This window comes from Astyanax mexicanus, chromosome 3 (assembly GCF_023375975.1).
Source record: "Astyanax mexicanus isolate ESR-SI-001 chromosome 3, AstMex3_surface, whole genome shotgun sequence".
Taxonomy (NCBI): Eukaryota; Metazoa; Chordata; class Actinopteri; order Characiformes; family Acestrorhamphidae; genus Astyanax; species Astyanax mexicanus.
In genome coordinates this window covers 22,101,281-22,323,474 of record NC_064410.1, presented here as the reverse complement: position 1 = coordinate 22,323,474, position 222,194 = coordinate 22,101,281, and the positions used below count along the sequence as shown (strand labels likewise).

Here is a 222,194-nt window from a genome sequence, read left to right as displayed (position 1 = left end):
GAGAGACATTTTTGACAAATTAGAGCCTTATATATTTAAACTTTTTGAAGATCTGCAGATTTATAATAGTATATAATAATATAATAGCATATAAAAATAGCATGCATCTTATATCTTGTGGCATCTTACAATGTTATTATGGTCGATACATCTTAAGATGCATATCTCCACAAATACCTTAATGCCCTTATATATGCCTTAAAAATGTTTTTATTCATTAAGACAGACATGCCCTAATGTGTATTATTGCATATACATATGTGCGCCTTCCAGTCTTAAAACATCTTAACCACATTCTTGTCATTAGTATTTTTGTCTTAATAATGCATGGAGTATGGTTTAACCATAAGCCTGACGGCATACGGTTGGTGTCGCAGACAGGGAATTAATCTAGCCTGGACTACATGTTTTTATTTAATGGAGAATCTCCTTTGTCCTTCTCTAAGAACTGATCTCTAGTATCTTAACGTTTTAATACTTGCCTCCTTGTCACTATCTAAGAATAAAATCAGGCAAAAATTGACAGATGGTTCCTTTAAATCTTTTTATTCAGCTCCCGATACCCCATATGACAAACAGCAACGGTGTGACTGGACTGCAGATAGTCATGTATCTTAGCTAAAGCATTAAAGTGAAGACAGTGAAAGATGATTTACATTCATACCATAAATTCTATTCTTAAAATCCCACCTACTCAAGGTTAGTAGAACTCAAACATAAAAGCTTATGTTAATACCAATTACAAAAGTACTGTACATTTGTGTGAGCAGTCAAACATCAAACATTTATACAAAATGCTTTTTTGGCATTATATTTTTTCTTCTTCTACATCAACTTCAGTCCTTGACTCTGTAGATACTGTTCAGCCAGTACTGACGTATATTCTGAAGGCCTGGAAGTGGGGTGCAGGGAGAGCACTGTGAAGATCTTCACAGATAGCTCTCAGGAGAGCACAGTAAATGCACACATATTGATTATAGTAGTTGAGGTCTTGGTAGCAAGCTGCAGTTTTCCTGATTGAGGCCTTTAACATCAAATGAACATCTCAAGAACAGCTTGCGAGACCCTTCTACAGGCAGAGTAGTCGTCTGTGGGCAAAACTGAGTGTAGGGAAGACCACCTACATAGCCTCACAAAACACAACAAACCACTGAGAAATAGCAAATAGAACACCATCTGCTTGTGAATGCTTCTAAACAGCAACTTAAATTGTTGTGGAATTGTAGATCTACTGTACGAACTAGAAAACCACTGATGGAAACCTTCTGAACCATCATCTGCTCTGGCTTTCATTTTACAAATAAAAATAAAAACAAATACAAGATAAATGTAGACACAGACAAGTAATACATATGGATGTCACCCAGCACCCATTTTAGAGGCACTATTTATAGTAAAAAACCAACAATGCCTTTAGTTTAGCTATGTATAAATGTGAAGAATAGAAAAGGTCAACACTTTTACATTGCTAAGTCAATTTATATATATTTGTAAGTGTAAAATTTCATTGTAAAGCATGTTTTTCTTTTTTCCACAGCAGCAAAATATATATATAATTCCTTTGCTCACTGTAGGTTACATACAGATCTAAAACTGAAACCACCTGTAAGCAATTGTGTAACTCTTAGCAACTGATTTAGCAACAAAATAAAAGGAAAAAACCTCAATATTTCTGCAATGTGTGCCTTTACAATACATTAACCAATGGAACTCATTCACTGATTTGATGTCAGTCCTTTGAAACCCATTATATCAGTTGCCAAACTGTGACAAAGAGTAAAATACCCCTTTCCCCATCTTTTTTTTGTTTTTACTTATTGTAATTATGTATCATGTCAGATTTATCATCCCGTCAGACCTTTGTACAAGTGTCCGGATGCTCCAGTTCACAGAGAACCTCGATATCCCTGCATGGTTCTTGTCAGAGGGCCTCAGGCTCAGCGGCAGCCACAATGGAAGTCTGCATTCGGGTCCAGCAGGAAAGCGGCGCGGTTGCGGTCATGAGGCAGGCAGTCAAGGTGATACCAGGCGTCACAGTCATCACACTGCACCCACTGCACAGTGTCCTGTTGCGGTAAACGGCAACGTGCTGCTGCGCAGGGTTCGACACCGTGGACTCCACCACCGATGTCCTCATCTTCATCATTATCTTCCTCTGAAGACGAGGAGGAAGACGACGAAGACGAAGAGGAGCTGGAAGATGAGGAGGAGGAAGAAGGGGAAGGCAGGGAAGGGCGGGGGAGAGGATGCTTCCTGGGTCTGCCACGTCGTCTACTGCAGAGTAGAATGAGAGGAATATGATTAAGATTATGTTTCAGATAAGGCTACAGTTTTATATCCACAGTAATTAATCAATATAAGATGACATGCTGTAACTATGTATCGTTGCTGTCCAATAAAAAAAAATCTCCATTGTTGTGGGTTTTTAGTTTACTACAAAATTTGGACACAAACTTTTACACTGTGTCAATTTTTTGATGAAAAAAACAATACTTCAAAAAAATTACTCAAAATGACCTGAAATAAACTCTTTTTACATTGACTTCAATTGAAAGTTAAGGTTTTATCTATCTCCTGCAAAGTTGCCATTTTGGAGATACTTGTTTTACATTGGACAGAGACGATATGTAGTTTAGCATGTCTGTAAGCTGGAGCTGGGAAATAACAATATTTAATCATCATCACAAAACTACAGCCTACATTATTTTTTTATTTGGAGCAATACAGCATGTGATGATGTGAATTGAAGGAATGAGAAAGCTTATGTTTTTTTGTTTTTTTTTTATCTTTACTTACCCAGTAGTGGTAGCAATCCGTGCAACTTGTCCCCTCTCTCTTTCTACCTTTGATTGTCTAATTGATGGAGATGTGATGCGGAACGTCTCTCCTCTCACCAATCTGGGGGAACACACTGGAGAGCTGTTTGCCCTTCGTCTGCCACGAGCAGCCGGTGTGCAAGGTTTCGGCTGTCGATAGGTCACAATATTAATTCCTTTGTTATGGCCCATATTTCCAATGTCACGCTTTTGGATTGTGATGAAAGAAGGATTGTTAAACTTCCCGTTGGACGACTGACTGTAAATTATGCCATTCTGCTTCGGCATCACAGGCCTAACTTCAAACTGCGGCCTTGTGCTCAGCTCTGTCTTCAACAACGGAGGCTGGAGTACTTCAGACTCTGACTTGTAAAGCCTGCGTCTCTTCCCACCTCTGGCTTTCCTCGCATCCTCTAATCCACTTTTACGACTGACTGGGTCATCCGAACTGTCGTCCTCCAGGAGCACCGTGTGCGCTGACTTGCGTCGGCTTTTAGATGATGGTGGAACAGATTTTGAGGAGCTTTCTGTTTTAACAGCAGGAAGAGGTGGTGGAGTGGAAGGTGGCACCAAAGCTGTAAATACAGGAGATTTGGTGGAATTCAGGTCAGTGGATTTGTCAACCTTCTTAAATGTCCAGTTGCTGCCGTTCATCTTGCTCAAGCTGCCAATGGAATTGAGGATGACTGTAGCTCTGTTGATAGACAGTTTGGAAATGTCAAGACTGGGCTCTGGTTTACAATCCAGGCTGGTTCTGATCCGATTCTGAATGTCAGAGGAAAAGGAGTTAGCCTTTGGCACTGTTATGGCGTCGAAGTTTTCAGGACGGACCCGAACCTTCTGGAAAAGGAAATAGAATTCTGGGCTCCCCTGAGCTGACTGGCCACCAAAGATAAGTGTATCCCCATCAAATAGCTCCAACAAAGCACCCTGCTCCATTCTGACATCATTCACCCATGTACCTGTAACAGAGTAAAGACAAAAGACCACATTTACTCAATAAAGTACATAAAATATCAGAAACAACTGATTAAATGATTAGCTATGGAGCACGAAAATATTTGGTATCTGACACCAACCATAGCTGCTCCGGTCCTTCACTTGGACTTTCCAGCTCTCCTCTCCTGATGCATCCGTCTGTCTTTCAACATGTAGCTCAGCATGGATGCGAGACACTGTTGTTGAATCCAAAGTGACATCACACAACTCTGCCGCCCGTCCCAAGCGAAACACTGATTGATTAAGTGCTGGCCGGAACGTGTACAGATCACGGGCAGAGTCAGATACCCCACTTGTGTGGCCATTTCCAATATCTGATGAGCCAATCCGTAAAAGCTGAAAACACGGCTGGACTCCAGGCAACATTTTGTCAGGGGACCCAAAAAGAAAAAACTGCCTAAACTACACTTAACAACAGAGACTTATGACTCACAAACATCTGAATGAAGTAGCATTACAGCCCTCCATTTTTCCAGATTAAATGTTTCTTTTCTTCTTCATAAAAAAGTAGACAGTCTGTAGTCTGTGGTGATGCTTACACCTAAAATAACAAACATGCATGACAGTGCTGACACTGTATCACATGTTCAGAGTACATATCTATATAGCATGGTAATTATCTAGCTAAGTTAGATAATTAACTGATAGCTATGCTGACTGGAGGGTGTGTGGTGGCAGGACTTGGTGTGTGGTAGCTAGCAGGTCTGGAGGTGTTAGGGCAAGGTAACACCCAGCCCTCAGTCTTCATTCTGAAAGAAAGTAAACAGGAAATAATATTAAACACAAGAACCCATAAGTGCCCAGATTAATGTTTAAATACTGATGCCAAATTCAAAACTGATACAGATACATTCAATTAGCAGCTCATTCATTTACATATTTTTTCATACTGTGGGAACATGACTGTAAATATTTTAAGGTTAAAACTCCAGCAATTTATATTATTTTTTCCCTAGACGTCAGGTTAGGTCTAGTTCTATGGATTGTAAAAAACATTTCATTAAAGCTTTAAAAAGAGCTGTAGAAGGAAATATTACACTTTTAAATAAACTACACACCTACAGGTCACATAATCATCCTTTCCTACACACACTGTCCTGCAATGCACTCAGGATATTCAGTACGTCATGTAGGGACTTACTGAATTAAATGATTTACATTACCCTGCAAGGTACTTTAGACAGTTTTAAATGGTCTGTGACATGTAACCATTGGCTCTTTTGGGATAATTTGTTTAGCACAATTTTACAGCCTGTAGCAACAAACTGTTTCAATACTTTTAACTACTAGTTAATAGCTAAATAAAAAATATTATATTTGCACATGGGTACAAGAAGCATTTGCAACAAAATTATTTATTATTTTCTAAAACTAGCAAGTGTCTACCAAGGAATGCCTAAAAGTACTTTTCAAGCATCTTGGGTGCAATTACACATCCTCACCTAAAACTTACGGCCTGTCACTTTAAGTTGACTAAACATCACTTTGAAAAATCTCAGTTAGAATGAGGCTGATGCAGTATAACCCTAGGTAGCTAATTCTCTTTTATTCTGCGAACTTCACAGTGAAGATTACATAATATGGGCAAATAAGTACGTTAAAAGAAAGATTTTAGAGTAGCAACTGTATTCAAACATATAAATAAAATATTTAGCTATACAAGTGAGTAAAAAAAAGAGCTTGTAGTTGCTAATTTAAAATACAATTGTCATCGTTTTTTTTTCTTCATTTTTACATATTTGAATCTGGCAGTTTATCTTTAAATTGCGTTAAAATGTGATGATTAATGAACCATAAGGCAAAATGAACCACTAATTGTTTGCAATTAGTTTGTGCCATATATCTTTTTTTAAACGTAGCTAGATAATATACTGTGCAATATACTCTGCTGGGTGTTAGTCTGTGAGTTTGTGTTTACCTGTATGTACAGTCCTCTATCTAGGTAAATGTCTATCTAAGCAGAGTTAGCGTTAGCTGAGGCTGCAGACCTCAGTGCAGAGCCTGGATTAGCACGGAGGGCTAGTCAGCTAGCGACCCCTGTTAGCCAACTAGCTGAATTGTCCAAACACCAAACTTCAGCAGACGAGCCTCCTCTCGCTAAAACCCAAATAAAAAATCTAATACTCGCTTTAATTAGAGGGTAAAGTTATCTGAGAGCGATATAAACCAGAACACAGTCCTACATTAAGCCTCTGGCTCCACTAACCTCCTCTAGACTCGGGTTATTCAGAGCAGCAGTGTTAATGCTAGGCTAACAAACACTGCGAGCAGCTGCTCCGGGCTGCGTTAGCACCGCCCGCGAGCTCTCGGTAAACCCGCACACCCAGCGGCGGAAAAGCTGAAATAACTCCCTAACCGAGCCGCGAGTCCTCATTTTAACCGAGCATCCCAGCAGAACCCCGCTTTATCCAGCGCCACGTACCACGCAGAGGAGATCAGCGCTTCTGTAGAGCTGAGAATCTGCTCTTATTCAGCTCCTCCGCTCTTCACTTCTCGACTTCTTTTCCCAGGAAGTGCTTTGAAATTTGGCGCGCCGGGACGGGTTTCCTTGCGCGAGACTGAACGCCACTTCCGACTCAGTTTTTGACACAACACCAGCGGCTCAGTCAGGACCTGTCAGAAGCACCAGCTAATGTTTCAACACGCCACAACATGCATCAGTGTAAATATTAAAAATAAATGCCAAAAATAAAAGTTATGAAATAAATAAATAAATAAAAATAAAATAACAACAAAATAAGAATAAATTAAGTAAAAGAAGAAAAAACAAACCATGACATACAAAATCTAATAAGAACAATTGAATATCAAATAAAATAGATGCACGCAGTTTAGAAGGTATTGTTATTATTTTTTATTTATTTATTTTTTATATGTGATGTTGGTCAGCACAAGGCGTCTGTGAGTCTGTACCGAAATTCTGCATCAGCAGCAGCTCGAAAAGAGGTGATACATGCATCGGAGGAAGCATCTTTATCCTCCTGGTGTGTTGGGGCATCACTAGTGATAGGGGGAATCCTAATCAGTGGGTTGGGTTATTGGCTGTGTAAACTGCATGAAATATGGGGGAAAAAGAAAACAAAAGTTTTCCTAATTTTTATCCCATTTTCTCCACAATTTACAAGAACAAGGCCAATTGTGCGCTCTCAGGGATCCGCCAGCTGATGGCAAGCTACATGAACGGGATTCAAACCAGCAATCTCCCTTCAATGCATATTTTTTTACATTTTAAATGTGTAGATTATAGATTTAATATTCATTTAATTAATGTGTTTAGTATTATATTTGCAATGTAAAAAAGTCATAAAAAGAAAAAAAAAACATTGAATGAGAAGAGGTGTGTCCGAACCTTTGACTGATACTGTAATAGCACAAACTGAGATGTTAAACTTGGCCTCTACACAGCTGTCAATATACAGCAAATAGCCCAATCAGGAATCTTTTAGTGGTTGTGGTTTGCACAAATGTATACAAAACAAGCAACTTCATTTAAAGATTTTTAATGTAAAAGTGATAGAATATCATTCAGCAGTACATAGGCAATCAAGTGAAGCAATCAGAATTGCAACCGAGTTTACAAACGCAGTAATAGGCAAGCCAGCCTCAAACAATGTGTACTTCCATTTCTTGGTGGAATCATTATAAACATTTTTTTTCTCTACTGAGAACAACATTTTCCAATTACCCTACAAAAATTTTCTGCATGTCAAGTGCCTGTGTGCTTAACAAGCCTAATTAATGCAAGCCTGATTTGTGTAGCAGATGTTTCAACCATTCAGAGACCATTTTACTTTTTATTAGTACAGAAAAAACACTGACATATGAGGCAAATATCCTCCCTTTGTACCAGTGAATTTTCACAGCATGCTAAAATAATGTTAGAATGTTAAAGAAACATATTTTCTAGGTTTATGCCAGCAGCTTTTTAAAGAGAATGAAGACAAGAGTGTGATAAAGATATAACTGGAACTACAGCTTGAAAAGTAGTTTTGATGCTATTTCTTTTTAGTGTCTTGTATCAAAAGCATTCTCAAGTGCAGCAATAAAAGCATTTAAATGTTTTCCAGTGCAAAAAAGCATAAGGGTCAGTATCAGTATAATGTGCCTTTTGGTTTGAATTTCATACAAATTATTAAATTGAATGATTTTGTGGTTTTGATTGATTTGGTTGATTCATTGAATTTATTTTAATTTAGCTATTTTCATAACAATATCAAGCTTAATAATAATTTTATTTTAAGTTTTTGTCCAATTTATAAGGCCAATTACCCAACCCACTCAGAACTTCCCCTATCACTAGTTATGGCCCAACACCATGAGGGTGAAAACCAGCACGTTTCCACCGATACAGGTGAAGTCACCATCTCTTTTCGAGCTGCTGCTGATGTAACATTGCTGAGTGGCCAGAGCTCGGAGGAAAGGGCAGCGACTCGGTTCCAATACACCAGCTCACAGACGGCTTCTCCCCACAGACCCTTTGGAGTGATGTGGGGAGAGAGCACCATCTACCCACCCAGATAGAACAAGGCTAATTGTGCTTTCTCAGGGCTTTCGTTAGCTGATGGCAAGCTGCATGAACAGGATTTAAACCGGTGATCTTCTGATCATAGTGGCAGCGTTAGCCCGCTGGACCACTCAGATCCCAACAACGTCAAGCTGTTTTAACTGGCTGAGAATTCCCTGTCCACCCTGTTATATTCGGATAACTACGCCCCTTTAAGAAATCAACCATCAACACAGTGACACCACAACATTCACACTGTTTTTTAAGGGACTGAAGACACTTGCTGCATATTTGGTAATTAATAAACGAAGAGATGTATAGTAACAAAGTAGAACTAAAAGTACTTAAATGTTGTAACTGAATATATACTGGAGTATTATTTTCTTATAAAAAGACCACGCTGCTCCTGTTCTGCCTTTAGCGCTGCTAACGTTCCACTGCTTTCTGTAATAAATACATAACACAGTACTGTACTTTTACTTTCAGTACTTCAGTACTACATTTTACAGTAAACTACCTGCAATACTTGAGTACACAAATGTTGAATACTTTAGTACTTCTATTTAAGTCTGGAGCTTAAAGAACAATTCAGCTTCTACTCAAGTCACTTTTTTTGACAAAGCATTTTTTTACTCTTTTCCTTAGGTTTGGAGTACTTAATACGTCTTTTCCCCTGTCACAATAAAATAATTTCATTATATCAAATTGTATAATTGTTAATAGAACAAGGGCATCATGAACAATTAAAAAATACTTGTAACTCAAGTCAATCACGTTTTTGTCCAATGGCGATTATATGTCGTGCAGCTTGTCAGAAAATAAAAGTGAAAATATAAAGGAAAAGGTTTTTGGAAAATATTCTTTTTTATGTAGTATACTCAAATTTTTAAAATCTCAATTCATTTTTAGAAAGTTTTGAGGTAAAAAAAAAGGCACAGTATTCTGATATTGACCCATGAAAGACAGTACTTATCAGAGAAAAAGCAGGAGATTAGTAAATACAGAAGAAAATAAACATTCGTTTAAAATATATATTATTAGTGCCTTTTGTTATTTCATTGTTCTATAGTACATAAGCAATAAAACAGGAGAATGCAGCAGTCGAAGGATCAAAACATCTTCCATCACTGATTTAGAAAAATCTTAATACTTTTTCCTACATGCAGTATATCATTTTTATGTACAAGAGTCAGTGGGCCTTTCTTTAGGATGTGTGTGTGTGAGAGTATTACACTGACATCTGCTCCATGTACAGTATGTGTGTGCGTGTGTGAATGATGCCTTAGCACCAATATTGCTTACCATGGCCCTGTTATTACACATTCAGTCTGCATAGTAGAAAGGAGTTCTCTGTGTCTGCTTAGTATCTATACCATCACTATTTGGCTTTAGACAAGGAGGAAAAAATTCTTACCAGTGTAAGACCTATTTCTGTTCCATTGCATTGTATAATACTACATTTTTACATGGCAAACTCTACATTTATTGCTATGTAATGACAGTTCACAACATTATAGTGACTTATACTGAACTGTATCCCTGCCATAAACAAATTAAATCAAAACATCCCGATGTACCTTTCTCAGAAGATTATCCCCAGTGCCCTTAGTGGTTTTATGTAAACTAACTAACATGTAATGCATGCCTTAAACTTTTTACAGATCATTAAATTAACATTATATTAACTACAAATCTGTTAAAACAGTAGTTCTCTATCTGGTTCTCAAGGACCTCAAATGGCCCCTTTGACAAAAAAATGGACCTGTGAATCCACATGGACCAGTTTGAGAGCCATTGGCTTAAAAGACTATTGCCATTATAATTGTGCTTTTCATATTCGTAGTTCCCTGGAGACATTAAAGGAAATGTGAGGTTGTGATATTCCCAGCAACTGTTGCTACTTCAACTTTTCATAAATTACAAAACAACCTTCCTACTTACAAATCTGTCTCGTTTGCTAATGATGCAGCAGTCTGCGTCTGAAGCCTTATCAGCACATAAAGGGCAATAGGAACTGGACTGTATCAGTGGTTGAGTTGCTGTGCTTCCTAAAAAAGGAAATATTTCAAAGTTGATTGTAGAATATCAAGAACAGAATAATCTGTACAAAAGCTCTTTAGAGACTTTACGGCTTAATGCTTGATTTATTTTCATCTGTGGCCACGAGACTAAGTGAAATATCTACATTCAGTGATTAAGAGCTGTGTCCTAATACGTATGTCCATATAGTCTAGTGGATGATAATGGTGAGGTAATCTTCAAATTAATTTAAGAACATTCTCTTTTTTCTGAAAATAAAAAAAGAGTGCAATCAATTGCAAATACCCAGTTCTCCCTTTTTGCAGTTCACAATACCTTGTACCAAGAGTCAGAATGAATTTTTTTTAAATCATTATTTTAAACTACAACTGAGCACCGAAGTCTTTTAGACTGCTGTTGTAAACTGTACTCTAAACTATGCATATCTCTATTACTGAGTCAGAAAGTGTACCTTGTATTAAAAACGCTACTTATTTTCTTCTTTATGCCAAATTTCACATATTTGAGCAATGTGCATGCATACCAACTGACATTACAATCATCTCTGTAATGCAAATCATGTCTTATAGGTTTCAATGAAGGAATCTACCAGTTATTAAATGGTGATCTGATGTACATTAAATTAGATAGATAGATAGATAGATAGATAGATAGATAGATAGATAGATAGATAGATAGATAGATAGATAGATAGATAGATAGATAGATAGATAGATAGATAGAGTTAAGTATTGATGTAATTGATTTATGAACATTTTTTCTTTCTTTCTTTTGGAGGTGAGGTTGGCAATGAATTAATTTTTAGAACAAAACTCTAAAATACAAAACGATTAACTGTTGTGAAAAGCCATTTCCAAATTTTTTATCAATGTTTTGATACTACAGACATTGCAATACCAGTGAGATTGTTGCCAACTAAAACATCTGTAGCAAACAGTTAAAAACAGTTTGGTGGTTACATTGTAAATCTACCCCTGCTGAAAAAAAAGCATGACCAGCTTCAGATGATTAAGCTGATTAAAGGAGAACTCCAGTGTGAAACTTAATCTTAACTTCTTGTGCACTTTTAAAGTTCTTAATGCCTCACTTTAAACGTCAGGGATCTCCGGATTCTACCAATGGGATAGATTTATCTGCAGGGGCAAGAATATGCCCCGTATCACCCAGTCTAAAGGGTGTTTGGACAAATGAAATAAATTTACTGAATCTTGGAAAGCTGCAGGAGGTCGGAGGTGGCCTATTCAACACAGATTTGTACTCTTTATCATGTTTTACTACACAGAAACTCAGTTTCACACTTTAGTTCTCATTTAAGCTGGTTGACCAACTTACAGTATTTGTTGACAAGCATCAGGTACTGTATGTTTCTGTATAGCATGATCACTCTGATCATACGGAACAACCAATATAACTAAGCCTGACCAAGCCTTTTAAACACACTGATCGACCAGCATGAACAAGCATGACACAAATTAAATCCAACATACACTATGATGCTCAAGATCTGGTTAATTATCTATCCTGCCAGCATGCGTGGATACTGCCTGACCAGCTTTTCAACAATCAGTGACAATCCAAAATCAGGTACCAGCATCTGGTCTGGTCTGGATCTGGATTTTTCAGCAGGGATGTTTATTTTTTTGGCTTTTTTTTACAGTTTCAGTTATTTATCTATTTTTGTTCACTCCCATTATTTTTTGGGGTCACAAGTAAGTTTTGAGCATTGTTTGAAGAAAAATTAAGTGTCAATTAGGATACGGATAAAGACCTTTGTGGCAAAATAGCAGTGTTGCCATAAGGTCAATTACAAATTCAAAGATCAGTTCCATGATACAAAAAAGGCTAAAAAGAGAAGTTATCTCTTTTTGTGATGCTTTTTTTTTCAGACAGCCTCAGAGAATTTGGAAATGTTTGAAGTTATAACATGCACTACACAATCACCCTACTGTAGTATTTGACACTTATCCATATAAAAAAAAACTGGGCATTTTACATGCATGCAATGTGCAGAAGCGAACACATGACCTGTGTTCTTTAAGGTTAATCCAGCAAGGCTCTTTTTTACATTATTATGTATTTGCTCTAAATGTTTTATTCTATAGGTTAGGATTTAGTGCTATATTTGTCAAAGCATTGTATATAAAAAAAACTCCAGGCAAATTAATGTTTTCTCAGTGTTACTGAGAAGCCTTAGCAATGCAAGCAGTGATTCGTTCTAAATCTTATGGTAGAGAGAGGGGAGCACTTGAAATGGTCAGGCTCAGATTAGGTTAGTGGAAGTGAATATTCTGAAGTGTTTTTTTTTGCCAGCAAGCAGACTCTCAGGTTGTGGTACCATCTGCATCATTGCTCTGATCAAATTTGGCCGCTGTGTCAGCAAGCAGCGCGCCATCTTGGCTTGTATCTCGCACCGGGCTGGTTGCTGGAGCTGAAGTTAACACAGCCTCTAGCCCCTGGGCTTTAGGGGCTTGGTCAGGGGTGGTGGCTGCCATCAAGTCGCCATCCATGTGACCTTCAGATCTGGGCTGGGTAGCTGGGCTGGCACTGGCAACAGAATCAGGGGTGCAGGTGGCGCTAGGGTTGCCCTCGGAAATCGTCGGGGGAACAGCGGCAAGGCTGTCGGAGTCAATGAGCAGCTTGTAGGAGGCACAGGTCTGAGGCACATCAGTATCACTGTCCAACGGCAATACAGCAGAGTTACATTCTGCACCTGAGTCACTCATCTCCAGGAAATTCTTCTCGGAAGGAAACGTGTGGTACCGCCCAGCTTTAGACACTTCCAGTCCCTGTAGGAGCCAGAAAAAAGTTTTTTTTAATTTATTTATTTAATCTCCTGAGACCTTGGTGTACATTTTTAATTTCTCCTAGCTATTTAGGATATGTAAGACTTAACAAGTATAAAAAACTAAACTGTATCTTTGTACAGGAAATTGTTTTTGCAAATAAATCTTTTTTTTATTCTACAGTAAGAAAATAATCTAGTTTCATACCTGGCCCGTGTTTCTGTCTGACTTGGCTGTAGAAACTTATAACCGGGATTCCTGCTATCTTGTTTTCAATCCATTGGGTGTAATGCTGTCATGTGACCAGTAGATGGTGCAGGGAGTGTCTCCATGAGGCCAAATTTGGTAAAATCCAAGAAACTCATAATTTTTAAGTGGTCTCTTATTTGATTTCTGTATACAGCTGTATATAGTTTATTAGTATAGTGATACAGAGTACTGAATATACCTTTTGGCTGGTTAAATGGTACAAAATCATTGTAGTATATTACTAGAATCTGTAAAGTAGTTACTTCCACTCTAGGCTGTTTATTTTTGTAGCAGTGGGCTTTTTCCTGGAATAAGACTAGATTGCCTTTTTAGCAACAAAGTGGCAGAGTGACAAAGTGTCCTATTGGCTGTGCTTCTCACAGGGAAAATAGTGATTGAGTGGCTGCTAGGGTGCCACGTCTTGCAATAAATAATAATGATGTTCTCTCTAGATCAAGAAAATTAGATAATGTGTCTAAAGTGGCCATCTGTGAATGTATGTCTGCCCTTCCAGTAGAAAACGGAGCTAATATTAAGAGCCTTCCAAAAGAGTGCCCTTTCTTGCAGAGAAAAAGAAATGCTGTGCTGTATAGTGTTCTCCTACAGTGAGGGCCTAATTATGCATCCCCACAGTGGAATGAATGTGAGGCAGTGCTGCAAATGGTGTCCCAGCATGTGTGAATGAAGGGAAGAGATATTAAATCGTAAGATATTAAGGAAACATGTAAAATTAGAGCACTGTCAGTGCTAGTCAGCAAAAGCCAGGTTTAAAAACAACAGTAGGACAAAAGCCATGGAAGCTAAGAAGCTGGCAAAACCTGAGCGGCTACACAGCCTAACACAGCGCTAACATGAACTACACATGCTACAGTCAGTTACAGGGAGGAGCAGACGTGTTTTTTATCTGATTACTACCTCAGCAGTGTAGTGCCGAAATTATACGTCAGAAACCGTAAATTAGACCCTATATTCACTCAATTTAACTATGTATCTGATTATATTTTGAGCAATTTCTTACATCCAAACTAGTAACAGTACAGCTAGCTAGCGTTAGCTATTTAGATTTTATTTCCAGGCTTCGTTTGACACCAGTGAAGGATTTAAATCAGGTTATCTGCAAAACAAAGCAGTATATTACTGGAATCTGCAAGTAGTAACTTCAGGCGGTGTATTTTCAGAGCAGTGGGCTTTTTTCTGGTATAGAGAATAGGATCATGACATCAGCAGACATGAACAAAGCAGTTCATTGTGGGATTTTTAGGACTTGGATACTATGGCAGAGACAGGCTGGCAGCGGTTCGGATTTGTTTACTTAGTTTAATGTACAATACAATGAAATGGTGAATGCTTGCTGTGTTATCAAGTACCACAATTGCTCTCACAACCGTAGGGGGAAACGTATTGCAAATGGAGTGTGTTTTTTAGCTTCCCTGCTTGGAAGCAACACGGGAGGATCACAGGTCAACAACATTAAACAACATTACCCAATGTGGTCTAAGTGAAAAAAAATAATAAAACACAAAAATAATAGCCTTACTGTTTTACACTAATCACCAGAAACATTTCATAGTAGTGTTTTGTGTAGGTTAGCTAGTTATAACGTATAAATTAAAGCTAGGTTAGCAAGTTATAACATAAATTAAAGCTAGGTTAGCTAGTTATAACTTATAAATTAAAGCAAGGTTAGCAAGTTATAACGTATAAATTAAAGCTAGGTTAGCTAGTTAATTTAAGGCTAGGTTAGCTAGTCATTACTTATAAATTAAAGCAAGGTTAGCTAGTTAACTTAAGGCTAGGTTAGCAGGTCATTAATTATAAATTAAAGCTAAGTTAGCTAGTTAACTTAAAGCTAGGTTAGCTAGTTATATCTTATAAATTAAAGCGAGGTGAGCTAGTTATTTATAACTTATAAATCAAAGATAGGTTAGCTAGTCATAACTTATCAATTAAAGCTAGGTCAGCTTGTTATTTATAACTTATGAATTAAAGCTAGGTTAGCTAGTTATTTATAACTTATGAATTAAAGCTAGGTTAGCTAGTCATATCTTATAACTTGAAGCTAGGTTAGTTAGTTATAACTTAAAAATTAAAGCTAGGTTAGCTATATATGACTTATAATAAACCACAATAAGCAAAAGACCATGCTCAAGCCCATTAATTCCTGCAATTTTCTTAGTTTAGCTGATCACACGGTGTACTTATTTGTTTTGATTGTGTGTCCTAAAACATGGCGGGCACTATCTAGCATGAAAGGCACCATAACATCGTTGCCCACACTCTACAGCCATTTCACATGCTCACTCTTATTTCCTACAAATTGCTCCTATAAAATAATGTAGAAATAGTTACCTTAATCTCGACCTCTGTGCTCTCCGTGTTGTTCTCCCAGGTGGACTGCATAGTGGAGTCTTCTGTGAATCTGGTGTAAGCATCATGAACCACCTGATAAATAGGAAAGCCACACAGAAATACCTATGATAATAATTCTGCTGCTGTCTATGCACTAATCTAGAAATACACAGACGGAAAGCTCACAGATTACCACATCGAAAGCTTCCCTATACACACAAAGCCATTAAAATTTTTGATACATATTGTAAAAATGCAGCCTTACATTGTCACAATATATATCTGCACATACACATATACCCAGACATTTAATCATAGGTCTTGAACTAAGTAACACCAATCACAAAACAGAGAGAAAACATGGACACAACACACTTTCACTGTGTGGTAAATGATTAATTTGAGTCATTCAATATATTTACCCAGCGGACTCCAGCTTGAATGACCACAAATTGAGTGCATGCTCAAGTGCAATGTTAGTTACATCTTAAACTTGATTTGACATGTATTTATTACATTTATTTGCTTAGTTTCTATTTTAAACAGTTACACCTGCTCAATAATGGTTTCTTCCAAATCAAGGGTATTTTAAATGAGTTTATCCTGATTTTGTTGGAGTAACTGTCTTTACTGTCAAGGGCAGGCCTTCAAGTAGATTGTGGCGTATTGCTGTGAGGATTTAAATTTAAATAAAGATTTTAGTAAAGAATTAATAGCCAGAATGAGCACAACCCATCCTCATCATAACTCTACAACATGTCCCAGAAGAATTGGATAGAACACTATCATTACAGTGAACACATTTCCACTACTCCACAGCTCAATGTTGGGGCATGGTGGCAGTAAGTTTATGTTTTGAGTTCTGTTCTATTGGCAGTACTTCTCTAGAGGGAAAGAACATGTTGCAAAGGTACATCTGTGTCAGCAAGTGGTGCAACTGTATACTAAGTGGTGTATACAGTATACTAACAAAGCTTTATGACTCAATGTGGTCTAAAGAAATGAAGAATAATTAAGAGAAAAAAGTGTAATTTCTCTCATTGTAATCAATTTCAGGGTAACAGATCTTAACATTGTGGGTGAACTATTAATCATTACCACCACCTCCATAAACACACACTTTCACACAGGCAACAGGAAAAGGAACCAACACACACAGATGCACACACACACACACACACACACACACATAGGTCCACATTTATCTCTTCATCATCCAGAAAAAGAAATGTCTAGGTGCATGTGTGTTTCAGCTGCAAAAAAACCCCAAAACACCAGTGTGTGTACTTATTGGTAACAAAGCTCTAACTGCAGGGATCATTGCAACACTGTAGACCTCCATGATAAACAGAGGAAAGAAAGGGGGTATGGATGGCACACACAGACAATCACAGATGGAGGAACACGGCCTTTCAGCCCACGATTCTGCTTGCCTATTCTATTGCACTACTAAGAACACTGATACAGATCCAGCAAATATCCACTAAAGGGGGAAAGTGAACACCAGAACGCAAAGCTCGCTCACCGAGAAGGTGTTCCGTCTGAGGCTCCTTTAGAAGGGAGAAACGCAACGCAAATCATTGGTTAAGCTAACCTCTACCACAGACAGATAGCGCAGAATGAGCTTATTAAATACACACACACAACCTCTGGAGACAAACAGACAGACTGACAGAATTGGACCACTTGGGTGAATGAAGAGGGATTGGATGGTCAAGGAAGAACAAGTAACATGACAGATATAAACGGTAAGACAAAGGAACCACAGCATTTTATCATAGGAAGGCTTATTTATGTTGAATAAACTTATATCACAGATGATTAGCAATAGAATGTTATAAGATACATTTTATAACGTACCTATATTATACTGTACATTTAGTCAGGGAGGGGTGGGGCACAGATAAAGATTTAGGCCCAATCCCATTTCTCTTTCGTACTCGTACCCCTTGTTTTTGAGTATAACCCTAGCACCTGATACAGATATAGCTATAGCAGCAGAGCGCACAGCAATAATTTCAGCAACCAGCTGCTGGTTAACTAGTTAACTTTAGGGCATAGTATGTCTTCAAATAGGGGGCAGGTGGTGCAGAAATTCATTATTTTTGCCCATTCCTTAATTCCTCTGTAATAGGGAGATGAAATTTTGTTCATTTTTATTTTTCCATTCCGCATTGAATACTGCAGCCTACCATTCAAGGTGGAACAAGAAAGTTATCTAGCTAGCTACAGAGACTTGTTATGAATAAAATGGCCATAAAACATTGAAACTACGCATTAAACTATGGTAATATAGTGGTTTAACAAGTAAAAATACTCAGCCCTGTTTTGCGTGTGCCTCTGAATAATCTCCATTTAAAAGGTCAAGGGGTGAAATGGAATTGGGTCTCAAAGTCCACAAGGAATAAAAAAAAAAAAAAGTAATCTATAGATATTTTCTACAACCCCAAATCAGAAAACATTGGGAAAGTATTTTTGTATTTTTGTTTGTGTGTTTTCTTTGGTGAACTTAATTTCATTTGTTAATATACAATAATTCCTGTAATAATTTCAGGAATGTTTTAAAAATGTTGAAAACATAGTTCCCCGGGGTACCTGGGAAGTACTGTGTACTGAGATCAGACAAACCAGTATTACAGATCTTTTTTTTTTTTTTAGAAAAAAAATGGATACTGAGGGCTTCAAGATGACATCTTTTCAGGAAGGCATTTTTCAACAAGACGACGCAAAACCACATGCTGCATACATTACAAAGGTTTGGCTGCAGAAAAATAGGGTCCGGGAACTGGATGGAGTCAGACCTGCAGTCAGGGAATATGTGGAGAATTACTCTGGCACATCTTAAGACTTGATTGCAGGATGAATGACAAGAAAATAACACCTAAAATAATTCACTGCTTGGTATCTTTGGTGCCAAAACATATTTTAAGTGCAGAAATGTATATGAACAAATGAAAGAATGTTCACCTCACAAAGCATGACATATCTTGGCTTTATAATACAGTTTGCAATGCAAGAAAAGTGAAAGTAAATGTATTTATTTGCATTTCCCATTCTGTTCTTTTATCTGATTTGGGATTCTACATGTTGCAGTATATCATATGCCATTAGAATGCTGCAAATATTAGAACCAACAAATGATTCTGCAATTGTTCTGGTGATGCTTATTTTGTATCAGCTTAAAAGATTATTATTATAAATAAGAGTGTATAGTAAGAGTAAAAGCACGATCAAAATCTCAGCAATCTCAGATATTTAATACTTAAAAGAATTTAATGAGATGTTTTTAGTATTTTAAGATGTTTAAAGTTTATAATATTTGTTTTGTGGTTGGTTAGTCTAATGGAATTTGTTTTACCTGTCTAAAGGCATCTCCATCACTCTTTCCAGCCTGCTGAGCGATCAGAGCAATCTTCCGGGCTCTCGCTGCCCGACGGTGAACCTTAAACTGACAGGAGACCAGACACACCAACAGAAGGAAAACCAGCAGACCGACCAACGAGAGGAGCACCACATATATCTGAGAGAGTTTGTAAGCTGAAGTGACAAAGACAGATGACAGATGGACATAATTAAGAGAGAGAGTAGAGTATCAATGAGGAAATTAATAAAAAAAAATAACAATAAAAACAATAAAATGACAATAAAAACAATAAAAATGAGAGGAAATACAAATTGACCATACAGATGTCAATAGAAATAGAAAGAAAGGGAGAAGACCAGAGAATAGTATTAGTTTAACATATCGCATAACTTAATCTGATTCAACATCATTTTCTGCTGTACTTACGCTCTACGTTCACGTAAACATCAGCAATGCGGAAACCTGACAAGTCAGTCACTCTGAAAATGCCCATGTCACTGACTTTGACTTTCTTCAGGTAGAACATGGAGCCATCAAATGTGGCTCGACCATCCAGCATGGGGTCCAACGGCATCACCAGCTCCCCCTGATCCAGAATGATCCGGTCCTTGTGGTCAGAGTCTGAGGTGTAGACCATGTTCACCTTGGTGTAGTTTATGTAGAGCTTGATCTTTAGAGTTCCATCATACGGCAAGTGCATAAAGGTCTGGTGCTCTGGAGTGTGGTAAAAATGGAAAATAATCACAATTCATAACACTATATTGTAAAAAGTTATATTAGAACCCCCATTCAGGAGTATCTGAGAAATTTATAACACTATAGATACTGCAACTAAAAGTTTTAAATGCAGTTTTGGGGCTCTGAGTGGTCCAGCGGGCTAAGCACTGCCACTATGATTAGGAGATCGCTTGTTCGGATCCTGTTCATGTAGCTTGCCATGGACTACCAGAGCCCTGAGGGAGAACAATTGGCCTTGTTCTCTCTCTGGGTAAGTAGATGGCGATCTCTCCACACATCACTCCAAAAGTTGATGTCGATCAGCACAAGGCGACTGTGAGCTGATGTATTGGAACTGAATCGCTGCACTTTCCTCCGAGTGCGCTGTGATGCTACTCAGCAATGATCAATAATCAGCAGCAGTTCTAAAAGAGGCGGTGGCTGTAAATTGGGGAGAATATGGAAAAAAAAAGTTTTTCTTTCTATTTCTTTACCTTCTACTTAATTGCAAAATGTATAAACCCATTATTTTTTATGTTTTGTCTATTTTTTGTAAAAATGGCTTGGTACCCTCATGGCCTAAACATACATTGGGTCCTATTTTAGCGATCATATCGCACAGCTTGATTTAGAGCTTCAGTATTGTGAGGACGCAAAAAATACGCCATCCACAGCTTACAATAAGCAAAAGGCATGTACATATAAGAGTCAGATTGGGCTCTGATTTTGGTGGATTTGTATTTTAATGGCGTAGCGCTTCTGCACTTTTTTTGTGAAGGTGTGTAAGCAGGTCATCTACAGGAACAGCAATGTTATTGTATTTTGTATTCTGTTTATTGTTGATATAAAGTTGAGTTTGCTTGTGTAATGAGCGGGGATGTATGTTTGCGGTGGGTTGCCCAGATAACAATGCTGCTGCTGACTGACTGTAGTCAGGGTTTTAATAAGTCAGTGTCACATCTGTCTTTTCATTGCCAAGGTAGCAATACACCATAAATTTACCAGAACACACCTCCTATCCAGACTACCATGCCCATCAGCTTAGATATATTCACAAGCACTGTTGCTATTTAAACTACACAGGCGTAAGGGGTTTATGGGGTTTGCAGGGTGTAAGATAGCAATGAGCATCACAACACACCATGCACAAGGTGTAAGATAGTGTTGTGAGAAGAAATAGCAAAATTACAAAGTGGTAACTGCTTTACCATCCCAATTTTTTTCTGGAATGTGTAGTAGGGCTGAAATTCAGAAATGGATAGTAATTTATAAATTGACCAGAGAAAAATAAAATATCTTGTTTTTTATCTGTCTGTAATCAAACAGAAGTCAGAAACGAGTGAATTCAGAGTGTATGGATTTTTTAAATAAAAGATTACATCCCAATTGATTATTTTTCTGCTAGTGTTTCTCTTACCACCCTATTTATTTTAGAATCAGAATCACTTTATTTCGCAAAGTATGTTATACATACAAGGAATTTGGTGAGAGCAACACATGTAGTTATAAATACTAAAGAAATAAGGAGCACTGAAGAGGTAAATAAAAGAAAATAAAAGAAAATCAGCACTGTACACATATGATATTATTGTATCCAAATATTCCTGAGGTAGGTTTATGTTAAATATTGTTTAAAAAAAGTTGCAGATGATGTTTACATTACAGAAGAACACCTTGTGTTGTACAGCTGTGCAAATAAGCAAAGTGCAAGTGAGCAAATTTTATTTCATTGCTGTGTCTAAAATGCCAGAACTGCTGACTTGACGCACTGCTGCCTATGCTTCCTCACTTTAAAGGCAGTGATGGAAGCTCTCTTTATCTGAAACAAAAAGGAATCATACATCCTGTCATCGCCAACATATGGACAGCTTACGGTTAGATATGAGGGTTTAACTGTGTTGTAATTAGCCTGTAGCATTCTTAAAGGCCATTAATAGAGAACACTAGATTACTAAACTTCAGTTCAGACATGCCTGGGTAATCTTTCTGCCTCAGAACCCTGGTTAAATAAGCAGCATTTATTGAAAAAAATTGATTTCCAATTTTCTCCTATTTTTCCACTAATTTGGAAGGCCAATTACTCCACCCACTTATTACGACTACCTTATAACTTGCAATGCCTACAACGCTAGCAGGGTAAAGACAAGGACATGTCTCCTCTGATACATGTAAAGTTAACCACCACCTCTTTTTTAACAGCATCATTGGGTAGCCAGCATTGGGTGGAAAACACAGTTCTCCAGTTCTGATACTTCAGCTAACAGATGCCTGTTCTGACCAGCATCACATTAGGAGTGATGTGGAAAGAGAGCACCATCTTTCCAACTCTTAGAGAGTGAGGCCAATTGTGTTTCATCTCTCTCTGACTCTGGCTGCTGATGGCAAGCAGCACAATCCAGGATTACAAACTGGCAATCCCCTGATTACAGTGATAATGACTTAGACCTCTGGACCATTCTGAGCCTCGACAGTGAAGTACCTTCTATCACATTGTAGTTCTCCCACCTCATGCTGTGTTTACTTACCCTTCACATTCAGACAGGTCCTCTTGCAGACTTTTTTGTCACTGTCCAGCACAGTGTAGCTCCCCTCATCTGCTCCAGTCACCAAACGAAGGTTAATCTTCTTCTCATTCGCACTGAGACGACTCCTATACTCCTCCACCTGGATTGTGCTCTGGTTGAGAAGAACCAAAGCTGGTGGATCTAATGTTTGATTAATCTGACTGGCACTGGGTCTAAACTCCACGGTATAGGGACCAGTGATGTCGGTTAGTGCGATATGATATGTTTCACCGTACTTCACAGTTGTCTCTAAGGCGCAATCTGAAAGAGTCAACAATAATGTAATATAAACAGAATGACCAGCAAAAGATAAGCTGTCTATGGCTTGAATTACACTGACATGCAATCATCATGAGGTAGCAACATACAGCTCTGGAAAAAATTAAGAGACCAATTCAGTTTCTCTGATGTTGCTATTTAAATGTATATATTTGAGTAAAATGAACATGGTTGTTTTATTCTATAAACTACAAACAACATTTCTCCCAAATTTTAAATAAAAATATTAAATTTATAGCATTTATTTGCAGAAAATGATAAATGGCTGAAATAACAAAAAAGATGCAGAGCTTTCAGACCTCAAATAATGCAAAGAAAACAAGTTCATTTCCGATTTTAGGGTCACGATTCGATTTGATTCTCGATTTTCTTTTTTCTTTTTTTTTTTTTTTTTACAGCAGAGAGGCCTATGCCAGTTTTAGGTTAGTCTATGGTCAGTCATTGGTTTGATTCATCAAATTTACAATATCTTATTTCAAAAGGTGAGCTTGATATAAGTGATGCAAAGTGATACAAGTGATCTGTAATACACCACATTAGGCACTAATGGTCAAATTTAAATAATTTAATTAAGATATATATGTAATGCCATCAAGTGGCTTTTTTTGGTAGCAGCAGTGTGCACTATTAAAACAGCAATTGTGCAACATAAAATAAATAATAAAAAAATACAGGAACAGTCATGTACAAAATAATAGAACAATTAGAGCCTTAACAAACTGAACTATATCCTACTATAACAGATAAACATGAAAAATAAGACTCGGTCTCTGAGACTGACAAGTTTTTTCCTTTAACAAAGATTTATTATTAACTTTATCTCAGAGAAAGATTAAGATTAAGGTACCAAAACTATTAACATATTTGAGGCTAGACAAAACAACTGTTATTTTTATTCTTTCAAGTTTTTCTTTAAGAAGATGAGAATGTCCACATTCTCTGGAGAAAGGGCTGATTTTTGAGCAGTCACAATATCCACGGCGTCCGCTACTGTGTGCTGCGCCATTTGCGTAGCGTGCTACACCATTTGCATAGCGCGCATGCTTGCCTAGCTTAGAGGGAGGGATCGTCGATCATCTTTTTGACTTCGATGCTCAAGACCTTCACATAATTTAGATCGATTTTGATATCGAAATCGTGACACCCCTAGTATATTCATATATCATATACACTGATGATCAGGAGACACCTGTACAGGTTGTGAAGTGTGTTGTGAAAGAGGCAACACTCTGCTATATCACCAAAGGCATTAACACACACAGTGGACAGCACGGTGTGTGATTATGATCGTGATTGGTGGAGTGTGGCTAAAATTTCAATGACTCTGAGAGAAATCATACTGTCCCATGACTTTTGGCATGCCAGTGTATTTTCAGCCATTAAGACTTTGTGCAAAGTGGGATGTAACACTTAATATAACTCAATGATGAGAGTGACATTTAGACACAATTAAGCATAACTATTCATACCTCTAACTATCAGGATGATGCGTCTGACATCAGCTGGTGCTGCAGAGTTCCTCACTACATACGTGCCCTCGTCCTCTTCACCCACATCCTCCAGGACTAGGTGGCTGATGTGTTCGATAAGTTTGGCTCTGGTGCTCAGTCTCTTGCCATTCCGGAACAAAACGGTCTCACTGAGAGGCTCCACCCGTGGTTTAAACACCACCTCTGTAGTGTCCAGTGCTGGCAAAGGAATATGAATATCTTCTCCAAAAAATGCAGTACGATGGTCATCTTTTGCTACAAAGTGACAAGAAATAATGTAAGACATATTAAAAAGACAGCTTGTAATGCCAATATACATTATAATGGTATTTGTCATCAATAACATTGTCCAAAATTCCTTTATGGCCTTTAATATCACTGGTAAAATGATTTTTAAGGTTTACTATGTTTAACCTTCTAGATTTACCACACAGGAATCAAATGTTTCATCTAGTAGTGTCTACTGTGAAGGCATTTAGTCCTTTATGGCTTGGTGCAATTAAACACTTTTTGAGGATTACACAATCCTTTAATCGTGGCTTTCTCTTTTTCATGTACTTACTAAAACAGTGTTTTGTATAATGCATTTACATAACAAGGCAATCATGCTGGATCAGTGATGTTTTTGATGTTTCAACTGGAGAAAAATATAAAAATCATGCCAAACTATTAAAATAATTTCACATTAAAATATTTGTGTGTACCTTTTATGGTTGCAGACCAAGCTGTAACAGAAAAAATAGAAGAAAAAAAAACATTAGACACAATATTCAGGTTTTTTAGCAGAAAGAAATAATGCACTGTAAGTGTGCAAATTGTTGTATATAAACAAAAGAAATTAACCACAAATTGACCAGACAAAAACACAGTATATGTTGGTTCATACTGTTGCCACAGTCTCCCAGCATTTTTCTGATTTATGGTTATAAATGCCAAATATTTATAAGTAGTTTTTGGAGACAATACTTAAAACAATTAATTTTAAATATTTAAGTAAAATATTTGATTCTATAAATATTGTGTTCAAGGATTAATAAATGGTAGATGTTTTGTGTTCATATAACTAAATGAACAGCATAAAAATCCAAGATAATTAAATTATCCATTTAAGGAAGAACTTAAACTGACAATAGGAAACAAGGAGAAAAATATATATATATTTTTTTTTTAAGCTGTTTTATACTTTTTTACTAACTGGAGTGTTTATTCCATGACTTTGACCTAAACAGGCAGATTTTGAGCTCCAGGTGACCTGATTATTCAACTAAAATTATCCCTTCTCTTCTTTGCAGACAGAGGAGAAGAAGCAGGACAGAAATGCCTTTGAGGAAACACCAAGTAGGTTTCCCTGCTAAAAAACAGAGTAGTACTAGACAAATCAAAAGGCAGTACAGAAATAAGTCTAAATGACCTTAAATTACAAAGTCAACTCATTTCCAATGTAAAGTTTTTGGAATATTGTAGTTGCTATTTTTATACAGTACTTGATGTAGATGTAAAATCTTAAAAGTATTGAGATTTAAAGTTAAGCTGAATTAGCATTAATGGTGTTGGTTATATGATCTTGCTCTGTTTATTAAAGCCCCACCATTACACCTTTTTGGAAGCATCTGCACTCATAAAGTTATTATATATGGGTGACAATTTAAAAGATTCAAAGTAAAACATTAAAATCTGAGTGCAGACACAAGAGCAGATGCTTTCAGACAGGCGTACAGCACAATGAAGCACCTAGTGTCCCACTGTGCTCTGTGATGTATAAAACGCTAAGCAGGCACAGATGACCAGAAGTGTTAAACCATATAAACTGGTCTACAGTGATATGGATCATTTGAGTTTAAATTACCCCCTGCAGTGAGGGGGTCTGCTGGCTGTGGGAGGATTTTTTCAGTAGTTCCACTTATCCAGTACAGTTCCAGTGACACTCAGAACCTATACAATGTACAGTGAAGCTTTTCTGGCAAGTAAAACATATTGGTGATTCCCTAAATACAACAGTACATACATCAGAACAAATACCTCAGATTTGTATTGTGTTTGTATGAATGTAAAAAACTGTTTTTACCTGAGCACAGAAGCATAGAGAACACTGCAATGCAAAGTGAATCCATTTTGACTGACTTCTGTGAAAATAAAAAGCAATATAAAATTAGACTTCAACAAAATATGAATTGAGATGCCATTGCTCTATAATATGTAGTCCAGTATTTACGTATGCAAATAGCTCCATACTATCCAAAGACATTTTGAGGGCAACCAAAAAGAGACTATTTTACAGTTTTAAACCAAAAGAGCTCAGTTTACACTGATGTTCACACATAAGAATATAAGAATAAAACATGATTCAGCTTTTAGTGATTCAATTGTTATGTTCATTTTTCAGAAACAGCAATGGTGTTCCTTGTGCATGTTGTATTATCCAAAAGATGTTTGAAACCAAAAAAACTCACTAAAAACCACTAATTTTCATGAAAAGAAACATTTTTAGTTTTAGTTTTTGCAGGGGGTGGTTGCAAATATGTAAGATGAACCATTTTCATAATAGATGTTGATTACACTAATTAAAGCAAACAGAATAAGTTTCATACTGAAAAAATATTTTAAACAATTTTTGCTATAATGAACTATATTTATCTTCAAACTTTAATACATAAAAGGAGGGTTACATTTTGTTTCATTATTCAGAATTGGATCTGGGCTCTTATGAGCTACATAAGAAAACGACCAATTCACTCATCAAAACCCGGCATGATGGAGGAAGCAGGGGGTGTAAATGATAGTGTACATAAAATCCATATCTCCATATCATATCTCAATATTTCACTGTTTGACAGTATTTGATACTGTAGGTGTCCTTTACATTGTGTCAAAAGTCAATATGAATGGACCAAAGTTCTGAAATGTGCCAGTGACTATATAAATTCTTATATAGGAAAGTTTAGGCTTTCCACTGTAAAACGGTTGATTAAATGGTTCTTTGATTTTTACCCCCATCTCTGCAGACACATCCTCCAAGATTCCCAAATATATCATGTTTATTTATTGTCCATGTTTAGATCTTTGCAAATTGTTATATAACTGTGTACTTGCACTGTCTGTATGGCTGACAGTCATGTTCTCTATATGCACAACAACTTGGGGTTCATTGTTGTTTTACTGTGTTTAACTGCACTACCTTCATTACACACACACACAAAAAGACTCTACCTTTATATTTTATATTTTATTGTATTTTTATCTCTCATTATATCTTATACTGTCTGTCTACTATAGCTGTCTACAGCTTTTTTAAAAAAAGAGACCACTTAAAAAGGATTTTCTTTGATTTTACTAAATTAAAAACCTCTGGATCGCAATTTTTGCACCAGGAGTGGCATAAAATTATCCAAAAGCAGTATGTAAGACTGGTGGAGGAGAACATGCCAAGATGCATAAAAACTGTGATTAAAAAACAGGGTTACTCAACCAAATATTGTTTTCTGAAATATTGGAAACTTTATAAATATACACTTGTTTTCTTTGCATTATTTAAGGCGTTTCTAAACGTTCTGCATCCGTTTCGTTATTTCAGCCATTTCTCCTTTTCTGCAAATAAATGTGCTAAATGACAGTATTTTTATTTGGAATTTGGGAAAAATGTTTTCCGTAGTTTATAGAATAAAACAAAAATGTTCATTTTACTCAAACATATACCTATAAATAGCTAAATCAGAGAAGCTAAATCAGAGAAACTGCTTTAGAAACTGAAGTGGTCTCTTAATTTCTTCCAGAGCTGTATCTTTCTTTCCTGTCTGTCTGTCTGTCTGTCTGTCTATCTATCTATCTTTTGATTGTCTCATATTTAGAGGTGGATAATCCAGGTCCAGATAAAACGTCATTCCAGGATTTCCTTCCAACTAACTGCCTATATAGAAAAGAAATGTATGGGCACGAATTTGTTCATATGTGAAATACATTCCAAGTAATAAGGAAAAAGTCCATTTTTGACCATTTAAATAATTAATTTCTACACGTATTTTACATATTTATCATTCTTACACGGGTATAGAGCTCTGTGTATAGCTGTACTGCTCTACGGCCATCCGGGCAGTTGGAAGAAAATCCTGGGATGAATTTCGACTTTCTGGACCTGGATTATCCTTTAACCACCCATGGTTAGGCTACACCTAACCAGGCGTTACCTTAAGCTAAGAACAACAGCACACAGAACATGATTTAAAGATAATCAGCAATACATATTTTAAGTGGAGTAATCTCATAGAGATTAATAACCTTAACGAATGGCGAACACACACGCATAGAAACAATACACACATAAAAACGTGACCGTCACTGCGCAAAAACGCCAAACGCCTACAAGCGTTCTTAGTCCATCACCTCTTTATTTTACTGAGGCGTGACATGCACTTACTCAGCGATTACTAACTGATAGCCAGCTCTATCTCTCTCTGTCTGCTCATCCTTTTTCCCCTGCCTCTGAGGCACTTCGCTAAATGTTCGCTAAATGTTCGAGCAATAGAATAGTCTCGGCTCGTCCCGGGACGTTCGGTACTAGTAAATATAGAAAACTGAGGGAAAAAAAACTGAAAATCCGGAAACGACTGGGATTGGTTATTTTTTATGAATCACAAATCAGCAGAACATGGCAGGCTATATGTAGAAACAAAAGGCACATAAAGGCAGTAATTTAATAAGCTATTTTCCATTCTTTAGCTCATGTTATTTTTTATCCTTCAAATAAATGAGAATAAAAAAACATATTTTCAGAAAAGAAGAAGCAGACGATATCATGGAATAGTATGTAATAGACTTTAAAAAAAAGCCCACATAAATCAACATTGGATTTGGTGTTGATTTTGAAAAGAGAATCAACGTTGATAAGGTTAAGAACTAGGGCCAAGTTAAAAAGCAATTACTGCAAATGGAAGTAAAACCACTTCTTCATCCCTCCATGCAACGTTTTTTTTTTATATTTTGTGGTGATGAAATGTAAAATGCTGTTTTAAAAGGTAGACATTTGAGGACATTATGAGGACATGTATTTTAACGTTCGCACAACCCTTTAACACGAAATGTTGTTTTAACGTTGAAACAACATTAGACATTATTTTAATCTTATTTAAACTACATTTCAACGTTGAAGGGCGGTTGTTTGCCTGCTAGCTGGGTAATGTAATAGTATGTAACAGACGTGTTAAATAATAAAAAAGAAAATACAGGCCAAATATAACTGTCACCAATAGCCTGACCAACTACATAGCTAGGCATTTTCTCTTGCTTTGGATAGGCTGGTCTGAAGCTCCACATTTAAAAGCTGAGGCTCATTTTATCCTATTATACGGACTGCATATTATTGGTTATAGCTGTAATTGTTAATCTGAAGGCTCTACATCATCATTAATCTCTATTCAGCTGACACTAATCGCATATCTGAAACAGCACACTCTCTCTCTCTCTCTCTCCTAAAGGCTGAAAACCACATCCAGTCGAAATCTGCAGAATTTAACCGTCCCGCAACAAAAGCGTAAGATCGTCTCTGTCATACCTGCTATAATTACCGTGTGGAATTCCGTGACGAAACGAGGGAGAAGAGAGGGAATCCGAAAACCGCAGAGCTGCACGAGGCGATCTAAGGGATGCGCCCTGATATGCGCATTTAAAAAAATGGGGATCCGCTTCGCCTTCAACCTGCCAAAGGGAGGGTCTGTTGTAGTGTTACAGATCAGGACTATCTAAGAGCATTCCTCCGCTGTCCGCCCTGCATTTCATACAGCCAATCCCCTCACCTCTTCTTCACACACCCTGTGAGCTGCTACACACAGCGCAGAACAGGAGCAGTGAATAGGTCTGTCATGATGAGATTTTTTTGTGGACGATATATCGTAGGCTACCAGAAATTATTGTGATAAACAAGATTATTGTCATTGTAAATCCAGTAAATGCCACTGACGACATAATGATAATACAACAGCATAAAGACAACATCTGAAAATAATCATACTTTGGGAAATATATTTTTTATTCAACTACAGCAGTCCACACTGTGTGTCTTGAAGCATTAGTCACTGACTGCATGGCTGTCTAAAATACTGTTCAATGTTACATACAGCTCTGGCAAAAAAAATTAGAGACCACTTCAGTTTCTGAATCAGTTTCTCTGAATTTGCTATTTATAGGTTTATGTTTGAGTAAAATAAGCATTGTCGTTTTATTCTATAAACTACTGACAACATTTCTACCAAATTCCAAATAAAAATATTGTAAAGAAAACAAGTACGTCATATTCATAACATTTAAGAGTTCAAAAATCAATATTTGGTGGAATAACCCTGTTTTTAATCACATTTTTCATCTCCTCCACCAGTCTTACACACTGCTTTTGGATAACTTTATGCCGCTCCTGGTGCAACAATTGTTTGCTTGTTTTTTTGGCTTGTGATCATCCATCGTCACCTTGATATATTCTAGAGGTTTTCAATTTGGTAAAATCAAAGAAACTCATCATTTTAAGTGGTCTCTTATTTTATTTCCAGAGCTGTATGTGTGCAAACATACATAAATAAACACAATAGACGATATCAACCTTATCAAATATTACTGATGTAATCTCCATTACAAATTAATTGCACAAAGAACACAAAATGTCACATTAAACAGTATATACATAGGCTATTTGAGAATTTATATCCTGCTGGATATAATTTTACATTTAATCATTCTAAAACCCAACTAAACCCAATAAATGTATGTAAAGCACCGGTCAAATGTGTGGGCACACCTCATGTTTTTCTTTATTTCATTTATTTTGTACATTGTAGATTAATATTAGATTTATAAAATCAAGGGACATGTATGGAATTATGTAGTAAATGTATGAAAAAAGTGGTTGATCTCCACTTTGGTTCATGAAGGCGATGACATAAATTGTATATTTAATTTTTTTAATGACCTAGGACACCGTCATTATAGAAAATGAGTCAAACATTTAATCTCCTGTAAGTTTTAGTGTTGAAACCTTTGAGGGCGTTAGCTACTGTGTGATGAGAGAAATAATTAATTGTAAAGAGATCCTGGCTCACAGCAGGGGATGTATCTATTGGATTGAAAATCACTTCCATATATGCTATCACTTCCATAAAAATGTCCAGCAGTTGCTAAGTGGGTATTAAATGCTTGGCAGGGATCTCTCTTGTCAGAAATGTAATGATCATTAAGTAAAATGGGCAAGCCATTGGACAAGGCACTGATGTATTTTTGAGTGAACTAACTTCTAGAATGCAATTCTAGATTTTGCAAATATTAAAATGAAAGATTTATATTTAAAAAGATCCAGTTAAACAATTGAGACAAAAATATTATACATGCTCATTTATTTATTAAGGGAAATTATCCAATATTATATGTTTGTGAGTGGCAAAAGTATGTGAACCTTTAGAATTAGTAGTAAGTTTGAAGGTTAAATTAGTCAGGTGTTTTCAATCATTGACAATCACAATCATGTGTGAGTAGGCAACCTGTTTCATTTAAAGAACAGGGATCTATCAAAGTGTATTAGACTTCAGAAAAAAGTTGATGCTCATCAGGTTAGAAACAAGTTTGTCTCTAACAAGTTTGGAATACAGACAGATTGTGTACAAATGGAGGAAAATCAAGACCATTGTTACCATCCCCAGAAGTGGTCAACCAACAAAGACCAACACTCAAGTGCAAGTCATGTAATAGTTGGTGAGGTTGGCCAGGCATCAACTTCCAAGCATCTAAAGGCCTCTGAAACATTGGCTGATATCAACATTCATGAGTCCACCATCAGGCGAACACTGATCAACAATGGTGTGCATAGCAGGGTTGCAATGAGAAAGCCACTGCTCCTCAAAAAGAGCATTGAGCTCATCTGCAGTTTACAAAAGATCATGTAGACAAGCCTCAAGGCTATTGTAAGAATGTTTGGTCAAGAGAATAGACCAAAATTGATATTTTTGGTTTAAATGAAAAGAATTATGTTTGGAGAAAGGAAAACACTGCATTCCAGGATACAAACCTCATCTGTGAAACATAGTGGTGGTAGTACATGGGTTGAGTCTGTTTTGCATCTAGGCCAGGATGGCTTTTTTTCATTTATGGAACAATGAATTCTGAATTATATGAGAGATATTAAACATCTGTCCATGAACTGAATCTCAAGAGAAGATGGACCATGCAGCAAGACAACGACCGTAAACAAACAGGACATCCTACCTAATAATGGTTTAAAAAAGAATAAAGTTAATGTTCTGGAATGGCCATGTCAAAGTCCTGACCATAATCCAATCAAAATGTTGTGGGAGGACATGAAGTGAGAAATTAATGTAAGAAAACCCACCAACATCCCAGAGATGAAGCTGTTCTGTACAGAAAATGGGCTATAGTTATGAAGAGTTTATAAGCTTTCAAGCACCACTGTATAACCTCATTGTTAGGTATCGTTGCCATATGGTAACATGACTACCTATTGGAAAATTCCCAAGAATTCCATGCACAATGCAATCCTTGTTGGGCGAAGGGGTCCTGGGGTAACACTTTCTTTCACAGGAGCACCTTACATATCAGCTTCTCAAAACATATCACAACCTCCTGGAACTTTGCATCATGAGGAATTACATTTCAGCAATGTAATAATGTAGAAAGTATCAAACAGACAACATTATGGGCACCAAAACGGTTTTCCCAATATTGTCTTAATCTAACTATGTTTGCTGGTTCAGTGGAGTCACCCCACAGAAGCAATATTGCACAGTGATCAAGTGCAAAAGGCCAGTAACAGCCTAGCTCCACCATGCAACAAAAGGAAGAAAGATAGACAACACAGTTAAGTGTAATTTGCAGGGAGCAGGGAGTCCAAAGCAGAGAGAAGGGGAAGGAGGGGGGTGGAGGACTGCTAATGGCCTTCATTTCTGCTGTTCTGCAAATGGATGAGGAAGTGAGTGAACAAGCAAGCAAGGGAGTGATTGCAAACGTGATTTAGCAAACGGAGTGAAAAGATGTAGAACATTTGTCTCAGGCATATTCAGAGAAACACAGCAGCTGCCCTCTCTTAATGCCTCTGAGCCCTTGGATTTTTAATTAAAAACCGTCCTCTCTGAGGGCTCTGCACAATCTTTAAAACAAAGCGGTGCTAGATATTAAACCTGATTTTACACCTTAGTCCAAAAATAAATGTGTGGCAAGAGAAAATCAGTTCAATTGTTTTGAGCTGAATTCAGATGTTTTTGTTTTTTTTTGTACAGAGAAAATGTATGTGGACAGGGAAAACAATAAATCAGAGAATCACAATATATGTACAATATAAACTTACCATCCTGTTATATAGCATGGGCAACTAAAGCTGGTTAAGCTGGATGAACAATTTAGCTTTTCACCAGCATATGGAATATGTTTTTTGGTTGACCAGCAAGACCAAACAAGACCATGTTACTCCTATTTCATTTCAGCTTGTTTTTATTTTGACCTCTCATTGTTCAAAATAAACCCCTATCCAGATAAATCTCTTCATCCAGATAGAGTGAATCTGATTTTGGTTTGGATGAGAAGTATAAACATCCTTACGACACCTTAATGATTTATATGTGATCCATCAAACCTCCACACGTCACCTTCACACTCCAGCAACAACATAGCAGACGTATGTAGCCTAGAATAATGGTTATCCGTGGTTTAAGAGACTCAAGACAACATGAGCCAAATGTCCCAACTAAGCCTCTTTAATATAGTTACATCGTACTTAAATGCCTTTATTTTCAAAGGACTTATATGCAGCTGAACTAAGGAGCATACAGTGCATCCCACTTTTTTAACACTAACATTTTAATATAACATTATAGTCATTATGGCTTTAAGTAGTTTTGAAAGCATTACTGTTACATTTTTACTTGAGGAAAAAAAACTTGAGTTGAGTTGAGAATTTGAATACTTTTGACACGTTTGGCAATACAAAAATCTATACCTTTTAATTCTTTAATAACCGTTTGGAGCATTCAGTGGAGGCATATATAGAATTTAAATGACTATCCAGATCATTAAAGAATCAATTGTTCTTTTCACGTTTTTCAAATGTTTACAAATTAATCCATAAATTTGTTAGTAGATTTACAACAACACATTTCATTTTAGGTCTAAATGATACATTTAGATTTGACAAAAACAGAGATGACATTTTCCACCACATTGTGGTAACTCCCTGTGCTAACCTCCAAATACTGTAGATTCTACATGTACATAATGTCAACACATTCTTACAGCCTGTGGGCGTGGCGTGGCCATGAACTCACTGATTGACCTGATCAACTCCTATTTCTGAGGATTTTCTTTTACTAGCTACTGCCGACAATAGAGGCTGAGAAACAGTTTCATATGCAGCATGCATACACAACTCATTGAAACTTATAGCATTTCACAAAGAACAAGAAAAAGTGGATTTTAGCGGAAAGAGACATTTAACATGGTGAATACGCAGCCTACAGTCTGATATGCTTAGCTCCTAATGGCAATAGAGTTAGCGCTGCGGTTAGCGGCTAATGCTAATACTGCTCCAGTCTTGGTGCTGGAGAAAGTTATTAAAAAGATTTATTTACAAGATTTTAGTGTCTTATAGTGTGAAAAACATAGTACATATTGTGCCTAAAATACACAGCAAACTGTTTAAAATATTAATGCTGAAAACCTGATTCAGTAAAGATAGTTTCTTATGGAAAATTAATGAGTAGGTTATTTGTGAGAAAAGGTAACGTTACCCATATGCCTCCCTTTTGTGTCTTATTCTGAGCATTGTAGTGAAAATATTCTACATTTATTCAATAATTTAAACGTCCTAAAGATATTTTGTGCGGGAACGTTCCTGCCATCTTGTTATTTGAGTGGAAATTGTTTAAAAGGGATAGCTTTCTAAATGAAGCCCTACATCCCCTCAGATGGCGGCTGTATAGTGGGAGGGGCGTGGATTTGTCCGGAATACGCCATGAACACGCCCCGTTTCCCCCCTGATCCAGGACCAGCCCGCGGTTCACAGTTTAGTATTACACAGAATTACAGAGGATGCAGAGCTGATCTGAGATCAGATCAATAGGACAGGATCAGCGAGCAGCCAATAGGCCTACCCACCATTTGGAGCTAACGTTACAGGACTCCTGCACACGCATCTGATAAACAGCGATAAACTCTCCGTATTCCTGAAGGATATTCCTGCAGTGATCGCTGTTGAAGAACTCCGTGTCGTATCGGTTTAATCTCTCGGTAAGAGATCTGCGTCTCTCTGACACGCGGACTGTAATGTAAACACGGGCTTCATGTTCGCTCCTTTATCCCGTCCTCGCTTCGCTCTGCTGAGAATCGAGCTGTTGCTGATTTATTAGCGTTATCCTGGATATATAGCTCGTGTCGCGCTGTGTCAGGCTGTATGTTAATGCGGTGTTCGTTAAATTTAGTGAATTTATTATAACGTTAGCTAGTCTAGTATTGGGCGTGATTCCCCGCCTGCGCGAGCTCCAGCAGCAGAATACAGCCAGATTCAATTATCAATTATCGGTCTGCTTCAGTGTACGGTTCAGAAAAACACATATTTTACTGTTTACTTACTTAATGCATTTCCGTTCCTCAATACATGTTTATATACCCATGTTTAAGCTATCTTGGGCTCAGTTTATGTTATTGTTGTTCTTGCACTGCATAAAAAATAAAAATTTAAAAGTATAATTTATAATGATCCTAGATTTTGGGCCTGCTAATGTAAGTCTAATAATAGTAATATGATTAATAATAAAAAATCCAATTACTGATGGAAGATAAAAGTCAACTGATTTGTTGTTAAATAATATTATTATTAAATATGTATTTTTTATTATTTAAAATATTATTAAAAATATATATCATTTTATTTTAATATCTGAATATCTTCTTAGAACACCTTAGAAAAAAATGTTGTTCATGGAGTTTTGCAGTAGTGCACAATAGCTACATTACTTCCCAGCTTTAACACACCCAGTTCAGCTGGGAAAACCGACAAGATGATGGGCAAGATCAATGCAACAATAAAGGGACCAATATTGTTTTTTTTTTCTTATAACGTCTCTGAATTAATATTATTTTACACCAAAAAAACTCTTACATTTTCCTAGCGGATTTGTTTAATCATTTCTTGGACTATTTGAGCTACTGCTGCTTTAAGACTGATTAATGTAAATAATATCTGATTGGCTGCCCTGTGTTAAGCTTCATTCAGTAAACAGTTAGGTCAGAAACATATCTAAAACAGCAGTAGATTATGTATGTAAACAGTCAGGTTCATAGTTATTCGGACACTGACACAAATTATTATTTGTTTTGCTTGTAAACACCACCTCAATACATTTAGATTGAAGTGTAGACTTGCATCTGTAATCCAAGTGGTTTGAAACAACATTGCATTTACCATTATTACAGACATTTTTGTACAGTCCTTCCATTTCCACAGGCTACAAATTTAATAACTAACAAAATGGTAAAAATAATCCCAATAAAAAAAAATAAAATATAAGAGTGATTCTCGATCTTGATTTAGATTTTTAGTGTTTAGTTCTACATAACATATTTTTTTTATTTGTAAACACACAGTTCAGTTTAAGGTGATGTGCAAGCATTCTATTGTTTACTTAACATTTAATAAACAAAAATATTATGAAGAGTAAGCAGACACATTCAACCTTACAGCAGACTCTAAACATGGTGCAAACATAACCTCCTTGTATTTTAGTAAATAACAAGCAAACAATATGTAAATCACTGCCACATAAAATAATTATTTACAGGTTTCTGACTGAAGCAAATGTCTATCTACTGAGATTCCCTTTGGCAGCTTCTATATGTAAAGATGTATCTCGATTATTAATTTGTATTTGTATTTTGGCATTTGAACCCTTTATTTTGAACCCTTATAAACCCTTTCTTTCCTTCCCAAGGTAATATTGGTTTAATCTGTCTAAATAATCTTTTCCCACTACTTAGTAGTACTTTTATTCTGTTTTTTAATGTTTTCATGTTGTCAGCAGGTTGGTCTGGCCTTTCTGTGGAAGTATCTTAATTTAAACCCTCTGTGTTGATGAGAGTGCCTCTTAATAATAATCTTTGAAAATGACACTCCCACTTACTCATGATTGTTGTTGACTAAATGTCATAAAGGGATTTTTCTTCATCAAAGAAGGCATCCTCTTGATGTCTTCCATGGTCTTTTATTTTTTGGGGTTATTTATGAAATTATTTATTTGGCAATGGCCTATTTTTTCCATGTAATGCAGGTCTCCATTTCTGGACATATTAAGAGTTCCCATGAACAGCTACCAGATACAGATTGGAACAAATTATATATATATATATATATATATATATATATATATATATATATATATATATATATATATATATATATTTATATATTAATTATCTTTTCTTCTTAATGTGTCATGAAATGGGAATAAGGAACAGGCCACACCTTGCCATGAAACTGCTTTTTAGTAGCTGTTTAAATACTTTTTAAGTTTCTGAAAATGGAGTGACTGTGTAAAAGTGGCTATGATTGCCAAACCAGAAAGTTTGGACATCCCAAATGTATTATTAATAATTATTAGAGTAATTATTATTGTTATAATTACCAAGGCCTCAGACGTAAGTGAGTGTCTGGTCATTGTTAGAAAAGACTAGGGGAATCTCTTATAAATTAGTAAAAAGTTTTTTTTGAAGGAAAAAAAAACATTAAAAAAGAATCTTTCCAGCTGTGCAGCTTACATGTGGATCAATCATGTCTGTGCTAAAGCCACTGAAACAGGGAACATTTCCCAGCTAGAGGAAAGAATGGATTAAATTCTTGAAGCAATCAAAACATTATAAAAAAAAGGCTGAAGATGAAAAGGCTTTCAGGATGGAGAGTTTTTATGCTGTAAAACCAGTTATTAGCAGTTTTTAAAGACACTTGGAGAGCCTGCTGGTAGAAAGTTCTCTTAACATAGAGCCGATCAGCTTGCTGGTAATGCTGAAAGTGGAGGACAGTCAATGTTGCGCTAGTAGGGAAAGGCCCTAAAGTAGTAATTGAGGATCGCCTTGTCAGTTAACTGGGGAGCTTCAAAAGGGACAACAGTACTCAGTAAAACTGTTCCACTCACTGGTTAACGGCAAAACTGAGCTTTTAGGATAAGGAAAGTGGACTTCAACATGGCAGACGGAAACAAAAAATGATAAGACATGTAAATGTAAAAGCATGTTAATGTAAAATAAACTGGTTCATTACTAGATTAGCAAACGTTACTTAACTTTCTTTTTGTCCCACTTTGGAGGAGCAGTGAATGAGTGTGAGTGTATGTTAACTTACAACATTGCTTTCAAAACCAGGAGAGAGGAGCAGCTATATGTATAAAACAAATTGGGAAATTTTCAGTTTGGGATAGCTGACAAAAGCTTTTAGACGGTTGTGAAAAAAGTTAGTCTGGATCCCTGTTACTGAACACCTGCAGTTTAAAGCAAGCAGATATGTGATTTGATAGATGCATTTTAGACCTTTGCACTGGTGATTACTAGGGGTGGGAATCGTTTACTATCTCACGATTCGATTCGATTCCGATTTTGGGGGCCACGATTCGATTCAAAATCGATTTTTGATTCAAAACGATTTGAATTATAAAAATTTCTGCTTCTGGCTTATGAATCTTATTGAAAAAAAACCCTCCATAATATACACTGGTCCTGGAGCAGGTAATGTGTTACAAAAACAATAAAATGTGCAGGAATGTGGGTCCTCAGTGACAGAGGAATCACTGGGATATCACAATGACGTTAATGAACAATAAATAAATAATAAATAACACTGCTTTATTACCAGGCTACTAGCGGTGGTGTGTAGGTGACGCTGCTGGGCTGATGTGATGATAGCAGTGGAGCGCTAAAGTTCAGGAGCAGCTGCTGATTAACTAGTTAATTTAAGGTCGTTGTATTTCTTCAGAAAGGGGGCAGGAGGTGGAGAAATTAATTCATATGGTCCATTCCTTAATTCCTCTGTGATGAGGAGCTGAAATTAGCTCTGATTAGCTTATTGTATTTTTCCGTTCCGCCTTAAATGCTGCAGCCCGCTGCCACCTGTAGCGTTATTTAAGGTGGAACTGGAAAGTTAGCTAGTTAGCTAGCTAACAGTTACTGAAACTAACTACTAGCGATCTTTTTTATGCTTGTTATGAAGCATTCTGCCATAAAACATTGAAACTACACGTTAATCTAATGTAATATAGTGCTTGTTCTGCCATCTTACCGGTGATTCTCAAACACCTACGCTCTGTGTGTGTCTGGAAGATCTCCGTTTGAAAGGACAAGCGCTATCCCCAGGGTTGCCAGGTCCAACAAAAATACCCAGCCCAAAATCAGTCTAAAACCCGCCCCTCAGAATCGATTTTGGGACATTTTAAATCGATTCTGAATCGTAGTAAATGAGAATCAAGATTCTTATGTGAATCGATTTTTTGGCACACCTCTAGTGATTACCTTTCATTACTCATTAGCTGCATTGTAGCTCTAATCTAAAAATAAGAAGCAAACGCCTGACAGAAAACCCAACGTATTTTGTTGAATCAAATAAATTTGGAATAAGCAGAAAATAGTATGCATTAACTTTTTTGGGTTGAACCATTTCTCTAATGGACTCTTCTTATGTCTGTTATTTAAGTGTGAAGATGTTCTACACGTGTGGTCCCAATGAGGCTATGGTGGTATCAGGTAATGACAAAAGCAAATTCCCAGTAATTAATATGAAGAAATACAATTGACAGACATTTGCCATAAGCATGTTTTGTAGATGACTGTTTTTTACATGTAATAATTGAGTGTATGTTTTAATACTGTATTTCTTTCCATTTAGGGTTCTGCCGCTCTCCTCCAGTGATGATATCTGGAGGCAGGGTGTTTGTAATTCCCTGTGTTCAACAGATACAAAGGTATAGTCATCTTTTGTGTGTTTCTTTGTGTACAGTATTTAAAAACAGGCTGTTCATTCCTCTTTATTAATATCCTCAGGATCTCTCTCAACACATTGACACTGAATGTGAAGAGTGACAAAGTCTATACACGTCATGGAGTGCCTATCTCTGTTACTGGCATCGCTCAGGTACACAGTTACACACTCTCTGTACATGCAGGATGGTTAAAAGTATATAAATGTATTCAAGATCAAATTATCAAAATAAAGTAGTTTATTATTAGCTGGGTATAATTAATGTAATAGTGAGTGATGTATGTGAAATAGGTAATCTATATGAAGAAACTGGACAACAGGATAGGCCTTATTCAGGCTGTGTAACAGTGGAAAATCTTTCTCTACAGTGATAGAATTCTGTATAGCACCTTTGAGATTGAGTGCTGTGATCCTTCACTAGTTCTTGTTGCTTTTGTGGCTAATGGTATACAGATCCTCACATAGATATTTTAACCTCTACAACATTTAAAGCCTACAGTAGAGGTTCTTAATGCAGCAAAGAGGGAGGTGATTGATTGACAGTTCAATCAAATATTAGATTTTTCTTTAATTCCTACTGCAAATCTTCTGTAAACATCCCAAAGCAGTGTTAGCTAGCTAAACTATTCCTAATGTCTAACAGTGGTGGAAAATCCAGGAACCCACAGTGATTCTATGGAGCTTAACATTTTTATTGTACCGTATTTATAGCACTATAAGGCGCATTTAAAATCCTTTCATTTTCCTAAAAATTGTTAGTGCGTCTTATGTATGAATTCTACCAGTCAGGTTGTAAGGAGCAGTAAAGCCACTCAGCTGTAGTACAGTGTTATACAGGAGTTTCAGTTTTGTTCTCCAGCAATGAGACTGGAGCAGTATTAGCATTACCTGCTAACCGCTAAAGCGCTAGCTCTTTAGCCATTCAGAGGTGAGTGTTATCGGCCTGTAGCCTGCTGCTAACCCCGGCTAGCACTGCTGGAGGAGCATTAGCCTGTAAATAAAGCTCTTTACTTACCCTAATATACAGTTTTCAGGAGAGAAATCTGTGTAGATTAACATCCTGCACTCTTTTGAGCCTTTTTTTATTACAGTTTTGTTTAGGTAGCTTAGCTAGATACCCCCCACCACCACCCAGCGGTGAGACCTGCTGAATAAGAAGTTCCTTACAGTGTCTCTTAAAATGCACCTTGTGTATGAAAATAGACGTTAGTTGATGCCGCGCCTTATAATCTGGTGCGCTTTATAGTGCAAAAGATACCCTATTTAGAACGATGGTGCAGTTACATCACCTGTATCTATCTACAGTATATTGTTTGTAAAACAGATCATATATGGAAATGTCATTATAAACAACTAAATATTTATTGGGGTGTCTTAATTTCACGATTGTAAGATCCACTCTAAATCCACTCTAAATTAGTGAGATTATATTTTTTTCTATCCTTATTATTGATGTGAACATTACTTAAGCCTACTGGCCCAGTGTTCATATTAACTGTCAGGCAGATAACATTGAGCCTAATTCACCTGTAATATCTTCCTAAAACTTGTCTTACATTTGATTTTGAGAATAGTCTTACCAAAAAATAAGTGTTGTTTGTCCTCCAGATGAAGATTCAGGGACAGAACAAGCAGATGTTGGCAGCAGCGTGTCAGATGTTCATGGGGAAATCTGAAGCAGAGATTGCTCAGATCGCCCTGGAAACTTTGGAGGGCCATCAGCGAGCGATCATCGCTCATTTGACTGTGGAGGTAAGACACAAAATTTGATTCCATATTTTACTGTTAATTGTCCTTTAGCCCACAGAAAGCTTTTGTTAAAGTCACCATTTCTCTGTATCTGTTCTGAAGGAAATCTATAAAGATCGTAAGAAGTTTTCAGAGCAGGTGTTTAAGGTGGCCTCATCTGACCTGGTGAACATGGGTATCAGTGTGGTCAGCTACACACTTAAAGATGTTCACGATGATCAGGTGCGTACATATTTCGTAATGCTGCATGTAGTATGAATGTAGTTTCTTAAATGATTATTGGATGATTTGGATGTGTTTATTCTCTCCTCTGTCAGGATTACCTGCACTCTCTGGGAAAAGCCCGTACAGCGCAGGTGCAGAAAGATGCCCGTATTGGAGAAGCATTAAACAAAAGAGATGCTGTTATCCGGGTGAGACAACATAGCCTCTTATTTTTTTCACATCTTACTTACTTATAGACACATGCTCATCTTTAAATTACTTGATGCTGATGCTGGTTAGGCTTTGATTGCATTCAGGCACAAGAACCTTATTAAGGGCAGGTACTACTGATTCTGAATAAATAGTTCTGTTTATAAATGCTATGGTATTCCATCGCTTCTTAAATTTCTGTGCTCTATTGCCTAGTGTTGCAGAGCATTTGACCTCAGTAGCCTATACATTGGGCATAGGGACCTAAGGCTTTCCAGTAATGAAAAAAAAAACGGTTTGGAACCTGGATTCAAGGTACAGAATTGATGTTCCTGGCTGTGGAGCAACAGCTGCACTTTAAAATAGCTCAGATGTCTAATCAAATGTGCATCTTGAGGCATGTGGACACACACTGCCAATTTAAGAGACGGGTATAAAAGCAAGTTTTGGACTTACTTTCTTTTAAGGTGTGTTTTCGTATTTGAACTATTTTTAGGGTTCAAGCACCGAAGGTGCGTAGAACCCTATTGTTTTTGCTAAGATTTTTCTTCTTCTTCTTCTTCTTATTATTATTATTATTCTTTTTCTCCTGAAAAAAACAGTTGTGCAGCCTAAACCGTAAGTTATAGAGAAATGAAACTTGGTACGTAGATGTAGGATCAGTGCATCTCGGTGGACAACAAAAATGGCACAGATTGGTCACGTGGTGGCGCTATAAACAAGGAAATTCATTTTTCACAATTTTCTCAATAACTCAAAAACCATAAGACCTACATTCAAAATTCTTTTTTTGATGGATTCCTTGGGTCAATACCAACAACTTTCCAATTTAGACCATGCACTTCCGTCTATATAGATTTTTTGCTAATTTGCATAATATGCAAAACCTACTTTTGCTAACTAGTCCTAGGAATTTTGACCAATCCTGGCATGTTTGGTATCAAAACACTCGTGAGAGCATGCGCTTCAATATTCATTAAGAAAAAGTTGAAATATGTAAACAATATGGCCGCCATATGCAAATTAGTCCTTCCGGATATATGCCCCATTCACTTCAAGAGGTAAATTTGGAGCACTGTTTCTCAGCAACCGTGCAACCTAGCAAGTTGAAACTTTGCATGCAGAATCTATCATACAGCCTCTAAAGGATTTTCAAAGGGCAACTTAATCAATCAACATGGCTGAACACCATCGGCCAATCAGCATTCAGCAGACATTTTGGCAGGCTGAATGTTGCCCAATCTGGATGATATTTGGCAGTTATGTTCAGGTGGAGACACTGTAGTGACCTGCAAAGTGCTGAAACAATCCGCCCACTGGGGGGCGCTGTTCCAAAAAAACGAGTATATGTCAATCATGCTGTACTATTTTGACATCTAATTGTTTTTGCCGTATTTAGTACAGTGGCTCTGACAAATTTCTCAATACAACTATGTTTAAAAAGTGCTTTGTTCATTCATAATTGCTAATTGTTTGAAAATAGCTATATTGAAACTACTCTCTGGATATTTGGCCTATCACCTCCATTTCAGTCTTGCTGCTCACTGTAGAGTCTCTAGGTAAATGTTCATTAAAAACATTTGTGAAAATTTCACATACAATACTCTCCAGGCATCAAGCAATCTGTGCGTCCTTGGAATTTCTAACCTAAATTGCTGTAACTCTGCAGTATTTGCTGTAATCTCACAATGTTAAAGACCTCTGTACAATATCACTCTGATGAAGCGCCATTTAATACAGAACTAGATTAAGAATAACTTGACATTACATGTCATATCAGAACATTCACTCCTTTGTGCCTCTTCTCAACATTAATAACAGGTGAAAGACTTTTGATCATTTCTAAATGTGACAGAATGTCTCCAATTGTGTTAGACCTTCTTACACATCACCATCCTATGCTCTAGTAGGCACCATTGTGCTAGTTGGTGCTTGATGAAGCGCCATTTAATTCAGAACTAGATTTATAATAACTTCGTAATTACATGTCATATCAGAACATTCACTCCTTTGTGTTAATTCAAACTTGTTTGGTCAAACATTTCAGCTTGTTCTGCAAAGGTTCAAAGGTCAATCTGAATACCACTTTGTGAACATTCTGGTTGAAGCCACCTGATCAATACCAATAACATGTAGACACCTTTTGACTAGTTCTAATTCACTTAATGAATATCCTACAAAGTTCACTAGATTTACATGTGAATTTAAGCACTGATCAGGTTGAAAGGCCTCTGCTCAACATTAATAACAGGTGAAAAACTTGATAATTTCTAAATGTGACAGGGCATCTCCAATCATATTAGACCTTCTTACACATCACCATTCAATGCTCCAGTAGGCACCATTGTGCAAGTTGGTGCTTGAACCCGATGATTGCCGCTTGCGGCTATATTTTTATTTTGTATTTTTTTTTTCAATTGAAATTTAGTTATTAAATTAAATATTTTGCATGATATACCTGTGTTCCATTGTCATCACCTAAATGGGCTGTGACTATATTTGATATTGATAGTAATGGCATAGTTAATTTGAAAAAATAATCTTATCACTGAGATTCTGGTTCAGGAAAATGGTCGTCGCCATGGTGTGTCGGTCAGAACACGACAGGGCACATCTTTAATCTTTAATCTTTAATTTACTGGGTTTACTGTTACAATGCTGTATGTGTGGTCTGAAACAATAACAGAAATACATATCCCTCAGTAAACAATATAACACAAAACTTAAACAGTCTAATAAAGGAAATAAACTTACTTTTTGTCACAAACGCACACAATGAGAGAGGAACTTCAAACAAAGGGTCTGTACAGTCCTTTCAGCAGCAGAGCACTAAAGCAATTAGTTGCTCAAGCCTCTCCACAGCCTCTTAATCACTCCAGTGATCCTATTGGCTGAGAGCTTCACTGATTGCTAGTTACTAACTAGGAATGTCTTTCTCTCAAAGGGACTTTGCCCCATTCTCTCTTGTACAAATCTGATTACTGATTACTGTTTTAAAAATAACTTCAGTGCTTTATTGATTATTTGATTTTAAAAGTAAGTTAGTTAGATTACAAGTTACTTTATTAGTTACATTCAGCAGCTGTCGACGACAACTTGTAAAATCAAATAATCAATGAAGTAACCAAGTTATTTTTTTTAAAGGAGTCATTAGTAATCTGAAAATGGTCAGATTAGAGTAACGCATTACTACGATTTTTTTTCTTCTTCTGTGTTTAATAGGTGACGATAGCCTGCCCTATCTATAAAATTTTTAGGGAGGTTTTAACCTGGACTTTTTATCATACTCTGGTTTGTTTTCACCCTTGGTGCAGTTTATTTGGGCAGGTGTAGACTTTTACTTTGCAGATTACAGCTAATGCTTAATAGTAGGTATAGTTTAATCTGATATACTACCCAGATAAATACTACAGCTATGAACAAATACAATCTTTGTTGTGACTCAATGCTGCTCAAAAAACTGCACAGATATATGCACTAATCCAGAACACAGGGGTCTCTTCCTGTATTTACTTTCTTGCTCTGCCACAGACTGGTCAGACCAATGAGCAGAAAGAATGTTCTCACTTGGTTTGTTGTCACTCATTACATTATATTTTCTTCCTGTAGGAGGCTCATGCGTTGCAGGAGAAAGTGTCTGCTCAGTACATGAATGAGATTCAGATGGCCAAGGCCCAGAGAGACTTTGAGCTGAAGAAAGCTGCTTATGACATTGAGGTCAACACCAAAAAAGCAGAGTCTGAAATGGCTTACCAGCTTCAGGTAAATACTGCAAACACACATGATACTTCTGCACTTTGGTTCAGAACTGCACATCAGCTTAGGCCTTTACCACTCTCAAATTTAAATAAAATGAAAACGGAGCACTTTAAAACCTGAAATGTTAGAACCAGAGCTTTGAATGGAATTCTTTAGCAGAGACACTGGAGAACTTTGCAAATGTAGGCACCGGACAAGCTTCTTTATTCTTCAGAAATCAAATTCATATTCTCCTGTTGTGAAGTAGACACTTGTAGGACATGTTGGGATGTTTTATGGGGGATCCTCTGTGATTTTATTCCCGTCAAGAATGACCACTTTAATAAAAAAAATGAATAAAGTAGCTATTTGTCCATTGATATACACCATAATTACACTTTAGGCGAGTGTTTCCACGGAGGTCAACATAAACACAACAGCGAGGAAATGGAGGAGCTACTGAACGAATTCTCCAGTGTAGAAAATCCAAATTCATATCCAGATAGGTGCTTTCAAATTGTGGCTGAAATTTGGCTTCGCCCTAAACTGAAATAAGTGTCTCTAATCTTCTCCAGTGTCTTTAAGAGCGCTTAGGTGCCGCCACCATACTCTGTGTGCAAAACCTGATATCACGTGATGGCGCGATGTCATGTGACGAGAAAGCCAAAAATCTCACTGGTCCTCCTGTTTTTTCAATTGCAGTCCGCATGCAAGAGTTTTATCACTGAGTAGAAGTGAGTAAAATAGGGCTTATGAACCAAAATCACTGGATCGACTATTTGAGGAAAAATCCAAAACTGGAAAATCAAATAGGATCTACTATTCTACATAAAGACGATGTTGCTTGAAATGTAATATTAACAGGTAAACGGTAGTGTTGGGTTGATTTCAGCAGATACTCACAGTTTCAGTATCAATATCAGTATTGGACACAAAAAAAGTGTAAATGTGTCACCCTAGTTGGGATATGCAAAAATGTAGATGATCTATTAAGATCACTCCAATTTTGGACTGTGAAGGAGTGTACTGTAAGTATGCTGAAGAGTTTTGCATTGTCCTTATTTAAATTGAACCATGAAGAGTAAAATTTGTTTAGAAACAATTTCTTTAATGGTCAGTGCTCTAGACAGCTTTTACAATGTCATAGATTTGTTCAAAAACTGCATAAAGTAACTTTACTCTTAACCATGGCAACGCTCTGAGAACCCACTCATGGTACTGTTTTCGGACTGCAGTGAGAAAGAGCTGTTCCAGGCTAGCTGGTAAGATCGATCTCGAGTATGAGGATGTGACCCAAGGAAGATCAGCGCTGCCAGTTGGAAAGCCTCTAGGGGTTCTTAATGTCTGATCCAGCGAACATGTCATGGAGGATGAAGAGTGTACACTTTCTATTCTCCCTGGCTTTGTCGAGGGCTTCAGTGACAGATGAGAGGACAATTTCGGTCCAGTCTCCTATGATTTCTGTGCAGTGCCCTGTCATGTATCTGTACTGATTACTGTCAAGATGTTTGGTTCTCTAAAAAATAGAAAACAGCTGTAGCAGCATCACTAATTCCAGTGTATGGAGCAAAAATAAGGGTGAAGATGAGAGGTGTCAATTAACAAACTTCAAATACTTTGATATCTTACTTACAATAAGATACAATTATACATATGACTGTTAAGTTTTTTTTTTTTAATGTAACATTCAAGTTGAATGTATAAACCAAGAGGCAAAGACAGTCAATACTGTGTGTGAATTGGGAGTCATTATGTAAATTTTGTATAAATTGTGCCTAAAATGTTAATCAAGCATTTTTGATAGAGACAAATAGAGATACTTTAATGTATTTGGTGTTATTATTAAAACAAATGTAAGAATAACTAAAGGTCATTGTGGGAGATAAACCCCTAATAAAATGTACCACCAATTCTAGAATGACCCTTATGTATATGAAGCAGATTGGAAAAAAGAAAGCTCACCTGTTCATATACACCACTGATTTTTGAGCCTTAGTTTGATTTCTTGGTACAGTGTTATGCCACACCCTCAGCCTTCATAACAGTTTACACTAGTGCTGTGCGAAATGACGATAAATATTGTGGGGATGATAGAAAAGTGTCTATTGTGCTACTTACTTTCTATCGTCCCTATCGGTTCTACAGTAATTTCATCAATTATTCATGCAAATATATAAAGTAGGCTACGATGAAATGTATTGGCATAGTCATTTTGCATAAACTCAGTTTATATAAGTGATAATAAAGTAATCTTCGCAAAAAAGCCTCATAATGTGGTTTTTCGACATGACGCTGCTGTACGTTTTTTGACGGACACACGCCGGTTTGCGACATGCTTTCTGTTATTAAACTCATAAGAGCTGAACAATGGAGACACATTGTTCTTTTGAAAAAAAAATGCTACCGCATCTACCTTATCTGTTTTCATTTGATACATATATATTGCTGCACTAAAAGGTAGTAATTCTCATTCGTGAAAGTTTGGTTTATTGTCACTTTGAAATAAAGGTATTTTGTCATATTTTTCAAAGAATAACTGAAAACTATGTATCGTTATCGTGATATAAAAAAAATCCATAACGTGATATATAATTTTTCCCATATAGCCCAGCACTAGTTTACACTGTGTGTAATGTATTGGCAAGTCTGGAATAGCAGCAGCTAGTTCTTCTTAAGAAAAATCCATGTGCAATCCAAGCATTTATGTAAACAACTCAGAAGACGTGTGAGAAATGCATGAAGCTGGAAAAGGCTTTGCTAAAGAACTGGGTGTGCATGAAACCAATATTTGACAAATCTAAGTAAGCATCCTGTTAAAATCTTTTTAAGAACACAATAGCAATCCTGAGAAAAAAGGGGTGAGAAAAAAGCTGGGAGTTACAAACTAACTGTTAAACTATTTGTTCGCATTGTCCACTAGAAAATCATTTAACAAAAACGTGTTTATGGAAGGACACCAAAAAGGAAGTTGCTGCTGTAGAAAAAGAACATTGCAGCCTGTCTCAAGTTTGCCAGAGATCCCCTTAATGCTGCACGATACTTCTGGGAACATGTCCTATTGATAAACTAGACTAAAGCTTACATTTTTAACACAGCACAACAATTCCAAACCTTCACCCTAACTGTAAAGCATGGTGGAGGGAGCATCAGGATTTGGTACAGCTTTGTTGCCTCCAGGCCTGGACACCTTTTGGTTTAAAAAAAAAAAAAGTTAGTTAGTAGTTAGTTATTTAAAAAAAATTAACAGAACTATTTATAAGAGAACATAATGGCAGTAGTTCATAAAATGAGGTTGGGTGATGCAACAAGGCAATGACCCTAGGCACACAAGTAAATAGACTAGATTGTTAAAAAAAAGGAAGATTTGTGTTTTGAAATTGCCACATCTTAACACATCTTAAGTCCTTAACTCCTATTGAGGAGCCATGCCATAACTTTAAGACATATTGATAAACCAAAACATGTTTGCTGGAAGGAAAAGTCCAGCAAAGATTATTAAATACAAAGATTCACTTACTTTTACTATGAATATAACACCTACTGTAATACAACTACATTGTAACAACATTTGGGTGTTTTTACTAGGTGGCTAAGACAAAGCAGCGCATTGAGGAAGAGAAGATGCAGGTGAAAGTTGTGGAGCGTGCTCAGCAGATCACTCTCCAGGAGCAGGAGATCACACGCAAAGAGAAGGAGCTGGAGGCAAAGGTGAAAAAACCAGCTGAGGCTGAGCGATACCGCCTGGAGAAGCTGGCAGAAGCTGAACGGTACGTCATATTAACGTTGTATTATACAAGATATTGAGACTGTAAGCAGGGAGCATCTTGTCTTACGATACTCACAATAATATAATACTGTAATTCTGTGGTACTCGATATACAGCTCTGGAAAAAAATAAGAGACCACTTAAAAATGATGATTTTCTTTGATTTTACCAAATTACACACCTCTGGAATATAATCAAGAGGAAGATGGATTATCACAGCCATCAAACCAAGCTCAACTGCTTGAATTTTTAAACCAGGAGTGGCATAACGTTATCCAAAAGCAGTGTGTAAGACTGGTGAAGAACATGCCAAAAACTGTGATTAAAACCAGGATTATTGCACCTTGTTGTCTTTGCATTATTTAAGGTCTAAAAGCTCTGCATCTTGTATATTATTTCAGCCATTTCTTATTTTCTGCAAGTAAATGCTCTGAATTATCTGTTATTGAAGAGGATAAAATACTCCTAAATAAGCAAATACCAAGTATCATGAATTTATTGGTGTCAATTTCGCAGAATTTAAAAAAACAATGTTCTTCCCTTTTTTTTTTTCTTGGCATACAGTCTTCAGCTCATCATGGAAGCAGAGGCTGAGGCAGAGTCCATTAGAGTGAGTAAACCATAGCCTTTTAAAGCTACATTTAGCAGCACTTAAATCTAAAGTCTGATGGCAGGATAAGAGCTGGTCTTTTAGAGAAATGATTTTTTTTCTTTAATATTTTAAAAATTAAGTACAGTAGTATAGAATGTCTCGTATGTGTGATAATTTGTGATATGTTCAGCATTTTTTGTGTAATGAATGAACACATAGGAAGCTGAATTTGTTTTCTTTAGGTAAGAGGAGAGGCTGAGGCTTTTGCTGTGGAGGCTAAAGGACGTGCTGAGGCAGAACAGATGGCCAAAAAAGCTGAAGCCTTCCAGCAGTACAAAGAAGGAGCCATGGTAGACATGCTGTTAGAGAAACTGCCCCTGGTAAGTGTGTTTATGTACCAATTACTGATGCATCTCAAAAATACATAGTTTTTAACAAAAAAATTAAAATATCCGTATTAAAATGCACAGAAATACACACTAGTCCAGAATACAGGACCATCTTTCTGTATTTACTTTCTTGCTCCTGCCCCATACAGGTCTGACAGAGATATAGAGAACACTGTTATGTTGTTTGTTGTGACACATTTTGTGCACTTGAATTTTTTAAAGTGTTAAAACAAACCAAAACAAGATAAAAACGCTTGACGTTTTTAAACTTGTTAACTGATTTGGACCAGATCAGTTAAACTATAAATGTGAAATACATTTTTTCTGTCCTCTTCTAGGTGGCTGAAGAAATCAGCAAACCTTTGTCAGCTGCCAATAAGGTCACCATGGTTTCCAGCGGTGGCTCAGAGGTTGGTGCTGCCAAGCTGACAGGCGAGGTAATGGACATTATGACCAGGCTTCCAGAGACCATTGAAAAACTGACTGGAGTCAGCATCTCTCAGGTGGGACACTTCACTTTATTATTTATTATTAGTCGCTTATTAACAAGCTCAAAAGTATCACCACAATTTATTGGTAGATTTCCGAGTTTCTAGACATTTAAAACAAGGCACAGAGAACAGTGATTTAGTAAGTGCAGAGATTTAGTAATTTAGAAAAAAGACTGTTTACAAACACAGTACCTAGATAAATAAACTGATTATTACAAATAAAAAGGTAGGATAGGGGAACAGACTGCATAATTAATTCATGGAAATGCATAATTGTTATAGAGATATTTTCTGAAACAGCTGGAATTCATGCATTTCCACAGGTTTAATTTAAGCTACTTTGAGCTTGTTAATGGTGTAAAAAATAGGAATTTCTTTGCATGGGCAGAGCTATGCCCCTATCGCAAGCATTGTAAGCCTGCTGGTAGAATCGACTAAAAGCGATGTATTTCAGAATGCTGGGAGAGAACCGTGGTGGGCAATTTGACAAAAGGTTGTTCTTGTTAACATCCTGTAGTGTGTGCCTAGCTTTAAATTTGGAAGAAAATTGTGGGGGAAAATGTACAGTATTTTTCACACTATAAGGTGCGCTTAAAATCCTTTATTTTCCCCAAATCGTCAAAAACTAAGAGCTAGCTCTTTTGCCATTCAGATGTGAGTATTATTTGCCTGTAGCCTGCTGTTAACCTCGGCTAGCGCTGCTGGAGCAGCATTAGCATTACCCACTAACCGCGCTAAGCGCTAGCTCTTTTGATGTTCAGAGGTATTATTGGCCTGTAGCCTGCTAACCCTGGCTAGCACTGCTAGAGCAGCATTAACATTCCCACTAACCGCAGGGCTACCTCTATCGCTGTTCAGAGTTGAATATTTTGGACTGTAGCCTGTGCCTTTACCGTGTTATAATAAGCTACGTAGGTTGAGCTGCTAGCTAGTATCGCCCTGACTTACCTGAACACTCAGGGTTCCTCAGTGTAGCGCTGTCAGGCAGCATTAGCCGAAATCTGTAAATCTAAGCTTACTGTAAATAAACTGAAGCGCTTTACTCACCCAAATAGATGGTTGGTGAAATCTGTGTAGATAAATATCCAGCACTCTGAAAGGCTTTTTTGTTTTTAAGAATTATAGTTTTGTTTACTTAGCTTAGCTTTACAGGTCTCAACCCCAAGTGGCAAGACCTGCTGAATTAGAAGGAAAACATGGCGACATCCTTGTTCCTTACTAGTGTTGCATAAAATGCACCTTATAATCCGGTGCACCTTATAGTGTGAAAAACGCGGCATTGAAGCTTCCTCATTATTAGACCTTGGGAAACATATCTTATATTCATGCTCTGATCACATAGGTAATGTAAATAATTGTAATAACATCTATCCCTTTTTCTTTTTTTGCAGGTGGCCCGAACTGGCTGAAAAACGAAAGAACACTTTCTGCCTTTCAGGAGATCGCATGTGTCATTTTTTTCCTTCTAAATGTGTGTCTTTCCTGCTGTCTCTCTAATACCACATCCATGTGTTGAATCTTATTAATCCCCTCTTCTTTACTCTCTATTGGTCTTTGTATTATCTCAAGTGTCTTTTCTGTCTTTTCTCATCAGTCAGTCACTGCCTGTTTACTTGCCTTGCAGCTAAACCAAAAGTATGTCTTAAAATGGCAGTGCTCTGTGGTCTACATCAGTCCAGAATACAGTGTAATCAGAGAATTAATGTAGAATGGTAATGGAGGCACTGGCCAGATCAGGGGTGTTTAGCTGTATTTGTTCATGCTGTTAACCTGACTGCCTTGTGTGGAATTGAATCCCTAAATTTGTTCTTGAGGTCCAGATATACATATCTCTATAGCCTGTTGAATGAGGGTGCCTGCACACTAGAAGCTGACAGAGGAGTCTCATAAATCACAATCCCCCAGTGTAACTCAATTAGGATGCTGCATTAGATCTGTCGGACTCGGAACATACATGCCTGTATGCAGAAAAGGCGTCTCCAGTGAGCAGCAGAGAAGATTAAACCATTTCAGCTTTTGCTGCAACAAGTTCTGACATGGAGGCACCTCAACCAATCAAAACGAGGATGGATGGGTGCAGGGAAATGATGGATGAAAATCTAAAACCGAGGTCGAGATGTATTCTGGTGTCTGGTTGTATTTGATCGTAATGCTATTTGGAAGAAAGATAAAGGTTACCGGGAACAAAAGATTATAAAAAATGACTGATATTGGCAACTCTTGATAATGTTGGCATGGGGTTGTGGAGGTTCCTAATGTTTTTCTGAAATAATCCATCCCATACAGCTTAAATATTCTCACAGTTCCTGCAGGTCTGGCAATGTTGTTGACCATGGCATAGCACTGTATCTTTGTGAATCAGTAGCAGTGGACAAGCATTGTCCTGTTGGAATAGTACACTGTTGATTTTGGTGAAGGAAAAAAACATTTTCGCACTATAAGACACACTATCAATGAACATCTATTTTCTGGTCTATTGTCTTACATAAGGCGCAAGTTAAGATTCCCGATTTTTTCCAGCATTATGCTGTAGCATTAGCTGCTAACCACTCCAGCAGTGCTAGCTGGGGTTAGCAGCTGGCCGCAGGCCGATAATACTCGCCTCTGAACCGCTAAAGAGCTAGCGCTTAGCACGGTTAGCGGATAATTCTACTACTACTTCAGCAGTGCTAGCCAGGGTTAGCAGCGGGCTACAGGCCAATAATACTCGCCTCTGAACGGTGAAATAGAGGTTAGCAGCTAATGCTAATGCTACTCCAGTCTCGGTGCTGGAGAACTAAACTGAAACTCCTTTATAAAGCTGTACTTCAGCAGAGTGGCTTTACTGCTCCTTACAACCTGACTAGTAAAATTCATACAAAAGACACACCAGATTAAAAGGCGCACTGACGATTTTTAGGAAAATTAAAGGATTTTAAGTGTGCCTTATAGTGCGAAAAATACTGTACTGGTCTTTCAAATGGTCTAACTATTGTTTTCTGCTGGATTTCAAACTGTAAAAATTCCACCTCTGCTTCAGCAAAGTACACACCTTCCAGAAAGACAAGTTCTGCTTGTGTATCTACTGCCCTGTCCTTGCATTGTCTGGTGTGTAGGCACCCTAAAAAGCCTTGCATCCTGCTGATGCACTGCACTTGTATTCAAAGGTAAATACTGCAGAGGTTTGCAGAAATGGCATGTATCTTCTTATGAAAATATTAGTTGTAGCAGATGTGATGCCAACATTTACAGTATATATTCTTAATAGTACTTTCATAACTGAAATATATGAAGAAAGGAAGTTAATACTTGTTATGCACCAGTATTTTATGTATTTGTACAATTTTACCTGTGTAACGTTTTTTATTCAGGATTATTTTGACATTTAATAATCAAATGGTTTACATTTTGTTCTTTTTGAGATTTAAGAAAATTAAGACTGAACATGCATTAATATTTTACAACATGGTTTGTTTTTAAAAGAACTTGCAGCATTATTTTTTTGCTGCTACAGTGGTGCTCTAAATGTTTGTGAACACGTTTTCATACTTCTGCATAAATTTCCTAAAAGTAGAACAAAATCTTTAGACATGATCATAGATTTATTGAGGAACATTATCATTATTATAAAAGTGGCAAAAATATGTGAACCTTTATTGTTAGCAGATAATTTGAAGGTGAAATTGGGAGTTTTCAATCAATGGGATGACAGTCAGGTGCCCTAAAAGGACCTGAAGCAAACAGTTTATGGGAGAAAGCCACCAATCTAAGAGTTGAAGTATGCTGAGGAATGGGCTAAAATTCCTCTGGAAATGTTTAGTTGCTGCGCAAGGTGGTCAATCCGATACAGAGTCAGATGGTCACGTGTAATTTGGATAATTCACCTCAATAAATAAATATTTTTGTCTTATTTGTTTAATTTGGCTCTCCTTATCTTCTTTTAGGATTCTGATGAAGGTTTAGCTCAATTTTATGCAGAATTGTGGAAAATTGTAAATGGGTTCACAAACTCATCGCTGTAGGATTTACATAAAATTATTTGAAGTAAGGAAGATAAATGGATTTATTATTGCACTTTTCACCATTTCTTTTAAACACTTTACCTCACTGAACTCGACCAAGGCCCTGGTATGAGATACAGAGCGTTTCATTTGTTACTGTCATGTAGATCATTATACTCACTACACTGTTCACACTACTGCCTGTATTTGAAATTATTCTGATTTACTTGAGAGATTTTCATTCTCCAGTGTACAATATATTTCTCTATAATCAAACAAAGTGCACATGGAGCACTATTATATCACTGTTTATTACAGTTTATTATTAGTATTATTATGCAGCATAGATTCATCCATCTTAGTCTATAAGTAGTACATAGATCCACATTCCTAATTTTAATGTATTAATTAATTAATTATAAATAAACTTGATAAACATTGATGTCTTGATTGACTCAGATTGATTTCTTTAATATATTTTTACCTGCATGAGCTGCCTTAAAGATCCTCTATGCAATTGTGGGAATTTTGATATTTTAACTGGAAAGCAAAACAGTTACAACCCTTCCTTCAGTGCTCTTATAGAAGCTCCACCCTCAATTTTATTCACCCTATTTTTCAGCAAACATGGCTCTTCAAACAGAGATTTTTCAGAGGCACACTCAAAACAGCACAAGCGGCCAAAGAAACCCCAAAATTTAAGTATTGTGTTTAAGTGTATTTTAAATGTTTTATGGCCATCTTTTCTTTACAATAACTTAAAAAAAAACACTACTAGTGTCAGTATCAGTAGCTAGCTAGCTAAATTTACCATTTCACCTTAAATGGTGCAAACACTTAAGGTGAAATGAAAAATGATTATAAAAGCTAATTTCAGCTCTTTATCACAAAATAATTAAGGAATGGACAATACTTATTTATGCTGCACCACCTGCCCCCTTTCTAAAGACATACTATGCCATAAAGTTAACTAGCTAACCAGCAGCTAGATTTCTGAACTTTAGCTCTTCACTGCTATAGCTACCATATTTGTAGCAATATAATGCACACTTGAAATTTTCATTTTCACAAACAGTGTGCCTTATAATCCAGTGCTCTTTATGTATGAATTCTAGCAGTTAGGTTGTAAGGAGCAGTAAAGCCACTCTGTTATGGTAAGTTACAGCATTATAAAGGAGTTTCAGTGAAGTTTTTCCAGCACTGGGGCTGGAGCAGCATTAGCGTTAGCCGCTAACCGCAGCACAAGTTCTTTTCTCGTTCAGAGGTGAGTATATCGGACTGTAGTCTGCGATTTATCATGTTAAAATAAGCTAAGTGGGACTAACCACTAGCTGATGGTGCCCTGGATTACCAGAACACTCAAGGTTCCTCAGTGTAGCGCTGTTGGGCGACATTTACTAGCACTAAGTGCTGCTAACCGTGGCTAAATAACTGGAAATCTATCCTCAGTAAATGAAACTCAATCAAAAAGTTTTCAGGAGAGAAATCTGTGTAGATTAACATCCAGCGCTCATTTGACTTTAAAAGAATTTTTTTTTTTTTGAAATACAGTTTTGTTTACTTAGGTCAGCATGGAAAATCATTATCCATACACCGATCAGCCATAGCATAAATACTTCCCCAACTATATAGGATCAGTTTGTAGTTCTATGACTAAGGATTGTGGTACAGTAATGGGCAATTCTGGTCCTGGATGTATGGATTCCTGTACATTGTCATGCTTTTCTTCCTAAATTACAACAGATACATCTTACTTGTTAATTGCCAGGTTTACTAGGTCCAACTGTTCTCAATTCCTGGCCTAACTACACACCCCTGCTGTAATCCATCTGTTTCTCAGTATACTTTGTTGGCCTCCTTTCACCCTGTTCCTCAATGGTAAGGACCCAAACAGGACTACCACAGAGTGTCTTTAATTTCCATCCAACAGCATTATGTGACCAGCCCTGAGCCCTTGCTGATATAAGTTACTGTAGGAAAACAAAAAATACAAGCAGGGTCCATGACTAAAAACCACTAGACTAAAGAATGACCAACAGAAACTGTGAGATGACAGATGAGCTCCTGTCTCTGGATTCACATCTACAAGGTGAAGCATCTAGGTAGGAGTGAACACAGTGTTTTAAAACTCCAGCAGCACTGCTGCGCCTAAACCACTTGTTCCAGCCAGCACAATGCACAGATAAGCAGCCTTCAGTATCACTCCCTATTGCAGAAATAAGGCAATATATGGTATGCGATTTTGTAGTGTAAAACCATAATGCAACGCGGTAGTGTTGTATCCGATGTCCTCATCATGGCACAAAGACTTCATTTTTTTTGTTAGGCTGTTCCCCAATACAGGATTACGGTCTGTAATTTCAGTAGGAGCTAGTCAGTTTATATTAATCATTATAAAATAAATAGTGTTTAGTTTTTCTTATTGTAAATTATCTTATAATGGTGAATATAGTTTCATGGAGGATGACATGTTGGATGTTGGAATCACATTTTCACATTCATTTCTAATGGTAACCAGCCTACAATGACCACAGCAATTCAATGTTTCTTTTCTTTTTTATTGTTCATATATGGAGAAACAGTTATTTAGATGAACGAACGTGGTTTATACAGCATAGTCAGCATAAAGAGAAGTTAACGAGTAATAGTAGACAATAATAATATTGAGAACTGTATTATTTTCCAAAGACACATAATGAGATACAACAGGGGTTACACATGAAAGAACCAGCCAATCCCAGTCCGCTCACTGCAAACAAGGGTTTAGCATAATAATCTGTGATTGGCTAGCTTGGAAATGCATGTTATCGTTTAGTACTTGGTTCGCTAATGTTACTGATATAATATACTTTTTAAATTGCAGTTTGGCAGGTGCAAAGAGACTATCCTTTCCCTTTTCATAAAAGAAAAATGTTTTCTCTATATGTATGTACAGAAATCTCTAATCAAGAATGAAGGATAATAGTGATAATTGCATAACTAAAAGCAACAATCAGTAATAGGTGATATTGAAAGTAAAAAAAACAAACAAAAAAATGCACTTCTAAATAGTACCTGGTAATTTTTGCACCATTAGGTCACCTGCCACTTCTCTCGCTGTCTCTCTCTCTCTCTCTCTTCCTCCCTCAAAACAAAAACAAACAAAAATATTTTGTGGCGACACTCCATGGATTACATAAAATGACTACACTCAATAAAAAAAGAAAGAAAACTGGACTTTTCACACATGAACTCTTGCCTCCCTCACCACTGACATGCTCTTTCAACTATTTCTTCTCACATATTCACACATTCACATGTTCTCACAAACATACACACACATACATACATAGAAAAATACATAAATATGATACATTACTAAAATGTAAATGATGAAAAAGATAAGGTTCATTTAAGTGCTGTATCTCAACATTTTGCCTTCCTCCCATCTTTTAGTTAGTGCAGTCTACAAGTTCTTTTGCTCACATCATGCCTAGTAGAAACGAATAGATGATCCCCATTTAAAACAGCATCAGAACAGATTTTAAGGAGCCATGACCCATACAAGCCGTTGTTTTTGACATTGTGGACACTTAAAAAATATAAGTATTAATACAAATGAATACTTGCCAAACATCCTCAACATATGAGCAACCAAATGGACCAATCAGACAAAGAAAAAAAACTGATCTGTGATCCAGTATCTATATTGGATTTACTGACCTGCATTAAGATTTTAATATTCAGGCCCTAGATTTAACCTTCACCCTACTTTGAACATGCAATTGCATACTTGTTTTAGTATTAAAATAAACTCATACAAGTGTAACTTTTCCTTTGTTGGCATTTAAAAACAGGCATAATAAAATTGGAAAAAATATATATAAAAATAAAAATACAAAAACACACACGGGACAAGAGGGACCAAAAGATGTTCTGAATGCCTGAGACGTTTAGTGAGACACTGTTCCACAGATCACGAAAGTGAGTAGTTTCAAATTAAATCACTGGGGCAACACCCCTTGCAAACCTTGGATGCCACCACTTTATGAGATAAAGCATGCTGCTAAGGGTCAACTGCGCTCATTTTCTAAGCTTTTCTGTTTAGTGAAAGTGTTTATTGTATGAAGAGAAAACTAAAATACACTAACAATAAGCCAATAATTAAAATAGAGAAATTCATCAAATTAAAAATGGTACAAGACCCATTTTTGATATATCCTATTATTCTAATATTATTATTAATATTTCGGCTCGCCATGGACATTAATATCCAATTTTAACATCTAATAAAAAAATTTAAAAGGCACTAACTGGAAACAATAACAGACCAGTAAAGGTTTTAATAAAATGTATACTGCCCACTAGGGGTGTAGCGGTACAAAACGGTTTGTTCATAGAGTCACAATGACAATATATGGTACAACACGGTTCGGTTCATGCAGTCATAGTTGCAATATGTGGTACATGGCATTCATGTGAATGTCTTGTACTGTCTAAGATGATAGTTTTTATTTTTCCTTTTACTCTTTATTACTCACCGTTCTCACCTTTGAATTTGAAATGGACTAAAATAAACAAGTATTTTAGCAATATACTTATCAGCGTGAACCAGGACAGTATTTATTTTTATGTTGTGTGAGAGGAAACACATTAAACATGCTAACATTTACGTTTAATTGTTAATGCTTAATTAACACATTACAAGCGGTATCAACTCAGGGGGAGCGATATGGCACAAACAGTAATTTGTACAACTGTGTGTAAACAGAGAAAAAGCTGGGTTATACTTTCAGGGTTTTTTTTTTGCATGTTTTACAAGTTGCATTGGTGTGAACTGAACCGTGATTTTGTGTACATGCTACTTTTTTTTTTTTTTTTAGAATTGTTTGCCTTTCCTATTCTTATGTTTTCATGTGTATTTCCTTAATTTGCAAAAACACAATACAGACTAGAGTACTTTTTGTTATAATGTAACAATGTATAATAAAAAATTTCACTAACTTTCTTAATTTTACTCATTTAAGTAAGGGTGGGCAATATGACATTATGACACTTATTCTCACATACTATGTTTTTCCAAGCATACTGTGAATATTGTCAGTATTCACTAAACACTGATCAATTGAAGGTTTTGTAAAAAGAAAGCTTATTGAGTCCTGCACTTTGTGTAGTGCAATACCTGAAACACATAATAAAACTACTGTACTCACAGTTCTGTACTGGTGCATTTCCTGTTCAGAAATTCTGTTCAAATCAAACTAAATGCTGTGAAAATGTCTTAACTTGTGATGTTAGGATGTTAGATCTCTCAGGTTGTAGTGACTTATTTGTAATAGCTCCAAGGTAGCTGTGTGATCTGAGACATAACCTCTATTTGTCAGATGGTTTTGCATGGAACAACGGTCATGTACTACTCCTTTCATCTTTCTGTGCCTTCTTTTTCTCCTTGGTTCACACCATACTGTTTTAACTGGGGTTTCAACAATTTTTTCTCTTGTTCTGTTTATCATCTGAAGGCAGTGTAAGTTCTATCTCTTTTTTTTTAATACACATTCCACCATCCCTTGCTCCCTCTCCTTCCGTTTCTCCTTGCTTCTTTACGAGTTCATGTGCTCTACTTGGATGGCGGAGGTGGAGACAGTGAGGCAGAGGTCTTTATGAGCTGAAAGGTCAGCCACACTGACTGGCTTGTACTGGAGCTCTCCGGCTGATACAGTCTTGTACTGGTGCAGATCAAAGGGGCATGGAACTCCCTCTGTGATGGGGTAGCTGGTTGGTGGGTTGGGATTCGTCTGGTTCTGTGCCTGGGGCACTGCTCCGACTGCAGCAGCGGCGGCGGCGGCGGCTGCAGCGGCCGCAGCAGCTGCGGCTGCCCCGGCACCCCTGCCGCGGCCACGCCCACGACCGCCTCCACTGCCCGGGGTCTGAGCTGGATTCTGACCCTGCTGGGCCTGCTGTGCTGCCACGGCAGCCGCTACAGTCAGGGGGTCTGGGTTGTGTTTCCTCATGTGTTTCATTAAATACGTCTCCTGTGGAGGAGAGATGGCAATGCAAGAGGTGAGGTTAGACTGGGTAAGTGCAGGTAGAGTTTAAAGAAGAAATGAATTTGTCGCCTACAAATTTAATTGTTGACTAATCGTTAATTTGTAACAGTCCTGAATTACACAAAGTGCTGGGGAACGAGGCGCAATAGGAGATGGCTAAATGGCTCACTTACACAGTTTACTCTCAATTTAGCCCTTCTCCAAAAGTGCCCAAACACAACCGATTACAAATTTACTCACAAAATAGCAATACCTTCCACGTTTAAACAGCATCCAGACAATTAAATTGTTCTATTGTTTTTGAGAACACAGCAGAAATAATCACTGACTTATCGACTAATCAAAAAAATAATCATCAGATTAGTCAACTACCAAAATAATCATTAGTTGCAGCTCTAGAGGTCAGCAAAAGTTACTGAAGTCATGTCTGGATATTTTACGATGTCAATATCATAATTATTGTGACAGGGCCAATCACTGTAAGGCTGATAGTGTCTGATGGGTTAATAAGAAGATCATTTGAGAATTTCAATAAAAAAATAAAAAAAAAACAAAAGATGTGCTAAAAGTGAGAAAAACAGCACTCTGCCGTCCCAGGCTAGTATATGGAAACTGAAAACTATAACATCTAGTCTTCCATGATACATGTGAAGTCCGCCACAGCACCTTATCAAATTGCCGCAGATGCAGCATCACTGGATAGCCAACATGCTCAGAGGAATGCGCAGTGACCCGGCTCTGACACATCAGCTAACAGACACCTGTGCTTACATCTATATACCAAGAGAGAGCAGGGACAGTTGTGCTGTCTCTGGCTCCGGCTGCTGATGGCAAGCAGCATGGCCCAGGATTTCAATTAGTAACACATGTACATCATTACTGTAAGTCGCTTTGGACAAAAGCATCTGCCAAACGTAATATAATGTAATGTAATGTAGTAATCCTCTGATTATAGTGGCAGAGCCTTAGTCCGCTAGACCACTCAAAGCAAAGGCTAGCAAATTTAACCAAGTGTACACACTGCAGGTAAAGCTAAACGTTTTAAGTTAATCATATATAACCTAACTGCAGAAAAACATTATCAAAAATGTATATCTGAAAAACTCAATTAGCATGATCATTTGGCAGATAATTGAGAAAGAGAGAAAAAAAAAAAGATTTGTGACAACTGCATTACTAAAGCAAGCCGTTAGTATTATATATTATACATCTTCAAAACTATATGCACTTTTAAACTACCCATCTAGGAATTTTTATATGCCATGTGTAAAAGAATATATAGTTCTAAGGCAAAATATAAAGATAAAAGGTCTTACAGAGGTATATGATCGATTGCAGAGGCCGCAGGAGTAGAGTTTGGCATGTTTGACTGTGTGTGTAGACAGATGAACCTCCAAGCTAGCTGCGTCCGTATAACCACGATTACAGTTATGGCACTTATACGGCTTGTCCTTGTTATGCTGCCTGCGATGTGACTGTAAGAAAAAAAAAATGATAACATATAAATCACTGTGAACTGGAACATTTACAGACTTGGGAACTGAGATGTTGATTAATGTGCGCTGTAAAAACAATTCTCCCAAATATATGGCTAAAGATGTTTTCAGCACATTTCATGCATATTTTAAATAAGAAAACAAATGAAGACAGATTACATAATCTAACAGTGATACTAAAGCTACTACTAAAGTAGCAGGAGTGTGTTGCCTAACAGAGAAGTGCTTGAGTAAGTTGAATGTTGACTGTTGAAACCACTGGTGTCCAGACAAATGCAAGTACATTAGATACCATCATTCTTTACTTGATTGTGCTTATGACAAACTTATTGAATTGTTAATCAAATTCAGTTCCTAGCCTTAGGCGACAGCTTTGCAGAAATTCCTTCCCTTGTGATTAACTGAAAAAAATACAAAGCTAAAATCTGCAGCGCTGTGGTCGGCGAGGAGAGGACTGGGAAAGAAATAAGAAAATTACCTGGAGGTTGGAGAGCTGAGTAAAGGCTTTCTCACAGCCAGGATGAGCACATTTGTATGGCCTGTCACCAGTATGGATCCTAAAAAAGGAAACAGTAAGTTCATTAATTAAATGCAATTAGTCCTTAAACTAAGCAGTACAGGCAATAAATACAAATTTAAACATTTTACATTAGCTGTAACCAATACAAGACCCAATAATGGTGAGAAGAAATACGAATTAAGATAGATGGAGCGGAACACTTGGTGACCTAGTGAAGCTAGATCTAGCTGTCCCTGGCCGTTACCTGTGGTGCTGCTGTAAGTGACTGAGCTGTCTGAAGGTTTTCTGGCAGTAGGAGCAGGTGTACGGCTTGGCCCCGCTGTGGATGCGGATGTGCTGGGACAGGTAGCTGGAGTTGGCAAACGATTTGGAGCAGTGGGGGCACTTGTGCGGTTTGCTCTCTGTGTGGTTTCTAACAAGGAGTTGGGGGAGGGACACAGGGAGAGAGAGAGAAGGAAAGAAAACACAGAGAGAGAGATTTATAAAAAATCACTCAAGCTATGTAATCAAATCACGAGACCACAAAACGTGTAGCATGAAACGTGCTGCTGCAGTCCGTCAGTGTGCTCTGGTCTGTGTTTGAGTTACAAAACGCAGTACACAAACACACGCAGGGAACAATCATCCTGTTCTCTCTCTCCCATTCTCTCTCTCTGTCTCTCTCTCTTTCCACACATCTTTCCCTAATTATGGTGGCTATAAGTTTGGGTCGAAGATTCTATTCTGTAGCCTGAATGCTATGAACAATTATAGTTTACTGTCTTAGAAATGACGATGAGAATGCAACAGGGCAAAGAAGATAAAAAGACAGACATATGTGAAATAGTTGTTTGGAAACAAGTAGTAGGAAACAATTATAGTGATGAGAAAAATAAAGCATACAGACATTTAACATGCATGCAAAAAATTATAAAGTAATTCCATGCACATGGCTACCGAAGCAAACTTGTAGCAATGATGGAGAAAAGCAGAAATTAACTCAGGTGAAGAAGTCAACAGATTTAGGAGGAGGCAAATAGTGGACAGAGCAAATAAAAAGCACAAACAAAGCTCAGGCAAGATGGAAAACAAACAAAGGTTTGCAAAATGGAGCACAGCACTAATTAATTTAAAACAAACAATTGTACATAGGCATAGACACTGTGATTTCATTCCTGTCCCAGACTAGCCTAACTCTTTAGTAGGCACCTGTGCTTCTCACAGACCAAGTGTCTCAGATCACCTTCACTGACTTATGTATTTTAATACAAAAAGTTATGTTTGCCACAGAGACTAATAGAAGCTTCTACAGTCCAGTTTAACCCCTGAGTTGCTGTGAAGATATGCAGAGCTATGCATCATACTGCAATCAGCCAGCAGAGGCGCCAAACCTGTGGTGGCTTCAATTTCAAAGGATGTTTCACTGGCCATGCTTGTTAAGTCTCCGATTTAAACCAAGATAATGCTGCCACTAGGCAAAGACATTATTATTCCAAAAATATAATAGAAACAAGATTTTCTCCTCAGGTCACCATTTTCTAATCAATCCAATAATCACAACAATATCCCTATTCCTCAATAACAGGTTTGAATTGAGCCAGCACTAAATGAACAGAAATAAAAAGAGATATACTGGATGCTAGTACTCAATCAAAACAAAAGACTAGCTTTATAATAAGCCTTAAAAGTCTCATCTGAACAAAATTCATTGAAAATATATAACTTTTCCTACTTGAACAATTAAACTAATTGCAATCTAATCTAAATCTTAAGTCTGTAAATGTGAAATGATCTAATTGGCTCAGACCAACCTTATCCAGCCGATCAGCAAAATGAGAATTTATGTTGGGAGAAAGGAAGGGGCAGTAGAGATGTGGATGGCTGAGAAACAGCCAAAAATTATACAGTAGCTCAAAAAATTTACTCTCACATTTTTAAAAATATTTTTTTATATCTTTTCATGGGACAACACTGAAGATATGACACTTAAATACAATGTAAAGTAGTCAGTGTACAGCTTTTTTAAAAGTATAAATGTTCTGTGCTCTCAAAATAGCTCAACACACATTAATGTTTAAACTGCTGCCAACAATAGTGAGCTTTTGTGGCCACTATTTTCAAGAACTTCCTTAACTCTTTTGGGCATGGAGTTCACTAGAGCTTCACAGGTTGCAACTGGAATCCTTTTCCACTCCTCCATGACAGCATCACAGATATGGTGGATGTTACAGACCTTGCACTCTTCCACCTTCTGTTTGGGGATGCCCCACAGATGCTCAATAGGGTTTAGGTCTGGAGACATGCTTGGCCAGTTCAGCACGTCTACTTTGAGGTTATTTTTAGAGTTTGATCATGGAAGGGGATCATGCTCTGCTTCAGCTTCATGGTTCCCTCAGTGAACTGTAGCTCCCCACAGCGGGGAGCACTCAAGCAGCCTCAAACAATCATGCTTGACTGTAGGCAAGACACACTGCCACACATCTTGAATTATTGGGAACTGCTGTGGTGTCATGTCATTAGCCTGCTTGTCCCAGCAAACTGTTTGCAAGGTTTCTTGTGCATTATCTTTAGAAGAGGCTTCCTTTTCGGACGACAGACATTTTAATACTGTGCGAGTGTTGACAGGCTGACCCGTTGCCCCTTTAACCTCTGCAGCAATGCTGGCAGCACTCACATGTCTATTCATAGGTCTGTTTTCAAAAGCTATCCTCTGGATTTGACACTGAGAATGTGCACTTAACTTCTGATCGACCATTACAAGGCCTGTTCTGAGTGGAATCTGTAACATGGTCTTGGCCACTGTGCTGCAGTTCAGTTTCAGAGTGATGATCTTCTTATAGCCTAGGCCATCTTTATGCAGAGCAGCAATTTTTTTTCCAAATCCTTAGAGAGTTCTTTGCCATGAGGTGCCAAGTTGAACTTCCAGTGAGCAATATAAGAGCGTGTGAGAGCTATAACACCAAATCTAACACGCCTGCTTCCCATTCAAATTTGAGAGACCTGGTAACACTAACAAATCACAAAATATTCATCTAGGGGAATACTTCCTTTTGTTGTTAGAGGTTTAGAAATGAAAGGTTGTCCCATGAAAAGTTATAATTAAAATATTTACAAAAATATAAGGGGTGTATTCACTTTTGTGAGATACTGTAAATCACAACTTCTTTGCTAAAATCAACAGAAGAAACAGCTTGCTAACAAACAACCTAAAAAATCTGAACACTAACCTAGCTAAAGCTAATTATTTATCATGATGTTGTTTTTACTAACCTTATTATAATGGTATCTGATCATAAACATATGGAAAGTTTTTTTTTGCACATAATCTAAAAAGATATTTTACAGCACATTAGAGCTATCAAATAGCTATGCTAGATAACATGCTTTCTTACTAGCGTAGCTGATTCAAACATACAGTTGTCCTAAGTCACTGTAGTTTTAGATGCTATGTTCACAGTTAGTTCTTATTTCCTCTACTGTGTTTTAGGAACTATGCCTAGTGTCAATACCTGGAAAATGTGCATGCACGAATGCATGGGAAGATGGGGCGGAGCTTCTTACAGTTTTTCTTACTTTTTGACTACAGTACTTTTTTTTTAAACTACACCAAATCACTCAGCACCATGCTAATCTACTGAGTTTGTGTTTCCCTCATGCATCTCTAATGCTTTTTAACTATTTACACTGCAGTCCCAACCATATGTGTTTCCCTCCTTTTGGTCATGTGATGTAAACAGGACATGCATTTGTTTATTCTTATCATCAACTTCCCTAAAGGGTATCGTAACATTCAAAATAGCTCAAAAAACTTCTATGCAGATATAAATGCTTTGGTTACTTAAAAAAGTATGAATTAAAAAACAAACCATACAATGTTGTTGCAGTTCGGTTTCCATATGTACAGTATGCTTTAAAACTTAAACAACACACTACATATTAGCTCAACTACAATTAGTAAAAGATTATTTTAATTAACGACAGGCACTGCATTTAGCTTCCATGTAATGGACTGGATAAGGCACTTTATATCACTATACTGTTACCACAAGCTCCAATCCCATGAAACTCATTAACAGTGTGAAAAAGTCAAGCATTATCCAGGAATGAAGCCTCCTTTAAAGCACGCACTTCACACATGCATTTCATGACAAGCTAATGATAAAAGAACCATTACTAAAATTAAAAAAATATTAGGTGGACACTATTAGGTGGACACTATGTAACGTGATTCTTGCTGAGCCCAAAACAGCAAGAATGGAGAAAGGAATTTTTCCCTTTTATGCTGTTATTTTACAAAAGAAAAATATATTTTAGTATATAGGTAGTGTGTGTGTGTGTATTTTATTAGGCTTTGTAGCAGATTACCGAAGTGCACTAATTGTAGTAATTATTCCAGTTATTCCTTGATTACTGTCACAGTATTTAGTACACTATACTTAACTCACTTACACAAGCATACACACACACACACACACATACATACACACACACAAGCATACATAAATAGGAAATCTGTACCGTGTGTGCTGCTGTAAGTGACTGAGCTGTCTGAAGGATTTCTGGCAGTAGGAGCAGGTGTAGGGCTTGGCCCCGCTGTGGATGCGGATATGCTGGGCAAGGTAGCTGGAGTTGGCAAATGATTTGGAGCAGTGGGGGCACTTGTGGGGCTTGGCTTCCGTGTGCGACTTGGCATGGATCTGCATATCCGACTTGCTGAAGAAAGTCACTGCACACATCCGGCATCTGGAGTGACATGCCAGGTTATTGAACATGTTTAATAACTATGTAACTATAAATAAAGCCATTATCAGCAAGGTCTCAGAACTTCAGAACTGCATGCAAAACAACAAAAGGTACATCACCTGTCAGTCTATAACAACAAACATATTTATAAAAAAAAGGGAAATTATCTCCTCTTAGAATTGATCCTTTTGGAAAATAGAGTGAAGCCCACGCCATCTAAAATATTACAAAAACCAAACAAATGTTCAAAGTGGAGCTTAAATAAATTCATCATTCACATACCTGTATGATTTGCTTCCATCCTTGCCTGTATGATCATCCTCATCATTAGATAGATCATAGGGGTCAGCAGTGTGGTGCTGCAAAATAAATAAATAAATAAATAAATAAATAAATTACATTGATGCAAGTCATTCTCTGTGCATAATGTTTTCATACATTCAGCTAAAATAAATGGGGCACTAATTAGCAAGCAGTTAATTACATTATAAGTGTATTAAACACGCTGATAAATATGATTTGGAATTTTTGGCTTAGATAATTGATCAACTTTAGCTGTTATATAATTATTTTTTTGTGACGATTCTTTAAACTAGGGGTGTCACGATTTCGATATTTAATCGAGATCAATCAAAATTATTTCATGGTCTCGAGCGTCGAAGTCAAAAAGAGGATCGACAATCCCTCCCTCTAAGCTACACAAGCACGCGTGTGCGCTACGCAAATGGCGCAGCACGCTCCGCAAATGGCGCAGCACACTGTAGCCGCAGTCATTGTGACTGCTCAAAGAGCAGCCCTTTCTCCAGAGAATGTGGACATTCTCATCTTCTTAAAGAAAAACTTGAAAATATAAAAATAACAGTTGTTTTGTCTAGCCTCAAATATGTTAATAGTTTTGGTACCTTAAGGAGCATCTTTCTCTCAGATAAAGTTAATAATATACTTTTGTTAAAGAAAAAAAAAACTGGTCATTCTCAGGGACCGAAAAAGTCTTATTTTTCATGTTTAACTGTTATAGTAGGATAGAGTTCAGTTTGTTAAAGCTCTAATCGTTCTATTATTTTGTACATAACGGTTCCTGTTTTTCTTTTATTATTTATTTTATGTGCACACTGCTGCTACCAAAAAAAGCCACTAGATGGCATTACATATATATCTTAATTAAATTATTTAAATTTGACCATTAGTGCCTAATGTGGTGTATTACAGATCACTTGTATCACTTTGCATCACTTATATCAAGCCCACCTTTTGAAATAAGATATTGTAAATTTGATTAATCAAACCAATGACTGACTAATCTAAAACTGGCCTAGGCCTCTCTGCTGTAAAAAAAAGAAAATCGAAAATCGAATCAAATCGTGACCCTAAAATCGGAATAAAAATCGAATCGAGGATTAAGAGAATCGTGACACCCCTACTTTAAACATATACTAAATTAAACTTTAATTATATGATTTATTATATTTTGTGTAAAGGGAGATAAAGACTTTGTCTTAGCTGTGAAACCACAAAATTAATAGTAAAATAAGGATTACAGAAATTTGTTTAACTTAACATACATTAAAAGCCAGATACTCCAAAAACACTTGCCTGCCCTCCAGCAGCCAGGTGGGCAAGAATTAATGCATCACTTCCTGTGGGCAGTGTGTGTGCAGTCACAGGACCCACTCTGGGCACCACCGATTTCTTCTTTCTGCCTCGCTTTGAGGGCGTAGGAATAGCCACTGCTGGCTGAACACTGCCATCCTCTTTCTTATCTGGGAAGGAAATAAAAAGTAAACAAAACAAAAGAAAAAGGAAAGAGTATGTTTGAATGAGTATAAATAAACTCCTGTTGCACTAAAGAATAACTTTCAGAAGCCTCCAGAATATTGTATTTAGTACAGCTTAGATCACAATGGAGACACAGATCTACAGACCTCTGTCTAGATCAAGAGGGTTTGGTTCTACTACTATAGCAAAAATGTTCTGGGAAAGTTTTGTCTTTTGTACAGCTCATCACCTTGATCCAGTTTACACCTTGTGTCTTTTTAGTATCTGGATTGTACCTTGATGAGATTTTAACCACATGCGTTTCTACTTGGGAGATGTGGTTGCTGAATGTGTCTTGGGCAGGCATGTGTGTTCACATTGTTTAAACATGTGACTCAAAAACCTCTCAGACCATCTTCTGGAGTGGTTTGCATGATCGGATTTGTGTCGGATTTAAATGCATCTTGAAGGTGTTTACACTTGTACTTTTATATGGTAGATGTAATCCTGATACTAAAGATGCAGTAAATGTAAAAGTGTAACAAGGTCTTGGTATGGGGTTTTAAATGATATCAGGTTAATGCAAAGTAGTGTTAAAAAAATTAGTTTTAGCTTGTGTTTAGCAGTCACGCTTTAGTGACCTTATTATTCAATAGATCCAGGAAAAATAAACAAACAAATAAAAGAAATTTTCTTAACTGACTGTAATTTGATAAATAAACAATAATACATATTAAAAGTTTTTTATTACTGTATTTGGGTCGTTTTGTGTTTTTCCCTTCTTATTAAAGCATCTTAAAAGAGAGCAGATACAGATTAAGTTCTGATACTCATTATTTTTTTAGCCAGCGAATAACTGCCCACCGAAAAGTGGAAACTTATTAAAATAATTTTAACCATGCATAATTTCTGCTTAAATACATGATTTACTGAAGGTAAATAAAAGCATACATGTGAGGGTCATCTATGTGTGATTAATGTTCCAACCATTCTGATTGCTGGCACCTATAAATCTGGTCTTACTTTGATTTAATGTTGTAAGTTATTTTTGGTACCTTTTCTAGGGTAACAGAACTTTTATCGATGTATAAAACATATTTAAAATGAAATAAATAAACAAACAGTCTTAACATTTTGCCAAAGAAATTATTAATAATATTTTATTATTTAAAAATAAAAACATGCAAATTTACAACATGCAAAGGTCAAGATGGCAATTTTTATTTGTGGACCTCATGGACTGTGGGCTAGCCACATGAGCATGATAGAGTAATGACAGAAATAAAGGGCAATGTACGCATTAATTACTATGCAATCATTATATTCAATCAGTTAATGTGTAGAACGACATGATCTGTGTAGTAATGGTGTTAAAGAGTGTTAAAAATCATGAAAAAAATATGATTGTATATGACCTTACTAGTTATGTACCTACTGTCAGGCAGGAGCAGTGGAGCTGTGTTCTCTAGAATAATGGTGCTACAACCTGTACTTTTGTGATGAGTTTGGGAATGACTGTAGATGCTTCAACTGAAATCAGCTGTGCTGCCATTTTTGGACTGTAGGGAGGGATAGATTCCAGCCACATTGGCAGGTGTTTAACTTCAGTTTTCACATACATATTTCCAGACAGTGAAATGACTTACTTTTTATTGATCTGACATGGTTTTAAATCCCTTTTCAGACACAAGTGTAAATAAAATCCATTCCTCTGAATACTTAAAAAAATGTGGATCTCACCACAATGATACCACAAATGAATTGCCTGAGTAATTAAACTGAAGTGTAGACATTTAAGAGCTTTAATTTTAGCAAGCTGAGACATTAAATAGATTAGTTCTTCTTTGGTATTTATATAATCGTTTTTTACACCTTTATTTATAAAAGTCTTCACATTGATCAGTAAGCAGTTGTTGTTTTTATGTACAGACCAGAACTAAAACCCTGGAAAGTTAATATACCAATACATTTCTTCATGATGAACAGAATTACCACCAAAAATAGATTGCAGTTTGCTTTTATTCTTTAATTATAACTAAACCCTTTACACAGTGCTAAGTTACTATTTGGGGCATTATGCTTTCTTCTAAAGGAATTTGAGGTATTAGCACTCCCTGCTGGGCTGCCATGATCACACAAGGGTTTGGAGTCTAAAAAAAGCCATAACTGGACTCTCTAATAGATCATCTGAGATGCAGACTAAATGTTAACACAATATACATATTGTCATACTACAAACACACTCTCGATCCCGCTCATCCATTTCAATTAAAAAAGTCAAGTGTAAACTTAGTAACACAGGGCATCTTCAGAAACCCCGAAATTCAAACTTTTTAAAGCCACTCCAAATGTAATTTAAAAATATTCATGTCATTTTTGCCTAAATTGATTCTGATATGCTATATACTGCATGAAAAAAAACTTGGAAAGGAAATACACTGGCCAAGATTCTAAGATTCATGGATTCTGAAATCAACATTCAACATACATGGTCAGCTACAAGCACTTACATGAATATAAAAGGCCTTTAGGCAGGTTTTTCTGGAACGAAAGCACCACTGAATGAAAAATCGAAGCTTTAGTTTTTGTTGTTGGGGCTTTTTTTGACCACATGTTGAAATTAAAACATTGCACCAAATTTGTATTTTTCAGTATAATGTGCACTCATTATTCCTCCGAAAAAAACATAATAAAAAAAAGCACTAAGAGCACAATATTGCAGTAATATTGGTGATAATGATAAAAGCACCACAAATATACATGTAATGGGGAGCAACTAGTCCGTGATGATAGGCCCTTAAATCAATATACTTATTAAATGACTACATACATTGTAAAATGTTTTTAGGCAACACACCATGAACAGAAACAAAATTAAAATACATGAAATAACCTACATGGTCAGGATAATAATATTTAGAGCAAATCTTTTTTGATTCTTTTATTATAAGTTGCCTGTGTGGTGTGGAACTAACAATGTAAAATATCTATTCTGTTCTATGTTAACCGAGTGTGTGTGTGTGTGTGTGTGTGTGTGTACTCACTGTGGTTGTGGAGGTAGAGGGAAGGGGGCCGTCTGGCCTCTGATAAATTGAGAAAAGATCAAAACACGCTCAACATAAAGTGCTTATTCCCTCCATGTTCCCTCCCTTGCCTTTCTCTTTATTTTTTCACAATTTAGCTAAACAAAATAAGATAGATGTGAATGCAGTGTGTATACGTTAGAGTGAAATGAAATGATAGCAATAACTACTAATGTACAATCACTTTTTTAGAACAAATATAAATATTGGGAATATTGGTAAAATGAACTACCTCCATAAATGTTGCAAACAATGTATGTTAAAGTATAGCAGAAAAAAAGTTGAAAGGTGAGTTGAAAAGGATATAGTCCTCTAGCTTGTTTGATGTTAGTTTACCGTTTTCCAAATACTCATGCATTATAACATTTTATTTATTTTATTAGACATGTGTATTTTATGCTTTTAAGGTTACATTTGAGCTGCATGCTTGTGAGATTTAAGAAATACAGAAAATACACACTCACTGACTAGTGCACTTTCTGACTAGTGCACTAATACCAAAGTACAGGGGCAGCAAATTAACAACATGAATCAGAAAGGATTCTATAGCTGGACAGTGACAGGTAGGATAGATGTTTACCTGTGTTTGAGGGATGCAGTGCAGACACTATCATGGTGGTGGCAGGAGGTCCAGTAACAAAAGACTGAGAAGAGGCCGGAGGAGTAACCAGAGTGCCCTGGGGAGTGGTAATCACTAACCCAGCTAAAAGAAAGAAAAAAGACCTATAAAATCACTAATTTAAACAACACAAAAAATAGTGCATTCTAGGAATGCATTGTAGCTTGAGCCAACATTAATGAAACAATGGATTTTCAAAACAAGCCAAGACTTGCGGTGAGTTATGAGAAGGATCCGTCCATCATGCTTAACAGTTGGGAAGCTGTTTCTTATATGAAATTGTGAGATATTTTTTTATCTATATCTGTGCTCAGAGTGATATTTTAACTTCAACACTGCACAGGACTTGTTTCTAAAATATGTTTGATATTTGCATGTGAACCAAATTCCTAAAAAGCTAATTTGACACCTTGGTAAAACAGATTGCACCTCCTGGTGTGCCGCTTTTGTACAGCACAGGCTTGAAAAGAATGCTAATATTTGGGTTCATGCCTTATTTAAAGCAACATTATGCTGCTTTTTTTTTTACCATCATCAAAATCATGCAAAAGCTACAAGGGCTCATATAGCCAGAGTCAGTAACTGCACCAAATACGTTTGGCAAAGTGAGAAGAATAATGCCCGCAGGAACAAGAACAAAAACCTGTAGTATTACTGTACTGAATCAGTCCACATACTTCCTTTACACAAGATACCAGTTCTGTATTTCTTTTTGTAAAATAAATGTCAAAGCATGTCCTTTATGGGTGGCTTATAGCGTCCACTTCCCAACTGTAGGGGGATTCAGGAGCAAAAAAAATCAAATTCTCACATAATGCTGCCTGAAGTTTACATTAACCATACCTACTGACAACAGGTCCCTACATTTTTGAATGTCACAGAATAATTCTGAATATCTAGGTGGTTAAAAAGCTATTGAGAGTTCAGATTAATTCTCCCGTAACATCTACAGTGAATCTAGGTTCAGGAATATTTCCAGGTTAAATACTTGCACCATGCATTAAGGAATACTTTGCTGTGATCTGTGTTGTAAAAATGTATGAATAAAAGCTTTAATGTTACTTAAAAATGTGTGTAGCATATAATTGTTTAAACATGAATAAAGGTGATGCACTCACCTGCGGTCATTATGCCTGTAGAGGGAACGGGTACTACCGTTATGTTCTGTGAGGAATGAGGAGGGTGCAGTTGTGCTCCCAACGTACTCATTTGTGGCCCTCCTGCACCTCCTCCTTCCTGCTTGGGCACCCTGGTAGTTGCTCCAGCATCCATGTTGGCGGGACCAGGAACCGTAAGTACAGCCGTAGGGTAGTGTGCGGAAGAAGAGTGAGGGAAGGAGCCACTCTTGTCCGGCCCCAGCTGCTCTTTCATCTTGTTCAGAAACATGGCGTTCTCAATCTAAAAACCATGAGTAGAAAGGCATGTGGAAAGTACGGAAAAAAGAGGGAAAATAGAGGGGAAGGTGTGGAGAAGACAACAAAAAAGAAAACAAGAACATGAAGTAAGAGACAGATGCAGAGAATGAGTGGTTGGATGAATATTAGGGAGAAAAAGGGAGAAAGAGCAGCAAGGAAAGAATTATTTTCTCTTTGCAGGTGGGCAGTGTAGTGTCTGTCAAACTTTCACATGGTTCAGGGGAGGTCTCGTTTTAGCCATCCCATATCCGGCTATGGAGCATATATTTATATAGACAGACAGACAGATAAAAAGATTATTTTTTTTTTACTTTTTTTTTTATTTTTGTATTTGTTCTTTAAGCATGATGTCTCCTAGACAATTATGTACTGTACAAGAGAGTCCAATAATAAGGTTTCTACCTGTCCTTGCACAGTTGGAACGGGAGACCAAAAGTATGATGAGTTGAAATGGGAATCTTCCATTATTTCTGCAATTGAAAAGCAACATTACTAGTAAACACCCATTCTGCTTTAGCTGCAGTTGTGAAACTGAGCTCTTGCCTTTTTCATGATTTCCTTGGTGGTCTTCCTTTGCTTGGATTAAAAGTCAGACACCCAAGCACACCAAACAAGGCAAAACGCATAATTTTGAAAACATCTCTGGAAGAATTCTGTGTCCCATTTTTGTGTCTTCACATGCATTTCTTCCTAAATAACAAGTAACAGCATTCAAACAAGGAAAGTGTATAATATAATATATACACACATATGCATGTTTTTTGTGTAATACATATTACACAAATAATATATTTACACACATATGCGCAATCATGCAAAAAAACAGGACACCGCATAAAAACATATTTTACATACTTAAAATTTCTAACAATAGAAGCAAGTGCACAAAATCAGCTGCAGACAATTTTGGAGAAGTCAGCCTTATTTAAAGCTGTCTTACGTATAGTTGTGAACTTCTTGGGTAGCCTGAATGACAGTTAATAAAAAGCTCACTTTGACTTTCACTTAAACATCAGGCATTTATTTTTTGGCAAAAAATTTGCCAAAGTTATTTTTACCATCAAGATGAGTTTCATTTATAAGTGAATTCCAAAAACATGGAACTACCATCAGTAAGAGGGATGCCAGGAGAAAAAATATCAAGAACTTCTGGAACCATGTGCTTTGGGCAGAAGAATCTTTTAAATTAAATATAATTATACATTTAATTATTTGGGCAGGCTAACTGAAGACATGTTTGGCACAAACCAAATGCTACACTTAAAATCTGTATTGTATTAAAGGATTGTTTTAAAAAACAAAAACAAAGAAACATCACATAGCTGAAAGAATTCTGCATAGATGAATGGAAAAACCTTCTCCCAGTCAATGCAATTGTGGGAAATACCAGATATTAGGGAACAAGCTGTGCTAAAATTGTCCTCACAGAAAATAGGATTTTAATTCATTCATTTTATGTGTCTACATTTACTTTCCAGTATTAACCCTCTATGGCATGAATTACATGTTTAGGGAGGAAAAATATCGTTTTTGGAAGCTTGGGCGACCTTGTGGAGATAAACTTAAATTTAGATTTTGACTTTTGATATAAAGCTTATCATTTGAATCAGTTGTTTCAGCACAAGGGAGTACATGAAAAATCACGATTCATCGTTTCATCATGATTAAAATAACAAAAGTAGACTAACTGCACAAAACAAACAATAAAACATTGTTTCAGTAATTTTACAATAAGAATGTTAGACATATTCTTGCACATAAACCCCATCCGGACAGGATAAGGTTCAAAAGCATTTCACACTTCTACACAGTGATAAAACTCGTGCGTCCAGACTGCAATTGAAAAAAACAGGAGGACCAGCGAGTTTTTTGGCTTTTTCGGTCACATGACATCGCGTTCAGTAGCTCCTCAATTTCGACTCACTGTTGTGTTTCCGTGGATCTCCATGGAAACATGCGCCCAAGCTGCAATAACAGTGGGTGGCAGTGGACAAATAGCTATTTTATTAAACACAAGGTGACAAAACTGTGAGCTGTGAGTCCGGACAGGACTAAAATTACCAGAGGACCACAGAGTTCAGCGAAAAACAGCAGGTAATTCAGCTAGTAATTTTCTCAGAGGACGTCTGAGATAAATAAAAAAAAAAACAGACATGGTCATTGTGGACGGGAATAAAATCACAGAGGACCCCCTATCAAAGAGAAAAATATGCCATAGAGGGTTTAGGTTACCTAAATATCAAATGTCAAAATGTTGAAATATGATAAAAACAAGATATATTTTGACTGCATGCAAAACTAAAGTGCAAATATTTGTTATGCATGCGAAACATAGTAGATTATGTGTAGAAATGCAGACTGGGCGTTACCTGACTTAATGACGAAACCTGACAATAGAATATGAGAAGGACACGTAAGCTTCGTCTAGATGTATATTCTCATTAAATGTAATTGTGTTTAGTCAATGATAGTGTTTTTCTTCTAATTTAAGAAGCAGTGAAGGACTGTTACGGTTACACAAGTTAGGTAAGCATTCTATTTACCGGCGAGTGAGAGAGAGCTCCCCACTACCATCCACACACTAGAGGTGGGTAAGCCAGCTCCACAAAGTAAAAATCCATGCAGTTTGTACAAAACCCTGGGTTGGATTTTTACTTTCTGGAGCTGGCTTACCCACCTTACACACACACACACACACACACACACACACACACACACACACACACACCCTCTGCAACACTGTAAATACGCTTCAAAACAAAAGCTAAGCCAGCTAGCCTCCGTCAGTCTCCACAAACCTTCAGAAATACTGATAGCTATGAATATCTGCGTATTTCTACAGGCAGGTTTTCTTAGCTAACATTAGTTGGGTTAACGTTAGTTATTTTATAGTTACCTATACACTCAATCAGTCTCTCATACTTTACTTTGATCCCAGGGAGTGTTATCTTCTGTCTTTACAGACCCAAAGAACAAGTTATGTTCTTTTTCATTTTGTGCAGCAGGGCACAAAAATAAATGTACACCAGAACTGAGAGCACCAAATGCTAACTAAACAAGCTAAATAATAGGAGGGACATGAGTCTAGGAGGAACACTTTTTATTGTATTTTATTAACCTAGCTTAGCTAATTAGCTACTCCATGTAGCACTCGTATAATGCACTGAGTGTCTGTATTTGAATGACCAACGGCCTTAAAAACAATACGTGCATTAGCTAGCTATTTTAACGCTAGCTAACGATATCTGAGCTACACAGCCAGCCTCCATTAATATTTTAGCTTTTGTTAACTAGCCAGCAAAATAGGAACGCCATTAAAAGCCATGTACAAGTAAACTTCAACTTGAAACTATATCGCCCCATGCCGCTCTCGGTCTCTCCGGTTAGTCTGACTGTGAAAATAAAAAAAGGAAAAAAAAAAGCTCGAGGATAAAAAAAAAAACGAACGGTGAAAAAACGTCGACGCCAATGCCCCTAGCGAGAGACGCAGCTTCATGCAGACTTCCGGCTGGCGAGACAGAGGAGAAGCGCCCGAGTGAGTTGCTCAAATTCAGAGTAATTATTTAAAGTCGCCTCCTAACTCTGGGTTAATTACCGGTGCTGGTGATTTCCTCTCAATCCCGCTACTCCCCGGAGCCGGAATAGTTCGAAAACTTCGTCCAAATCCGCCCGAACCCTCGGATTCACCAATTTTTTTTCCTGTTTTTTTTTTCGATTTTTTTTTCCCTCTTGTGGGGCTGTCCGACTGTTCTCCGCTACACTTCCGGTGAATGAGGTCAAATTATAAAATGGGTATTTTAGAGACGCTAAAACGACTTCCGTCATGTAAGGTCATAGAGTATATTTTGTCTCCAGTATGAAAGAAACATTGTGCTGTATGTAACATTACAGAATTAATAATTATTAATTAATAAACACAAATTGAATGCCATTTATTGTCGTGTCATTTTTATGTATATACACACTACCGGTCAAAAATTTTAGAACACCCCCATTTTTTCCCTTTCTTTTTGGCATTTAAGCTATTCAGATTCAGTCAGTAGCCAGAAATGGTAACTTCAAAATCCATTGTACAAAATTGTACAAAAGATTCTTTAAGCATAACAAACTAAAATATGGAAAAAATAATAATTTTGTAGTGTTGAAAAATATTAGTATATTGTAAAAAAAAAAAAAAACAATTATTGTTAAAGAATGAGGGGTGATTTTTTTTAGCAAACAATTGGTTTACAGCTTACAGCTGGTAAGTAGCAATGGAAATAAATGGAAATTTGTAAATTGATTTTAGAAATATAATTTACAAAGCCTTTTTCTATAGTAAAGCAATATTGAAACAGATCGTATTACTGCACTCTGTACTGCAGCATTTACCCAACACGGCGCACAGCACATTCAGACTTTCATCATAATAATTAAAAAAAGATTTAGAAAACACAGATAAATTTTTTAACTATTCAAAATAAACAGATGATGCCAGGGTGCAGTGAGTATGCGACATATGGCAACATAGTAATTAGACTAAGTTTCAGTTTCAGCAGTGAAGAGGAGCTTTGACCTGTAGTGTTTTTTTTAATACATGTTTCAAAATTGTGTCTCAGAGTATGTATTATTGTGTGTCTGAGAATTAATCAGATGGATAGGGCAGAAAAATACGTTTATAAATACACTATGTAACACATAAACAAATAACAGTTCATTAGTTAGCTAACTTGAATGAAAAACCTAAATACACTTATTTTGTTCTAGAGAGCCCCTGTCGAAATCCAGCAGGGTTCCTTCTCATCCCACATCAGTACAGAGGGGCAGGGCACCAGCGCCCTGTCTCCGCCTTTGGGCGGGGCTATTCTCTCTTTGCCGTCGGTTGGTTTTGATTTGACCAATGAGAGGTGAGCTTAACAGCGGCAAACATTTTGAATTTCAAACGGATTTGAAAACACTCGGATCTGGGTTTCGTGTTTTGCTTCGGGACGGCACCGCGCTGGTGAGTTAGGAAGAATTAATGTATTTTAAGTTTAAATAGTTATGTTCACATATTAGGGTAGTTAACGCTTATAAAAACGGCTAAATGTGTATAGTACTAGCCCTGACTTTAATGGTGTTATATTTGCTATATTGGCGTAATTCAGCTTGCTAAGCTAGCTAACGTTAGGTTAGCTAACCGCTCACTCTAGCTGCATAGAGAGCTGACTAATCTTTTTTTTTTTTTTTTTTTTTTTTTAGCGGTTAATGATCTTCAGTATGTTTTAACTTACGTTACTGTCGTTACTAACGAAGTAACCATATTTTAACGCCAACCAGTCCAACCTAGCGTTATTTACCAATCTTGATAGTTAACGTTACTTAACTACACAAGATAGGATAGATAGGTAAAGTGTAAATTATTTTGTTGATTTTGTCAGTAAATAATAAAACACTGATAATTGGACTCTCTATGTTCAACATCTATTAATTACCTAATTTACCCACTGTTTACTCTCGCCGGATATCGCTTTTTTCTATGTCCTGATCTACAGTAGGGGTAGGAGCGTTATTTGACTAGCACGACTAACATTAACATACTTAACGATAGCTAGCTATATCTAACCTTTACAAGGCAGTTAACTTCGATTTGTAACTTGTTTGTGAATTGTTTTTGTTTTAAGATAATCCTGCCCTGTTACATGAACAAAGAGGTGAGTGAACTTCTTTTCTTACCCAGACATAGGGCTGATCAGTATGGTAAAATATTGTATCACATTCTTTAAAGACATTTCCTGTAAAACACAGTATTTATTGCGCTAATGTTACACACTGACACACATCCTAGCTGCATCAGGATAAGCAGAATCATAAACACATTTACTAGTTACTAGCAGTTATGTAACTTAGTTAAAGTTGTTAGCTAACTTATTGAACAGGACAGTTATGTTACACTCTTTGCAATGAAATGATATTGATGACTAATGATATTTCCACAATATACTGTGAAAAGCATTTTACGTATCACAATACCAAAACTTACCATCCTGGCTGATTTCTATGGGTAAATAACATCCCAACATTATTCTTCCATTGCCAAACTGTTCTTGTTTAACCATTTTCTAGTATAAATAATTAGCAAGCTTATATCTGCTCTACTAAAATGGCCCACCACCCAAATCACAACAGTGGACCTGTACTGTGTTTTTTTTGTTTGTTTGTTTTTGTTTGTTTAATTTATTATTATTTCATTTCCTTCCCACATTGATTGGCAGAGCAATGAACGCCTGACCTAAAATAATGGCCAATGAGTTTTATGAACAATTGCACTCCATTAGCTGCCATCAATACTTTTTACAGTCTGATCCACTGTTGTTCGGAGTGTATCTGTGGAAGTGTGATTAGGATGGTCTAAACTGCCGTGTTCATACATATTCTAGTTTATTCTGTAATCTGTGCACTTAATTTTAACGAAACAGCAACAATATTATCCCCACTAAATTAATATTAAAATTAATTTGATATCACTTATGTTCCTTCTCCAGAATATGTCTCGTTTACCGGTCATATCCGGGAAACGGCCTTTTGGCAGCACCACAGATTTAGAGCACCAGCAGCCTGCACTGGTTTGTTTTTTGTATTTATCTATACAATAATTTAAAAAATAATGTTATGCATTGTTCTTGGTTATTATTTATTTTAAATGTAATTATTTTGAATTTGTGCATATAAATAGAAGAAACAACGGCAGATTGAGACTGAGGCATCTCAAAAGGTTAGACCTGCTTACAGTGTGGTGCCCCCTCGACGTCCGGTGCCAGCCAAAGCAGTCAGTAAGTGATCAGTTAGCTAGTCTTGATTTTTATTTTAGTGCTTTTTTAATGCTTTCTTTGTCTTGTTTTGTAAAATCAGCCATATAAATCATACAGATTCTTGTTTTACAGCTAGACCTCTTCGTCCAACTGGAGCAGCTACAGTGGCATCAGCTCCTGCGAGAGGTTGGTTCTGTTGTGCTTGCAATATATGGTCTCTAACAGTATTGAAGTACCTGTGTCGCATATTTTCACTGTTTGTATATTGACAGTTATCCAGAATATTGATTAATAGAATTTTATATTCCTTAAAATGGCTTAGTGGAATCAAATCACTGAGATTGAGTCCACCGATGTATCAAATGATTTGCTTCCCTACTTAGATGCAGGATTTCTCATACTAGTGAAACAGTAATCAAGAAATATTATAAAGCTAACCTATATTTTATTTTATTGTTTTATTTTTTTAGGCGACATAAAAAAAACTGCACCTGCAGCAGTTGCTAAAGGTAGGAATTGTGGGTAAAAACCACACACATCTTTCTTTTATAATAGCATTAGGTTTGTGATTAATCTAGCTAAACATTTATTTTTCTTTATTTTTAAAAAAGACTCGCATATTTTTCCATTCTTAAATAGGTGTGGGAGCATCAAAGAGACCAGCATGGGACCTGAAGGGGAAGGTAAGCGACATGGAGAACAAAATCCACAACTACCAGAGTCGAATGAAGTCTGTTAACCAGGAAAACGAGGGCCTTAAAGATAAAATTGCAAAGGCCCAGAAAAATGAGGCGGAGTTTCAAGAGGAGAATGTGAAACTAATGCTGCAGCTAAGGTATTGCCCTTTTAAAGTGCAGTAAAATGTATGATTGACTTCTGTAATGTGGTTGTAAAATTAGATTAACATTCTGCTTTTTCTTAAATTATTACTTTTCAGGAAAGTTGAAGAGCAATATTCTCAATTATTAACTGTTAAAGATGACCTGGAGAAGACTATTAAAGAGAGAGATGACCTGCTGAAGGACCTGAAGATGCTAAGAGCTGAACATGATGTTCTGCAGAGGCTCAGAGAAAGTCTAGACACTGAGCTAAACAATGTGCAGGTAGGCCAGTCATGATAATCACTTACATTTTTCTGATGTATTGTCCCAGAATAATTGCAATAATTTATTTGTCAATGGTAATATAGTAGCATAATTTATTTTAGTGTTGCCTTTAGTGGGCAATACACTTTTAATTATTAAGCAAATTCAGACATTGGTATTATAATCTAAATTTATTTAAATAGCCTAGATAAATAAAATGTACACAAAACAACAGCACTGTTTACACAAGGTCAGCGTTCCAGCTTATTCATATTATTGGGCTCTCCTGGCTGCGTAAACACAAAGGACAATGATGTTATGTCCATATATTGTTTAATATGTCAATAACTTAATTAGAGAGACTGGCCTGTGTGTAAGCATGTCATTAATGTAACCTAAGCAGCTAATACTCTATGAAATAAAGAGCAACATCTTATTTTGCTATTTAAATGTATGGCTAAGCCCACAACAAAACAGATAAGAATGGGCGATTTAAAATATTTATAAGGCTACTCTTATTTCCAGTCTTAAGAAAAACATACAATTAAAGTAGTCTTGTTGTCTCCTAATCATGCAGTCATTAAATCCGAGTCGACCTGTAGTCAATCTGTTTCCTGGCAGTTGAAATGTTTAGTGATTCTCTGGCACAAAAAGTGGAGCTCATGCATGTTCAAGGTCCATAATCTAATTTCTGTCATGTACTGATGTGTGTTTACATTCATTAATGCATGCATTCATGTTGTGTATTTCAGAGCCAGCTTTCTGTTCAGACATCTGCTTTGAGCCGTTGTCAGAACAGTCTGCGGGAGAGTCAGGAGACAGTAAAAAGCTTGGAAGAAACCACAGCCCGGCAGAAGGATGAGCTCCACTATGGTGAAATGGAACGCAGAAAATTGCATAACACTATCCAGGAGCTAAAGGTAAACTGAGCATGTATGATAACAGAAAGAACTCAAGACCCTGTTATAAACTTTTAGGGGTTTCGGTTGTTTGATGTGTTTACACTGCTGTAATATGTGGCTCGAAGGTGGCTCAGACCCACTCCACCTGAAGTGGTTTGAATCTGTTCTAAACACGTTTCGAGTGTTTTTACTTGCATTTTTATGTGGTTTGACCATAATTTTGATACTGAAGAAGCATGAAGTGAACGGGGGTAAACATCTTTTTAGAATGTTTATTTGAACAGAGGTTCTCAATCTGAGTGCGGCTTTTAACCAAAAATACATTTATTTGGTTAATTTTACAGTGATATAATGATAATGAACTAGATTGTCCGCAGTAGGCATACACTTAAATTAAATTTGAGATCTGCTTTTATATATATATATATATATATATATATAATATATATATTATTTATGGAACTTTACCATTGCATACATTTAAATACTCTATTTTCTTTTCTTTCTTTTTCTTCTGTAAGAAAACTACAACTTAAAAAAAACATTGTTTGGTATTAATTATTCAGACTTTTTGGCCAAACACTGAAATCAATTTTATTGTAATTTTACAAGTAACAAATTATTTTGGTTTGACACATATTTGATGCATTCCTACTAGATGGCAAATAAAGCACAGCTCAGTTTGCTTCATCAGTTTTGTTCACTACTAGTCATTAAAGGTGCATAATACAAGAGAATGTATTGCATTTGCTCTTTTTAAGAGTCTTGTTTTCTTTTCAGGGTAACATCAGAGTTTTCTGCAGAGTGCGTCCTCTGCTTTCCAACAAGGAAGCAACCATCCCGCACATTCAGTTACCTGCCCATGACAACAAGGCTCTAATGCTTGCCAAAATGGAGGAGGTAAACATTTTAAATGAAATTATCTTAATTGTCTGCGAAAGAATATAATGACTAAAATTTTATCAAAAAGATTGTATTAGAATACTATTGGAAGGAGTAAGCTGCTTTTGTGGTTGTATTAAAGGACATTTTCTGTCTTAGTCTCATGTAGGACGTACCACTGACACTCAAAAGTGCTACAACTTCAGCTTTGATCGTGTGTTTGGGCCACACAGCTCCCAAACTGAGGTCTTTGAGGAAATCTCCCTCCTGGTACAGTCAGCTCTGGATGGATACAATGTCTGCTGCTTTGCTTATGGCCAGACAGGCAGTGGCAAAACATTTACCATGGAAGGAGGAGACATGGATGATGTGCGAGGTGTCATTCCCAGAGCTGTTCAGCAGATTTTCAGATCTGCTAAGACACTTGAGGAGCAAGGCTGGCAGGTAATGGTGCCCACAAACATTTTTTTTGTGCTTTAGCCAATTAAATGGCGCAAATTGCACTTCTTGTAATAAAATGTGCAGTCCATGTTCTTTTGCACAACAGCCACAGTAAGCTTAGAATAAAAATGTACTCTGTATTGTGATAACATTTTATTACCATTTCATCAAATATCACCATATTGCCCACCCTTTCATGCATGTATTTAGGCTAAGAAACAATGACCTTGTCATCTTATGACATTACCCCTGTCCGTTTACAGTACAGCTTTACAGCAAGCTTTGTTGAAATTTACAACGAAACCCTGCGGGACCTGCTGTACACTGGCAAACCCAACAAGAGGCCAGAGCATGAGATCAGGAAGACCTCCAACAATGAGGTCACAGTCACCAACCTAACCTACCAAAGAGTCAACACAGAGGACGAGGTACTTACCAGTATAGTAACTACATTGATTAATAGCTGATTTGTTGCTAAATTTCTGGAAGTAGAATTCCATTGTTCTAAAAAAATTATTTTGATTCTGTACATGGATGTTTTACATTACAAAGCCAACATTAGTTACTATATTCAATGACAATGTATGTTGTTCAAATTTCCTGTTATTCCAGTGGTGTTCATGTTCATATTATTTTTTTATTATTATTATTTTGGATATTTAAATTACACAGGCACTGACCTTTTTAATAGCCCTAAGCAGCTGGCAATGTTTTTTGTTGTGAATAGCATTTTAATCTTCTTTTTTTTTCTTTCTTTCTTTTTTTTATATATATGTATATATCAGGTTTGCAACCTGATCATCTTGGCAAACCAGAACAGATCAACTGCCCGGACGAGCATGAATGACCAGTCCTCTCGCTCACATTCAATTTTTCAGCTGGACATTGAGGGAGAAAACGCTGGCCGAGGCACCAAGTGCAAGTGTAAGAATTTAACGGTATTAAGTTATTAATCCATGACTTAATTTATCCAGCATTTAGTGGAATAAATGATGGTATACATACAAACATGCTATCTGCTTATAATATTATTTGTTTAATTTCTAGAAAGTTAGATATTGTTTGTGGACCAATCAGAACTAATCTTACATTTTTGAAAGGTGAAAAGAAAACGCATTGAAATTTTGTTTACTTTAATAGCTCAACAGTGAGAGAGAAATATATAAGTACTTGTAAATGATTGTCAGTAATGAAAAATGTAGTAAAATTTAGTTATTGATTGTTGTATGTCTAGATTTCCTGTTGTAACTTTTGTGAAAGCTGGCCACTGGTCTTCATATTGCATTACCGGTGGACATCATTGTGGTTCAGTGTAGTACTATTATGAAGCAAGTAGGGCACAAATGATGGGTAGTGTTTTTAGATTGACCTTATTTCCAAAATATATTTGCTTTGAAAGGAGATTATTTCATGACTTGAATTTGCGTAGTTGTTAAAGAACATATTAACATCCGTTACCTATATATTTTAGTTTCCACTATACTATTATATGTCCACTATATTTTCTATTGTAAAGTCACAGTGGGGCTCCAAGCCACAGTGTAGGAACATGGTAAAAGCTTTGCCTGCATAATCTGTATTTTGTTTCAGCTTCCCTGTGTCTAGTGGACTTGGCTGGCAGTGAGAGGGTCCAAAAGAGCCAGTCTCAAGGAGAGCGGTTTAAGGAGATGACTGCTATTAACTCTTCCCTCACCAATTTGGGCATCGTGATTGCTGCTCTTGCGAACAAGGTTTGCATTAAAAGCTTGGGTCATGTATTTTTGATATATCTATAAGAGTGACTGTATTTGAACTAACTTACCCATTTGTTTTCTGTAGGAGAATTTTGTGCCTTATCGCAACTCTAAGCTTACCTACCTTCTTCAGGGATGTCTTGGAGGAAACAGCAAGACGTAAGACAACATTTGGTTTAGCTTAGAATGTTTTTTTTTTTATTAAGGAGATGTGTATAAAATATGTGTAGGCAAAATAAGAATGCTTTTTTTTTGTTCTTAAAAAAAAGTATACTCATGTAGAAAGCTATGGTAGTATTTTTTTTTTCTGTCAAATTGTGGTTAAATTAGTTCAAAGTTGAAAGAAAATAATATAATTTTCCTTTACTTCCTTTGTCTAGTTTGATGTTTGTTAACATTTCACCAGAAGAAGAGAGCTTCAACGAATCACTAAATTCACTTCGCTTTGCAAGCAAGGTTAGTATTTGTCTAGAGAGAATACTTTTAATTACTATTTCTGGATGGTCTGTTTTTACAGTTTACATACCTTGCTTTATAATCACATGGTAAATGTTTTTGTTTGTTCTGTAAATGTTTTTTTTATGCCATTACAGGTCAATGACTGTGTTATCGGGACAGCCACTGCCAATCGGAAGTAGCCACTTTGAATGTCTTCAGTTCCTCTAAATGATGGATTGTTTTTCAGTGTATATTTTGCATTTTAACAATTGCTTTGTATGTTTAAAAATTGCATATTCAGAATATCCAATGTTTTAATCAGCTTTTATTCCTGACTCTTCTGCTCATTTTAAAGCATATTAAAGCCAAGTGTAGTCTACTACTTTAATTTTGTTTTGATTTATTAAGATACATTTTATACCTGGAGTAATGGCTTAAAGACATTTTTGTCATCTGAGCAGGATGAATGCTTGGCATGAATAAACTTATTTCCAGCAACAGAGAAATATTTGTATGATTGTATCATAAAATTAAATTCAGCATACTGTAATACTCTTTCAGTACTTGTTATTAAAACAAACCTTTGAGTCCTTCTTTGAACGTTTGAGCTTTTTTTTCTTCTATACCAGTCACAAGCAGTGTTGGGAAGGTTACTTTTAAAATGTAATCCCTTACAGATTACTGATTACATCACTCAAAATGTAATTTGTAACGTAATCAGTTACATTACTTCAAGTGAGTAACGTAATCTGATTACTTTGGATTACTTACAATATTGTCGTTTTTTTAAGCCTGAATGAATGTAGCAACCACATCTTGCATATTATTGTTTTATTTTTCCTTCCAGTTAATAGATAGACAAATAAAACAGCCTTTTCAATCACTCTATAAAAATACTTATGAAACCATTTCATCAAACAATTTTATGAAACACTTCTATAAATTGATGATAAAACCATTTAAAACCAAACAATGTAACAACAACTGTAAGCTATCTATTTGCAGGTTTGCCACTTTCTGCAAGTGGATTTTTTTGCCAGGATTATCTAGGGGTGTAAATCACAAGATTCATTACGATACGATACAATACGATTATTTTAGTCAGCGATACGATAATGTACGATACCTCAAATTATGTCTTTATACGATACAGTTCGGTCCAATAGGATTTAATGCGATTACAATCTGTTCCTTTTCTAAGAACTCACAAATGCAAACAAAATATAATTTGAATGTTTTATTATTAAATGTCAAATGCAGTGTAATCATAAACAGTAAACAATAATTCACTTCAACACTTTAATTTCCATTATTTAAGTTCCATTTGAGAACATCAAATGCAGAAGAAAATGTAAAAAAAAAAAAAAGCGCCTGTTATATTTAGAGTTAACAATGTGTGTATGGATGTTGGTGATGAATAGTCAATCATTCTCTACATTTCCTGATTCAGTAGGGTCTTGACAAACAAATTACAAAATTTGTAATTTATATCACAATGCATTGAAGAGTTACACTGCATTATATTAGGTGTCCACCAGGCGTCTCCAAAGTGTTCAAAACCTCTCCAGTAAATCTGTCTCTATACAGCCAGAGTTTGTAATTTTTTTGTTTGTTTGTGATAAAATAAATGAATGTAAGTCTATTTCAGAGTAATATTAATACTTTTTGATGAAATGACAAACAAAATCACACGTATGCGCGCTGTGGGCGCACTTATGTTTAGCAGAGGGAATTTGGTGACAGCGGTTAGGCATGCCCCTCCCCCAGCCATTAGGAGACCAATCAGGGCAAATTACGTACCAATGTTTTCGTCTAAGGGTGGACTATTGGTTGAAATAGGTGTCAATCACTTTTGTGACGCTGGAGAAAGGCTATGACCTGATTTGATTGGATTGGATTGATCCAGCGCTCACGTTATTGGTTCAAAAGACGATCACTCAAGAAAAATAGTGGTTTGTGGACCGCTGAAAATAAACGCATGTTTTTGAGGAGAAGTGAGCAGGCGAATAAAGGACTTTATGGATATTTTATCTGCGGTTCAGTGCTGTACTGTGGATGCTGTGATAGTAAGTGAATTTTCTATAATGGAATATGATGTTATTTTATACACTAATATTATTTTATAAGGCTATTTTGTTGGGGAGGCGTGTTCCCCATGTAAACAATGTGAAAAAACAGGCTGTTTTCAGTTGGCGATTTCTGGCGACTGGTTTCATGTAGATGGTTGTAAATTTGCATGCAGGTAGTTAAATTAGTACTAAAGAATATGAGTCGGTTATTTGGTCGGTGTGTTTAGAATATTTGACGCTTATAAGCATTCAACTTTACATAGTCAGAACGGGCCCGCCGACGGGCTAGGGGGCGCTTCTGCAGTGAAAACATTCTGAGCAGGAGGTTGTGAATCATAGAATATTCTGATGTCGTGATTTAGGTGAATGTGTTTGCGTTTTGTCAGTGTTGGATTGGAAGACCAAAAATAGAAAAGTACCGCAATGTAATCCATTTATTTTAGCAGAGTAACTGTAATCTGATTACCATTTACTGAAGCAGTAACTGTAACGGATTACAGTTACTCATAATTTGTAATCTGATTACGTAACGCCGTTACATGTAATCCGTTACTTCCCAACACTGGTCACAAGCTTTAATCCAAACTTAGTCTGTTTTTAAAGCTATTATGTGAGTTTTTGTCAAGTAAAACTTTCATAAAACCAGGCAGACACTGAAATTTTTTGCCCGATTTTAAGTTCGATTGGGTCGGATGCAACTGAATTTTTATAATCGGGCTTAATTTGGCTCATTTAAAGTGCTGCTTCAACACAAAGACAAAGTAAAAAACAAACATTTATTGTATTTACTGTTAATTTATATGTCTGAACAAAATCAGAACTGTAACATGTTAAACTCTTCTGCTACCATTAGGTGCCAATATAATGGCCTCATGTGAGGACACCAGGCCCTTGTAGAGCAAAGTTTAGTGTTGTAGTCTAGACAACCCAAAATTTGTGATGTCCACAAATGTGGACGCCAGGTCCTAGGAGGTTAAAATAAAGACTTTTTATCTTAAAGTAACTACTAAGTCAGGAAGCAACACTGATTGTGAATCAATTTCGCCTGCTGTTGTGCTAATGGAACTGACAACAGGTAGAAATGAAAGTCAGTCAGCAAGACAACTCCTATAAAAGGAGTGATTCTGCAGGTGGTGGCCACAGACTTTTTCTCTGTTCTCATCCTTTCTGGCTGATGTTTTGGTCACTTTTGCTTTTTGTCAGTGGCTACAACCCACAGGAGTTGCTCAGGTAGTGCAGCTCATCAAGGATGGCACCTCAATGCAAGCTGTGGCAAGAAGATTTGGTGTGTGTCAGCACAGTGTCCAGAGCATGGAGCAGATAGCAGGAGACAGGGCAGTACACCAGGAGACATGGAGGGGTCAAAAGGAGGCCAACAATCTAGCAACAGGACCGCTACCTTCTTTTTGCAAGGAGGAACAGGAGAAGTAGTGCATGAGCCCTGCAAAATGACCTCCAGCAGGCCACTAATATCCATGTTTCTGTTTAAACTGTCAGATACAGATTACATGAGGGTGGTATGAGGGCCTGATGTCCACAAGTGGGCTTGTGCTTGTAGCCCAACATCGTGCAGGGTGATTGGCCCATTCCGCATCGGCAACCTGTGCTCTTCACGGATGAGAGCAGGTTTACACTAAGCACATGTGACAGAGTCTGGAGACGCCGTGGTGTGGGGAGGCATTTCTTTGGAGGGCCGCACACACCTCCATATGCTAGCCAGAGGTAACCTGACTGCAATTAGGTACCGTGATGAGATCCTTAGACCCATTGTGAGACCATATGCTGGTGCAGTAGGCCCTGAGTTCCTTCTGATGCATGACAATGCTAGACGTGGCTGGAGCGTGTCAGCAGTTACTGCATGATAAAGGCATTGATGCTATGGACTGGCCCGCCCATTCCTTGAATCTAATCGAGCACATCTGAGACATCATGTCTTGTTCCATCCAGCAATGCCACGCTGCACCACAGACTGTCCAGGAGTTGACTGGCACTTTAATCCAGGTCTGGGAGGAGATTCCTCAGGAGAACATCCGCTGTCTCATCAGGAGCATGCCCAGGCATTGTAGGGAGGTCATACAGCCACGTGGAGACCACACACACTACTGAGCCTCATTTTAACTTGTCTTAAAGAATTTCCACTCAAGTTGGATCAGCCTGTCATTGGATTTCCAGTTTGATTTAGAGTATGATTCCAAATCTAGACCTATATGGGATAATAATTTTGATTTACATTGATCATCTTTATTTTATTTTGTTCTCAATGCATTTCAACTGAAATATTTTTTATCACTGAGATCTAGGATGTGTGTTCCCTTTATTTTTTTTAGAATATTTGCGTATATTTTTGAGCATATTTACGCGGATGGGTGTGGTGGTTTGGAAGTAAGGTGTGTTCAGGTAAATATCTGGTGTGTTTCTATTTTGGCAGCAGGAAACAAAGGTGCACCACTGACTGATAAAATCATAAAAGCAGTCAACAGTCTGCTGCCCAATCATATCTCAACCATGCAGGAGCGGCCTCGCATTGCATACCCCCAGCCAGGCCGTTTTAAGGCATTTGGAGGAAAAATGGACCCCACCACATACCATCACCGCCATCAATGTGCAATGTGGTATAGATCGCTAAGAAAGGGCCCATAGTACCTTAAAATAATGAAATATTATCTCAAAATTAAGTCTTACCATCTCAAAATGACTTAATTATTTAAACTAACGGCTTATTTTCTCAAAATAGCAACCCACTGTCTTACAATAACAACTTTCCATCTCAAAATATTGAGATAGTATTTCAAAATAATTACTTAGTATCCCAAAATAATGACCTAGTAACTCAAAATTACAATAAGTATCTCAAAATAATGACTTAGTAACTCAAAATTATGACTTAGTATCCCAAAATAATGACTTAGTAACTCAAAATTACAATTAGTATCTCAAAATAATGACTTAGTAACTCAAAATAACGACTTAGGAGCTCAAAACAATGATTTAGTAACTCAAAATAACGACTTAGTATGTCAGAATAATGACTCAGTAACGCAGAATAATGACTTGGTATGTCAGAATAATGACTTAGTATCTCAAAATAACGACTTAGGAACTCAAAACAATGACTTAGTAACTCAAAATAACGACTTGGTATGTCAGAATAATGACTAAGTATCTCAAAATAACGACTTGGTATGTCAGAATAATGACTAAGTATCTCAAAATAACGACTTGGTAAGTTAGTCTGTGCAGAGATGAGTCCTGGATTTGACTGTGGTATATGTGGTGTGTTTGTTTGCATGGTGTGGCTCTGCTCGGTTCAGCTACAGTTGCTAGGCGATAGCGCCCAGACAGTCGTTCCCCCGCTCGGTAATTTCGGTCGGCCGAGTCTGGCTGTCTGGGCTGCTCTTAAAGGGAACAGGAGGCGTCTGTCTCTGTGGAGTTAAACAGTAGCTAATCGAGTATTTAGGTCCATCGGTCCGGTTCTCTTTTACAGAGCGCAGAGAAATGGAGCCGTTCCTGTACAAATGTCCTCGTTTCGGTGCCTGAAATATATTTCGGGGGTAAGATCTGTCACCCAATCAGACGCGGTATTTTCCTGTCTGCAGCACAGGGTAGCTAACGCTAGCTTAGCTAACGGGCTAACACAGCTCTCTGCTTGAGAGCTCCGCACACAGGCATGTTCTGATGGGCCGACGGGCATTAATTACACTTTTACACTCAGCTACAGGAGGCTCGGGCTCCCGGGGCCTGGAGAACAGCATCACAAGTTAAAGCAAATTCCTGTATTAGCTAACTATAGAGCCTGGTGGCGTTTTGTAATCCAGATAGTTAACCAGCTAACCTCTCGCTAGCCGTGTCAGTAGACTACTGATCCTGGTAGTTGGATAGCTAGCTGGATAGCTAGCGTTAGTACACAAGCAAGCTACGTAGCAGAATTTAGCTTAACTAACGCTAGCTTGACAGGTAACCTAGCTGCCATACAGGAAAGCTAGTTAGCTTACCTAGCTTGCTTATAGTTATGTTTACTCCCTGAATACATGCAGTAATTACAGCAGAGCATAGCTAGGTTAGCAACCCTCTTTAGGTAACTAACGTTATCTAACAAGTGGCTTCTTTAGTTTTTCACCTGTTTAGATGCCTGCTTAATGTTGTTACTAATTCTGAAACTTGTCTGTTACTAATTGAACATCTCTTCATTATATTGCATAGTTTTTACATCTGGGGGATTTGCACATGTATCATTACTAAGTACCTGACTATTTAACTAAGCTTCTTGAAAACAATATCAGCATCAGATAGCTAAAAGGTCATAAGTAATGTCTCAAAGCCATTTCCTTTGTAACTTTTCAGGGCAGTTCCCAGACAGGGATTAAACCTAGTCTCAGGCTACACAGGAGGAGTGGGCAATATGGCCCTAAAATAATATTATATTTCACGGGTTTTTTGCAATGACGATACTCTTGGCGATATGACAAAACACTGAATAAAAATATTTCAAGAATACACTACTGCAACAAAATGACAATTAAATTGAATTATTGCATACCATATGAAATGGGATACCCCTAACTGAGATATTAAAAAATGCAAGATATAATCTGTAGACATATCATGGGAAAAGAAAACAGTGTGAATTTTTCTTTCGCTAAAAACTGCAAAAAAAGTAGTACCCTGGTGTTTTAATTAAACGTGGGTCATATATGGCACTATATATTAGGGTATAATATTGTTCCCAATATTTTATTGTGTATGATACAAATGGCACACCCCAAATACACAGCATTTTGAATAGAGATTTTTCCATTGAAAAATATAGTCAATGACTAGGCTTAACCCCTGTCTTGGAAACTGCCCTATAATGTATTAAATAAGCGGTGAGTGTAGTCTTAACCCAAAGGAGCCCATGTTGACATGTCATCGACCCTTTAAAAGACGTGTAAAGTTTCTGACAGCACTCTCTGTCCGTCACTTTAATTCATGAAGTTCTTCAGTGACATGTACTGAAGTGCTGAGTTAGTGCTGGAGATAAATCTAGCTTTTAAAAGTGTATTTTAGCCTCTACAGCCCTGTTCCAACCATTTAACCATTCAAATGCATGGAGCTATAAAAACATGATTTATACATATTTTCAAATGTTTGTTTGGAAATATGTCTTGTATTATCAATACAATATGAGAAGATATACAGGAAGCATTCGGTGCTAGGCTTAACAGCAGGTGCATTTAAAGCAGCACTGTGCTGTGAAGCAGTGGCAATGTGTTCTGTACCAAGATGGAGCTCCAGGGTTGGGGTGTGTTAGTGTCTATTGAGTTTGTGTGTGTGTGTGTAAAAAAATGTCTGTATGTCATAAGGGGTAGGAGATATGGAACTTGAAGTTTGATGCTTCGCTATAGCGCCTTCGGTGCTTGGACCCCTAAGAAATCCTAACAATTTCAAGAGGGTTCCAGCACCAATAACAATTAAAAGCTAACACTAGGTAGGAAATATATTTTACTGTACACATAAACATCTGCAAGCAATTCTTGCATTATGAGAGAGAGATCAAAGCATTATGACAACAGACTGAATGACCAACCCTTCTCATCTAACCAGAATAACGAAAAGCAACATTGTTTTATTAATAGTGGTATATGTAATAGTTTCAGTGCAGTTAAGACACATGAACTGTTTTTTTAAGTTAGTATTGTCTACTACAATAATAGAAAAATACACAAAAAAAATGTTGGAAGAATACTATTGCTGGAGAATGCTTGCATGTTTTAATGTGTTCACTTCATATATAAAATGTTATATTCTGTGTTATTTTTTTTTATCTTAGGAATGCAGTCATCAACAGCAGAGGACAGTAGTGATGGCACCTCTGGGGTGTCTGCTGAGTCGGTGGTGCAAGTGTCTTTTCCCAGTGTGCGGTCATCTGTGCTGGATAGCCTTAACCGACAGCGTGAGGATGGGCAGCTTTGTGACCTCTCCATACATGTGCAGGGCCAGGTGTTTAAGGCCCATCGATGTGTGTTGGCTGCCTCCTCACCTTACTTCCATGACCAGGTCTGTATTTTTTTAATGTTCTCTTTGGTGGAGAGTGAGAGCTACATAGTATGATCTTATCACCGGCCCTTACCGGCACAGTTTGGTGTATTCCACATTGTCACGACTGTTTAGCATAGCACCTGGTTGATGAGTGGCTGAATGAATTAAACTACACTAAAAATGCAGCCTGAATTATTTTAATGATCATGCATCTGTGCTTAATAGGTGCTCCTGAAGAACATGTCCACTGTGTCCATCCCAGCCGTCATGGACCCAGTGGCATTTGAGAGTGTCCTCAGCTGTGCCTACACTGGACAGTTGCGAATGCTGCGTGAAGACATTGTTAACTACCTCACTGTTGGGAGTGTTCTCCAAATGTGGCACATTGTGGACAAGTGCACAGAACTACTCAAAGAGTTCAGGTCAGGATCTAATGGGCCACAGGGGGTTGGTACTGCTATGGAGAACACTGGATGCAGCAGCAGCGCTAACAAGGAAGCCTATGAAGATGGAGGAGACACGCAGTGTATGGTGCAACCTCCAACCCGTACCTCAGTGAGTGAAAGTCAGTCTCCAAGCAGCACAAATTACTTTAGTCCTAAAGATGCCAGTTTTGGTGGAGCCATGGTAACTACTGGAGCAGCAGGAGATGGAACTGAACACTCCACTTCTAACTACTGCATGCCATCCAGTCGAGGGGAAACGTTCCTAATTGAAGAGGACGATGACGAGGACGACTTTGAACTTTTGTACCCTAGAAAACCGGAACGGGGAAGTAGCAGGAGAAAGAAGTCCATCCCGGTCTCTGATCAAGAAATGGGAGAGAGTGACAGTTTTGGAGTTTCATCCTACCAAGATGGAGAGTCGTCTCCACCGTTGAAGCGTCCCACATATAGTCAGCCAAGCATAATGCCTCGAAAGCAGTGGGTAGTTGTAAAAACTGAGCGTTCTAGGGATGACGATCTCATTGTAGTTTCTGGAGAAGAAGGGGGTGAGGATGAAGAGGAGAGAGAGTTAGAGCTTGCAAAGCAGAGAGAAAGAGAGAGGACATTTAATATTTCTAATGTTAGAACTCTCTCTGCAAACCTCAGTAGCAGGGAAGAAGTTGAAGCACAGGTAAGGCACTAAGTGTTTAATTTTTTTTTTGCATTTTTCCCCTTAAAGCCCATGGGAACACATTTTTATATATATATACGTTTGAATAGAAAACACAATGTTGCCCCTTAGTTTCACTGTGGCATTTACTGGTGGGTGGCTGCACACCCGAAGGAGCGGGGTACACAGGGGCTTTGATCCATGTAAGCATAGTGATTGGCCAGGGGTATGCTTACATAAACCTGACCCATTTTCAGGACTCGCAAAAGAGCAATGCTGGTGAAACACATGATACACCTGAGACATTGGGAAGTCATACTCTGTACATTGTGAGCCAGAATATAACATAATTAAAAAGTAAGGTTTAGGTTCCCAGGGGCTTTAATCATGTTCATAATCAACTATAACAGCTGATGTTTTCACAGGTTGACTTCTGCCAGTCCTCTGAAGACTACCTCAAGTTTGAAAGTGGTTTGATGGACCAGACATCCTCACAGCACCCTCTTGAAAACTCCAGCCAGAATAGCAATCGGGCAGTTTCTGCCATACTGGGCTCAGTTCAGTCAGCTGCTGCCAGAGCCCAGCTCTTCCCACTGGACATGCAAGGCAATCAGATTCTTCTATATAACCAGGCTAATCTAGACTCCTCTCCTCCATTAGGGCTTTCGGGAGGTTTGCCTGGAGTGTCTTTAAAGGGAAATGTGGAACATGGAGCGGTTCACTTGTCTGGGCATGGTGGAATGGATGGTGTATTAGATGGTTTAGATGGCAGTGGGACTGTCAACTCCTCAGGCAAAGTCTTCATGTGCCACTGTGGCAAAAAGTTTACCCACAAAAGCATGAGAGACCGTCACATCAACATGCATCTGGATCTGCGGCCTTTCCACTGCCCGGTATGTGCTAAGAAGTTCAAAATGAAGCACCATCTCACAGAGCACATGAAGACACATACGGGTTTGAAACCCTACGACTGCCATGGCTGTGGGAAGAAGTTCATGTGGCGTGATAGCTTCATGAGGCATCGCTCACACTGCGAGAGGCGTAATGGGACTGGTGGTGATATTAAAGCACGAGGATCTGAAGGGACGGTCATATCCCCTACACATCTCCTTCAGCAGCAGCCTTCAGCCAATGAAAGTACTCAAGGAAGTGTGGTTGGTAGAAGTGGAGTCCCAGTTTTGTCTCCACACCACACCAGCAGTACTAGTGGTGGGGTATCTTGTTTGACCATGGCTTTACCTGGGCCTCTATTAGGAATAAATCCCCAAAGTGGGATGTATGGGCTTGGTTCTGGTGTTCTTGGGCTGGGGGTAAGCCATAACCCATGTGCCGATGAGGTTAGCGAAGTTAGCGTTGGCGAAAGCAGTGTCACTTAAATACATCAGATATTATTGAGCATTTTTTTAGCATCTGTAACCCCTTTAGAAAGGGAAGTATGACTTTATAATTCTCAACTAATTTAAAGGGACCATGTGTACAGTTGTTTGATCCTTCTCACATTTACAATGTTGTGTGTTCTAGTGCATGTGCCCATATGATGGTAGGAGAAAAAAAATCCACAAGTGACCATTATTATAGCACTTATATAGTACGATATACATAAAGTATGTAGGCTGCTATGGTGAACACCAGAATTCAGAGTAACATTATTTTTACCTGGCATAAAATATGTCAGTCACTGTTGCACACAATCTGCCTCAATATCGTAGATTTATCCACTTTCATTTCAAAGTGCCATACATTCCAGTAGCTAGTATTGTTGTGATGAAATATATTTGGGTCTGTTTACACTACACATCATTTCAGACAAAATGTTGGCCAACATTTTATCTAGGACTATCTAGAACTGTTTCCAGTTTGCCTAAACTGTGTTAAAGGCTGCCTCTTAAACAAGTGCTATAGTGCAGGAATGCGCCTCCTGTATATCTGGTTAGTTAACTGTGCAGTGTTAAACTATCAATCAATCTGTTTGTTTGTTTGTTTAACGTACCAAACTTTTAACAGGATGCACATTACCTATGGGCAATGTGTTATTTCAATGTATTTAGCACTACCAGGGTGCATTGAATGTTTGTGTGTATGGATTTTTTTTCTTTAATAGGAAGTTCCTGATTATAATATTTATAGAATTATTATAATATTAATGCCATTTTATGTTAACATAAGTTAGTATTAAGATCTCCAGTTTTGCCCTTTTGAAGATAATCATTCTGGGATTTCGCTGTGATAAACAGTGGCCCCTTTGCAGCCCAAGGGGCTGAATTCACAAAAAAAAGAAAACAGACACGTGTTCTTAGAAAAAACTTAAAGAATAAGTAAAACTTTTTAAGAGAATATTTTTCTTAGGAAAGCTTTTGTGAATCCAGCCCATGATCTTTTAAACCAAACTGTATTAAACAAGACATTGTTTTAACTACGGGTTAAGTTATGACTGAGCGAAGTTCTTCTTACTCAGTAAAGCACAACAACAAACATGCAATCTATGCAATATTGCAAATCATTGCAAGTGACTAAATCACATCAGCAGATGAACTTTTGCATTTGAGTATCAGTAAACAGGTTTTAATTAGACTGGTTTCTTTCTTTTGATGCATTAAAGTTTTTCCACAGTGCACCACTGAAACATAGTCTAATGGAATATACTATGTTTATCACAAATTTAAACCGGACAGTGGAACCTGCACACAATGCATTTAAATACACAATATTTATTTTTAGATGTTTGAAAAAGTAAAGGTACAGAACATTTGTACACATTGTATTAATTAACATCTCGTTCCAAGTCATATGTGAGATTTTCTTAGCTGAGGCAATGCAGTGACTACCAAACAAGATTATTGTGGCCAAAACATGTTGGAAGGTACTGAACTGGCACATTGGTTCCTCAAGTTGTTAAATACTTGACAATACAGGGCTATGTGAGATTAAACAGTTATGAGCAACACTGGTTCTGATAATAAGGATTGTCTTCTGTGAAGGCTATAGAAAAGATTTGCCATGTTTTTAAATGGACTTGTAGAACTTTAAAAGAATAGATGAATGTGGCACGAAGGATGGTTCCCAGTATGTTTGGAACATTTTTACCACAGTATCAAATTCAGTCCCAGTAAACTGCATGTTTAGGAGCTGATTAAACTAATAATAAAGTGGACCTGGATCTTTTATTTATGAGATATTGGTGCAAGAAACATTTTTTGGTATATGGCAAAATGGGGGAAAATAATGAAATATATAATAATTCATCTAAGCACATGTTCTTATTAAAACAAAAGAGCTTTCAGTTCTAGGCCTGTTTTAATTAATGCCTAGAATTAAGTGTCATTTATTCCAGCAGTAGACTTAAATACAAAGACAAATAGTGGAGTACATACTATTGTTATCACATACTCGACATCATACTGCCTCACTTTTTACTTTAACGAATTTGAAGCTGAAATGGTGCGATATGTCACATACTCCTTAAAGCGAACCATGTTGGCCACCACGACCAGATACCTCAGACCTTATATCATATTTTCCCTGCTGCAGCTGTGTTTAAGTGACAGTTGTTGTGATTAATGCTTATTAGAAACCATGCAACTAGCAGCAGACTTAACTGCTCATTTCTCATTTAGATCCAGTATCTAATGCAGTAGATCAATGTTGTCAATTAACTCTACATGAAAAAGAAAAATAAACACTATCTGTTGCAGTAATTTTGAGTAATGCTTGTTCTTTTTTCTGTTCTATTAACATTTGAAGTAAAAAAGTAAAACCACAAAGCAGAACATATATCAGGATAAGAAAATCTAAGTATATTTTATACTTTAAGTATATGGTATGTCTTGTTTTTGGGTAATCATTAATGTGTAAATAAATTAGTAAATAAATATAATTAATGTTATTTTATGTGAGAAGAAAGTAATGACACCATGTGCCCCAATTTTTTTTGTTTTGTTTTTTTGTGCCCACTAGCACTGCAACAACTAATTGATTAAAGTGGATTATTAAGATAGTTGGCAACTAATGTAATAATCAGTTAGTTGTCTCTATGCACTGCCGCAACTCAACGCCTTGACTTACCAATTTTGTGTGGAAACCCTGGTTAGTATGGAAGCCCATTCCCGCCACCTAAAAAATAAAAATACTCCAGCAATTTTTTTTTATTATTATTAAGTAAATTGCTATCTCAATATTTTGAGATACTAAGTCAATATTTTGAGATACTATCTCAATATTTTGAGATACTATCTCAATATTTTGAGATACTATCTCAATATTTTGAGATACTAAGTCAATATTTTGAGATACTATCTCAATATTTTGAGATACTATCTCAATATTTTGAGATACTATCTCAATATTTTGAGATACTAAGTCAATATTTTGAGATACTAAGTCAATATTTTGAGATACTAAGTCAATATTTTGAGATACTAAGTCAATATTTTGAGATACTAAGTCAATATTTTGAGATACCTTAAATGCTGGCTGAATATACATGCGGCCACCTGTAGATAATGACCTGGGAATTAGGCCAAAAGTGAGAGCAATAACGTTTTAATTCATATTTAATTTTATTTACATTATATTTCACTCAGAGTTAAACTCTGTCCCTCGCATTGTGTTCTCCCCTTTATTCAGAGCGTTTTCACAGCACTTTGCTTACATGCTGTTTTTTACTGTTAAAATGCGACATCTACAGGCGGCCGCATGAATGTTCAGCCAGCATTTAAGGTGGAACGGAAATCTGAATAAGACACTGGCGAATAAGAAGCTAACTTCAGCCTCGTCCAAGATCCGGAGGCTTATTTTGATATTGTGTGATTCCTCTAAAAGTTCCAATATTTCATGATTTGTGAATCCACGTCTGAAGTAGTCCTCAATGATGGTATCCATTTTGCATCTTTGTCTCACCTGCTTCTGTCTCTGTACAGCCTACTAGTATCTCAAAATATTGAGATAGTATCTCAAAATATTGACTTAGTATCTCAAAATATTGACTTAGTATCTCAAAATATTGAGATAGTATCTCAAAATATTGAGATAGTATCTCAAAATATTGACTTAGTATCTCAAAATATTGACTTAGTATCTCAAAATATTGAGATAGCAGTTTACTTAATAATAATAAAAAAACATTTTGCTGGATTATTTATTTTTTTTAGGTGGCGGGAATGGGCTTCCATAGGTTAGCACTAGCAGACCCAAGTCGCAAAAAGTAACAGTGATAGCTGTAAAATGTGTACAGATGATCTCGCATGGCACAGCAGAACATCACAGCATGAGCACCTGGAGAGGAAGCATGTTGGAGCCATGTTCTACACATTTGTAAGTATGTTAGTGTTGTTTTTTTTCTCTGTCACTCGGCATTCTCAAGTTTAGCGAACAAGTTAACGAGCCTTAGTTTTGCCTTCCACCACAAATGTGTCCACTTATGACAATGTTTGAGGGCTACTCCTAAAAAAAATAAAAGCAGTTCACTTCCAGAGGAAAATCGTAATATTAGAAGATTAAAGTTGTTATTTTACGAGAATAAAGCCATAGTATTTTGAGGGAAATGTAGTTCTAATTGCTTGGTCTTAAGCTTAAGAAACTCAGAGAGAAAAAGGAGGTGTCTCACGGCAGGGGAGCCGAAGCCTCGGCTACTGGCAGCGATAATCACCATGGGAATATCTGGACACTATATTCTCTAACTGTAACACTAGAACATTAATAAGCAGCAGGTAAGAAATGTAGATAACTGATGGTAATCATGCAGCCCTGTAACATGAGCGGAAAACGCTTCTTTACCTCTGAGCTTCTTATTACGGTGGCCGAGAAAGCCCAGCGCAGTGCAAATTGAAATGCGCTGCAAAAGCACAAAACACATCCATCAAAATTACAACACAGGCGCAGCAAATAGAAAAACGAGCTGCAAAAAGAAAAACGCGCTGCAAATAGAACCACAACACAACGGAAGTGAGTCACAACACAACGGAATTTTCCCGGGGGACCTTAAAAGATGCTGTACCAGCTGTATACAAAGGACAATAAGTGGCAAACAAGCTTCTGAAAAGTAAGTTATGTTTATTACCTGTGATTACCACGGTTGTGTGCATATTATTAAAAGTTCTGCTTCACAAAACGCCTTGTTTGCCACTTATTGTCCTTTGTACACATAGTGAAGTCCGAGACGTTACTGAAGACGCAGCTTAGCTGGTACAGTATCTTTTAAGGTCCCCCGGGAAAATTCCGTTGTGTTGTGACTCACTTCCGTTGTGTTGTGGTTCTATTTGCAGCGCGTTTTTCTAGTTGCAGCGCGTTTTTCTATTTGCTGCGCCTGTGTTGTAATTTTGATGGATGTGTTTTGTGCTTTTGCAGCGCTTTTCAATTTGCACTGCGTTGGGCTTTCTCGGCCACCGTATCTTATAGCCCAGTTAAAACTACATTTCCCTCAAAATACTATTACTTTAATTAATTGCAAAATAACTTTAATATCTTATTATTACAACTTTAATCTTGACGTGAACTGTTTAAAAATGTTTTTTTTGGAGTTGTGTTATTAATAATGTTGTTAATAAAATGAACGTAAATCTTGGATTAATTCTTCATGTAAACACTAATATTTTTAATAATGGTAGATTTTGTGTTCCTTACACCATTACAACACTAGTTCTCTAAAATCTTTCATATGTAAACAATATTTGCTCAAATATATGTTAAATACATTATATTTATTAATATATTTCCTTTTTATGAGATTAAACAGTCGATTATTTAAATAAATAAATAAGCGATTATGAAAGTAATGTTAGTTGCAGCCCACCAGTGCCCACTTTCAGTTTGGGACTGAATTTCTGACTTCTGAATTTGCTGCTCTGCAGTAATGCTATTGGTGAAAATGGCTATAATTAGAAAAAACACTGTTACCTTAAAAAAAGTTGATTAAATAGTTGTTCATAGATAATAATTTGGACTGATTGACAGCTTAGCCGGGATTTTCTGTCAAGTGATATTGATTAATAGGTGCCAGTTACTTAGCAGCTCCTGGCATTCACACATTCACATTTTTAATGTTTTAATGTGTTTTTAATGATAATTTTGTCTGATAAATTGACAGAGCTACACAATAGCTAACAATTCCACCAGTAAAGAAATTATACATATAACTTCCAAATAGCATATAAGCTTAGCCAAGCTTAGCTACCCAGCTAGCATGTTAGCACTTATTCCACCAGTAGAGAACTGACTAGCCACATGGTTATTTATTTGTTATAGCTACAGAGTAGCTATGGCATACATGTTTGGAAAAAAAAATAAGAGACCACTTAAAAATGATGAGTTACAGTTTTACAGTACTGTGTGTACAACTGGTTTAATGAGACACATGTATTTCTAATATACTATATAATACTGTGCTGTCTTAAAATATATACAATCATACACAAAAAGGATATGATATTGGCACTGGTATACTGGGGTAAACGACTGAAAATACATCCCTGTTGGTCATTATTGACAGTTCAAATGTAACTAATGCTTGGTCAGCAATGTTTTCTGCTTCAGAACCAGTACTGAACCTGTGTTCAAATCTAGACCTTACTGCACCCATAAAGAGCCAGTGCCAATTGTAGCTTGTGCATTTTTACACAGAAAGTCTGAGTGGAAGATAAAGACAGAGGCATGGAGGATATAGCAGCCCTGATAGCAAAGAACTAATAAGCGTTCGTTTTGATTGCATTACATCATTTAGATTTAATATTGGAAAACAACTTTTAAATGTTTACTTAAAGGTATTAAATGGCTGTGACTCAAGAGGTCATTCCTCCTTGCACAAAGGAGGAGGTAGCATACCTGTTTCTGGGTTGTTGCCCTCCTATGGCCCCCTCCATTACTCCTGGTGTACTGCCCTGTCTCCTGGTGTCTGCTCCATGCTCTGGACACTGTGCTGACAGACACAACAAACCTTCTTGCCACAGCTCGCAATGTGCCATCCTGGATGAGCTGCACTACCTGAGCAACTCCTGTGGGTTGTAGACACCGCCTCATGCTACTACCTCTATGGTAAGAGAATTTACTAAATCCAAAAGTGACCAGAACATCAGACAGAAAGGATGAGAACAGATCGTAGGGTCACCACCTGCAGAACCACTCATTTATAGGGGATGTCTTGCTGATTGCCTCTCATTTCTACATGTTGTCTGTTCAATTTGCACAACAGCAGGTGAAATTGATACAAAATCAGTGTTACTTCCTAACTGGACAGGTTGATTTCACAGAAGTGTGGTTGACTTGAAGTTACATTGTGTTGTTTAAGTGTTCCCTTTTTTCAGCAGCGTACAAACAAGATATGAATATTTATTTTGAATAAAGTTTAATTCAAATCATTAATGTAAAACCATAATGTCGAATCACTAAAATAATTGTGCACAAATCAATCAATTCTGATACAATTTTCAGTGCATTAGCAATGGAAACATAAATATTGATTCAAAGTCATTTTGCTTTCTGGGAGCTTAGTTTTTAAAACGTTTTTATTGGATATCTTTAATCAAAATCAGCATTCCTAGAGCATAAGTTGGCGGCGCGTGCAGACGCTGCGGCTTCTCAGCGTTTTCGTGTTTTTTGTCTCGTAAGTCGCAGTGTTTTTGTACGTCTTTGTCGTGCGTTCACGTCCTGAAACGCACCTACAGCCGTGAGTTTCTGCTTGGAGTTGGCAGAAACTCACTTTTGAAGTTAAACCGCGGACTCCGAGAAGAACTGCGAGTCTGCGGCGTGCTCCGGACACCCGCACCCCCACCGACCCCCACCGCTGCAGCTCGCCCACAATGGAAGCGCCACAGGCGGCAGGCGAGAAGGCAGAAACGGGGTAAGCGCGGGGGTATCCGAGCGAGGCTAGCGGCTAGCCCACACAAACAAGCCAGCTATCCCCACCGTACTTTTGGCCAATGTACGCTCTCTGGACAATCAACTGGATTACATCCGCTTACTTCAGTCAACTCAGAAGACCGTGAGAGACTGTTGTGTTTATGTTTTCACCGAAACCTGGCTCAACAACAGCGTCCCGGACCACGCCGTTCAGCTGGACCGCGCGCTAGCTGACGGAGGTAAGAGCCGCGGCGGCGGGCTCTGTGTTTACATCAGCGATGCTTGGTGTCGGAACGTTGTTGTGGTCTGTAAACACTGCTCACCGGTAGTGGAACTGATGATTATCAAACGCCGTCCGTTCTATCTACCGAGAGATTTCTCCGCCGTGCTGATCGCTGCTGTTTACATCCCTCCGACCTCCAACAACAGCGTGAGGAGTGAAGCACTGAATGAACTGTACCAGTACATCAGTGAACAGCAGACAGCGCACCCAGATGCTTTTCTCATTCTGGCTGGAGATTTCAACCATGCAGACCCAAACAGTGTGTTTTCTGGACTTTTTAAACACATAGACTTTCCGACCAGGTCTTTACTACACACAGAGGAGCCTACCGAGCCTCCCCCCTCCCCCACCTGGGAGCCTCTGATCACCTCTCCATTATGCTAATGCCAGCTTACAGACCACTGGTTAAAGTCACCAAACCAGTTCTTAAGCAGGTACGAACCAAGTACGTCTCGCTGCAGCCTGTAGGAAGGCGGAGTTGGACATCCAACTCCGCCCACATCCAACCCCGCCCACATGTGCTCTTGTACGCCAACCCCCCTACTTTTTTGTTCAAGAAGCACTGTGTGCCACGTGAAATACGCATATAACGCCGATGTTGCGCTAAATTTACGCATATCTTGTGAGTAGTTCCACCACGTAGCCTTGGCTACAGCACTACACATGCTGTAGTGTAATGCACAGATATCACAAAAAATAGGCTATATATACAGTACCAGCCAAAAGTTTGGAAACACTTTCTCATTCATTTTTGGTTTAACATTGTAAATAAAGTAATACATAAGGAATCATGTGAACTTAAAAGTGTATGATTTTATTGTTTTTCTTATATGGCATGCTGCTAACTTGTGGTTTATGAGGCTGGGAACTCTTGCTCTTCTTTTTCATCACGTGTGCCATTTCTCCTTTATTTTATACAATAAGCAAATAATTGCATACAACGGTTTGCTGTTTCCAAAAGATCAATTGCCTCTGTCCTGTATATCACAATACATTATACATTAATCTGTCCCACTCACCAGCAGAGTAAGCCATTATTTCACTGCATTAATCCTTACATTTAAATTTGTTAAACTAAGTTGCCAGAGTGTGTAGATTTCATAAATTTATTTTAGACTGGTAAATATCTCCAGAATTATTGATTAGCTATCATAGGAATCATTATTTACTTATTATATAAAGTTAAAACTTACGATATACAGTTTTTGGTTATGTTCCATATGAAATAAAGAGCACATTATCAATCATGGCTTTGCACTGGTAGAGGCTGGTCAAAGGGTGCATCTGATTATTAAAGTGTTTGATTGTTAGATCACACCTGTTCTCTGTACTGTAATGCTCTATACTTCATATTACAGATAGACAGAGTGCTTCTTATCACCACTCAGCAGGGGGAAGGTTATTTGTGTCATAGTCATAGCTAATATATAATAATGATATTAGAAGTAATTCTGCATCTTCACTGTCAACAGGGTGCTGAAAATATTACAGATGAGAATGACACAGCTGCACTGTATAGCATACAATTTAGGACCACCACAGAGCAGCTATTATGTGGCTTGTTGGTTATTCACAACACTACAGTGACACTGACATAGTGGTGTTAAGAGCTGTGTTGGTATGAGTGGATCCGACAAAGTAGTGCCTCTGGAGAATTTAAACACCTCATTGTCACTACTGGACAGGAAATGCTCCATCAACCAGCATCATGTGGGCAGCGTCCTGTATTCAGCATCAAGTAGGCAGCATCCCATGGGCACTGATGAAGAATTTGCAGATGAGCAACAAACTGTGCAGCAACAGATTTAAAGATTCTGTCTCTGACTTTTCACTCACAATGTAAAGCAGCTGTTGGTAGAAGTGTCTAATAGAGTGAACAGTGTTTTATACCTATTGTATATTATACACCAGTAAACCATTATGCAACTAAAGTGTCCTAGATGCTAATTGGAGCTAAAAAAAGAATAATAGAAGCAGAAACAAGCAGGTGGTAATAATGGTATGCTGGATAGTGTATAACGATAGAGTACAATATATCAAATGCTGTGGTTTCAGAAATTAAAAATGTATGTATACATAGCTATTTTGTCAATAATAATAATAATAATAATAATAATAATAATAATAATAATAATAATAATAATAATATCCCTTTCCTGCTTCTCCTCTCCCAATTTTGTATGGCTGACAGTAGTTCCCAGGGAAATTAACTCCATTTACAAACACTTTGTCCAAGCTAATACAATATCTTTATTGGCATTTATTGGCACACTAGCCATTAAAATGTTTGGTTACATGCTTTGGTCAAACAAATACAGAAGTCTTTATTTAAAAATGCAACACCCAGCCACTCACACACCCAGCCACTCACACACCCAGCCACTCACACACCCTGCCACTCACACACCCAGCCACTCACACACCCAGCCACTCACACACCCAGCCACTCACACACCCAGCCACTCACACACCCAGCCACTCACACACCCTGCCACTCACACACCCTGCCACTCACACACCCTGCCACTCACACACCCTGCCACTCACACACCCAGCCACTCACACACCCAGCCACTCACACACCCAGCCACTCATGAAGCTGGCTGCAGAATCCAGGGTGCTCGTTTTCGCTGTAAAATGCCACAAGCTCCCCTCGTCTCCCATGCCCAACGTAGCCTGTAATATAAGTAAAAGCACACACTTTCACAAAGTAACAAATCTCTCAAGCCCCAATACCTTAAATATATTGACGTACCAATTTCTGACCTCAGGAAAAAATTATCAAAATTTATTTAGAACAAACATACCCAGTATGCAGTCTTTATAAGTTTCTTGACAGTTCTGGCAGCACTGCAGTTCGTACATCCTGCGAAACTCGTCTTTACATGCAGCACTGTGATGTTTTCATGGCACTACACCTGTAGGTTTAAAAAAATCAAGAATTTTAAAATGATTTTAAAATCAGTGAGTGTAATTCCTTTTCTAAGGGAAAACAAACATCTTAACTGTACTGAAATATCATGCTTACTGTCAAGCCACTCGAAATGTGCCGGAATGATTGTTGTCCAAACAATGTCCCGGAAGAGACGACAAACCAGTGACAGCTTTAAAAAAGCTTTGTCACCCTCTTCCAGAACTGTATCTATGAGAATAAGGGGCATCTGTGAAAAACATTATAGAAGCATGTAGATTTTGATTCATGAAAATTATAGTAATTGAAAAAAATGACCAGATAACATTCTAAGGCTGCAACCAATTACTATTTTGGTATTCTATTAATCTGAGTTGGCACTTATTATTTCAATCATATCCCCAATCTCTGATTACTGTAGGAATGGCTAGCATTTTTGCCTGAAGACTGTAGTCAGCGTCATTCTGTTGACTAATCTCTGCCTTAACGTAACAAAACAGCTCTCTGCTTTTCTATCCCTTTAAAATGATAGCTCTCCAATAGCTTATGGGCTTCAAATGCCCTTGAAATGACTAGTCACACTAGGTCAAGTCGAAATTTCAAAATGTCAACTTATCTTTTCAGCCCAATTCAGACTTTTGAAAACAAACCACAACAGTAAAACATTTTAAATGGCCCAGTTAAATTAACCCGAAATAAAAAACACACATCCACACCCTCACACCTGTTCAAAGGAGACGTTGCCCATTCTATCTCCTTCATCAGTCACACGTTCAACACGCTGAACTTTCCTGAGAGAAAATATAATAATCAATATAATTAATACCATGCACAGAGGAAGCAAGACCAGAACTGGGAGAAGGTGTATCAGGAGTAGCTGGCAGAGGGGGAGCTGGACGTGCATCAGAAGTAGCAACAGTCTGTGGATTAAACACTTCTGCTATAGTGGTCTTGGTTGCACTGCTGCACAAAGATACATGATGTCTGAACTGGTCTTTGCATAGTATTGTATGGCTGCAATAGACACAATAAAAGTGTGCTGTAGGTGTGCAGTTTAGAGATGAAGGAAACTGTAAGACCAAAATGCACACAACATGCAATTAAGCCTATAAATATTAATATTCTTCACCTCATTATGCCCATCAATTGAGTGTAAGATGTAAGTGCATTTGTTGATTCAAGATATTACATTTACATGTTTATTTGTTATAGCCAATAAAATCAATATCTCTCTCTCTGTTTAAAGAAATACTTCCCCATACCGTTATTCTCGACTGCTTGTTTGATATGGTTTTGTAGATGTAGGCTGTTATTAAATCGCTGGTCAGTGTCAAAACTGAAGCAGGGGCATTTGAAAACACCACACTGGCCAAACCGTGAAGGGTCAGGAGTGGCCTGGACATGTGTTGGATGCTGTAAAACAGAAAGCAACAAAACACAACATGAGCTTACAATTACTATATCAGTGCACATTAATTGTAACTACATTCAGTACAAAGGTAATAAATGTGCATCGACTTAACCCTCCTGTTACGTTACGGGTCAAATTGATCCATTTAGTAAGATAGTAAAAGTATTTTTTCTGTATGAAACGTCTTCAGCTTGCCTTTATTTGTATAATTAACATATAACATGAAAATGGTTAATTTCATATTTGCAACAACCCCCTGCAAAAACTTAAATTAAAACGAAATTGTAATGTTATGTTTCATTTATATGTAAAAATATTGTGTTGGTCGTTTAAAAGTAACAAAGTAGTAAAACAAAAAAAAAGTAAGATTTTTTAAAATGGAAAAACAAGTGAATTATCCTAATTGAACTATTACCTCTATTGTACACTATTGTACTAAATGTTGATAGAACAATCAGCAATGGAGTTAGTTATTAAATATTTACTCTTCTGGTTAGGATTATTTTGGTTTCAGAAATATGTTGGATAATTAAAAATGAACCAGGTCAAATTAACCCGGGAATACCATTGCTATTCCTGACAAATTAAATAGGAGGATTAAGCATTGATATCTTCAAATATTTATTTGTATGACTAAGACTTTGAACCAATTTTAGTTAGCTAGATTATCTTGCTATCTTGTTAGCCAATTAACTTCTTGTATAGACAGTTTAAACAGTTTTTTTAGGTTAGCTGACTATAACCCCTAGCTATGCCTTAAAAACAAAACTGATGCCTAGCTCACTACTAGCTATGAGAGTTTATCTGTGATACTATTAATTGGTAGCATTTTAGCCCATAAAACAGAAGGTAAGATAACTAAAGTTTGAATTAGACAAGACTGGGTGCAATTCTGCATTAGAATCCATAAAAAAAAAACGGCAATATGACTAGCTAGAAGCAAACAAACCACATGGTACACGCGCCGATGTAGAACCTTCATGTGCGTATCAACGACTCACCGTTTACTCATAAAATATAATATAGAAAAACAAGAGGACATTATAAAAATAGCTCTGTTAACTTAAAAAATAACTCAATATTTGTACTTACTGCCATAACCGGAGATATAAATCAGATAGATGCTTTAGCTGCTTTCTCGGCTACAATTCCTGTTTACCGGGAGTAAATGTAGGCGTTCGTGACGGACGTAAGGTGGGTGTTGCTTTAGACGTAAGGCGGAGTTGGACATGGGCGGAGTTGGATGTGGGCGGGGTTGGATGTCCAACTCCGCCTTCCTACAGGCTGCAGCGAGCGGCTCCTCGGTACGAGTATGGCCAGAGGGTTCCTCAGAGGCACTTCAGGACTGTTTCAGCACAACAGACTGGAATATGTTCAGAGAGGCTGCCACCCACAACAACTCCAAAGACATTCAGGAGTACACAGAAACTGTCTCTGCCTACATCACCAAGTGCACTGATGATGTAACCGACCTCAAGACCGTCACTGTTCGAGCGAATCAGAAACCATGGCTGACAGGAGAGGTCCACAAGCTCCTGAAGGCTAGAAATGCAGCCTTCAGAACAGGTGACCAGGCAGGCCTGAGGTCAGCCAGGGCCAACCTGTCCCGCGGGATCAGGAAAGCTAAAAGGCTATACTCAAAGAAGATTTCCCAACACTTCAGTGACAGTAGAGACACACAGAACCTGTGGCAGGGTATCCAGTCTATCACAGGGATGTGTTACAATGCTATCAATCCCCAAGGATGTGTGCTGAGCCCCCTTCTGTTCACTCTGCTGACCCACGATTGCACACCAGCACACACCTCCAACCTCTTCGTCAAGTTTGCGGATGACACGACAGTGGTGGGTCTCATCAGCAACAACGATGAGTCACACTACAGGAGCGAGGTGAGCCGCCTGGCCTCCTGGTGCAAACACAACAATCTCTCTCTGAACACAGAGAAGACCAAGGAGATTGTTGTGGACTTCAGGAGAACTCACACACTGCACACCCCTCTGTTCATCAACGGAACTGCTGTGGAGAGGGTGAGCAGCACCAAGTTCCTGGGTGTGCACGTCACAGAGGACCTCTCCTGGAGCACCAACTCAGCGTCACTGGCCAGGAAGGCAAATCAGCGTCTCTACTTTCTCCGCAAGCTGAGAAGAGCTGGAGACCCCACCCCCATCATGACCACCTTCTACAGAGGGGCCATTGAGAGCATACTGACCAGCTGTTTCACCGTGTGGTACGGGGCCTGCACAGCATCCTGCCGCAGGACCCTCCAGCGCATCGTGAGAGCAGCTGAGAAGATTGTTGGCACCTCTCTCCCCTCCCTTCAGGACTTGTACAGCTCCCGCCTCACACGGAAAGCCCTCCGTCTGGCAGGAGATCCCTCTCACCCACTACACAGCTTCTTCATCCTGCTGCCATCAGGGAGGAGACTGCGGAGTCTCGGGGCGAGGACCAGCAGACTGCGAGACAGCCCCATCCATCAGGCTGTGAGGATGCTGAACTCTCTTCCTGCTCTACCCCCCATCCCAATCCTGCCCCAGCACACACTCACTCAGCATCCTGACCCCCCCACTAATAAAGTACTGAAACTCTGCACTACAATGCACAAAGTACTGGTCCCTTCCAAAAGGACTTGCACTACACAACACCTGCACTACTGATATACTTGCACTGTCAATACGCACTTTAATTCCACTTAATTAAACTGTGAACTTTAAGGACTTACGCACCCATTCACTTTACCAGCCTTAAGCTATATACCATATACCGTATTTGCACTACTGTTATTTACTATTTTTACTGTCATTCCATCTCAATCACCATCAATATTGCACTATTGTCTTACGTATGTTTATTGTGTCTTGCTGTATTGAACATATAGTGTCTCCCACTCTTTTATATTATAATTATATATCTATTTTTACTTATTTACTTATATTTATATATCTATTCCTCCCCCACACCACTGCACCTTGTTTTTGTCTCATGTATGTCTATTTGTGTCCCTGCTGTATTGTACACATAGTGTCTCCCATTCTCCTTTATTATATCCATTATCTGTACTTGCTGTAAAATTGGGAAGGAGAGTAACGTAATTTCAATTCTCTGTATGTCCTGTACATATGCAGTATTGACAATAAAACTACTTGACTTGACTTGATAAGTTACTATAAGATAGCGTCATTGAGCATATCACAGAAAATACTCAGCATATAATAAATAAAAAAGATATGTTCTTAGTTCTTAGATATGCTGCTAGTGGTACCATGCATCACTTTATTTTAAGAACATTATTATTTTTATAATTAAACCTTTCTGTAACTAACTTCTGCAGATAATTAATGAATTTATCTAAATTTATGTGAAGAACATCAAAAACCTGGGATTCAGTTCATGTTTTCCACGGATAAGATTAATCTTGCTGAACATTTTAAAAGACAATTAATTAATACAATTCCTGCTATTTACAAATAAAATCTGTCTCTTAATCTTACCTTTTGGTTTCCAGACTCAGAAATCTTTTAAAGTGTCAGTAAAGATTCAAGATTGTGGGGTGGTGGGACTTTAGTGCCCATAAATTATAAAATCAAGGTAGTCGAGGCTCTTAGATAAAAGGAGTCTGGGTTAGAAGCAAGAGGGCTTGAAGATAGGAATCAGGAAGGCTGGCCCTCTGGACAGTGTAACCGCAAATAGAGAGAAACCCCCTCTAAATTACTCTCTGTGTGAGAGGGTTTACGACCTTAAAAGGTGTTATCTGTAGATAACTTTTTAGCAGAATATCCCTGCAGAAGAGAATATTTAGAAAAACATTAGGGGCACTTAACAACCTCCCTTCTAGCAAGTGTCTATTTGCAAAGTTTTTGGGGGGGAAGAGAGGGATTTTAAATGTAAATAAATAAAAGATAAATTGAACATTCACTGATTGAAAGGTTTATGGATTTAATATAGATCTACATAGCACACTGTACTATGCTATAAAAACATCTGTTTCCAAATTTCTTAATGCCATGCATGAAGCAAAATAGTAAAACAACCCCAAAACATCATGTTTGACCACAGGGACAATGTTCTCTTCTTTGAAGGCCTCATTTTATTTTCTTTCAATGGTTTAATGATATGCTTCACCCAAACTGTAATTTGGTCACGACCGGCCGCAGAATGTTCTCCCAGACGAGTTTGTGGCTTTTTTGTTTTTCTGTGTAAACAGTGGCATCCTTCTTCTACAACAGTGTCAGGACAACCGATAAAACACCAGCCAAGCATAACATTATGACCACCTCCCTTTTTTCCTACAGCCATTATCCATTTTTTCAGCTCTTTTTGTTTTTTCAATTTTTATCAAATAATTTCCACAGTTTACACAGCCAATTACCCAACACCTTCATTAGGATTCCCCCCATCACTAGGAGAGTAAAGACTAACACATTCCTCCCCTGAAACATGTGAAGTCATCCACTGCCTCTTTTGGAGCTGCTGCTGATGCAGCATTGCCGAGTTGCATCACAGTGCGCTTGTAAGAAAGTTGATACATCAGCTCACAGACGCCTTGTGCTGCGGGCATCACCAGTTGGAGTGATGAGGGGGGTGGAAGCCATCTATCCACCCAGAGAGAGCAAGGGCTATTGATTGTGCTCTCTCAGGGCTCCAGCAGCTGATGGCAAGCTACATAAACAGGATTCGAAATGGCAATCTCCTGATCATTGAGACAGCGCTTTAGCCCACCGGACCACTCAGAGCCCCTTTCACTTTGTAGTTTTAAAGTACAGACTGTAGTCCTTTCTTTACCACTGCTTACTTCATTATCCTTCTATTTGGGTGGTGGGGCATTTTAGTCACTGCGTTGGCAATATGATCTGTGGTGTGATATGGCGTGATCGCCGGTTAGAATCCTGTTCATGTAGCTTGCCATCTCTGCGCTTTCCTACGAGCACACTGGCTACTTGGCATCGCTGTATCAGCAGCAGTTCGAAAAGAGGCTGTGGCTGACTTCACATGTATCGGAGGAGGCATGTGCTAGTCTTCACCTTCCTGGTGTTGGGCATCACTAGTGACAGGAGAGTTCTAATGGGTGAGTTGGGTAATTTCCAGTGTAAATTTGGGAGAAAATGGGTAAAAAATTAGAAACAAAATAAAACAAAATAAAAAAGATGGTGTGTTTTCTGTAGCAGTTCAAATCTATTTTAACTAACAAACATTGGTACCTGGCAAATGACAGGTTGAGCTGAGGTGCTTTTTAGATTCTTTGAGTGTTATACTGTACGCATAATGTTATAAATTAGAACTAAGTGGAGTCAAAGATCACCAACTTTACGCTAACGTCTGTTGGCATACATTTTCAAAACACATCATATTCATGCCTTGTTGTGCTCAATGGTAGCAGACACCACAGTGTTTGGTAATCACAATGACTCATCTGACAGTTGGTGTAACCAAAGGTGTCTTTTCAAACAAAATTGCCCTTTTTAAACCATATTTCCTTATTCTTTTGGACCAATGTACCAGAAAACATCAGAGTTTAGACAAAAAAAAATATCCTTTTATTAAGTTTGTACAGGAACCAGTAAAAAAAAATAATTTTGTCCAATTGTACACAGTTTTTATTTAAATGTTTAACTGGCTCCTAAAGATGTCAAAAAAAAAAAAAAATCCAAATAAAAGAGTTTTTTACATTTAAAACATTACTAAAACGCATAGAAGACCCTGATTTTCTTATTTTGCACCATGGCAGTCCAATGTGTAATAGTATAAAAATACACTGGGCTATGGTACAGTGGTGACATAAAGCTCAATAAAAATGTGCTTTTCCACAAAGCTTCATTTTTTCTGCCCCAAAAGTAGTTCACATTGGCAGGCTCTAGTGCTGCAAGTACATGGAAGAGGTATGCAGATCAATATCCACAACCCTGTAACAGAAGTCACCAGTCAATCCGAATCTGAAAGAACAATCACTTCCTCTGGGTCGCACTGTGTTGCCACATTCACCTGTGGATAGAGTAAAAATAAAATATATTATAATATTTGATTTAGTTCTGAAATAAGTCATCGTTTGTTATAATTTCTTTTTTTTTATAGGAATAAATATTTATATATAGCACTAGTTTTACCTTGCTCTCACTGAGTAAATAAATGGCCCACATGCTTCAATATTATAATAATTGGAACACTTAGTAAGCTTAAACAATGATTATTTAATAGAAGATGGCACAGTTACATGTTCCAAATATCTTTTTTGATTCATTTTCGTTTATTTGCCCAGTCATACTGCATAAGCAACAGTTTGAATTGATTTAGAGACTTCTGAACATTGCAGACTTGTCCAGAAACAGAAAACATATTTTGTCTGAAAAAAACGGACAATTTTTTTTTTTAGCAATTTCTATTAAAAAAAAAGGAATTTCAAATAATTTCTAATCCACAGTTGTAGTGTAAAAACAACAATATATAAACCTTTACTTCATGCCCCTTTTCTTCCTTACAACCTGTAACCTACCAGTAAATCTGGTCTAAACAAGCACACACATAATTACCTTGTTCTTTTTAGGAGGAGGCGTAGAGCGGGAGCTGCTGACCATGTCCTGAGTTGGTGTGTCGGCCCGTGTGGAGTCTGCCCGTACTGGACTGCAGTTTATTACTCCCATATCCAAAGAAATATCACAGTCGCTGAAGACAAGATCAAACAATAGCTGTTCAGTTAAAACTATTAAATCAATTCAAATCATGTCACATGCACACTGCACACATCACACACTGTATTAGCAGTTAAATTCTTGGAAAAAACAATAGAAAGATAAGAGACAGGACGTTAACCATAAAATAATAAACCTTAATACAGAGTGCCAACATGGGAGCCTCAAAACAACTCTCAAATGACCTGAAAACAAAGTCTGTTCAACATCATGGTTTAGGAGAAGGATTCAAAAAGCTATCTCTGAGATTCCAGCTGTCAGTTTCTACTGTGAGAGGAAATGGAAGAACCACAGACACAGTTCTACTTAAGACTGAAGTGGTAGAGCAAAAAAATCTCAGATAATAGGAGCAGAAGGATGGTGAGAACAGTCATAGTCAACCCACAGACCAGCACCAAAGACCAACATCATCTTGCTGCAGATGGAGTCACTGTGTTTAACTATTCAGAGCACTCTGCACAAGGAGAGGCTGTATGGGACAGTATTGCAGAAGAAGCCTTTTCTGAGCACACGCCACAAACAGAGTCGCTTGAGGTATGCTAAAACATATTTGGACAAGCCAGCTTCATTTTGGAATAAGGTTCTGTGGACTGATGAATCTAAAATTGAGTTATTTTGAGGACGGTATGCATGGTGGAAAAAGAACACAGCATTCCAAGACAAACACTTCACTGCTACCAACAGTAAAAATTGGTGGTGGTTTCATCATGCTGTGGGGCTGTGTGATCAGTGCAGGTACTGGACATCTTGTTAAAGTTGAGGGTCACATGAATTTCAGTAAATATCAGAAGATTCTTGAGATCAATGTTCAAGCTGGAGGGGGCTGGATACTTCAACAAGACAACGACCCTAAACAACCTAAACACTGCTGAAAATCTACTAAAGCATTCATGCAGATGAACAAGTACATTGTAAAATGATCATCTCAGTCCCCAGACCTGAATATAAATCTGTGGTGTGATTTAAAGCGGGCTGTTCATGATCAGAAACCATCAAACCTGACTGAACTGGAGATGTTTTTTAAAGAAGAATAATCCAAAATACCTTTAACCAGAAGCCAGACTCTCATTTGTCATATTTGTAAATCATTTGTTTAATGAATAAAAAAAAAATACTTTCTTTAAATCCTATAAACTTTATTTTACTTCTCAAATATCTGGGTCATCTGCTATGATATATTTAACTGAAATTGCTGATCAGAACAACCAATGATTTATAAAGAACAATCATGAAAATTATCAGGGGTGCCCAAACTTTCTCATATCCCTGTATATAACCATTTGCTACTTACTTGTTTTGTGCAAAAAATTAACTTTGATGTATACTTGCTTTCATTTACTGCATTTACAACACATCAGATTGGGAATCAATATTAGGAAATACTCAAAATCAAATGACTCGGAAGCAAAAAAATAAAATAAAAAAATGTTGGGACATCCCTGTTAGCATATTGTAAAACATTTCTGTTAATATACCATAATGCTTTTTGTTCACAAGTTACTATACATACATTTTTTAAATTATAAACTAATGAAAAGAGCTTCATTATCTCATTGACAGGTTTGTTTGACATATTAGCGTGCATCAGCTTTACCTTTCACTGTTTCGTCTGATGTTTCCGTTTCGTACAGTTGTGTGCTTAGTCTTTGATTCACGTTTTCTCTTCTTGCTGTTACACATCGTGTCAATCACTTCAGGGCTGGGAGGAAAAGGACTGCAACTAGCTGAAATTGTTGTTAGTTGGCGTACAGAGTTTTCATTTGTTGACACAATCTCTGCTAAGTCACCGATACTTTCAGAAGCAGATGTCTTATGATTGTGGGAAGCAGAATTGTTCTCAGGAGATGCAAGTTTTACAGCCTCTGATTGGCTGGGGCTCTCTGAAGTAGACAGACTTTCAATAGGAGAAAAGTCATTATTTTTTTTATTGGTTTCCATTTCATTACTTCCACATGCATCAGTGTCAGGCTTCAAGTCCTTATCACCACCCTCCACGTCATCTTCATCCTGACCAGACAATCTGACTGATTGTGAGGACTCATCAATACCGGGCTGTTCGTTATCACCGTTGTTCAACTGATCCTCATCTTCATCATCATCTGAAATCAATAAATAATTGATTATGGGATTATAGAAAAAAAAAAGTTCTTATACGACTGACTAAGTGAAAGGGGATATCAAATCTTTATGAGAAGGGAAACTGCTATTTCACAGAGTACTTGAAAGAACTTTAATTAACTTTGGCTATATTTCTCACAATTTTGCTAATTATTTGGGATATTGTGCACTTGCAAATCATTTTTGCTCCGCAGAAATAAGCAATTGATCCCTTCCAACACGTCAGATGTAACATCCTTGCGAATAATGCTCTGCAAATCTAGAGATATGGCACATAAGGAACCAAGTCTTATTTTAAGTGATTTATAAACATATTACTGCAGTGTTTAGTAGTTAGCACAAGGGGTATTGTGACATATACATTTTAGTCTGAGAAGAGACATTTACTACAAAGTCTGCCTTTTTCTGCAGACAGAATAAAAAGGCTGCCTATTACTAATACCTATGACTATTTGACCTAATGCTCTCAAAATGGTTAATTGAGTAGAATCACACACATGGTGTGATAGGTAGAATGTAATTCAAAACACATTCCTGATTAGTCTGTCCATTGAAAGTAGCACCTTTCTTGTTGAAAAGAGCATTAGCTGATTCTCTCACTTTTACTTACTAAGTGGGATATATGCTTTAGAAATATGCTGTTGTCATGGCAAAGATAAAAAACATGTTCCACTTAAGTGTTGCATATAATTTTAATCCAATACACTTTTATAAAATTCAGTTACTGTTTTACTGTTTAAAGTCATTAAACAGTATGAGGACGAAATATATTTGCTGTTTTACAGAAATAGGTCTGGGTTGTTTTTGTCCAATTAAGAATGTTTGTGATGGATTTCTAAAGAAAAGAGTGCATCAGGTCTTCTGTTCAAACATCAACAATATCAAAAGTGTTTCTCTTGAATGTTCTTTGAAGTCCCACCCATTTTACTTCTGCAAATCAACATAAGGTATCAAAAAAAAGGAGTCTCAAAGACTCTTACCTGGCCCCACTTGTGCCTCACTAGCCTGGATCTCTTCCTCAATATCAGGGTCAGACGAAACCTCATCCTCTTCTTCATCTTCCTCCTCCTCCTCCTCTGGCTCTTCCCCCTCTCCCTCATCTTCTTCCTCTTTTTCTTGTTCCTGCACATTATCCTTTTCATCCTCCTGTGCTTTGGCAGCAACCTGCTGAATGTTTAAAGGGACGTAAAGTAGTTTAGCTAAATTATAGGAAAAGTAACGGCATACTTGGTCCAACTGTGAAAGGAAAAAGGAATTACACCTTTGTCCAAGTTTTAACCTAACCTGTTTCTTCTGTCTCTCTTTCTCCTGACGTTTCTGCCTCTCTTTTTCTTCTGTGTCGTCCTGTTTGTAGGCGTATTTGTTGATGACCTCCTCTAGGCTGGTAAGAGCTACTTCTCTGTTGGAGCGAAGCTTCTGAGATAATGATGGGTTAGAGAGAGCAGGGTCTGTGGCTGGAGAAAAAGAAAACAATAACAGGAGTTGAACAGGGTCTGATAGGAATCCACAGAAATATGTCAAAAACTGTATTACATCTCGTAATTTGTACAGTAGAATATTCAATATTTAGGAGTTAATTTATATTGCCCAAGAGTCAATTTTTATTCATGTTACATTTATATCTTCCTCTATGCCTTTTAAGTGCTTTCCAGTTAGTTCAATAGCTCATTCTAAACAAATCCAATCTTAATAGAGATAGAGCTGGGCGAATTTACAGTTAAGGACGATGTGTTTTTATGAAAATCGATTTTCTCGAGTTTTAATTTTCACCACCAACGCTCCCCTGAGACGGCGGAGCAGTGTTGCCAACTTTGTCGCTATATTTAGCAACATTTTTTTTTAAAAGCGACTAGCGACAAATCCAGCTAGTTTTTGTGGTGTTATTGGAGACTTTTGGCGACTCTGAGATAAACACACGCTCTACAGTTACTGACCTCCGCGCTGCAGCGGGTGCTGCCGTGAGCCCCGCCCCACAACACTCACAGTGCAGTCTCTCACACTCAGCACACACACCAACACACTGTGCGTGCTGACTGACCCCGCCCCGTATTTACAGAGCAGAAATATAAATATAAAAGTGTCTTCAGTATGTCACTCACCTCGTCCACAGTGTCTTTGTAAAAACTATTCAACAATTTGTCTAAAATAGGTTTGAAAATAACTAAACCTCAAGAAAGCTAAAAAATTTTTAATAAAATAAAAAAAACTGCTCTTATAATAACATTTAACAACACAGAAAAAATGATTTATGTAATTTACGTAAAAATAAAGTTATTTTGAGATGAGAGCCTATTTAAAAAGCAACAGGAGTTGTTCATTTGTTGGAGTTCATTTGTATAACTTCTAACATATTTAGAGTGTTTTTTACTCACTTTTTTCTCTCTCAAAATGTTAATCCTTTACAGCTTCAAAAACGTGTATTATGCAAATTAGACAATGACGTCATTTAGCGACTTCTAGCGATTTAAATCGAAAATATGATTATTAATTTATTTATTATTTTTTTTAATCGCAGATTGTTTTTTTTGGGCCATATCGCCCAGCTCTAAAAAGAGATAACCGTTTTATAACTGTAAAAAAATTCTCCCCAGTTACTAACAGCAAAGGTAATATTACTGGGCTTGTAGAGGTCTGTTAGGTGAGATCCAAAGTTGTAGACCATGTCCAGGTGCCTCCTTTCCTGCAGTCTGTTCCCCGTCTCACGAAACGCCTCCTGTGCAATCTGCAGTAGTTGCTTGCGGCTGAGAGTCAGACTGTAGCGTTCATTGGCACGTTTCACCACTTGTAGGATATCACCGTAATCTGGTGGATTCTGCTGGGACTCTGGCTTGTTTATGAATCGCTCAATCTGAGAAAAAAAGGGGGGGTCCAGAAAAGGGAAACAAAGAAAAATACAAAAAAAAAAAAAAAAAAACTACATATAAAAAATATATGGAATGAATTATAAAAAAGTCGTCAAATTATAATCTGCAAAGTATGCAGAAACATTATATTAGGGCTGGACCCGAATATTCGGGTATTCGGATATTCGTTCGTTGAGTAGGTATTCGGTTTTTAATTTTGGTATTCGGATATTCGTTTTTTTTCTCCTTTCCAGAGTTCCACCTCACTCTAACCACTTCTGTTTTCGCGGGTCCCGTCAGAATATCTTGCGCGCGGGACAGAACTGAACTGTTATTGGCTGGAGCGGGAGTTTAATCCAGACGATGCGGGAGCAAATTAATAAATAGTTAAGAAAACTGTAATAATTGTAAAAAAAAAAAAAAACCTAAAGAAAACTCGCAACGCGCAGGATGGACCGACACACACACGCACACACCGATGGTGTTTGGACTGGGGTAAGGAACGGGACCGCACTATTCAGCGCTGCTGTTTTAATAAATATATAAGTAAATTTGAAGCATTAAATGTAGTTTATTTAATTTATATTAGGAACGTGGGGCGGGAGCGGCAGAAATGTGTATGTGGCGGGCGGGCGCGGGATTAAAAGAAGCCATTTTTTTGCGGAGCGGTAACGAGACAGAAACGCGGGAGCGTGGAAGAGTGGGTTTAAAAATCAGTCTCGCGCAGACCTCTATTATACATGATAAAAAAAATGCAGGCTCTTCGAAACTGATTTATATAATAAAACGTAAGGGGTAATGTGGCAACAGTAGGGGCTAAATCGGTTACAAAAGCCTGGCCTACAAAAATGATGTCTGAACGAATTTCCTCTTATCTAATATAATTTAAAATGGTTTAAAAATATAAAATAATTTCTAAGCAAACGAAATATTTAATATTGAGCTTATAGCCCAAGTGCAAAAATACAAAATCAGTAATACGGCTATGCCCTGCACAATCCTTAAACCGAAATAGACCAAGTACAATAACGTCATTAACAATGACTTTCCTCTACTCTAATATTATTTAACATGGTTTAAAAATATAAAATAATTTCTAAACAAACGAAATATTTAATATTGAGCTTATAGCCCAAGTGCAAAAATACAAAATCAGTAATATGGCTATGCCCTGCACAATCCTTAAACCGAAATAGACCAAGTACAATAACGTCATTAACAATGACTTTCCTCTACTCTAATATAATTTAACATGGTTTAAAAATATAAAATAATTTCTAAACAAACGAAATATTTAATATTGAGCTTATAGCCCAAGTGCAAAAATACAAAATCAGTAATATGCCCTGCACAATCCTTTAACCGAAATAGACCAAGTACAGTTTACAATGACTGTCCTCTAATATAATTAACAATGTTTAAGAATATAAAATACTTCCTGAACAAACGTTTTTTTGTTTGTTTTTTTAAGCAAATAGCCTAAGTGTGAAAACACAAACAGCAATTTACTGGGCTGGCTTGTGCAGCGGAGAAACCGTGCAGCAGCCTCCTGGCCTGCTTACGCAGCGGATATGCCGCGGTGTGGGGCAGCAGAAATTCCGGGATGAAAACACAAAGAAATCTGGGCTAAAAACACAGAAAAAATATGGGGTGAAAACACAAAAATCCGGGATAAAAACACCAAAAATCCGGGGTGAATATGTCTCGTCGGTCAGAGCAAATTGAACATTTTTCAGTGGATTAAAGGGGCCGTGATTTGCTTTTTTTTATTTTTATTTTTTTTACCTCTTTTTTTAAAAACGAATATTTGAATATTCGCTTCGAATCAGTGCCGAATATCCGGAGCTCAAAAAACGCTATTCGGGCCAGCCCTACATTATATACATTTATATTACCACAAAGAATTGAGATAAACAATCTGTATTGTTTTATATTATCAAACAGATGTTTAAGATACCAACATAGTCCATGATTTATCAGCTATACCACTTTTTTCAAAACTATCTGAATACCATTTTTTGTAATATTACAAAGTACTGTAAAACTGAGCACAGATTCATACCTTCTTGTTAAGTTCTGGATACCGTGTGCCACTGTAAGTGATCCTTTGTTCTATCACTCTTCCAGTCATTGTGGTGCAGCCTTTCAGTTCACACAGTTTATCATAAATCTTCATCATCTGCAAAATTAAATCAGAGTGTAAACATGCTTAGACTGAGACAACATAACACATAATCCAAAATCCAAACACAAGTTCCAAAATCCAAAGTTAACACAAGTCCTTCCATATGCTGCAATCCTACAGTGACCCATGTGAAAAATATATTTACAATTGAGCCACTCAATTAACAGATTGATTCAATTGACAACTGGGTTCAATTTTACTAACCACATCCAGACCTGGTTAATTTGAAAACATCAAAAATGGTCTAACCACATTCTAAAGTGATTCAAATACAGACAACACAATGTCAAACTTTAAGGAAACTTGAGTAAATGATTAACCTTCCCAGTGGCCTACTAACCAAATTTTCACTAAGAATTCAACTTCTACAGGTCACAAAATAACCCAGGCAAACCACTAAAGAACTGCAGCACTTGCCTCAAAGTACACAATATTGAGACAAACAGACTGGCACTGGGCACAAATGACATCCATGTGAAGACTGCAAGGTGCAAACAACTGCTGACCAGCACAAACACAAAGCCTAATCTCATATTACCTTAAAATGTCAAAGCTTTTGGGATTATATTCTGTGCAATAACAAAACAAAGTTGGAATGCTTGAAATACATGTGTCCAATGTTTTTCTTTGTATGTTAATACCAGTTAAACCTGGGCATTACAGCATGGCAGTCTGGAGCTGGACAACAATGTTTTAAATGCTCTGAACTGTTCAAAAGACACAACACTAAGGTTTAGCATTAGCCAAATTCTGATTTGAATCCCACTGACATTTAGCAGGCAGATCATGCTTGAAGACACTCTAATGTAGCCAAACTATAACAGTTCTGCAAAGAAGAGTATTAATAGACTTATTGTAAATTATTGTAATTAGTGGATTATAGTTGTTGTGAATGAATAAATGAATACATGTATGTATGTATGTATCTATCTATGTATGTATGTAGGGCTGCAGCTATCAATTATTTTATTAATCGATTACTCTACTAAAAATCGATTCGATAAATAGAGTAATCGGATAAAACATATTTGTTTGCTTAAAGAGTAATTTAAAATGCACAAGAGAAAACAAGACATTTCACTTAATAATGAATGACCAATTGATTTCCTTTTTTAGATAAGTTATTTTTAAATTCACAACATTTCCAAACTACAAACACAAATATAAATAATTAGAGGAATAATATTAATAATTTAATAATTAGTAATTTAATAAATTAAGTTCAATTATTTTCAGCAAAGATTTCTTGTAAGTATCAAAACTATAGAAAATTTATCAATAAAAAAGGCATAAACATTTGCATTATGTTGTGCATCTTAGCTTCTGAACAGCAGAGATGTTGCAGTTCATCTCAACAAGCCGGTGAGATGTATTTGTTTATAAACTCCTCAGCCCTGTGTTCACTTACATAAGTCCAGAATTGTCTGTTTTTTATAAACTAACCACACATTAGACAGTATTCCTTATAATCAGCGGTGTCGTTCTGTTTTTAAGGTACATTAATGTTAATCTCATTGATTTGTTATGAGTTATATTAACCTTCTCTCGGCTCCACTGCAAACGTGTCCTCGGCTGAGACGGTGCAGCATTAAAACATGCTGTTATGGGAGGCAGGAGCGAATACACGCTGTCCAGCCTAAAAAGCTCCATTATTATTTCCCTTTTTCCTCGTAAGTTGTCGCTCTTTTCCCTTGCCGCCTCTTTTCAACCAAAAACCTCAGCTGCCTGCTCCTTTTTCCTGTGTGCGGGTGACGCTACGCTGAGCACGTTGTCACATTAAAAGCGCGAACTACCTCATGCTGAGTTTTTAAATTAAATAAACCAGGGATGGGCAACTGGCGGCCCGGGGGCCGCACACGGCCCTCGTCATCACTCAGTGCGGCCCGCGAATAGATCAAAAATAATTTCATAATTTCATAATTTAAAAAAAAAAAAAAAAAAAAAAAAAAAAAAAAAAAAACCGTAATTCTACTTTTGACCGCTAGAGGGCGCTGCCAAACAACCACGAAAATTGACATTGACATCCAGTCCATTGTGAGCCAGCAGGCCAAACCACAGCTCTCTCATTAGCTTCAATAAATGTTGGGCCTCTGTGGTCTAGTTTTCTGCTATTATTGAATGAGCTATTTGCAATCAGTTTTTAAATCTTTTTTGTTCTTTGTTATAAATGAGTTCAAATGCCTTTTGCACTTTTATAAGCAAATGTTTTGTCTATGTTGCTTATGAAGGACTTGTTATAATGAACTTATTTTACACAGAGGAACTACTGTATTTGCAATCAGTTTTTTAAGCAAACTTTTTGTTCTTTGATATGAAGGACTTCCTTTTTGCACTTTTTTTAAGCAAACGGTTTGTCTTTTGCCGTATTAAAATGCATTAATATGCAGAAAATAGTTGTTGATAAATGTTGGTGGTGTAAACATACAGATATAAATTCATATAAAATTTGTTCTTATTGAAAATCATTTGTAGCGTTTTTCATATTCAATTATTTGAAGTGCGAGGTCATGTGGCCCTCCAATGGTCATGCTGAAAAAAATGTGGCCCTCTCCATCATGGAAGTTGCCCATCCCTGAAATAAACGATTACTCAAGTCACAGAAAATTTCTCGTTCAAATTTTTGAAATAAGTAACATGAATTACTCGGGTAAATGTTTCAGCCCTATATGTATGTATGTATGTATGTATGTTTGTTTGTATGTATTTATGTATGCATCACTTACTTTCCGTTTGAGCTTGTGCTCCTGGACGTAACTGGAGTCTTCCTTTTCCAGATCATCCAAACCCAATTCCCTCTCCTGCAGCCGTTTGATCTCATCATTATATACCTTCAGCAGGTTCTCCAGATATGCGATCTGGAGAAAAAAAAGAAAGTAAACAACAAATAGAGAGAGAGAAAGAAAAAAAGGTGTCATTGATGATGACAAAATTAAAGATTACCAGAAATATTAGTAATGAGTAAACCTAATCCATATTACACAACATTAAATGTCTGATCTTGTTTAGGTGGCTCTGAAATCTATTTTAGGTGTTTCAATGATCTATTACATGCTGATAGCAGTGTCTTCTGTAGTAAATTATTAACATTAACATTATTAAGTAACTATATTTAGGACTGAGGAAATTGGCTAGAACTGTGCCCCTCACACATCCCGCAGGTCAGTGCAGTTTTTATGGAACACGGCCAAAATTATAAAACACAAGACAAGTTCCTTTCACGCGACAGTGTGGCATGTCAGTGTACTGTACAAGAATAAATCAGAAAATGGCACATTATTATTTCTACTACAATCAGGTAAGAAATAATTCTGTCTATACCTGTCTCCTTGAAGCTTTTTTCGTTTTTCTTTGCACCTCCACCTCTTCAGGCTGCTTTCCTGTAGATGGGTCAGTTTCTTCTATATTCCCTTTTTCTTCCTTTCCTTTGCTCTCCTTGGGACTGGAAGGCTGGATGAGGGCCCTCCTCTTGGCTGAATGCTGCTTCAGAAGTGTGCAGAGTTCATTGATGTAAACAAAAGTTTTGGTGGTGCTGGCCTGGGCTCGGGTCAGGCAGCGGCCCAGAGCGTTCCGGAACTCCACAGACATCAAGAAGTCAGGCGATGCCTTTGAGTACTTTGTCTGCAGGAATGTCACAACCTCAGGATGCTCCTTTGTGTGCGCCATACAGTGCTCCAAAAACTAGTAGAAGATGAGATATGATTGTTTACAAACATTTAGAGAAGTTATCTATGTTTCACATGCCTGAACTTGCTAATCAAAGCCAAAGCAGTTGTTTTAAGGAATAAAACATTTTAAAAGTTTTATTTTAAAACTTGCTCTGCCATCACTGGGAGGGAAAACAATACCAAGCAAATTAAGTGCAAAAGTGCGTACCAATTATGTGATCCAGAGATCTCTTATCAACTAGATAAAAACAAATGTTAATTCCCAACTCCTTTTAGTTTCAAACTTGAGAAAACTGTTTTTTACAAGTGCACCACTAAGATGCACAGCAGCTAGCGGTGTAACGATTAGTTTATTCTTTAGTAAAGCGTGTGATCGGAGACACACTCTTATTCTTAATTGTTTTATACATATATTTTTACTGTTCACTTAATAATTTAGCTTTATGAACTCTGCTCTCTTTTTAACTGTGTGACAATGACAGAAGGCTTTGTAGTTCGTTTGCCATTTTTTTAGGAATCAGGAAGGTCAACGTGTTGTCAACAACAGCAGGAGCTGTGAGGAGAACCTGACCCTGAGTGGCAGACAAGCTTTACTGCTGTTCTGGGACCAATGTATATGAATTAGCAGACAACAAACTATCTGTGTGTTCTCCTCAGTGCATGCCTGTTCTACACAGTGTAAAGTCGTACACAGGCCAGAAGACCTTTCCATTCACTTGTTTCATCTTCTCACAGAACACTTAAGGACTGTTTGAGCCGTACATGTAGAGCTGGGCGATATGGGAAAAAATCTTATCACGATATAGTTTTCCATATCAGTCGATATCGATATGTATCACGATATAAATCAAATCACTTTGTGTCACACTTAAAGGTTTGTTTTTATTAGTGAGAGAATAAGGGAGTGATGGAAGTTTTATCACAATATTTTTTTCTGTATCTCCATAATTATTAGGGCTGGCCCGAATAGCATTTTTTGAGCTCCGGATATTTGGCAGTAATTGGTAGCGAATATTCCAATATTAGTTTTTAAAAAAAACAAATTAATCATGAACGCGAGCCAGAACCCGAGCTTGAACGTCAGCCTGACTCAGGCGCTGCATGAACTCGGGCTTTTTTCCAATTTTTTCCAATTTTCCATGACTGAAAAAAAAACTTGGGCTATAAGCTCAATATTAAATATTTCGTTTGTTTAGAAATTATTTTATATTCTTAAACCATGTTAAATTATATTAGATTAGTAGGGCTGGCCCGAATAGCGTTTTTTGAGCTCAGAATATTGGGCACTGATTGGCAGCCAATATTGGAATATTTGTTTTTAAAAAGACGGATTAAAAACTGATTAAAGTAAAACAAAAATTGCAACTCGGCCCCTTTAATTCAACACAAAGTTTTCCAAGACCCAGCCGGAAAAAAAAAGATTTCCCACCTTTTCCTCAGCTGGGTCGGGCTCAAAAAATGATTTGTGATAGGCTGTTTTTTGGTTTGTTTGTTTAAGCACTTAGGCTTTTGTACTGCTGCAGTGCAATATTTAGATTTTATATTCTGAAATTCGTTAGGTTTTATTTCTTTTAGCATTTTGAACTTTTTTTCCAATTTCAAATTTATTTTTTTCTGTTCGTTATGTTCTATCGGTCCTTGCGTTTTTTGTAGTTGAAGTTGAATTTAATATTGAAGTTCAATATTTCTAATTTATATTTTGAAATTCGTTAGATTATATTTATTATTGTATTTTGAGCTCACTTTAGTTGGTTATTTTCCAAATTCATATCTATTTTTCTGTTATTATTAAATGTTATTAGCTTATTAGCTTAGCTTGTCATTTAGCATACAGAACTTCTCACGGATTTTTAATGAATGTTGATTTATTAATTTAAAAGCTGTACCTTATTAAAAGTATTTTAAGCCAGACAGACACTGTGTGATTTTTTAATGAGTTTATCTGCACTTTTAAATGGTTTGTCCTGTAGGAAACGCACACGATTTGTATGCTGACACTGTTGTCTGACTGAGGAGCTGCTTTCCGTCAAATGCAGCCTGTAGGCAGGAAAAAATCCAGCCAGAACCGACCATATCATGAGCCAGTTTTAAAGCCAGTAATTTAGTAGAGCATTAAACTACAAATCTGAGATGTACCTGCTGTACTTCTTAATCTCTGCCCCCAAAACGGTCCATTAACTTGCTTGACAGACGCGTCAAATCCCCCGCGAGCACGCGCGGCGCACAGCGCACCGATTAATTCATGCTTTGAGCTTTAAACGCGCAGCTGAGCTGTAATTGGGGAAATATCACAAAAATCACAGTGTGATTTGTTACATTAAAAAAAAGACCATTTTCTTCCGCCTAATCTGAGAGGAAAGCGGTGTTCTCGACCGGCCCGAGTTCATGCAGCGCCTGAGTCAGGCTGGCGTTCAAGCTCGGGTTCGGGCTCGCGTTCAGGCAGATAATCTAAATGATAAATGATTTTGTGTTTTTGCACTTGGGCCATAAGCTCAATATTAAAAAGTTCGTTTGTTTAGAAATTATTTTATATCCTTAAACCATGTTAAATTATATTAGATTAGAGGAAAGTCATTTAGACATCATTCTTAAGGTGTTTTTGTCCTGTTACCGCTCCGCAAAAAAACCTCTTCCTTTAATCCGCGCCCCACATACACATTTTTGCAGCACCTGCCCCGAGGTCCTAATATAAATTGAATTAATTACATTTAGTGCTTAAAATTTACTTAAAATTTATTTAAAACGTGCTGAACAGTGCGGCCGTTTATTCCCAAAGTACAAACACTATGGTTGTTTGCGTGTGTCGGGCCATACTCCACTATTCTTTAGGGTTTTTTGTTGCATGCATGAGAATAACTATTACAATTTTCTTAACTATTTATTAATTTGCTCCAGCGTCTTCTGGATTGATTACACGTTGTGTTTTCGTTGTTTGCCGCGCCACTTAGACGGAAATGGAAATGAATGTTTATCGAATTCTATTGCACAGGCTTATCATCGTCATCGAGGGAAAAATTATCGCGAAACAAATCGATATCGTTATATCGCCCAGCACTACGTACATGATACACAAGGACTGTTAGCTGTGTTCATGAAGGAAACAGAGCTGAACAACACCATGATTAGAACTTGTTGCTCAGACAGGCTGGAGCTGACCAAATCATTAAACTGGACAACAAGCTGTTAACTGGACTCCGCTGACATAGTCATATTGATAGATTCTGTCTAAATGCATTAAATACTCTTGATTTACATGTCATTTGCAAAAATGTATAACTGCTTGGATAAAGTCAGTGTTGGGTTAAGAGAGGAAACGCTCAAGGGTCCTCACTCCTTTGCCGATCTGTCTCTCTCTCTCTGTCTCTCTCTCTCTGTCTCTCTCTCTCTGTCTCTCTCTCTCTGTCTCTCTCTCTCTGTCTCTCTCTCTCTGTCTCTCTCTCTCTGTCTCTCTCATGCATGTGTTGACCTATTGGGATATAATTATACTTATATATAATTTTGCAATTCATTTTATTTATTTTTTAATTTTTACAATTTTCTCCACAATTTACACGGACAATTACCCAACCCACTCATTAGGACTCCCCCTATCACTAGTAATGCCACAACACACCAGGGGGATGAAGACTAACACATGCTTCCTCTGATACATGTAAAGTCAGCCACCGCTTCTTTTTCGAGCTGCTGCTGATGCAGCATTGCCGAGCAGCCAGCGCGCTTTGAGGAAAGCGCAGCGGCTCGATCAGCTCACAGACGCCCTATGCTGTGGACATCACCCTAGGAGTGATGTGGGGAGAGAGCACCATCTACCCACCCAGAGGAAGCAGGACCAATTTTTGCTCCCTTTTGAGCGCCGGCAGCTTGATAGCAAAGCTGCATGAGCGAGGGTTTGAACCGGCAACCTCCTGCTCATAGTGGGAGCCTTTAGAACGCTGGACCACTCAACGCCCATATGTTGACTTTTTGATGTACTTTTACTAATTTCTAATGTATCTATTCATTTATGTTCCTTTTTTATATCTGTAATGCTAAAATCATTTTTCCAGTAAACTTTAATATTTAAAATTCTAAACTTCATGGACTCAATTGTCATGGTTTCATGCTCTTGGATTTCTCACATCCGAGTTTTATCCAAGTCATGCTGTGGTAAATTACCCTACAGCTTTTGCCGTTTAAGCCCGGTAAACCATCATGGTACGGGGTCACAGTTCATTTTGCATAAACGCATGCAGACTGCATGATACAGGCAGAAAGTCTACAGAAGGAACTAATGTTCACAGGAATGTTGCACCCATTGCTGTGCTGAAATTATGCCCCGCCATAGGAAATGAATGGTCGCCTGTTGCTTTCCAGTGTGAACGCAGGGTCAGGGGCTCGTACTGTCTCTCTCTCACTCTGTCTCTGAACCACTAGTTATCTGTCTCATTCTCATTTGTGGGGTTCCTCCATCTCTCTTTCTCTATAGTAACATCTTTAGGAAAAATATTTGTAGTTTAGGCAGTTAAAGTAACGCTGTTTTTGTTCCAACAAGATCCAAAAGTTGGAGCCTCTCTTGATGACAGTAGGAGAGAACCATGGTTTCAAGCATTTAATAAAAGTGCTCAAGACCCGTTACAACATTCCATCCCAAAAAACAAAACATGGTTATATTGAAATTCCATTGTTATCACAAACATAATAAAAGAGAGGCTATACAGAACGCCCAGCCTCTTTATTTTTTCCACCATAAATACCGAAAACATACAGAACCCCTAATAGCAGCCCAAAAAAGTAGGCCTTTTTTGTTGCAATCGTTACTTTGTTGTGGTGCACATTTTTATTACTTAAGAGTATTGCATTTTCATATGTTATTACTCATATTTTTTTCATTTAATGGATTTAATTTATTTGATTATTTATTTTATTGTTTATATCTAGGCTGTTCCAAATTAAAACATATACTTAATGTGTTTAAATCCTTAATCGAGTCTCTAAATGTATTAAAAGACAAAACAAAAAAGATTACTTTAATTAAATTTAAAAAAGGAAAATTAAAAACATTGTGTGGGTTGTTTACAATACTCTAAATTGAATTGTACCACAGTACCACCGATCCTGCAATGTTATTGGCGATGGGCTGAGAGGTGTTCTGTGAGTGCCATTATCAGCCGGTAATGCACTGTCACCGAGGCTCTCCATGTATTACTCCGCCACATACAGGTAACCTAGCAACAATGCAGAGCTTACAAGCCAAACAGCACAGCTAGAAACAGAGCAGCAATGGAACTCTTTTAACTCTGAGTGTCTATAACCAAACAGATCATATTTTCTCATCCTCTCTAACTCAGTCTTTCAGTAAACAGTGATAACATAACTGTGGTATAATTGGCATAATACACGTTCTTGCTAGAACATGTAATACTGGCACCGCTGTGCTGATCTAACAGGCCAATAGAACACATTATAGCACTCCCTTTTGTGCATTATTGCTGAATCCTCATCATAAGAATTTTATAAAGGAGCACTAAACAAACATTTTGGATAAAAAAAAAAAACTGTACAAAAGACTAAGAAAGTTAAAATGTAAACAGCAAGGGTGTAGATAAAGGTTAATTAAACTACATAACAAAAGAGAAAAAAAGAAAAGATTCCATGGGCCATTAAAGCAGCTCTGAGGTCATTACATTTTATTACCTTCAATACTGATAAGTCCTATTCAAACTGGTTTCGTTTCACTGAACAGTGGCAATCATTTTTATGTCTAATTCACATTTATAGGTCTGATTCTTTAACAAAAAAACAAGCTTAAACCCATACACCTACCTCTCCAAAGAGTTTCTCGTTCTCTACTTTCAGGACATGGCCTTCCTTCTTTGCAGTACTGAAAGGTGACTGTGTGATGTGTGTTGGCTTTAACTCTTGGTCTTTAGATGGAGTGGACCCTCGAAACCTTTGAAGACGTAATGTAGATGTGGAAGGTTCTTCGGCTTCATCATCATCGAGGATCACAATGCTGTCCATCGTGTTTGTGACACCTACCACAGTTAATGACATGTTAGGTAAGGAAAACTGTTGAGCAGCGTAAGAAAAATAGGAGCATTAGAACTGGATTCAAACAAAGTATACATTCCTTTTTATATTCAGTCTTAACACACAATTTACTCTGATGCTGCTGGAAACACATTTAAGGCCGAGCTACTGTTTTTCCTGTCATTACCCCAAGCCCTTAATAATATTAGATTTTAAGAAGATCGAAATACCTTAACTAGTTAGCTAACCTAGGGTGTGCCTTAAGTTTAACATTAATAGTCTTGATAGTTATTTCCGTCAAGAAAGACTTAAGTTACACCTAGCTACAGCCAACTAGTTTAGTTAGTTAACGAACCTTGCTAACTAAACAACTAACTACCAAATTTTGGCAAAATAACATAACTGCACCTTTAGAATTTTGATGAACACAGCGATAAAAAGTGCTCTTAGTGACTCTTGGCGTTTTGAGGTTACAGAATTAACTTAGTAAGGTTCACTCAGTCTTATAAAACTAGACAGCTAATAATGGTAGCTAGGAACGAGCCCCGCGCAGCTAAACTAGTTTCGCTAACTAGTTTAAACTATATAATAGGGAATAAACTGAGACAGCCAATTAACTTCACCATGTAATTTAGGCTAAACATGAGTACGTGGCACTTACTGCCTCAGCTACGTCTCTATTATAACGCTAGGTTAACGCTAAATAGTAAAAGGAAGCTGTTTAAACTGGCGTTGGTGTCTCCATTAGCTAGTTAGCTTCCTCGTTGTAGTTAGCTAGCTGATAGTTAGCTAGCAGGCTAACCTCCTGTCTGTTTAAAACCCTCACACTTAACGTTACTCCTAGTTGATAACTAATCAGTAAACTACACTGTTGGCGGATATTATACGGTATATTAAAAGCCATACAGCCGGTCCTCACCACCCATAAACACACATTATACTCATAGTGAACACGCTGGAACAAGAAGGCAACTTACGCGCTCGATTCTGCTGTATTTAACAACTCGCTAGGTTGCCAGGTCTTTGTGACAAATCCCGCCTTCAGACAAGCAAAAATAACTGACTCTTAGAGGAGTTACAGAAACCGCGCAGTAACACAGACCCTCCACTGAACACTGCTCTTTTTTCTTGCTTTCCTGACGAGCGTTCTCGTTTCACGCAGCTTTATCCGATGGAGGTTCTTAATTCAGTATTTATTCCTGTAGAAAATTCCGCCTAAAAACCATCATGGCAACACCGCGCGCACTCGTGAACAACGGGCCCCCGCGGTTCGGTCCGCGCCGCTCCGCTCCTACGGGATTGGCTGCTCCAGTTTTCTTCAGCCGGTTTTCCTCCGCGTTCAGCGGGACTTGCTCCTCACTGTCGCCCCATCTGGAGCGGAGGAGTCAGAGCCGGTGTTCTGTCGAGTTGTGCCGCCTTGCCAAACCGCGCTACCCTAGCGTATATTTTAACCGTAAAAATACAAAAGAAGCAGAAGTATCCAGCAGAAGTATCTACCCAGTAGATGTAGCTAGTATATTTAGAATAAATCACCGTATCATGGTAAAGATATGGCAGTGAGTGCTCATTTCAAAATTCTTTTGTATTTTTTTATAATAATAATTAATTCAATAATACAATAATAATTATAGTATTTATTATTATCAATTTCCATTTACACTTTCGTGCAATGACAGTGAGTCCAAGTGGTTTCATGCGCAAAAAATGCACAAAAAAGATTTGTTATATAAAAAAAAAACACAAGAAAGAATCAAAACGCGTGGGTAAGCGCGTGCGTAGTGCCTTTAGGAAACACGTATGGATGGGTATCATAACTCGACAGAACACCTGTTCTACACCTGTTACGGAAAGCCTGCACGCTGCCTATCTATGGGTGACCGATGTTAACAAAAGTACACATATCTCGATAATCTCTGTAATTTTAACGATCTGTAATTTAAACAATATTTTGCAATTTTTTAAAATGAGTTTGTAAAAGTAATATAATGTACTAGCCTGCACATCTTAAAGGATAATAATAATTATGTAATTGCTTTACTAAATATATGAACGGAAACAATATGTTTAAGGCATTTTTTTATTTACTTTTTTATTTCAAATATCACACAGTGCACGTGTGTAAACCATGTGGCCTATCAAATTTCCTTAAAGAGGCACTAAACCGTAAACCATTTTTCTATTACTAGCTGAAATGTGTTCAGTTGAAGTAATTCTTATTTTTTTATAAACCTTAAAACTTAAAAACTTAAAAAAAAAAAAAGCGCTTTTATTGCGGCCATTTCCGTGTCTGCAGTACCCTCTCAGGTTCAACTGTGCTATTGGCAAAGATGATGTTTCCATGTACTTTGGTATGCAAACAATCACAATAAGCAGATAAGACAATTAATTATACCGCTCCATCTGGGTCTCACCACTATCAGAGGAACACTGCTGCTGCAGCTCAGCCAATCAGCTCACCCTCCTGCCCTGCCTCTAAACCCATAAATCACCCAGTACCCCTCCCAAACTACCCCTCCCATTTTACTAATTTGAGCCGAGGGTGGAGTCAGCTCAATTCCGGGGGTTTAGTGAACCCCTCATTTTATAGGTATTTAAATGTAATTAAACGAATTAGCATTTGATTGGCAAAATTTTATTATATTTATATCAGTGGTGTAACTCATCTAAAAAAATGTATTAATCACCACAGTATTCTATGATTAATCATAATTAAAATCAATATTTATACTTGCCCATATTTTTGAGTGGAAGAAAGTAAAGTAACAGTGCAGTGGGTTAGGTCTGGCAGACTTTTTTAAATAAGTACTTATGAGAGTGAGAGATCGGGTGTGAGAAATGAGAGAGAGTCTTTAGCACAGTGACTCTGTTGAAGAAAAAGAAAATGTGGTTGTAAATAGCAGATAGTTGGATAGGTAGCTTGCTGGATTAGTATCTGCGCTCAGCCATGCCAATAAACAAGACAGCATCAGTCTATAGCAAATGTGCGAAGTACAGGTGTTTTGATTGTTTTCCCTAGTAATTAGCACAATCGATAACGTTATGCTGGAGCAATTACGATATTATCATAGACAATATTTATATGACACCCCTATTTCTGTTTCCTTCGTTTTAATTATAAATAACTGTAAACCGCCAGGGGGCACCTGTGAGTGAGTCTTCAGTAAATGAAAGTGAAGGTGAACTGAATGGCAAAAAACATATCAAAGTTTTATGTATTAAGTTCAGTGGTGTCAATCTTTCAAAACAATTTAATTCGATTAATAACAACAATATTCCAGGATTAACTGTCTTTAATCGCACTTGTTCTTCTTAAGAATAACATTTTTATAGTGGATATTTAAATGTAAATAAAGAAATGAATGTAGGAAATATAAAATGCAATTATATGTATATTAGTGGTGTCAATTTCTAGTATATTTTTGTATGTTTGAGGGGAGATAAAACCAATTTGTGTACTTTATTGTAAACATTTCTGTGTAGTTTAAAAATCTCAGGAAGTGTTTGGTATTACACACATGCTCACAATGGGGGATGAGCATTTAAATGGCCTGGGTAAAATATGTGACGTCCAGTATTCAGTAATGTATACACTGTCCATTTAAGAGACTCTTAAGTTAAATGCGTGGCACATGAGAAGATTCTGTGTTACAGTGCGTATATCTGTTCAGTGTGAAGCTGCTTTAACACAGAATGCTGAAAATGTGCCGCTGCACTTTCAAACACAGTGTTTTTAATGGGACAAGCAGCATAGATGTCCTTGTAGTATCTTTAAAAAGATTTTTATCCAGTGTCCAAAATCTAGAACTCTTACATCATACTACTGCTATATACACTATTGTTAATAGAACCAAGATGGACAGTAACAAATAAACAAAATGGACATTTTATTTTAAGTCAGCAATTACTGCTTAGGTGATGAGCAACATGCTTATTTATTTATACTATGTATTTGAAAATTAGTTCTATATTAGATGTAAAACTTTTTTAAATGTTTTGATACTGAAGTTGAGTAAACGTGACAAGAGACATTTGGTACAAGCCTACAAACTTAGAGTAATTATTTAAATTTACCCTGGGTGCATATAATTCATATAATAATTCATTTAATAATTCGTTTTCATATGACTTAGTCATGTAAGACTTCAGAAGCTTGGAATACACCAGTAGTCACACATTTATTTTCAACTTGTGCATCACAGCTCTTACACACATTAACAAACAGGGGTTAAAATAAACGATGAACAGGTAAAAAAAAATTAAAATTTATACAGTCATTTTCAGAGGATTCATGACATGGTATTTCAAAAGATAAAAGAAAAGAAAACTTACAATATATTTACTTAATTAATCATCAACCAATAAAACCCAAACAGGTCTAAATGAAACAAAAAAAATAAAATAAAACAAAATTCAGAAAAGACATAAAGACACCTTTTCCCATTATTTTAAAATACCACAACACTATCTCAGTGTTTATTCACAATCTGGATCATGAACCAAGCACAAAAATATCAGTATAATCATTTTAAAGAGATGGTGTACTTTTTTACTGTGGCTTCTATCATCATCTGCATAAACATAAGTTCTAATCAAGACATCCAGGAAGACATTTTCAGCACTGCGATTACTTGTCCTTCTAAAAACAAACAAAAACACAACCAGTTAATACATGCCAGTCATACATGCTATATGAAGGGTGCTATATTTATGATTATCAAACAGATCAAGTAGTGTAAAACTCAGAAATTACCTTATCCCCTGATTCTTGTGCTTTGGAAGACCCTGACATTGGTAGAGAATTAAAAACAAAGAATTAGCTTTGAATAGTACCCCCAAGGATGGAAAAAACAATGCATGCTAACACAGTTAATAGTAAAAAAGTATTTAGAGACACTGACTTTACCTGAACCTCTATCAGTATAGCATCTATTTAAATCTTCTTTAGTAGGACACATTATGCATGCAAGGACTGCACTTTGCACTTTTAGACAAAATGTAGCTTACCTGAAGATGTGAAGGTCCAGAAAAACACCTTTATTACACCATAAAGCACAAGGGCTACAGCAACCATTGCCATAGAGTCCTCTATGGAAGGAGCACCAACACCTGAAAAACAACAACAAAAAATATTTCACAAATGTGTAAGTAAATTCAAAGTCATTACATCTTGCTTCTGACAAATACTATCACATAGAATTTTACCCAGCAATGACAGCATGATGAGCGAAAAGGCATTGTCACTCACCAACGACATTCAGTGTCACACTAGCTCGTCTAAACCCTCCTTTGTGATCGGCCACGCAGCTGACCTCACCACCACGTCCGAGCCCAAGCTTGCTGGAGTCCAGCTCTATACGAGTGCTCTGGCTGTAGGTACCATCAGATGCCTGCCTGTGGCCCGACACACTGCCCTGTCCAAGGGACCGCTTCTTACCATCAGCTCCAGTAAACTCCCAGCCAAGCTCCAGAGAAAGAGGAGCAAAACCAGAGGCCTCACAGTGCACTGACACCACCTGCCCAGGGGCGGAGATGGGAAGAGGGGATGGGTAGATGCCAAGAGACGGAGGCTCTGAAAAGGGAAGAGATTGATAATAGAAATTCAATTAAATTATATGTGTTTTTCTATGTATTCCAATGCTGCCAACCAACTCAGTTGTGATTATGCAAGGAGAAATATATACTATATTATTATATCTTACCCTATTATATTTTATCCCTATTATATCAAAATTTTGGATTATGCATGATAAATAAATTATATTGGTAGAAATACACCAGTTTTCAGATATTTTGCCGATTTTCCACCACTGCATAAATTACAAAACATAAATGTATTATTGTCTTGCTTTTCAAAAATATGTCAAATTTTACTATACATTATTAGGTCCTTTAACCTAATTTTGGTTGCCAATTATTCAGTGCATCCCTAATATTGGTAGGTAAGTAGTGGAAAATACCAACAGTTTTTAAAAATGCAAGAAAAAATATTTCTTTTGTATTAAGCAGCAAAAAAAACAAACATGTGATGCCCTGTGATCTGACTTCTGCATATGCACACATTGCGATGACGATGCATAAATTATATATTTTTACCGCCCTAGTCCAGACCATGGTTTGAGGCCCCTAAATTATAGGCCCCATTTGATGCCACCAAACAAAGTGAATCAGTCCAGAACGTCACATTATATACATTGATTGCAAAAAGATTTTACTTTAATATTAATTAACAGCACACTGTACCTCAAATTTACAGCCATATTATTTATGGAAACACAAAAATCAGATCAGTACAGGCTCAAACTGAGCATCATGATATTTTCCCTAATTTTTCACTATTGCGATTCTTGTTTATGAAGATGAATATTTTCTCTGCTTTAATAACTAACGCATCATGTAATTAACCCCTTCAAAGGCTGGATCAGTCAGTTGGGATTAGGGAGAACACTAACCTATAATACAATCATATATAATTAAGCTTACAAAAGCTCTTTTTTCCAGTGCAGTGAAATATCTATTATATTCAGGCATTAAGTGTCACAAAACCCTTACCAACTATCTCCAGGTCCATGGCAACCTGAGCCAGAAGGTTTGGAAGGTATATGGTGCAGATGTAGGTCCCAGAATGCCTTACTTGAGCCTCTTCCAGTGTAAGTGATGCATTCCCTGATTTATAAAGGGCAGGAATGTCCAAATCAGCACCTGTCTCTGATGTTTTAGCAAAGCGATCACTCTTGCCATCATAGGCCAGTACCAGCCTCCCTTCACCCCGGAACTGGTAGCGCCACTCCACCGAAAAACCAGAGCCATGAAGTGGTGAGGATGGGTCTACCCAGAACCCACAGTCAAGATGAACTGGTTCCCCAAGTCTAGAGGCGACTGAAGGAGTTCTACTGGAGACGCTGAAGATCACTGAGTGAGAAAGAGAGTAAGTTGTTCAACTTAAAAAGCACATTAACTTTTTTCTCTCTGATTCTCCGTACACTGTATGTTGCCTAATAAACTTAATGTACATTATCGGGCTGTTCAATTTTTTCTACTAATTTTGAATGCTAAAGGACCATTACGGATTATATTTTCTGTAGTTACTCATGACATGATCAGGATGTATAATTAGATATTAAGGAATGTTTTGATTTGAACAGTGCAGTTCGCCATAGAAATCTGTGTGGGATGTACCCTCTAAATTTGCCCACCACTATTCCCACAGTCCCATTTTCACACCCCAGGTAGCAGAAATCTCTATCCAGTGTTGGACTTCTGTAGCCCAGTAGAAACTTTATGTGCTTATTTCAAAAGAATATTTTTAGCACATAAACTAACCTGTATGGCACCCAAGAAAGAAAAACATCCCAATCTGCTACTGGTATAAATGTAAAAACACAATTGATATAGTAAACGAAACTTAGTGCACAGTGAATAGTCAATGAAAACACTTCAAAAATGACCTTTTGACACTGCAACTAAAAAACACAACAACCCAAATCTGCTTTAACTTAGTGGTTTGTAATATGTGGTTTGTACAACATTCATTTTCTCATCTGATCCTATATTCCTCTGCATACAAGTCTGTGTTCTCTTGTGCAAAATATGCAAGATATGCAAGCTCATTTTACCTTTTGGTTCTTTAGAAGCTGATGGAGCTTGCATCACATTGGACAGTGTTAGCTGTCCATCAAGACCCTGTGCTGCCACAGAATACCAATCGCCATCCAGGTAGGTGGGGCTTTGGCCTGTCTCTGTGAGTGATGCAGCCCATTTAACCAAAGATGCTTGAGGAGTGAAGGGGTTTATCTCACACTGAGGTTTGGTAAGGGAGCCCTCAGGTGGATGGAGTGAAGAGCTGCAGAAAGTGGCAGCGGGATCTGAAAGATATAAAGAGAAGGAAGTGTAAAATCATTTTCCAGCATACTCAGATTTTTATATTACATTTACAAACCAGTGATTAATATCTATGTATTTTGACACGTTCAGCAATGCTTCAGGAGTGACAGACAGAAAAAAATCATAATTATTCCAAATAAAAATGCTGGTTGGCCTGACATGATAATTATGTTATTGATTTATTGCACATTATACAAACACATCTTTAATAGTTTTACATATTGAGGAGAATCTATGTGAACCTATCTGCAGAATGGAATGAGCCCTAAATATTTCTGGGTTTTGTTAACGAGAAGAGCCCATTATTTTATTTTATTTTTTATACTCCAATTTTAACATCTAAAAGTTTCTAATAATTAAAAGTAAAGTGCATTGTTAATTAAAAGTGGTGTAATTGCATTAATATGCTTCATTTAAAAAATATTACCATTTATCACAATAATTTCTGGAAAAAATATACAATCGAAAAAAAAAATGCTTATAGTTTCAGGACTAGGTACAAGTCACAATTTGAACCAGGTTATAGATATCACCTGTAATTGGTACAGGCAAAAATTGTAAAATAAATACCAAAAATATTTAGTATGATCTTTTTTTTGGGTTTGTTTGAGACTTTCAAGCATTGCTTATACATGATATACATGCTGTCCAGGGCCTAGTATTTTTTAAAACACTGCACATTAATAAAAGATTAAGAAAGCATCACACTAAGATATGCATGGAATTCATACTGGTCCATGCTACTTTTTCCAGACGGGTACTAAAGTTACTCTAATACTAACCTGTTACATAGTAAATTCGGGAGAAATCGATGTCTGATGGAGGTTTCTGCTGCATCTTTGGACTATCTGGGTCCTTTCTGATGTAGATGAGGGATTTCTCTTGGCTCATAGCAGCTGAAAAGCCCCCTCCACGGCCTGGTTTCTCCTGCACAAACCAGCACTCCAGCACAGAGCATCCTGAAACTGTCACCAACAGATAAAATGGTCTTTTAGACAAACATCTTGTGTGAACCTTTAAATATGAAAGTATGAAACCGATGTACACTTACATCTGTAAAAGTAAAAGTAAAACAGAACAAAAATATTGCTGACAGATAAGGAAGGCAAATTATGCCATAACAAGGTTGCACACACACACACACACACACACACACACTGGGGTGCTGTTAACTTGTGGTTTCTCAGGCTGATAACTTTGATGAACATATCCGGTCTAACAGAAGAACCCATGTTCTTCCTTTCCTGGAGTGGTCCTGATGAGAGCCAGTTTCATCATAGCCTTTTTGATGGTCTTTGCGTGACTACCTCTAAAAAGCTGACTAAGAAAGGCTTATTTGTTTACTAAATAATTCCACGTTTTTCTTTATAGTTTGGATGACTTAAATATAAAAAAGGAAATCCACCTAATTTAAGGATTTTTTTATTTTTTATTTTAAATGAATAATTTAGTCATCCTCACTATAAAGGAACACATAAAGGAATAATGTAATAAAAAAAAGCCAAAACATTCTGTGAAGCATTTAGGTGCTCTTATCTGGGGTGCTGGTAACTGGTTCTGTTTCTGAGGCTCGCAACTCTGATAAACTTATCCATTGCAACAGAGATAACTCAGGGTCCTGATGAGAGCCAGTTTCATCATAATGTTTTTGGATGGTCATTGTGACTGCACCTGAGGATACTTTCTTAAGAAGGTCTTAAAATATTTCTACTTTTTTACTTAGTTTTTTACTTAGTCATAATATGTATTAGAACATTACTCAAATCGGGCTGTTCACTATATACCAACTCTACCTCGTTACAACACAACTGATGCTCTCAAACACATTAATTCAAATTCTTGACGAAGCACAGCTGTCAATCTAGGAGATTGTCTCTAAATAGCTGATTAAAAGTTTTTTTGTTTGTTTACTGAATAATTCCAGTAATGTTTTTTTCTTCATAGTTTGGATGGCTTTAGTTTAAAAAATAAAAACCCACTGATTTTAAGGTGTGTCCAAACTTATATATAATGAGTTTGTTTGCCAAATTGAAAACCTTTAGAACATAATGGAACATAAGAGGAAAAAACACGAAAAATGTGATTAAAAAAACAGATTTACTTCACCAAATATTGATTTCTGAACTCTTAAAACTTTATAAATATGAACTTGTTTTCTTTGCGTTATTTGAGGTCTTAAAGCTCTGCATATTTTTCATTTTCTGCAAACAAATGCTCTAAATGACAATATTTTCATTTGGAATTTGGGAGAAATGTTGTCCGTAGTTTATAGAATAAAACTACAATGTTCATTTTACTCAAACATATACCTACAAACATAACATTTTTCCATATGGAATCTTAATGCTATAATGAGTCTGACAAGAGTAAAAACATGCAGTTAACACACTGTCGACTTATAAAAGCTGTCCAAACTGTTAGGTTAGCCATGTTTTTCTCGATAAATGTTCTTCAAATTAGCTCGCTATTGTATTTCCTGTCGAACAGTGAGTTTATACAGGCTGCTGTTGTCATTAGTAAGCTAACCTGGCGATGGCCATAGTTAATGTGTTCTGTCGAATTCTGCTACCTTGTCGAACCGTGCTGCCCCAATGAATATTTAACTGTAAAAATACAAAAGAAGCACTATTTTAGGGCATGTACCCAGTGATATTCCAGTAGATGTACGTTATTAGATTTGGAGTGCATAATTCATTGTACCATGGCAAAGTTATAGTAAATATAGCTCATTACAAACTGCTTTTGTATTTATTTATGATAATAAGTGTAATTTTTAGTTTCCATTTACACTTCTGTGCAATGATAGTGCGTCCAGGTTGTTTAATGCACATAACGCCCCCTAAACCAGATTAATTATACATAAAACACGAGAAAGAATTAAATTGTGTAGGTCGGCGCATGCGCAGTACCTTTGGGAAGCATGTATCGATGGGTAGCAAAATTCGACAGAACAAATGTCTGTGCAGGGCAGCTGTAATGCATAATACTAATACTCACCGCCGATGGCCAAAGTACAGGCGAGAATTGAAATCTTGTAAATAGTGGAAATGTCACGCATTTTTCTTCGCTGTCGGTGTGTTTAGAGTGCTCGTACGACTTTTAGAGCAGTCAGAAAACAGCAGCGAAAATCCCCCTGCGAAACCCAGCAACACACATTTCACTTTCACTTATGAACGCGGACTGCGCATGCGCTGGAAAAAAGTCTCAAAAATATCTGAGCCAGGTTTGGACATTTTAATGTTATTATTTTAATTTTAAGTTTTTTTGTAGGGTGTTTTAGCAAATACATACTACCTTCAAACAGGCCATGGAAATTGTTTTTGTTCATAATGTGTTCATAAACGTAAAAATCCATCCCAGGGTTTCGTACCGACTGCATGTGCGGCTCTGTGTAAAGCGCAGCTGCAGCAGAGCCGCCCAGGCAGTTGGCAGGAAACCCTGTGATGGATTTTTACGTTCTGGAGCTGGTTTACCCACCCTTAATCTTCATATTTCTCTTTTCAAAAGCAGCATGTGGTTTTATTAAACACAGGGTGGCGCTGCAGGACAGTCGTTTCCACAGACCCTGAACTTCACCACTAGGGGCAGATCATAAACTGACCTTATTTCACCCTGTTCTCACCAATCATGTGATTTCTCAACAGCTCCTGCTCAAACAAAGCCTTTGCCTCATTAGTGATTTTTCTTTTATTTTTAGATGGGGATATATTTAGATGTATTTTTATATTGATGTATTTTATCCAGAAAATTTCAAATTTCAAATTTCAAAATCCATTTGATTATCAGTATTTAGTTTTTAGGGCAATTATTATCTAAGAAAAATAAGATAAAAGATAAAATAAAGAATAAAATAGATAAATGGGCTGTGTTGAGGTCAGTAAAACTGCTACATCTGTATGTACAGCTCTTTAAGAAAAAAAAGAGACCAGTTTAGTTTCTGAATTAGTTTCTTTGATTTTGCTATTTATATGTATATGTTTGAATAAAATGAACATTGTTGTTTTATTCTGTGAACTACTGACATCATTTCTCCCAAATTCCAAATAAAAATATTGTCATTTAGAATATTTATTATTATCAGTTTTCTTGCATCTTGGCATGTTCTCCTCCACCAGTCTTACACATTGTTATTAGATAACTTTATGCCACTCCTGGTGCAAAGAATTAAGCAGTTCAGCTTGGTTTGATGGCTTGTGATCATCCATCTTTCTCTTGATTATATTCCAGAGGTTTTCAATTTGGTAAAATCAAAGAAACTCATAATTTGTAAGTGGTCTCTTATTTTCTTTCCAGAGCTGTAAATAAGAATGTGGGGGCTGACTTACTTAATTGGGGTACGCTGTAGGGTTCACTGCTTATTCTAGTAGGGGGGTGAGGTCAGTCCTAAAAAGGAAATTTTGTTGTACACTATGTTTAATGTTAACAAGTATTGTCACAAGGCCTATAACTCTGCTGATTTAATGTTATTACGTTTACCTTCCTCAGTGGGTCAGCACCTATGGAGTTCTATGATCTTGTGGCCTGGGCTCTAATACTTTCCTATACTGCTTTAAGTCAGGGAGTGTCCTTTTAATATGTTTTGTTTTCCTTAATCAATCTTTTTGTTTTGCATTTTCACTGGGTTTAAATAAATGATCACTGTTTGAACGGACTCATGTGGCATCAGCGTGGTACCTCCATCCACTACATCCTACTCAGCTATACTACCTGGTGACATTGTGTCTCCCTGGGAGTTCGACGAGCATCGTCACATAGACATGCATATAAATAAGAAAAGTAGGGGAAAAGGAGCTAAAAGAAAAAGAAAAAGTGCAGCAACATGAGTATTAGTGTGAGAAGAGTGAATAAGGCACTTTTCCTGTAGCAGCATGGATAAGTATGAATGAACAGCAGTAACATCAGTTGCGGTTTCAAATTTAGGGTATTCGGGTGATGCCCCACCACAGGGCGAGAAGGAGGAAAAAGTTTCCAGCACATTTAACCAGTGTTAAACTTTCAGTGACTGTTCCTAGTCAACCAGTCCGGCCTCTAATTATCTTAGACCAACTCCCACACTTTAAACCCATACTTGTTTGAACTCAAATTATCTGTTTTACATAAAATTGGATATTTCTAAACAATCCTCAACTATTTTGAGATAGTTGAACATTTGTGGGCTCCACTGGCTTCTGTCACAATCTACACCCACACAAGCTAACCTAAGTTTTCATTACCCAATACCTAAATTGTTTAAGGCTGAGGTAATGCTACATGAACAAAAAATAAACTAATTGTTTTATGCAAAGTTTTAAGATTTGTTTTGTAAGAAAATTATATGTAGCATACATAATCAGATACTGTATGAATTTTGCTATTGAATAATGTGTAGCATATGTTGTGTAGTACAACCTCCGGATAATTGTTGACAATTGCTAATTTTAGAATGATCAGCAACACTTATAGCTTACATTAGCAACATCATATCTCACATCAGATAATGCATTATAAATTATTTTTAAAAGAACCTGTTTTGGGGTAAATTGAGATAATCCTTTATTAATCCCACAGGACAAATCAGAACTGACACTTTTGACCCAAAAAAGAAATACAACTTTGTTTAGTGTTCAGTTAAAAAAACTTTATTTAAAAATGATTTCTGACTTAATTTGGCCCATTTACAGAGCAATGACAATGTTTCTACATCAGACTAAATAAGAACTGATCTGGAATCAGAACATTCCTTTTCTGTAGCGGTGGATTAGCTCAGACACATCCTCCTTGCATACCTTGATCCAGCCATCCTCCTGCATATGATAGACTACAAAGACATAAAAGAAAAAACAGATATCACAAATCTGCATATAAACATGGATTTGATGAAAAGTCTGTAGTGTTTATTGCATAATTTGTATGGTTTCATCATGCTGAAACAAATTGTAATCTACTGTAAACATAATTCACTACTTTGAATGTAGTATTGTGTATTATGTATTGTGTGTATTATGAGTATGAGTATTATGAGTGCATTATGAGTAAAAATGACTTACGGTTGACCACTCCACCAGAGTAGGCATCTCTGTGAGTGGCGTGGGCAATGCCACGTCGGCCCAGCTCATACGCCTCTTCTACAGTCAAATCTTCACGGTAGCCAGCATCCACTACACCGTACGCATAGCTGTTCCCACAGCCCGTGGAAAACATCCAACCTGAGAGACGTGTACCTTCGGAATCAACATAATACAAACCTGGACCCTGAATGTCAAAAGCAAGGGCAAAAGGATCAGTGGCAGGTCAACTCAGTACGAATCATGACATCATTTAAAAATATCTCATAGATGTATATATTGCTCATCAATAAAAATAAAATCTCAAAAATATACACATATAATGCTGTACCTTCTTGTCCCAGCCACAGATCATACTACCCATGGAGAGGCCCATCCCTCGATAACCTATCATCATGTTGGACAGCAGCTTGGATGCTGCAGACACAGAGATCCTTTGACCATTGCGTAGCTGGTAAAGCCTGAAGACACAAACAAAACACAAAACACTCACACATAATGCAACACTTATGCTTTGGTCATTTATGTTGGAGTAAAAAATGTGTTTTTATTAGCTATACTGGTAATTTTTCAATTTAAATTAATCGTAAGTAAAATTTACTTGACATATTTAGTTCAAATACACTTTACCGATATCTTAATTATTTATTAGTAATTTGTTAGCGTCTCATATCTATTTGCTTTCCATTATTGGACATTTCACCTTATTTCTATGTCAAAATAAAACAGTGTTAATAAAGTGCTATGGAAAAGTAAAGTATTCTTTTTTTTATTTGTCAGACTGAAATGTTTCCTTTTATCCAACTAAACCAACTAATTAAACACACAATAAGGGTTTTAAATCATATCACCCATATTTAAAATAAATCGTCCCCATAAAAATACATCTAACATCTGGTTGTGACACTCTTGGCAGTAATAACTGCAATCAAATGTTTGCAATCACTTATGTTGAGGAATTTCAGTTTGCTTGTCTTTGCAATATTGTTTTTATTCAACTACACTGGTGAGTTTTCAGGCACGATGTGTCCATTTAAGACTTGGCCATTCCTACACCGTAATTCTTTTTTTGGGCCATAGACTTGCTTGTATGCTTTGAATCATTGTCCTTTTGCATAACCCATCTTTGCTTAAGCAAATCACAATCTGACTATTGGTATTATGTTCTTATGCAGAGTTAGCTTTCCACCAGATTTATCAAGATCCATGTCTTACAAAACATTCTACCACCACAGAATATTATCCCACAGATCCTAAAATTGTGTACGTTGATAGTAACTGAGGCACAAAATGACTGCAGATCCTTAAGATGTTTTTGTAGGCAATGCACACATGCTGAATTTGTTTAACAGGCTGCCCACTAAATTAAAAGTTTCACCACTGTTCAGAATTTTCTCCATTCATGGATAATGACTCCCAAAGACCTAGTTTAAGACTTAGCTTTGTAACACTTCCCCGACTGGCAGACTGTATACATTCTGGGAATGTTTACATCTGTATTTGCATTCGAACACTGTCATTAAATTGTACCTGGGTGTGGTTAGGGAAATTGAACCCAACTATCAACTGAATGTGGTTAATTGAATGATTTAGTTGATATAAGGAATAACTTTTTTTGCATGAAAATTAGCACCATAGCATGTTTAATGCACTTTATCTTATGTAAAGAAAAAGATTTTCCTTTTGGGTGCATAGATGCATCTGCTGAGTTGAGATGACTGGCAAAATTTCCTGACATGGCAACAAATGCACACACATGCGCACACATACACACACACAGTTGATGGTAACTTTATATGTGCACTCCCTCCATCCTCAAACGATTCAAGTTCGAACAAACCTGCACTCTTTAGCCAGGAGTCTTTCCCAGTACTGACAGTCTGCTGCACTGCCGGACATGGTACCCAGCAGGTAAGGGTTGATCTCAATCACCTTATTTGCTTCCTTTGTGTCTATTAGAAACAAAACATATAGGATGGTATAAAAATTACACGACTGGGTGTGGTATTGTAATTTACAATTATGCTATAACTTTTTAATTCTGTGAATATGTGATTTACTTTGTGTAACTTGTGAAGTAAAGTGATGTGAGTATACTTACCTATGTAGTTACCAGCTGAAGCCCTAGAGTCAACTGCCACGATGACGCCATGGCGAAACTTGAAAGCCAGTGTGGTGGTGCCATGGTTCATGTCAATTGATATGCCATCCTCACAGCTGCATGACTGTAGAAAGGTTGATGGCTGAAAAAACACAAGATGATTTTAGAGCCTGTTCAAACATTTTTGATTTATACCACTTACAATTATTATTATTATAGTAACACTGTGTACTTTAAAGTCAGTGAGCAGCTTAAAATATCCATGTTGGGTCTGTATGGGTACCCCAACTGGGAACCAACAAAGGTTTTGTCTACGGCTTCCATGTTGGCACCGCATATGAATGTCAATCGTGTGGCACGGCCCCAACAAGAGTTAGTGATAGGACCATGATAACAGGTTCCTTTTGGGAAGACCAACCGGGTGCCAGTAACAACACATGTAGGCTACAAACCCACTCGGAGCCCATGCCCACCCCAAAATTATCTAGACCACATTCCATCTATGGGAACCCAATTAGGGTCAGTAATGGGACCAGGAGGGGTTACGTGTTAAAAAGATCCAGCTCAAGACCAGCTTGCCATCTGGTCAGTGTACTGTTTAGCACACTGAGTTAAACTTAGTTTAATTTTCTGACTGTATCAAGCTAAATTCAAAAACAGAAAATTGTGTAAAAAAAACGTAATCTTTATTTTATCCATTCAGAGTGAAGAAGAAATGGATTTTCATTCAATTTTTTTATCATATTGTTTTTTATTTCAGCCTTTGGCAAAATAATTTCAAGAGACATTAAAAAGTGAATCTTCTCTTGATTTTCAGATTTGTCCATTTTTGTATCTTGTAACACAAATTTGGGGGTATTCTTGCAAAATACAAAAATGGAACAATCAGAAAATAAATAAAAGATCCTTTTTTATTTTTCCTGAAAATCCAATTGTGAGGTGCAGAAATGAAAAACCTAAAATTGGGAACAATGGATGAAAACTTATTTCTTGTACACTGCACTACATAAAAAACAAGTTTTACGTACAATTTTCTATGTTTTGCATTTAGCCTTTACAGTCTGAAAAATAAATGAATAAACATTACACTGATATCATTACACTTACCCTATCTCTTGACTAGCATAGAGTTTTTATACTGGATGACCAGCTGGTCTTGAGCTGGATTTTTAACAGGGTAAATTATAGGCTCCATCTGAGTTGTGCACTGCACATGGGGCCTAGATCAGAGCCTTGTGGGATTAAGGTGGGCTGTAATGATGAGGCACATTTTGGAAGCCAAACTGGGTCCCAGACAGTAACAACATGTGTAGACTACAAATTCAATCAGAGCCCATGCCCACCTGAATCCCACCTAGACCACACTCCATCCATGTGACTAGTCCCACATGAGCACTTCAACTGTAACGTATTCTAAGTAAGCTATAGTTTAATCGTACTTGTACTTGTACAGGGATGCATGTAGATACGCAGTTGAGGGTGAATTAATCAGGCCACTGGCCGATCATCCATCAGTTATTTATTACACATTACTTACGTCAACTCCAACAGGAACGGCAAATTCTTGTGATTTCACCCCGAAAGAGTAATGATTCGGTCCGTCCACGAAGTGAGCTTGCCTCGAAAACAGTCCAAATCCGGATACGGACGAATATCCACTAACTTCTGCTAGAGCCATGCTGTTCTGTTTAAAACAGCAGACGGTATTATTAGTTATTAGTGTTTCCTGAAACAAGCTTTAGCCCCGAAAAGAGAAAAGCAGATTTTCACCGGGTGAAATGTGAGCAATCACAGGAAGACAACGTATCTGTAGCTGAAACCGAAAGTTTCAGGGATGCTGTTTTTTTAGTTTCGATTTTAGCCGATTTTTCCTGCTTTAACAAACATTTTTAAAGGTTTTCTGAAAATTATATAATTTTACACACTCTCATGTTTACTCGCTTTATACGTTTTTCACTTTAACGTTAAAAAAAATAATTTTTATACGGAAAAGAAAAGACACGCACCTACCTGACGAGTTCCCCACAGCCGGCTGACCAATAGGAGCGCTCGTCTGTGCGCGTCATCAGTTCACAGGGAGAAAGCTCGTCTACAGGTTGCGCTGCAGCAGATTAACTGTAGTTTATTAAAGTGTCAGCTCATGTAGCCTGCTAGCCTGCCTGCTCAAATTGTATACCTTTCTTATCTTTTAATCTATTCTTATTCAGTTATACACTAGCAATTATTTTATGAAACACTCATGTGACACAAATGATACAATGCAAGTAAAACTAGTTTATACTATACTGAAACTGTGGTGTGATTTTAAACGATTCAGTGAAAATATGCAGGTAAATTAAATTGACTTATATTTAAACAATTAGTAAAATAGTATATGAATAAAGTGTAGAATTTTTATGTTTATTGGGTTTTTGAGTGTTTTTCAGAACTTTTTGAAAAGTTTTCCATTCTTCTGTAATAATCTTATAAATAATCTTAGGTTATTTATTAAAACAAAGGAAGTGTAAATTAATATGTGATGCTAAAACGATAGCTAATCCCTATATGCCCAATTTAAAACCTCTGAAATATAGTAATGATTTATTACAAAATTTATATTGACAACACATAAACCGTGTACTTGAATTAAAGTGGTAATACTCAAGGGTAAAATGTTATTTCAGTAAAAGCAAAAGTCCTCAATTCATACCCCCCACTTTTTACCTTTTTACCATTTTTCACAGATGTTGCGCTCCCCGGTATGCGTGTGATGGATAGCTAGGTGTCCAACAGGTTAAAACAAGTGCAAAACATACAGTGTACTCTGATTGGTGTGCTTCCTTTAAGTTTGTTTTAAAATCTAATGTTTTTATGCACACATAAGCCTGTAGTGTAATGACAGACTTTACATAATGGAGTAAAAAGTAAAATATCTGGGTTTAAAATGAAGTAGAGGTAAAGTAAAAAGTTACCCAAGGTAGAGATGTTTCAGTAAATTCACACATATTTTTTTAAACAGTAACTGATTACATTTACTTTGGTATTGTACACCACTCATAATGTCAGCTTGCAATAAACACAAACATGGTTGTATTTTTCCTTTAACCATGAAAACAAAACAGAACATACACAAGTCTAATTTGGTCATTTATTTATTATCATATTCACAACTAACTGAAAATGTGATTTTTGTGCTTTCTGACACCAGTTTATTTTCAAAAACAGAGGGCACAGGAGTTTGGCTCAGGATGTTTCCATTGTTTGAACATTCTCATGCACAAGCTCCAGCTCCAAGCGAACCACCTTCTCTGTCAAAACAGGAGTTGTACCTGGTTTATACTTATATTTTTCCTGTCTGGGAGAGAGAGAGGAACAAACAAAAAGGAAATATTACCCACTCAAGTACTCAGATTTTTTCTAATAATTGATTAGCTCTAGGCAGGACTTTTTTAAGACCCTTATTCAGTGTAGTCCATATTAAGCCTTCAGACGATCACATAACACAATAAAAAAAGAGAATTATTGTCAACAAACTGCTAAAGTGCAGGGTGATTACACTTTGTACAGCTGTTTGCCTGTGCATAATACAGTAATACTGAATAGTCCAATAAGGTACTGCTAGCATATTAACTAATATACCTATAAAATTGACTAAAATCTTTGAAAGGTCAGATTTGACATGTCCACAAAACTTAAAAAAATCTTATACGTGTCACAATAAGGCAAAAAAAGGTCACTTCAGCGTAATAATGTGATCATAACCTGACTGAAATGTCCTTTTTTACCTCTTGTTCGTGTATTCAGATTCCTTATAGGGTCTTATGTAGTCCACCCCTTCCCTGGTGATGACACAGATGTCAATGTTGTTTCCTGAACCCAGGTCACTCATGATGCCTGCATGGATGGCATCGCGCACTAAAAACTTGGCCTCCTCAAGCTAGAAAACAGGATGAAACAATGTGAGAGTTGGTTCATTTTAAGCCAGTACAGTGTTATAAATACCTTTTATTACTAAGGTTGTCTGTGACTGAAGTAAATTGAACATAAGGAAGAATCAGATTATTTTAAAACAGCCAAGTACCTCCAGACTGGGTTTGAACCTGTCTTCCAGAACACCCATAGCAGCTAAATCTCCAGATCCTAAACACAACCATTGATTGAATTAGCAAATAACTGCAGTATCATTAAATTACATGTTTGAATGTGACTTCTGGATGTCATAAACTTACCCATTGCAATAAATGGAACCTTGGTCATGCTTCCAAAAGGCCCCACATTGTAGATGTGACTCCCAGTGCAGTCGACCCCTCCCAAAATGAGATTCGCTCCAATCCCACCTCGATACCTGATATATGACATCAACATTAAAGTAAACAAAAAAGCAACAATAAATGTCAGTTTTTATCACTTTATCACTTGCATTAACATACATTTTATTGGTTGGACCACATGCAGATTTTAATTGATCGCAAGAGAAGCCACAGCCAGAATGTGATATGAACGAATGACCAAGTCACATTTGGAGAGAGGGATCTTAACCACATTAAAAACAGGTGTAAATGGAATGTGTTCCACAAACAAATTTATAAAGATTGTTTGCTGCATCTCATATTTTTTTAGAAACTACAGCAGATGCAAGACATTACATTCTCATCCACCAAATAATTTCATGACTAGAGAATCCCCCTTTGTAAAAGGGCACTGAAAGTAAAATCAGATCTCAAAAAGTGAAAATGGAATGTGCTTGTCAACCTGAAGAGCATATCCTGTATGATGTTAGCTGCCATGACCACTCTAGGATTTCTGCCACTGTTCAAGGAGAAAATGGTGAGGTTGGATGACAGCATGTCTGTAGTTTTTTCTGTGTCTGCAGCAGTCCCTGCTCCACAGCAGCTAAACACATAAAAAAACAGACAGTTGCAACCTCTTATATTTTTCTGTATGAAATCTGAGTAGTGTACACAATCAGTCAGAAGGTTTAAAAACAATTAGATAATTTTATGATACACCACTCTTTCTAACATTAAATTATGAGTAATATTGAGGAAAAATGTTATGTTTTTTACAAGTGGAGGTGCCACTTACTATATGTTTGGAGCAATGTAGTGAATTTTGGCACACATTTTGTCAGCGACTACTTCACTGGAAGTGGCCCTTGTGTCTGCTCCCAGTACCACACCATCCTACATACATAGATAGATAGATAGATAGATAGATAGATAGATAGATAGATAGATAGATAGATAGATAGATAGATAGATAGATAGATAGATAGATAGATAGATAGATAGATAGATAGATAGATAGATAGAAACCAATATTAAACATCACATATAAAGAATATGATTTGAATAATCCTACATTTTGAACTCTCTTCTGATGTTTCATACCTTATACACCACTCCTGCAATTGTGGTTCCAGTCTTCATGGGTTTAGGTGTCTTTGTCTTCTGTTCTCCAAGCACATTGTTCAATAAAACATTTCTGAAAGACAAAGGCAAATGATAAGGTAGCTGACAATCCTAAGACATTATGTCATGGTGTTGCTTACAGGCTACGAAAAAACACACTTTTGATTATTGAATTGTGCTTTTAATGTTTTTTTTTATTGTTGTGGCTATGTTTTCTTTATCTTCTTACTAAAAGAGCTTTCTTTGATTTATTGCTTCTGGGCAACATTATACAGATACATAACGAGGCAATCATGTTGAAACAGTGGTTCCTAATTTTTTGATGGTTAGATCACCACTGTCAAAATGTAGTTTTTTTTCTAAACAAATATGAAAATCAAGCTATAGAGGGATAATGTATAGCAAGCTGTTGTAGGATAAAGAACCATTTACTATCATTTAGGACAAAAATGGGATGTATAGGTGTATGGTGTTAAGGTGAGTAAACATGAACAGGTCCCCTGTCAGGTGCTCCTCTAATGAAGAAGTGCTCAGAATTAAATGGGGCACTTTAGTTTCTGAATCAGTTTTCTCTGAGTTTGCTATTTATAGGTAAAAACTATGGACAACATTTCTCCCAAATTCCAAATAAAATATTGTCATTTAGAGCATGTATTTGCAGAACATGATAAATGGCTAAAATAAAGAGGATACAGAGCTTTCAGACCTCAAATAATGCAAAGAACACAAGTTCATATTCATAAAGTTTTAAGAGTTCAGAAATCAATATTTGGTGAAATAACACTGTTTTTTAAATGCAGTTTCACACTTTCACACTGCTTTTGGATAACTTTGTGCCACTCCTGGTACAAAAAAAATCAAGCAGTTCAGCTTGGTTTGACGGCTGTGATCATCCATCTTCCTCCTGATTGTTTTCCAGAGGGTTTCAATTTGGTAAAATCAAAGAAACTCCTAATTTTTAAGAGGTCTCTTATTTAGGGCTGTATGTGTTCAATTTTAGTCCCTGCTAGAATTTTCCGACAGCAGGGAGTTTAATACACAGACATCTGTAATCTGGCGATGAATTAGGACTCAGTAGTTTGAGTTTAAGGCTAAAACTGCTTGCTATATGAGCGCGGCTGCAGATCGTGTCACGGCAGGTCACGGCGTATCTCTCTCCTCAGAGCGATGCGATGCTTCCTCAAACGAAAATAAAAGATTTCACCGTATTATGTTTCAGAAGCAGCTAATATAACAAACTTCCTCGTTTGTTGTGAAAACTTCATGTGAAGCGAAATATATGAGGTTAAATAACGCGTTTTTGTCGAATTAAAAAATTAAAATACGTATTAAAATACTTTCGCTTTTGGTGAGAGTGTAGCTCTCAGTACACACACTCTACTCTAAAAAATATATGTAAATAAATATACATATCTAAAGTTACTGCGCATTTGGCATTGAAATCATTGATTCGAGTTCTAGTAAACTGAATTAAACTTACCGGGTCGAGTTCTCGAAACTGAACCCAGACTGAGGCGCTTCGAACACGTACGGGTGAGCCATGTCCGCGGAGAGAAACCGGGCTACGGGCAGCTCGCTGTGTCTCACAGGCAGCAGGAGGACTGTGTGAGGTTGACTCGCTGTAATTGCGCATGCGCGACCAGCGGTGGCGCTGTTTATCTAACCGTGAGGGAGCGCATGTTTCAGGAATTGTTACTTTATTAATGGAGTAAAGAGAACCGTCCTGCTGCTGCTGCTGCTGAAGCTCGATCAGTCCGACCACCTTTAGACACAAGCGTTCAGCGATGGACAGACCCCCGAACCCTCAGAATACTGGAGTCAGCACAGGTGTAAGTACAGCTCAGTGAGACCTATAAACAGCGCCTACAGCTCAGATATGTGATTAACAGTCAGAGAATACGTACGGGTTTATCCGGGTGAAGCTACAGGCTAATCAGGGTAAACGCTTCAAATAACAAAAAGGATCAAGTAAAAATAAAACAAAACAGTCGATATCTTAACATTAAGGGAAATTCTTAATATGTTTTATTTGTTTAAGGGGTGAATTAGCAATAAGCTGCGAACCGTGTTCAGAGTTACTTTCACTTTCATCCTTCACCACTTTTTGAGTTCTGTATTCAGAAGGCCAAACGACTGTGATTAGAAAGCTATAGGCTTTATAGGTTATATCATCATCGTGGGGGATGAGGGAAAACAATGGGATGCAGGGCATGATTAATTTGTTATCAACTTACTTTCCAGCATTAAACAGTTATACTCTTATTGTCCAAAAAAACGAATTAATGCATTAAATATTAGAAATATATACTAAACTAAGTTAATAGTAACTTTTTGCTGTTTGTTTCTTTTTTCCCATCAAGATTCATGCCAGTCTCAGTATATTGGCTAGGACAGCTCTGAAAAAATATAAATAAGAGACCATTTAAAAATGATGAGTTTCTTTGATTTTACCAAATAATAATAAAAAAAACTCTGGAATAAATGAAAAAGGATGATGGAGGACCACAAGTCATCAAACCAAGCTGAACTGCTTGAATTTTTGCACCAGGAATTGCATTAAGTTATGCAAAAGCAGTGTGTAAAACTGGTGGAGGAGCACATGCCAAGATGCATGAAAACTGTGATTAAAATCAGGGTTATTCCATCATATATTGGTTTCTGAACTCTTAAAATGTTATGAATATGAACTTGTTTTCTTTGCATTATTTGCGGTCTGAAACCTCTGCGTCCTTTTTGTTATTTCAGCCATTTCTCATTTTCTGCAAATAAATTCTCTAAATTACAAAAGTTTTATTTGGAATTTGGGAGAAAGGAAGTTTCAGGAAGATTCAGACACTGAAGTGGTCTCCTATTTTTTTCCAGAGCTGTATACTGCATCAGGATAATTTGAAGCTAATATCTTAAAATAGTACTTAATGATTTTACTTAATAGTGTAAAACATTTTGCAATGTTTTGGAATAAAGAAGTATGTTCGCTGAGTTACTTCAGGAGGAGAAGATGTTTCCTTACAGACATCATGCATAATATGCGATTGTAAATTATTTATTAGTCACCTTTTAATTGATCTTTGTATAATTAATAAACTCTGTGCCCATTACTGTTGGTTTTCTGTAATCTGTAATGTGGTAACAAAAATAGAATTAAATAAATTTGTAATGTTCGTAAAGTGTTAAGCTAAATGAACTGATTGGGTGTTTATTACTGTTCTTCAATATTTAAAATGTCACATTTTAATGATGAAAATCATAAAAGAACTCTAGTAGAATGTGATATTTTTGGGAGATTCCACAGCATTCCTTGCCTGTAATCCCAGACAGCACAACTAGCCTTGCTCTCTCTGGGTGGGTAGGATGGATCACCCTTTTACCTATAACTCATCAAAATACTAACCAGTGCCAGTGTGTGTTAGCTGATGAAACTGGCGTTTAGTGGCAGTTAATGCTCTTCCTCATACATGTTCAGCTGTCCAGTGACATTGTATTATTAGTGGCGGTTTAAAAAAAAGTGTTTTGATTGGCTAATTGTGTGAGGAAGTGCTTGCTTGCTTTAAGCCTTCCAGCACTGGTGGCATCATGTGATGAGGAAGTTTGATATGTCCGAAATTGGGGACAGAATTGTCATTAAATAAAAATATATATATATTATGTTCCAGCAATATACACAGTGTAATGCTTTGATCACTAGGGCAAAAGCAATATAGACCGTTGATTTAATACTTGCACTGCCTTGTTTAACAGACGACCATCCTTGCAGTGAAGTTTAATGGAGGAGTTATTATTGGTTCTGATTCCAGGGCCTCAATCGGTGGGTAAGTATCATAAAACTACTTATCTAACACAGTACTTCTACATACAACAATGAAGTGAATGAATGCATTTACTAACAAATACACATTTTACTCACTGTGCTTTATTTTTGATTCCATAGGTCGTATGTGTCAAATAAAATGATCAACAAGCTGATTCAGGTTCATGACAAAATATTCTGTTGCATTGCTGGATCATTGGCAGATGCACAAGCCGTTACAAAAATGGCCAAGTTTCAGCTATCTTTCCACAGGTATGCATGCTTACATTCTTAAACATTTAAAACACAAATTGTGCTCCCATTCAGATTATAGGGTTTGATAATCAAATGCCATTTAAGCACATTGTGACCTGTGGGTGTAAAGAGCAACTTGTTAAATAAAGCAAATTTGTAAGTGGTCTAGATTCTGAAATAGTACAAAAGTGAATGCAAGTTTTTAAACTTTAAAAAGCAACAGGTAAATATTAAAATTCTAAGTTTAAATGAAAAAATGTTTGGTCTGATATGACAACAGGAGGTTTTTCACTAGGACAGCCTACACCATCAGTGAAAGCAGTTATAAAAATCCTTGTTAGGGCGATGTAATTGGTAGTTGAGGGTGAGAAACTGAGGAGGGTGAGGTAGGTGGCATGATACCAATAAAGGAAAACATACAGTTGTAGCAAAAGCATATTCCTCTTTCTTTATTTACAGTGTGTAATTTGATTAATAGTCAATTCTCCCAATGATCTCCCAATCATTGGCCAAGATAAATAGTGAGGCCATAAACAATATGGCTTTAAAAAAGGCAGAGCAGCATTCTTAGTGGCCCTATTTTTAGTAGCAAACAGATAAAAAGGAGACCTTTTCCAAAGAACTACTTGTGCCTTTCACTGAAGCCCATTACACACCAGAAGTGGAGCGGCTTCTAATTTCACATTAGATGATACATACTATATATGCATCACAAGTTGTATTTTGTCTACAAAAACAGGCAAATAGCTTGTTGTTGTGTATCATTCATCAGTTCTGTTTTTACAAGTTCAGGGTTTTCTATAATGCTGCAGATATAATTTAAAATATATAGTTGGTTGCAAACATGTTAATTGGCCTATAGAAAGTACAGTCAGCATGAGTACTGCATTTTATGTTGTTTCTGCAAAGAAACCGATGGAATTATGTAGCTGATGAAATAGAATCAGAAGTCTAACTTTGCAATGGACATGTCTCCTATCAAAGTTATTAGTAATTATTTATAATTGTTTCTACTGTGATGTCATTCTGTTTAGCATACAGATGGAGGCTCCTCCCTTGGTGAAAGCTGCAGCATCTGTGCTGAAGGAACTGTGCTACAACAATAGGGAAGAGCTGCAGGCCGGTTTTATCACAGCGGGCTGGGACAGGAAAAGAGGGCCACAGGTATGATGCTGACTTATATATAACATGCAGGACATAACTGAGTTGACTGCTCTTAGTTGCAAAAGACAGTAACTAATGAAACCCTAAGAGGCTTAAAGAAGTCCGTTTAAATGTATGTTTAAAAAGTAATTAGCCGTAATGTTTTCCTCCCAATCAATTTGTATTACAATTAACAACATTTTACAAACTATGAGGTGGTAATCACAGTTTGCTCTAGGAGATTGATTTTAGTTGGTTTCCTGTAAAATTTCATAGGAAACCTCTAAAATGAAAGTTAACACTTTAATCTAATGACCACATGCTAGTTTTTATGTTTTGTTTTTGTTCATAATGTGTGTCTCTTTAGGTGTACACAGTGTCGATGGGAGGAATGCTGATTAGTCAACCTTTTACTATTGGCGGTTCTGGTAGTACCTTTATCTATGGCTATGCAGACGCTAAATTCAAACCTGACATGAGCCGAGAGGAGTGTCTTCAGTTCACTACAAATGGTAAAGTGGGATTTAAAAAAATCCAAATGGGAAATGATAACACATAACTCTTTACATTTAGAGTGTCTTATTCCCTCTAATAGAATAACTTATATATACATTAACTATCTACTAAAATCACCTAAGAGAGACACATAGGCAAACCACAGCACTTAATCCTGAGTGCATTAAACATTTATAATACATTTACTGCATTTGCTCTGTTATGATTTGTGAGTCATTTATATGTGATCATTTATTTTGTTACTTAATCAGACAGAATTATGTCTTTTATTTGTTCCAACATATCAATCTGTAAAGGTGTATTTAATTAATTAACCAAAAACGACATATAAAACCAACTAGTTAAATATATAATATGGCATTTTTTTATGCATGTTAATTATCTGTGAGAAAAGGCAAAACTAATTGGTTCATTTGAACTCTTTCTCTTTTCCCAGCTTTGACCCTGGCTATAGGCAGAGATAACGTGAGTGGGGGCGTGGTCCACATGGTGGTGATCACTGAGGATGGAGTGGAACATGTGGTTGTTCCTGGTGATAAACTGCCCAAGTTCCATGATGAATAGAATATACTGTAGTAGGACATAAGCAATCAACTGTAACATTAGCACCCAATCTGTGATTGGATTAAAGCTCCTGAATGGACTATGTAATTCTCATGTTTGGAAATGTGCATTCATTAAACATAATTGGTTTGTTCATTTTTTTATTGGTTTGTTTAGATTAAATAATCTTGTCATTTTGCTTACTGAAATATCTGTATAAAATTGAGTTGTATTGTGTTACCTCAAAATGGCAACCCAAAAAACAGCATCCTATGAATTCCATGAAATCGATTCTACAAATGAAGTGACTGCTTTGTCTGACACCAAGTACTATCACAAATATTCCATAGTTCTTCACTTGAGATTGTAAATGAGTGTGTAAAACCCATAACATATTTAAACAATTTAAATTCTCATTGAACCTTTTTTCTGTGGATGGGACAGTTTTAGGTAGCTTTGGACAGCATATGTCTTTTTTCTTTCACTGCATAATTTAATCATATGTTGTCTATCATAGTCACACAGTCCCCAATTTCCAAACGGGTTCACTTAAATTGTTCCCACAAATTTAAATGCAGATGCTTCTTTAGTTGTTTTCCTTTAAAACTACTACCTGCTGAGTAGTCTTTAGATAAAATGATATGTCTTTCTAACTTAAGTATGTAATAAAACTGAATACTGTCTGCAGCCAGCATTCTCATGTGGGGCTCATATGGATGGAACGTGGGCCAGGTGGGTTCCAGGGGACATGGACTCTGAGTGCATTGATGTACACTATATTTGCTCACCCATTTAAATAATTGAACTCAGGTTTCAATCACTTCTATGGCCACATGTGTATAAAACCAAGCAGCTAGGCATTTAGACTGCTTCAACAAACATTAGTGAAATCAATGTGTCACTCTCAGGAGCTCAGTGAATTCCAGCATGGTAATATGATAGAATGCCATCTGTGCAACAAGTCGTTGTGATTTCCTCACTACCTAATATTCCACAGCCAAATCTAAGTGATATTATAACAAAGTGAATGCAAATGGGATTTAAATTTAAAATGCTAATTCAGGCTGAAGACACTATGTTGATTAAATGTTAAAATTGTAACGTTTGCACAATTGTTTAATATTTATAATAATGTGACAACATCGATTAAACATTGAAACAACAACAGACATTACTTCAGTCATATTTCAACCACATTTCAACGTTGAAGATTGATTGTGTACCAGCTGGAAATGTTGTTTCAACGTTAAAACAATAACATTACTTAAACCATATTTCAACATTGAAGGTCGGTTGTGTGCCAGCTGAGTACTTAACTGTATTTCACAGTTAAAACAAAAAACAATCGCATCTTGATTATGAAATTGTTCTTTTTATTAAAAGTGATAAAAATGACCAAACTATAAAATAAGGCTTATGCAAAATATACTAGAAGAAAAAAAAACTACTTTTATTAAAATGTATTGAGTGCAGGAGGTCAGTACAGTGGCTTCGTGTCACACATTAGCAACAGGCTAGTCTGAGAGAAGCAGCTCATTTGAGTTAGTTTCATTTTCTCTTCAGAGGAGGAAGAGTGTGAACACCAGGCCGAGTCATCCTCTCATAGTTCTGACCGCGTTTGCCTGGTTGTAGGTGATATTTATTGAAAGCTCAGCACAGTGTAAGGGGGGATATCCAGCATCGTGTCGGTTTGAGGTCAGAAGCGTCTCTGGGTATCGAGTTCCCCGCGGTTCTGCGCTGACCGGCCTCAGGGCGCGCGCGGCTCCTGCGGCTCGTCGTGTTGATAAAGCAGCAGCAGCGGACTGATCCCGAGCAGCTCTCCAGATCTCCACAGTTACAACAGCACGATGTTGGAAGAATCGTCTCTACAGCCCGAGTGGCTTTCTGAAGAGGTCTCAACCGGGGTAAGAGGATGATAAAAGCGTTTAACTTCGAATTAACATCATGAAACCTGATAATACTCGGAATTCACCGAGGTAAAGGGCTGGGGAACAGTGTGACCATATCCATATCTGGAAACGGTATATTTTGTTGTTGTTTAGCTGGTTAGACTATTAACATGCGAAGGTCACAAAAAGTGTTGTTTATATCGTCTCTTTTTCCTTTTCAGACTACAATCATAGCCATAGCGTTTGAAGGTGGAGTTGTGATTGGATCCGACTCACGCGTATCTGCTGGGTGAGATGCTCATTGTCCACCTGAGGGCCTATTATGTCTTCAAATGCTTTAAACTTGACTAGTATTGCTGAGAGCCTTTATACAGCTCTGGAAGAGACCAATTAAAAATATGAGTTTCTTTGATTTTACCAAACTGAAATCCTCGGGAATATAATCAAAAGGAAGATAGATGATCACAAGCCATCAAACCAAGCTGAACTGCTTGATTTGTTGCACCAGGAGTGGCATAAAGTTATCCAAAAGCAGTGTGTAAGACTGGTGCCAAACATGCCGAACATGCCAAAATGCATGAAAACTGGGATTAACAAACCAGGGTTATTCCACCAAATATTGATTTCTGAACTCTTAAAACGTTAGGGTTATGGATATGAACATATGCCTATAAATAACGAAATCAGAGAAACTGATTCAGAAACTGAAGTGGTCTCTTAATTTTTTCCAGACCTGTATGTGGAAAGTAGCTTGTCTTGCAAATTTATAATGCCTTTTGTGCATGTTAAATAGTCCCAAATTTTGGTTCCTAAAATTACAAAAATACAACAGTGTTGTCCACATGTTTACAGCATTGCTACCTTGTTGTCCCAAGGTTGCACCATTTATCCCTGCTGGTAGCAAGTTTGGGAAGGCCAAATTGAAAAACTTGTCATCCCAAAAAAAAAACATACTCTATACTGGTAAACCAGATGAATAACCAGCTCTTGCTTCTGGTAGTGTTTGGTCTTGCTTGTCATGCTGAGCAACTACCTTGTTCTTGCTGGATATGCTAACCGCTAGCTTGCTGATGCTGGTTAAAGGATGTGTTAAAAGGATGTGTTAAATCTGGTGTGAAACATCATAGGGAGTACAAACTTTTGTCAAATAGCACACATCTGTACGCCCTGCATCATTCTGAAATACAGCACCTTTAGCCAATGCTCCCAACAGGCTTACAATGCTTGCCATAGGGTCATGCTGGCCAACCAGCTTGGTCATACAGCTTATGCTGGTAGACCAGCTCTGGCTTTTTGATCAAGCTTGGTCATATTGATTTTTTAGCTTGATCAGGTTGATCAGACTTATACTAGCTAAACCACCAAACTTATAAATATAATTGCCTCTAAGTGGTATGACTACCTTTTTGGAATTTTTCCAAAGTTCTAATCATGTTTGATTTACCATTATTGGATTAATAGAACATATTGTATATTTTAAAACATTTGATTTTCAGAAAGGTAGGTTGTCACAACTTCTGCTTTTTTTTCTGGAATGTTTTCTAATTCCTCCAGTTTATTTTTACAGGGCATCAGTGGTGAATCGTGTCATGAATAAGCTCTCACCACTCCATGACAAGATCTACTGTGCTTTATCTGGATCTGCTGCTGATGCTCAGACCATGGCTGAGATAGTCAACTACCAACTTGATGTGCACAGGTACTGATTAAGAACTTCTATTGTCCCAATACTAATGCATTGCCACTATGATCCGAGGATCAGCAGTTCCAATCAGGCTGGGTCAGGGTGCTTTTCATCAGCAGTTGGAGTCAGAGAGAGAACAATTGGCCTTGCTCTCTCTGGGTGGGTGGTTGGCACTTTCTACCTACCTCACTCCCAAAGTGATGTTGACCAGTACAGGCATCTGTTAGCTGATGTATGGGTCACTGTAATGTCCCCCAAGCTTACTGGTTACCAGGTAATGCTACATCAACAAAAAGGCATGTGCTAGTCTTCACCCTCCTAATGTTGGAGGTGATTAGTAGTAATAGGGGGATTTCTAATGAGTGGGTTTGGCAATTGACCTTCCAAAGTGGGGAGAAAATGGGATACAAATAGAAATAAATTATAACATTTAATTTGTAGAACTTTCACACTTAAATACTGTGTGACATTTAGAAGAATGTTAAAAATACATTTGATATACATGGATGCGTTCATATAATTTTTTTTTCCTTAGAATAGATTTAGTATGAGATGTGTATTAAATTACCAACATGCACATTGGGGCTGCACGTTATATAATTTAAGCTTCGTCATTGCGATGTGCACATGCATAATAGTAACATCGCAGGATGCATGATGTCACCTAAGGTCATTAAATCAAACACGTCATATTGCAATATTTTGATTCTTGACACCAAAAGTAGATACACAGCGTCAAAAGCTGTGTCTGATTAAGGGGGCGGGGCTGGTGATGTCATGGGCCCAGCATTATTGGATATTGGGACATTTATCGTGAAAAAATAACATTTGCAATGTAAAAATTCTCCAATATCGTGCAGCCCTAATGCACTCGCATTCCGTATCAGGGCCAGATTAGTTCACATTACAGTCAGATACAGGTGATTTACATTTATGAATGTTTATTTTTTAAGACCTGAGCACAACAATCAGAATTGATGAACAGTCACATAGTATTGAGTGTGGCAAAACCAAAATTTATCTGTCAGCAACACTGACGTACATATGAAACTGGATTACTTGATCAGCTCAAGCACATTAACCTCCGAAGTTTTAACAATCCACAGTAATATTTTACCAAACATGTTGCTTATACTCTTGTCTTTTACTCTTTTTATACCTATGTAGTTGATCTCTTATTCAATCACTATAATGATATATACAGTGGCTTCTAAATTTTGTACAACTTTAAGCTAAGGGATCGATATTGAGTTATACAGGACAGTCGTGTACATGTTCAAAAACATTCAAACTGTCACTTGGGTGTAATCCTCTTTATGTATCTCTAAAACTTTTGGTTAGCAGTTGCTTTGGCTCCTGGCTTTTTGTTTTTCAACATAATCAATTATTTCAGAAAAGTGAACAAGTAGGCAGTGGAACTTGTAGTGAATCTTTAAGGTGGATTGTCCCTAAGAACAATGTTGTGGTTGCATTTACCTGGGTTGAAACAAAACAATACCTGTGTAGGAGCTTGATTTTTTTACATTATACATTTAAATTGTGCTTTAATAACTGCCAGTTTTTAAAATTTATATTAACACATTTTACTGCCTTAATAGAGTTACACTGTTCACAAATAATTTGAATGTATATACTGTATGTCCATTATAGCATTGAGGTGGGAGAAGACCCCCTTGTTCGCTCAGCTGCTACATTAGTGAAGAATATCTCCTACAAGTACAAAGAAGAACTGTCTGCACATCTCATTGTTGCTGGCTGGGACAGGAGAGCTGGTGGACAGGTTAGTTACAGCCTTACAATAGGAAGTGTTGAAGTACACTGTTGGACAAAAAAAACATTGTATTTCCTGTTTAAGATTTGTTGTTGGTCTCTTTTACATTATTTCATTGTAGCAGTTGAATGATAGTCAGCCTCTGCTGACTATTACAAATGCTTAAAAACTTATGTTGAAAGATCAGAAGGGCTTTTCATCTCATGTAAAGTTACTCTTTTGTAAATACAACTGTTCAGTGTGACAGTCTGTACTTTTAAATGACCTTTTTTATTTTTTTCTGTTTTCTATGTTTTTTAAACCACTCATAAAATGATTTTTGTTTTTTAGGGAACATACAATATATTTGATGGTATATAGTGTATATGTACCTTAGGACCAAAGATTGTGATATTCACAAATATATACAGTGTTTTATAAATTGATATCTTGTGTTTCTGTGCTATAGGTCTATGTAACGCTGGATGGCCTCCTGGCTAGGCAGCCCTTTGCTATTGGTGGCTCAGGTAGTTCATACATCTATGGGTTTGTAGATGCCGAATACCGACAAGGCATGACAAAGAAAGACTGCCAAGAGTTCGTTGTAAATGGTATGAATTTTGATCATTGTTTTTACTGTGTAGATGCTTAGCAGCACATTATAGCATTTAATAATGACGATTCCCTAATGTACTTCCCTTTTTCTTGTGATTTCTTTCTAGCATTGGCTCTGGCTATGAACAGAGATGGTTCCAGTGGAGGCGTTGCTTATTTTGTTACCATTGACAAAGATGGTACAGATGAAAAGTGCATTCTTGGAAATAAGCTACCTACATTTTTCGATGAGTGAAAAAAAAAAAGAATTTGCATTTCCAAATGTCCTGAGGATAGCAGTCTTGACTAGATTCTTACCATGGGCAACAATGACAAAATGTGGCATATTTTTTCATCTTGTTTGAATAAAGTAAGAGTTTGAAACTATTCATGTTGCTTTACTGTAAATATCTTTCAGAAAATTAGTGTAAAAAGAAATAGACAGTGCAACCACAGGTCTAGTGCCTCTGCTGGCTGATTGTAGTATGTTGCTTTATCGTAAGAGGGTGGCACACACCCTCTATCTTACTAAGGTGACATGCTGCAGGTCCTTTCTGTTCATTACATGGAGTTGTAATTGAGCTATGCAACTAGCTAGTCATGCTATCACTGATTAAATTGTGTATTTACAGATACTGTACAAAGTTCTTTGCATTTTTAATGTAAATTAGCCATTGTGATTGAATTATTTGTTGTGGTCTAATTCATTTTCTTGTCTGTACTACTAATACAAATACCATTTAAAACATATATATATTTAAAAAATATATATAATCATTGTCAGTGCATAATGAAGCTTTCACAGTGACTAGATTGTAGTAACGTCAGTTTCAGTGGCAAACAAAACAAGGATTTGGTACTAATTTGTTGAAACATTTCACTTACTGGACAAATTGTGGATCCTGTGAAAATATCAAAATTGCATTTGGTCTGGTCTGGTCTTTAAGCTGCTTGGGAACTCACTAGGAAGTCTTATACTGGATTTGAGTACTCAAATCGAGTACCAGATGGTAAAATCTAGTAAATCTAAAATCTCTAATTCTTAGAAGAGTCATTTACTAAGCACAGAGATTTTTAGAATATTCCAAAAAACAACATTGAGTAGACCACAAACAATGTGAAAGATTAAATGCAATAAATTAATATATGTGAAAAAAATTGTTGGAGTGAATAAAAATAAAATATGAATAAAAGGCTGCAATATACATCACATCTTGTAAATTCATGTTTCAGAGTTTCCCACTTCACTGGCTGTTTGAGTGTAAGTCACAAATAAAAATTGGTTTTCTCTGAGTTTACATCACCACTTACTCTTGGAGAAGGAGGCGGGTCTACCACATAAATAGGCATGTCTTACTGTGGTCTTTGTTACACAGACTCCAGTTGCGAATCTGACAACATGGCAGACATTTTTGGCTTTTTGCCCATGCAATGGAAGGGAAAGGAACCACGTCGTCCACATTTTCTACAACCATTACTACAGTGAGATCTCATTTGATTATTAGAAGACTGCATTGTTTTATAAGATTTGTAATCAATGGACCAGTTCCATAGTAGTTTCACAATTGTTTGAGCAACAGGAAAAACGAATAAAAAAATAGACAATGAAAGTAAAGCTGCCCATTGGGTCATAATCATGACTCAACAGTTGCTAGGCAGACACAAAACAAGCAGGTTAGAGACTGATATCTCTATGAAAAAAGGTGGCTGACATCAAATCAGACTTATTGTCACGTCACAAGAGGTACACTGGTGTACAGGTACTGCACTGTAGATTTATGGTATTGCATTGAAGATGTAAGGTAAAATATAACTGTATATATAGATAATACAGTGCTATATACAGCTCTGCAAAAAATAAGAGACCACTTAAAAATGATGAGTTTCTTTGATTTTACCAAATTGAAATCCTCTGGAATATAATCAAGAGGAAGATGAATGATCGGAAGCCATCAAACCAAGCTGAACTGCTTAAATTCTTGCAACAGGAGTGGCATAAGGTTATCCCAAAATGCAGTGTGTAAGAGTGGTGGAGGAGAACATGCCAAGATGCATGAGAACTGATTAAAAACCAGGGTCATTCCACCAAATATTGATTTCTGAACTCTGAAACTTTATGAATATGAACTTGTTTTCTTTGCATTATTTGAGGTCTAAAAGCTCTGCATATTTTTGTTATTTCAGACATTTCTCATTTTCTGCAAATAAGCGCTCTAAATGACAATATTTTTATTTGGAATATGGGAAAAATATTGTTTGTGGTTTATAGAATAAAACAACAATGTTCATTTTATTCAAACATATACCTATAAATAGCAAAATCAGAGAAACTGATTCAGTAACTGAAGTGTGGAATGGCAGAGATGACAGTAGGTGACAGAGTAAAGTGCACTGTAAGAGTAAACTGCACTGTAAGAGTAAAGTGCACAGTACAAAATGAGTTGTGTAGAGGGTACTTAAATGTTCTATGGTTTGAAAGTAATTAGCCTCCTTAAGTATCTGCGGAAGAGTAGATAAGATATTTAGTGGGAAGAATTATTTGCTTAACATATAATATCAACGCAATTGTGTCTATTTTCTTATGTAAATGTTTATGTAAATATATAACATCAGAAATGGCACTTCAGTATTGACACTGTGACGTTAGTTAATTTAAATTACAACGTATTAAAACATAAAGCATTTTGTCGCTTGCTCAGGGGAACCCCAAACGTGAGAAGCGAAAAAAGTGAAAATGAAACGAGCTTAGTCTCAGCAACGTATTTATATATCGTAGCATTGTAGCTCCGCAGCACAATACAGCGTTCAGTATGATAAAGTTGTTGTTTGTGTTTACTTCAGCAGTATGTCTGGACTTCTTCATACTGTATTTTCTGGGTCTGGTGGGGAGGCGCTGGGGGTCTCTGGAGGTGGTGGAGAGAGTGAGCGGAGGAGAGACAGAGCTGCTGCTGAGACAGTGGCTGGAGTCAGGGCTGAGATGGGCTCTGCTGAGCGGAGGAGCAGCGCTGCTCTGGAAGCAACAGCAGCAGGAGGAGGAGAGAGGGCCGCTGGTGAGGAGGTGGATTTTAGCGCACTGTTTCATCGCTCCGGTTTATGAAACCGGCCGCTTAACTCTGTTCGGGAACTTTCCGCTGGAGAAGCTCGACACGTGGCTGGTCGGGAGCGCCGCCGCTGCGCTGGGATGCTTGTTCTGGGAAACTCTTCTGCCCGACTCGAGCGGAGGAAGTACCGGAGGAGGACAGCAGAAGCAGAAGGCTCGAGTTCTCTTCATGAGGGTCATCCGCTTCTACAGACCCGACTATCTGCTTATGATCGGGGCTTTTGTGTTTCTCACGCTGGCCGTCCTCTGTAAGCAGAACTGATGGGTTTATTATTGTTTAATAATTTAATTAAATCAATAATGTAACGAGTAAAGCATCCATGCTCAGATGTATACTTGTCATAGTAACCAAATTTGTTGGACAATACAACTCTATAAAAAACAAGAGACCACTTCAGTTTTTGAATCAGTTTCTATAATTTTGCTATTTATATATTTGAGTAAAATGAACATTGTTGTTTTATTCTATAAACTGCAGACAACACTTCTCCCAAATTCCAAATAAAAATATTGTAATTTAAAGCATTTTTTTGCAGAAAAAAGAAATGGCTGAAATAACAAAAAAGATACCGAGCTTTCAGACTGTTGAAACTCATTCAGTCACAATGAAAAATAAAACATTGTGGTCAACAAAAATGCTTGAGATTATGTTCCTATATTAATGATAAATTGATGATGCATAATTATTGTGAAAGGCCTATTTAGGTGAGTGTTCTTGCTTTTCCAGGTGAGATGTTCATCCCACTGTACACAGGAAAGCTGATTGATATCCTGCGAGTTGAGCAACACTGGGATGATTTCCGATCAGCAGTAATATTAATGGCAGTGTTTTCTATTGGAAGGTTGGTATAACAAAGTAAACTTTTTATTTGACCAGCTCTGTATTCACAGCACAATTTTACACAGGTAGCTTATGGTAATAGGCTACAAATCTGACTGCACCCAGACCAGAGGCATGATGTTTCAGTGGTGATTTAATGTAATTAAACCATTTTGTTTTTCTCTCTGGCAGCTCCTTCAGTGCAGGCTGTCGAGGAGGTCTTTTCATGTGTGCTATTGGGAGCTTCATTTGCAGAGTGAAGCTGCAGCTCTTCGGCTCCCTGGTCAGGCAAGAAATTGGCTTCTTTGAGAGAACAAAGACAGGTATATTTGTGGTTCTGCAATATATTCTCTTGTCTGACCCATGTGAAGTGTTCATTTGGATCAGTATAAGCATTAGCTGCTAACCTCAGTGTAGCACTGTCAGGTGGCATTTACTTCCGCTAAGTGCTGCTATGGCTAACACTGCTGCAAACTGTGGCTATTGTGTCATTGTCACCGGGAAAATTGGCTATGGGAAAACTAGTATGAGTATGTAAGATGAAACTTTGCGAGGAATCAGCAACACAGGGCAACTCTTCCTTCTCTGGCCAAAGCACGATAGCAAAATTAAACAAGTAAATAAACAAGATGTAAGGTACAACAGACTGCAGAACGTGACTTCAGAATGTTACAGCTTGAGGAGCATTTTTACATTTTAATGGATTCAGGCATTTTGATGAATCATTATACATTGTTTGACTTTATGGACCACACTTAAACCACGGTGGACTATTGCACTTTTTTGATTTCATTATAATTCTTACCTGCAGGTGACATCACATCAAGATTATCTACAGACACCACCCTGATGGCTCGAGCTGTTGCCCTAAATGTAAATGTGCTATTGCGGACCCTGATTAAAACCCTGGGAATGCTGTACCTGATGTTCAGCCTCTCCTGGAAGCTCACATTACTGATGCTGATGGAGACACCTTTAACTGGGCTTTTACAGAACATCTATGACACACACTATCAGGTAATAACCCACAAACCTTGTAAAGAAACTGTTGTAAAAGGTTATATTGAAAAATCTGTGCAAGCAAAAGTATGAAATTGTGTAAACTGCCTAAAATACTGAAATTAAGAGTTTAGAGTTACCTTAGATTCAACAGACAGTCTGAGCTGCTACAGCTGTTGCTTTGTGATAATAGGGCTATTACTTAGCTAATACGTTCTGATTAAAACAGTGGTATGACTTGACTTAAATTGTACATCACCTCAGAAGTCTGTTTTTTCATTATGAACAAGACCATAGCAAGTTAGAATAAAAGGCTAGTACCATGCATTTTGTCATTTTAATATCTGTATATCTTTGTAAATTGTTTTTATGTAGAGACTCTCCAAGGAGGTGCAGGACTCTGTCGCAAGTTCTAATGATGCTGCAGGAGAGGCAGTGTCAGGCATCAGAACAGTGAAGAGCTTTAACTCAGAACCAAGTGAGCTGCATCGTTATAATAACCGTTTGATGGACACCCATAATCTAAAAACTCGGCGGGGCACTGTCAGGGCCGTGTACCTGCTGGTAAGACGGGTAAGTGTAAAATGCATTAAAAGTTAATTAATATATTTTAAATATAATGTATTTCCTTCAAAAAACAGAATGTTAATACATAATAGATTTTCTAAATTATGGTTATCCAGTGATGCTAATTAATGTAATTTGCAGCTGATAGGGTTGGGAGTGAATGTGGCTATGCTACATTATGGCAGACTGTTTATCCAGCATGGACAGATGACCACAGGGAGTCTGGTCTCATTCATCCTCTACCAGTCAAACCTGGGGCGCAACATTAGGGTATGTATGGCTTAACCAAGAAAAATACAATTATTCATTATATAGATATAGAGAATATAACATTGACATAAGGTTCTGAGAGCATTTTCTGTAAAAGAGAAATTTTAATATTAATAATTAACATGTCATTTGTGATAATTGTATCCAGACAAATTTGTTGGCATTTAAGGGGGTTGCATATTTGTGCATCTCAGAACTTGTAAAAGGCATGTACTAATTCTTTTAATAATCGTGGTTTTGTTTTGGACGCAACAAGAAATAAACCAATAAGCATGTCACTTGCCATTCCCTTTAAGAGCCAGGTGTGCTTGGCAGGTCAGTTTTCTCAGCAGGGGAAAGTGACCTGCGTGTTCACGCTGTAAGGTCATTTATTAGAAGAGGAAATAGCTTTTTTGTTTGTTTTTTTGTTGTAAAAGTTGGGTTTGCGCACTGCGACACATCCATCTGTGTGTAATGAGCAGGGGTGTACATGCACTGAGCATGCACGGTGCACCTGCGGTTGCTAATGTAGGAGTGGATGTCTGAATGTTGATTGTTGTCAGGGATCAAATCAGACAGTGGCGCACCTGTGTTTTCCACCGCTAAGATAGCAATATGCCAAAAATTAACTTAAACACACCTCACTCCCAGGCCACCACGCCACTCAGCGTGGATATATTTGTTAACTCTGGCACTATTTTAACGGCACAGGTGGAAGGCATGAGAATAGACTGTTGATGGGGTGTAAGATAACACTAAGCATTGCGATTGCGCAAGGTGTAAGATAGGGCTCCAAATTGTTTTATTTAAATGACATATGAACTATAGCATGTTTTGTAAAATGGATTTAAAAAACCTGAACAATTGAATCTTATATTAAATTAAACCGATAAACATCTTCCCAGACCCTGATATATATATTTGGAGATATGCTGAACTGTGTGGGTGCAGCAGGCAAGGTTTTTGAGTACCTGGACCGCAAACCTGAAGTGAGCACTGATGGGACTCTACAGCCAGAAAAGCTGGAAGGGCATGTCTGCTTTCAGGAGCTCACATTCTCCTATCCAACACGGACAGACCACAACGTTCTGGAGGTACAGTTTTTACACTGTGAAAACAATGTTTTGATGTTTTGACATAAAATGTACTTACTGTTGTAACTTGTTTACTGTTTTAATTGAACTCAAAGTGGAGAATAATTATTTCCTGGTTATTTCAGGACTTTACTCTGGAACTAAAGCCAGGTCAGACGACTGCTCTGGTAGGGATTTCTGGTGGAGGGAAGAGTACCTGTGTGAGTTTACTGCAGAGGTTCTACCAGCCTCACCATGGACAGATCCTACTAGATGGACAGCCTCTACAGAACTACCAGCATAAGTACCTGCATAGCAAGGTAAGATTGAACATGTATGAACTAGCATTTGGCAACATAGCCAAAATATTATGATGCAGTTTCTCAGACAGAAATTAAGCCTGGCCCAGAACTTAAACTTAGGTCTGCGCAGCTTTTTAAATGGAGATTTGTCATTGAAAGAAAAACATAATCTAAGATAATATTAGCAGATAATGTGTAAATGATTGTGGAATTATTTGAATTCAGTATATTCTTACAGCAATTATGTTTAATTTTTATTAAATAATGTGGTCACGATGCAGCACATTTAAGAGCAATTTAAGATTAGGAGCAATAAATAAATAATGACACAAATATAACCAAAAAACATGTATTCGCTAACATATTATACATCAAGGGACAGGAACTATCGTTGTGTCTATTGACTTTTGCCATGTTCCATGGAAGTTAAAGAACACTGCACTGACTTGGATGATATAAATGTGGGGTCTTCTGTAATGAATGAAGTAGACTCACTTCTCTTTTCATAAGGACAGTTCTGGCCAGATGACGATTTGTGTCACCCACTGCACTGTCCACTGTGGGTGGTAATGCATTGGTAATTGTATTTATTTTGCCTCACTCAAGCTCCAAAAAATTACATTACCTTGCCATGAGCCCACTGGCCAATGTTTTATCTCACTCACAAGTTAAAACCTTAAAAATACAGGTCTGTGCATTTCCTTGCAATCCCCTGATGTAACACTTGATCATTTTGCATACGGCTATCCTGTAATTTTGACATGTCAGTGCACAAAATGTATATATATAATTCTGGTTAGTTTACCAATTGCAGTGTTAATTACTTATATATTCAGAATAATATATATTCTACTTATATTCTATTTACTTTTTTCAGGTTGTTGCTGTGGGCCAGGAGCCTGTTCTCTTTTCCGGTACAGTACGTGAGAATATTGCGTATGGCCTACCTGACTGCTCGCTGGAGAGAGTTCAGGACGCAGCCCGTAAAGCCAATGCCCATGAATTCATCTGTGAATTAAATAAAGGTTATAACACAGGTAAAAAGTTTTACTTACACTTTGAATTTGTAAGACACATGCAATTAATTAAGCAGTCGAAGTGTATGTTTGTGTTTTTGATGTACGGTAAACTAAATGTGACAAAGGAATAATATAGTGATAAAACAAAAACTGATTCTAAAAATGTTGTTGGTCAGATGTTGGTGAGCGAGGAAACCTTCTTGGTAGCAGCCAGAAGCAGCGCATTGCCATCGCCAGAGCTCTGATTAGGCAACCGCAGGTTATCTTACTGGATGAGATCACCAGCTTTCTGGATGCAGAAAGTGAACAAATGGTAAATGCTCACTCACTCACTCACTCACTCATTTACTCACTCATTTATTCACTCAATCATTCACTGTGAAATTGTTGAGAAACTTCAAATTTCAAACAATTTTACAGGTTCAAAAAGCTCTGGCCAACTGCTCCAACCACACGTTACTGGTGATTGCTCATAGACTGAAGACCATCGAGAGGGCAGACCAGATCATTGTGATTGATCAGGGAAAAGTGCTGGAGCAAGGCACTCACCAGGAACTCATGGAGAAGAAGGGACATTACTATAAACTGAAAGAGAAACTGTTTGCTGATGATAGTACTCACGCTCAAGACAAAACTCGGAATTAAAATTGTTAAATTACTTTTAAAATCACTAAAAGCAATTTTATTGTTTTCTTTTTTATTATTATTTTTCTTTTTTTTTCTTTACTTTTTTATCATTTTACTTCCAAGCAACCACATAAGGTACCACAGCAACCACTGGACAACTACCTGAGACACAATAAAATCCTGAGGTAACATATAGTAACTGTCTAGCAAATACTATCATAACATCATAGCAACTGGCTGAACAAATATTTTTTTATATATCTCTATTTTTTTAATATCTCTATTTGTTTAGATGAATATTTTATACTATTATAGTAAATAGTTTAAAAATAGTATACCACTAGCAACCACATGAAACATCACAGGAATCATCTAATTCCCAAATGACTGTCTTGAAAAATGTACAGAAAAAAATAATGTATAGATGAGAAAAAATGTTCAAAGATTTAGTTAAATGGTGCCTTGAACGTGCTAAACACTAAATGCAATAAACGTAACTGCAAATCAGTCAAAAAGGACATCATAAACAAACCTGCATCTGTTTTTATATGGTGCATCTTAACTTATTAGGATATTAGTTGCTAGAGCGTTCCAAAGTGAAAAGCTAATGCTGAGGACAGACAGTTCATACTTGAAAATGTGTTTGGATAGGGTACACATAATGAGGAGAGTAAGAGAAGAAGGAAGAAAATCAATAGAAGAAAAAATTGGAGTAAGAGGGAGTTACACGTTGGAAAAGATGACTCCCTAATCAGTTAAATAATAAACTATTACTGAAGTACTGTATTTCTAAGTGTTTATTTTTGCACTGTGCAAGAAAGCTGGAATGTGTAAATATACAAGTTGAGTTGTATTTTTTTTCGAGACCATACAATGTATAATGATGTGTACAGTTTGTTCTGATACCTTATTAACATACCCATTTACGTTAATACCATGTATAAAACTGTATATATTAAAACTGTATTAAATCTATTTAATAAAGTTTTACATTTAAATCAGACAAATAAGTAGATGAAGAGAGTTTGTGTGGGCTGGGAGTAATTAAGTTCATATTCTATGCATAGACTGTGCCTAAAATATACATCAACTATCATTAGTAGTGTGTAATTAATGCAAATAATATTTTTACTCAAAACTGGGAGAACAACAAAAGATTTATGTGGGTTATGTTAAATATATATACAAGTCTAGAATGACCTATATGCCATATTATCTTTTGGTTCATTACTTAAGTCTTTGGCAGCAGCAACTTTAAATATATTTTTCTTTTGTTTTTGCATTTTTGTCATACTTCCATTTTTCATATTATCAAACAAACTTTAAAATCAGACAGATATAACCTGAGCAAAAATTACCTTTTTAAAAAAGATTATGCTTCGATCTAAAGGAATTCATTTTGCTGCTTCAGGGCCTGAACAACCAGGAATTCTGCTGTTTACCAGACAAAGGAGAATGTCCGGCCATCTTTTCGTGACCTCAAGTTCAGGCATACGTGGGTTCTGCAGCAGGACAATGATCCAAAGCACATATACAAATCCATCTATGAACGGCTTAAGAAAAAAAAAAAATAAATAAATAATAATAATAATAATAATAATAATAAGGTATTGGAGCAACCTGGAAAAACCTCCAATGTGGCTGAATTAAAACAATTCTGCAAAGAAGACTGAGCCAAAATTCCTCAACATAGATGTGAAAGACTCTTTGCCAGTTATTATTAAAGCTTGATTGCAGTTGTTGCCGCCAAGGGTGGCTAGGTTTTTTCCTTTAATTAGTAAAATTATAATAAAAAAGTGCTTTAATAACTTTCTCACGCTACTGTAAATTTTAAAAATGTCCAACAAATAAAGGTGTTTTGTTGATTATTTAGAATATAACTCCCAGACCAATCACCTCTGATACCAGTGTGTATTTAGGTATGACTAATCTGTTGCTGGGTAGAATTAAACCCAGTAGGTTTGATTCTGAGAGACAGCGTTTCACAGCGGTCAGAAACTGAAAGTCATGTTTGTCTTCGTTAGTTTTCCAAGCAAACATGCAAAACATTAGCATAACAGAACGTTTACTGTTATGTTTGGCTGAAATGATGTTTCTGTAGGATTATTTCTCTAATAACTGTGGTAATTTATAACTGTGAGCTCCGTGCTCTTGTTTGGGTGATTAGTGTGAGGTGGGGTTTACCGGTGTAATCTGCGGAGGAAAACCCCTGTTGTGTTTTAGGCTGCAGTGAAAATGAAATTGAAACTATCGTGAACACAGGAGCAGCTCGCAGCTCATATTCTGTGACAGACAGCGAAAGCGTTCACTGTCATGCTGGGATAGCTCGTTAACGTGATATATTCTCCGTTTCGGCTTAACTTTTGCAGCATTTAGCCTGCAGCGTTTCCTCAGCTGGGTTCAGTATGATAAAGTTGTTGTTTGTGTTTATTTCAGCAGTATGTCTGGACTTCTTCATACTGTATGTTCTGGGTCTGGTGGGGAGGCGCTGGGGGTCTCTGGAGGTGGTGGAGAGAGTGAGCGGAGGAGAGACAGAGCTGCTGCTGAGACAGTGGCTGGAGTCAGGGCTGAGATGGGCTCTGCTGAGCGGAGGAGCAGCGCTGCTCTGGAAGCAGCAGCAGCAGGAGGAGGAGAGAGGGCCGCTGGTGAGGAGGTGGATTTTAGCGCACTGTTTCATCGCTCCGGTTTATGAAACCGGCCGCTTAACTCTGTTCGGGAACTTTCCGCTGGAGAAGCTCGACACGTGGCTGGTCGGGAGCGCCGCCGCTGCGCTGGGATGCTTGTTCTGGGAAACTCTTCTGCCCGACTCGAGCGGAGGAAGTACCGGAGGAGGACAGCAGAAGCAGAAGGCTCGAGTTCTCTTCATGAGGGTCATCCGCTTCTACAGACCCGACTATCTGCTTATGATCGGGGCTTTTGTGTTTCTCACGCTGGCCGTCCTCTGTAAGCAGAACTGATGGGTTTATTTCTTTATTTAACTAATTTAAACAGTGAAATCTTCTCCATGCTCAGGTGAGTGTTCTTGCTCCTCCAGGTGAGATGTTCATCCCGCTGTACACAGGAAAGCTGATTGATATCCTGCAGACTGAACACCACTGGGGTGATTTCCGCTCAGCAATAATATTCATGACGGTGTTTTCTTTCGGAAGGTCAGTAGCTAGCTAGACTAGCTGTAGCTGTGCATTACTGGTCTCAGATGAGGGTTCAGGGTACCGTCAGTACAAAATCAGCTGACCAATTGAGATTCAAGGGGAACGCCTTCTTCTAAGCCCCGCCCACCCGTGAAAACTCAGAAGCAAAAAAACTGAAGCAGAAGCAAAAGATAGATTCCAGAAGCAAAAGACTTTAGCAGCAAAATCCCCCAAAAAATCACAGAAAATCCACAAAAACACACAAATGAAAGGAAAGACTGACAAAATCCAAACAGAAATCATTTTAAAGTAACTGCAAATAAAAATAAAGTAACCAAGGGTATTTAAAAATATATATGTGCAGAGGCTCCGAGTGGTCCAGCGGGCTAAGTCCTGCCACTATGAACAGGGGATCACCGGTTTGAATCCTGTTAATGTAGATTGCCATCAGCTACCGTTGCCCCGAGAGCACAATTCATCTCTTGCTCTCTCTGGGTGGGAAGATGGCGCCCTCACCTCACAGCAAACCAAAGCGTGATGTCAATCAGCACAAGTCGTCTGTGAGCTGATGTATCGGAACCGAGTCGCTGTGCTTTCCTCCGAGCACGCTATGATGCTACTCAGCAATGCTACATCAGACTTCACATGTGTCAGAGGAGGCATGTGCTAGTCTTCCCCATCAGTAGTGATAGGGGGAGTCCTAATTAGTGGGTTGGGTAATTGACCGTGTACATTGGGGGAAAAAAATAGAAATAGGAAATTTAAATAAAAAAAATATTTTGTATTTGCAACACACACTTTTTCCTTTTGATTCTTAAAATTTTGATTTTATTTTTTGAACTTTTGCAAAAAAATGTATTCCATATTCTTAATTTAGAGCAATGACTGCAGAAAACATCCAAGGTGTAGCATTTTACCAAAGGTCTACTGCCTCTTGCTGGCTGGTTGCAATCCAACCCTATAGGCTTTAAAGGCAAAACAGTGCAGTGTCCACCTCATTGGAAGAGTACTGTCCAGCCCTATACTCACCATACAAAGTGCAGGTAAATGTTGCATTTTCTATCTAAACCCGAACCATTTTCTACCTGTTCTTTCAGCTCTTTCAGTGCAGGCTGCAGAGGAGGTCTCTTCATGTGTGCTATTGGGAGCTTCATCAGCAGAATGAAGCTGAAGCTCTTCGGCTCCCTGGTCAGACAAGAAATTGGCTTCTTTGAGTCCACAAAGACAGGTAAACATATCTACATATCTACCTTTGTATCTACATACAAATTTGTATATTTTATATATTTTTGTAAACACTTGCTAAAAATTTTATATGGCCTAAATCAATAAGTCAAGTATTTAAATGAATTCTGTCATAAGGCAGACAAACTTATTTTAGTAGGCTCTGGGTAGCATGGAGGTTTCCTCATTAAGTGAGACATGCACATCAATAATACATAAAGGATTTTTTAAAATTCATCTTAAGACTTCATTTGGTAACATATGGTAAAACTCTACGGGGTCTTTCAAACATTTTCCTGCAGGTGACATCACAAGCAGATTATCCACAGACACCACCCTGATGGCTCGAGCTGTAGCTCTAAATGTAAATGTGCTTCTGCGGACCTTTATTAAAACCATGGGGATGCTGTACCTGATGTTCAGCCTCTCCTGGAAGCTCACATTACTGATTCTGATGGAGACACCTTTGACCGGCCTGTTACAGAACATCTATGACACACATTATCAGGTACTCACCGATAAGTCTCCAAGGTGCAAACTCTCAAACTGTGAACTGGAACACTGGAAATCACACTCCCTAACTCATCCCAGAAGTAGTGTTTGGTGCACCATCATTCCAGAGAACATAGATCTACTGCTCCACCTGGCATTAGGCATGGTGCAAATAAGTTCATGTTTATTTATCTGCTCCAGAGAGAGGGAGTTTGATTTTTTTGGCATTACATCTCTATGTGGACTGGACAAGCTGTGGAGCAAGTAGCCAAATGCATTCATATGAAGGGGTATTTACATACATTTAGATGTTTAGTCGAAATCTTCTAGGAATCTGTCCAATTTGGGCAGTTTCCAGACATTCTAAGGATTTCTAAAATGATTTCTAAGTTTTTAAAGAAACAACTAAGTAATGGGGTGTTGGGGTTATGCAATTTTCAGTAACTTCTTTTCTCTAGTGTAGATAATATATAAAAAAAACAGATAAATAAAAATTGCTTATTTGTGCTTTTTGTAGAGACTTTCAAAGGAGGTTCAGGACTCCATTGGAAGAGCCAATGATGCTGCAGGAGAGAGTGTATCAGGAATTAGAACAGTAAGGAGCTTTAACTCGGAGCAGAATGAGTTGCGTCGATATGATGGCAGGCTAATGGACACCCATAATCTGAAGACTCAACGGGACACAGTCAGGGCAGTGTACCTGCTGGTGAGACGGGTAAGCCTAAAATGAGATGCCTCTATTTTTTTGTTTACACAATTGTAATTATTTTTTAGGAAAGCTTAAAACAGCAGTCTCTAAGATGTTTATTTTAAATTAATAGCAGTAGTATTCCCAAGAGGGGGTGGGACAAAGTGTTGTCATTTTGACCACCTTTGCAACCATTCCAAAAATAGAGTGGTCTGGTTGGTTTGTTTGGTGTAATTTCCCCTTAACATTTTTACAGTATTTTATAAATTAACAAAACATTCAAAGCCACTGAATTTCACTCAGTAATTTCTTTACATTATCCTGCAATAAAAGTTATCCTCCATATGCTCAGTGTATTTACACATACTCTCCAGCGATGTCTCTAAATTCCCAAATCCCAAAACTTAACATACTATTGCTTTATCATTACTACTATATTAACATATTCCAAGTAAATTTGAAGCATTTAGATTAAAATATAAATATGTTTCAAGCTGTCACTAACTAACGAATAACATACCACAACAAATGCAACACACAACTAACATAGGATAACATACCACAACAAATGCAACACAGCAAATAAATGGCAAAGCTCAAAGGGAAATAAGAGCAGAGGTGCACCTGGCATTAACATGTGTTTTTGGTGATTGGATCACGTTTTATTTCACTTGTCCATTTTTTTTCAAACATCACTTGAAGGGGGTCATAAATAGATCTTGCCTACATTTAACATAAATATAAGCAGAATGTGTTTTTTCATGAACCATTAGTCAGACATTTTTATTGTGGCTTCGTACTCTTATTTACCCCTATTTTGTATAGTGTTATTTACAGGGAGAGAGCAGTAGAGTTCATACCCTTGCAGTATAAAATGTTGCATTTTCTAAGAGAGCCTTTAAAGTAATATAAGAACCCTGTGTAGTAGAACTCCTCTTATTACCCTACGTGTTCACAGTCTCCTGAATCAAGACAGTTTTGACAAAACCCATTGTTTACTGGAAGTAAAACAGAAATGATGCTTGGGATCCCATCTTGTCATGCTGGGGACACAAATCCAGTTAAAGTATATCAAAATACAAAATGAATGTTAATTCCAAGTCTAACCAGGTCATAATATGGAAGGTGGGATTTGAGGAGAAGACAGGTTGGGAATGGACACATTCACAAACATTTAAGATAAGACACAATACAAATTTAGGCCTGACCAGAGAAACTCTAGATCAGTATCCACAAGTATTTGCAATACTGAGTAAATCCTGTTATGAAATGGTTGAAAGATTGCTAATTTCATGCTCATAATTCTAATTCTATCAGCTGATAGAGTTGGGAGTGAAGGTGACTATGCTACACTATGCGAGGCTCTTTATCCAGTATGGACAGATGACCACAGGTAGTCTGGTTTCATTCATCCTGTACCAGTCAGACCTTGGGGACAACATTAGGGTATGTTGACTGTTAACCAATAATTATGAACCTTTATCATAAATACATACTTAGTATATTAATCCGCCATATCCTTCACAGACTCTGATTTACATATTTGGAGACATGCTGAACTGTGTGGGTGCAGCAGGGAAGGTTTTTGAGTACCTGGACCGCAAGCCTGAAGTGAGCACTGATGGGAATCTACAGCCAGAGAAGCTAGAAGGGCATGTCTGCTTTCAGGAGCTCACATTCTCCTATCCAACACGGACAGACCACAATGTTCTGGAGGTACATCTTCTCAATTAGCTGATGTGCACATTTCTCCTAGGGGTGTAAGAAAGTTTTGATACTGCATTGCAATAGTTTGTTTCGCAATTTTCAAAAACACAGTATTAATTTTGAGATAAGTGAGCTCAAAAAAAATCTAAAACACTGTAACTTAAAGACGTAAAAAGAGATTTTACTGATATTTTATAGCGGTTTTATCCAAAATATGTCCCACTCTTTATTCCAGTTTATCATTGTGCATACAACATATTTAAGATGCAAATAAATGTTCTGTATTTTCCGTATGAATTTTACCAGTCAGGGTGTAAGGAGCAGTAAAGCCACTCTGCTGAAGTGCAGCTTTTTACAGAAGTTTCACTTTAGTTCTCCAGCACCGAGGCTGGACTTGCATTAGCTGCTAATCAGCTCTTTTGCTTTCAGAGATAAGTATTATTGGCCTGTAGCCTGCTGCTAACCCCAGCTAGTACTGCTGGAGCAGCATTAGCATTATCCACTAACCGCGCTAGGGGCTAGCTCATTCGACGTTCAGAGGTGTATATATCGGACTGTAGCCTGCTGCTAACCCCAGCTAGCACTGCTGGAGCAGCATTAGCTGCTAAGCGCTAGCTCTTTTGCTGTTCAGAGGTGAGTATAACTGCTAGCTGATTTCGCCCTGGTTTACCGGAACACTCAGTGACGAGACCTGCTAAATTAGAAGGAAAACATGGTGACACCCCTGTTCCTTACTAGTGTTGCATAATGTACCTTATAATCCTGTGCGCTTTATATATAAAAATGGATCAGAAAATAGTTGTTTATTGATAGTGCGCCTTCGAATACGATGCACCTTATATTGAAAAAAACAATACGTTTTCAGTTTCTAGAGCTGTGTAGTTTATTACGTGATAGTATAGATCATCTTTTCCTTTTTATAATTTACAATATTCTTCAGTTTAAGATACTGTGTTTCATTAAATATTATTACCTGGACCTGACCTGCTTGTTAATAAAAAAAATGTGGCTGGTTTATAGCTTGTGTGGTATATGTTATTGTTTTGTCTTCGAATCATAATCTTTTATATCAGGTAATGTAGTTGTCTTAAATATGTGATTTTAAAAGGCAGATAGGTCTGATCAGATATGTATCAGTGGGCACATGGTCTATAATAAATTATTACTGATTACAGTGTAGTCGCTACAGGCTTGGCTATTACTTAATATAATGCTTAATGTTATTTCAGGACTTTTCTCTGGAGCTGAAGCCAGGTCAGACGACTGCTCTGGTAGGGATTTCTGGTGGAGGGAAGAGTACCTGTGTGAGTTTACTGCAGAGGTTCTACCAGCCTCAGCATGGACAGATCTTACTAGATGGACAGCCTCTACAGGATTACCAGCATAAGTACCTGCATAGCAAGGTAAGATTTTATTTACATCATACTATATTTCTGAAAACAGAATGTGGAATTTGAGATGATGCTTAGTAACTTGCCACTTTGGAAAGTTTAGCAGTACTAGTGGCCTGTGTAGTGGTCAAATGTGGTGTTCTTGTTTTTGCTTTTGCTTTCACTTAAGTGAACAGTGAAACTAAATTGCATTTTTAGGTTGTTGCTGTGGGCCAGGAGCCTGTACTGTTTTCTGGTACAGTACGTGACAATATTGCCTATGGACTATCTGGCTGCTCACAGAAGAGCATTGAGGAGGCAGCCCGTAAAGCCAATGCCCATGAATTCATCTGTCAGCTCCAGAATAAATATGACACAGGTAAATACACTGGTTTTGGGTTTGTATGCCACATTTATGTCAACGAAAGTTCAATTTAGACTTTTATCAAAAATAAAATGAGACACAAGTCTACATATAGAAGGCAATCTTGATGATAACAATATGGTTCTAAATAAAATCTAATGTTCAGATGTTGGTGAGCGAGGAAACCTTCTTGGTAGCAGCCAGAAGCAGCGCATTGCCATCGCCAGAGCTCTGATTAGACAACCGCAGGTTATCTTACTGGATGAGATCACCAGCTTTCTGGATGCAGAAAGTGAACAAGCGGTAAATATGATGAACAGATTTATATTCACAGTATTCCTTGTACTTTACAATTTCAAGATTCTAAAGTTCTAAATTTTACAGGTTCAAGAAGCTCTGGCCAACTGCTCCAACCAGACCTTACTGGTGATTGCTCATAGACTGAAGACCATCGAGAGGGCAGACCAGATCATTGTGATTGATCAGGGAAAAGTGCTGGAGCAAGGCACTCACCAGGAACTCATGGAGAAGAAGGGACATTACTATAAACTGAAAGAGAAACTGTTTGCTGAAGATAATACTAAACTTCAAAATTAGGAAACATTGAAACAAATAAGGCATTGAAATCTTACCAGTCCATAATACAATCATAATAACACATATCTACAGAGTGAGTCAAAGGTTGCAGGACATCCTTTTATTTCAGAAATGGAATATGGCATTTTCCCTTTCCCTTTGCTTTATTTCCCTTTCGGTTTTAAGCATCTTGAAAATTTGAACAGCGCTCAATCTGAACAGTGTTTTATTTGCTGAGAAAAGCACTAATATGACAATAATTCCAAATAATATTTATTTTTAAAAGTGATACGTCATTTTCTGTGCTTTTTGGAAAATGTACAAATTTATAGAATTTTAGCACTGTCACAAAAGAGTTGAGGTGAAACATGGCTTTGTTAGCATTTTTGTTCAAAGTACCAGATACACTTCAACTAAAGCTTTCATTTCTACATTTTACTTAGCGTACACAGAATTTTCCTGTGTACCATCATAACCAATCTGAATCTTTATTTCAGCATCAGGTAGGAAAACATAGTAAAATCCAGTGATAGAATGCCCCAAATCTCTGTTTCATCTCGAGGTGGGACAACAGAAACACAAACTCACTGAGAGTACCAATCAGAATCATTCTGTTTTTGAAGGGGTGAGAGGTCAAAAACAATAAAATCAGCTTTCTGGGCTAAAATACAGTAAAATGGTGACTATTATCCCAAAATGCAAACGTAAAGCGAGAATTTTCTTATACTTGGAAAATATGATCTCTTCATGGCCTAGATTATCTACTAAATGTCCCTTTGCCTTAAGGTTGAACATTTAATGCCTTCTAAGATGTTATTCTGCTTGCGAGAATTGGTGAAGTGTGGTTATCGAGTCTGAGTTACTGTAGCCTTTCTGTCAGCTTGAACAAGTATGACCATCCAGTGTTGACATCGCTCATCAACAAGCGCTCATCCTTGATGTTTACTGGATGTATTTTTTTTCTTTTAACACCATTAATTCTAGAGACTGTTGTGCTAATAATGCAGGAAATCAGCAGCTCTGTAAATACTAAATTAAATGGTTGATGTGAATATTATTTCAAGCTGCTGGCCTAAAACTGCATGATTGTATGTATTGTAATGCTGTTAGACGATTGATTGATTAAATCACTGTTTGAATAAAATGTTAAATTTGTGAAAATGATCAAATATAATTTCAACCGGTTGCCATACATCAGCAGTTTTGGGAAAAGTGTTTAATGTTGTAGCATAAAAAAAATGTTAGCTCATTTTAGGGTTTATTGACTTATTTTATGTAGAGTTGCCCAGACACAGGAGGTGGTTCAGTTTAACTATTGACTATTTTTACCCCACTCTTCCCTATTTTTGCTAAATAAATTAAGTGTAATTCAAATTAAAGATGATATACAAATGATGCCATTCAGGTTTTATCTACATATATGTACAAAGTGATGCCAGTGCCAAAAATGTGTAGCCACTTCTAAAGCAAAATACTTTTAATGTCCCTTGTTAAAACTAAATACAGTAATTATATGCCTCTGGATAGTTTTCTACTGTGTAAACATACTTGTCCAAATTTTTTAAATTTCAAATTTTCCCCAAATTTTTCTCTCTAAACACCATGAGTGCGTTGAGTGGACAACTTAAGTGTGTCTGTGTTGTATTCGTTGTGCACAGTTTATCACATGCCAGCAGTGGCCTATTGTTTTGTATTCCATGTGATAGTTCAGGAACACCCACATTGCCAGACCTGTTTGTCTGCACCTGGCAGCTTTGTCATGGTGTGGTCGGCCATTTTGTGGCTGTTTTGGCAACGGCATACTGGTTGAGAGAAACAAAAGCTGAAACAGGTTGGTGTAGGAATCCAAAATGGATGATTACAATAATGATTCTTTTATAGTGGTGTTATTGTATTGCATTTAATAATTTTTACAATTTCATATCATCTGATGCCATTGTCATTTTCATATTTGCTCAATTTTCTATGACATATTTATTTTATTCTAACATAAAAATATATATCCTTATGTTCAAAGTTTGCTTATTCCAAATTCAGAAAACAAATAGGTGTGGATATTATGGTTTCGTTTGTATATATAATGGCTCCAGTTTGCAGTATGCATGCCTAGTTTTTTTTCCCTGTTTAAAATTATGAAATGATTAATAATTTATACAATGCTGCAGAAAGCAGTGAAGTAAAAGGCCAGACATCTTAAAAAAAAAACAATTTAATAAACAGAGTCTAATAATGATAGTCTTATACTTTATTGTTTACTACTTGGATTACAGGCTGTTTAGACTGTAATCTCACAGTGTCCCAAGTGTGTACACTTGGCTTATACAACACCCTGGAAAATCCCTTAAATCCTTACACCTTTGGTTTCACTTTTTTATCCTGCTTGCTCTTCCTCGACCTCTTTTTATCCACCTGTAATTCAATATTTTGATCTCCATTACTACATTTAATATAATGGTACTTGCCTAACCAGTTACACAGAGTGGTCTACATTATAGTTTATACAAAAAAAAACCTGCTGCCCTCCTGAACGTCCATTTGAGGACTTGTAAATAAATGTATCTATTTTTTTTTATCAATGCTGCATAATTTTACGTTTCCCATATGCACTGTATTCTTTCCTGCAAAAAAGAATGCAAAGGCCAGAAAAGGGCTGTGTTCTACCAGTTAAAATTGACATGCTGATCAACAGCAAAAAAAAAAATTGTGTCACTCAGTCAGCACCAAACATTATCAGACCTACTTGTGTTTTAAAGACTGGCTTGCTAATCAAACAGCATCTCACCAATACAAGACTGACATAAACCAGCATTGGTTGTTGCGAGAATTTCCATTTGGAAATTTGCTGTGTTCCCAGCAGAACTGGAATTGGTCCTAGACAAATATCTAAACCATTAAGCGCATATATCCGAAACTATAAAAGAGAAAGAGAAAGTAGATTGATTTAATGTGCTTTTAAATACAGACTGGCCTGTGGTTGCAATATTTCCCCTAAAGTTCCCAAGACTGATATGGAAAGTCCCATTAGTGTGTGTAAACTAATTTCATTGTTGTGCAGAGATCGCCCTCAACAGTCCATTTTTGGGACTGCACCCAAGCTAACATTTAATCATGGGCTTCTTAATGGTTATGAGAAAAAGTTAATCTATTTCACAGACAGCTCTCACAATATTTAGACCAGGGCCAAACTACAGCTATACAGGCAGAGCAAGCAGTCCTGGGATCTCACCATTGGCACAGGCCTTCACAGCACTGCTATGCAACGACAAAGACAATAAAATCTACATGGAATGCTTCATAGTTCATTATAGTGTCAATACATGACATACAGTGAGGCAAAAAAGCATTTAGTCAGCCACTAATTGTGCAAGGAACTTTTTACAGAGCCACTTGGGATCATTGTCATGCTGGAAGACCCAGCGACATTCCATCTTCAATGCTCTCACTGATGGAATGAGGTTTTAGCATAAAATCTTGTGATACTTGGCCCTGTTCATTTTTCCCTTAACACAAATCAGTTGCCCTGTCCCCTTTGCAGAAACACAACCCCAAAGCTTAATGTTTCCACCCCCATGCTTCACAGTAGATATGGTGTTTAACTCAGCATTCTTCTTCCTCCAAACACGACGAGTTAAGTTTTTAATAAAAAATGTTTGATACTGGCTTGGCACTGCAGGTTTTGAGTACCTCTTGGCATTGTCTGTTACTGATGGTAGATCTTGCGTGGGGCCCCAGATCAAGGGATTCATCATGCTTGTTTGTGGGTGACCAAATACTTATATTTTCCAAAAAATTCTTTAATAATCCCACAATGTGATTTTTTTTGTTTTTTTGTCTCTCATAGTAGAAGTGTACCTATGAAGAAAATTACAGACCACTCTCATCTTTAGTAGGAGAACTTGCACAATCAGTGGCTGACTAAATTAATTTTTTGCCCCACTCTACCACAATACTGTTATTTGATTAAATTGTTATCAAATAAGCATTACACAACAGTGTGTGACCATATATTGTTTTTTGCAACCACTTAGCATCACTATGGGGCAGTTTCTTATTAATTAAGCCTAGTCTCGAACTACACAGCATTCCTTATGGAGATTTGCCATTAAAAGGAAAATATAGTCTATAATTAATTAATGTTTAAAAACTGATCCTATATCACCCACCTGACAAGACCCTAGCTACAACCTGGTATCAGGAAGGACTACAACAGCACCAACAAACCAGCATAAATCAGCATTTGTTGTTGCTAGAAATGTATGCTGCCTAATTTCCAGCACAACACATCCTATATACAGTATATTAGTAGCTTAGCTTAGATATCTTTCTTATGAAAATATACTATATACTATAACAAGAATGATAAACTACACCTTTCCGTGTACAGAAGATAACTCAGTATTGGACAACAAGGCCAGGGAAAAGCTCCACATCATTGTTCTGCAAGAAAAAAAGAGAGTGGACACACGTTAATGTTCTTTTTGCACATGCCAACTGATTGTGGCTGATCATAAAACTATTTGATGAAACTATAATTCAAAGTAAGGCCCACTTTTTAATGCATGACCATCGTTATCAATGTAAATTAGGCATACAAAAGAAAAATGGGATTTGTTTTTACATTTGTAAATTGATATCTACCCTGACTGGCAAAAAATATCACCACCTGGATTTAACGAAGCAAATAGGTAAGAGCCTCCAGCTGGATAATTACTGCAAGGGGTGATTATGTTTCAGCTGGTAGCTTCTCATGTGATACACAACCATGTGGAAAGACACTTGATCTTTTGATCCTTGATGTTAATCTGCTTTAGGACGGTCAAATGATTGGCATGTATCAAGCAGAGAAAACATCTAAGGTGTTTAATAAAACACATTGTTAAAAAGTTAAGGGTTAAAGGCCTTGCTCTTTGCACCAACAGTGGCAGCCTGGCAAAACTGGATATTAAACCCACAGTCGTGTCATCAGTGACAAACACTTAGCCACAACAAAGCAACCACAGAGTAACACCAAAGCAACCATACAGAAACACCACAGCAACCACCTATAACCCATTATTAGCCATCTAGCAACACCACAGCAACTGCATTGCCACACCCTTGGAATCATCATGAATACCTTACTTATGAGTATTTGCAAGAACTTGGCAGCATGATACGTACCACGATACAGGGGATACGATTTGATTTAGCAGAAAATATTGTCACTTTAAACAAGGCGATATTAATGATATGCTGGTAACGAAATTAGAAAAAAGAAAAAAAAACTTTATTTAAAACACTATCATATGTATATACCATCTAGTGTACAACACTGCTATCTAGTGGTCGGAGTTTAAATACAACACTAAAGTACCACTGTCTGACCCAAACCTTGTAAACTATCAATACTATTGTTTAACTATATAAAAAAACGTGTACTTTGTTTTTGAAAAACAATACAATAATTTAATACAATATTTTCTTAAACTTAGCAATGAGCTTTACTCTAGAAACAGTTCTAAACAGCAATTATCCTTCTCAGATATATTATGAGCTCTTTTGACGTGTTCTGTATGTTGGTAAGTCCAATGAATAAGATTAAACACGAATATTTCATTTTCTTTGATTTTACACATATAAAAAATACCAGATTGAGTAAATCAATAGTAAGATAAATTCCTGGAGAAAAAACAGCATGAGTATGTGACTGGTGCCAAGGGCCTGATATATTCTAGAGACAGTCCGGTTCAGTTTAATTTTAAGGCCTAAATTGTAAATCCAATATTTTTAAGTGTATTTGTCCATTCACTTTTTAATATCGAAATTCGTATTTTATAGTCGCTGGTGCCATCTTGTGGTGTGTATATATATATGCCTGTGCTGCTCATATAAATGTTCACCACAGAATAAGATCTTCAATTTGGTTCCTTTGGTTCCTTCAATTTGGTCCCAATCTTATATGAATTGGAATGTTTTCAATTAAATTCTACCAAATTTTATTAAAACATGTTACTTGTGTTTTTTTTTTACACCGGATGCATACATACATTCCTGCGTTTGGTGGCTTTTACATGGGCATTTCTGTATCTCTCATAAGATAACATAGCAAAACATAAAAATGAAGAACTTCTGATAGAACATAGTCTAATATACCCATGTGTCATGTGTTTTTATTTCAATCTTTTACTATTTCTAAGTTACAAAAAATGTAAAAAGTTTGAGCACCATGTTTTAAGTGCTTAGTCAGAGTGACCATATGTCCTGCCCCCCTCCCCCCAAACATTGTTCTCTTTTTGGGATCTAAAAAAAATGCCTACGTGGTTTGATAAATACAAAAAGCAGTCATAGACCAAATATTTTAAAGGGTTCAAATTTTCACAATTATATCTCTCCATATCTCTAACCACTGTTTCATAACTATACCGCTTAGAAATTTGCATTGTCTGGCTTTTTTAACAAAGCCCTAAGAAGCTAATTAAGGTTTCATGGCTTATAGAAAACCTAATAATAAAAGGGCTTAAATCTGCTCCATATTGCTCAATTTCTTTAAAACTGTATAAAACAAAAACGAAAACAAAACAAAACTGTACAAAAAATGTTTCAACATGGTAACCTTTTAATTGCATGACTATTCACAGAAACACATAGTTGCCCAGTATCACAAAGCATGAAAATTGTCTATTCCTTAAACATATCCATGAGATGTTTCTTTGAAAGTATTATCTCAAAAATAAAGTGTTTTCTTTACAGACTTTAGTTAATCCTGGGGCAGTAAGAGTTTTCTCCAGTAGAGGCAGTTACTGAGACAAACAACACTAGTGAAATATACACTGCATGTTGAGTCATGGCCTTTGCTGTTCAGGGATCGTGTTGAGCAGGGTCTGAGCCTCTTTCAGGAAAACAGATATCTGCATATCAGTCATTTACATATCTACAAGCAAGTCATGGGAATTAGCATACTGTCTTTGGGTTTGGAGTGGAGGTGCAAATAGTTCTGAGCATCCTTGCCAGTGTTCACACCCAGCCTATTAATGGCTGATCAATGGCTGTGAAACAGTTGACACTTTTCATAGTATGTCATTGTTCGATATCTGTCTGTTAAGTTGTTGCCGTTCACTAGAAAAGTCAGGTAATGTAATTCAAATATAGTTACAAATTATTTTCTGTTTGCATCAAATAAGCTCTAAAACCAAAATACAGAAAAGGTTTGTATAGATAATAAGGTGCAAAAGAAGATATCAGTATATCAGTATATTTTGAACATTTCTCTTGAACCTGTGGGCAGGATAATTCAATCTGACCTTTTCATTTAGGTGACTTAGTTGTCCCAGCCAACATTTTCATGTGGTGCTTACATGGATGAAGCATGGTCTCAAAGTAGGTTTGTACAAGTGTTTTTACAGGGACCCAATTGGGCTTCCTAATTTAATTTCACACGGTTCCCATATGCAGTGTATAACCCAGGTAGGTAGGGCCCACGTTTGACCCTTCTTGGTTCCATCACTCGCCCAACATTGCTGTTTTTAAACTTTTGAATCATTGAGCTTTTGAACTTTTGAATCATAAACTAAACTTAAATTAAACATTATGAAAGATAAAGTTTGATTGTAAATTCTGCTCACTGAGCACATGAAACAAACCAAAAAGGAGTACATGCACCTCCAAATCTGCTTTGTGGAGGCTGTACTTAAGCCTAGTTGAGAATTGCTTATGTGTGTAAAAACACTATATGGTTATAACCACATGATCATGAATAAAGTTACTCCTAGATGAATCTTGGAGAATTGCTATATTTCTTTAAAAATATTAGATATTGCTTATGAGCATTTAAAGAACGTAAAGGGATGATTTAATCTAGAGCTAGCGTTTAGTATTACTGTGGTAAAAACAATGTAGTGCCTGATTAATTATAATAGCCACGTGTTTCCAGCTGATCTGTGAGCAGCTGCTTTCCGGTAGGTGGGGGTGTGTGTTCCCCAAATCCGGCAGAGGAGCAGGAAAAGAACACGGTCGCCATGATTCCTCACAGCCTGCTTCAGAAAACACTGCGATTATTTAATATTCAGCTTCGAGATACAGCAGCTACTACCTGGATTTTATATATAAAAAAATACACTATATAGATAAATAAGTACTTTTAAAGACTAAATCTATCAGTAATTTATAGGCGGATTGAGACGCGGCAGTGATTCACGGGATTTTTCTGACCAATCGGAGCGCGGGTGACGTTGCTCACAGATTCTTTGTTCTGGAAGCTTCCTTGAGGATGTCGACACATTAATTTGTACAGAGATATGGATTTATTTCTTAATTCCGATCGTATTTTTCGTTTTTTTCTACGGACAAAATAAGAGTATGCTGACTACAGACTTCTAAACTCTGTTAAATCCGGGTTTACACTAAAACTAAAAATATCACATGACTTTTCCTCCCCCTGCCCGGGTCCCAGTGCATGGGGAAGAAGTCGGACATGTTTGAAGGAAATGCGTTGATTAAAGAAACGTGGTCGAAGACGAGAAGAAAAGGGAAAATATTTCAAGCATGAGGATTTTAACGCAAGATTAACCTTTTTTGTTTTGTTTTGTTCTGTTCAACCTCAATAGAGGTATAGAAGGTCGAGCTTGTCTTCAGGTTGCTTTAATATGATAATTTGACTTTATTTAATATATGAAATGCAGCAATGACGAGATATTATTTGTAGGATGACTCAATTTTATAGTTTAACGAAGAGTTAACTTACTAGTAAAATGCAGTCATTTTACTGATTTTATTACACAGCTCTTTAACCTTGGTAGTGGGGGATGGGTCACAATAGTTAACTTATTTGTAAGCAAAATGTTGAGTAGCTTATCAAATCAATGTTTGTTTTTTTTAATTGTAGCTAAATTTTCAATAGGATATTTCAGCACTGATAAGTGATCTGGTTGGCAGCCAGGTTACATTATATATTGTGTTGTAACCTATATGCAGTACTTAGGGGTAGGCCCTTCCTGTATAGAAAGAAAACGCTAGTATGTAATTATATAGGTTAGATTAATCTAGAAGAATTAACTGATTTAATTCGTAAACACAAAAAAGGGGGAAAGCTAGGGTCTGTGTTATTTGCTGTTCCTATAGCTTCTGTGTTGGCTAACCACCATATTAGTTTCTAAGAGGCTGAGAATCTTTTGTCTAGATTCAGTGTTTTACTTCATTTTGTAAATTTTCTGTCGAATCATCTATATTTCTGTTGTTAGTTTTTAACAAGAGAAAGCGTTTCAGGCGCCAAAGCTGCTGCGTCATTTTATGGTACACGCGGTCGTAGGCCATCTTGACTAGAAGAAGGACGAGGTTCAGGTATTGGGTAACTTAGGAATAATTAATATAATGTTGTTGTTTAGCGTTGGAGTGGTGGCATTTTGCTTTTATGGTATGAAGTTTTGTTGTTCTATTATTTTAGGTAATAAATGCTGTATTTCTGGTGTAGAGAACTAAATTGAGCTGTTCTCTGAAATGTCACTTTGTTGTTTTAAAATGGCGACTGGTGACGGTGGAGCTTTTTGCGCGCGCAGTAAAGCAGAGCGGGGAAGCGCGCGCGTGACTCGCGCATTGAGCCAATCGTGTAGCACGAGCCCGCCCCGGTCAGTGTCCTCTCAGCTTGTGTAACCAATCAACAGGGTGTGTGTGTGAACCAGGTTGACGTAACCAAAGCGCACTTTTATATACAGGCTACATTCAGTAAACGGTCTCTAACACTAGGTGTTCACCCAGCGCCGTTTAGCTCTGATGTTTCTGCCTTCACTGTCGGACTGTATTAAAGAAGTGAGACATATTTGACCTTCCGCTGAGACGGACTCTTCTGACTTGCTTTTCTGAAACGTGTGCTGGTGCGGTGGAGGCGTGGCGTTCAGTGTGACTGACGGCCTAATCGGCGTATAGAACGAGTGTGGGCGTGGGTGGGCCTAGTTACATTAGCCAATGGAGTTGTCGGCTGGTCTATAAAGAGTCGGGCGGAGCCTTTGCGTCGCCATTTCACTGTAGCCGTGACCAGGAGAATAGAGGAAGTCAAGGAAGTGAGGTCGGGAGGATCGGCGGTTTGAGGTCTCCAAACAGAATCCGGATCCATCCTCATGGAGACGGCCATAAGCCCGCCCCTTGACAGGTACTCGCAGGATCCACTGACGCAACATTTGCCGTCAGAACCGATATTGTAGTTGGAAAATTGTTCCAGGTGACTTTTCGGCTTTTTTGCCGTTATACCGGCATCATATCATTTCGCCGCAGGTTCCGGGAAGTTTTGTTCCTTTTTGTTTGATTTTAATATTTCATTTTTATTTTTTGTTTATTTTTCTACACGTTTTTATTCATACAAGTATTATTAAAACGCAAAATACGGTGTCATAACGTTAAAAATGTTTTTGAAGTACGACTCTTACTGCGCAGGCGTCATCGTTGTTTGGCTAGCCAGTTTGCTGTTGCCCTGGGTGGTTAGTTGGCTTGGTTACTTAATTTGGAATAAAGTAAGTTATATAGCTGTAATTACTCTGTACGGAAATTAACAGTCGTCATATGTTGAACATGAGGCGCCGCCAGGTTTGTGTACAAATTAGATAGATTTGTGGTCAGGCGGAAAGCTCGCTGGCCACACAGCGTCTGTTAGGACCCGGGCTCACTTTTGATCTTGGACTGAAGTTAACCAGCTACCTCACTGTCTATCATTCAGTGAATCGTAAGAAAATGTCACGTATCTTTCTTGACTGAGATCTGTGGCCTATAAGTATCGGGGTTAAGTCGTACCCGGGTGTGGTTTACGTTTAACGACCAGTAACTATTCTGTAAGTAAAGTTAAGTAGTAAGTTAGGGTAGCTCAGTAGCTAGCTAGCTAACAGTTTTACCGACATCAGTTGGATCACTGCATGTCTTAAAGTCGGCGATAGTAAACGGGACATTAATCTAAATTATATTTGGTATTGGTAAGTGAAAATGCACGTGGGTCAGTAAGCGTTAGCTAGGCTAGCTAATGCTAGCTAACAAACTAACCTTATTGTTTACCAACAAAGTCATAGATACTGTTGCTGTGCTGCAAGTAACTAACTTGGGACGGGTTGGGTTTGGTAACTTAAAGGTTCTTATTTCCTTATTTTTACATTGCTTAAAAACTACCAAATTTAAATAAGCTTTCTATATAGTCTGTATCTCTAAAATAAAACTGTATATCCCGTTTTGTTTTAGTTCTTTATGAACCATGGCTGTACTTTTTAATTCTCCCCCCCCCCCCCCCCTCAAAGAGGGCTTTGTCTGAGTATTTTTTTTTTTTTAACCAGTTGATTTCTGGTATATTTACACTTTTTTCTGTAGTGTGTGTGTGTTGTATCTGACAATTTTTTTTCCAATAAAGTACATTTCCCTTGTCACTTGTTTGTAAACTTGTATCATTGAATAAGTTGCATAAGTTATGTAAAGGTAATTAATAATTAAAAGCAATTAAAATACAAAAAAATGGCGAAGTTTTAGTCTTTACCTGAACATAATTTATTAATAAATAAGTACATTTTCACATGTTGTAATGTTTTTGTTACTTCAGATCATTCGATCTAAGCATGATTTGCTACAGTTATGAAAACATGTTACTCTGTAAATATTAAAAGCAGTTGCATTAATTAATGTAAACTACTAAGGGTTAAACAGATTAATTAATTAACGACCTGAAAGGTGTTTTCAGATTCAGGTTTCAGTTGGTTTTGGAAAGACCTTTCTAACATTCTTTTTAACTAGCGCCTTGTATATTTCTTATATTTTGTTATATTTAAAAGTATTTTGGTGGTCCTACATTTTTTTAAGGTGTTTTAAAACTAAGATTTTATACATTAACAATAAAGTTATATTTTGTGGTATACTCGCTATTGCCAGAATAGCGTTTCTTGTATTGGTATTCTGAGCCCGGTGTCTCCTTTGCCTCTCGCGAGAATTGCGCAACCAGCGTCATTAATGTAAACATTATGGAGGCAGAGTTAATCCTGTGTTGCTCCACGTTGTCAGTAGAGGTTAATGGTTCTTGACTTTTATAATACTTTTGTGTCTCTCATAATTATTTTTTTTCTTTTTAACCCGTAAAAATAAATGGATCTTTGATTCATCTTTCTCATCGTTGTAGCTCTATGGCCGGGAGCAATATGGGTGTTCAAGGAGTGACAATGATGGAGCTGCCTGTCGCTGGTGCTGGTAAACGCATCCGCAAGCCATCGCTGTTGTACGAGGGGTTCGAGGGTCCTGTACTCTCTCAAGCCCCTACCTCTGGGCCGCATAAGCCTCCTACCCAGGATCCCAGCAGGGAGGGTCGAGTGACCAACCAGCTGCAGTTCCTTCTGAAGTCTGTCACGAAGCTTCTCTGGAGGCACCAGTTTGCTTGGCCGTTCCACGAACCCGTGGATGCTGTGAAGCTCAACCTGCCTGTAAGTAGTGTAACGTAGATTACATCTCTGCTGAAAACCCATCTCAAGCATGTTTTAATTTAAAACGTACCATATATTGGTAAACTAACAGCATCCACCCGCAAAGTGTATGTTGAATTTCATCATGCTTGGTCAACCATCAACCATCATTGACATGCTTGATTATACTGGTTGTCTAGCCTGCTCAAGTATACACACACACACACACATATATGTATATATATATATATATATATATATATATATATATATATATATATATATATGTATATATATGTATGTGTATATATATATATATATATATATATATATATATATATATATATATATATATATATATATATACACACACATATACGTATATAATGTATGTGTGTGTATTATATTATTGTACATTATTATTATATTTTTGCTCTTATTTTTTACACAGGACTACCATAAAATTATCAAGGAGCCAATGGATATGGGAACCATTAGGAAACGACTGGAAAACAACTACTATCGCAGTGCTACTGAATGTCTGCAAGACTTTAACACAATGTTTACAAACTGTTACATCTATAACAAGGTCAGTCATGTTTTCAATATGAAGATTCACAGTTTCAATGATTTGACATTTTTGGAAGTAAATTTTAGGTTAAAAGCTAATTTAAAATTTCCTTGAAATGTCAATAATTACTCTCAGACTTTCACAAAGTTATTTCATCCAAGTATAAATTTGTAAAAAGTGGCTTGGGCTTAATGTAGCTTGATTTTAACATTCTGATCAATAAATCACTGGTTGCTGTCCTCTAGCCGACAGATGACATAGTTATGATGGCTCAGTGTCTGGAAAAGGCGTTCCTGCAGAAGGTAGCACAGATGCCTTCAGAGGAGGTGGAATTACCTCGGCCTGTCCCACGGGGCAAGACTGGAAAGCCTAGCAAAGGCCGCAAAACCCCAAGTAAGAATAATTTAATTTGGCAATTTGGGGGACCAAAAATGTACCAAAAATTGTTCTTTGACGTTACTTTTTCTCCAGTTTCAGGAGGGTTAACAACAGCTCACCAGGTTCCAGCTGTATCGTCAGTGTCACAGCCTGCTTACTCTCCCCAAACACCAGACACTCCCGACTTATTTCTCTCTGCCCCACCACAAATGTTGATGGCCAAGAGTCTGCCTCCCACTGCCCACAGTGCCCCTACATTGTTGGGTCTACCCCCAACTCAGCCTACAGCAAAGGTAAGTGATTTTAGTGTCATAATTTAAATAACTTTACACAACACAGCAGACCATAGTTTTGGTACAATTTATCACAGCACAGTCCTTATCTTTTCTTTTTCTTCTGTTCAGAAAAAGGGAGTCAAGCGAAAGGCTGACACCACCACCCCTACAACCACCGCCATGTCCCTCAGCATTGGTGTTGGGGGAATGGGCTTAGGTATGTGTAGTGGGGAAGAATCCTTGCTCAACCACTCTGTCCTTGGGGTCAATGCCAACAGAGCAATAAGCCTGAGCATGGGCTGTAATGTAGGCCTGGTTGGAGGGAAAGCCCCTGCACGACGTGGAGGCAGTGGCCGGCCAATCAAGCCACCTCGGAAAGACCTACCGGACTCTCAGGATCAGCAAATGCGACGGGTGAAGCTTAGTCAGCAGCTGCGCTACTGTAATGAGATTCTAAAAGAACTGCTGTCAAAGAAGCATATAACGTATGCATGGCCTTTCTACAAGCCGGTAGATGCATTATCGCTGGGGATTCTTGACTACCATGAGATTATCAAAAATCCAATGGACCTCAGCACAATAAAGGTACTATAGTGTTATCTTTGTTATTTTAGATATTTACTTTATATGGTAGTAATACAGAACCATGTTTTAGCAATCATAATTAAAACAAATGTTCTACTTTGCAGAAAAAAATGGATAAGCGGGAGTACACAGAAGCATTACAGTTTGCAGCAGACATCAGATTGATGTTTTCCAACTGTTATAAGTACAACCCTCCTGACCATGAAGTGGTGGCTATGGCCAGACGACTACAGGTAATGTGCATATTCCAGGGTCCCTACACATCTGTATGTTTTATCAGACATCTTGTTTAATCAGATTTGGTGTTTAAGTATTAAAAAGTAATTGGCCTGTTCACAGCATAATGGACAGATGAATATGAAAGCTTTGTATAAGTTCTGGGGTGGGGGGGGGTGTGTATGTGCTTCCTTAAGCTGTAAACCAATGTTAACACGCATAGCACCATTTGTCTGTATCATTGTACAGTACAGTACTTTCACCAAGCTGTGAATTCTAAACCATAGTTTAAACTGAACAGTGACTTCTGTTTTACATTACACCGCACATGGTGACATGGGTAAAGAAATTGTGGCTACAACACCTGTGCCACTAAATGTACATTGTTCAAGCAGAACTATAAATTAAATAGTTTGGTGGACTTAAAAGCTGGCGATTTACATTTGTTATCATAAAGACACAGATAAGGAGTGTTAAAGATGACTTCACTATCCACACAGTTGTATGTTTAGTGTGGCCCTTGGGTGCCATATGTTAGGTCAGAAACCCAAGTCACCACCAAATATAGAGCATTCCACATGCACATTAGTGTCTCTCTTAAACGTGAAATTAATGAAAACAGTATTCAGTGTCTGACCTTTGACAGTTTTTTTTCAGGTTTGGTTTTGGCAAAAATGCTTTCTTCAGAATATGTCATCTTGAGTAGCAGTAAGCTATTACTACTAAATATTTAACATTGTCTTAACATTTTCTTAATTTATATTTTAGGATATCTTTGAGTTCCAGTTTGCCAAAATGCCAGATGAGCCGCTGGATTCTGCACCCCCTGCATCCTTGGGTGAGGAACTAGGCAGCCGCTCCTCATCATCCTCCTCTTCTTCCTCATCTTCATCATCAGAGAGTGAAGCGAGCAGTGAAAGTGAAAGTGAGGCCAGCTCAGACAGTGAGGAGGAACGAGCACACCGTTTGGCACAGCTTCAGGAGCAGGTAGAAACTGATAATAACACTTCATGAACATATTATGAACATATTACATATTACCTAATTCCAGGTGTTGGCTAGAGCAGTCTAAAGCCTGAGCTTAGGTAATATGAATATGCTCCACCCAGTTCTTCTGGGATAAGTGGGGTGGTGACCATCCAACATCCTATCACCTTAATAATGCTTTTGTTGTTGAATGCAATCAAACCCTCAATCAAACAAATCAATAATTCAAACTGTCAAAAAAGCAGGACTCTCTTAATAAACTTGATTTTAGAAGAAACCATCCACAACCAGGTTCCATAACCCCATTCCCATATTGCTAGAATCTGTGCTAGTCTTAAAAGCCTACATTAGAAGTTGTAACATTTACAATGGTGTTGAATTGCGTTCAACCACAGATGCAATGATTAAGTCCGGTACTGATGTTTGTAATCTAGAAATTTTAATCTAAAACTCTGTTATTCATGAATTCATTTAGTGATGCTCCTTCACTCCAAAGATAACAACCCCCACTGCAACTCAGTCCACTAGCTTGGTACTGGCCATGCTGATTCATGTGGGGCTGCTAAAGAGAGCCCTGTTCCAATGAAAGGGTGTTTCTTTGGAGATTTTATACAGGTTTCTGTATGTGCAGACTGAAGGCCTGTATTCTTGATAAATCCACAAATTAGTAGGGATATCTACATAATTTTTGTTATTTAGAGATGGTTTACAGCTTGCATCAGCAAGTGTTTTCAGTAATCAGATCATATTAGGATTTTACCTGACTGCATGAAGGCAAAAAAAAGCAGGCAAACCTTAAAATAAGACTGGCTTGATTTAAGAGATGTTAATTTTTTTCTTTTTTTCTTTTTTTTACCTAAACAGCTGAGGGCAGTGCATGAGCAGCTGGCTGCTCTCTCCTCTGACCCGATCATCAAGCCAAAGAAAAAGAAGGAGAAGAAAGACAAGAAGAAGAAAAAGAAGACCGAAAAGCACAAGCGAAGCAAGGCTGTGGTGACTGAGGAGGTGGTCATCCGACCCCCCAAGGCCCCAAAAATCACAACCAAAAAGCCAACAAAAAATAAAAGTAACAGCAAGGCAGCTGCATCGTCCACACAAAGCAAGAAGGCAACTAGCAAGAAGAGCAGCAAGAGCAAGAGCAAGTAGGTTTTATTAAATATTAGGTCCTTATTTATTTTTGACAAAGGAAATGAAAGCACCAAAAATAATGTATACAATATAAAATTTTATCATGTGCTGTGAGCACATATGTCAGAAGTATTATAAGCCCATGCTCTTTACAAAGTATGAAATTCATTAAGTCCTTTTCTTCCTTTTCAGATCCTCAAAGAAGTCTCAAGCACCTGTTGTCCCTCAAGCCCCAATTTTTCCTCCCCATTACGATTCAGAAGAAGAGGAAGAGAACGGCCCCATGAGCTACGATGAAAAGCGGCAGCTGAGCCTAGACATCAACAAGCTCCCTGGCGAGAAGCTTGGACGTGTTGTACACATCATTCAATCACGCGAGCCCTCACTGCGTGACACCAACCCTGAGGAAATTGAAATAGACTTTGAAACCCTGAAGCCATCTACGCTACGGGAACTAGAGCGCTACGTTATGATGTGTCTACGCAAGAAGCCTCGAAAGCCATATGGTAAGTCCACTCTCACCTTCTTTCCTACAGACAGAGCTAAAAACTTTATCTTAATTTTTTATAAACTGTTTGGGATCTCCTTAAAGTAGCTGAAGTGGTTTTAATTTGTTTATTAACAGTGTTGAGAGATCATGTGATTCCTGTTAGTGGCTGGTTAACATGTTCCCTCTGGTCTGCTTCATCCTGTTCTTCGTTGTTTCATGGTTTGGTGGGGATGGAACAAAGTTTCCAAAGTTTTAAGCCAGGTTTTTGTGTATTGCAGTAGCAAAGAAGGAAGGCATGGGCAAGTCCCGTGAGGAACTGGCGCTGGAGAAGAAAAGAGAGTTAGAAAAGAGACTACAGGACGTTAGTGGCCAGCTTAATTCCGCTAAGAAGCCTCCCAAAACCAAAGGTAAGGACATTCAAATGAAGCAGATTTTGGGCAACTGAGTCTCATTTTAAGATACCACACGTGTGTGGACTTGTTCATGTTCAACTTCACAAACTGACATGACATTTTGGTCTAACCCTGTGTTTCTCTCCCTCTCTCTAACTAGTGGAAAAACCCAGTGTGGTAGAACCTAATGCTCAGGCTTCTCGTCTCAGCGAAAGCAGTTCCAGCTCCGACTCCTCCTCATCCTCGTCCTCTTCATCAGACACTAGTGATTCAGACTCTGGTTAAACATCCAACTGAAGTGGGAATAGACACATGCACATATTCTCACAGATGGTTAAGGGAGCCATCACTCTGTACTGCACTAGATGACACAAATGACTTGGAATATGAACAGAAGAAAAAATGGGCAAAAGACTAAAGAAAGCAATGTTTTTGTATGTATGCATTGGATTAAGATTTAAGGCAAAGCAGTGCTCTTGCTGTAGTTTGTGTGTGCGCGCGCGTGTGTGTGTGTGTGTGTGTGTGTGTGTGTTTGCGCTTGCGCGCAGGCACACAGTTTGTGTGTATAAACACACAAAGCTATATATATTTTCTTTTACAAAGAAGAACTTAAAGAATCCCCTATTGGGGGCAAAAAACCTATTCTTGTTTTTTTTTTAGTTTTCATATAAAAAGGTGAACGGGGGCTGTCTTGAGTTTTGTGTTTGGGTGTGTATTAGCGTATACTCCTGCTTTGAGTATTTACAACTTCCTTCCCACACTTACATTCTAGCCCACATAAAATATTGGTGATGTTTTGTAGCTTGACACTCTAGTTCTGTATTTAAATTAATTATTTAATTGTAAAGAAAATATGCCTTTTCAATACCATTCTAAGTCTTACATTTGGCAGAGTTCAACAATGGCACTCTTAACCATGGCCTTCCATTGCCTGTAAAATGCCAACAGTGCTATGATGTAGCTACATGAGTCCTTTTGTTTTATTACCATCTTCAAACTGACTTTATTCCTAGAAATTCACTATATTAGAATTACAGGTACAAATGTAGGTTACCTTGACCATAAAAAAAACATATTTTGTGGTGCAAAAGAATTCACCGTAAGCCACACCATAACTGATTTTGTACATATGTTAATGTCATACAACTTTTGAGCAAGTATACAGCTTGTTTACCCCTAGTTGTTTTGTTCGTTTGTGCGTGTTTTTTTTATTTTATTGTTTAATGTTTCTTGTCTCCTTATATTTCCCCCCTTTATCTTGTGACCTGTTGTTTTCTCAACTCATTATGGCTTTGATTTGGTAGGTGAAGAAAAAGCCAAATAAAATGTAAAGCTGCAAGCATCATCTGAATGGGTAACTTCACACACCTTAGAAAATGTGCATAAATAAAAACAAGAGATGTTCTATAAAATGATTGTTTATTGCTTACTTTTACTTGTGAAATAGTCGTCCCATTTTTCAGTTTTGGACAGTGAACCCCTGATTATGTAGATCATAAACAGTGTTGGGAAGTAACGGATTACATGTAACAGCGTTACGTAATCAGATTACAAATTCTAAGTAACTGTAATCCGTTACAGTTACTGCTTCAATAAATGGTAATCAGATTACAGTTACTCTGCTAAAATTAAAGGATTACATTGCGGTACTTTCCTATTTTTGCTCTTCCAACACTGACAAAACGCAAATAACATTTTGCGGTGAAATCGCTCTGATATGAAAGGGAACTGTCTGCCCCTCGTCCCATCTCGCTGCACACACACACACACAGGGAGGAGGGGCAGACAGCGGCTCCGCACACACAAGGAGACGAAATTAACTGACATTTTGGTCAACGAATAAAAACAAGACGAAAATGTTTGGCAGGGACGAAATCCAATCAGAACTGATTTAGTTCTGTGAAAGGTAGGGACCAGTTAGGAAGAGATCCAATCACTGCTACTTTAGCGAAGGTGGAGCGCCGCGCGCTCAGTTACAAACCCGGGAATTAAACTGTCGTTACGGAGCTCGACTGGAAGTTAACTCGACAGTGTTCAGCAGGGAGAGAGAGAGAGGAGAGGCGATATATTTCTCCTTTGACGTCGCGAAAAACAAGATAACGCGAAAAACAAGATAACGTGTAAACCGCGTGGAGCGACTCCATCTCCGGTAAAAACACCACTAATCGTTCAGCTTCTGCAGACCAGAGTCACACAGATCTCCATGCAGAGATCCGCGTTTTAATGCTGATGTTATTTCATGAGCTGATGTGTTTAACTCGGCAGTGCACTAAAACATAGAACTCACTCATTAAGATCAGATCATCTGTTTAGTCTCACACTAGGAAAGATATAGCTAGTGTTAAAGCAGGAACAGGTCAGAAAGGAACTCAATAATACAACGAAAATAAAACAATAAAATAAGTGAATCTATGAACCCAAAAGTCTGTGTAAATTCCTTACAGCACTTTCTCATCAGTTTCTCACTTTAACTCATGAAGTCTCTCAGTACATCCTGAGAGCATCTCTACAGGACAGTGTGTGAAGGTGTGTTTTTGATCTCATTTATAGACTGTAGCTCCAGTAGGTGTGCTGGGTTACTGCTGGAGATAAAACTAGATCATTTAAAAGCTGTTTTTGCATCTACAGCTCTGTTTAAACTATAATTTAACTATTCAGTTGTTTTATGACCTGATTTCTAGAGCAAAATTTTAAATGTAAAATATATATAGTCACACACCTATAATAATAATAATAATATACATTAAATCATATATAAATATATTTCACATTCAAACATTAACAATATTACTCAAGTGGTTATTAAACGTTTCATTTCATATAAGTGTAGAGTTAATAATTCAAGGGAACTGATGAAAAAGCATTTACATTTACACCCTTTACATTTTAGTCGACTAAATTTACTGTAATTTTAGTAGACTATATTCTTATGACATTAAGTCGACTAAAACTAAGTTGACTAAATTACTAAATTGTGACTAAAAGTAAATGCTATTTTCGTCACAAGACTATAACTAAGACTAAATCAAAATTTGTTGTCAAAATTAACACTGGTGGCAAACCTGCAAGTAGATAGCTTACAGTTGTTGTTACATTGTTTGGTTTTAAATTGTTTTATTATCAATTTATAGAAGTGTTTCATAAAATTGTTTGATAAAATGGTTTCATAAGTATTTTTATAGAGTGATTGAAAAGGCTTTTTTATTTGTTTATCTATTTGTTAACTGGAAAGAAAAATAAAAGAATAATATGCAATATGTGGTTGCTACATTCATTCAGGCTTAAAAAAACGACAATATTTAAAGTAATCCAAAGTAATCAGATTACGTTACTCACTTGAAGTAATGTAACTGATTATGTTACAAATTACATTTTGAGTGATGTAATCAGTAATCTGTAAGGGATTACATTTTAAAAGTAACCTTCCCAACACTGCAAGTAGACCATCTTTGTTGGATTAACTATTAACTACTACCAACACAGCTTTTTGATTGAACGTGCAGTGAGGCTCAAAAATGTACTTTATACATTGTGTAAATTTTAAACCTTTTTATATTAGTTTAAAGGCCCAGTGAGATAATTTAATGCCAAGAATGGTTTTAATTAAATGATTTACCTTTTAATTAGTTTATCAAATTCAGTTTTATGATGCTTACGATAATTGTAGTATTGAATTGTTTCATTCTTATGTTGGATTGTTGGATTAACTGTTGGTTCTCATTTCCTCTAGAAAAGTGCAATTCATGCCTTAGTTAAATGGTAATTTTGGTTCACAAATAAAAACAATGCAGTTGTTATGTAAGAACTTGTAAGTGTCGTCAAAATTGCTGATATTTAAAGAATATTGGGATTTTGTATATATATATATATATATATATATATATTTATTTATTTATTTATTTTTTTGTAATATCGCCCAGCCCTAGCTGAAGTGCTGATATATTCTCCGTACCATATCTAGCTTTAGTTTCTGGTTGTAACCATAGCAACATAAAAAGGCTACAGCTTGAAGACCAGAATCTCATAGTAAGATCTCACTAACTTTTATATAGACCAGAAATCTGAACGGAAATATGACTCTATCATAAATAACTGTTTAAATAAATTACCACTACCACTCATAGCCACAACCAGTTCTACACAATGTCACAGAATATGTTTTTTTTTTTTTTTGCTGTGTTTTCTGCCCTCTAGTGGACACTGTGCTGTTTGCAGTTTAACATGGCGGCGCCCTGTCGACTCATATCAAGGTTGGCTGTTGTGTCAGGTGACTTTTTTATTATTCTAATTCATGAAATTTCACTTTTTAAAACTAACACGGTGTCATTAATGACGGTTCTTTAAACCATAAACTCACTAGAACTATCAGTCATGACTGAAAGCCTCGAAGCGAAGAGTAAACACATGTAACGTACTAATTCAGAACGGGTAACCAGCCCCTTAACTCCTTTAAGGTAGAATAATCAGTGATTCACAGGTTTAACCTGTACATAAACTTCTTTAAAGATTAAAGGTTTAGTCAGGTAGTGTTTTTTACTGCAGTTGGTGTAAACACTTTCTAAAAGAAAATATAGGGCAAAGGGGAAACTAGTCACACTTTATGTGTAACGTTAGTGTTTTTATTTAGTTTTTTACTTTTTTATGCTTCTTCTGTCTTGTAAGATTTTATTTCCCCTATGAATGAAAAGGTGCCAAAAGACCAGACGTGCAAAGTACCAGAGACCCAGTACGGTGTTATGTAGTTATTACAGAAAGCAGTGGAAAATTTTGCAAAATGTCTTCTTATAAGACTCAGCTTCATCGCTTCATTCTTTTAGTGAAGAGGAGCCTCATCAAACCTGTTGACAGTGCAGATCATCTACTGCTCTGACACAGCAGTGATGATGTGGGTTTGGAATGATTGCTAACATTTTTATAACTGAAATGAGTAACGATGCAGCACATAAAAATGCATTGGGGTTAAGGTACGAAACTTAGTGAAATAATGTAGTGAATTAAAAATGGAAATAGAAGATACTGTAACAGTTTAGAAACAATAAAAAAAAATAAAAAAAAGAAACAATAAAACAACCACACAGAGTACTGCAGCAACCATTTGGCAACACAAGTACAACCACCAGAGAAGCCAAAAGCAGATTTCACAGCAATACCCTTGCAACAGTAGCACCCATCTGGCAACAACTGAGTAATACCACAGTAATCATAGAAATCTGGGATACCGTAACAACCCCATATACAACACTTTATCATCCTTTATAGCAACCTTTCAGTCTGGAATACCACAACAACCACCAATATACATTTAGATTAATGGCGTTTAGAAGATGCTTTCAACAAATGTGCTTAGACATGCACTCAGAACATGCAAAGCTTTGTGTTGACCCCAAATTCTGCTGTACTGCCAGTAGAATTGGACTCTATGGAAGCCCATTTCCGCCACCTGAAGAAAAAAAACGTCCTCAACTAAGTCATAATTATGAGATAGAAAAGTCATAATTATGAGATACTAAGTCATAATTATGAGATAGAAAGTCATAATTATGAGATAGAAAGTCATAATTATGAGATGACTTTTTATCTCATAATTATGACTTTTTTATCTCATAATTATGACTTACTATCTCATAATTATGACTTACTATCCCATAATTATGACTTTTCTATCTCATAATTATGACTTTTTTATCTCATAATTATGACTTACTATCTCATAATTATGACTTAGTATCTCATAATTATGACTTACTATCTCATAATTATGACTTACTATCTCATAATTATGACTTAGTATCTCATAATTATGACTTAGTATCTCATAATTATGACTTTTCTATCTCATAATTATGACTTAGTTGAGGACGTTTTTTTTTTCTTCAGGTGGCGGAAATGGGCTTCCATAGGACTCTCTGTGGCAGGTAAGCATGCTAAAAATTGGCACCAGGCCTAAGGCCAGTCGTAGGCTAAAGGGATATAAAGCCCCCTCCACACAGAATTGATTTGTAGAGCAGTGGAACTGTGTTCTCTGAATACTGCATACTTTTGGGATGAATTGAGAAGTTGGGAATGAGATGGAATGTCCTAAAATTGCTAACACTCTTGTTGCTTTTTGCAAAATGCAATCAAAATAGAAGTAGAAAGCTATCCCTGGAGAGTGCGGACAGTTACTCTAACAAAGGCAGCACACACTCTTTTTAAATTCCATTAAGCAGGTGTCCAAATACGTTAATCTATATAGTGTAGATTGTTTGGTCTGATTGTGTGAGTTGGGCTTGTACACAGCTTTTTGATTGTACGTACGGTGAGGCTTGAAAATGTACTTTATACAGTGTGTATATTTTAAACTTTTTTATATTAGTTTAAATGCCCAGTGAGATTATTGACATTAAGTCATAAATGTTTTTAATTAAAATTAATAAGTTACGTTGCCTCTGATTCTTACACAGAATCTGATTTTTTTTTGTTGCAGGAGGGGGGAGTGGTATTGGAAGGGCAGTGTGCCAGAGGTTTGCTTCAGAAGGTGCCTCTGTAGTTGTAGCTGATCGCAATGAAGAATCTGCGCATGAAACACTTGAACTCCTGTCACGTAACCACAAAGGGCAGGAGCACATGGCCTTAGGAGTGGATGTGTCCTTGAAGGACAGTGTGGGAAGACTAGTGAATACTATACAGGTACAATATATGACATAAAAACTGTGGATATTCTTAGAGTATTATTTTATTTATGTATATCCTAATACGTTTGTTTAAATATAAACATCCCCATAACTTGCTAGCTGTAACAAAGAACAATTTATCAGTGCATTACCAATAATTGTGAGAGTGTAGCAAAAAAAACATTATCGAAATACAAATGTGCAAACACTGAATATACCTTACATTATGGCACTCCAGAGCCATTTCTTTCAGCCACCCTCGATATGTGTAACTGCTGCTGGCATTACTCAAGATGAATTCCTGATGAATATGACTGAGGAGGACTTCGACAAGGTCATTCAAGTTAACCTCAAGGTACCTACTTGTATTGTATGCAATACATACAGAGACAGCACTTCAGATATTCAACTACACCAACTATTACCTCATAATTGACATGAGCTTTAAATAAAGAATGTGATAATGGTGCCATTATTAATCCACCAAGTTTGATCGATTGCACTGTGCATTTGGGAAAGTAGCATTCTCCTGCTATCTGCCAAAGTACACTTTCTTTTGTCAGATTGTAAAACGTGATCTATTATTCCAAAAATACACTTGTTCAGTAAATCAGTTGATGACACTGAGGACAAACCCTGTTTTTACACAGGCAACAGTCCTGTTTAAAGGGTGTCACATAATGTTTACATAATAATACTAAATGTTTCTTCTTTACATTTACAGTAACCCAGTTCTAGCAAAGCAGGAAGTTGACAAACTGACTGAAAGAAGAGCAAGAACCATTTATTCACATTGCTATTTGTGTTGCACAGATATCGTTGCTGTCCAATGAAAACATGTATCTTTAAAACAGTGACTTTACAGCAGAGAGAAGAAATTTTCTTAACTTTTGAATGGAAGCTAATCCAAAATAAGAGTTTTAAGTAATGTAATTGTGGTAATTAAAGTAATTTGAAAGCATTTCTAATGGTCTGTTCATCCAGATTTATTTACACAGTGTACAGCTACAGAGTTTAAACAATGGAGAAAACTAAAAACTGACAAAAATAGAGGTACTCATTAATTTGGGCAGCAATGATATGAGTTTGAGTTCTGCTTTTATCTAACTTGTAAGCACACATACACTAAGGGAATTGTGCAGACAGTCCTGGAGTGGTGGGCAGCCCTAAGAGTGCCCAGGGAGCAATTGGTGGTTAGGTGCCGCACTCAAGGTCACTTTAGCCGTGTAAAGGGGATTGAAGCCAGCGACTTTCCAGTCACAAGGCCACTTCTCTGACCTTCTGGCCACAACTGCCACATTGATCACAATGAAATTCACTAGGGTGTTCAATGTGACTCTTTTGATACTGTTTGTCTTTGGAGACTGTAGGGCTGTGCGTTAGGTTTTCTGCACCTATTAACAATGTATCTAGCTATAATATGTCATATTTTGTACAAACAAACACCAGTACTGTTTTTATTATTCTTAACAAATGAATGAATTTCCACACAATGAATTTTCAGTTGTTATATTTAAAACACTGTTCTCTCTTCCAGGGTACTTTTCTATTAACTCAAGCTGTTTCCAAAGCAGCTGTTGCTGCTGGCATTTCTAAAGGATCCATCATTACTGTGGGTAGCATAGTGGGCAAGGTCAGTAACTCCTTGAAAATGTGAGTAATATTTAAGCTTATATGCACATTAACTGTAATGAAAAATCAGTTGTTGAAGTTGTTGAAGTTTCATTCGTATGACCTGAAGTGTGCCTGTAAAATGTGAGGTTAAAATGCTATATTACTGTTATTATTATTATTATTATTATTATTATTATTATTAGTATTATTATTATAATTTTTTTCATTTGCCCAGTTTTTAACAGAACTAAAAATAGCCATTGTTAAAATAGATTTTTGGTATTGTTGTTCTTGGCTGTCATTAGGTGGGAAACGTTGGTCAGATCAACTACTCAGCCTCTAAAGCTGGCGTGGAGGGACTGACTAGGACTGCAGCCAAAGAACTTAGCAGGTAGGAGTTTTTTGTTTGTTTGCTTTTAAACAGAAACTTAAGACATTAAAGTAAAATGGATGTATGAAATGGAAGGTAAGTAGCTTTTAGTAATAAAAGTGTTTTTTTTTTTTTTTTTTTTTTGATATTTCAGATATGGGATTCGTTGTAACTGCATCCTTCCAGGATTTATTGAATCGCCTATGACGGACAAGGTGCCAGAGAAAGTTATTTATAAGGTACGACATCATTACTTCTTAATGTCATTAATAATATGTGCACATCTATGAATGAATTACAACAATGATGCTTTGTTATTCTCAAAAAATATGGTTTCTTGAGTCAGCAAACATGACCCTAAAGGGGATATAATAAAAAAAAAATATTGATTTCTGTGCCTTTGCATGTACACTTGTGGTCCAAACTTTACATACACTTATAGACATAAATGTCATTAAAACATTGGACCAAATGAGTATACTACATACACTCATACAGTGCACAGGTTTTAATTTGTTTGCAAGATTAATGTTGTCATATGAAAAAAGGCTGTTTTACAATGAACACTTTCAAACTTTGAGAAAGTTTGCAATAAAAACCAACAAAGCATCATTAAGGGTCTATCTTTTTAGGAATTATTTTATTTCTAAAATATATGCACATACGTCAAACCACAAGGGGGAGCTTTTTATATTTTTAAGGATTCAGGAGATCTATGTAAGAGATTAAAGTATTTGAGTAAAAAGTTTATTAGGAAAACTGTACAGATGAAAGGTGGATATCGGACCAAGAGTGTGGAGCTCTTCAGTGTGTTTAACATATTTATTTACTGGGGGAACTTCTGGAGAATTGGTGTATATATGGTGGTTTGAGAGGCAAGTACGTTGACTAAGATGGGTGGGTCATGGGTGCATTTCAATAAATGTTAAACAAGCTAGACTTGACAGAAATCTTTACTGTATTTATTATTAATATAAAAAATATATATTATTTATTGAACATTTGTGTACTCTAGTGCATTTTGCTTATCTTTTTATTTGTGCTGATTATTACAGATCACTCCACTTATTCTTATGGGCAGAATGGGGAAGCCTGCAGGTTAGTCGCTTTATTGATCTATAATGTACGCTCTAGCCTGTCACAATTTTTCTTAAATAAAAAAAAATATATAGTGACACTTGTGTCTCTATGTGCATCACTCTATTGTAGAGGTCGCTGATGTATGCGCGTTCCTGGCCTCAGATGATAGCCAGTATATAACTGGAGTGAGCATTGAAGTTGCAGGTACAAGACTTTTCTCCCGTCATATATTTTAGTTAAGTTTGTTTTTAAGTTATGCTTACCTTGGCTGTTGTTGGTGCATCAAAATTGAAATCTAATCTATTTTTCCTCCACAACTCCTACAGGAGGCTTGTTCATTGGCTGAGTTGGTTTTCATCTGCCTTGATGTAAGCAAGATCTCCATGTAGGATTCTATTTTGTTTTCTGATTATAATTGTATTTTTACAAAAAAAATGTCAAACAATATAAAAAAAAACATTAAGTGTCAAAATATACTGTAAGAAATGATATGCTGTCATAACATGTTTTGTAATTTCATCCAAGAAAGGAATAATCTTTATGTTAGCCAGAAACCTTTTGCCATTTATCAGAACACACTACACATATGTTATACCTTTTCCTGACTCCAGGGGGAAGTGTGACTTAAGGTTTTAGGCATCAGTGAATTACTTGATTCCTAAAAAGTTCACTTATTTCTGACACACAGCTGATCATCTTCATCCTCACATGAGATTTTCTGTGCTCAGTGTTCTGTACCTGTTGGACTGTATTTGAAATCCCCTGTGATTTATCCACTTTTTTGCGCAACAAATCTTTATTATTCAGGCTTCGGTGTTCCTTCAGACTGTGCCTTGGTTTGCGGTTCATCTGCTGTATTTGTGTATAGTAAATTGATCTGAAAAATTTACGTTAATTTGTTATAAAATAAATCTACTTACAATATGAAAGTGGTAAGCTTTTTTTTTACACTTCATAGTTTTAAGGTTTTTATTAAAATAATTCACAATAAATTCACAATAAGTTTTTATTTTATTTTATACATATACCATATTAAGACATCCTGTTGTCTTTGGTATCCAGTTGTGGAGGCTTTGGCTTTAGACAATGATTAATAAGCTCATTCTTTCTTCCTTTCATTTTAACATTGTTTAAAACTTTTCATTTTCATAAAGCCTGGCTGATGAAATGGTTTTCTTTTTTTTTACATGGCTATAATGCCTAATAATGATTCCTCTGACTTACTTTGGCATTGTAATTTAAGGTAAATAAGGTGGATATATACAGTGGGTATGGGTATTCAGACCCTTTAAAATTTCCCCCCTTTTTATTTGCAGCCATTTGCTTAAATTAAAAAAATATATATTTTTCATTACCTCATCTTGACAGAAAAAAACTGAAATGTAGATTTTTTTTTTTGTAAATTTATTAAAAAAGAAAAACTGAAATATGTAATTGTCTTAAGTATTCAGACCCTTTGCTCAGTACTCAGTAGAAGCACTCTTTTGAGCTAGTACAGTCATGTTTCTGGGAATTTTTTTTTTACACCTGGATTTGTGGATTTTCTGCCATTCATTCATTGCAGATCCTCTCCAATTCCGTCAGGTTGGATGGTCGGGGACAGCCTTCTTCAGGTCTCTCCAGAGATGCTCAACTGGGTTTAGGTCAGGGCTCTGGTACCTCTTTGGACGCTCGCGTCACAGGTTCGCTGGTTCCAGACCAGCAAGATTGTAGGCCACAACGGAACCGTCTTTTCTGGCCCAGAACCTGTGATTTTGCGGTGGAAACGCAACAAACCGTTCGGGAACCTGGCACAAGCACCGGCACCATGTCGGTTGAAAAGTGCCCTGGCTGGACCAGTCAAGAGTGGTCACAGAGTTGTTCCAAAGCTACTCCTTATTTGTTATTTTAGTTGTGTTTTTAGGGTCATTGTCTTTTTGGAAGCCCTTCCAACAAGGGGACCTTCGGCCCAGTCTGAGATCCAGAGCACTCTGAAAGAGGTTTTCTTCCAGGATATCTCTGTACTTGGCTGCATTCATCTTTCCTTCAACTGCAGCCAGTTGTACTGTCCTTGCAGCTGGAAAAAACAGCCCCATAGCATAATGCTGCCACCACCATGTTTCACTGTTGGGATTGTATTGGGCCTGTGATGAGCAGTGCCTGGTTTTCTCCACACGTTCTGCTAAAATTAACGTCAAAGAATTCAAACTTCATCTAATCAGACCAGAAAATCTTATTTTTCATAGGCTGTATTCGGAATGACATACTACATATACGCACAAACTATATCTGCCTAAAGCTAGTATGCAGTACACAGTATGCGACCAAACTGAGGGTCTGTAGTACACAACAGGTACCCGGATGGTGTACTACTCCGCTTCGATTTCGCAGTGTGCGTGGGGAGCTATTTTCGTGGTGTATTGCATCCCACCATGCATTGTGACTGGCTTCTCCAGCTCGCTTTAGAAAAAATACAAGATGGTGGCGAGTGTGAGCAATTTTTAAATGATGGAAATATTTATATTTTTAAATGAAGGGTATTATTTAGGAATGTAATGGCTCTCTGCGGCCGTGACCCTCCGCTGTCTGCTGCCACAGCGAGCCATTACTTCCCTTAATGTAAATCGTTCTGTTAATGTAATTTATAATTCCCCAAGTTTTAATAAACTGTTCTGTTAATTTAATAGATAATTCCCACAGTTTTAATAAATCGTTCTGTTAATTTAATAAATAATTCTCTCAGTTTTAATTTTAAATATAATATTTTTCTATTAAAAAAGGAAATAATTTGAATACAAAAAATATAATTGTTTCCCATGTGCAATGTGTTTTATTTCTTTTATTGTTTAGATTGTGTAAATATAAATAAGAGTTTGTTTAAATGTTTCTTCTTGTTGGTATTTACATAGATGAAAATAAAATAAATAATAAATACAAAAATGTATTTAAATATAACTGGAACAAACTTGAGTTGTGGGGGCTGCTGCTAAATAGTTAAGAATTGTGTTAAGTGCACATTGACTTTTCCTAATCAAGTCCAATCAGTTTAATTAAACACAGCTGGACACCAATGAAGGAGTAGAACCATCTCAAAGAGGATCAGAAGAAATGGACAGCATGTGATTTAATTATAAGTGTCACAGCAAAGGGTCTGAATACTTATGACCATGTGATATTTCAGTTTTTCTTTTTTAATAAATTTGCAAAGAATTCTACATTTCAGTTTTTTTCTGTCAAGATGGGATGCTGAGTGCACATTAATGAGAAATAAAATTAAAATTAGATTTTAGCAAATGGCTGCAATGAAACAAAGAGTGAAAATGTAAAGGGGTCTGAATACTTTACATACCCACTGTATATATATATATATAAAATTGATTGCATTCTACTAACAAATAGTGATAGTGAGGTCAGGATATTGGATGATCATCATCTTCCCCCTCATCTTCAATTACCAACTCACCACAAAAGTACTGAAGCTCCATCATTTATCATTCATACAGCCTCATACCAACATACTTTATTTCCAGTTGGTGTGCGAATGTATATATTGTCATGTGACAGTTTCAATAGAATAGGATTTTGGAACACATGGACATAAAACTGTTGACACCATTGCAAATACCAGACTTTGGTTATAGAGGAATAAACCCACCCAGAATTAAGCTGTGGGGCAGTTTGCTAAATTTAATTTTAGTGTTGGGGGGTATTGATAGCAAAGAGTTTATATGATAAAATAAATGGTGTTGCAATTAAACAAATAAATAAATACATATTTCATGGAGTTTACTGCTTAATTTCTTTTTCTTTTTTTACTTTTTTTCCAGCTGCTTATCTGTTTGTTCTGATCTGCTTCCTCAGGTGCTGTTAATTATTCTGACTTTCTCAGGTTCTGCTAATTAGTACTTATAATCCCCTTGGGTGTGGGGTTATTATTGGGAAGTTGCCAGTAACCAAGCAACTAAAAAACACATGACCCAACATGATCAACCCAGCAGTCATGAAAAACAAAGAACAAAAAAAATATATTCTCACTTTCATATGGAATTGTCCGCTGAAGTCTTTTTTGGACAGTAATCAAATCTTGTCCTTTCAATGTCCCAGAAATGTATTTCAGGCACCATCACTCATTTTGTTTTTTAATAATAATGCCGTGTTTTCTACATTTACTTTGACTGCTGACAGAATAAACCCAAGATATTTTTGATATTTTGTCTGGTCAGCTTCTTATTTTGTAAATATACCAGGAGTCTCAAAAGTAACACACCCATTTAAAATGAAAATAGTTGGCCTGTCTGGTGATCCAATTTTGGACACAAGCTGTGGCTAGAAAAGGGGAAACTTGTTAGACCATGTTTCCTAGTGTCTAAAACTGAATCACCATCTGCGTTTCCATATTTTGAGGCATCATGTACATCATGTACATCCATTCATCTATTTCAGTTCTGCAACACATTAAAAAAAGATGGGATAGGTACAATTGAGGGTTGGCAATGAGACTACCTAACTAATTTATATCAGCATGTGTTGTAATCATGATTTGCTACATAAATATGCTTCTCAAAGGACTTTTGTGATGCAGCATCAATGCAAAAAAGCACATTAAGATCCTAGAGAAAATCTGATGCCTTCAATCCCGTGTTTTTCCAGGGACGTCCATGCATTTTCAACAAGACAATTTAAACCTACATGCTACACACATTACAAAGGCATTGCTGTGGAAGAAGCAGGTATGACTAAGGGACTAAATACCTCACATGTCCCCAATAGAGAAAGTATAGGGAATTTAAAATATGCAACAACAACGAAACCCATGCTACGCTAAAGAGGGGGACAAAGAAGAACGGGACAACATAACACTTAAAACACTCCTGTATTTGGTATCCTTGGCTATAAAGTTTATTTTAAAGGAGAACATTTTAAAGAAGCCATTTGCGGCCCGTTTGCTTTTTTGGAGCGGCCCGCTGATATATTAGGAATAGAATGAAAGTTGGCCCGCTGTTAAGCAGGTTTTTATTATGTGAGGTTCAAAGTTTGAACGCTAGGTGTCAGAAACGGGCCAAAGAGTCTAAAAGCGGAGTGAGTGCGCAGTTGTCAATAAGTCAACCGTAGAGCACAAACGAATAGACAGGATACTTGAGCAGGTTGCAAAATGAATTCCTTGGAAATGCATGCATTCCAGCTGTTTCTGAAAATATCTGGTTACTGTCGATATTAGAATGCAAAGAACCAACACAAATTGCATAAACATTGCTTAAAAAGTTTTACTATTCGTGCTTGACGGTTGACTTATTGTGACTTTAAGATGGCAGCACCCAGAGATTTACCTTCACTATAAGGATGTAAACAGTGGCTTTTGACTTGTTGTGCAGTTTTAAAGTTCTAAATGCTTTGTTTCAAATGTCAGGGTTCTCCAGATTCTACCAATGAAGTGAGGAGCTACTTTGAGCCTGGATAAAAGTGGAAAAAAATATTTATCTAAAGGTGCAAATCATGCTCACTCATCTCACTCATTCTAAAACCATGTTTGGGCAAAGTGCACAAAATACTGGATCTCAAAAAGCTGTGGCAGAGTGGAGGTGGGCTATTCAATAAAGGTAAGTATTTTTTTACTTTTTAATACGTTTTAATACACCTAAAATCCATTTCACACCAGAGTTCTCCTTTAAGTGCTGTAAAAAGGAATGGAAAAATACAAAGTGTTCAATGCTTTACTGTCCCAGCTTTCAGGAATGTGTTGCAGGCCTTAAATTCAGTAGTGGGTGTAAATCAATGAATAAAATGAAAGTTGAGCAGATTAAACAGTCAAAACATATTACATATACTCTGAATGTATTTATTTACTAAGTTTTCCTGTTTCCTGAACCATTTTCAAAGATTTGTTTATAGAGGGCAAAAGGGCCCTTTTAAGCTTCTGCAGCGTCATAAGATTTATTTAAATCCAGCGTTGCATTAATTCATTTTTCACCAAGATCTTGCAGCATTGATGATAGTAGAGTCTGACCACTGCACAAATCCTTCTCCAGCACATCTCAAAGATTCTCAGTGAGGTTAAGGTCTGGACTCTGTGGTGAACAATCCATGTGTGAAAATGATGATATCATGCTCCCTGAATCACTCTTTCACAATTCCAGACCCATTAATCCTGGCATTGTCATCTTGGAATATGCTCGTGTCATCAGGGAAGATAAAATTCATTGATGGAATAACCTGGTGTAATGGGCGGGGAGCAGCAGCTCTCCAGCCCAAAAGGTTGTAGGACCCAAGTGCAGAGCAGTTGATCTCAAAGCAGGTAAACCCAAGAAAAAGATAAATAATAATAATAATAATAATAATAATATATAATCGTTAATATATATATATTAATAGGATATATAATATTATATAATAATATTATATGTATATATAACACAGTCTGCTTAAACTAATACCACATAAAATATATATATATACAGTGAGTCCAAGAAGTATTTGATCCCTTGCTGATTTTCTTTGTTTGCCCACTAATAAAGACACTATCCTTCTGCACTTTTAATGGTAGATATATTCTAACATGGAGAGACAGAATATCAAGACAAAAATCCAGAATATAATTTTAAAGAATATATTATAATTAATTTGTATTTCAATGAGGAAAATAAGTATTTGATCCCTCTTGCCAAACACACTCAATACTTAGTGGCAAAGCCTTTGTTTGCAAGCACAGCGGTGAGACGTTTGTTGTAGCTAACCACAAGTTTAGCACACACACCAGGGGGAATTTTGGCCCACTCTTCTTTGCAGATCCTCTCTAAATCATGAAGGTTGGTGGGCTGTCGCTTGGCAACTCTGACCTTCAGCTCCCTCCATAGATTTTCGATCGGATTGAGGTCTGGCGACTGGCTGGGCCACTCCATGACCTTAATGTGATTTTTCTTGAGCCAATCCTTTGTTGCCTTTGCTGTATGTTTAGGGTCGTTATCATGTTGGAAGACCCAACCACGGCCCATTTTCAGATCCCTGGCAGAGGGGAGGAGGTTGTCCCTCAGGATTGTGCGGTACATGGCTCCATCCATCTTCCCAGTGATGCGGTGAAGTAGCCCTGTACCCTTGGCAGAGAAACACCCCCAAAACATTATGCTTCCACCTCCATGCTTGATGGTGGGCACAGTGTTCTTGGGGTCATAGGCAGCATTTTTCTTCCTCCACACATGGCGGGTGGAGTTGAGGCCAAAAAGTTCAATTTTGGTCTCGTCTGACCACAAAACCTTCTCCCAATAACTTGGTTCATCTTTCAAATGATCATTGGCATACTTGAGGCGCGCCTCCACATGTGCTCTCTTCAGCAGGGGTACCTTTCGGTCACTGCAGGATGTGAATCCATTGTTGCGCAAAGTGTTGCCAATTGTTTCCTTGCAAACTGTGGTCCCAGCTGCCTTCAGGTCATTTGCTAACTCCTGCCGAGTGGTTGCAGGACGATTTCTGACCGTTCTCAGCATCATTGCCACCCAACGAGGCGAAATCTTCTTTGGAGCACCGGGCCGAGGTCTGTTGATTGTCATGTTATACTCTTTAAACTTTCTGATAATTGCACCAATAGTTGTTACTTTCACATCCAACACCTTACTAATCTTTTTGTAGCCCATTCCAGCTTTGTGAAGGTCAACAATTCTGACTCTGAGGTCCTGTGACAGCTCTTTGGTTTTACCCATGTTGGAGACTTGAAATCTGTGTGATCTGTCTGATTCTGTGGACAGGTGTTTTTCACACAAGTGATTAGTGAGAACAGGTGGCTTCAGGTCAGGTAACAAGTTGATTGGGAGTGTCTAACTGGTCTGTAAAAGCCAGAACTGCTAATGAATACTAAGGGATCAAATACTTATTTCACTCCATGAAATACAAATCAATTAATATATATTCCTTAGATTTATTTTCTGGATTTTCTTTTTAATATTCTGTCTCTCCATGTAAGAATACACCTACCATTAAAAGTATAGAATGATCATGTCTTTATTAGTGGGCCAACGAAGAAAATCAGCAAGGGATCAAATACTTCTTGGACTCACTGTATATATACATATATATATATTTCCACTTATTAAACCCCACTCCTCGCGGGGATCGAACCCAGGCTGTCGCAGCCGCAGCCCAATGCTCTAACCGCTGAACCAGCGAGCAGATCAGGACGCGATTGCTTTAATCGCGCTTATAAGGCATCGCTGAAAGGGGCGGAGCAACGAAAACGGGCGGAGGAGGAAAACGGGTGGAAAACAAACGTCACGCCCAGCGTGAGTGAGAGCGAGGAAGTGCGGCTACCTCTTATGAGACGAGGTGAAGGATTGACTAAACAAAAGGGCTTCCAAAGAAGACAAAACTGAACTGGAGGTGATTGTGGATTTAACGCTGCTCCGCCAGAGAGGGGAGGAACAGCACAGGAGAGAGAAGGTGAGCAAACCGGGTGCCTCGCGGCTGCTTCACACACACACACAGAGACTCGAGAGAACGAGAGGAGAGCGGTGGAGCACACTGCTCTACACAGCCACACCAAACTCGAAAGAAAAAAAGGATAGAGGAAAACTTTGGCGGGAGGAGCACGCCAGCGATGCTGTACAATACTCTCTCCAAAGGGAAGGCAGGAAACCGGCTGTTGCCGTAGATAGAGCAGGGAGGAAAAGAGAGCCAGAGCTCAGAGAAAAAACCGGCATAGCTTCGCTCTGAGAAGCATCAAAGATCCAGCGCCGAGTGGCTGGTTGGCGCTGCTTATAAGGTGTTGAAAGCAGGTGTTGATAATTAGCCAATTAAGCCTCGGGGCTGGCCTGGCGCGCCCTTCGATGCCCTGGAGGACGCTGCGATCGGTCACCAATTAATCGGGCATCCCTTACACCAATTCTATATTCAGTATATTCAGGTAGTCAGCTGACCTCATTCTTTCAGCACATTATGTTGCTGAACCTAGACCTGACCAACTGCAGCATCCCCTGATCATTTGGTGGCGACTTTTGTTTTTTTTTGCCAGGCAGTGTACATTGTGTTTCTACTTTAATTAACCAGGAGGGCTGATTCATAAGCTAAGATGTCTGTTTTTAATTTTATTATTATTTTTTTTACAATAAAACAAAATGTTCCAGTTTATTTCACCTAACTGCACTCGTTTGTGTATCATCATCCAACACAGAATGAGACTGTCTGTCTCTGGAACCTAATTTACAATCATTGTGAACAGCGATGAAGTTTATTTAAATTAAGGAAAATAACAATAAATGTGCAAAAGTGTGTTTTCTGTGGAAGAGATTTAATTACATGTATGAAATCAAAAGCATGTATAATTTGACCAGGTTTAGCAGTTTGAACACAATATATTTAAGTTATAACCCATTTTGTACTAATATAAAGTGATAAAGCATTGCTATGCCAACATATCTCTCTGCAGGTTCTCCAGCCATTTCTATTATTGATCCAGACTAGAGTATCTCCTCCCTGTCTATTTTACATTGCAATGTGGGACAATACTGTACTTTGTAGCCACATTTAAAAACTGACCGTTTCTGAAAATATATCTTGGATGTTTGAGCATATTGAACTTTCACACTTTTCTTTATACAACATATGTCATACTCGAAAACTAGTAAATATAATTAACTAGTAGGCAATTGGGATGGACCCTTGTACATGTACATGTTTTTCTCAGACTTCAGGCTGAATTACACTTCATGTAATTACACTTTGGCCGCGTGTTTCCACGGAGATCTACGTAAACACAACAGCGAGTGGAAATGGAGGAGCTACTGAATGCGATGTCGTGACCAAGAAAGCCTAAAAACTCACTGGTCCTCCTGTTTTTTTTTTCCTCCTGTTTTTTTTAATTAAAATCTGAATGCAAGAGTTTTATCACAGTAGAAGTGTGAAATATTTTTCACAGGCGCCCCCCTAAGAAACTAATCCTGACCAGATAG

The 222,194-nt window shown here is 37.2% G+C and overlaps 15 protein-coding genes and 1 long non-coding RNA gene across 26 annotated transcripts; 8 read left to right on the top strand and 8 right to left on the bottom strand.

Annotated features, from left to right (window-relative positions):
* Positions 1 to 530: 530 nt before the first annotated feature.
* Positions 531 to 6,359, bottom strand: tcf19l (transcription factor 19 (SC1), like). The gene is made up of 4 exons (XM_022682989.2): positions 6,238 to 6,359; positions 3,896 to 4,564; positions 2,797 to 3,778; positions 531 to 2,274 (listed from the first exon to the last, which is right to left on the bottom strand). Exons 2-4 carry the CDS (start codon positions 4,179 to 4,181, stop codon positions 1,938 to 1,940), a joined length of 1,605 nt encoding a protein of 534 aa, XP_022538710.2. The 5' UTR covers positions 4,182 to 4,564; positions 6,238 to 6,359; the 3' UTR covers positions 531 to 1,937.
* Positions 6,360 to 11,040: 4,681 nt separating this feature from the next.
* LOC103034705 (uncharacterized) lies at positions 11,041 to 41,800 on the bottom strand. Of its 2 annotated transcripts, none has more exons than XM_049476202.1 (9): positions 41,729 to 41,800; positions 26,220 to 26,277; positions 24,859 to 24,879; positions 24,134 to 24,409; positions 22,347 to 22,646; positions 19,531 to 19,818; positions 19,099 to 19,277; positions 15,741 to 15,833; positions 11,041 to 13,145 (listed from the first exon to the last, which is right to left on the bottom strand). In XM_049476202.1, the coding sequence occupies exons 2-9, from the start codon at positions 26,263 to 26,265 to the stop codon at positions 12,681 to 12,683; spliced, it is 1,668 nt and encodes a 555-aa protein (XP_049332159.1). In that variant the 5' UTR covers positions 26,266 to 26,277; positions 41,729 to 41,800; the 3' UTR covers positions 11,041 to 12,680. The 2 variants fall into 2 exon arrangements, with proteins under 2 accessions (XP_049332159.1, XP_022538708.1); XM_022682987.2 differs by lacking the exon at positions 41,729 to 41,800 and adding an exon at positions 29,700 to 29,948.
* flot1a (flotillin 1a) lies at positions 35,215 to 55,707 on the top strand. Its single transcript, XM_007253082.4, has 13 exons — positions 35,215 to 35,419; positions 39,864 to 39,913; positions 40,056 to 40,131; positions 40,211 to 40,301; positions 41,757 to 41,900; positions 42,000 to 42,119; positions 42,215 to 42,310; positions 45,921 to 46,073; positions 49,635 to 49,816; positions 50,380 to 50,425; positions 50,650 to 50,787; positions 51,135 to 51,299; positions 52,679 to 55,707. Exons 2-13 carry the CDS (start codon positions 39,871 to 39,873, stop codon positions 52,694 to 52,696), a joined length of 1,272 nt encoding a protein of 423 aa, XP_007253144.1. The 5' UTR covers positions 35,215 to 35,419; positions 39,864 to 39,870; the 3' UTR covers positions 52,697 to 55,707.
* A 2,097-nt stretch (positions 55,708 to 57,804) lies between these two features.
* Positions 57,805 to 78,643, bottom strand: znf384a (zinc finger protein 384 a). Of its 5 annotated transcripts, none has more exons than XM_007253084.4 (12): positions 78,499 to 78,643; positions 75,306 to 75,373; positions 74,607 to 74,886; positions 73,450 to 73,572; positions 72,831 to 72,869; positions 69,625 to 69,791; positions 68,314 to 68,390; positions 67,807 to 68,031; positions 63,554 to 63,721; positions 63,268 to 63,346; positions 62,610 to 62,768; positions 57,805 to 61,278 (listed from the first exon to the last, which is right to left on the bottom strand). In XM_007253084.4, exons 2-12 carry the CDS (start codon positions 75,366 to 75,368, stop codon positions 60,847 to 60,849), a joined length of 1,812 nt encoding a protein of 603 aa, XP_007253146.2. In that variant the 5' UTR covers positions 75,369 to 75,373; positions 78,499 to 78,643; the 3' UTR covers positions 57,805 to 60,846. The 5 variants fall into 5 exon arrangements, with proteins under 5 accessions (XP_007253146.2, XP_015462319.2, XP_049332157.1 ...); XM_015606833.3 differs by lacking the exon at positions 78,499 to 78,643 and adding an exon at positions 77,800 to 78,488; XM_049476200.1 differs by lacking the exon at positions 78,499 to 78,643 and adding an exon at positions 77,273 to 77,784.
* Positions 76,870 to 87,747, top strand: kifc1 (kinesin family member C1). 2 transcript variants are annotated; one of them, XM_049476199.1, is made up of 19 exons: positions 76,870 to 76,997; positions 77,395 to 77,429; positions 79,650 to 79,789; positions 80,546 to 80,575; positions 81,407 to 81,487; positions 81,598 to 81,694; positions 81,806 to 81,859; positions 82,144 to 82,182; positions 82,313 to 82,508; positions 82,611 to 82,776; positions 83,511 to 83,678; positions 84,441 to 84,560; positions 84,702 to 84,986; positions 85,247 to 85,411; positions 85,769 to 85,907; positions 86,574 to 86,713; positions 86,802 to 86,875; positions 87,097 to 87,172; positions 87,310 to 87,747. In XM_049476199.1, exons 4-19 carry the CDS (start codon positions 80,564 to 80,566, stop codon positions 87,352 to 87,354), a joined length of 1,857 nt encoding a protein of 618 aa, XP_049332156.1. In that variant the 5' UTR covers positions 76,870 to 76,997; positions 77,395 to 77,429; positions 79,650 to 79,789; positions 80,546 to 80,563; the 3' UTR covers positions 87,355 to 87,747. The 2 variants fall into 2 exon arrangements, with proteins under 2 accessions (XP_049332156.1, XP_049332155.1); XM_049476198.1 differs by having other exon boundaries at positions 76,871 to 76,997; positions 79,650 to 79,884.
* Positions 87,748 to 92,566: 4,819 nt separating this feature from the next.
* Positions 92,567 to 100,031, top strand: zbtb22b (zinc finger and BTB domain containing 22b). Its single transcript, XM_015606829.3, has 4 exons — positions 92,567 to 92,774; positions 95,033 to 95,259; positions 95,467 to 96,357; positions 96,762 to 100,031. Exons 2-4 carry the CDS (start codon positions 95,035 to 95,037, stop codon positions 97,710 to 97,712), a joined length of 2,067 nt encoding a protein of 688 aa, XP_015462315.3. The 5' UTR covers positions 92,567 to 92,774; positions 95,033 to 95,034; the 3' UTR covers positions 97,713 to 100,031.
* A 7,154-nt stretch (positions 100,032 to 107,185) lies between these two features.
* Positions 107,186 to 108,499, bottom strand: LOC111195501 (uncharacterized). The gene is made up of 3 exons (XR_002651676.2): positions 108,477 to 108,499; positions 108,256 to 108,366; positions 107,186 to 108,124 (listed from the first exon to the last, which is right to left on the bottom strand). It is a non-coding gene; the product is annotated as an uncharacterized LOC111195501 (long non-coding RNA).
* Positions 108,500 to 115,278: 6,779 nt separating this feature from the next.
* daxx (death-domain associated protein) lies at positions 115,279 to 134,222 on the bottom strand. Of its 3 annotated transcripts, none has more exons than XM_007253081.4 (11): positions 134,205 to 134,222; positions 133,064 to 133,275; positions 126,915 to 127,274; positions 126,320 to 126,451; positions 123,474 to 123,590; positions 121,185 to 121,416; positions 119,853 to 120,022; positions 119,549 to 119,735; positions 118,045 to 118,549; positions 116,292 to 116,424; positions 115,279 to 115,746 (listed from the first exon to the last, which is right to left on the bottom strand). In XM_007253081.4, exons 2-11 carry the CDS (start codon positions 133,259 to 133,261, stop codon positions 115,687 to 115,689), a joined length of 2,094 nt encoding a protein of 697 aa, XP_007253143.3. In that variant the 5' UTR covers positions 133,262 to 133,275; positions 134,205 to 134,222; the 3' UTR covers positions 115,279 to 115,686. The 3 variants fall into 3 exon arrangements, with proteins under 3 accessions (XP_007253143.3, XP_007253140.3, XP_007253141.3); XM_007253078.4 differs by having other exon boundaries at positions 134,190 to 134,211; XM_007253079.4 differs by having other exon boundaries at positions 119,549 to 119,732; positions 134,190 to 134,211.
* Positions 134,223 to 137,426: 3,204 nt separating this feature from the next.
* Positions 137,427 to 144,323, bottom strand: tapbp.1 (TAP binding protein (tapasin), tandem duplicate 1). Its single transcript, XM_007253077.4, has 8 exons — positions 144,149 to 144,323; positions 141,934 to 142,116; positions 140,884 to 141,132; positions 139,820 to 140,179; positions 138,516 to 138,839; positions 138,275 to 138,376; positions 138,021 to 138,052; positions 137,427 to 137,906 (listed from the first exon to the last, which is right to left on the bottom strand). The coding sequence occupies exons 1-8, from the start codon at positions 144,207 to 144,209 to the stop codon at positions 137,895 to 137,897; spliced, it is 1,323 nt and encodes a 440-aa protein (XP_007253139.2). The 5' UTR covers positions 144,210 to 144,323; the 3' UTR covers positions 137,427 to 137,894.
* A 2,419-nt stretch (positions 144,324 to 146,742) lies between these two features.
* psmb8a (proteasome 20S subunit beta 8A) lies at positions 146,743 to 151,397 on the bottom strand. Of its 2 annotated transcripts, none has more exons than XM_007253075.3 (7): positions 151,303 to 151,397; positions 150,834 to 150,980; positions 149,297 to 149,438; positions 149,036 to 149,147; positions 147,527 to 147,656; positions 147,178 to 147,382; positions 146,743 to 146,948 (listed from the first exon to the last, which is right to left on the bottom strand). In XM_007253075.3, exons 2-7 carry the CDS (start codon positions 150,972 to 150,974, stop codon positions 146,860 to 146,862), a joined length of 819 nt encoding a protein of 272 aa, XP_007253137.2. In that variant the 5' UTR covers positions 150,975 to 150,980; positions 151,303 to 151,397; the 3' UTR covers positions 146,743 to 146,859. The 2 variants fall into 2 exon arrangements, with proteins under 2 accessions (XP_007253137.2, XP_007253138.2); XM_007253076.4 differs by having other exon boundaries at positions 151,307 to 151,368.
* A 1,012-nt stretch (positions 151,398 to 152,409) lies between these two features.
* Positions 152,410 to 156,316, bottom strand: psmb13a (proteasome 20S subunit beta 13a). The gene is made up of 8 exons (XM_007253074.4): positions 156,167 to 156,316; positions 154,666 to 154,759; positions 154,361 to 154,458; positions 154,028 to 154,168; positions 153,505 to 153,620; positions 153,357 to 153,415; positions 153,061 to 153,212; positions 152,410 to 152,630 (listed from the first exon to the last, which is right to left on the bottom strand). Exons 1-8 carry the CDS (start codon positions 156,226 to 156,228, stop codon positions 152,519 to 152,521), a joined length of 834 nt encoding a protein of 277 aa, XP_007253136.1. The 5' UTR covers positions 156,229 to 156,316; the 3' UTR covers positions 152,410 to 152,518.
* A 56-nt stretch (positions 156,317 to 156,372) lies between these two features.
* On the top strand, positions 156,373 to 161,086 carry psmb12 (proteasome 20S subunit beta 12). The gene is made up of 6 exons (XM_007253073.4): positions 156,373 to 156,515; positions 158,425 to 158,495; positions 158,615 to 158,746; positions 159,763 to 159,892; positions 160,239 to 160,383; positions 160,824 to 161,086. The coding sequence occupies exons 1-6, from the start codon at positions 156,471 to 156,473 to the stop codon at positions 160,949 to 160,951; spliced, it is 651 nt and encodes a 216-aa protein (XP_007253135.1). The 5' UTR covers positions 156,373 to 156,470; the 3' UTR covers positions 160,952 to 161,086.
* A 1,384-nt stretch (positions 161,087 to 162,470) lies between these two features.
* psmb9a (proteasome 20S subunit beta 9a) lies at positions 162,471 to 167,234 on the top strand. The gene is made up of 6 exons (XM_007253072.4): positions 162,471 to 162,834; positions 163,041 to 163,108; positions 164,387 to 164,518; positions 166,154 to 166,283; positions 166,723 to 166,864; positions 166,976 to 167,234. Exons 1-6 carry the CDS (start codon positions 162,778 to 162,780, stop codon positions 167,101 to 167,103), a joined length of 657 nt encoding a protein of 218 aa, XP_007253134.1. The 5' UTR covers positions 162,471 to 162,777; the 3' UTR covers positions 167,104 to 167,234.
* A 2,352-nt stretch (positions 167,235 to 169,586) lies between these two features.
* On the top strand, positions 169,587 to 187,302 carry tap2a (transporter associated with antigen processing, subunit type a). The gene is made up of 22 exons (XM_049475919.1): positions 169,587 to 170,195; positions 170,675 to 170,789; positions 170,960 to 171,090; positions 171,579 to 171,784; positions 172,142 to 172,339; positions 172,475 to 172,603; positions 173,488 to 173,676; positions 173,802 to 173,975; positions 174,835 to 174,994; positions 175,153 to 175,289; positions 175,397 to 175,619; positions 177,965 to 178,546; positions 178,638 to 178,752; positions 179,832 to 179,962; positions 180,261 to 180,466; positions 180,968 to 181,165; positions 182,456 to 182,584; positions 182,666 to 182,854; positions 184,075 to 184,248; positions 184,435 to 184,594; positions 184,746 to 184,882; positions 184,964 to 187,302. Exons 1-22 carry the CDS (start codon positions 169,658 to 169,660, stop codon positions 185,174 to 185,176), a joined length of 4,434 nt encoding a protein of 1,477 aa, XP_049331876.1. The 5' UTR covers positions 169,587 to 169,657; the 3' UTR covers positions 185,177 to 187,302.
* A 5,806-nt stretch (positions 187,303 to 193,108) lies between these two features.
* On the top strand, positions 193,109 to 203,978 carry brd2a (bromodomain containing 2a). Its single transcript, XM_007253068.4, has 12 exons — positions 193,109 to 195,275; positions 197,268 to 197,565; positions 197,996 to 198,133; positions 198,361 to 198,508; positions 198,587 to 198,786; positions 198,898 to 199,353; positions 199,458 to 199,586; positions 200,338 to 200,556; positions 201,421 to 201,698; positions 201,877 to 202,190; positions 202,453 to 202,581; positions 202,727 to 203,978. Exons 1-12 carry the CDS (start codon positions 195,244 to 195,246, stop codon positions 202,849 to 202,851), a joined length of 2,466 nt encoding a protein of 821 aa, XP_007253130.2. The 5' UTR covers positions 193,109 to 195,243; the 3' UTR covers positions 202,852 to 203,978.
* A 718-nt stretch (positions 203,979 to 204,696) lies between these two features.
* On the top strand, positions 204,697 to 213,212 carry hsd17b8 (hydroxysteroid (17-beta) dehydrogenase 8). Of its 2 annotated transcripts, none has more exons than XM_022682978.2 (10): positions 204,697 to 204,715; positions 206,761 to 206,833; positions 209,033 to 209,235; positions 209,458 to 209,574; positions 210,757 to 210,852; positions 211,139 to 211,224; positions 211,358 to 211,442; positions 212,259 to 212,301; positions 212,413 to 212,487; positions 212,610 to 213,212. In XM_022682978.2, the coding sequence occupies exons 2-10, from the start codon at positions 206,788 to 206,790 to the stop codon at positions 212,627 to 212,629; spliced, it is 771 nt and encodes a 256-aa protein (XP_022538699.2). In that variant the 5' UTR covers positions 204,697 to 204,715; positions 206,761 to 206,787; the 3' UTR covers positions 212,630 to 213,212. The 2 variants fall into 2 exon arrangements, with proteins under 2 accessions (XP_022538699.2, XP_022538698.2); XM_022682977.2 differs by lacking the exon at positions 204,697 to 204,715 and adding an exon at positions 206,531 to 206,592.
* Positions 213,213 to 222,194: the final 8,982 nt, after the last annotated feature.

Excerpts from the sequence above, each read along its gene's own strand:
- tcf19l (XM_022682989.2), bottom strand. The coding sequence starts at position 4,181 with ATGTTGCCTGGAGTCCAGCCGTGTTTTCAGCTTTTACGGATTGGCTCA. Across the intron at positions 3,779-3,895 it reads GAAGGACCGGAGCAGCTATG|GTACATGGGTGAATGATGTC; the intron begins GTTGGTGTCAGA and ends ACTCTGTTACAG. Across the intron at positions 2,275-2,796 it reads CGGATTGCTACCACTACTGG|TAGACGACGTGGCAGACCCA; the intron begins GTAAGTAAAGAT and ends TCTACTCTGCAG.
- LOC103034705 (XM_049476202.1), bottom strand. The coding sequence starts at position 26,265 with ATGGATTCACTTTGCATTGCAGTGTTCTCTATGCTTCTGTGCTCAG. Across the intron at positions 22,647-24,133 it reads CATCATCCTGATAGTTAGAG|ATTGCGCCTTAGAGACAACT; the intron begins GTATGAATAGTT and ends TGACTCTTTCAG. Across the intron at positions 19,819-22,346 it reads GACCTGTCTGAATGTGAAGG|AGCACCAGACCTTTATGCAC; the intron begins GTAAGTAAACAC and ends ACCACACTCCAG.
- flot1a (XM_007253082.4), top strand. The coding sequence starts at position 39,871 with ATGTTCTACACGTGTGGTCCCAATGAGGCTATGGTGGTATCAG. Across the intron at positions 41,901-41,999 it reads TCGCTCATTTGACTGTGGAG|GAAATCTATAAAGATCGTAA; the intron begins GTAAGACACAAA and ends TCTGTTCTGAAG. Across the intron at positions 46,074-49,634 it reads AAATGGCTTACCAGCTTCAG|GTGGCTAAGACAAAGCAGCG; the intron begins GTAAATACTGCA and ends TGTTTTTACTAG.
- znf384a (XM_007253084.4), bottom strand. The coding sequence starts at position 75,368 with ATGGAAGATTCCCATTTCAACTCATCATACTTTTGGTCTCCCGTTCCA. Across the intron at positions 69,792-72,830 it reads CCTCTACCTCCACAACCACA|ATAAGAAAGAGGATGGCAGT; the intron begins GTGAGTACACAC and ends TTTCCTTCCCAG. Across the intron at positions 68,391-69,624 it reads ACCTGGCTGCTGGAGGGCAG|CACCACACTGCTGACCCCTA; the intron begins GCAAGTGTTTTT and ends TTTATTTTGCAG.
- kifc1 (XM_049476198.1), top strand. The coding sequence starts at position 79,783 with ATGAGAGGTGAGCTTAACAGCGGCAAACATTTTGAATTTCAAACGGAT. Across the intron at positions 79,885-80,545 it reads TTCGGGACGGCACCGCGCTG|ATAATCCTGCCCTGTTACAT; the intron begins GTGAGTTAGGAA and ends TTTTGTTTTAAG. Across the intron at positions 87,173-87,309 it reads CACTTCGCTTTGCAAGCAAG|GTCAATGACTGTGTTATCGG; the intron begins GTTAGTATTTGT and ends ATGCCATTACAG.
- zbtb22b (XM_015606829.3), top strand. The coding sequence starts at position 95,035 with ATGCAGTCATCAACAGCAGAGGACAGTAGTGATGGCACCTCTGGGGTG. Across the intron at positions 95,260-95,466 it reads CACCTTACTTCCATGACCAG|GTGCTCCTGAAGAACATGTC; the intron begins GTCTGTATTTTT and ends TGTGCTTAATAG. Across the intron at positions 96,358-96,761 it reads GGGAAGAAGTTGAAGCACAG|GTTGACTTCTGCCAGTCCTC; the intron begins GTAAGGCACTAA and ends ATGTTTTCACAG.
- daxx (XM_007253078.4), bottom strand. Across the intron at positions 121,417-123,473 it reads ATCCAGAACTTAACAAGAAG|ATTGAGCGATTCATAAACAA; the intron begins GTATGAATCTGT and ends TTTTTTTCTCAG. Across the intron at positions 115,747-116,291 it reads CTCCTCCTAAAAAGAACAAG|GTGAATGTGGCAACACAGTG; the intron begins GTAATTATGTGT and ends CTCTATCCACAG.
- tapbp.1 (XM_007253077.4), bottom strand. The coding sequence starts at position 144,209 with ATGCGTGACATTTCCACTATTTACAAGATTTCAATTCTCGCCTGTACT. Across the intron at positions 141,133-141,933 it reads CCGAATTTACTATGTAACAG|ATCCCGCTGCCACTTTCTGC; the intron begins GTTAGTATTAGA and ends TATATCTTTCAG. Across the intron at positions 140,180-140,883 it reads AGCTTCTAAAGAACCAAAAG|TGATCTTCAGCGTCTCCAGT; the intron begins GTAAAATGAGCT and ends TTTCTCACTCAG.
- psmb8a (XM_007253075.3), bottom strand. The coding sequence starts at position 150,974 with ATGGCTCTAGCAGAAGTTAGTGGATATTCGTCCGTATCCGGATTTGGA. Across the intron at positions 149,439-150,833 it reads CCGTTCCTGTTGGAGTTGAC|CCATCAACCTTTCTACAGTC; the intron begins GTAAGTAATGTG and ends GTGTTTTTTCAG. Across the intron at positions 146,949-147,177 it reads CTCTGGTGGAGTGGTCAACC|TCTATCATATGCAGGAGGAT; the intron begins GTAAGTCATTTT and ends ATGTCTTTGTAG.
- psmb13a (XM_007253074.4), bottom strand. The coding sequence starts at position 156,228 with ATGGCTCACCCGTACGTGTTCGAAGCGCCTCAGTCTGGGTTCAGTTTC. Across the intron at positions 154,459-154,665 it reads TTGCAGGAGTGGTGTATAAG|GATGGTGTGGTACTGGGAGC; the intron begins GTATGAAACATC and ends CTATGTATGTAG. Across the intron at positions 153,621-154,027 it reads ATACAGGATATGCTCTTCAG|GTATCGAGGTGGGATTGGAG; the intron begins GTTGACAAGCAC and ends GTCATATATCAG.
- psmb12 (XM_007253073.4), top strand. The coding sequence starts at position 156,471 with ATGGACAGACCCCCGAACCCTCAGAATACTGGAGTCAGCACAGGT. Across the intron at positions 159,893-160,238 it reads ACAGGAAAAGAGGGCCACAG|GTGTACACAGTGTCGATGGG; the intron begins GTATGATGCTGA and ends GTGTCTCTTTAG. Across the intron at positions 160,384-160,823 it reads TCTTCAGTTCACTACAAATG|CTTTGACCCTGGCTATAGGC; the intron begins GTAAAGTGGGAT and ends CTCTTTTCCCAG.
- psmb9a (XM_007253072.4), top strand. The coding sequence starts at position 162,778 with ATGTTGGAAGAATCGTCTCTACAGCCCGAGTGGCTTTCTGAAGAGGTC. Across the intron at positions 163,109-164,386 it reads GACTCACGCGTATCTGCTGG|GGCATCAGTGGTGAATCGTG; the intron begins GTGAGATGCTCA and ends TTATTTTTACAG. Across the intron at positions 166,865-166,975 it reads CCAAGAGTTCGTTGTAAATG|CATTGGCTCTGGCTATGAAC; the intron begins GTATGAATTTTG and ends ATTTCTTTCTAG.
- tap2a (XM_049475919.1), top strand. The coding sequence starts at position 169,658 with ATGATAAAGTTGTTGTTTGTGTTTACTTCAGCAGTATGTCTGGACTTC. Across the intron at positions 170,790-170,959 it reads GCAGTGTTTTCTATTGGAAG|CTCCTTCAGTGCAGGCTGTC; the intron begins GTTGGTATAACA and ends TCTCTCTGGCAG. Across the intron at positions 171,785-172,141 it reads TCTATGACACACACTATCAG|AGACTCTCCAAGGAGGTGCA; the intron begins GTAATAACCCAC and ends GTTTTTATGTAG.
- brd2a (XM_007253068.4), top strand. The coding sequence starts at position 195,244 with ATGGAGACGGCCATAAGCCCGCCCCTTGACAG. Across the intron at positions 198,787-198,897 it reads CAACTCAGCCTACAGCAAAG|AAAAAGGGAGTCAAGCGAAA; the intron begins GTAAGTGATTTT and ends TCTTCTGTTCAG. Across the intron at positions 200,557-201,420 it reads TGGCACAGCTTCAGGAGCAG|CTGAGGGCAGTGCATGAGCA; the intron begins GTAGAAACTGAT and ends TTACCTAAACAG.
- hsd17b8 (XM_022682978.2), top strand. The coding sequence starts at position 206,788 with ATGGCGGCGCCCTGTCGACTCATATCAAGGTTGGCTGTTGTGTCAG. Across the intron at positions 211,225-211,357 it reads GCAGCCAAAGAACTTAGCAG|ATATGGGATTCGTTGTAACT; the intron begins GTAGGAGTTTTT and ends TTGATATTTCAG. Across the intron at positions 212,488-212,609 it reads AGTGAGCATTGAAGTTGCAG|GAGGCTTGTTCATTGGCTGA; the intron begins GTACAAGACTTT and ends CAACTCCTACAG.